Genomic DNA, 254,711 nt, shown 5'->3' with positions numbered 1-254,711 from the left:
CCTCCTCCAGGGAGACTGCTGAATAGCATCATCAGGGCATAGAGAGAGACCGTGCAGCACCTTGAGGCTCACTGAAAGGAAGACGTTGTCAGCAGGAGCTTTTGGAGACTCTGAGGAAGCAGACTTAAGCCTACGACGAAAACTCATGCTGCCAGTTTCCTTCAGCGAGCCTCAAAGGACCTACGGATTCTACAGACTAACAGGGCAAGACCTTTGAATTCTAACATATGTATGTATATATGGCCCAATATGGCCACCCTCTGCCTGTTTATATATATCAACAGGCAGAGGGTGGCCATATTGGGAAACCCCCCTCTGAAGAATTCAATGCATCTCAGGAAGTGGACTTCAGTCTACAAAAGTGGCTGCTGCTGCCGACTTCTTTCTTTCGTTGGTCTCAAAGGTGATGCAGGACCACTCCCCCAGAAGGAACCCTATAATAGGGTCGCCATAAGTGAAGTCACAAAATGACTTGGAGGCACTCAGCAACAACCTTAGGCTGCAATGTAGCCAGCATGGCATAGTGGTTTAAGCACTGGGCTATGACTGGAGACCAGGGTTCAATTCTCCACTCAGCCATGAAACCCATTGGGTGACCTTGGGCAAGTCACATCCTCTCAGCCTCAGAGGACAGCACTGGCAAACCTCTGAGCAAGTCTTGCCAAGAAAACCCCATGATAGGTTCGCCTTAGGGTCACCATAAGTTGGAAATGGCTTGAAGGCGCACAACAACAACAACAAGGCTGCAGTGGGCTAACCCTGGGTACCAAGTTAGAGGATTCAGCTCTAAGTTTGCAAACTGTCCCAGGCTACTGCCATACTGCAGTCTGACACGACTTTAACTGTTATGGCCTTATCCTATAGAATCCTGGGATTTGTAGTTTCTTGTGGCACTACATGATTTGCCAGTCTTGCCAGGAAAAGATGGCAAACCTCCATGTTTCTCTGCAGGATGACGAGATGTCTCCCTTTTGCAGGAAATGTCCTACATTTCAGCCTTCTGTTCAGGAGGAATTCCAAAATGTTCTCTATTTTGAGCACAGCTGAGAAGCATGAATTTTTTATTATTGTTTTCTGCTTTTATATTGTCATGCCCTACATTTTTCTTGAATGTCCTACATTTTGCAGTGTCCTGTCCTTCTTTGTGATGATGCCATTCGGTCACCTTGTGTGTTTGTATGTATCCCATCTTCACCGTGAAGGAAAATCTTTAAGCGCCTCGGTTCCTGCATCTGTGCAATGGAGTTAAAAAGGTCTTCATACAGAGCTGTTACTAGAATAAACAGGGTCAAAAATCAAGCCATTTGCAAACTTTCTAGTCTTTTAGAGAAGGTCAGTCTAGTGTTTGATGATATGACAGTGTTTTACACTGATACTGTATGTAGTTCTGCCATATTTTCTATCCCCAAAAGTACCCATTGGTGCAATATGTTTTTAAACTCATTAGAGACATAATATATCTGCAAGTGCACTTATGAAATGAGTTGTTGTTTGTGTTTTGGACCCACCTTCTTATTCCAGGCAGACCTGCAATGCTTGTTTGGAGCAACACTGGAAAGGGCATCCATATCTTCAAACTTCCACAGCCTTGCGCAAGCTATTGGGAAATTTAGTACAAAAGGTACTGTACTTCTCTTTAGTACAATCTTGGAAAAGTCGCCATAGTGGCTCAGGGATTCTGGCAACTGCTGTTTGGAAAAGTAACTTTTTCTAGTCTGTTGGTACAATCCAGCAAAAAGGCTAGATGCCTTCCTATCACAGATCATGGGGAACATGGGAGTCATACCCTGACATAGAAGCCACTCCACCTTTCTAGTTAAAATATAGCCATCCTGTTCTTAAGGACTACTGCACTGCTGTTGTGATATTCCACACAGGGCACTTGTAGACACCCGGAGAGCCAGTGTGCTGTAGTGGTTTGAGCGTTGGGCTACGACTCAGGAAATAAGGGTTCAATTCCCCACTCAAGAATAAAACCCACTGGGTGACCTAAGACAACTCACCTTCACTCAGCCTTAGAGGATGGCAATGGCATAGAATCACAGAGTTGGAAGAGACCACAAGGGCATCCAGTCCAATCCCCTGCCATGCAGGAAATCACAATCGAAGCACCCCCAACAGAAAGCCATCCAGCCTCTGTTTAAAGCCCTCCAAAGAAGGAGACTTTATCAAATTCCAAGGGAGTGTATCCACTGTTGAACAGCTCTTACTGTCAGGAAGTTCCTCCTAATATTTAGGTGGAATCTAAATTTTCCTGTAGCTTGCATCCATTGTTCAGGGTTCTGTTTTCTGAAGCAGCAGAAAACACGTTTGCTCCATCCTTCAAATACTTAAACAGGGCTATCATATGATCTCTTAACTGTCTCTTCTCCAGGCTAAACATATCCAGCTTCCCAAGTCTTTCCCCATAAGGCATGGTTTTCAGACCTTCACCATTTTGATGGCCCTCCTTTGGACATGCTGTCACTTGTCAAATCCTTTTTGAATTGTGTTTCCCAGGTGAAGCCTGACCAAAGCAGAATAGAGTGGCACTTACTTCCCTTGCTCTAGACACTATACTCCCCCCTCTGAAGAAATGTGCCAAGAAAACCCTGATAGGTTCACCTTAGGGTTGCCATAAGTCAAAACAACTTGAAGGCACACAACAACAAAACTTTAGATACCCACTTTCTTCTAAGGATAGGGTGTTCTCGCATTTCAAAATGGCAAAGAGAAAGCAGAGGCCCTGGGAGCTGGCCAACACAGGCACCTGGTGGTGGTGCTAGTAGTAGCTGCCATGATCACTTCCACAAGTTTCCCTTTGGGACTGGTTTACCATCTGGAAGACAGGAAGAGCTTTCTGGGCCAGCTGCTGTCTCCTGGCCATGACAAGTTTAAATAAGGACACTGCACTGTCACACTGTGTCACAGGGCACTGGGATCCTCTAGCCAAGTGGAAATTGCAAGATAAGGTCAGAGACAGCTCTGCAGTTTACCTATGAACTGGAAAAGTCAATGAATTACAGTTTTCTGCTCAGCCTCCAAAGTTGTGAAACTCCTACAGTGAAGCAGCTGTTCTTATCGCCATAGCAGTTATGAAATAAGAGATGTTTGTATGGGGTCCCCCCATTTCTTATTTGTGAAGGAGTTACAAAGTTGACAGCATTTGATAAAATTAGAAGGACTATTTGCAAGAAGGAATTTTTATGATTATTGATTATAATTGATTGTTGATATAACTGAGTTTATAACAGTTTGGAGGTTAGCTCCATAACAAAGTAAGAAAATAATTGTATTTTTTAAAAAATGATTCCTTCCTTCCTTCTTTCTTCTGTTGCATACATTCCCTAAATCCATAAAGCGTGAAAGATAAATAAAAATGCTGTTAAATACATAGCTTAAAAACTAATTAAAGCTGATTAAAAGAAAATATTTTGTAATGTATTGTCAGTGTTTCATAAGGTTATTGTCTGTCTCTGATAACATATATTTCAACCAACTTTTCTGAAAAACAAAAGTATCTGGGGATGGGGAAGTTGCAAAGAATCCCCCCTTTCTTCTTCCTCTTATTTGCTTTTGTGTGAGGATATGAAGGGAGAAGGCAAACAAGGGGACAGCTGGCCTCATATAACAGCAAATGTAGCATGGAATTGGTCACAAAGTGGTTTTTGAGGAAGAGCCTTTTGAGTAAGCTTCACAAGTTGATCTTAAAAACTCTGGCACTAACACACAGCTTCATCTTGGGAGCTCACTTGATTGAGGACAACTTTGAAATGGGGATGCCAGATGTCCCTTGTTTAAAATGGGTTGCTTTTATCTAAGCCCTCCACAGAACCCCTTGCAGCAGGATGATTTATCATCAGCTGGTGGAAACTTTTAATGTAATCCAGTGTCAGCAACATGGTGAATGATGCCAGAAGACCACCTTGTGTCACCATGGGTCAGTCATTCACTCAGTATTCATTTTCAAGGCTGACGAACAACCATGGCTATCACATCTTAGCCCTCAATATTTTTTATGGCAAAATGACAGCTTGAATGTGTACCCAAGGATAAAATTACAGAATTAGAATAACCTCTGGGTTTGGTTTGTTAGTATTCCGCATTTTCCTCAGATGTGGTCATTTGCTACTCTGCTCCAAAAGAGAGCACATTTTCAAAGGCCCGTGTTATTAAGTGAATATGAAATTTAACAAACAGTCCAGAAAATACTTTCCTTCATTAGGACTGAGTTTTCGTCTTAGTTCTTACATTCAGCAATTGAAGAAATAAGCCTGTGTCTGTGTTATATCATTGCATGAAAGTTTAGATGAGGGTTTCCACAGGTGAATGTTTCTTCATAACACTTACCGTAACTTAATCCTTGGAGAGGGAATACCATTTTATCTGAAAGGAGGATCTTATATTGGCATGATAGTTTTCTGTCTATAGCAGGAATGGGAACTGTATGGTCCTCCAGATGTTGCTGGACTTAGGGCAAATGTAATGGGCTTTCCTTTGCAAGATTGTTCAGAGGGAGTAGGCCATTGCCTTCCTCTGAGGCTGAGAGAGTGATTTTTCTAAGGTCACCTCCATGGCTAGGTGGGGATTTGAACCCTGCTCTCTCACAGTCATAGTCCAACACTGAAGCCACTACACCACACTGGCTCTACAACTCATCATCCCTAGCTGTGATGGGAGTTGCAGTTCAACAGGAGCATCCCGCTGCTGTCTATAAACCTCCACCTGCATTCTGAAGTGGTACAGTCAAGATACATGTTTGTCACAGGCTTGTAACCTTGCCCATGCCCCTTGGTCACTAGCCACCACCATCGCAAATTTCTGCATGTTGGCAGAGACAGGACGAAGAGCTGAATTTCTGTCCTCCGGCAGCCTTCTTAGTTTCTGTGCTGGACAGAAAAGAGAGAGAGAGCATTCCTTCCCTCCTTCATTACTGGTCTCATGTAGCTAGTGGACTAGTACTTAAATACAAGACTCATATACTCTCTTGTTAGTTATTCATACGAACTAGATTTAACACTCAGACCTCAACAGAAACATTCAACAGGCTGTGGATATTCCTCAAAATAAATATCAGGAGAATTTGACTCAGTCTGACGCTTTTATTGCAATTAACATTTCTTTCATAAATCCCCAAGCTTATTTTTTATAGCCAGAAAGGCTGTTGATCTTTCTCTGAGAAGCAAGTAATATTTTTGGCCTATCTCTCCCACAATATCCCTTGGCATTTGAAGGAAAACATTGCTACAGGTTTTTGTTTTCTTTCACTACAGGGAGGGCCAAAGGGGAAGAAATAGGCTTGTATTTACCTAATGTGCGCCATTGAAACTAGGCTCAGGAGTAGAAATGTGATGTGGTGGCATGTGTCAAAGGACTCATTATCACCTACTAACAAGGGACTATTAACATACCTTGTTTTAGTGTAGTAGCCCACAAACAGCAGACACCCACAAGTTTGTTACTACTTGCTTTCAGGACAAAAAGCAGACATACTCCAAGCCATTCACAACCAACATTTAACACTTAAAAAAAAAGATTCTGAGTTAATACAATGCCAGCAGTGTACATAGCCTTTTATGAAGTAACAACCTACACACACGTATGAATGATCTATATACATGTAGGCACCTACACTGAAATAGTTATGGGGAAAAATTCAATACCTTGTTGAATCATTCATTAGAATGGGGACTGTAGTCAAGAAATCCCCAAAAGACTAGGACTTGGGAGGGCATCTATGAAGGAACTCCAGTGTGAAGATATATTATTAATACTAAAGTCAGGATTATCTATGCCACTGTATTTCTGGTTTTTACATATGGTTGTGAAAGCTGGACAGTGAAGAAAGCTGACAGGGGCGGGATACAAACCGCCGCTTTGCGGCGCTTCCCCGTCGCCGCCGTTTGCTCCGCGCGGGAGCTGCAGCAGTCAAACCGCGCGGCTCCCGCGCGGAGCAAAAAAGAAGCTCCATTTCGGAGCTTCTTCTTGCGGCGCCTCTATGACGTCGCGAGGCGCCTGGCGCGGACTCGCGACGTCATAGGCGCCGTGACACGTCTGGACGCTATGCGTCCAGTACGTAAAGATGGTGGCGCCCATGTAGAAGGGGCGCCGCCATCTTGTACGTATAGGATACGTACTAGGGTTAGGGGGGTGCGGAAGCACCGCCCCTTCCTAACCCTAGTACGTATCCTATACGTACTATATGGCGGTTTGTATCCCGCCAGGAAGAAAATCAACTTACTTGAAATGTTCTACACACACCATGGATTGCTTAAAAGATTAATACAGTTGACTCTCCTTATCCATGCATTCTACATCCATAGATTCATCCATCCATGGCTTGAAAATATTTTTTTAAAATCCAAAAGGCAAGCCTTGGTTTCACCATTTTATATAAGGGACACCATTTTACCATGCCATTGTATATAATGGAACATGAGCAGCCATGAGTTTTGGTATCCATATGGGGTCCTGTAACTAAACCCCAGTAGATGCCAAGGAGCCACTGTAAATGAATCTGAAAGCAACTCCAGCCTGAACTCTCTTTAGAAGCCAAGATGACTAAGATGAAATGGTCATGGACATATCATGAGACGATATGAGTCACTAGAAAAGACAATGACGTTTGATAGGGTAGAAGGAAGTAAGGAAAGAGGAAGACCATATTACAGGTGGATAGACTGGATCAAGAGAGCCAGTGTGGTGTTGTGATTTGAGCATTGGGCTACAGCTCTGGAGACCAGGGTTCAAATCCCTGCTCAGCTGTGGAAACCCACTTGGTGACCTTAAATAAGTCACACTCTCCCAGCCTCAGAGGAAGGCAAAGCAAACCATCCTCTGAACAAATCTTGCCAAGAAAGTCCCATGGTAGGTTTGCCTTAGGATCACCATAAGTCAAAAACAACTTGAAGGTACAAAACAGCAACAACAAAGACTCACTCAAGGAAGCCATGGTCCTGAGTCTGCAAGACCTGAGCAGAGCCGTTGATAATGTTGTGTGGCATGTGACGTAAGAGTTCTAAAATAGTGCAACTATGCAAGAATGATGTGCATTTAAACATTACAAAAATCATTATTTCTGTATGAGCCAGAAGTCAGCCTTAGAAGCTGTGAAGCAAAAGAAAGAAGAAACTGACATAGTATGATTCTGGGATCGTTCAACTCATTTCTGAGTTATGGCAACCCTATTGAAAGTGTATCATGGGGTTTCCTTGGAAAGATTTGTTCAGAGGTTTGCCATTGTCTTCCCCTGAGGCTGAGAGCATGTGACTTGCTCAAGGTCATCCAGTGGATTTCATGGCAAAGTTGGGAATCAAACCCTGGTCTCTGGGGGTGTTTTTATAAGCAGACTATTTTGCATGGTCCTTCATGTATCTGCAAGTAGGGACTGTACATTGAAGGGCCAATGAAATGTCATCATTTTTACATCATAAACTTCTGATGACTTTATTAAGACTACTTTATTATTACATTCCGATTTCTGAAAGCCTTGCTCAGTAGCTAGGGTTATGTAGTAAGTAATTATTTAGTAGTAATTAATTACTAGTAATATATGTTGATAACTTAGCATCATTATCATCAAATGACTCTTGAACTTCCCACTTAGCTCACCTAGTTCAGGGTTTCAGTGGAGAAGATGGGAGTTTTACAATAAAACAGGACAAGGAAACAGCCTCTTTAAATAGTGACATGTCAAGTATGTGGCAAATAATTTGGAACCTTATCCTTATTGTGGCAATCCTATGTGTATCTGCTCAGAAGTAATTCTTATTTAGTTCAGCAAGATTTATATCCAAACACATGGTGTAGGAATGCCGCCTAAATCAATGTTTTCTGAAAGTTTCTGCAGAACAGAATTATGGTGGGCAACAGCATTTGGGGGAGAAGTCTGCCTAAGTTTTGAAACTCCCCTCCGGACTTTGTGTTTTGATTAATTCATTCATTAAAACAGCAGCGCTAACTATACATATTCAATCACATATTTCTCTAATAAGATACAGATGGAGCCTTGCCATTTTCAGATTTTCTTATACAGTCTCTGCTTGCATTTTCAGGTGCTTCAGCTATCAGATATGGCACCAATGAAGAGAGAATACTAATGAGTGCCATAGGCATGAAATTCAAGACATGTGCAGTGTTAAAATTCTTTGCTTAAACAAAATTTACAGTGATACTGGAACACCAAAAGTGGAAGCAGTTTTTCTCTGTCATCCTCATCCCATTGGGTTAGGAATAGTTTCATTCCCATCTATGAGGTTTCTCTCAAATACGTGGTTTTAAGGTTTTAAGTTGTATGTTGTATGTGAGACAGGAATAGAAATTCAGTGGATGGCTTTTAGAAAAGGTGAGGCAGCAAAATCAAGGTCACCTGCATCAGCAGCCCTTCAACTGACGCATGGAAGAATTTCGGTTCCTTGTTTAAAAAGATAGGCAAACAGCTCAGGGTGACCTTGCTTCTGTTTGCACGGTCCGTTTTGTTCCAACATATCACTTTATGCAGACTGAATCTTTTTGAGACACCTTGATGCTCTTGCATCAACAGCATTTCAATGACACCTTTTGTATTTTTAAATCGATCTTGCTTTATTATGCTTTATTTTGCTATCTGCAGCCCGTTAGATTTTTAAAAAACCTGCATGGTATTTTTTTTAAGTGCCTGTGTTTGCCAGCCAGATTATAGTCAATATTTAATGGCATTGAGGCAATGTGAGTCATCACTGAAGGTTGATACTTTATTAACTTATCCCATCATGTGTAACTAGCTACTGACCCACCCCCCACCCCGCACCAAAGTTTGTTTTCTAAGGTTTTAACAGCTACTCAACTCAGAATGGGAATTTAGGAAACTGCCTAAATCTGCCTAATTAATCCTGACTTCATCAGGTATAAGCAGACTTCAGGATTGTGAAGTATCAGTGGCGCGTTACAGACCGCCGGATTGCGGCGGTCTGCTGCCGCCACCGGTTGCTGCATCCTGGAACCGCAGCAGCCAAATGGCGTGGTTCCTGGACGCAGCAAAGAAGGAGCGTGAAAATCGCGCTCCTTCTTGCAGCCCAGAGGAGACCTGTAGATATTGGCCCATGGCCTCCCTAATTGGGTCTAGCATCTGATGTGCGATCTTCCTTTCTTTCTACTGCCCTTCACCTTTCCTAGCATCAAGGTCTTTTCAAATGAGTCATGCCTTCTCATGATGTGGCCAAGGTATGACAGCCTCAGTTTCATCATCTTGGTCTCCATGAGGAGTTCTGGTTTGATCTGTTTAAGGAGCCATCTGTCTTTGGATGTTCACAGTATCCTTATCACTTTTCTCCAGCACCACATCTCAAATGAGTTGATTTTTCACTGTCTAATTCTCACATCCATAGATGGTGATGAGGAATACTATGGCTCGGACAATTCTGAGTTTAGTGCTCAGTTGTATGTGTTTAGGATTTTATCTAGTTCTTTCAGAGTTGAGACTAGTTCCCTATTGCTCTCCATTATAGAATCATGTACTGAGATGATTTGAATATAAGTACATTGCCAAAAAAAACCAGTGTAGTTGTAGGCTACATTAACAGGAGTTTAGTGTTTTGAACAAGGGAAATAGTAGTGCCACTCTATTCTGCTTTAGTCAGACACATCTGCAGTGCTTTGTCCAGTTCTGGGCACCACAGTTCAAGAAGAATACCGACAAGCAGAAATGTGTCTGGAGGGCAACCAAGAAGATCAAAAGTCTAGAAACAAAGACTTAAAAGGAAGAAATTAGAGAAGATTGGAAAAGAGAAGACTGAGGACCTTATCACACATGGGGGGGTTTGCAGCTCAGATCCGCGGTCACTCCTGTTCTAGCAACGCAAAGCATGATGATTTTTCACACCAGATCCAGAGTCACTCCTGACTAGCAATGCGAATTAAGGTTAAAATGTGATGTTTTACCACACCTGGTTGCCTTTCTGTTGCCCTTCCGAATTGAAGGGGAAGAGAAGTCAGTTCTATTCCAAGCAAGTCATGTGATGCGGATTCAAGCAAAACGGAGTGAGTGCACATTGTATTACCACACTGAAGGGTTCAACGATTCGAATCGGCAGCCAAGCACATGCTCAGTGGGGCTCTGGACGCTGTCCTCCTTCCCTGCCCCCTCGCTGGGGCCAGGATTGGGATGCAGGAGAAGGCAGCGGATGATGGGGATGATGGGATGGGTGGCAGAGGAGGGGAATGACGGTGCAGGATGCAGGGGGTCAAGGGGGGGGGCGACATCGGAGTGGTTTTCCACACCAGCCCAATTCGAAGTGAAATCGAAGTGAGCTTGAATGCGAATTCTGTGAATTCCCTTTTTTTCTGAATAGATCAAAATGAGGGGTTACTTTGGATTCATTGCGGAAGCGCCACGGAAGGAGCTCCCATAGAAAGGAATCATATCTGATAACACATTCATGTTATGACGTGAATGCACATTGTTGGAAGCGCAGTCACGTCGGAACTGACCTGCAAAAGCTCTAAAAATCTCCATGTGATCTCTTTAAATATCTCAAATAATATAATGTAGAAGATGAAGCAAACTTGTTTTCTGCTGCTTCAAAGACTAGAGAATAAATCAATGGATTAAAATTACAAGAAAATAGATTCCATCTGAATTTGAAGAATTTATTCTTCAGTGGATCCTATTCAACAGTGGAATAGATTGCCTTGGAGGGTGATGGGCTCTCCTTCTATGGAGGTCTTTAAACAAAGGTTGGATGACCATCTTTCAGGGGTCTTTTCATTGTGTATTCCTGCATGGTAGAGATGCCCCCTGCAGTCCCTTCTACCCTGTGATTCTATAGTTTTACAGGGATCTTAACATAATCAATTAGGAATAGGTTTCTTTTCTTGTTGTTGCTGTTCTTAAAAAGGCAGAGCCAGAAATTCTTAATGATCTAGTGATCAACTAGTAGATGCTGTTCTGTCATATGCCCATTTTTGCTGGCACTAGGTTTTTGGACAAGAATTTTACCCAGATCTTTGAGATGCTAGGGAATGAAGCTGAAGCCTTGCTCATGCAAAGTATGTGCTCTAATACCCAGCTAGTAGCCCAGTGATAACAACATTGAACTTTGAAAGAATAGCAAAAGAAATTATTCTGAGATACAATAATCAGACTAACATAAGAATAAGAAAACCGAGTTGCAGTGTACAGTTTCAGGCAAAAGACTTTATTTCATCACCTGCTACTAGGCTGGTTTTCTTACAAGGTGGCTAAGCATCACTAGTGTGAGCACTGCGGGACACACTCCTGTGGGGCTTCAGAAGTCCCATGTGGTTTCCAGGCTCTGAGAAGGGGCAATGCTCCAACTAATTAGGAAATTGGTCCATTTTCAATTCCTGTTGGATCAGAGCATAGCTGTTCTCGGAACCTGACAAGAGACTTCAGGAGCCAGTACAAAAACTCTGAAGACCACTCTCAATGCAATGCTATCTTTCTATTGGAAAGTAATATCTTATTTAGGCAAACCTTTGTTCCTCTGGCTTTGTGTTGTATTTTAATTTTTGCATGTCTATGTTTGTAGCAGTAGCAAGATTAGAAATAAATCTGAACTGCCTGCTGGCCAAGGAAGGCTGTCTTCTAAATCAATGCAGAGGCCAGTTCTGACAGCCGGATTCTCCATAGGGGTATTCTCAACCTGCATTATCAGACTACTCTGGATATACAACTGTGTACGTTAAAATTAATAAATATAGGAATTTGTTGGGAAGGACCATCACCTGCCATACTTTGTGGATACCCTTGCCTAGAACAAAGGCTATCTTATATATTACAGGTACATGGAAGGCAGAGCCTCCATTCATTAAGATCCCTTTAGTAGCCCTTAAATGATCATTCTAAGCTAAAGCTAAGATTACTGACAAAAAGTATTCAGTGGAGAATATGTGGGAAATGTCTGAACTAGAGGTATAGCCACCTAGGGATATGGAAAATTTGGAATGCCCATTGGTGTCTTTTTTTTAGGGGATATCTTTTTCTTGTAGCGTATCTATCTATCTATCTATCTATCTATCTATCTATCTATACATCTATCTATCCATTCATCCATCCATCCATCCATCCTGTTCATGCATTACTCTCTCATTTGACAAATGTCACTATAACAGCTTGGAATGGAGGGATGCTTGCAGGAGGTTAAATCCTTCAAGCTTTCAGTGTGTTGTTTCTGTTTCTGCACTTCATCATTTTACTAATTAGAGAACATTTTTGGCTAGGAGCACATAGGTGGGCAGTTTCAGCAAAGCACAAACACACACGCACACACTGGGATTGTAAACAAGGAGGAGAGCCAGAGAAGTAAAAAGCCTACTAGTGAAGTCCAAAGCTCATACTCAGACTGCCTGGAGGCATGTGGAATTCTACGTCTGTTTATGCTGCCATGCAATTAAACAAATGAAATATTTCACATGTGAGTCATAGCTATGTTAGACATATGCATAACTTTTTTTGAAAGCTATTTCTTTACCAAAGCCAGGAGGAGGAAAATCCCATTGCATAGATGTTTATGAGCTTACAATTTAATTCTTGGAATTTGAACCTTATTTCTTCCCAGCGATAGCAAAATGCTACAAAAGCATTCTGGGTATGGGCATGTAAATGATTGTATAGAATGTCTTTTGCATGTTCAACAGTGCAGCTTTCAGATGCAACTAGGATAAGGGTTAGTGGAAAGAATCTCAGTCATGTGCAGAGGCCAATATTTGATAGACGTTTTAGTGACTTCCATTGTATGAACATGGTCTCCACAACATGTCGGGGGTGGGATGGGGTGGGGTGAAAACCCCTCTATTTTTTCAGAGCACATTAGGGGGGAATGGAAAAAAAGTTCTCTTGTGGGCACACTGATGGGTACTAGGGAGTTTTGGACTTGTTTGTTGTGTCCATTCAAGTTGTTTCTGACTTATGACGACCCTATCATGGAGTTTTCTTGGCAAATTTCTTCTGAGGGGCTTTGCCCAAACTCACCCAGCTACAATTTGACCCCTGGTCTCCAGAGTCATAGTCTAACATTCAAACCATTACACCATGCTGCCTCTCAAGCAGACTTAAGCAAACCTTTTTCAGGAGCTCAAAATATTTCAAATGCATTCAAAGGAATTCTGTTTCACCTTTTACTTAACTTTATGTACAGTATACTTATCTAAGTAGCATAGATGCTAAGAAACCCTGTTAGTAAATTGCGAAGATGTATATCAGAATAACAGCAATAGTGGCTGATATGCATTGGTGCGCAATGCACACTGGTCCCATTGTGTAACTCTCACTTTGCCAGCTGTGCTATGTAATAATGTAACAGCAGCCCATTGCTGGATAGAGACATTAAAAAATTACCTTATTCTAATGTTGGCATTCATAAATCCACTTACAAAAACATTACTTCCATACAGGATTCTGGCAATTACCTCTCAGTACTTGTTCCAACAGCCCTGTAAGTAGTCCACTATTGACATTTATATAGTACAGATGAGAAGCTATGGCTTTATTTATTTATTACATTTGTATCTTGCTTTTCCTCATGCACTCAAGGTAGTGCACAATTTTGGGTGGTAGCACAGGTTACGAGAGAACAGTTGGCCCAAAATCACCCTATAGGTTTCATGGCTCAAAGAAGACCCTAACCAGACCGGGCTCTATATCTAAACAAACGCATCAACACTCTGGCTCACTTTCTGAACTGATGGGGAAAAGTGGCATCAGAAAGTGAGGAATAAAGTGGTACAAAGAACTGTAGCTTGGGTGTTAACAGGGCTGGTTACAGGGTTCAAACCACTTCCCTGTTCACACAGCAATGCTGGTTGCTAGCCTTTTCCCAAAAATGATACAAAGTGATGGTTAGGACCTATAAAGCCCCATATGGCTTAGGTCCAGGGCAGGCTTTCTGACTAACCATATCTTTCTGCATAAGCATACCTGGCCCTGAGCTGGGATGATCTGCCATGCCCACCCTCCTTGCCCTGGCTAGGCTGGCCATGTATCCCCAAGGATGACACCTGGTGAGTAGTGGCACCCCAGCAAGCCAAGAATGGGAGAGTGAGAAGATTGCAGAGGGGCTTCTCTGAGGCCCAGCATGTACTCTTGTGTGTGGAGAAGTTGTCATTGGTAAGGGGTTGTGTGGCATTACACATGAGTGTGGTCTCCCCAGTTCCCATGATGGCTGCCCCCATATTGTCTGGCTGGTGAGGGATGCAGTCATGGGGTAACAACATGAGCCACACTGAGGTGACACGAACCCTCTGGTGCTACTTGTTCCCATCTAGCAGTCATTCATTTCAACATGGCATAGTGCCCCAGGGTACTTAATATGAGAAATGCGGAGGAGGACAATTACATGAGACATAAAGCATTTTGCCAATTAAAAGAGTCAAATGGCTGTTACACAGGGAAAACAAAAGACTCCACCCAATCAAAAGGTGGCATAGAATGAGCTGAATTACTCCAATAATGAGCAAGATCTCTACACAGCCAATAATGTTGGAAACTAAAGAGTTGCTACTTTTCTGGAAAAATGATCATGGATATTCTTTTCTATACTCCAGTTCTATACTCCTCTGATCTGCCAGATGTTTTGGCTTCTAATTCCCCTCAGCCACACCTAGCATAGCCAACAGTGGGAGTTATCTGGCAAGCGAAAGATTGCCCACCTTTGCATTCAGACACAATAAAATCTTGATAAACTGAGAGCCAATTCATCTTTGTTTAGTATCGTTCATGTTTTCACAGTCAACAAGGCCATTGTACTGTAGTTTCTATGCTCAGATCTATAACTGTTCTTATTGTTATTCTGTTTTGTTAGGGAGAAAAATCATCCTGGGAGAAAGTAAGCCTGCGAAGAGCATGGACGAGCCCTTTTGGGTTTCCAGGTTAGGCAACAAAACATATTCAGCTTCTTATCTATCATGTCTTCTGTACTTCCCTACCTGCACCCTGAGATTCTCATAGTAACCCTGCTCTTCAAATTATGATGGCTGTTGACGTTTTAAAGGTCAAAGATATTCAAAATATTTGCATTCCTCCTCTGGATAAAAGTGCCGTCTTATTCTAATCTCCTCTCTAATAGTTTGATCTCCCAACTGTGTCTCTCAGCACAATCTTTCTTATTAATTCCCACAGAAACTCCAGTAATTTGGTATAATGTTTTGAAAGGTGAAAATACCATGTAACTGGTGATACACAGTTGGCTTGTATACTAACGTGCCATTTGAAGGATTATGGCTGAAGTCCAGAAACCACTAACTCGCAAATAGTGCAGCTGGGCTTGCTGGTGAATAGCTTGTCTCATGCCAGAGACACATGAAATATTTTTAAGAACTCCCTATTAAACCTAATAATTGAAGCCTGTTGCATAAGGCATTCAAAGGTGTTTATGAATGAGGTGAGAAATGCTGTCAGTTCTTGAATACCTATAGCACATAGTAAGAGGACTGCAGTCTTCAAAGGCAGCTAAGATGGGCATTATTTAAATAAATATTCTTGCTTTCATCATTTCTACCTTTCAGCAGGCACAGTGTATAGCTCTGTTTCCAGTTTCAGGGAGGAAGGACCACTCCTTAAAACTAACATGAGCCCTAAATTACCATTAAACCCCAGAAAGAGGACTAGAACATACTGTATTTACAAATTGATTTCTGTGGAAGCAAGGTGAAAGGGTCAGAGCCAGCTCTGACAAAAGACAAAGGGAGAAAATAATTTCAGGTAACCAAGCAAGGGGACAAGAAATGGTAGGTGCTGAAGGAGAAGGGTGTGGGTGCCACCTGTCTTGCCCAGCATCCCCTCAGCTAGCAGGCACAAGGTAAGGTACTGGCCCATTGGCATATTACTTCTTTTGAACTACAACTCCCACAACCCCACAGCCAGGATAGGCAGTGCTGTCTGAGAGATTCTGAGAACTATCGTCCAAAGAAATATGGACTGGCCTCCTGTATTGCAGATATGGATTCGTGACCTACAGTCAGGGATCCATAATTGCTCCCTATTTACTAATACTGTTTATTGATGATCTCAAATTTGCCCCCAAACCAGCCTTATGAGCCAGCACCTCAACTGAGCCATGGAGATGTTGAGCACTCAGTGCAACTGCCAGCTGTTAAGGTAAGTTTGGAGACTGGGCCAGGAGGCATTACTTAGTGAAGTGTTTGTAACTAAGTAGGCCAGTGTTTCCAACTGCTGGTATTCAATTACTAGTCTGGTGAAGTGTCTGTACATGCAATGAGAAGGAGCACCATCTTACCCTTTGCTTCAGGCTCTTGGACTCTGACCTCTGCTCCTAGTCAGAAGAAGGGTCAGTAGGAGATTGTAGTGCTCCATTTTTCTCTCTCCCAAGAAAGAGATCACTGTAAGAAGAAAGCCTGCTGCTTCCATTATCCAGCGATAAGGAACTTTAGAGTTACTAGGATCTTCTCACTAGGAAGATCTCTGTGCCAACTGTTTTCCTCCTGGGACCCCGTAAAAGAAGGGAAATATACTCTGGTCTCAGACAGAAGAAAAGGAGGCCATGTATAAATTCTGCATTGTTGTCATTCCATCTTGATTCTGTAATATGTTCTAAGATGTCTTGGTGACCGGTTGTGACTGAAAAATAAAGTATAGTTTGGCTGTGGTGTCCAATTTTCTGGAAAGTATTGTTCACACCAAACTGTACAGATATGAAACACAATGACCAAGTAAGACTTCTCATTGTACACATATACATACCACCAGACATGATCATTTACATAGGGTTAGGCTGTAGCTCCCAGCAGCCCTAGCCAGTGTAGCCAATGTCAGCAAATCCTGGGAGCTGCAATCCAACATCTGGAGGGCCACACTTTACCCACCCTGATCTACATGCACATTTTTTGGGATTTCATGAATTGGGAAATCAGCAATTTGTAATATGTCACAGATACATTAGAAGGTTTTTTAAAAACCTTATTACTTAACATATTTTAACACAACAATAAATTACTGTTTCTCTCTCCTAAACCAAAAGTTCAACAAACTATTTCCACTATTTCAATACATTCTTCTACATAGTCAACCAAATTTTCCTGGCTATCTTGGAACAGAACTTTTAATGGATGCAAACTGCTCTACTTGTCTTGTCTGGAATATAAGACTATTTATTTGAATCTTATTTAAGCCATTTTGTGGCTTGCCTGTGAAATCCTTTGTGTGTGTGTCTACTACATTATTCAGTATATCTTGGGTATATGTATGTAAGAGGGCAAAAAACAGTCCTGCTTCCAAGCTTGTCTTCTAAACCTGTTGACCACATGAGCTTGTGGGGCAAAGGAATGGAGAAGCTGATTTTAATAATGCAACCAAGGAGGGAGTGGTCCAGAAAGAAATCCTAGATGAATGTACCTGTAAGGAGTGGTAATGTTTTCTTTGGAGTTGAAGCCACAAAATATATCCTCAGGAAAAGGAATGTTCCATGGGGTGTTGTCATACTAGGATTGGTCTCTAGGAGATTCCTTAAGGAAAAGGATAGAGAATAAAGCTCATTTGAAAGGTGATACTGAAGAAGAGTTCTACAGATACCAAGGTTTGCCAAAATAATAATAATAATAATAATAATAATAATAATAATAATAATAATAAATGGGTCTGAGAGCAAATCAAGCCTGAACTCTCCCTAGAACCCAAGATGACTAAGCTGAGAATGTTATACTTTGGATATGTCATGAGAAAACAGGATTCATGAGAAAAGACAATGATGCTTGGTAAAGTGGAAGGTGAGAGCCTGCATGGAGTAATACTTTGAGCATTGGACTATGACTCTGGAGACCAGGGTTCAAATCTCCTTGCTTGGCCATGCAAAGCCACTGGGTGAGCTTGGGCAAGTCACATTCTCTCAGCCTCACAGGGAGACAAAAGCAAACCTTCTCTGAACAAAAACCCTATAATCAGTTTGTGTTAGGGTCACCATAAGTTGGAAGTAACTTGAAGGCACACAACAGCAAGATAGAAGGCAGCTGGAAAAGAGGAAGATGGCATTACAGGTGGATGGAATCAAGCAAGCAAGCTGCAGTTTTGAGATTATAAGACCTGAGCTGGGCTGTTGATAACAGGGTGACTTGTTAGTTTCTCATTCACAGGGTTGCCATAAGTTGAAATTGACTTGATGGCAATTCAGAACAACAACAAAGGGAATGGGCAGCCATGGAAATCTTGATAGACAAGGTATTTTGTTCCCTAAGGCAAATGAAAAAATGCTGCCTTCCAGTTCCATTACAAAAGCCAACTGGACTGGCCATTGAATCTTAGTTCAGCAGTTGTAATAGGACAACATCCTCCACAACACCTAAGAGGAGCAAGCTTCCTTAAGGAGCACAGAACAGGCTGTGTGGCACACATCTCATCATCTCATCACTCTTGCCTACTGCCCAGCAACTGCTACCTAAGCAACTTCCTCATTCTGCCTGAAGGTAGGGATGAACCTGTTGGGACTCCAGTTCCCGCCAGCCCTAGGCAGCATGGCCAGTGGTGAGAGATGATGGGAACTACAGTCTGAACAAAATCTGGAGGGTTGCCCATCCTTACATTTAGGCAGTAGTTTTCACTCTTTGGTCCTCCAGATGTTTTGGACTTCAGCTCCCCAAATTCCTGACTGTTATCCAAGGAGGTGGAGACTTTGTAGAGCTGAAGTCCAAGTTACCTGAAGGACCAATGTCTGAGAACCACTGATATGGAGGACACTTAATATATTAAGTTGGGAGAGGAATGGTGAACACAAAGGTGTGACACTGGAGAAAACAGCTGCCTACTTTTTCTTCTTTCTTTCGTTTAACAGATTTTCCTTTTCATGGCACCATTGAGATGGCTAGTATGTTTCCAGTTCTGTTCCATTAACGCAGAACTGCAATACATAGTTCTTACTTACTTTACACTTTAACGTTGCAACATGATTAAAGACATCTTCCCCACCCAAATTAGAATTCAGGCTCAAGTATCAAAATAAACACATCATACATCTACAATAGAGATTAAATCTCTTAATGCCTGAAAGACAGGGGCTATCTACTTCTCTAGGAACAATGAACTCTTTCAGGACATGTGTGTGAGAGAAAGAAATGGCTGTGGGTATATAAGCATCTCCATGTTCTGTGCCTGGGCTGACTTCAGCACATGGCATATGTGCCTGCATGCCCACAAGCCACAACCAACTTTGCTAAAGGGTGAAGCTGATGAAGGCTGGCACATTCTTTTCCTGTGGCTTCCATGTGTCTGGATCCTTACTGGAAGTCTCTGAGCAAAGGCTGGGAAGCCATTTATTTGGGGAGTTATTCTAATTCTGCACTGCACTGAGCAAAGAGGAACACAAGATGACCTACGAGACCCAATTCCAGTTCTCCCATTCTGGAACAGTCCTGTAGTTTAGTTCTGAGTACTGCTAGCAGAAACAACAGTAGAAGGTAAAGAATCAGAATATATCCCAAATGTGTGTGGACAATGCACTCTTCTAAGTAAGGTGGCAGGACTTCATCTGTTTTGGTAGGATGTGAAGGGCTTTTAGGTACCTGTGGAAGTACTGTATATTCTCATGTATAAGTCTAGAAATTTAGGTCAAAAATCTGACCCAAGAAACCTGAGTCAACTTATCCACAGGCCAATGTAAGTACTGTATCTTAACTCTTATTTAAAAGAAGGAACCATCCCCTGGTGAAAAGCAAGATCATAATCTGTCCTGGAAGCAGCGAACCCTCTACTCTCTCATCCATCCAGCCTTAGGAGTGAGGACAGAGCTATGTCTGCTGGAGTTCTGTAAATTCTTTGACATTGTTTTGCTTTGCTTCATCCTTTAGATCCTTTGCTATATGCCCCTAGGTTTTACCAACAACTTTCCCATTAGGTCATAATTTTGGCCCCAAAACTTGCCCTCAACTTATACATGAGGTTGACTTATCTACCCTATATAGTCGACTATCTAGGACAGTGAGGGCCTGAACAGACTAAGGACTGGAGCATGGCTTTGGTGCTGGAAGCATGCATCATTTAAACAGCATACCTCCAAAGTGACCTGAGACAGTTTTATTTTGACCCTGAGTTCTGTAAGAAAGATACAGAACATATTCTCTCCTGCCAACCAGTTTTCATTCCACTTGGCTTTCACACCTCTAATCCCCCTATTCCAGTTAGACTCCAGTCATAGGCCTAACTCAATGATAAGAAGTAATCACTACAGTACAGTCTTTCTGACTCGATACGGCTGCATACCTGTATGACAGATGGGTCCCTGTTTGGGCACTTATTAGCAGGTCAAAGCCTGCAGGCCGTGAAAGAAGGAATCTTGGAGGGGAGAGAGGGTGTCTTAGGCAGCTGTAACTGACTCAACCTGTTCTGTAGCTTGCCTCCTACTAACTGTTGAAGCAGGCAGGTAAGGCTCCAAGGGAAAAGCCAGAACACCTATGTCAACAAAAACATTGAAATAGTAAGTGTGGCTTTTGAAAACACTGAACCGCTTGGTCTTTTTTCTTTTCTTTTTTAAAAGAAAAAGGATACATGTTTGTGATAAATCCCTGAAATGGTTAGAGAGGAAGTAATGTTGATAAACCATAGGAGACAGATCGTTTGCTTTTCAGCTAAAGAACAGTCAGAGACCATAATTTTCAACACATGTGCTCTGTTTCTCAGAAATGGAACGGCTCCTGCACACGAGACCCATGTTAGTACAAATGTATTCTGGACTAAGAACCTAAGATCTGCTGAACATAAAATGGTACAAATAACATTCAGGCCTATCAGAAAATCCACACATGACATGCTAGGATTCTGGCATTTTATGGGGTCCCACAAAGCACAACGTGTGAAGACATGCTTATTGGCAACAGCTAACTACTCTTCCTAAGGTGTGATCCAGCCAACAAATATCTACTATAAAACTCTATAATAAACCATGCATACACAAAGATTAAAGTTTGAGCATTAAAGCCACCAAACTAGCAGACCAATGGCAAAGGCTAACAATACACCCATCAAAAATAGGTGCTTCAATGACAGATAATCCAGACTGCACAAATTAGTGACCCAGTCTTAAGTAATGAAAGGAGGTAAAAGGTTTTGTGGGGTGCTTCCCAATCTATCAGGGGAAAAGTTCTTTTAAGAACGTTTGAGAAGGTGGTGCATTTCATCATGTGAAGCAAAATTCTTCTGCTCCATAGAGAAGCTCAGAGCGACCAAATGTTCTGAGGTGTCAAGTGCTCTCCAATATCTCATCTCTAGCTGTGTCAGTTTCTTCTTTGAAATTCCAGAGTTAAGAGAGAAAATACCCCCCCTAATGCACTGAAGGCAAGGCTCCTACTGGAGCCACATGAGATGTCATGGAGGCATTTATTTAAAATAAAATAGCTTTCATAATTAATTTGAACTAGTGTGGTGTCATGGTTTGAGCACTGGACTATGAAGACCAGGGTTTGAATCCCTGCTCAGCCATAGAAAACCATGAATTCTCTCACCCTCAGAGGAAGGCAAACTCCCTCTGAACAAATCTTGCCAAGAACACCCCATGATATGGTCGCCGTAAGTCAGAAATGACTTGAAGGCATACAAAACAAAGTTTATTTGACTCTGCCTTGAAGGTAGCATGCTCATTTGCTTCTATGCTTGTTTTGGAAAATCTGTTGTAAAACACAACCACTAATATTTAGGAATCTCTTCTGTTCTCCAGTCTAAGCTTATGGACTGGTAAATTGAAAGACACCTTTGGATGGACCTACAGTCTTCATTAATATACATTGTTCTCCCCATTCCCCCATGCTCTTACTTTTAAGAGAAGTAATCGTGGTCTCTGTCTCTTTTTCTGAGAAAATCCAATGGTTCCAATGTGATTAATTTCTTTCAAGCATTGCTCTTCATGTTTTACACCATATGTTTTGCCTAGACAGAGAGCATCCAGAGCACATAACAGGCTCTGAAAAGAGAATTCTTACATAAAAAACAAGAGCTTGCTCCAAATATGATTGATTTATTTTAAGCCTTGCCCTCCATGTGCCAGACCATAGTTTTCAAACAGTCCAAAAGCACATGGCAGGCTCTGAAAAGACAAGTGTGTTACATAGAGCATAGACTTTCTTTAAAAAATGTAAAAAAAGAAAAGAAATGTAGTGACACACTCAAACCATCTTTAACACATCAGTGGTAACATGTTGCTCTGTCAAGATTTTCTCACTATCTAGGTCCAATGCATCATCTCACCACTCTTCAGTTGTGGATGGCTTCCTCCTTCTTCTTAAAAATAACTCCGCAAGCTCTGAATTAATGCTTTTTTAGATAACCTTTTTTATATCCATGTACATGTGTGTGAGTCGCTGAAAGTGTCCATATATGTGCTTCTAGTAGAAACATCCCCATTTGGCTAAATGAAAAAATGGTGTGTGGTGTTGTGTACCTTTGTTCAAGACTTATGGTGACCCTAAAGTGAACCTGTCATGGGGTTTTCTTGGCAAGCATCTTCAGAAGCTGTTTGCCATTGCCTTCCTCTGAGGCTGAGAGAGTGTGACTTGCCCAAGATCACCCACTGGGTGGCCAAGTGGGGATTCAAACCCTGGTCTCCAGAGTCATAGTCCAGCTCTCAAACTACTACACCACACTGGCTCACAAAAACAGAAACATAAAGTTAGAAACGTTAAGCTTTCCAAGTGTTAACTTAATACAAGTATCTCTTAATCTGGGAGATTTAAATTGTATGTGTGTATGGACAAGGAAGTATGACAGATTTATATTGGGTCCAACTCACAAAGTAATAATTTTGACTTTTGCTGTAAGAGTTTAATGGCTTTATTTTTAGCTGCAGGACAAACAGTTATGGGCCTCATTAATAAATTTGGTCTTTACTATCCTTTAGTTGGAAAAAATGCTTCTGAATGTGCATATTGTTCATTAAATGAGTTAGTTACTTGTTGACATGTAACAGCCGAATGCTAATCCCCAACTCCATGGTTCAAGGACAGAATACATTTCATGCAGTGTGGAAGGGGGAGAACCCAAGGTTTGGGGTATTTCTCGATGCAGAATGTTCTGAGCAAGTCAGAGCAAGTATCTCAAGTACAACGCTGTTCTTGCTTGCATTGAGGGGACATCCCAATCCCAATAGGGCATATCGTCTCTACAGAAATATCTGTAATTCTTCATGCTGCCTGAGCATGTTCTTCAAGGTCTCTCTCTGCTTCAACTTTCCCCTTCAACTGGCAAGAATTGTTTCTGAGCATTCTCCAATCCTGCTGCTCTTAGACAAACCCTAATCTTATCCTCCATTATTTCTTCTCATTCACAGAAGTGGTTCAAGAAATGTATGTTTTAGCTAGGATCAGCATGGCTGCAGCCATGTCCTCAGCATAGGTATGGCATGGGCCATTTGTGGGTCTCCAAATGATTTTGAGTTGCAGCTCACATCAACCCTAGTCAATCCAGGCAGAGCTGAGGGATCATGAGTAGCAGTCCCTCAAAAGTGAAGGTCCATAAGATGTCAATGCTGCCCTCTTTCAGACTCTGGTCTGTAGAATACCTCGCTCAGTCTGACAACTACTGCTGTAAATATGGGTGAGTAATTCTAGTGGATTCGCTGGAAGGCTGGTAACAGAAACCTTTGTGGATCCAACTACATAAGTCTGGCATGTTTTCAGACTAAGTGGTGGGAAATGCCTATATTTCATAGCATGGGATAGTCCTCACTTGCATGTTTTGCATTTATTGTTTTGGAACTGACCATTGGAAAGGAACGTGTGCTTCGTCTGCAAGTCTGAACTCTGTTGTAAGAGAGAAAACTGTCTTACCACAGGGAATATATATAGTATTCCACTTAATTTCTAGTCTGAACTACTGTTTCCTTCTGTGTTCTTCATAAACATATTGCTTAGAATACACAAAGAGCAGGGAGAAAAGGACTGTGATGAGAAAGCTCTTACATACTATATCAGTGATGTGCTGTATGATATGTTCCAGGTGTTTTAAAAGACAGTTCTCATTATCACCACATTTGATACTGCTGGCTGGGACTAGTGAGAGATGTAGTCCAAAACATCCACTGAAATTATACATGTCATATAACTTGATTTTTTTCAAGTTGAATTATTTTAGTTTCATTCCTGCTGCTTGGATCTGGAATATTAGTCAAGCAGTGTAGTGGTTTTAGTGTTGGACTACGCCTCTGGAGACTAGGCTTCAAACCCTGCTCAGTCATGGAAACCCACTGGGTCACCTTGGACAAGCCTCACTCTCTCAGCCACAGAACAAGGCAAAGGCAAATGCCCTCTGAGAAGTTTGCTTTAGAGTTACCATAAGTTGGAAATGACTTGAAGGCACACAACAACAATAACAGGAGTAGGCGCTGTCCCCTCCCATCATGTTCCACTTCTATCATTTTTGGTCTTTCTCCCAAATTCCTTTCCCACAGACCTCCTACCAGAGAAGATGGCTGAATTAATTTCTGCTATGTTTACCTTATTCCAAGACCACTCGAGAAGCCAAACAGTGAATTTTTTTTCCAGGAACTGCAGAAACAAAAAGAAAAAAATTAGAGACGGTAGCTATTTGTTCATACATTCACCCCCAGAACAGCCACAAAATGGTTATACATGGCAATAATCACAGTGAAGTTTGGGTTGTTGAATAATGTGAACATCATGGCACATGCCCTCCAATTACTCTGATTTGTCAGGGACAGTCTGATTAATCTCTGTCATCTCAAATTTCCAGCTGCTATTAAAATGTCCCAGTTTCTCTCTCTTCTGCTTGCTTTTTCCCTTTGTCCTCAGCTTACTTCAATTGATGCAAACTGAGTTCAAAATGCAAAAATAGTTCATACTCAGTGAGAAGAGGGGAAGGGTGAGGAAGGGCTGAAAACAAGCCCTTCCCAATAGGCACAGGCAAAAGCATACTGCTGCAGCCCCTTTTAGCTTGTATGCATTTCCTGACTAATAACTTTTACCAACTTGACCACACTATGATGCTGCATGGCCACAAATGTCCCAGTTTTTACCTGGGAAGCAACGGAAGCTTTAGTGCTGGAATCTGATGCAGCACATTTTTGGTTCACAAACCAATTGGGCCATTTGAACACTTAAAAACCCTTGAGGGATTTTTTTTGAGCATTGGAAAGGAATGTTTGAAAAGAGCAATTACTGCCAGCCTCCCACGGCCTGCTGCCTCTTTTGCCACTGGCAAAACTACATACCTCATGATTTCTCAGCAGAAGTATGATAGTGCTTTAGTTGCCCGCTCTCTCATCTTTGGCCGCCGTCTCTGGGTTGTATTTGTGAGACATCTAATAACACCCACAACTGTACAACTCCTTGCCTCCAGGCTTCCAGAGAAAATGGAAAGGCAGGTCAAATGGGAAGAGAATCCCATTTTTAGTTTTAAGGGCTGCAGCTGGCTAGGTCTACCACCAGCTCCTTAGCAAGTTGGATTTAAAGCATGTTGAATTTTGATTTGCTGTTACTGGGTGGGTTGCACCTGGAAATGTTCAGGCAATGTACCATTTGACTAGAAATGAAATCAATTTGACTTGAAATGAAATGAAATAAATAATACAACTTTTAAAAGTGTGTCTGTATCACACTGGCGTATTGTGATGTACCACGGCTAAAGTAAAAGTAAACGTAAACTCCAGGATATGATTTTTCAGTGCCATGACATTAATGTTTTTTTAAAACAGAGTTTGCAAAGTTACTTTAAAAAAAAGTTCATTGCCATTGAGTAATTCATTGTTGTAACTAATTCCAGTGTTTTCTTTTATCGTTTTGTTATTTTTTTTCTAAAATAATAAAAAGAAGATAGGATGGATAAGAATAGCATAAAACTCTGAACGGCTTCTGTCAAAACAACTCTAAAAATGGCCTTAAGGAATAATTTTTAAAAAGTAAATGGAAAACATTGTTCATAACAACAATCAAGTGACTTCATTCCTATTATGGAACTATTATGTTACATTTGTTATGCTCTTGTAACAAAACAATATGGTGGTGGTGGTGGTAACTACAGTTGTTATACCCCCTTTGGGTTACATCTGTTATAACTTGTTGTTTTTCCTGGGTTTGTTTGTTTGTTTTAATTGCCTAAGGTGAAGAGAGTCTCTGCTTCAAGGGAGGGCAAGCTGCACTCAAGTGTTAAACCCTTTCCCTTCTAAAAGAAAAGGGTGGAAAGACTGTCCTACAGTTGAGGGAAAGGAGGGGAACTTCCTAGGCTAACCTTTCTTTGTTGTTGTTGTAGCCAAGTAGTTTCCAACTTATGGCGACCCTAAAGTCAACCTATCATGGAGCTTTCTTAGCATGTTTCTTCAGAGAGGTGTTGCACTGCCATCTTCTGAAGCTGAGAGAGTGTGACTTGCCCAGGGTGACTCATGGGTTTCTAAAGCCAAGCTGGAATTTGAACCCTGGCCTCCAGACTCCTAGTTCAATGCTCAAACCACTACACCATTAATCCTAGTATATAAACCAAGCACACTGGCAGATTTCTAGGAAATGCTCAACTGTGGCTCCTTTGCATAAATCCTGCTGTCCTTCTCTTCAATATAGAGGTGCTTTAGCTTTGGTAAGCTAAACCAGCCTTCCCTAACCTGGTTCCCTCCAAGCGTATTGTTCTACAAGCCCCATCACTTCCAGGTCAACGAATACAGAGAAGAGCCTGATCATTAGCTTTATCGCACTGTGTTCCTTCCTTTCCTTCCGTTCCGTTCTGAGCACGGAACGGGAGGAGTAGGGACGAGTGCGGGACGAGCGGGGGACAGATTTTACTGCACGCACCCGTCCCTCATTCGTTCTGTTCCCCCTCTCTTCCATTCTTAATCCGTTCCAGAGGGGGAAATTTTTGAGAACTGTTCTGAACAGTTCTCAAAAAGCGTTCCCTCTGGAACGGAATGGGCAGGGAAGAGAGGGGGAACGGAACAAGTGAGGGACGGGTGTGTGCGGTAAAATCCGTCCCCCACTCGTTTCCATTTCCTGCCGGGCTGGGCCGAGAACCTGGTGCGATAAAGTTCAGGTGCACCGACTTGAGGAAAGATCCTTCCAGAGCATCTGCATACACACCAGGGATTGAGGGAGATGTTGTGAAGTTGCACCTAGAATGCCTGGTCTGGAAACAGACAACTCCAACTGAATTATTGCTTAACCATGAAGCTTGTTTTGGCACCTCAGGGAAACTTTCTTGTTGCTGTGTGCCTTCAAGTAGTTTCCGACTCATGGCAACCCTAAGGCAGTGGTTCTCAACCTGTGGATCGCGGCCCCTTTGGGGGTCGGACAACCCTTTCACAGGGGTCACCTAAGACCATCGGAAAACACATATTTCCAATAGTGTTAGGAACCAAGATGAAAATAATTATATGGTTGGTGGTCACCACAACATGAGGAACTGTATTAAAGGGTCCCAGCATTAAGAAGGTTGAGAACCACTGCCATAAGGTGACCGTATCATGGGATTTTCTTGGCAAGATTTGCTCAGAGGAGGATTGCTATTGCCTTCCCCTGAGGCTGAGACTTGCCCAAAGTCACCCAGCGGATTTCATGGCTAAGCTGGGAATCGAACCCTGGTCTCGAGAGTTGGAGCCCAACCCTCAAACCACTATGCTGGTGTAACATATCTCCTCATCCTACATGATATCTGCCCATAACTGGGTCTCACAGAGCCGTCCCTGTCCTTGATGGCTCCAACACTGCAGCACAACATGGGTGTTGTAATGACTCAGTGTGGTCTTCTCTAATCTAGTGCCTTTGAATGTTCTGGACTGCATCATTCATGACCATTAGACCTGGTGGTTGGGTTCTTGGGAATTGTTGCTGTGGCTGTTTCTTCTCCTTCTCGTCCTTTCTTTTTCTTCCATCTTCTCTTCTTCCTCCTCCTACCATCACATCTTGCCTTTTTCCTTAGACCCAGGGTTCAAGGTGGCTGATACCATAAAAGCAAATGCAGTATAGATGAAAAATAAGAGAGCCAGTGCAGTGTAGTGGTCTGAGTGATGGGCTAGGACTCTGAGAGACCAAAGCTCATCCATGGAAACCCCTGGGCAAGTCATAGTCTCTCCACCTTACAGGGAGGCAGTGGCAAACCCCCTCTGAGCAAAACTTGCCAAGAAAACCCTGTGATAAGGTCACCATAAACCAGAAATGATTTGTGCACACACAGCAACAACAATAGATGAAAATGTATGTGTTCATGTGTGCCTCCAACTTACATGTCAAATTATGGCGACTCCATGGATTTCATAGAGTTTTCTTAGGCAAGGAATACTCAGAGGTGGTTTTGCCAGTTCCTTCCTCTGAAATATAGCCTAAAATACCTGGTATTCCTTGGAGGTCTCCCATCCAAATACTAACCAGGGCTGATCCTGCTTAGCTTCAAAGATCAGAAGGGGATATCCTTTATGATATTTAGGCAACATACACAAGATATTAAAATTAAAATGCATTAAACAACCCATAATGTTAAAAAAACAATTTAAAACGCCTGGGTGGGGAGTGAAGAGAAAAGCAAATTAAAAAGCAGTATGGGAGACTAGGTTGGTCCCCGCTCTCTTCTTTTCTCAGCAGGCAATGACCTTTTTATTCAGGCAAGACCTTTACCATCTGAGTTGGTTTGGAGTTATAAGTGGCCCTTGTTACTTTGTATTTTTTAAAATGTTTCAATTATATTTTTAATACCTGAATTTTACTGTTGTTAGCTGTCCTGAGTTCAATTTTGTGGCAGGATGGTAGGATATATTGTAAATGTTCAAAAATGAATAATCTACAGGCAATCAGACATGGGAGACAAATCTTTTAATTCAGTCAAACTTTTAAACTTTAATTTTTAAGAAGTAGTATTAGGACTCAAAGTATGATTCACCATCTGCATCAATTTATATGCTACTATTCCTGGCACTTTAATTCTGTTTTCTCATAACTTCTTCCAATTTTAATTGTGTTTCTTAGCAGGTTTAAACAGTGAAACAACAAGGTATGTCAAAATATTAAGTAAATTCCTTTCATTTTGTCCTGATTATAGTACAGTACTTGCAATTGAATCCAGAAAAACTCAGTATGTCGAACAACCTGACATATTTAACTGTCTCGGTTTTGTTGGGTTTCAGTGTCCCCTGACTGGTTTAAATCTGAATCTGGTTCCCAGTTCAAGGAAAGAATGCTTCATCCAGCATTTCACAGTTGCTGCCTGGAACATCTGCTGAGACATTTACATTTGTCCTAGGGGGCATATGTAGTGCTTTTGTTAGCCTCTGGCCTTTAAGTCACACAACAAAGGCAATTTGTGCCCCACATACACATTTCATCACACCGAACAACACAATTTTAACTCCAAGCTTCCCTGGGGCCCAATCTGCACAGCACTAAAATGTAGTTTAGTCCCAGTTCTAACCTTTGCATGTTTGCTCCTTCCTGGAGTGCTCTCAGTTGTTTTGTTGCTTGAGGATTATAACTCCAAATAAAATTAACACAGGGGTTGTATACACTGATGGAAAAAAATCACCTTTACCTCACAATTTCCTGGTCCGCAGTGATCCTGCAGTGGAGTAGGACTAGGGAGGTGATCATAGAAGCATCTGTCAATGTACTTGGGCAGATCTCAGTAGATGGTGTCATTGATTTGCATCTGGCTATGGAGACATAGCCAGGTGCTTCTTTCATCCTCCCAGGCCAGCCCCATTCACTGAATGTCCATGCAGAACGTGCTGCAGAAATGGTGAGTTCTGGGGATAGACCCAGATGCTTCTTTGATCCCGCATCTTACTATCACCTACTGAATGGCCATTGGTATGTGTGCTACAGCAGGTAAATGGTGAGTTCAGGGACGTAGCCAAGGGGGGGGGTCCTTGGGGTCCGGACCCCCCTTCCATTAGATAAAATGAATGGTGTGTGCCGCTGTGCCACTGCACCCAAGCCACATTATAATGGTGGCACTTAGTCTGGACCCTCCCCCCCTTCCAAAAATCCTGGTGAGTTCAGGGTGGCATTGTGTGGAGCGATGTAGTGTAATTCCACATGTGGAAACTATTGCACTATGCTGTGCTATGCAACATCTTGGCCACTGAGTGTAATTTTCCCTGAAGGATGAGCTAGGATGCAGTAATTCCCAAACTTTGTTCCTCCTGGAGTTTTGGACTTCAAGTCCCAGAAGCCCCAGACAGCTTGGCCAAGAGTCAGGAATTTGGGGAGCTGAAGTTCAAAACCAAAGTTTGGGAACTACTGAATGTCGGTTCCCAGACTGATATAGAGTAATAAAAGCTCATGTACCCAAAGAGGTCCAAAAACAGTAGATTAAGGAGAGGAGAATGAGAGATGTGTGCTGAATGAATGGAATCCAAAGCTATTTACAAAGCAAATTTACAAAGCAAATAGAATGTACACTGAAGTATTTGCTTCAGTTTGGATTTTGGGTGCTCAGTCCAGGATAATACATTTGACAACAATCTGCAATACCTGCTCTTTGTGAGGAATTCTTCCTTTCTCCAATCTCTGGTGAAGACCAAAACTCCCAAATAGTAAACCACCTATACCTGAATAAATCCACTTAGGCTTGTACTACAGATGACCTGCTCAAGTACTTTCCTTCAGGTCCATCAGCCTGGTAAGCATGAGAAAAAGGGCCTTTACTGTGGTGGCCCCATTACATACAACCTTTCCTACTAAAGGCTCCTCTAGGTTCATTCTTGACAACTTTAAATCAAACCTACTAGGATGGGCAATTTGCAGCCCTCCAGATACTGTTGGACTGTAATTCCAGCAATCCCAGCAGGATAGCCAATGGTGAAAGATGTTGGGAGATGTGCATCAACAACCTGAGGGCAACAAATGGTTAATTCTTGATACCTCAGCCATTTTTTAGCTGAATCTTGATACCAATTGGCATTTTATAAGCAACACTTTTAACTGCTGATTATATTTTTCTGTGTTTGGAGTTGAAATGAAAGATTTATGGTGCTTTAGGTAACTGTATTTATACTTTTATGGTGAGCATTTTCTGCTTTCTGCACTGCTTTGAAAGGTGGCATTAAAGTATTTTAAGGAAGAATAAATAAAATAAAAGATACCTGCACCTTGACACGAAAAACAAAATACAGATTAAAAAAATAATAAGACTTCAACAGGTCTGAAATTCCAAACACCCTTTTGACCTCTCCAAATAATTAGAACTGACTTGACTCTCTCTACACATATTTCTTGGGTAAAGAAATGCAAACACAGCCCTCTGAGACACAAAAGCAGTTCAAACAAACTGATTAGAACAAACAAAACAGAACTTGCAAAGACTGTTGAGCAGAAACAAAAGCTCTCCCTCAGACTCAGCAAGTTTTCAAGACAGCAAGGAGGTCAGTGGAAGGTGTTTTTTCCTTGTCCCTCAGCAAGACAAAACTATGTGCCCTGTTAGAAGTTCAGTTAATACATTAATTTGGCACCCTCTACTGGTAGTTTGAGCATTGGACTACAATTCAGTCTGGAGATGAGGGTTGGATTCTCTGCTTGACCATGGAAACCCACTGGGTGACTTTGAGTCACATACTCTCTGCTGCCCCACAAAATCCCACAATAGGTTCACCTTCAGATAACTGCAAGTCAGAAATGACTTGAAGGCACACAACAACGACAACATGGAATTTGAAAAAGGGGGGAAATATAGAACAAAACAAATCTTCCCTATATATCATATATAACAACTCACCTCAGTCTTTCTTTTGCCATTTATTGTATTGTAAGGTAGTTATTTCCAATGGCATAGGCATCATCATAAAAACTGACATATATGCAAGCTGCAACGCAGGAAAGCAAAACTTCAGCATCTGCTTTTTGTTCAGTCGGAATGTTGGTCTATCAAGTCCAAAGTAGCTCTCCAGGGCTTCCGTTCATTTCTCATTTTTGTTGTTGTTAACTGCTATCAAGTCAACTTTGACTTCTGGTGAATCTATGAATAAGAGGCCTCCAAGTCACACTGTCATCAACAGCCCCGCTCAGGTCTTGCAGACTCAGGACTGTGGCTTCCTTTATGGAGTCTATCCATCTGGAATGTGGTCTTCCTCTTTTCCTACTGCCCTCTACCTTAACATGCATTATTTTGTTTTCTAGGGAGCTGTGTCTTCTGATGGCATGTCCAAAGTCCAACAGTCTCAGTTTAGTCCTCTTGGCTTCTAGGGAGAGTTCAGGCTTGATTTGCTCTTGAACCAACTTATTTGCCTTTTGGCTATAATCCACAGCATCTGTAGAACTCTTCTGCAGCTCCACATATCAAATGGGTTGATTTTCTTCCTATCAACTTTTTTCACTGTCCAGCTTTCACAACAATACATAGAAAATGGAAATAGTGCAGTTATATGAAATTCAAGGCATGGACAATCCTAACTTTGGTATTGAATGATATACCTTTACACTTCTGAACCTTGTCTAGTCCCTTCATAGCTTCCCTTCCTAGCTCCATCTAACACTATTTATATGATGTGAAGGTATGCCAGATCCCTGAACCAAAAAGGTCTATGCAAGACAGGGAAATAATGGGAGAGGTGTGACAAATAAAAGCAGAGATAAGCTTAGTAAGATATGAGTATTTAAATTATGCAGGCTTTGCCAGAAGTGAATGAGTTCCTGGGGATGGCATGGGGCCTGACATTGGCTCTTCCTAAACGGAAGGGGTTCAGACTGTGCCATGACTGCCAAAATTTGCAAGATAAAAAGGAGACATGATTCAAGATCCTTAAAAGATTATTCTTCATTAAACTTTCAGCTAACAAAAGATGATCTTTCAGTCATCTTGAGATATGTCTCCTTTTTCTCTTGTGCATTTTTTTTGGATGTTCTCCAGTTTTTGTTCCCTCTCTCTTTTTTACTGCTAAAATACAGCAACAGAGCAGCAAATAAACTGAAATCACATTTGAAAGCAATGTATGCAGCCAATTCATCAGAAGCAGTTGAGAGGAGAGGGAATGAGGGGGAGAGGGACTACTAAAGACTTGGCAAAAAGAGTGAGCCTTGAGAAGTGATGTAAAGGAAATAAGAGAGTTGCTCACATGGAAATATTTAGATCAGAGTAAAGACTTACAAGAGAGAAAGCCTCACCTCATCTTGAAGCTGAAAGTGTAAAGGCCTCCCCATGAAAACCTAAGCTGGGTTGCACATGAATTGCACATGAACCAGGATGGCATAGTAGTGTGATGTTTACTCTGGAGACCAGGCCTCAAATCCCTGTTTGGCCATGGAAACCCACTGGGTGATTTGGGGCAAATCACACTCTCTCAGCCTCAAAGGTAGGCAAAGGCAAGCCCCCTCTGAACAAATCTTGCGAAGAAAATCCCATGATAGATTCACCTGAGGGCTGCCGCAAGTTGGAAACGTTTTGAAGGAACCCAACAACAACAAGAAGAAGCCTTAAAAGTAAATAAAGAGACCTGTAACTAGTTAGTTTTCTGCATAAGTAGGAAGTAAGGAAGCCACAATTCATGAGCAAAAACAAAATTTCTTATCGGTATCACAAATAACAGCTTCTAGTTAATTTCAAACATTACATTTCACGGCCATTTTAATGTGGATTTTTGAGGGTTTATGCCATTCTGTTATCAGTCATAAGGGTTGTTTTTTCAAAAGGTATTGGAAAGTAATGCAATAAGAACAAATTGCATAATGAATAATATAACTAGTTTTGAGTGTTCATGGCTGCAGTGAGTAAGATCAATCAGCTACCTTTAAAATAGTGTTAACAAATAATGGAAAAGCTGACTTTGAAAAGTCTTTCTCCTACCTGGAGATGCTAGAGAGTGAAAGTGGCCCCCTTTGCATCTCACAAATTACCTCTGTCACTGATCAGTAGCAAGAATATCCAGAATTTATTTTGTGGGGGTGCAAAAAGAAGTCCACTCTCCCAGCCAATTGTAGACCCTCAATGCCTGAAAGAACACAACGATCCAGGTTATTTACTGCATTCATTGTTCTCTGAGAACAGAAACAATGCTCCAGGAGAACATCTGTCACTTACAAACATGCTGAGTGCAAGCAGTTGGCATTTTGGCATAAGCCACAGCTCCCAAGTTAGCTCTTAAAAGTCAGACTACTTTTATCTCCACTCCCTTTTTCAATGGCATATGCTACATGGATGAGCACAGACCCAAAATTAGCATTTCTTCTTAATCTTGTTTATCGACCCCAGATGGAGAAGGGATGGCACACTGGCCCTGGGAGAAAGGCTTTTGCTACAGCAGGCTGGGAATTGTTACTTCAGAGCAGAATTTTAAACTGCTAAAATGTCATAGGTACCAACTTTATGTGCCTGCCATGGAACAATGCCAAAAGCGGTCCCTCCCCAAATTTGCAACTAAGTGGGTTTTTTCCCTCTTTAAAAAGGCAAAATGATGGCCCCAATTTTCTCCACCTTCTCTTCAAACCAATGCTGCAAAGGCCTAAGAAATCAATAGCTTCTTTCTGATGAAAGTTTATTTCCCCACAAAACAGTGATACCTTTATTGTCCAACCAAAATGCAGAAAATACATCATGCGAGCTTTTGAAGCTTCACTGGCTTCTTCATAACGTCAAGATGTTAAAAATCACACAGAAGAAAGGTGACAATGTTAGAGTCACAAACCTACATTTCATCTCAGATGTCACTCTGCTATCAGTTATGATGGCGCTGAGGGATTTCAATGCGGGCAGAGTCCACATGTAACTTCCCTTACCTTATTTGTTCCCAGAAAATACTACATAGCCAGTAAGTCCCTGGTAAGAAGCTGGAGAGGTTATACAATATATTTCATTTTTTGCTGTGAACAGAAGGCAGCTGGTGGACATCAAAAGTTCACAGGACTGTTTTAAATGATGAGCTGATTACATTCAAAGAAATGGTTTCAGCAAGGCAAGACTAGGCCTGCCACTAGGCAGAGGAAGGCAACAGGTGCCAGCAACCAACTGGCCAAAAGCAGAGGCCACTAGAAACATCCATTGAATCTGTTGTAAAAAACACCAGAGGATTTTATGTTCTGCTCAAAATCCAGAGACCAAACTTCCTAGGGATTTTCTTGTGACGCAGCAAGAAAAGAGAAGAATGTGTGGAAAAAAGGAAGTGGTATTGATCTAAAAGTAACCATTGTTGGGTAAAGGAACTTCAAAAGGGGTTTAGAGCAAGAAACCACTGAGTTATAATTTGTTAGGAAGTTTCAGTCTGTCATCAGAGGTTTGAATGAAGAACAACTATATGTGTTAATTGGCTTATGGGGACATTTGTTTTATCAGTAACTTTTCTTGTGGTTGCTCAGTCTTAATAATGTAACAATCAGTATCAGTATCTTTTTGCAATTAAATTTTCTCTGACCTCATTTCTGCAATGCCTCTCCGTTCTACAATGTGTAATGTATAATGTATATTCTTAAAATCCAGGAGAGCAGTTTATGGATCAAAGAAAATGGGTTGTAGTCCACAAAGTTGCTGTCACAATCAGCATGCTAGTCTTTTAAATGCTCTTTGTTTTGTTTTACTTTTTGCCGTACTGGGCTAATACAGTTGACCCTTTGGGTAAGAAAGATGGCAAAATTAGATTACAAGAGACAGCATGCAGGGAAATGATGAGAGATGATTGTACTTAGTTTTTCTCCCTTTAGGTTTCTGACAGCATTCAAAGAGAGACAGACAGAAAAAGAGAACAATGTATAAAAATATGTATGTTCAATTTCCCATGATAGCACTTACTGGATCAATCAGTAAAATTCAGAAGCAGAGAGATCACTGCCATCCATTGAATGTCAGGTTAGACATGATTTCATCTTTGTACAGCAGGTTGCAACACACACTCACACCAAACTATGGTAAGAGGAACTGGTACTGGACATCTTCCACGCAAAGCAAATGTGATATAATAGGCATCACTGAAACCTAGTGGGATAAGTCTCATGATTGGAATGTAGTAATAGAAAAGTATAACCTGTTTCAGAGAAATAGACCAAACAAGAAAGGAGAACAAGTAACATTATATGTCAAGGATGTTTATATCAATGGATAGATCCATAACTTAAATAATAGAATCCAGGTTGAGAGCATCTGGGTAAAAATTAAGAGGGAAAGTAACAACAGAGATATCATTGTGGGGGTCTACTACAGACCCCCGAGCCAGACTGAGGATTTGGATTATGCATTCTTGGAACAGGTGGCCAAACATTCGGGAAGGAGAAATGCAGAAGTAATGGGAGAGTTTGACTATTTGCTAATTGATGGAAGTCAAATTCTGCCATAAGATCCAATAAATTCCTGACTTGCCTTGCAAACAATTTCATTGCCCAGAAGGTGGAAGAGGCAACAAAGGGATCAGTTATTTTAGATTTGATCCTAACCAACAGTGATGACCTGGTTAATGGGGTGAGGTGGTGGGATCCTGAGGTGGGAATTTACCATGGTCTCCTGGAATTTGTTACATAGAGTAAAGGGAAGCCAAGTATACACAGACATAGGAGATTATCAGATGGGTGAGGAGAGAAAAAGGCATAATCCTGGCTAAATCACGCAACTGCGCAGAACATTTTCAGATGATGCTCATCTAGGACTTATCCTGGGAAGAACCAGGAATGCTCCAACAACAAACCATTCATGGGGAAATCCCATGAATGGCTTCTCAATAGCATGGGTGAAGCTCAAATGCCAGGGTGCAAAAGCTAATTGTGTTTCATTCACACTATTGGGGAAGCAACCCAGGACCTTTAAAGTTTAAAGAGTCTGCATTTCAGCACAGGCAATTCGTTCCATTGCCAGGATTTGATTTGCAGTGGATTTCAGTCTTGTTGGAGGTGGAGAGCATGATTTTGTTTACACTGGATTAAAATACTATGGTGATATAACAAATGTTATTTTATTGTTTTTTACTCTGTGCAGGGCAGGAAAGCATTTGTGCTGTTCTCTGGGTTTTCTGTCACGTTATCTTGCGATTGCACAAATGTGCAAAAATACTGAGCACTATAGCATACTGTTGCTTTTTGTTTTCACTACAATTATTGTTGAATTGGCCTTAGAGTGATAATGTCCATACATTCTAGATTAAGAAAATTGATTTCAGTAAATTTAGGGAAATACTGGATGTTATCCTGTAGTCAGGAATAATAAAAGGGAAGGGATTTCATGATGGGTTGGAGTTTCTTAAATGTGAAATCCTGAAGACACATTTTCAAACAATTCCAGTGAGGAAAAGTGGGAAGTGTCTAAAGAAATCAGGATGGATATCTAAAGAACTTTCAGCAAGAGCTAAGATTTAAAAGGGACATGTATATGAAATAGAAAAAGAGACAAATCACCAAAGAAGAATTCAAATAGCCAGCTCATATAGAGAGAAAGTCAGGAAGGATAAATGCAGAATGAGCTCAGGCTTGCTAAATGTTAAAAACAGTTTAAAGGGCTTTTTTTTGTTGGTTGTGTCTGTAGCAAAAGGAAAAATAAGGAAATAATACGGCCATTATATGGAGAAGATGGTGAAATGCTGGCAAAACATAGAAAAGGCAGAAGTATGCAACAGCTTCTTTGTCTTGGTTGTCCCCGAAAAGGAGACCAGTGCTCAAGCTGGGAAAAATGGAACAGATAATGCAGTAGGAAAAATGCAACATAGAATAAGTGAAGAGGTAGGATAGGAATACTTGGCTACTCTAAATGAAGTCAAATCTCCAGGGCCAGATGAACTTCATTCAGCGATATTAAAAGAACTGACAGGAGGCTGGTTGTGAGATTATGTTCAAGTATTATCTCGCTGCTGTTGCACTGTCAAGAGTACACTCTGCCTTGGACAAGGAGATACACACCTATGGCCATTCAGTGGCTGGGAGGGGAAAGGAGCCACAGCTAGAGGCCATTCAGCTGCCACTGCACAGCTAGGACAGAGGTATTGCAGATTCATGAGGCGGCACTTGATATCATCTTGCACAACATCCAAAAAAGGTTATCATAACCATTGCTCATTCTAGTATAAGTCACCAACAGGATTCTGCCCAGGTATTCATTTTAAACTGGAATCTATAATGGTGTGGGTGTGTTCCAAAACACATAAGGCAAAACCTATCTTTTAAAATCTTTCTTATCAACTTGCTCTTATTGCAGGTACTAAAGGAAAAGTATTGGGATGAATTATTTTTGTTGTTATGTGCTTCCAAGTCAGCTCCAATTTATGGTCACTGTATCATGGACTTTTCTTAGAAAGATTTCCTTATAGCTGACAGCATATAACTTACCCAAGGCTTTTCATGGCTGAGCAAGGATCTGAAAACTAGTCTCCTGGAGCTGTGGTTGGACCCTTCATACTCTACAACACTGGCTCAATGAATTATACAGGTATGGGGGGGTGGGGTCCCCAAAGAGTTAACCTAGGGAACATAAATTTTACTCCAGACACACACAGTAGTGGTATAGAAATGAATCAAGACAAAAACACTGATGTTATTGTGCAAAGCAAAAAAAACAAACCCTAACTCTATACTCAACAACAATTGCCAGAATGTCTTTCCTGAGTCTGGGTTTTCTTGTTGTGAAGGAATATGAAGCACATGCCACTGGAAGCAATCCTTACAACCTTCCTGAATCATGGGCCATTCACACAAATTTCCCAGTCTGGATGCAATACAAAAAACAAACATAATAAAAACACTATTTTCATAAAAACTGGCAGAAAGAACAATTTAAAAAAAATCTGAGGTGATATACAATAAATTACACCAATACAAGAAGCAGTATAAAACTGGCAGCGGAGCAAGGTATAAAGAAACTCCAGCATATAACATAAAACCTCTGCCAAAAAGGCAAAGGATCCCTTGGGAGCATTTAGCTACATTATTTGTTATACCAGTAATTTAACACACTTGTGTAGGGAGTCTGAGCATCAACTGTGACTGGAAGAAAGGACTGCTGGCTTCTTGGCCACTTTCCCTGAAAATTTGTTATGGGGGGCATGGAGAGGCCCAGGGAACCAAGGAACTATTTGATGGCTTGCTTGGGCAATTGCCCATCCTGGTGATTGCCCAAGTCAGAGCTCCTAGTTTCTTGTCTCTGTGAGCGCATGCTTATAGAAGCCAGACATTTACAAGACAAGTGCTACAAAGCTAGCAGCTGTCTCCTCCAGTTGTCACTGCTATTTCCTTTTTCTTCTTAGCCTTATCACTGCTGGTTCTCCTAGTGGTGTAATTCCCTCCTCACTCACTAAGGGCACATTCTTGTAACCACTTACAGACTACTTATCAAGATGAACCTCCTGCAATTACTTACCAGATGAAGACAAATGCATCCAGCAACCACTGATCTATTGCCTACCTAAATCCTCATCCACTTACCAGCAATTCCACAGAGCCACACTTAACTCTTCATTAAGCTATCTACCTTTTGTCTCTCTAGACATCAAATAAAAACCTGGTCCTGAGTTTAAGAGGGCATGCAAGCTGTCACTGCTATTTCCTTTTTCTTCTTAGCCTTATCTGTACCTGGTCCTGAGTTTAAGAGGGCTTGCAAGCTGTAGGGGCTGATGCACTTCTCCCTATGGAGGCTATGATCTTTATGAAAGATATGTTAGCCAGATAATTTAAGCCTTACTAATCTAAATAGGAACCAACTTCAGTTAATTTAGTCTAGACCCACTGATTATGGGCAGTACAGACATACGTGACAGGGAAGTATGGATCTTTTTCCAAATGTATGTAAAACTTCCAAACACTCATCTAAACATATAATTTTATTTTAGTTACTTATTTACATACTTTACACACATTTCATAATAATATCACTGGTACCACAATACATTGTCAAAAACTCCCCATCATATATTGATTTAAAAAATCATTCTGCCACAATAAAAATTTTGTAAACAAATCTCATAATTATCAGTTTCATAAGTCTCATATTTATCAGCTTCATAGATGAACTGTGAAGTCTGTATCAACACAAATATTTATCACAATATTCTAGAAGTTGTGCCTTAAAATAAAAGGTTTCTCAGTGAAACAACTTGAGCAAATACCTATGACATCTATAACAATACCAATCGCTCCAGAATTTCCAGTATGATAAAATATATCACACAAGTTACAGAATCCTTAAATGTGTTGTACTGTGCAACACTGTGGAGTTTTCCCTCTCTTGCTCCAGTAGGGAAATCAAGGTCCAGCAGAAATCCATGTCCGATAATCAAGTTTTCAAAACTCTATGATTCACCGCTGCTTCTTTTTCTTAGTTTGCTCTTCAGTATCTAGCTTGCGTTTCTTACATGAAGACAGTTCTTCCTTTTCATCATCTTGAAAAAAAAGACAATATATGTAAATGCAAAACCATGTGTAGGCTAATGATTTCAAAAGCCACATGGACATAAAACTGGCTTCAACTGATTAGAAAGATAAACACTTGGCAACACATTTAAAGAACTTCAGGGCTCTGTCAATCATAAGCAGAGGATGGATCAGCAGTGTGACTCAGCTGCAAAAAAGTAAATGCAATTTGTGTGTGTGTTCAAGTCATTTGTTTCCTCAGAACCATTAAAACAAATACAGTACAACTGAAAATGTATATTAATGTACCTTACGTGACCTGTCACCACCTTATGGTGACTCCATGAATTCCATGGGTTTTCTTAGGCAAAGAACATTCAGAGATGGTTTTTCATTTCCTTCATCTGAAATACAGCCTAGAGCACCCGGTATCTGTTGATGGTCTCCCATCCAAGAACTAACCAAGCCTGGCCCTGTTTAGCTTCCCAGATCAGATGTATCTTGTGCCTTTAGGATATTTAGGCAGAGGTCATGTCACTATAAATATCATTTATATTTCCAATTCCACAATTGATTCTTGATTAATAAAACCTTTTCTCTTAGGCAGAGAAATTGCTCAGTTTCAGTCTATTTTTGGACACATATCAGAAACAATTTTTATCATCTTCTTCTTAAATGTTTGGTTTAGAAAGCACTGAGCTGATATATGTCTGTCACCTGTATGACTTAGTTATTCTTGTTGCTAACTTCTCTATTAAAACTTCCCAAGAGATTTATGGAGGAAAATGCTTATAGATGAGGATGAACTCACCATAACTATCTAGAAGCCCTAATAACAATATGTACCCATCCCAAGGACTCTACAGAAATGCAGATTAGAAACTACAGATTAAAAATGTAGTCTCAGAAAAGAGGAACTGCAGGAAAACATTTACAAAATCATCTAGCTGTAGAAAGGTAAGACTGCTTTTTAAAAAGTGAAAATCATAATTTATTAGATGTGTTCTAAGACAAACACTTTCCAATATATGCACTAAAGCAAATGTCTGGAAGAACAACTTAAAACACTGACAAATATCAGAAGCATCCTAAATTGTCTTCCAAATCACAAAACTTAAACCTCAGTATAAGAATATTCAGAAAGCATTTTGAAATGTCTAAACTATTGCCCATAGTTCGGCACATAAAAGCAAAAAGCCTCTAACATCAATAAAACAACCAAGCTGGAAGGGCCGAAATGTTAGAGAACTGCCAGGGGCTGTGGTGAATGAATTGTGTTGTGCCTGCCTTGGCTCCCATGGTGGGAGTAAGACGGGATATAAATCCTTGAAATAAAAAAGAAATACAATAAAATTCATCTTCAAGAAATAAAGGGCAATGTTCTGTTCAGGATGATGCAGGGAAGAACAGAGGAAGCAGAGTTGCCTGGTACTTGTGTTGTATGTCTTCAAGTCATTTTGAACTTACGGCAACCCTATCATTGGGTATTCTTGGCAAGATTTGTTTAGAGGAGGTTTCCCACTGCTTTCCCCGAGGCTGAAAGAATGCACTTGCCCAGTGGGTTTCATGGCCAAGCTGGGAATCAAACCCTGGTTTCCAGAGCTTCAGTCCAACACCTAAACCACTATGCCATGCTGGCTGTCACTCACTTACTACCTGGCACTATTTTCTTATATTCCATCAGAAATTAAAGGTGTTTCAACATACCTTTATTTTAAGGAGCTGAATGAGACACTGCTGGCTAATTTTATGACTGGAATCAAACTGTACTACTACAACAACTCAAGATCCCCAAATTGATAGAAATCTCAAGACCCTAAAGGGAAGAATTATCTATTTAAGGTATTTCTCTACTACCTCCCTGCCCACTATGGCTCCAAAGGCAATGAAGTAATCAACACAATTCAGACAGTAGACACATAGAACATTTTAAAAATACATAAAAATATTCTTTAAAGACTTTTAAAAAATGTCTAAAAACAAACCTAAAATTCAATGTTTAAAACAGAACGATTTCATGTGGAACAGAATGGTTTCATCTGCCCACTGGAAGCTCAAGAGATGGAAGCAGTCTAACTTCTTTGGGTAGGGAGTTCCCCAGTTGGGGTGCTGCTACAGAGAATGCCCTGTTAACTGTTAGTTACTGTACTTATATATGAAGGTAAACCAAAATATCACTTTATCTGTCTAACAACGGCCCCATTAAGTTAAGTGACGCTACCTGATTTGACCTGATCTTGCTCTTCATCTTCTGGTACGAAGTTAACCTTGCTGGCATGTTTTGGAGCATCGTCACCATTATCTTCATATATATTAGACCATTTGATTGCCATATCAAGCTCCGGAGGAGGAGGAGGCTTTGTTTCTTTGACACTGTAACTCTCTGGGGGTGGCACAGCATTGGTAGTCCATGCCTTGAATTCTTTAGGAGGCTGTTGAGGTAAACACATCAGGTTAAAACATGGCATTGCCAGGAAATGAAAAGCAAGGAATACATTTTACATTTTATGCAAAGCACAGATGCAATCATAGATATGTAATGCTCCTATACATAGTTTGGGTCTATGTTACTTATGCGACCATGTCCTCCCATATAACCTGGCCCATACACTCAGATCCCCTGGGCAACATTTACTGGTGGTCACTCAAGCTAATCCTAACCAGGGCTGACCCTGCCTAGCTTCCAAGATCAGGGGGGAATCTGGTGCCTTTATGCCAGGTGTGGCTTTTCCTGCCACTGAAGATGGTGGTGGGGTGGGAGTTGGCACCCTGAAGAAATGTGGTTTTCTGTGCTGGGGACTCAGGCAAGAATCCTCTAATCTGCTCAACAGGAACAGCCCAGCCTCCTGGACACCAGCAGAAGAGAGGGATTCCCTACAATCATGCCTCAGCTAGGCCATGGAAACCTACTGAGTGACTCTGGGCATGTCACACTCTCACAGCCTAAGAGGATAGTCATGGCAAACCTCCCCTGGAGAAACCTGGCAAGAAAACCCTGTGACAGGTTCACCTTAGGGTCACCATAAACTGGAAAATGTTTGAAGACACACACAATAAGAGGAAGCCTCTGTAGAGAGCCATTGTGGTTTAATACTTTGAGTGTTGGACTGTGACTCTGGAGGCCAGGGTTCCAGTTCTGTCTGGGACATGTGAGCCCAGTGAGGTGACTTTGGGCGAGTCACACTCTCTCAGCCTCAGAGGGAGGCCATGGCAAAACCCACCCCTGGAGAGATCTTTCCAAGAAAGCCCCAGGGCAGGTTTGCCTTGGAGTCACCCTGCACTGGGAATTACTTGGAGCACACAACAACAACAACAACAACAACAACAACAACAACAACAACAACAGCAATATAGCTGTAACTTGGGCAGATCACACTCTCTCAGCCTCAGGGGGAAGGCAATGGCAAAAGCCTCCTCTGGACAACAAATCTTGCCAAGAAAACCCCAGGATAAGTCAGAAACCACTTGTAGGCACACAACAACAACAACAACATCAACAACAACAAGAAGAGGCAGATTCTATAGAGAGCCATTGTGGTGCAGTATTTTAAGTGCTGGACTCCGGAGACCTGGGTTCAAACCCTGGCTCTGCCATATAAAGCACTGGGGGCCTTGGGGGGTCACACTCTCTCAGCCTCGGAGGGGGCTGGGGCAAAGCCTCCTCTGAAGAAATCATGGCAAGCAAGAGAACCCCAGGACAGGGAAAGCCTTGGAAGAAGACACACAAGAAGAGCGGTTCCCTGCGGGGAGCCCTTCCTTCCTGCCTGACCTCCTCGGGGGCCCTGAGGACGCGGCTCTCCCAGTCGATCTTCTTGTGGAGCGGGTTGTAGAGGAAGGCCGGCCGGTGGACGCTGCGGAAGAGCTCCTCGGGGCCCGGGAGCCGGGGACGGGCCTCTGGGACTCCTTCGGGCGGCCTCCCCTCCCGCTTGGGCCCGGGCCCCGCCTCGCCTTCCGCCCCGGAGCCACTGCTGCTGCTGCCGCTGCTACTCTCCTCGTCGTCGCTGCCGCCGCCTCCTCCGTAAGAGGCGAAGAAGCCCAGCGGGTCCTCCTTGCCCTCCATGGCGGGGGCCGTGCAGCGGGGACACGCCTCCGCCGGAAACCAGGCCCCGCCAGGAAGGTTCCGGGCCTCTGAGGAGGCCTGACTTTCAGGGGCCTTTTGGACTTCAGCTCCCAGAAGCCTCAGCCATGTTGACCAATAGAGTGGGATTCTGGGAGCTGAAGTCCAAACACCCCTTAAAGGGCACACTTTGGGAACCATTGATGTAGGGCTATGTATTGGGCACCCCTGCCCTACAGCCACAAGTTACCCATTCTGCCTCAAACTGATGCTTATGCCAAAGGATAATGTAGTGCCTTTGAGACTAAATGAGAGAGTGAAGTTGGTAGCACAAGTTTATGTAGACACACACACACACCCCATTGGTCCTCCAATGGTTCCTGAGCAGAGAACATAGCCCTACACCAGTGGTTCCCAAACTGTGCCCTTTAAGGGGTTCTGGACTTCAGCTCCCAGAATCCCACTCTATTGGCCAACATGGCTGAGGCTCCTGGGAGCTGAAGTCCAAAATTCTCTTAAAAGGCGCCATTTGGGGATCACTGCTTTATACCTGAAGGCTAATTTATTGTTGTGGGAATTCAAGTCTTTCCCAGCTTATGGCCAACCTCCCTATATTCGTGGGGTGTTCTTTGTTCAGAGGGTTGTGAGAGTGTGACTTGATACAACGTCTGCCCCAATGCCTGTATTTTAGGCAGAAGAGTTGTGGCCTTTCCCTGTATCTCTTTCAAACGCTTTAAGAGTGAAGTGGGCCTCAGGGGGAGAAGACAGGAGCCCCCCCCCCCAAAAAAAAAACTTTTAAAATTAAAGTTTCAAAATTTTGATTTTTTAAAAAAATATAATTAAAATTTTAAATTTTTTGAATTAAAATTAAATTTTCATTTTGAAAAAAATAATAATTAAAACTTTGATTTTTAAATATATATATATATTATTGAATTTTCTTTAGAAACACTGCATTTTAACTAAATCTTCACTATACGACAAACATTCAGTACAAGCAAAAATCCATCAGTGATACTTTTACTGGGAAATGGAAATGCACAACAAGTGTATTGTGCATTTCGATTGGCCAAATAAAGATATCACTGATGGATTTAAATCACTATGTATATGTAAGTCCTTCCTGAATCTTCGTTGGCGAAGCAAAGCCAGACAGAGAGAGAGATGTAAATACAGTACGTTTCCCAGACTAGCATCTCAGTTGCCCCATTTTATCCGTTATAATAACTTTAATTGTATTGTTTTATTGTTATTGTTTACAATTATGATTTATTGGTTACGGTGGGTGGGTGGGTTTCTGGGACAATGTATTTTATTGTGTTTTAATGTTGTTAGCCGCCTCAATCTTAATGGAGAGGCAGGGTATAATTAATTAAATAAATAATATTAAGTTATGTGTATGATATTGTAATTTGAAGGTATAATTTTAATTCTGCTAGGTGTTTATGTCACAACTATTAGCATTACATTCGGCAGGCTGTGGGAATTATGTTTTACAAGTAACATTAGTGCAAAAAAATTGCTAAGGATTTTTTATGGTGTGAAACCAGAGGAGGATGTCAATGAGGGGGGTGACACCAACCGTAGGGACACCACTGTTTCCCCTGAGGCTGAGAGAGTGTGACTTGCCCAAAGTGACCCAGGTGTCCTCACCGCAAAAGAGGACAAAGGGCTGTAAAATGTAGGGCCTTTAAAGAAGAAAAAAAGATAGATAGATAGATAGATAGAGAGAGAGAGAGAGAGAGAGAGATAGAGAGAGAGAGCATGGCCAAATCAAAGCTATAAACCCTGACAGAAAGGTAAATTCACGCTTCTGAGTCATGATCAAAATGGAGGATGTTTTGAGATTATTCAAAGGTTGAAATGGAGGACATCTGGTCAACCTGCGACAGAAGGTTGGAATGGAAGACATGTGTGGGAAAAGGAGGACCTTTGCTCACCCTGGGACAGAAAGTTGAAATGGAAGGCACATTCTGGAAAAGGAAACGCAATGGTCACGCTGGGACAGAAGGCTGAAATGGAGAACATGCCCAGGAAAAGGAAGACCTCTGGTTACCCTGACCAAGGTGTCACCCAGTGGATCTCCACAGCTGAACTGGGATTTGAACCCTGGTTCCCAGAGTCCTGGTCTAGCACTCAAATCACTGCACCAGGTTGGTTTCCACTGTAGAAATAATGCCGCTTGAGTGCATGTTAAGCACTATAGCGATATCCTAAGGTACCCTGGGATTTGTAGCTTTACCATGTCTTTAGCCTTCTCGGCCAAAGAGCTCTGGTGCCTCACCAAATGACAATCCCCAGGAGTCTGTAGGATGGAGCCATGGCAGTTAATGTGATGTCAAACCGCATTATTTCTACAGTGTAGATGCACCCTGAGCTGAAAACTCACAGGTTGCCCCAATGATTATTTTAAAATAAAAGTTAAAGATAACTACCAGCACCCCACCCAATAGTCTCCAATTCTGTTAATTCAGAGCCTGCATTTATCCTCTGAAAATTTTAATACATTTAAAAATAACATGATCAGCTACATCAGAGACCATTAAAAGTGTCTGGCCCACTTACTATATCTTTAAACTCAAAAGTACAGATGTGTTAAGGTGTAGCCACACTGCAGAATTAAAACAGTTTGACACTGCTTTCACTGCTATGGCTTTATCCTAGATTCCTGGGATTTGTAGATTTGACAGCCCGGTCTATCAAAGAGCTCTGATGCCTTATCAGACTACAAATCCCAGCAATCTGTAGGAAAGAGTTGTGGCAATTAACATGATGTGAAACTGCTTTGGTTATGTAGTGTGGTTCAGAAAATCAGTACACAAAGGGATGTTGTCCAATCTTTGATACTACAGTGGGCCCTTGGTCTCGCCTAAGGTTTGGTTCCAGGACACCTATGGATAACAAAATCCGTGGATGCTCAAGTCCCATTAAATGCAATGGCATAGTAAAATGGTGTCCCTTATTTGACATGGCAAATTCAAGGTTTGCTTTTTGGAATTTATCATTTTAAAAAATATTTTCAAACTGTGGAGGCTTGAATCTGTGCATAAAAAATCAGGTCTCACCTGGAATACTGTGTCTAGTTCTGGGCACTACAATTCAAAAATGATGTTGAGAAGCTGGAGCATGTCCAGAGGAGGGTGATCAAATTGGTGAAGGGTCTTGAAACCATGCCCTATGAGGCACATCTTGTTATATGATCGTCTTGTTTAAGTATTTGAAGGGATGGCATGCTGAAGATGGAGCAAATTTGTTTTCTGCAGCTCCAGAGAATAGGACACTGAACAATGGATGCAAGCTACAGGAAAAGATTCCAGCTCAACATTACGAGGAACTTCCTGACAGTAAGAGCTCTTTCACAATGTCATACACTCTTCAGAGAGTTGTGGAGTCTCCTTCTTTGGAGGTTTTTAAACATCAGCCATCTGGCCACCTGTCAGGGGTGCTTTGACTGCGTTTTCCTGCATGGCAGGGAGTTGGACTGGATGGGCCTTGTAGTCTCTTCCAACTCTATGATTCTACTGTATTATTTGCTTTTACATTGTATATATGCCCTGGGCATATTTGCTTTGTCTGAGCCCAAAAAATTTCCCACCTCCAAAATGGGTGTTTGAGCTCTCTTTCTCTCATTTGGCTTACCTCTGTTGCAAATTATGATACCGCAAGCAGGACTCAAACTCTGTGGAATCCCCATCCCTGGGGAAACTACCTGTTAAGCATCTACAAATATTAAAGGCACTGGTCCCTGTGGAAAGAAAAGGCAGTTAAGAAAAGAGGTTCAGGGAGTACACACAACAATTTGGGTTGAAAGTTATGAATATTTGTAATACATGCAGTTTCAGATTTAACTATCTATAAAGCGACTTTTAAAAATGGAAAATTACTGAGGTAGGGGCTGGTTAGTCCTTTCACTTGCAGACATGATTTGCAGAAAGCGTAAACATTTGTGCAATATGTAAATGCAGCCGCCTGGATTTGGGCATGATATGCCCAACGGCATGGGTGACAGAATTGGGGGCATTGGAGGAGTAGCTAATACCCCAGAGGACAGGACCAAAATTCAAAATGACCTGAATAGACTAGAAAGCTGGGCTCAAAGCTAACAAAATGAAATTCAACATGCGGAAATGCAAGGTACTGAACTTAGGGTGGAAAAATGAAATGCACAGATATAGGATGGGGGACACCTGGCTTAACAAACTACATGTGAAAGAGATCTAGGAGTCCAAGCAGCCCACAAGTTGAACATGAGTCAACAGTGTGATGCGGCAGCTAACAAGGCCAATGCGATTTTAGGCATCAATAGAAGTATAGTATAGTGTCTAAATCAAAGGAAGTAACAGCGCCACTCTATTCTGCTTTGGTCAGGCTCCACCAGGAATACTGTGTCCAGTTCTGGGCACCACAATTCAAAAAGGATTTTGAGAAACTGGAGCATGTCCAAAGGAGGATGATTAAAATTGTGACGTGTCTGGAAACCATGCCCTATGAGGAATGACTTAAGGAGCTGGGGATGTTTAGCCTGGAGAAGAGAAGATGATATGATAATCCTGTTTAAATATTTGAAGGGAGCAAGCATGTTTTCTGCTGCTCCAGAGACTAGGACCCGGAGCAATGGATGCAAGCTCCAGGAAAAGAGATTCCACCTCCACATTAGGAGGAACTTTCTGACAGTAAGGGCTGTTCAACAGTGGAACAAACTACCCCGGAGTGTAATGGAGTCTCCTTCCTTGGAGGTCTTCAAACAGAGGCTGGATGGCCATCTGTCGGCCATGCTTTGATTGTGTATTCCTGAATGGCAGGGCATTGGACTGGATGGCCCTTGTGGTCTCTTCCAACTCTATGATTCTATGAGAGAGAGAAAAATACTACCAAAAAGGGAAGAGGGCTAGTGATAGTGGGGAGGGTTTCTAAATCAAGTGAGACTAGTTATTTTATTTGTGCTACTATAAATGGTGCCTAAATACCCTAAAGCCAGATTCTGACAAATCCTGGAAGCTAAGCAGGGTCAGCTCTGGTTAGGGCTTGGATGGGAGAACACCAATAAATACCAGGTGCTGAGGCCTATATTTCAAAAGAAGGAATTGCCAAAGCCACTTCTGAGTATACCTTGCCTGAGAAAATCCCGTGAGGTTCATGAGGTCATCCTAAGTCAACAGGTGATTTGAAGGAACACACAAACACACAATAAACTTGTTAGTCTTTGAGGTGCTAGACAACTTTGTTCTTCTAAGAACAGACTCACATTGTCTCAAAGGCTGCATCCACACTACAGAAAAAATCCAGTCTGACACCACTTTAACTTCCATGGCTCAATGCTATGCAATTCTAGGAATTGTAATTTGTGCCACCAGAGCTCTCTGAGAAAGAAGGCTAAATGTCTCACAAACCTACAATTCCCAGAATTTGAAAGCACTGAGCATTGGCATTGGTGGTGTTAAGAATTACTTCTGCAGTGCAGATGCTGCCAAATTCGCCATGTTACAGCTGCTGAGAAGGTAAAACGAGCATAGTTTGAGGAATGGCGGAGGAATAGTGGGATAATGAAGAGCATCATTTATTAAAATAGGATGCTATTTAATATTACTGTTTTTCAGACATACAAATTGTATCACCATAGTTGCCAAATCAGAACTTCTAAGAATAACATTTTGCAACACCTCTTAACTCCACCCATGTAATTTCCTCTGTATTGAATGTGTTTTTCTTGTTAAATTTTGCAGTTTCACCACCCAAGCTACCATTTACTCCAACTTTTTCTTCTGCTTTTTTACACAGCCCGTTCCTAGATTTTGCACACCACCGCAAATTTAGGCATATTGGTACTGGGCACATATGTGGCTGTTGAAATGCAGCATTTGGAAGAAAAAAACCAGAACAATTCAAGAACACAGTTATTAAAGGAGGCTTACAGATTCCCATATTAAAATCCTCCCCCCCCCCCCCGCCAATAATCTCATTCTTATTTTTTGGGGCAAATGCAGAAATTGATACTCTGGTCACAAATACGTTTTTGCTTTGACATTCACTCCCACGCTTTCCTCAAAAGCATTAAAAACAGTTACCACTGAACTGAAAGCAAGGTGAGCACATGGAGATTACACTAGCAAACCTTTTTTTAAAATCAATTAGCTCTACCATCAGGATGGCAGCAAAAGGTTGGCGAAGAGAGCTGCACACTACTGCAATCTTCGCTATGCTGCCTAACATACGATAGCCTTCAGGTTCAGTGGAGGTTGCTGTCTTGTTATCAGTATTGACTGGCTGTATGCCATAACAACAAATGATTGATTGATTATCAGTATTGAAGAAAGATTTAACTGGCATGCTGATTTAACAATTAATCTACAGAATGGGAGAATGCTTTCCTCTTTGTGTCAGGCAGCAAAATATCTTAGACTGGCTCCACTAAAATTAATTCTTCTCCTAGGCTCAGAGTTAACCAGAAATATTTGTGATTTACACAAACTGACGATTTTTTTAAAATCTTTTTTTTTTAAATATAAAAATTGTTTTAGGGTCGGAACAGAGAGGCCAAAATAAAGCTGCTTCGGGTCACTTTGGAGGTATGCTGTTTAAATGACACACGCATCTTAAGAGGCCAGAAGCTGCATCAAAGTTGCACTCCAACCCTTAGGACTGGAGCGTGGCTTTGGTGCAGCTTCTGGCCTCTTAGCATACCACCAAAGTGACCTGAAACAGCTTTATTTTGGCCTGTCCGTTTGGGCCCTTAGACTGCATCTAAACTGCAGAATTAATGCAGTCTGATACTGTGTGAGCCACTATGGCTCAATGTTTAGGATTTGTAGTTTAGTGAAGTATTCAGCCTGGTGTGTCAGAAAGCTCTTGTGCCACAACAAACTACAAATCCTAGAATTCCATAGGATTGAGCCATAACATTTAAAGTGGTGTTGAGCTGCATTAATTCTGCAGTGTGGAAGCAGCCTTATTTTATATTTTAACCATTAAAAATACAATCATTCCCAAAGGTTTTCATTTTATACAATAGTTGCGACTATTCTAGAATTTATATTATTCAAAATACAGTAGTCTCTCGATTATCTGACATAAATGGGTGGGCTGATAGTCAAATAGCCGAAAATGTCAGATAATCTGGAGGGGCCAAGAAAAGCCTTGAAATCACTATGAATTACAAATTCGGCCCTGCTCACCGCCGCCGCACTTAGGGCTGTGTTTTGAGGCGAGGCTTCACTTGCCCTTCTCTCCTTGCCCGTTGTGGCCGCCATGTTTGGGAGCGTGTCTGGGGGGCGCAGAAATGCCTACAGTCACACCCCCAAGCAGCTACGACGTCGGATAATCCGGAATGTCAGACGACCGAAGGACGGATAATTGAGACTCTACTGTATGCCTCAGTAGCTGCGTACAGAGTATTCACTCACAAAAGTTTTGACAAATAGATTAAGTATATGGTAAGAGAAAAATCCCTGATGTAATTCCAATATCTAGGGAGTCATGACACACTTTCAGAAGGAATCACCACCCTGCAAGGGAGACTCATTACTTCACAACTATGTAAACATAAATTTGCTTATTATTTACCAACATATACAGCAGGCTATCAAATACATTTTTATCAAATAAAAACATCACCAAGGAACTTTGACCAAGGTAAGTTATGAAACAGGCACACTGTCTCAAAGACTTAACAAAATCAAGATCAACTTGAACTGAAGACAGACTAGTGTGTTCTCAGAGAGTGACTAATCTGTGGTTACATAAAACTTCTTCATTCTCTTATCAAATATTGATAAAATACTGGCCTGAAATCCTATACACACTTATCAGGGAATAAACTGTACTGAACTCAATGGGACTTGCTTCTGAGTAAACATGCACAGGACAGATCGGTTAGTGTAACTAACCTTGGTAATTTAATGCACATTTTATTCCAAATGCTTGTTTAAAAAAATACAAAGATATATTTAGCACGTTTGTTGATATCAGCAGTCTCAAAGAAAGTCAACTTTCTGTTGGCTTGAAACAATCTTAATTTTAAATTACAAGAGGTACTGCTTCCCTGAGGTCCAGAAAGTGGCTATGTAGTATCTATAGCAAAAGAACGGGGAAAAAAGGCAAAAAATGTAAAACTTGTTTGCGACTTGGATAATGCCTGATAATGCTCATTTTTAAATTGTGTATTTTTGAAATTGGACAGACTTCCATATTTTCATTTTAGTAATTTGAGACAAACATATCCTCCTTGTGACTGCATGGTGGAAAGTCTCTTGGGATTTGTTTTACCTTGGAAAAGTGAAGACTTTTTTTTAAAAAGAGATTTTAAAGATTTTTGCTTAAAATTGCAACTGTGCACATACCTATTTGAGATAAGCTCCACCAAGATGACTGGAACATGTTCTCATAGTAAAGTAATTATATTTTAAGCACCATGGTCTGAAATTGCTAAGACTATGAATGTTAAGTACCCAGAATGTTTGTTTTTACTTACTTTAGCCAGTCAAACATTATATTGTTAAGTACACCCTTAAACTCCCCTTGAAGTTTAAGTGAACCAAAGGTTACTCAGAAGATTCCAACAGTATTTACCAAATGAAGAAATGAGGGATTTGTTCAATCAAATGAACATACACCAGAAAAGGGAAACACCCTATGACAGATTACTAAGCAATCTTTTTGCTCTCAACCAGTAACCACCCTGTTGCAATACAAGCAATGCTCTCCCCTCTTTGTTAAGGGCTTCTTTACTTTTTACTAATATTAGTCAAGCAAAGTATAGCAGCCCTCCGTATGAACTTTATACAGATAGTTTTAAACAGAATCTGTAAAATCCTCTTTTAAGAATTGTTTTAACATCTTCCCCTCCACCCTCATATTATTTTTTTTTAAAAAGAAGACTCCCCTTAAGAGCCCTTCAGGCTGTTATCTTGGGACTCACTTCTGAACAATGTATAGGACTGTACAGTGAAATGAACAATTAATGAAAGCAACCTAATAAACAGTCAAAGTAATTACAGAAAGCATTTCATTTTAATTTAAAAAATATTCCCTAAAACACTTAATGGATCCAGTAAGTTCTTTGAAAATGAAGATATTCATTACTTTCTCGAACCATGGCTTTACAAGTTTAGATTTTTTTTTTGTAGAAATACACAAGGCACCCAATATAGTATTACTCAACTACTCAAAAAACGAGTTCACTGAGGAAGAAGTGAGCGGGATCTTAAAGGCAGAAAGGGATTGTCACTTGAGGTTGTACATGTTTCCTCTTGTTCATTCTGCAGTTGTGGTGGAAGAGGTGGAGCTCCAGAATCGCCAGGTCCAGGAAGGGTGGCTGAGAAAACTGAATTTTCCATACTTCCAACTTCTGTTATAGGTAAATTCATTGAACAAAGAGAAGCAGCAGATACGAATGCAGCTGTACTATATTCTCCAGTAGGAACGTAGGTTGTTTCTCTGTCTTTTCGGCTTTCAAACACATTTGAGTCATTTGACTGGGACCTAGAGAGATTGTTGGTTTGCTGACATACTGTAGCCATGCAGTTGCTACAGCCCAGTCCTGTAATAAACACAGATCAGATTATTTGTATAAGGTCGTACTTTTTTTTTTTTTAAAGGCCTACAAGAGACTGTTATATGTTGTCATATCGTCTTGCAAGCCAGTCTTGCTCCAACTTAATATTTGTGAGATAACAAGTTCATAGGGGAATTTTAGCAATAGCAATAGCAGCTTCATTTATATACTGCTTCATACCGCCTAAGCAGTCTCTGAGCGGTTTACTACTGTACGCTAATTGCCCCCAACAAGCTGGGTACTCATTTTAGCGACTTCAGAAGGATGCAAGCCTGAATCAAGCTTGAGGCCCTGGCTGGTACTGAATTCATAACTTTATGGTTTATGACGGAGTGGCTGCAGTTTAGGCATTTAACCACTGTGCTACCAGGGATTCTTTTAAAGGGCTTATGTGCAACCTCAAAGAGGCTGTTAGATGACATGGCCAGTGGCGCAGAGGACACAAGCAGGATACAAGTAGTACCAGCAAATGACTTAAATAAATAGTTTTTTGTGGGTTTTTCAGGCTATGTGTCCATGTTCTAGAAGAGTTTCTTCCTGACATTTCGCCAGCATCTGTGGCGAATAAAGTCTGAGAAACTGATACCTTCCAGGAAATACAGAATGTAAAATACAAATAGATACTTATCCACATGTTATGATAATATTGGTTACTAGGCAAAGGCAGGAAGGTGGATTATTGGTGGGTGCAAGGGACAATTTTTACCCTCGTGGAAGACAACTTTTTGTCACTCTCTGGTTTTGATTCTCAATTGGGGGGCAACCTTTTTGGTTTGGGGTTTTGGCTTGCAGGAGTGGCTGTTTTGAGGTAAACAGTCACTCTGGAGTAGTAACTATTTACTATATGTGGTGTGTTCTTTCCACCAGATTTTTAATGGCCCAAGGGGTGGACTTTTGTAGGATCCAGGGAAGAGGAAGTTGCAGTCCTCTTGGAGTTCTCATAGAGCAGTGGTTCCCAACCTGTGGGTCGGGACCCCTTTGGGGGTCGAATGACCCTTTCACAGGGGTCACTTAAGACCATTGGAAAACACATATTTGCATGTAGCAATGAAAATAATGTTATGGTTGGGGGAATCACCACAACATGAGAAACTGTATTAAAGGGTTGTGGCATTAGGAAGGTTGGGAACCACTGTCATAGAGGGTAGGATGCTCAATGCCCACTACTGAAAACATAGGTTAATAACATTTAATTTGAGAAAACAGTTTTGAAATATATAGATCTTTATTGGCTGGGCAAAGTTAAGTTGTTAGAATTAATAGTGGTTCCTGATTTTCCTGTGGAATGGTCTGCTTTATAGTTCAAAGCCTGATCAGTAGATTAAGTTGTTTGACCAGCTGGCCAAAGACAAATTGCTTGGTGTTAAGAGATATCTGGCATAACTTAGGAGATAAATAACTACCTGAAGCATTTCTTTCTGTGAGCTAGGTTAGGAAAATGCCTTAAAAGAAGTAGCCCTTTCCAACTCTTGAGGACTGATACTAGCCAATCTACTTTTTGATGTGTTGCATAAGAAGGTATTCAGTACAACATCACACAACTGACTGGGTGCATTGGCACACCAGGAAAGCTCCTTTCCATTGCTGACATGTGGCCGTTCCCATCCTCCCTCTCTGGGGCCTGAAACTCTGCATAAGGATACTGCTACATTCTGCCAACTTCATGCAGCATCCCAACCAGTCCCTCCAATGAAATCTTAAGAAACAGAGAGACTACAAGCACTGGCCCCACCTTCCCTGTTCAATATTGCCTACACACTGAGAGATTCCTTATAAAGGGGATTCCTGTTCAACATGAATAGGTTCTCTCTGTGATTGGAAATGCTGATTCTGCAGCCAACATATGGCATGCCTCCTCTCTCTTTATTAGCTCTGGAAACAGCCAAGCTTTTTCAAAGCTAATCACAGAAGGGCCACTGGACCAGAAAGTCAAAGCAATGGGAGTGTCCACATTGCACATGCGTATGAGAGAGAAGGAAGGTTGTATATGTCTGTCTGTGTGTGAAGAAAAAGAAGCTGCATACCTCCTGACTACTGTGGCCCTTGGAAGAAAAATTGTTCAACCATCCCAGATTTATGGGATCATCAAGATTTGATACTCAATATTAATAATTCAGTTATCGAATCTTACCTTTAAGGCTTTTTAGTTTTTCATTTTTTGCTTTCAAAACAGCATCAGTTATCTTTTCCAAGAGGAAGTTCTGTGTTCCTTCACGTCTGATGGATCCTACCAAAGCATCTAGTCCTTTTGGATGTTCTGCTAAGTAATCCAACAACTTCCCAGCCTTCTTCCTGCTTGAAGATTGACAAGAGATTTCTTCAGTGTCCTCTCTACTGAGTATTTTCCTCGAACGTAGATAATCAAAGTGTCTGTCTGCAATTATTTTGTCACACAGATAGTCTCGCAGCCATTCTAAAACCTGGCATAAAGATAAGACCCATGTTAGTGACAGCTGAATTGCTTGTCATCTGAACTAGGGATGTGTGCTACTGTAAAAAGGAAATCCAATACTCAGGAGCAGTGAACTAAAACAATATGCACAACATGAAATATAATTTTAGGCAAAAATGTTAGATACATTGCTTGGTGCACAAGTGATGAGCTAAGTTCTGAGTTCAAATATCAGTTTATGCACAGAGTAATTGAGTAATGTATTTCACAAAGCTGGTTGAAAGAGCTAAGAGTTACTATCTAAAGTGCTCTGAGCATCTAGAAAAAAATTCAAGATGTATGCAGATATACCTCAGTTAACTAAGTAGAAGAGATTCTAAGCATTAGTTTTTAAAAAGAAAATTTGGCACCAGAGGCAGAAATAACATGGAAAAAACAGGAATAAACTCCTATGCCACAAAAAAGAGGAGCAGTTGAAAGTATTTCAGCAAAGTTTTCATTCAAACAATATGGATAGAGATAATGAAACAACCAGGTCAGAGAATCCTTGCAGAAATAAGCAAAAGTCTTGTTGTTGTGTACCTTCAAGTCATTTTTGACGTACGGTGACCCTAAGGTGAGTCTATCGTGGTGATTTCTTGACAAGTTTCTTTAGAGGGGGTTTGCCACTGCCACCCTCCAAGGCTGACAGCATGTAACTTGCTCAAGGTCATTGAATGGGTTTCATGGCTGAGCTGAGAATTGAATCCTGGTCTCCAGCAGTCATAGGGCCAAAGAAGACTGTCAAAAAATCCAGCTTCCCAGGGGCTTGGGGCTATGGCGTAACCACAACACACACCCCAAAGCCTGCAGGAAGATAGCACCACACTGTCTGGTCATTTACACGGCGGCTGCTTTATGGCGCTCTGGTGGCAAGACGTGTAGATGCTGCATGCCGCAGGAGCACTGCAAAGTCTTGGCGGTAGTGGAAAAGCCAGCTTTTGCCAGCTGAAAAAAGAACAGCTTTCTGCCACTTCTTTTTGTGCTGGCAAATAGCCAGATTAGTGCCACGGTATGTGGTTGCCACAGCACACAGCTCCACAGCAGCCCCAATCTGGCGGTTTTGGGTAGTCTGTTTCGTCCCATATTCCAACACTCAAACTACTATGCCACACTGGCTCCAATATCGATAGGTGTAAAAATGAAACAAATCAGGTCAGGTAATCCTTACAGATGTAAGCAAAAACGTTTTGAGCCTGCTAGAGACATGTGAAAGCTTCTTTCAAATGCATGAAGGATGATTTTTAAACTGTCACCAGCCTCTTTACTTATGATTTCCATTTGGTAGCCACATTTACAGTTATGTTTCCTTAATGTAATGGGGGTAGCTAGTGAGGCAGCTTTTCTGCTTTCTCCTTTTCTTTATGTTTTCCTGCTCATGCATGCTTAGTAAGGGATTCTAGAGACAGCTGCTGTCTATTTTGTCTGTTTTTAAGCAGCCACACAAGGCAACAACAGGATTGGCTAGTGTAGAATACTGTGATTTCCTAGCTCATGCATTACATTGTTTACTGTAGACATGCTTTGGGCAAACTGATACAGAAAGTATGTGTTTCTCCTCCAGCTTTTCTTTACCATTCTCCTAGTGCCAATGCCGTTTAAAAAAACAAAAACAAAATCATTCCAGCCAGACGAGGAGGGAAAGCCGAGCCAGAGAGCATAAAAACACTTTGCAAAAAGAAGCTTCTTTGACAGAGGCTTTGTTAACTGATGCATGCCCCTATTAAGCATTAGAACAAACACTTCAAACTAAAAAAAGAAAGGTCATGCCACACATCTGGCAAAGAATACTACAGTGTTTTGCATCATACTCTTCTGCAGCCACAACAGTGATCTCCATCTCACCTACTCACAGCTGAAAGAGGAACAGAAAATGAAGCTATGAGTAATTATGGGGCATAAGTCTGACATTCATTACTAGTATAGAGCAGAAAAATAGTATTCAAATTAATGATCTTGAATTTTTCAGATACAAAAGAATGCAAGTAGATAATTTCTAGTCAGCATCGATAGTAAAAGCTTTTAAAAAAAAAAAGAAACACAATTTTTGTACCACACCATCTTGTGTGCTTGTTTAATTCAGGGTAGGCTGGTTTAAACCATATGATTAAAAAATACACTCCTGTTTTTAAATTAATTATTCATACACAAACACACATGTTTCAAATGTCTGATCGTTACTACTATTTTCCAGCCCTCTTTCTGTAACGAGGACTATGTGAATGTAAACATTTTAACTGCAACAATTTATTGCCAGTTGTTTACTGTTAGATCAGTATGTAGTCTCTGTTGCTTTTTTACGGAGCTCCTTTCACTGCATGTATCGCTGGCGCTGCCTTTACACAGCCACGCCAGCAATACGAAAGAGAAAGGGGTTGAGTGGCCCCTTTCTCTCTTTCCCTGCTGCTGTCAGGGTGTCTTGGGGCATGAAGCCCCAGGACACCCTTTTCCAGGCCATGGGGAAGTGGCTTTTTGCCACTTCCCCGAGGCCTGGAAAAGTGGCGGGTCGGGGCCTCCGGGGCTGCTGCTGCTGTGGCCGCTCAGGCCCTGATCCATCAGGGAAAGGGGCGGGTGCAGGCCACTCGAAAGGGGCGGTCTGTATCCTGCCATACTCCTCAAACTACTACCAAGAACTTATTCAGCAATACATTTCTTAGGAATCATTATTTAAACATGATGCCTTGGTCTAAACATTAAAGTTAGTCTTTTTTTAAAATTAATACTTGTTTTAAATCTCTCTCCCTCTCTCTTTGTAGAGGTGTGTGTGTGTGTGTGTGTGTATAATGACACACACACACTTCTTCTGCAAAGCTTCCATTGATTAGCAGTAAGTCTAATTCTTTCCCCAGAGTCTTTCTTACTTAAACAGACACATCTTCACAGTACTTTGCAGATGTTCAGAGTATTTTGAAATGACAATGAACCATATACACTATTCTAGATTCATACAGTATAAGGTCATAGCATCCCATTCTCATACATTTATTATGTCTCAAAAACTGAAAGAAAATGGTGTGAATACATTTATGGCAGACAAACCAAAATAAATCACTCTACAAAAGCCTTCTGAGGCCCTGTTCAGATGGTGATGAATCTAGGTTGCATCTTTGTTGTTCACATGCATCTCAAACGCACCCAATTAAGATTGGGGGGGGGGGGCTGCCAAACCCCCACTAAAACTGGGATAATTGATACTGGGTCACCCCCCCGACCTTTTTTTAAAAAAGATTCGCATTGTTGGCAATGTGACGCTATTAGACCCAGGATAATTTGGTATTAAACTCTGCATGCCTTGAATGCGTTTTGAATATGTTTGCACTGTCGATGCCATGCTTATTTGAATGCTAGCATGTGTGAGCAACCGAACTCCCTGCAATGCGCATAGATGCAGTTCCATAGTGTGAATAACAAACCTGGAATGCATTAGTGAGATTATTAGCATAGCTGCACGCGCAAAAAAAGATATCTGAATGACCCCTGAAAGTGACTTAGCAAAACATGAAGAGGTCAAATTCTATGAAAGCAAGGCAGGGAGTTACAGAAAAGAAAAGGTGCAATCAATCTTTCAATATATTTCTCCAGAGAATTGCAAGGCAATTCCACATGGACTAGAAGCCTAGCAGGATGATTTTCCTTCTTTCTACAATCAAGGAAGTGACGACAGAGAATACCAGGATGAAAGAGTGAAAATATAACTAGGATGAATAGATGAGGAATGGGAAACAACATTTGGGTGAGTAAAGGGAAAGACAGTATAAAGTTGGCCCTCCACATTTGTGGGTGTGACTTTTGCGGATTTGATTATTTCTGGTTTTGATTAATACGTTCTCTCTAGGAATCTCTAGCTCCTCCAGCACAACTCTGCCAGAAGCTGACCATAGAGGTGTGCTGGAGAACCTAGAGGTTCCTAGAGAAAACACTTCTCTAGGCATTTGTAGGTCCTCCAGCATGATCATTCAGGTAGATGTTAACCATAGAGCTGCTCTGGAGGACCTGGAGTTTCCTAGAGAGATGTTCTCTAAGGTAAAAAGAATAGCTTGTTATTTGTGGTTTTTCCACATTCACGGGGGTCCTTCCCCCCCTAACCCAGCAAATGTGGAGGGAGCACTGGACTTAGCTTGATGGAAAAGAAAGAGCATCAGAGTGGGTGAAGAAAAGGAAGATCCTCAACAAGAAAGGAAGGAAAGAGCAGTGAGGCAAATTAGAGCACTAAGATTTGTAAGCTATGTGAAGCTGTGTGTTTCTGCTAGTTAAAGACTTCATAATTAGCCTGAAATATACACCAAATATACTCATATTGACTTTCAAGTGATGACAAACCCACACCTGTCCATCAATGCCATTAATAGACAGGTAGAAAGGTATGGAGGCTAAAGATCATCAAAGTGTTTAATATAGAAACAAAAAGGCAATTTGCCATAAAGGTGTAACATTAACGTTATTACCCTTCAGCCCACTAGCTTTTATAACAGGAAAAAACAAAACTGGATCAAGTGGAAGAAGAAAAATTACTTCCATTGACTCATATGTGTGTCAAGCTCAACTACAAAAGAGGGGAATTCCTTTAAACTCTCCAGGAGAGCCTCCTACATACAAATCTGCAAACTGGGGCAGAACGCATGCCATTGGGTTGACCTTCCTTCCTCTTTTCATGCTCTTCCAATCACCAACAAGCCACAGACCACAGGTTTTCCTTGATTCTGAATGAAAGACAAGAGGTTTACCTTCCTTCTCTGTTCCTTTTAGAGGCTGTTGCTAAGGGAGTTGATCATGTAGGAAAGCACACCACTGTTAAGACAGCTAAGTATAGGAAGTGATCAAGACCTAGCCCTTTGATTTCACCAGCCACCTGACTTGCCAAACAACAGCTTCATTCTGCAAATGACCAGTTTGCCCTCCAAATCCAGAGATTAGCTAATGCTAATTGCCAAAATGGAAATCCCAAGGTGTTTTGCTGAAAACCCTATCAGTGGAGTGTTCATTGCTCACAGTTCTCTCCATTATATTCATTTCCAACACAGCCTTTATTCAAACCCTCTTTAGTTCCTATTGTCCTAGATTCCAAGGTCCTGGCTCAGTACAAGGGAATCCTGGGAATTGTCGTTTATTGTGGCAACAGAGCTCTCTGACAGAGAAGGCTAAATGTTTCCTGGCCAAACTACAGTTCCCAGAATCACCTTTGCACTGAGCCAGGACAGTTACAGTGGTCTCAAACTGGATTATTTCTGCAGGGTATGTTTTAGATACAGGACAAAGAGCTGATGGGGCTGAGAGAACAAAGTGGGTGAAGAGAACACAGGAATCTCTTGGGAACTCAAGGGGATGGGAGGTTTGAAACAGAAAGGCCAGGCATAGCATAAAGCATCTTCCACTGAATAGTGTGCTTTGAAAGGTTTTGGAAGCAAAAGCCCTGGCAGCCAGTTTCTAGGAATCCCTCTCTTCTGCTGGTGTCCAGGAGGCTGGGCTGGGCCTGTTCTTTCCTACCTGAGTCCCCAACACAAAAAGATACATATTTCTCCTAGGTGCCAATCAATTCCCACCCCAAGCTGTCTTCAATGACATGAAAAGCCACACCTTGCAAAAACAAAACACAAAACCCCACCAGATCCTGGCAGTTAAGCAGGATCAGCTCTGGTTAGGACTTGGACGGGGAGCCGCCAAGGAACACCAGGTGCTGCAGGGGCTATATTTCAGAGGGAGGAACTGCCAAAGCCCACCTCTGAGCATCCCTTGCCTGAGAAGAACCACAACATTTGTGGTGTTTCCGTAAGTCGACAGGCAGCTTGAAGGCACACACACACACACACACATTTTCATCTATACTGTATTTGTTTTAATGGTGTAAAGCACCTTGAAACCCAGCATTTTAATTTTAATGCTCTGTATGTTGCCAAAATGCCCTAAAGGCACCAGATCCCAGCTGATCTTGGAAGCTAAGCAAGACCAGCCCTGGTTAGTACTTGGATGGGAGACTGCCAAGGAGCAAGAGGTGCTGTAATGTATGTTTCAGAGGAAGGAAAAGCCATCCCTGGGTATTCCTTGCCTGTAAAATCCATTGTTGTTGTTAACTGCCCTCCTGGGGAGGAGGCATTTCCAAGCCCCCATGTCCTCCCCCTCTCTGCTGAGGAAGGCCTATAGATTCAGGCCCATGACCATCTGGCCTGCTGCCTTCCTCTCTTTCCTCTATCCCCTGCCTTTCCTAGCACTGTTCTCTTTCCTAATGAGAGAGGTATGTCTTCTTGTGATGTGGCCAAACTATGACAGCCTCAGTGTGATCATTTCAGCTTCCAGGGAGATGCGCTCTCTTCTCCAGCACTGCTTCTCAGATGGGTTGGTTTTCTTTTTACCCACTTTCTTCATTCTCCAGCTCTGACATCCATAGACAGGATGGCCATAAGTCAACTTGAAGGCGCTCACAGGTCCTTCACATACTAGATTACTAGACCACACTCTTATAGCACTGATACTGCACTCCTGCTGCATTCTGGGATTTGTAGTTGAGGGAGGGGCATTTAGAGTTCTCAGCCAGAGAGTTCTTTGGCCTCACTGAACTACAAATCCCAGGATGCAACAGGAGGCAGGAATAGCGGCGCTATGAGAGGGGAGTGCGGAAATGTGGAAAGAAGCTTTAACCCTAGACTTTAGTCTAGGGAAGCTCATGCTGCTAACGTCTTTCTCTCATTGAGTCTCGAAGGGGCTGCGTAACAATAATGAATGAGAGGCAAGAAGGAAGTGCCCTACAAATGCCCCCTCCAGCGAAATCCAACTCCCAGAGTCCCATAGCCTCCAGCCAGCAAGAGACTTAAAGACTTCTCCAGCCCTGTAGCCTCACCTGTAGTCACACTCTCTCAGCCTCAGAGGACAGACCTTGCCAAGGAAGCCCCCAGGCCAGCGCTGCCCTTCCCCGCTCCCTCCCTCGCTGCTCTCCACTTACTTCCTTCTTCACCTCCGCCATTTCGTCGTCGGTGAGGCAGCGCTCCGGAACCATCATCCCAGAGTCCGCCATGGCGGGGGAAGGAAATACCACCGAGCACGCCTTCAGCAGGAGAAGGACGGACAAAGCAGACGGGAAAGGCGGGGACCGGAAGGAGGCGGAACACCAGAGGCCTGGCCGAAGCCGCACGCCAGGACAAGCTGCCCGCACTTCCGGTGGAGAGGAGGACGCCCCGCCCCCACGCGCCCTGCAGGCACAATCGTGCTCATTAAGGTCTTTTGGACTTCAGCTCCCAGAATCCCACGCTATTGGCCAACGGGGCTGAGGCTCCTGGGAGTTGAAGTCCAAAATTCTCTTAAAGGGCACAGTTTGGGGACCACTCTGAAGGAAAGAAGGACCAGAGACTGGAAGTAGGCGGAACACCTAAGGCTTGGCCCAAGCCGGACGCCAAGAGAAGCTGCCCGAATTTCCGGTGCAGAGAAAGAGACCACGCCCACTCCCTGGAGGCACATCTGTCCCCTTTAAGGGATTTTTGGACTTCAGCTCCCAGAATCCCAAGCTATTGACCGACATAGGTGAGGCTTCTGGGAGGTGAAGTCCAAAATTCTCTTAAAGGGTACAGATTGGGGACCACTGTGAAGGGAGGACCAGAGGTGGACCTCCGTTTCCATCTTTCTGTCCGGGAGGAGTTCCATAATGTCCTCCATTTTTGTATGTGTGTGTGTACACACACACACACACACACACATATTATAAATATAATATATATTTAATTAAAAATTTAAAAAATTATATATATATTATATTTAATTAAAATTAAAATTTTTATATATTATATTTAAATATTAAAATTAAAAATTAAAATAAATAAATAAAAATTTTGTATAATAAAATGATAAAAATATAATATGTTTGTATAATATTTTCTATAAGATCCAGTTATGTTTTTGTGCTGGCTGTGTGCCAGAATAAATAAATTAAATTAATTAAATTATGTTTTGTGGATAGATTTTAGAAACCTTTGAAAGAAATGTGTGTTAATATTGTTTTAATATGTTTTAAACATTTTATTTTATTTTATTAAAAAAAATCTGATGATTTTCACATGTATTTTGTTATTATTATTATTATTGCAGTGATTTTAATTCTGTTTTAAATGTATTTTATTTTATTTGTTTGTTGCTAGGATTTATATCCTGCCTTTCTCCTTCACAGTGGCATTCGGTGTGTGTTTTAAAAAGGCAAAGCTAAAACGTTGATTACAAAGTTGAAAAATAAATAAATAAATAAATAAATACCCAAAAATAAAATAACAAATAAACAGTTAAATAAATACCAAACTTAAAACATAGCTTAACAACAACAGTTTAAAAAACAGTGTACTATTTTTGTATGATTTTAATTGTACTGTTGTTGTTTTTTCATGTTGTAAACTATCCAGAGTTTTCATTTGGAAAAAGGACAGATTATAAATAATAATAATAATAATAATAATAATAATTTATAATGTGGTGTGGAAATTGTATATATTGTTGTATTTTTAAAGGTTGTACGCCGCTTTGATTGTGGTAACAAAAAGCAGGATATAAATACAAGTTTTATTTATTATTATTATTATTATTATTATTACTGTTTTTAACTATGCTGTTTTTAATCTATGTTTTAATGTTGGGGCTATTTAGTTATTTTTTTAAATTAATGTTTTAGCTCTGTCTTCTTTAAATATACTTTTGTAAGGCATCTGGAATCTCATTGTGAGAGAAAGGTAGAATATAAATCCTGTAAATAAATAAATAAATAAATAAATAAATATTCTCTCTCTCTCTCTCTCTCTCTCTCTATATATATATATATATATATTGAAAAACAAGATTATTAATAATTAAAAACAATACACAACAAAACACCCGTTGAGATGTTTTAATGTAATATAATAGTGAGCGAAATCGAACTCATGACTAATATTAATGGCAGTGTCAACGCCAACACTAACAGGAAAACAAAAGGAAAAGAAGAAAGAAAAGACAAAAAGGGGGGAAGGGAAAGGAAGAGGAAAAAAGAGAAGTTAAAAATAAAATAGAAATAAAAACAAAGCAGAAATTTCTGAAGCAGAGAATCTCATGCCATTTGCTGGATGAAAAGAAAGATGAACTTAGTCAAAGGTTTTAGGGTTGGATGTGAGATGATGATCTTAATATCTGGACTATCTTAAGTAATACAGTATCTGGAAGAGATCCGCCATATAACATCCTTGGAGGCCTTTAAGAAGGCAATAAAAACGGATCTCTTCTGGCAGGCATTTCCAAATTGACCTCCCCGCAATGTTCACTCTACTATTGTTTTTAATGGCATTTTAAGGTGGGAGGGAGATAGGGAATTGGATTTTATATGTTTTGCTATGTTTTTACTTGTGGTTTGTTGTGTTTTATTTTTATTGTTCTTATGTTTGTTGTTACCCACCTCCATCCAATACAGGGAGAGGAAGGATACATATTATTATTATTATTATTATTATTATTATTATTATTATTATTATTATATTGTCTGCCTGTTCTAGTGAGAGATTGTCAGAAGAAGGCTTCACAGTCATTGAAGATTGCCAGGTTCCAGTCTTACGCTGTGGATTTTGCTGATTTTATGCCACCTTATTTATTATTTATGTTTCTGTCTCCCATATACTCTGTGGTGTTCAGCTGTAGGTGGGGGCATTTGTTGTTGACTGCCCTTGAGTCGATCTCGATCCATAGCAACCCTGTGGATGAGACATCTCCAAGAACCCTTGTCCTCCACTGCTCTGCTCAGGTCCTCTAAACTAATATCCATGATCTCTTTAATAGAGTCCACCATCCAGCATGTGGCCTTCCTCTCTTTCTACTTCCCTCCACCTTTCCTAGCATGAGCATCTGGAAACCATGCCTTATGAGGAAAGACTTAGGGAGCTGGGTATGTTTAGCCTGGAGAAGAGATGGTTCAGAGATGATATAATAAAGTATTTGAAAAGGTGTCATGTTGAAGATGGAGCAAGCTTGTTTTCTGCTGCTCCAGAGGCTAGGGCCTGGAGCAATGGATGCAAGCTACAGGAAAAGAGATTCCACCTCAACATTAGGAGGCACTCCCTGACAGTAAGGGCTGTTCGACAGTGGAATGCACTCCCTCGGAGAGTAGTGGAGTCTCCTTCCTTGGAGGTCTTTAAAGAGAGGCTGGACGGCCATCTGTTGGGGATGCTTTGATTGTGTATTCCTGCATGGCAGAACGGGGTTGGATGGCCCTTGTGGTCTCTTCCAACCCTATGATTCTATTGTTTTTTCTTAGTGAGTCCTCCTTTCTCATGATGTGCCCGAAGTATGACAGCCTCAGTTTGGTCATCTTGGCTTCCAGGGAGATCTCTGGCTTGATCTGTTCTTGGATTCATTTGTTTTGTCTTTTCGGCCATCCACAGGATTCGCAGCACTCTTCTCCAGCACCACATCTCAAATGCATTGATTTTCATCCTATCCCCTTTTTCACTGTCCTGCTCCCACATCCATATAGTTATAGGGAATGTGATGGCTTGTATGATTCTAACTTTTGTGCTGAGTTGTGTATCTTTGCATTTTAGGATCTTTTCTAGTTCGTTCATAGCCACTCTCCCCATTCTTGATCTTCTTCTGAATTCCTGGCTGCAGTCCCCTTTTCTATCAGTATTTCATTTCCCAAAACACTGATTTCTTCCTTGTGAATTTACCTGAACCTTAAGATCTCTGCGGTGAAGATAAACTGTTGGAGTTTATAACTTGGTATGTCTGAATGTTTATTTTGGAATGGCTGAATGTAGATTCCTTGTCCAGACTATTTATGCAGCTCTGTGCTGAATGAAATTGGAAACCAGGAACAAATTTTAGCACCTGAACTATTAGCTAAGTGAGCTGGCAAACTTGGAAATATCCGGACGGAGGGAATGTTGATTGCTGTTTGTGCAATTCTGATTTTTAAAGAGGTAATACCTGGATGACGTTTCTGTTACGCCAAAGCATTCAGTGGCAATTTCCGGCACAAGTGGCAACATTTTATTTCCACCCAGAGGGTGATTAAAAAAAAAACAATCCAGGAAATATCACAGCAAATAATCCCCCAATGGTTCGATACCTATGATTCATATTGGTTTCTTTTGTCATTTTTCTTCCTCCTTCCTGGTTAGGAGAGCGCAGCAGGTCCTTTACAACACTTAAGATGTTCAGATTACTTTTCTTTTGATATCTCTGTGAGTTGTGATGCTCACACACGTCAGCACTGCAAATAGAGATGGAATCAATGATGCAGTTGTATTCAAAACATGCCCCAAAACATGCAGAATTTTATCCCACTTTATCTTGGGTTTATCTGCATCAGTTATTCACACATCTGACAAGGTGAATCTTTTAGGAAAATGAAAAAAAATCAATTATCCCAGCTTTTGTGGGGTTTTTTGGCAGCTCCCTCTGAACATAATTGGATGCATTTGAAATCCATGTGAACAACACAGATGTCTTGCCCAAAATCACCCAGTGGGTTTCTATGGCTGAGTGGGGGATTCGAATCCTGATCTCCAGACTTCAGAGCCATAGTCCAATGCTCAAACCACTACTCACTCATTCCTTGGTAGATCTGCTTTTATTTTTCTGTACCTTTCCCTCCACATTTTTGTTTTGAGGAGCACTAGACTAGGCTTGTTCAGAGTTCTGATCGTCTTTTTGTGTCAAGTTGATGGCTCTTTCCTATAACTTTCTTCCCTCATACTTTCATCTTTGCAAGTAGACTTTGCATTGCTTTTACAATAATTTGATTGCACTAAGACAAGTCACCTTTTAAGTAGGTGGCAGGCTTTTAAGCAAAATCACAGCATGTACACAGACAGGAATGTAGCAATTATAAGCTTTGACTGTTCTTCTAAAGATGTTTTCTCACAATTACAGAAAGAGCTTTCATCTCTGCTTATGGCCTTGTTAATGTCTGGTTTTTCCCACATTAAACTTGATTCTTCATAAAAAAATAAATAAGAATCCCTGTTTTTTATTTCCTCAATGCAAAACCCATCTTCATACAATGGAAGTGATACCAGTATATACTATTCCATCATCATCAGTCAATGATGGGACTGTGGAAAAGTACTTGCCTGTCACCTTATGATCTTCCTCCTTGTGTGCCAGGGTAGCTCTTTCACCCCTTTTCTTTAGAAAGTTATCAGATATAGTATAGACCCTCTGGAAAATGCAACATAAATATAAAACGTATTAGATTAGCACTGGCCTTCCACATTTGCAGGCTTGATTATTCACAGATTCGATTATTCAGGGATTATTTGTTGCTGCCTCTGCTGTTGCCCTATGGCACGTTTAATAGGGATTGCAAGCCTTGTGATACAGAGTCTGTGAATATGTGGCAAGGCTTGTAAGTTCCCATTAAAAATGGCATAGGGCAGCAGTGGAGGTGGTAGCAAGCACCACCAGCTGCTTGCTTCTGCCTTGCAAAGGAACCCATCATCTTGAACGTATCTACAGTGGGTTGACTGCATGGATCGTACTTTTGCGTGTGTTAAATATGTTGTGTGTGTAGGGGGGAGAAGTAGAGTTATTTGCAGTTTTTTCACTTTTGCAGAGGCTCTCCCAACCCCAGCAAATGCGGAGGGCTGACTGTACTGTTAAATGTGCTCAACATGGGGCTGCCTTTGGACAGTGTTCAGAAACTTCCCCTGGTCCAGTATGTAGAGAGATCTTGTAGCATCTTTGAAAGTAACTGAAAGAAATAATTTGGCAACATGAGCTTTTGTAGGTTTCAGTCTACTTTCTTTACAGATACATCTGAGGACGTAGACTTAAGTCTATGAAAGCTCATGCTGCCAACTTTTTTCCTTAGTATCAAAGGTGCTACAAGATCTCTCTACATACTGATTCTACAGACTAACATGGCTATATCTTTGAATTCTTCCCCTGGTCCAGAATATTGTGGCTAGACTGCAGTCTCATTCTCAGGACGTCAGTTACGTGGAGTTTATAATTCCCTTGTTATAATGACACTATTAGCTAGCAATCTATTTCAACAATGTAGAATGGTGGTTATGACCAGTAATGCCCTATATAACTCCAGTCCAAGCTATTTGGGGGGGGGGAAACCAAACATATTTTCCAGCATGAGCTTGTTCAGTGGTTGATATTTACAGGGGAGGCCTTCTCTTGGTCCTGCCACCCTCAGAGGTGTGTTTGAGGAGGACATGGAGGAAGACCTCCCTGGTTGCTGGTCCAAGACCTCTTAACTCCTTTCCAAGTGAAGCTAGATCTCACTCTTGTCTTTGCACTAGTGAGAGCAAAGACCTCTCCATTCAAAGCTTTCAGGCTTTTTGCAATTAGCTGATTGCCAAGGAAAGGACTTTTAGGTAAATGGCGTTATATGTGTGTATATCTGTTTATACACACACACACACACACTCAGCCTTCAACAAACATACTTTAAAATATTATAATTAATTGTGTTTATTGTTGTTTCTGAAGTGTTGAGGCAATGTAGTCTGATTTCAAGGACATTTATACTGTTGGAAGGCAAAGGTATTTTTGATGATGGTTATGATTATGGTTATTATTATATAAAAGAAGATTATGCTTTTGGCTACACACACAGCTGTAGTGGAAGTGTCCAAATACAGTTCTCTCCCTTTCAAATCTTCCCTTCAAATTCCTTTGTTCCAAATGGCTATTTTGGAATCCGTGTGCTCAACGGCATCACTAACAGATCTAATTTTCCTGGAAGTAAAATGGATTGCCCTCACATTTCAGAGAGAATCAACAGCTGAACAGCCTTGGATGTTAGTTTACTGATGCCAGGACATTAATGCTAAACCAGTCCTTTGAAGCTTATGACCTAATTTAACCTCACGGCTCTATCTTAACAGCTATATAACAGTGCATTAATCCCTGACACTTGTACATGGCACTCCCTGATTCATCTGAGGAAATGTAATCCACAAAACTTTGTGCTAAAATAACTGTTAGTTTAAAAAATGCCAGTAGACCCCTCCTCTTATTTTTATGCAACCATATAATATTTAATAAAGAATATTGTCATCCAAAGAGGCCACCTGCCATCACTAGATGGCACTAGTCTACTGTGAGAAATGATTATCCCTTCAAAATACAGGTTCTCTCTCCCTTAGCCAAAATGCTTGGTGCCAGATGGGTTTTGGATTTTGGAATACAGTATTTGCATATATATAATGAGATATCTTGGAGAGCAGACCCAAGTCTAAACATGAAATTCAATTATGTTTTGTATACACTTTATAGACTTAACCTGAAAGTAATTTGATACACAATATTTTAAATAATTTTGTGCAGGAAACAAAACTTTGTGTACACTGAATCCTCAGAAAGCAAAGGTATTACTCGGCCACCCCATGTGGGCAATGTTGGATTTTGGAGTATATTGGATTTTGGCATTCCAGATAAGGGAGACTCAGCCTGTACAGCTTTAGTGTTACTATTTTTCAATTTCAACAAGGATTTGCCATTGTTATTTAAAGTGGTCTTATGCACATTTATTTGGGACTAAGTTCTACTAAACCTTGTGAGAACCATGTGGGCTGCAATGCTAGGATAGCAGGCATTTACTTCTGAGTAAACAAAGGTACCCTAATGTGTAACATCACACAAAACTATACACCTAGAACTGGAAATTTATGAACTCTTGTTCTTTTTTTAGTTTAAAATGCTGCATATTGGGTTAATCTTAAAATGTTTCATTAAACTGCAAACTATCTCAGGAAAACATCTGAGAGGAAGTATAAAATTTGGTGCAGTGGTTTGAGCATTGGACTATGACTCTTAAAATCAAGGTTCAATTACTGCTCGGCCATTGAAAGCCACTCAGTGACCCTGGGGGAGTCACACGCTCTCAGCCCCAGAAAATCCCATGATAGTTTCACTTTAGGATTGTCATAAATCAGAAAAAATCTGATAGCACAACAATAAAAATCCTTAAAACAAAACAAAACAAAAAAACACTGACCTTTAGACAGCTTCTTCCACATCCCAAAATGGCTATTTCACTCTCCATCTTAAGTTCCAGCTGAGCTTAGGGTTGCCATAAGTGAGGACCTCCAAACCGGGACAAATGTAGGACAAATGCAGGACATTTTCAAATGTAGGACACATCTTTTTAAAATGGAGGACACGCAAAAAAATTGAGGCTTTTTTAGAAATGGTAATATAAATCCATGTTTCTTAGGCATGATCAAAATGGCGGACGTTTTGACATTATTTGTAGACAGATCACGGAAATGTACTTCCCTTTCTGGCCACCCCCCTCTCCCCATTCCAAACAGCACATTTGAGCATTGAACATGGCTTTATTTTAACATTGCCTCTTGCATATTTCAGAGGCTTATTCCACAACCAAACCCTTTGGTCAAGGGACTTTGGTTTTTCTTCATTTTGACTTGTTTTGTCCGTATTCCTCCCCACTAAATAAAGGAGACATGAAATGGAGTTAATGGGTACAAGTTGTTAAACAAAAAAGTCTTGTGAGACTCTGTAGGCAAGAGGTGCACCATGTTAAGAACTGCATTAAGCACACTTAGGCTGCTGCCACACTGCTTTCACTCTCATCACTCCATCCTATGGAATCCTGGGATTTGTAGTTTGTTGTGGTGCCAAGGCTGGGCTTTGAAATCTCAGGCATAAGAGAGGCAAAAGGCTTGGGCTACATCTACACTGGAGAAATAATCTGGTTTGAGACCACTTTAACTGTCTTGCCTGAATGCTATGGAATTCTGGGAATGGTGGTTTGTTCCAGCACCACAGCAGAATGGCAGTTAACCCCTGGAAAGCTCTCTGACCAAGGTGACCAATGCCCTCACCCCAAAATGTAGGGCACCCAAGCAAAAAAAATGTAGGACATGGCCAAAAATAAAAGCTAAAAACACCCATGTACTTATAAATCCATGCTTCTTAGCCATGATCCAAATGGAGGACCTTTTGAAATTTGACAGAAGAGGACATGTCCTGGAAAAGGAGGAGGATGCCTGGTCACCTTGTCTCTGGTCCAAAATACACTGCAGAAATAAAACAATGCTGGACTGAAATGCCCAGAGTTCCTCACCAAAGCTGCATCCACACTGAGGAAATAATCCAGTTTGAGAGTGACTTAACTGTCCTGGGTTAGTGCTGGGGAATGCTGGGAATTGTGGTACATTGTGGCCCCAGAGCTATCTCTGACAGGGAGTCCCATAACCCTCCAAACGTAGTTGAACTGCAGTGCCCAGAATTCCTCCCCAGGTGCATCCACACTGAGGAAATGGTCCAGTTTGGGACTGCTCAGTGCTGGGGAATCCTGGGAATTGTAGTCTATTGTGGCCTCAGAGCCATGACTGACAAAGAAGTCTCAATGTCTCCCAAACACCAGCATTCCCAGGATTCCCTAGCACTGAGTTAAAGCAGTCTCAAAGTGGGTTATTATTCCTGCAGTGTGTGTGAGAGATATAAAAGCTAGGGACTGGATTCATTTGGAGGATCTCTGTGTCCAAAACACACTGCTTGGACTGCCAGGGCTCAGTGCTATGGAATCCTGGGAATTGTAGTTTATTGTGGCACCAGAGCTCTCTGACAGAGAAGGCCAAATGCCTCACAGACCCCAGAATTCCAGAGCATTGAGCTTTGGCAGTTAAAGGGGTCTCAAAGTGCAGAGGGGGGGGGGAAGAGAGAAAAGCCAGGGAGTGTGAATGAGCTCTGAGAGGAGGAGGAGGAGGAGGAGGAGGAGGAGGGAGGGAGCCAAGGGAAGTGGCCAGGACCACCAGAGGAGCCCCTGCTTTTCCTCATCATCGCAGCCTTCTCACTGCTGGCAAGAGGCTCTGCCCCCAGCCAGGCAACGCCTCCATTCAGTCTCCTTTTGTCAAAAGAGCTCTGGTGCCACAAGAAACTACAATTCCCAGAATCCCATAGCACTGAGCCATGGATGTTAAAGGGGGAGGGGGTCAAACTATTTCTGCAGCCTTTGCTACCCCAAAGCCTTCTATTATTTACCAGCAACTTGCAAGGCAAAATCTCTTCCTTCCAAGCCCTTGAAAACCAACCCAAGGGGAGGGGGGCTGATTGCTTCTTTCCCATTGGTCAGCTTTGGGAGAAATTTGCATATTACAAGGAAAGGTGTTTAGGGCCTCAAAAACGACCCTGTGATAAAGAATTACAACAATACTGAGTGGTAGACATTTAAAAGATGAGGAGGCATTTAGACTCCCAGGGAAACAGGAACGACTGATGGCCTTTTTTTCTTTGCTCACTGTAACCTGAAAGTAATGCCTTTTGCAGGGTATATATACCAAGTGGGCTGGCAATAGCTCTGAGTGGCAGATGTCTTTAAGACTTGCTCTCTAGGCTAAGCCAGGCAGGGAGGCGGGGAGGGTGGCACACAGCCATGGTTGAGGGGTAGAGCTGCCTCCAGGGCCTTGCTGGGGAGGGGGGAAGTCCTGGGGGAGGGGCCAAACTGGGGCGAGACTGTGTGGCCCTGCCCCAAACCGAGAAAGTCCCGCCCCCAGACAGGATATGGCAAGCCTAGCTGAGCTGAAAAATGATGCTCCAATGACTAATGACAAGGGAAGGGGAAATTTACCTACAAAGAATATTTTTTCTTGGTACATAGGAGAAATGAGGACATAGTATCTTACAGGTAGTTTGGCTGCATCAGAGAAAAAGTGGCAACCCTATTTCTCTTTTGCCTCCCTTTGAGAGTGGCATATGTTTCACAACTATGGCGGGATACAAACCGCCGCTTTGCGGCGGTCTGCCGCCACCGCCGGTTAGTCCGCAGGGGAGCCGGAGCCTCCACACGGCGCGGCTCCCGTGCAGACTGAAAAAGAAGCTCCAAAATGGAGCTTCTTTTAGAGTCGCGTTTGTGACGTAGCGAGGCGCCAGGGGCGCACTCGCTACGTCACAAAGGACGCGACGCGTACGGACGCTCAGCGTCCGATACGCAGATGGCGCTGGCCATGTAGAAGGGCCGGCGCCATCTTGTATGGACGGAGTCCGTATTAGGCCCAGGGGCGTCTAGAAGAGACACCCCTTTTTTAAAATGGGACGTCCTCCGGACGTCCCAAATGCCGGTTTGTAACCGGCCTATGAAACTGAAAGAGGATCCAGATAGTTTTCAGTGGAAATTCTTTAGAGTAGGGTTCTTCATAGAAACATGTCCATTTCACATGGCTTTATCTTCCACTGTTTGTTGTTAACTGGTCTCAAAAGTCATTCTGGCTTTATCTTCTACTGTAGTATTTATGAATCCAAAGACAGCTCCTATGATGCAGAAGACGAATTTATCTGGATTCTTCTGTAAGCAGTCTGAAGAACATTGCCTTAGGCTGCATTCCTGTATGCACTCACCCAGCACTAAGACCCATTGAATAAAGTGGTCTCACATCTGAGTAAATGGAATAGGGTTGAGCTACACATTACCTTTTCCCAGAGCTTTTTTTCTCAGGGAGCCCATCCGCCTGTGCCTATGCCAGCTTGGGGACGGGTGAATTCTAGATGTTGTAAACCAAAAAAGTAATTTCCCAAAGCTCCCTCTGTTACGCTCCTCTAGCATAGAAAGCTCCCACTTTGCATGTGTTGTGCAGCCATTCCTGGTTGCCTCTCCATGCAGCTTGTATTTCAAACACATAAGATACACATTAAATGCATCCATGCATTCAACATACTGTTCCTGAGCTGTTGATCAGAAAGCCCATGGTTTGAAACTCCTCTCTTCATGAAAGTATCATATTTGGCAAGTTCTTACCTCACCTTATTTCCTTTCTCTTCCCTCAGTCTACTTTATAAGCATAAGAACAGTTGTGTATGTTACAGGAAGTCTGTAAGAAACACAGCAAGATAAACTGTGTGAAGAGTCAGAACTGTACAAACAATAAATGTTAGTGATAATGTGTGTTCCTTCTATCAGCTGGATGCAGATGCGGAGAGAAATTCTAAAACTGCTTGGATGACTGAGAGATGAGGTTAGGATGGGATGGCAGTGTCCCTCTGCCAGCGGTCACTATTATTTGTGGGGCAGCCCATCTGCCTTGAATCCCCTGATGCATCTGCAAAGGTTTCATGGGTGTGGGATTACTGCTGGCAGTATTTCTGCCAAGAGTAGACCCACAGACTGTATTTTCTGGGGCTTGTTAGGAACATGGGAACCAGTAATTGATGACCAGGGGGAAAAACACAGGAGTATCATCATTGCATCTGCACTACAGAAATAATGCAGTTTGACATCACTTTAACTGACATGGCTCAAATCAACGCTATGAAATTTTGGGTTTTCTATTCGTTGTGGCACCAGCACTCTGACAGAGAAAGCTAAATATCTCACAAAACTACAAATCCTAGAATTCCATCGCATTGAGCCATGGCCGACAAACTGCATTATTTCTGCAGTGCAGATGCAGCCTAAAAGCAAGACAAAACTGTTCACCTCCTCACAATAAGCTGGCTGTGTTTTGGAAATGACTTTCCTTCCCACCTAGGATTTCTGTCATTTCCAAAACTGTTTGTTAAAAGCATTATGTGGATTAAATCCTATATTTTTCGAATAATCTATAAGATTATATAAAAGTACCAAAAGTTCCAGTAAAAGTAAGAATATAAGCAGACACAGTTCAAAGGTATAATGATACTTTATTCTATAGTGACAGGTGTACATAACAGGACTGAAACTGCAAAAGACAAAACAAAAACCAGAACAACTTTTTTCCAGTGTTAACAGACTATGGAATGCACTTAATGTCTTGGCACACAAAAAAGTGGGCAACAATATACTCTCATTTAATAAGGGTCTCTCAAAGGTAACAGGTTCTAATACTGTGGTGATTTACTAAGTCGTGTTTTGTTCTGCTGAGCAACACAATGCCCATGATCCACATGTGACTTCATACAAGTTACACCATCAGACATCCACTAGGAGTTCAAGTAAGGTCTCTTGATATTTTGTTCACAGTTACTTACAAATGCAGGGGACAGGGAGGAGAGGATGCTTTAAAAAAAACCTCCCAATCGATCCTGGTGGGTGTATACCAGTTCTTATGAACCATATGAGGATTACTCTGATTAATTCTTCTCTGTTTAGATTTAAATTAAATGTAGGTATTTCTGTCAATAAGGGAGCAGATGGGGTAATTTTGACAGTCCTGTACCAAACTGAACATGATGTTCCACATGAGCTTCGATCCCATCTCACAGGGACTGTGCTGTGTTCCATATGTCCTTAAAAATCTGCACTGTACTTCGAAAGCACAGCATTTGCGAAATATTTAACTGAGTGTATACTTTGTGGTGTGGGTGGGAATGGACAGATGCCAAGTGGAGCGATATAAGGTACAACATGTGTACAAACTTTTCATTCACACAAGGAAAGGGGCCTTAGCTGACACTGATCACATTTTGTCCAACAAAGAAACCCACATATTGCATCACTTTACCCAGCCATGAAAAGAATGAAAACAACCCAAACAGCTAAGGCTGGAATAGGACAGCCTAACAAGGTTTTCCAACTTTACAACCAAGTTCTGGGTGTTCAGAAGTTCAGAACAAAAAGTATTAATTTCTGGACGAATCATAGACAATGACAGGGGGAAAGTAGGGGCAGAACCGATTAAAGGATACAGCAGCAGGAGGCTTGCCACTTTTTCATTCAAGACAGGTCAGAATACTTGAACAAGAAACTGCATAGTGTGAAAATCCATTTTAAATGCCACTAGATTTAGGGCTAGTTTATACTACCAGTGAGATCAAGTGGTGATTTTTTTCCCACAGAGTCTTAACTACTTCAGGCTGCAATTCTAAAGGGGATGTTACATTTTGTTAATGTCCTCTACTAAATATATTTCTGCATATTGAAGCATTTTAGACACTGTGCCAGAAGAGAAGACTAGGTGGAACTACCCTCAATTACACTGTAGTCTTCAAAATGCAAGGCTACTGTATTTAATGGGCAGCTCAAACTAATAATGTCTAGGAAAGGCTATGCTGTTTCATTCACCAGTATGGCTGGCTGCCAGCTTCAGTTCCAGGTAGAGGTTTAAGCCAATTATTTGTTGTGGAGGCAGAGATTCAACACATAAAGCAAAAATTATATAGCTGTAGAGCAATTGGAAAAAGCTGTCTCCTGTCCCTAGACCAATTCTTCCCTTCCCCATAGCATAGGGATACTTATTGGGATGATGTTGCACCACAGATTTCTAGATATCACAGAAGAGACTTTGACAGCAGCTTTGCACTGGCAGTAGAATCCAGTCTGAACCTTGGAGAGGGAACTTTTGTACGCTTTAAATTTGAATTGTAAATTGATTCTAAGGAGTGAAGCCCATGCCTTACCTATACTGCGGGAACGCTCAAGACAACAATGAGAAGGGAGATGTACCCATCAGAAAAATATATATAATGTGTTCCTTTTTTCAAAGACTATTTGCATCCTTCAAATTCAGAGAATCCCTGTGTGGTAGAAGGTTCCTGATTCAGAACATGGCAGTTATTTTCTGGACCACCATGATGAAAATCAGAAAAGCTGGCAACCTCCGAAACTGTCATACATTGATATTGAAACCCTTTTTATCTGTAAGCTACCCTGGAAACGGATTTTGAAGAACAGTATAAGAATCCATGAATAAATAACATAATTAATGAAGCTACCTGACTATTGCTGCAATCCTTTACACGTGGACTTGGAAGCAGGATCTATTAAATTCAATGGGACTTACTTCTCAATAGATATGCACTGAACTTGCAATGTAAAAAGCCCTTAACAAGAAATTCAAAGTTCAGTGTATCACAAAAATAATCTAGGTGACTATAACATCCCTGAAAACACACTGATCTTAAAACAGAAAGCATGCCATTTTTTTCCCTCTCTGTCTGGAGGTGCCACAATGATAATACAGTGGGAGACAACAGATACAATCTATAAGACTCCGATTAGAAAGATATGTACATGCTATATTGCAAAAGGAACTGACAGCATAGGTTTGTAGATGGACAGTAGGAAGCATCAAACATGGACTGTTCACAGAAATGTTCGGACTTCAGTTCCATGCCAAAGGGTCAACTTAAACTGATTTAGCAATGATTAAAAAAGCAACAACAAAGCAGAATTCTGCATTTTGGAGTGTGTTTGCATTTCCTGCTTCAGCTGGAGAAAGATGAGGATTTGCTGGATAGTTTAGGAATGTTTACACAAACATCATAATTATTATTCTGAAGGAAAAATAATTACAAAATTGTGGCAAATCTTCCATTGATATTTGCTCTTATAAACTGACTCACCTTTGATGAGATAAAACATGCTCTTTCATACTAAATCCCAAATGTATTGATATTTTCCCTTAAGAAATCTGCCTCTAGTGTGACTACTTCTGTTTTAGCACATTAATTCATATACACTCATCCACCCTTAAGACTTGGTGAAAGACAACATTTGACAGGAAAGACTCCTCTCACCTTCTGAGAAATGTTATTAAATGGGAGAAGAGACAGAAGAGTCATTAATCAGAATGCTTTTAACAATAATTAATAAAAGGCAACCAGATGATATAGATATTTTCCAGCATACATTTTTGAATCTGGTCATGGTTACATGAAATAGTTTCAGCTGTACATTCCTTTCCTATTTACTTGGCCAGTTGAATTTCTTGAAAATTGCACCTCAACTGCCAGCAGTAGTACCAAAAATGGTTGACTTAACTGGGAAACGGATACAATTCTCAAGCCATATGTCAGCTCTTGGAGAATTCATAATGCTACATTAGTTAGACGTCTGCATTCTTTGAAAAGACATTACAAGTTTCATGACATTTCAATTCTTTTCATGTGTATGGTGAAAAACATATGACTAAGGCCTTACGTGTCCTGCAACATTTGCCAGAACAAATATTTCTTTTTCGAATGGAATTAAACATTCAGGCATTTAAAAGTTTTTAAAAAGCACCCAATATATATATTATCATAAGTGCAAGAACCCAAATGCTTAGCTAGAATAGTCATTGCAGCCTTTGGAAGACAACTGTCTCACTTATTAAGAACAAAACACAACACGAAAAAACAGCTAACCATTCCACCTTCATTTTTGTTATCACTTCTTTCAGAATTCAGCTCTATATTGGCTCTCAAAATAAATGAAATCAAGAGCTCTGCTGATCAAATCCAATTTGTTCTCCTAACAAAAATCTCATAATAGCAAGTATAATAGGCATAGCTCAATACAAAAGAAATGTGTTAACACCATTTGTTAAGGCCAGCTTTATGCATCTCAGAACATTATTTCTGAGATTTACATATTCACGTGGATTCTTAAAATACAGTGGACATAAAAAGGCTTGAGTTTCTATTGAATAAAAAAATGTTTTTAAAAAGCCCAGGTCAGTTTCTAGGACAAAGGTACAACTGGTTTAAGCCTAGCAGTAATTCAAGACTACCAGAATAAAATCCCCTTTGAATCCTCCACTGCAGAAACACCTTTCCTCTTAGTCTCATTTGCAGTTTGCAATAGATTGTACTCGTGATTCTCTTCAAATGCACCTTCCAAGGCACAAGGAGCAACATGATATTGTAGGGAAATGAACACAATAAATCTTATACTGCACCTGGTACTTTGGAAAAGGAGGCACAGAAGCCTAGACTGATGATGCTACTGAATTTCCTTTTCAGTTACTTATAACATGCATCACTTGGAGAGAGCAAGAGAAGAACGGTAGAAAACAAATGAGGAAAGGAAGAAGTATGCAGAAGAAGAAGAAAAAATAAAAGAGGGCACAGAACAAAAGAGAAAGGTAATGAAACGGAGGCAGAAATTAAGATTGTGGCTGCTTCCTGCATTACTCTTTAATAACACATTTCTAGAGTCAATAGCTATTCAGGCTTATTTGCTATCATTTTCATGAATTAAAATGGTCCTTTGAGCTTCCTTGATTCTATTTATGTGAATATTTTAATTGCTGTTAATATGGAAGAGAAGGTAGAATAGAGGCATTTGCAATGTGAATAGGTTTTCTGCTCTTTGAAGAATTCACATTCATCTTATAGACTGAAGGAAGCAAGAACTGATGTAAGACTAACGTATGAAAATGTTCTATGGAGATTTTATTCCCAATAGATGGATTCAAAGAAGAACAAAGGTAACCAATCTAATGCAGGCATGTCACCTTCGTTATGATCATTCCCTAAGTCAAGAGGAAAAAATGACTTGAGATCACATAACTGTAATTGTCTCTTCTGAGGGCATACTGCACCTCAATACATAGTTGTCCCCTGTTAAAGGATCTCTTTTCCTCCCATCTGTAGCTGAGGGTTGAAGGCTAATTAGAGGCACATATAATTTCTTCTCTCTCCCCCACTTTTTTAAATTAATGGAAATGGAACATCTCTTGCGTGAAAAGAAAAATAACTGGGAAGGGGGGTGCTTAACCTTTCTCCTTCTAGTCTCATGCAAACCTTCCCCAGGCTACTTTTTCCATTCACGTGAGAAAAGATCGTGACTTTTGCTGCTTGGTGAGCAATTATGGATAGAAGTTGGGGAGGAGGAATTAAGAAGCTCTTTCTCCTGTCATCCAGTCTCCTCAAATGTGAAACCTCCCATGGCTGTTGTAGCTTTTGTTTCTTAAGAAAAACACTCAGCTGTTTTTGTCCAGACAAAGAAAGGAAACAGAGCAGTGAAAAAGGAGTGGGTAAAGCCCTAATGGAAGCATTATAACATTTCTGTGATTGTCATAAGGAGCAAGACCAAGAGACATAACTTTAGCCCTAAACACTTGCGTTACAGGAAAATGGAATCTATCACCATTCTATTGGGCACAAAACACCTTCACAAAGTTGGTTTGCAGGAGTTAACTCAATAAACAGTTACACTTTCTGTGGTAACTGACCATATAGCCGTGAGGGGAACTACATGCTTCACCATACATTGGAAACCCTGGAACTAAGGGTTTTCTTCAGAATGAAATGTGCAAAAAAGCAAAGTGTTGGGGAGACGGGGCGGGAATGAATCTAATCACTGTAAACCAGGGATGAGCAACTACAGCCCTCCAGCTGTTGCTGTAATGCAGCTCCCAGCATTCTCCTCCTAGTGCTAATGGGTGTTAAAGTCCAACAACATTGGGGGGGGGCACAGTTGTCAACCTCTGTGGTAGACAAGAGTTTTAATATTTGTCTCATTCAAAAGTAATGTTAGAAGTGGCCTCTACTTTTATTTTCTAGACCAGCTTCACACCAACTAGATAAGCCAAGAATCATCCTAAAGGCTCTAGAAGCCCAGACAAACATGCTGCAAAGTCCATTTTACACCAGGAGAAAAAAAAGCATACATGTGCACCTTAATTACCATTTGAAGGGGCACCATTGTAAACAAAGGTTAGTAGCACAGTGGTACAGTAGATTGTCAAGAAAAAACAATAACAGTGGATACAGATTCATCCACCTTGTATGTATCTTAGTGCCAGTTACAAGGGATGGAGTCTGCAAACTCATAATTGTGAAGTTTTATTAATAAGGACAGAACAACAAGTGAGTGACCCATCTACTTTTTCTAGTTCCGTGTTTGCTATAGGGATCAACATGTGGTCCTTCAGTTTTTCAAAGACCTATGTAGGAGGAAAAAAGACAAGAAAAAGAGGATTACATTTATGGATAAGTATTGTTAAATACTTCAATAAGAGACTGTACCACTGGCAGAATAGTTAAGCTTAAAAGCATGTACTTTGGGTAAAAAGTACAAAGCTTGGCACACTTATACAGTGACCCATAATAAACATCTTTTTGATATGTTTCCCAGTAAGCAATGTCTCCCAGGGACAGAAGACTGACAAATGTGTTATTTTGTCCATGGGCCAGGTCAGAAATTCTTACCATATGTGATGAATAATGCTGAATGTGATATTTAGCAAGGTCTTCAACCCAAGAGATGGAAAATGGGTGGTAGGCCTTCAGCCATCATGTGGTTTTATGTATAAACAGAATTTACATACATCTTAGCCAGGGCTGGCCTTGTCATGTAGAAAGATAAAACACCATGAGACAGAAAGAGAAGAGGGGAGGAAGCAAAAGACCTAGAATGCTTTGTGTGGTCACTCACAGCACCAGTACAGAGTCCTCTATAAACTATGACAGCATAATTTCTAGCTCACTAGTGCTTTGTTTTGGCATCAGGTGCTGTTAGGCATACTGCCACCGTGCCAACAAAAGCCAACCTAAAGCATAAAAAAACTGTGGGCCACCCCAAATCGAAATGATATTTTTAGTGAATTATTAGCATTTGTCATAATTTTAATATTCATTGAGAGAGTTGTTGTAAAATCACTGTGAACATGCATAGTCTTTATTTATATCTGTGTGAGAGATTGTTTCATTACAATATGCCATCAAGTATAACTGGACCTTAAAAACATACCTGGGAATGTGTTTTCAATATAGAAAATATTGAAGTACAAGCAAAAAGCAACGTTAAGATGAATTTATTCCAAAACAGGTGTGGAGGGGAAATGAATTCACTGAGCAGCTAAGGAGGAATCCATAGCAAGAAATGCCTAGCCATTATCATTTCATCCTTTTGCTAAGCTTGATACTTTTTAAATAAAAGTGCACAATGTGGTCAAAAATCCTGACTTATTCACTCCACTATAGCTGTCTTTTGCTACTGTCTCAAATTTACTTATGGGTCACTTGCAAATACCACACTGAGGAAAGAAATAAGTACCCAACAGAGTGGAGAAAAGAAGGAAAAATACGAATTAGGTGATAAAAGAATATTATATGTGTCAGCATCCATTCCAGAACTGATTCAGTGGACCACCAATACGATCCTAACAAGTGTCCCAACCGTCAGTGTGGATCTACTGTCCTTGGTAAAGAACAAGAATGGAGAAGTCTTAAGGAGCTATTATGGATGTGAGCCATGGCCCCCTCCAACTGGGGGCTCCTGAACTCACCAGCACAAGTTTCTCTTTAACTAGCACCATCCACCGCCCACAATTGTGGTTCATATCTTCCTTTTTTTTCTTTTCTAAGCAGTTACCATATTTGAAAAATCCTAGTTGCATGTGGAGGCTAGGTTAGCAATACATGCCTTTTATTCTCCTTCGCTACTCTTCTTAATTCAGCATTGATCAGCACCTTAAAGGAACAAAGAACAGTATTTTTGATTTTACCTTTGCACTTTCTGGATATTCTTCAGGGGCTCGGTGCAACAAAATATGACCTTTGCCAGGAATGTTCAAATATACACAGTTTGCTGCAGCATCATCAGGAACTGTAAGCTTGTCGTAGCGGTGGTCACTCATCTGTTGCATAGTCTGTTATGAAAAGTTAAGCAAGAGCCATTTAGCCCCTAAGATCTAGTAACGCTGGGCTGCTGGTTCAACCTAGGATCTCCTCTTCCCCTGCCCAGATCCTCCCATTCTCCTTTGCTGCCCCCCTTCTGGAACCTATTTCCCATACAACTGAGAACCACCGCCTCTTTAGCCAAATTTAAGGCTGAACTAAAAATGTATTTGTATAGGGAAGCGTTCCAATTCACAATCTGATTTGATGGTTATTTGTTTCATTGTGGATTTTAGCTTATTGTTAATCTTATGATATTTGTTTATATTATTAGACTATAAGCCAGAGGCAGTTTTTTATTTTATTGATATTTGAATGTTCATTTTGTACAGCGCTGTGCAAATTTACAGCACTTTATAAATAAAATTTAACAACAACACCACCAACAACAATAATGTCACTCCTGGTATGTGGGTGGGGTGCAAGAGCTTATTTTACAAAGAAACAATGGCACAAAAATAATCATATGAAATTAAGAGATCTTTCTGTTGTTTCCGAGATGTTTATAATTCAAACTAGAAGACTATTCACCCTGCAGTTAGCACTTCAAGCACATGGTATATTTGGTTGTTGATGTGTATCTTCAAGTCATTTCCAACTTAAGCCAACTCTAAAGTGAACCTATCACAGGTTTTCTGGGGCTGAGAGTATGTAACTCGCCCAAGATCACCCAGTGGGTTTCCATGGCTGAGCAGGGAATCAAATCCTGTTCTCCAGTTGTAGTTCAATGCTCAAACCACTACTCCACTACCCTGAAAAGTAACACTGAATACCAAAAGGAAAAGTGGTAAGATGGCAGAAAACGAAAAATATGTATTTATGGTAGGATTTCATATATAAGTGCCAACATGATCAGCATTTTAAAATGTCAAGCCTGCTACTATCTTGAAAATGTTAAGCACATATTCACAGAGTATCTGCTCAGCTTTAAATGTTACAGGTGTCTGCTTTAAACGTTACTCTTCACATAAAGAATGGCTTTCTGAAGAGGAGAATCTCCACCATCTGTGACTTTTTTAAAATTTGGAACTATGGAAAATCAAACCATTGTTCTTCACATGAGGACAGTGATGGAAGCATGATGGAGGAGATAGGGTTAGCACATTTTCCTCCCACCCTGTAATTTTTCCTCATATACAGAATAGGTCTTCTATCTCTATTTTATATCTACTTTACTCTTTGGGAAGATCATAAGAATATTTGTATTATTTATAAAGGGTACTTTGGATTTCAGTGTCCCCCACATACTGTTCTCTAGAACTTAAATCTTGAGAGTAAAAATTGACTTAAAATAAAAAAAAATACTTAAAACTTAGGCTGCATCTGCACTGCAGAAATAATCCAGTTTGACACCACTTTAACTGCCAGAATTCTGGTGCTGCAACAAACTATAATTCCCAGACTTCCATAGCACTGAGCCATGACAGTTAAAGTTATTTCAAACCAGATTATTTCTGCAGTGCAGATGCAGCCATGATCTTCCAAGTATTACAATTTAGAAATTAAACAAGTATACCAGTGAAATGAAGCTGTTAATTTCCCCCTTTCCTCCCTGTTCGTCTGTCCTTAGCAGGGCTGGTACCACTGTTAGGAAGAGTAGGCTAGATACCTTGGGTATCAGATGCTGAGGGCTGGACAGAGTTCTGCTTGCCATACAGCCTGTCCTATACATCTAAGGTAGCCTTCTAGCATCAGATGTAGTGGCTACTGTTACCATTGCCATGGATGAAGTTAAGATTCAGCTCCCAGTGTAGTCAGTTTCTATATCTGAATTGGGCGGGAGATGCAATTTTGTCTTTTAGTTCAGACTACAAAATGTGTTGGGCCAGCCTGCTTTCTCCATTTAGTTGAATATACTGCCTGGATGTGGGCTTTAAAGTATTGGCTTAAACTTTTCTATGCTGGCCCTGAGTCAGGATATTTGTACCTTGTAATGAAAGACAATTATACCACCCTCTGGTCTAAAAATATCAAGGAAAAATTGCAGAGAGTGGGCTTTTCAAACAACTTCCTCATTACACATGATTTGCCAAGGGCACAGCAGATTCTGGTATGCCGTATAAAAGATATTGATACACAATATTCTTTATCTTCTGCCTGCACAACTTGTTCTCCCATCAGTCTAGGGTTGCAGTTCAATCTTGAGAGAGGCACATTATTTACAAAATTTGACCATCCCAAAATACCGAGCTATGGGCCGGTATTTTAAGATACCCTTGTCACATGCTAGGGTTGCTTTGGGGCAGCGCTTCCAGACGCCCCTCAATGAGGGCGTCAAAATGGCAGCACCCTGTACACATGGGCACTGCCATTCTTATGCAAGTGCCATGCGACATCCGCCAGGCACCGCGCATCGCTTGTGTAACAAGTGTGCCAGTGGTGCACTGTGGTGTACTTGTTATGCTGCCATCGCGGAGTAGAATGAACCTGCTTTTTGCGGGTTCTTATTCCGCCGGCGGGAAACCATGCAGTTTGGTGGCAGCGGCTTCCCTCCGGTGGAAAAACCGCCGCCGCTTGCCCGGATTTTCAAAGAGGTATGTACCGGGCCTTAGTAAATCATGTTACTAACTCACAATTTAATGTTATCGCCTCTGCCTTGCTAGAGGGCCGCTTTAAGGGAACCCCATATAACAAATGTGTCTGCCCTTGCAGTGAAGGTTCTGTTGAGTCTCTAGAGGATGTCCTATTTTTCTGTAGTTTTTATAAGGATGAGAGACTAAGATTAATTTCACCCCTCCTGCTTAAGTTTCTAGGTAGACCAATCAATTGGTACCTGGTGTACTTGTTAAATGATTCTGAGAAAAGTAAATCAGAAGCAGTGGCAAAGTTCTTCCTCTCCGCTGCTAAAACTCGTAAGATTATGACCTACGCATAACAAACAGCCCTGTTTATTGTTCTGTTAATACCCATATAAATATCCAACTTGTCCCAGTATCATCTAATGTATCTGAGAATGTATATGTATATGTGTATGTATATATGTACGTATTACAAATATGTTATGAATATTTGTTTTATAGTGCTATTTTAACATTTTATATGTTTTATATATATTCTGTTGCCTAATGGCCTGTTGTTTGAAATAAAGGTATGTTGTTGTTGCCTGCTTTCTCCTCCTCTGACTAGGGGCAATTAATGAAGCACTTTATAGATAATGGTTGCAATGGGATGTCTCAATATTTGCTAACTTTCACCAGTCAGAGCTTCAGGAGACCAGAGTTAGAGAGGGAGAAGGGATAGGCAAGACTGGCAGCTTGAAACACCATTTGTTATGCTGGTATGCTCACTGGTCAGTTAGTGGTCTCACTGGTCATTTGTGCTGGAGGTGGATATGCTCTAGTGTAGTGGTTTGAGCATTAGACTATGCCTGTGGAGAGCAGAGTCTGAATCCATGGAAACCCACTGGGTAGCCTTGGAGTATGTTACACTTTCTCAGCTTCAGAGGAAGGCTAAAGCAAACTGCCTCTGAACAAATACTGAAAACCCCAAGATAGGTTCGCCTTAAGGTCTCCAAAATTCAGAAATGACTTGAAGGCACACAACAACAAACATCCTGGATAACCCAGGAAGTAGGGGATCAAGGTGATAGTAGCTAAACAGGGGTTGATGATTTTAAAAAAAGCAGTATTAAGGCAGATAATAGCTAAGTATAACATCCATCAGGAATACAGAGAAAGATAATACATGTCGTGAGAGTTTAAAAGCAAAAATATTAGGGTCAGACAAGGTTGCAGGACCATGGACAGATCAGTAATTGCTAATAATTTGTTCCAACTATTGCTATTGCTGTGTGGAAAATCTCTTCCCTCAAAGGCCCATTCTCAAAGTGGAGAGGAGTATTTTCTACAATGTTTGGGTGGAGTGTGGAGAAAAGGTATGACATTTTCATAGGGACAGAGTGTTTATCAGAAATGTGGGTGGAAAAACAGGGGTTTCTAATTTCTCACCAGCAGTACTATTCCTATAAAATAACCAAGCAACCGTGAGTTCCTTCACAATATCTCTCTCAATGGTGTTTTATCATGATGGAGCATTGTTCCAGGTGCACAGTTGGGGAAAAGGTCTTAAGGGGTGGAGGGGAAATTCAAACAGACCAAATCATGACTGTACATGCTCAGTGGTCAGAGAATTAGGACTACTAGAGTGAAAACTGGAGAAGGTTCTTTAATGGCTATGCAGAAGAGGAAATACAGTACCAGCACATTTTGTTACAGTACCAGGTAACAAGCTACAACTGCTGAAATTTGCTCTTCCACGCAACCATTAAAGGTACGACAGCCTTCCCTATTTTTCACTCTTGCAACTCTACAGGGAATACTTTTGGAGATGATGAGAGTAGAAAATGGCACAGGGGGAATATCCGTGGAGCGGATATAAACTTGAACAGAAGCAGTCCATTTTGCAACATTTCATTCGTATCCCATTTGTCAGGGCTAACAGCCACCCATTACTTTTGATTTTATCAAAGCTGAAGGATCACTACATCTTGCAGAAGTGAATTCCAGACAAAACAATTTGTAGTCTGTGAAACAGAACTAACTTTCATTTGTCCTGAACTTAACTCTCCTTCAGTTTCATTTAATGAGTCCTTGCATTATGGGAATGAGATAAATAACCCCACCTACTCTTTCTCCACCTTTCAAAATGGTGGTTTCCCTACATGCTCCCCCTCAGCTGTCAGCCTTTTCATTACTACAGGACAATGACTAGGTGCCATCTGCTTACCTTCTTGATACACTTCTTCACTTAATTTTAGTTCACATAGTCTCTCTTCTGTGTATAATCTGTCTAGCTATCTAAAGGTATAAATATTCAAAGTATTTCCACTCAGTTCCATAAAAATACTCTCTTTAAGGAGAAGCAGGTGAATGAATATTTCAAAATTGTTTTTTAGGTTTTTATTTGGTCTTAACAGGAAATCCAGGTTGTTGCAGAATGAGGAACACAATACACTATCTAGGGCATACTCCCACCCTTGGCAGGTGAAAGTGCAGCAGTTGTTGCCTTTACTCACAAAATAACCATAGTACTGATAAGCCAGAAGGACTATTTTACAAGGGTACCAGGAGAAGCTGCTACCCCTGCCACTATATTAAAAGCCTGCCCAGCAATACATTTGCCACACACTGTAGGCATGTGATGAGGGATAGCAGCAAGAGTCCTCGCTGCTGGAATGTCCTTGGAAGGAAGAAGGAGTAGCAAGAGTTGTCCTAAATGTGTGTGTGTGTATGTGTAGGAGAAAGGTCAGCTGGAATGATTAATGAGCTGGATAGACATTTCATGGATTTTGGCTCAGAAAAGATGTAGGACTTAGGATCTTGTTTCTCTTTTAACTAGGAGGTAAGCAGCAATTCATTTCTTAGTGATAGTGGGGAATGGGATGAAGATGGTTTAGTTAGCCCACTGCTGTGAGAATGTGGCTGGACTGCTGGGAGACTCCTGTAGGGAAAACTGAAAATAATGTATACATACATACATATACATATACATATATATATATATCTGTCTGTCTGTCTGTCATTGTTCTTTTTTGTTTCTAGAGTTCTCTGATGAACTCACCAAAAGTTTTGGTACTGGTCTTCATTTTGTTCTATATTATTGCTTTGTTTTTTAAAAAATCAAATTGAGCTCAATTTTTTGTGAAAGGCAGTACTATAAACTTAGTTAATACAGTAATACAAGTGCAACTTGAAAAATCAAGTATTCCTCTGATAACTTCTGTAACAAAATGAGATACAAACTAGGCTATTGGAGTGTGGTATACACCAGTGTAGCACAAAATGATATACCTATCTTTTAGCAGTTCTTTGGTATGTCTAGATAAGAAATCTGCAGCATGATCTGATTCATAAATATCTTGTGAGGAATATGAAAGTGAATAAAGAATGCTTTACATTCCTGAGGAAATGTCATCATAGTACTTTGAACGTCATGTTTCTTCATGAAACAGCTAAGAGGTATGCGTGAATTTCCAGGATATAACTGTTTCCATAATAGAACTAATAGGTATTACTGAAATACAATATTATCTTCTGTACAATACTCAGTGGAAAAAATAAGTAATAGCATAAATGTTATAAGTCTCCCTTGATACTAACACACACCACCTGTCATTTCCACAAAACTAGCAGCCTCACCTTTGTCCAGCATAATTCCAGATCCCCCTTTTAGTTCCAGGGCAAAAAGCTTAAGTCTAAAGTAATTTATTTGCTTCCTTTCGCTATTGTTACAATAAGAAAAGTCCCACATCAAGATTAAGCTGTGTTTCAGTATCACCAACACAGTAGTCTTTACTGCATTGCAGCGAAGAAGCACTGGTTGAGATTCCTAAATCTCACTTTGGTGGAAAACATCAACATTTCTTGACACTGCTGAAGGAAGGCAAAAGGCACAGAGCAGAGCATGCTTCCAGTGCTTGCGCCCATTGCTAACTTTAGGGCAGACGTAAGGTTCAAAGCACTCTGCTCTCTCTGTTGAGTAAGGATGTTTTCCCAAAACACAATGCCCAGCTGTTCCATGTTGCTTCTCCTGCTGCTCAGCAATTTTTTAACAACCCACGGAAGCAGCACGGGAAGGAGTTACACTCAGGAGCTAGAATCTATTTTTCTCTCCCTTGCCAATAAGCCAACTAATTCTTGGTCATTACACACCACCAAGAGCTGTTTGCTTCCATCAGTTTGAAGAGAAGAGCTATGGTATCAAGTAGACAATAGTGTTTGTCTCCCAAGTAAGCTTAACACTCTTTTTCAAACGTCACCTTTTTATTCAGAATAAAGTAGTATAGGAAGTTATAGCACTCTGGACTGTACCACTTCAGGCTACAGGAGGAAATGTTCATATTTCTGCATGCATCCTTATGCAAAAAGGTCTGTAGTAACTAGCACAGAGAAAATACTACCCTGGACCCTTGCATCTGATATGCTTATTTTCTTAAGGGTCTTCCACAGTGAACCAGTTAAATGTGACAGGCCCATGCACAGCCAGAATTAATACATCTCTTTTGTAGCAATTCTTTCATCTTATAATGCAGATCACTTTATGTAGAAGAGCTCTCAGGTTCCAAATTACAATGCATTTCAAAAGCAATAGTCATTTTTTATTTTATGTTTAGCCCTCTCTTCCAAATATTTTCTCAAAGTTAGTAGACAACAATACACTAGTATACAAAAATATATACAATCATAGAGTTGGAAGGGCCATCCAGTCCAAACCCCTGCCAAGCAGGACCTAATAATCAAAGCACCCCCGAGAGATGCCATTCAGCCTCTGTTTAAAGACTTCCAAAGGAGACTCAATCACACTCTGAGGGAGCGTGTTCCACTGTCGAACAACTCTTACTGTCAGTAAGTTCTTCCTAATGTTGAGGTGGAATCTCTTTTCCTCTAGTTTGAATCCACTGCTCTGGGTCCTACTCTCCGGAGAAGAAGAAAACAAGCATGCTCCATCCTCAATACAACATACTTTCAAATATTTAAACAGGGTTATCAATCACCTCTTATCTTTCTCTTCTCTAGGCTAAACATACCCAGCTCCCTAAGTCTCTCCTCACAGGGCATGGTTTCCAGACCCTTCACTATTTTGGTTGCCCTCCTCAGGACGCACTCCAGCTTGACAACATCCTTCTTGAGTTGTGGTGCCCACAACTGGACACAGTATTCCAAGGGAGGCCAGACCACAGCAGAATAGAGTGGTACTATTACTCCCCTCAATCAAGACACTATACTTCTACTGATGCAGCCTAGAATCACATTGGCCTGTTACAGACTGCCAAAATAAAGCTGCTTCGGGTCTCTTTGGAGGTATGCTATTTAAATGATGCATAGGTCCTAAGAGTCCGGAGGTCGCACCAAAGCCACACTCCATTCCTTAGCACTGGAGTGCAGCTTTTGGTGCAGCTTCCGGATTCTTAGGATGCATGCATCATTTAAATAGCATATCTCCAAAGAGACCCGAAGCAGCTTTATTTTGGCAGTCTGTAACAGGCCATTGGCTTTTTTAGCTGCTTCATCACAATGTTGACTCATGTTCAACATGTGGTCTACTAGAACTCCTAGATCCCTTTCACATGTACTGTTGTCAAGCCAGGTGTCTCCCATTCTATACCTGTGCATTTCATTTTCTCTCTCTAAGTGCAGTACCTTACATTTCTCTGTGTTGAAATTCATTTTGTTAGTTTTTGGCCCAACTTTTTAATCTATTAAGGTCATTTAAAATTTTGATGCTGTCCTCTGAGGTCTTAGGTGCTACTCCTAATTTGGTGTCATCTGTAAATTTTATACACATGCCCTCTATCATAAATAAGAACCTTCAAAATCAAGGTCTCATAACAAGGAACAACAAATCTGCGTAAAACTTAGAAAATGGAAACCCTACAATATTGCTATTATCCTATGTATACTTATATGGGTACAAGTTTCAGTGAACTCAGACTTGCTTCTCGGTAAGATTCAACAGAATAAGTTTGGAAATCCAATATATCACTATTCTGAATACAACTAATGTGTTACTTGTCAGATGCAAAGTACAAACAACAAGAGCCAGAGGTACAGAGGAGCACAGAGACTAGCCACTGCAGGATATCATTCCAGATATATTTGAGTAATGTTCCCTGATGGGATAACACTTAACACCAGTTAAAGAAGTAAATCCAAGAACTGAGTAACTAGCATTAGGAGGAATTATACAAAGTTTGCAAATATACTTCCTTTACACACTTTATGGAAGTCACCGATTTTAATTCTTATCATAAAGTTTGAATTGGCTTGGGTCAGAATTAATTCTGGAAAATACTGCCCCTATCAATGGTAAATCCATGTATCTCGTATCTGTCTATCAATGGCCCATTTAAAGTAGTGCTATTCAAAATGTTGGTTCACTGATCCATGCTAGTCCCCAAGCCATCTGCTGCCAGTTCATGGAGAGCCTTCAGGAAACAAAGAAACAACTGTAGCCAATGTGAACAAATACAGTACTGGTCCCTGGCACACTGTGGGAGGGATTGCTAGTCCTCTATTTATATACCTTAAGAAGTACTGATTCAAGGAACATATGTGATTATAGTGGCATGATACTGGTATCAGTGCAGAAAGAACCTGGGATCAGATTTGGTCTGACACAGAAGGGTGTCTCAGTCTTGAAGGGGGGAAAATAAATAAAAACCTGCTATTGTAATTTTTATGGAAACAGTTGCTCAGCTTTTAGGAATGTATTTTGATTCAATTGCAAACGATCATTTAAACAGAAGGCACAGAAACCAAACACTTTTGCTTTTGTTTACAGTATGCAGCACTTCTTTGGAAAATGTAACCTTATGTTGAGCAACATCTTCTGCAGAGGTAAGGCCCCGACCACAATAGTAAATTAAACCAAGAATGAACCATGGAATAAACAGAAGACAGTTAGAAAGTGCAGGCGAGATTTTTTAAAATCCGAAGAGGGGACAGTTCTGTTAATCTAAACACAAAGTTAACAATGGCAAAGTGAATCTCTTGTATTGCATTCTATCCCAGTGGCAAACATTTTGGACCCATGCACACAGTTTATTTTGTGGGAAAACATCCTACCAAGTTTAAACTCATTTGAAATACTTTAATGGTTCAGCTGCGGGTCAAAGAAATCTCTGTGTGGGTTTATCATGATAAGCCTACCATGGGTTTTCAACCAGAGGAAATATCATAGATATATATAGAATTTGCCTTATACTAGGTCACACTGGGGTAGAATTCAGTTAGTCTGGAATATCAATTAAACAAAGGGATCTTGTAGTACCTTTGAGATTGGGTGAAAGAAGCTGTAGCATAAGCTTTCATAGACTTGGAGCTTATGCTACAACTTCTTTCACACAGTTAGTCTCAAAGGTGCTACAAGATCACTTTGCATACTAGGTCACACTCTCTATCAGCCTTGCATTGTGTTTGACTGGAGGCTGCTTTCTAGAGTCTCAGACAGAGGTATTTCCTGTCATGTACCTAAAAATGCCAAAAGCTAAAGTGGGACCTTCAGTATGAAAAACATAACCACTACCATTGTCAGGCGGGAATTTAAATACCTATGAAGCATCACTTGAGAGTATTTTTAAATAATCGGTAATTCTTTGTGTATATGTTCCTTTATAAAGTTATGTTGACAGACTGTGGCCAAGAGGTCAGATGCACTTCTCAGATATTTTCTACACAACCAGTAAGGGCTGGGGTGATGTGCCCACTATTCTCTACCGTCCAGCAGATTGGCCATCTTGATCAAGATGTGTGTGGTGGGGTAAGGCTACTCCTCACTCCTCCAGGATCTTGAGTGAGATCAGTGCAGGGGAGGTTATACAGTGGGGCTTCCTTATCCATGGAGTTACCATCCACAGATTTATCCATCTGTGGACAGCAAGCCCATTGTCCCCAATGGTGGCACGTGCTTGTGGTCATGCTTGTGGGTGCACACACATTACTGCCATTAGGGACAATGGGACTTGAGGTCCCATGTTTTTTGGTATCCACACATGGGGGGGAGGGGGGTCTGAAACGGATCCTCTACAGATACCAAAGTCCAACTGTAACTTCACCTCCCTACCCCCCCCCCCCCCCCGATCCTAGAGCAGGCAAAGATTGCTGTTTCTGCACTGCTACTGACTATAGGGAAACAGTAAACTTGATATGGATGGGGAAAGGATATCAGTGCATATTCAGCACTGTACCCTGGCTGCACCCACCGCCACTCCACTTATCACCAGGCCTGCCTGCTTATGTTGCCTTTGAAGGGTTTAGCAGGAGCTGACAGTAGGAAATGCAGTGCCCTCTCCCCAAATTTCCCTTTCAGCTAGCTAGATGATGAAACACTGGATTTTGGCTTCTTGTAGAAGAGCCTTCTGGATAAAAGATGGAGATCACAAAAATACAGAGTTCAGTACAAAGAACGTCCACAGAACAGAAACAATGAACGTTAATTTTGCCAGACTGTTCTGTATTTAAAATGTATTACTGGCAAACATTCCTTGTTTACAAAGATTATAACTCACAAATTCAGTTTGTGTGAGCCTGGTTTCCTGCCCAGAAACCTTTACATGACCAGTTATATTAGCAGCCTGGCATTTCCTGCATGTCTAATTTTTTCTGGGAATTCTGTCCCTCCTGTTCAGGGTAAGTTCTGCTTCACATTCTCTAAAGTCTGAGTCATGCTTTCCTGATGTCAAAGAAAGTAATTTCCAAAGCCCCCAATCCCTATATTTTTTTCCTATTGTGCTTTACAAAACATACATTTTGTCAACCACAGTTAAAGGTAACAATTGTTGCATTAAAATGTGGTTAGCGAAGACCCTAAACAGACTATTTTTCCGTCACATGCTTTTATCGCAACTCTTACTCAGAGCTATTTCTTAAAGGGTACACAGATAAAGGATGGATACCGTTAGCCCATGGTAAATATGGAAGCCTTACCATCATCTCTGGCAATATTAACAATAAAACAAAACTATGGTAGACAACCTTCCATATGACAAGTGGTCTGTGCTGGACCAGAAACAGAATTGCCATTTCCTGTCACACTAAATGAAATGCTGAATTAGGAAGTTCCATTCTTGTTATACAGGCAGGCTGGGAAAAGGTAACCTATCATCCTTTCTTCACAAGCGTTTAACAAGGACTCAGCACCTCATATTATTATCTAATTCAGGGTAGGCACATCAAACCATTATTGCCCTATCACTTTTATACGGAGCTCATTTACCTTCTACCTCTCTACATATTGTCTATTTGGAAACTTTGTTTTGTTCAGCAAGATCTCCTGAGCTATCCTGAACGTTTAAGGACTATCCTTCCTTGAAAGTTTATGTGGGGAACGATCTTCTTGGTCACACTTGTTATCTGCCAGGAAGGTGGGCATAGTTGCATTTTGTCCCAGTCCATTTTTCATAGCCAAGATTACTTCTGACTTCCACTAAAGTCACAAGATTCCTTGCCTGAATCTAGTTCATCTCAAAGAAAAATGCTGGCATAATCCAGACAAACTTAGTGTACATCAGGTTTTTCACATTTATATTCACAGATGCAAAGCATATGGGTAGCATATGTGTATTCTCAGGTTATGTTTCTGAGGTCTTAAGATCAGTATGTTTACTCTCATTTGAACCCCAAATATTTTTGCTTTTGCCTGTAACTCAGGGCATCCTTGTTCTCTATGAAGGCTCACTACTTTGCCACTTCTTCAGCCTTAAGTACAAATACTCCTCTAGCAAAAAGGTCTAGGGCAGCCACCTGATACCCTTTGTTGGATCTCAGTTCCTTGGGTTGCCCTTACTTAGACTACACAATTTTTAAGTTGGTCATTTAAATGTGCAGTTCTCCTTACTCCCCTTGTCCCTCCTCCAAGATGTGAAGCTATTTTTGGATATCCTTTCCCTGCTTGTTCTCCTACTGTGTAAATGATGATGGAAAGATGGACTTACTATACAGGCAGTAAAGGAGACAGATAAGGCCAGTGTCTGGATGGCCGAAGACTCACCAGGAGCAAAGTATTATGTTTTCCATGGGTCTTCATTGAGGCTGCTTTGGAATCCTCCTCTGTCCATGTCTTTACTTCTATGGTGCTTTCTTGTTCGTCTGCTATAGGTAGTGCTTTAATTGCTGCATGTTATATACAGTACTTGATTCTTGAGGTACCGTTTTCATGTCTTGAATGTGGAAAGAGTTTCCTCCTCTGCAGAAATATCAAATTTGCTGGCCTATCTTCCACTAGAAGATGGGTTAGATCACTCCTACCCCATGACCAAAACCTGTTGTATGCCACATAAAGGATTGTTCAGAGTCCTAAGCAGATATTACGAATGTATGCAAAATAATTGCACTAGTACTTCTCATCATGTGGACAGTGATTCTCTGAAGAGGACAGCCTTCTTTATCCATGTAGGCTCTACATACAATTCAGAACACCAGAAAAGCACTTAATCAAATAGAGAAGGGTTTATTCTAAACCTTTTCCTCTTACTGTAGAAGAAGCCAGAAAGCTGGTACCAAGCAGATAGTTCACCGCAATCCACCTAGGATCATGTGTGGGGATTTTCATAACTAAGTAGTGTATCACAGAAAGTGGCAGAGATAACCTAAGTTAAGATATACTGACCCACTCTTTTAGGTACGATGACAATGTGGATCAAACCAAAACTGGAAAAACACGTCTAGATGGTAGAAAATACAAATTCTGGTGATGAAATGCAGTACTTTGAAGTGACAGTGAACTTTGCAACCATGGTACGAAAGGAGAGTAGATGCCACAGCAATGTCTGCAGCAGCACAACCAGATCCAAAGCATTCTCCTAAGTCACAAATGGTCCCAATAACATAGTATTAATATGAAGTGAAATGACTGAAACAGTAGCCTTTTAAATTTTCTGTTTTTTCATCTATTTATCTGAAGAAATAACCTTCTTCTCAATTAATGTTCATATTGTCAGCTACACAAAAAACTATTTCTGACTGCATTTTTATTTTCCTACTACATAAAATTAATTAGATTGTAAACCTGAGGGCAGGGAACCATCTAATTAAAAAAAAAATAATTGTTAGCTGCTCTGAGAGCCTTTAGGGCTGAAGGGCAGGGTATAAATACCATAAATAAAATAAGTAAATAAAATGAGGTTTTTATTTAGAAATATGCAAGGTTGCAACCAAGTATTAACACCATTCCGAGTTAACCGAAATAGAGGTATGGAAATTGGACAGTGGAGATTAGGATTGTAAAGGGAGTGATAGACACCTGTCTGGAAGAGGAGCCTACAGAAAGCAAAATATGGCTCAGACAATGTCTGAGGGAGACAGTGAGTGGAAAACACACATATGCACTCTGTTCCCAGAATTTAGGTTTGGGATTGATATTTATACCTAAGATCCTAACTTCAAGGGGTGCTAGGTGCCATCTTGCAATGTTAACAAAGACCTAATGGTCTTCTCATGGAACCAACAATGGAATTCCGGAGTGACTGATGGTTTTAACTTCAGAGTAACAAAAACAATGACTGGAGTTAGGACAACCCTAGGAGAGATGGATAACGTAGTTGGCTGGGAACACGGCAGGGGTCAGTAGGAAGGGTTGGCTTACTTGCTTTTGTCTTTGTTCTCAGTATGAGAGGATGTGCAGAAAGCCTGAGGACAGGATGTACTGATGAACATACCTATTCAGCTTTTATTTTAGTATTTCCTAGGTCTTTCACATGTTTTAGGGTCTATGGAAAGTCTCCTGGGGTTCAAAAGGTTATTGTGACCTCTTACGAACATTTTCTCTAGATAAGAAAATATGGACGTTTCACATATAGTGCAGGGATACAGTGTGTGCTAACAGTGTCTGCTAACATCTGGAATATCTTTTCCTACAATTTGTTTGCTAAATGCACTCAAATATGACTTACACAGACCTATGTGAACTGCATAGCTGTTTGCTTTCATGTATGTTTATGACTCTGGGAGTATATGCAATTTCCTGATAGTAGATAATCAGTGGACAGATAGATGCTCCCCTTCTCTTATTGCACCTCCCCCATTTTTGTTCTGTCTCAGTCTCCACCTCTTTATATGGCAGAATGAATATGCTGGGGTATATGGTTTTAAATGTAGTCTTTGATTATTTTCTTTGGCCTGTTACAGACTGCCAAAATAAAGCTGCTTCAGGTCTCTTTGGAGGTATGCTGTTTAAATGATGCATGCATCCTAAGAATCCAGAAGCTGCACCAAAGCTGCACTCCAGTGCTTAGGAATGGAGTGTGGCTTTGGCGCAACCTCCAGACTCTTAGGACCCACGCATCATTTAAATAGCATACCTCCAAAGAGACCCGAAGCAGCTTTATTTTGGCAGTCTGTAACAGGCCTTTGTAACATTTGCTGAGATTGAATAAATCTATCAATATAAAGCAGCATACATGTACATTCAACTGCTTCTATAAATGTTTCCCTGCTTTTCAGAATCATTCAGGAATTAAATGGGTAATACAGGCTTACATTACTCTTAATCTGTGCCTGTGCTGCTCTGGTTTTTTTTTGCAGAAATCTTGTACTCAGGTCAAAGCAATGGCATCAACATCAGCCACTCCATAGGAACTATGCAGAAAACAGAGCATGCCAAGGAAAGGTCTCAAGGAAATGGCTCAAACTGTTGTTGTGTTAAAAGAAAATTTGGAGAATGAACATCCTGTCTTTTGGAACATGAACATGGGAAGAAAGGGGAAACTGTACCGTAGAAAAACAAAGGAAAGCAAACAAGAACAACAAGGAAAATAGAGTTCCTATTTATGTAAGTCAAACTAGCAGCTTCCTCAGAAACAAAGGTTCTCTCTCAAGCTGACAGGCTCTGCATGGCCAAAAGTGCATAACTATGAAGGTTCTCCCATTCTAAGAACTCCTTTTTAATTAGTTTAAAGTTTAATTAACTTTTAAAACTTTCTTTTTCTCTGTTATTAGCCATATTTTGGCTTGTTAAATATTCTCTAATAGAAAAACTATTCTATTAGCTTTTCGGTTTAAAATGTAGAACAACAGAACAAGGGGACAATATCTCAAAACTCTTTGTGCAAGGGAAGTTACAGTTAAAGTTCTTCTAATGGCTTAAACTAAAGGTTGAAAGAGTTTTGTACTACACCTTGCAGAATCCTTCAACCAGCTGGTCTGCACCTGCAGACAATTGTTTAAGGTAGACAGGTAGGCTGGGGGAAATAGTATCTTGTTTACATTTAACCAACAAGCTTGTAAAAAATGACAGGCTGATGCATCAGATAATAGTGATATAGTTTGTGAGGAGGCAGCAATGTCATGCAAAACACTTCTTTAAAAGCTATGTGCCTGCATTTCTTTTCTCTCCTCTCTCACAGTCAGGCTTAGAGAGAAATTAGCAGTTTTCTAATCTAACTGTTTACTTCCTACCTGGTCTCCACATTTTAGGCAATTAATAATTATAATAATGGCCACAGCAACCCACCACGAAATTGTGAAATGAGTCTTATGACTTCAAGCAAGAGAAGAAGCAGAATCCGAATTATTATTAAGGATTATGAGTTCTCGTCATCCATCAGGCAAGAGACTGTTGTCAAGAGAGAAACATATAACAGAAAAAGAAAGAAAGATACTCTTAATATACACACACACGTAAACAAAAATATCTGATGCAACACATGAGCCATTTGTCAAGTCTTCCTCTGAGATAGCAGCAGTACAAAAGTGTCTGGAAGGGGCTCAACACACCTGAAGTTTAGTTGGTGCTACTCCAGCTGTTTTCTCTCAACCATCAGCCCCCTTACACAAAGTAGGCAGCAAGCACTCTTTGGATGCTGGAAGAAATATCTACCCTGTATGAAAGATACTTAAGCCAGCTTGAAGATTTTGCCCTGCCTTCTGGAAACTTGGAACTGGATCCTGACTACTCTTCTGGTCCCGCTGCCTGGTTTGATTTTTCATGCTACTGACTGATTTCACAGATTCTTGATCTCTGGGCTGCTGCCATTTAATTTACTTGCTCTCCATTAATTACAACACTAATACAATCAGTCTGTTGTTCAGCCATGTAGTGCAGTCATGCTCTGCATGTGAGCAAAACTGGTACAGCATGCATCTTACTGAACATTAACTTAAACTCTTGCATTGACGATGGGATAATGACATTCTAAGGTAGCAGTATATTGAGAAGGTATCTGTCACGATCTTAGGGAAGTCGAAAAGATAAATGGTTTTGCTCCATCCAACTTGTCAAACTGAGTTGTACTAAGGCTACTTTTTCCAAAACAAGAACCCAGCCAACTGCAGAGGAACAGTTCAGTGACACAAACCTCCAATGGACAGCACTTTAAAGCACGTTATTTCATTTCTCTATAAAGACATCAGATAAAGAAGAGGAAAATATGTGACAGAATATATCCCATTAAACAAGCATTACAAAATTTTTTTTTATTTGCTAGCACATCCGCAACGGTTATATGTATGTGTCTTCAAGTTGCCTGTCAACATATAATAGCCCCATGAATTTCATAGGGTATTCTTAGGCAAGGAATATTCAAGAAATGATTTTGCCATTTCCTTCCTCTGAAATGTAGCCTATAGCACCTGATATTTGTTGGCAGTCTCCCATCCAAGTACTAACCAAAGCTGACCCTGCTTATCTCCAAGATTAATGGTCATACAGTACTTTCATACACAATATTTGGAGCTTAGAGAAAGAGTGGAAATGTCTGAAACTGAGAGATGGATTTTTAGCTAATGGACTCAGTAGTAAATAAACCAGAGACTAACAACCAAGACAGAGGCATGATGCCTTGTGAAGCTGATACAAGCCCTTGAGGATTAGACAGTGCCTAGTAGCAGGACATTTATGTTTGTCCAGCCAGTTAAGTAAGCATATGGAATCATGGGATTTAATTGTGAAGGAAGAGATGAGAAAGAACACATAATAGGAATAAAGTGAGTTTTTGTTCTTTCAGTAATGCCTGATGGTGATTTTGTCTAGCCTATGTCCCCAGGGCTAATGAAACTTTAACTGGATTACATCAGAAATAGGCATCATTTCAAGTATTGCCTCAGCAGGACTCTGATGGCTGCTAAAAAGTGACTCTAGAAGAAAAACACAGGATAAGGAGGCCAGTTTAAAGCATAATACAGAGATAAATATCTGTTGACTGACATGAAATCAAAGCTACACTAAGCATGCTCCAAACTTCCCAGAGCTCAGGTTCCTGATGGAGCTCAGCTGGATTACTGGACTAGAGTAAAGATGGGTAACCAATAGCCTCTATAGGGCAATATTCCAAACTGATAGCTCCTTCCACAAGCTCATCTCTTCATCAATGGGCAAATTGGTCTGACAGGAACTGTGCTAGAAACAAAATTAATATGGACAGTTATCCTAGTACAGTTGCTCACACCTACCAACCCAGTTCTAATAACTTGATTTAAATGGAGAGGAGGAAGCCTGAACAGACAGGCCAATATAAAGCTGTTTCGGGTCTCTTTGGAGGTATGCTCTTTAAATGATACATGTGTCCTAAGAGGTTGGAAGCCGGGCCAAAGCCACACTCCAGCCCCAAGGATTGGAGCACAACTTCTGGCCTCTTAGGACACATGTATCATTTAAAGAGCATACCTCCAAAGAGACCCGAAGCAGCTTTATTTTGGCCTGTCTGTATGGGCCCATACTCGTGTATGCATTTATGTGTGTGAAAGCGGGTGGTTTGCCGGGGGTGGTATCCTTAGTCATAATCACTGCTCTTTCTGACAACCCCTACTCCAATCCATTGTTTATCTCATGTGCAGCCTTCATGGGCTACACTGCTACAGGAATGTGATTTAGAACATATAGAGAAATTTGATTCACAAGTTGTATATGGTCTCCAGGACCCCATTTTGCACCCTCCAAAGCCCCCCAGGAAACTTGTAAAGCCCCCAGACCCCACCAGGAGCAACAGTGTGGCTTTGTTGTTGCTGTTAACTGTCCTTGAGTCAGCCCCAACTCATGGTGACCCCATGGATGAGACACTTCCAAAATTCTCTATCCTCCACTGCTCTGCTCAGTCCCTGCAGATCCATACATGTCTCTCCTGATTGAGTCCATCCTTGCTTGTGGGCTTCCCCTCCTTCTTTTCCCCCTCTACCTTTCCTAACATTATTGTTTTTTCTAGTGATCCATGTCTTCTCATTATGAGGCCAAAGTATGGCAGCCTCATTTGATCATCTTAATAATAATAAATAATAATAAAATTTATTTCTATATCGCTTTTCCACATTGATCAAAGCGGTGTACAAAAATCTTGGCTTCCAAGGAGAGTTCTGGCTTGATCTGTTGAAGGGCACATTTGTTTGTCTTTCTTGCTGTCCATGGTATCCTAAGCACTCTTCTTCAGCACCACATCTTGAATGCATTGATCTTCCTTCTGTCTGATTCCTTCACTGTCCAGCTCTCGCATCCATACATGGTGATGGGGAATACTATTGCCTGCAGGATTCTAACTTTAGTGCTCTGTTGTATATCTTTGCTCTTTAGGATCTTTTCTAATTCTTTCAAAACTGCCCTTTCCCAGTCTTATTTCTTGACCACAGTCTCCATTCTGGTCAATGTTTGATCCTAGGTATGAGAATTATTTGACTATTTCAATTTCCTCATTGTCCAGACTGAATTTATGTATTTCTTCTATGGTCATTATTTTTGTTTTCTTTATGTTTAGCATTAACCCTGCCTTTGCACTTTCATCTTCAACCTGACTAACTGTTCTAAATCTGTGATACCTTCTGCCAGTATTACTGTGTCATCCACATACCTTGCTTGGGTTGTTGATATTTCTTCCTACTATCTACTATCTTCACTTCTTCTTCTGAATCTAACTCTGCTTTTCTTATGATGTTTTCAGCATGTGCATGCAGCCTTGTCTGCCCCCTTTACAAATTGGGAACCACTTTGTTTCTCCCAATTCAGTTCTTACCGTGGCGTCTTGACCTTAGTACAGATTTCTCATCAGGACTATCAAATGTAGTGGCACCCCATGTCCATGAGAGCATTTCATAGCTTTATATGATCTATACGGTCAAATGCTTTGCTATAATCTCTAAAGCACATGCTCTCCCCCCAAAAAACCCTCCTTGGTGCACTCCATTAGTCATCTTATGTTTGCGATATGGTCCCTGGTGCCTCTTCCTTTTCTGACTCCCACCTGCACCTCTGGAATTTCTCTATCTGTTCTCTAGCAGAATTTTGAGCATTATTTTGCTTGCATGTGAGAATAATGCTATGGTCCTAAAGTTGCTACATTCTTTTGTATCTCTTGTCTTGTGGATTGGGATATATATTGATCATTTACAGTCTGTTGGCCACCTCCTTGTTTTCCATATTTGTTGGTATATTTTAGTTAACACTAGCGTTGCTTCTGTCTATGTGCACTGAGTAGTTTAATTGGGATATTGTCTATTCTTGGAGATTTGTTTTCCCCAATTTCTCTTGATCTTACTTCACTTTTTCGGATTTGGGGTTTGTCAGTGTAGCTTAAGGGGGGGGGGGGGATTCTCACTCTCTTAACAAGTATACCTAAAAACTTTTGTTAGTATTCAGACAGCCTTACTCAAGGCCAAACCAGATGCTCCTAAAGGGGTGGTGTGATGCCGCCTCTTTGAGCGCTGGATTGGGATCGTGGCAACTGTACGCCACTGGACTGTTCCAGCTATTGCTCCTTTTTGAGCTGGCAAAAAGGTGTACTTTCAGCCACCACCGCAGCTTTGTGGCACTCCTACAGCATGGGGCATATAAATGCCATCCACCAGAGCGTTGCAACGCCGCCCGCCATCTGGTCGGGAGGGCGGCATGATGCTAGCTTGTGGACGATGTCAGGGTGTGCATCATTTAAACACCATACCCCTAAGTCGGCACTTACTGCTGGTCTGTTTGGGGCCCAAGTCTTAGGTGAACATAATTACAGGACTGTGATTCCACTCTTACAGTCATGATTCCATCCAAAGAAATCCTGAGACATGTGGTTTACAGGGATATTTAGAATTTTTAGCTAGAGTGCTCTAGGGCCTCACCAAACTATGGCCTGTTACAGACTGCCAAAATAAAGCTGCTTTGGGTCTCTTTGGAGATATGCTATTTAAATGATGCATGCATCCTAAGAATCTGGAAGCTGTACCAAAGCTGCACTCCAGTGCTTAGGAATGGAGTGTGACTTTGGTGCGACCTCCGGACTCTTAGGACTCATGCATCATTTAAATAGCATACCTCCAAAGAGACCCGAAGCAGCTTTATTTTGGCAGTCTGTAACAGGCCTATAAGTCCCAGTATAGTGCCTCACCGAACTAAAAGTAGTAACTATCCAACCAGCTGAATTGGAATCATTTTAATGTCTGGGCAAAGAGATATATCTGAATCTTGTGCTAAAAAGAACATAATATGTTGGTACGAAGATCACCTCCCTCCCAAAGACAGGATGCTGTGACAGAAAAGGGCCTCAATTTGGTAGATGAAATACAAAAACCTCTTTCACGTATCAACATGGCATCATGTTTGGAATTTTTGAGATCTGATTACAGACATAACCCTATGTTTCTAAGCCCAGGGTATTCTTGAAATACATTTTCCCAATATAACCTAAAATCATATTTTCAGATCGTCGTCTCTAATGGGAAGTCAGGGTCAGAGTTCTTTAAATCTCAGAGGCATCCAATTAATTTTTCAGCCTCTTTTCACAGTAGTATTCACAGTTCATTAGGAAAGCAGCATTTAGAAGTTTGTTTATGTCTAATGCCATGCATGTTCCAAATATGAATGAGTTCCAAGCCATTATTCCCAATTCACAGCACACCACTTCTGCAGATAAAAAGACCATTGGTCCTGCTCTCTTACATAAACACAAAAATCAACAGGAAAAGCTGAAAAGCACTGCAGTTAACTTAGCTAGTAAGGGCCACAGTGCAACTAGTTAGTAAGCACAGAAAGATTCAACATTGCAATGAATTTCACAAAGTAAAAATATATAAAAAGCAAACTGATCTGAGGCATAGAAGAAAAAGAACTGATCAAGATTCCAATCTTTTACAAGGAAGTGGTGATCTGGGGCCCTTTCACATTATACAACTATAGTGATACGATTCCATTTTAACAGCCATGGCAATAACCTAAGGCAGGGGTTCCCAACCTGGGAGTTGCCAGGTTGGGAATCCCCCCGCCTCCCCCTCCCCTTTTCTCCGCGGGTGCTGGTGCTAGTGCCGGCACCGTGCGGGGAAAAGGGGAGGGGGCAGGGCTCCCTCCTCTTTCCCTTCTCCCTGCAAGGGCTGGCCCTGGCACAGGCACTCGCAAGGAGAAGGGGATGGGGGTGGGGTTGCCCTCCTGCTCCTTCCCTTCCTTTCCATGGCTGCCAGACAGCCGCGGGGAGGAAGGAAAGGGGGGTCCTCCTGTTCCTTCCCGTGGCTGCCAGACAGCCGCGGGGAGGAAGGAAAGGGGGGTCCTCCTGCTCCTTCCCTCCCTTCCCGTGGCTGCCAGACAGCCGCGGGGAGGAAGGGACGGTTGGGGCTGCCTCCTCCTCTTCTTCCCACGGCTGCCAGGCAACCACAGGGAGAAGGGGGATGGGACTGCAAGCCCCAGAGGCCTTTGCAGCCAGAAGTCCCACCCCTTCTCCTCTGGTGGCCTCCCTAATTGGTTGGGAGGCTGGGAAGGGATGGGACTTCCGGCCGCAAAGCCTGCTGGGGCTTATATGCAGCCAAAAATCCCGCCCCTTCTTGGCCTCCCAATCTATCAGGGGGGCCACTGGTGGGACTTTTCTCCCCAATGGGAGCCGCGGCCCAACAAAGGTTGGGAACCGCTGACCTAAGGAATTCTGGAATTTACAGTTTAGGGATGGGTACTTAGAATTCTCAGTCAGAAAGCTTCCGTAGTACCTCACCAAACTTTGAAGTCCATGATTTCACTAATGAAACCATGACAGTTAAAGTGGAATCATAGTAGTATAATTGTGTAGTGTGTAGGGTTCCACGGTAAACATGACCTTTCCCCCATTACAATAAAACAATGACCCCATACAGACAGGCCAAAATAAAGCTGCTTCAGGTCACTTTGGAGGTATGCTGTTTAAATGAGTCCAGAAACCGCACCAAAGCCACGATCCAGTCCTAAGGACTGTAGCACAGCTTTGGTGCAGCTTCCAGACACTTAGTAAGCATGTATCATTTAAATAGCATACCTCCAAAATGACCCGAAGCAGCTTTATTTTGGCCTGTCTGTATGGGGCCAATGTTTCACTTTTCCCTAAGATGGGAAACATGAGTACTGCAGGTGTCTGTCACTGGAGTTCAACTCCAATCAGCTCCAGCAAGCATGTCCAATGGTTATGGATGACAAGAGCTACAACCCAACAAGATCCAGAGAGCTACAGACTCTCCACTCCTTTTCCACTCACTATGACAGACTAGAGAAGGAAAGAAAAGAAAATGGCTTTTGCAGCAACAATGAAAGAACAAAATGCTTTTGTTATTGTAGGTACATCTACTTTCACCATAATACTGTATTACCAAAAACATATGGCAAACTCAAATAAAAGCAACAATCATGATGGATCAGTTGTAGCCTGCATTTGGAAAGAAAACCTTGTTAAGAACGTTTTCAAGAAGAATGTTATTTTGGGAACCTTAAAAGATGATAAAGGTGGCAGGAGTGGGTGCAACCTCCGGACGCTTGAGTCATCATAGCCAATAGCAAAGGACTTTTGGAGCTTAAGTCCAACAATATCTGGAGGGCTTCACAATTCCTACTTCTGATTTACAGAGAATATCCTCTCTCCTAGTAGCCAGTTTAAGTTTCACAGAACACCCCTTCATTATACTACATTGCGTACTTGGGGGCACTGTGTGAAATTTAAAATGGCATTCCAAAACCCAGCTGCTTGCCACAGAAGGCCTAAGGCATTGACAATGGACCCTTCTAAAATATTTGGGCCCCAGCAGCTGCCTGAGGGTGTTAGATGAAAATGTTAGCCCTGCTAATGCTACCTGCTTCTTGAAAGTCTGAATAATTCCAGTAGACACTTAAGAGTTTGTCACAGACAATCTGGGTCTTTAGCAGTAGGCTCCTAAGAATATTTACACAGAAGCAAGCTTATCAACATTAGTCTTAAAGCTATGAGTTCCACTCTGAGCATAAGACTGCTCAAAAGACTTTATACTGCCAAAAGAATGAAATACATTTTGCTTTAATATGTACAAACAGTTGAATATGTTTTTCTTATCATTTACCTGCTATTCCTAATGTTACTGAGGAGCACTAGACAATAAATTCACAGAGCAGTCACTGGAGAGTCTGCCACCCAACACAATATGATAGAGTACGTTAGGAGGTGACAGATATCATTATTATTATTTTGCTGACATGGAGCTTTTAGGGGAGAGGATTACATTTACACCGGAGGCCTCTGTTATGACCACAGAGTTCCATGGGCACACAGATCTACTGCTCGTGGTGTTTGATAATAGGAGGTTCCAAAATGAGACATTTAAGAATCACAACAGAGGAGGTTTTGGATCTGCTGAATTTTACTGCAAGACCATAGAATTGTTCTCTTAACTATTCCAGCCTAGATTTGGCATTGTTACTCTACCCCTTCACACAGAAAAAAAAAAGGTATTTTAAAGAAAATTGTAAGGAAAGGATGCGGGGAGCTCTTGGGCAGAAAGTCTGTCTGCCACTTACCTTATCCTCACTTTGGGTTGTTCTCCCCCTCTTAGCAATGTTGTGCTGTTCTTACTACAGCCATTTTTGCCATAAACTCTGCCATACAATCTGCATGGCAGAAGGACAGAAATCCTTTTACTGGTGCATTAGCTTCATGTAAGTAGTCTAAATTAAATTTCCTGTTTTCCTGTCTGAAGGATCTTGCTGGAGATCCCCTGCCAATTGAATCTGAGGATGTAAATGGGCAGCATGAAAAAGAAAAGACAATTATTGGCAGGAAGAAAGTTCCTCTTCCACATATACATACTACCGATTCTTCTAAAAAACAATATTCTGCCTAAGACAGGGAACATTTGTCTACTGTTGATTTTTTTTTTTTTTTAATAGACTAGCCCTACGTAGGTAAAGGAAAATCTTGTTTCGTTTGCTTTGTGTTTGCTGAATAGTTCTGAAGTTGTATTTAGAAACAGAAAGGGGGAGCTAGAGGCTTACACCATCAGGCAGAGAGTACAGGTCCTTCGTAGATACGACCAGTTTGATTTGGTTGATAAAGTGGCCCCCTCCGGACTTTCTTCTTTCAATCCAGATGCAGTCTACCCATAGAAGATAAAATTGCCAGTCCAACCTGAGGACAATTTCCCCCTACCTAATCTATGACTCTATAAATGTAGATAGAAATTATTCTATATAGAGAGGTAGGTGGTTGGAATTTAAAGCTGTAGCCTAACAGCTAGGAGGTGCTGAAAAGAGCTTGGGCCAACCAAGAAGAGAATGACCTAGAGCCATAAAATTTACATGCTATTCCACATATTCACCCTGAAGTTCAACACACTTGGCATATCATTTCTCAAGTTTCTTTACCTCTTCCAAAAGATACATATATTCTGATCTCTGGTCACTGAAATACTGCTCTGCTGCTACTATTACCTCTGAATCATTTGAAAATTTCCTCCCTTTCAAACTCTTTTTAAGGTCTGGAAACAGGAAATGATCAGATGGAACAAGATCTGGTGAGTAGGGTGGATGGTCTATGCACTCAAAACCCAAATTCTTCCAAACAGCCATTGTCTCACTAGCCCTTTGAGCAGGTTATTGTCCTGCAAAAGGAGAACACCTTTCCACAGCTTCCCTCACCATTTTTTCCGTCAATGCCTTCTTCAATTGGCACAGCAAGTTAGAGCAGTATTCTGCATTAATTCTTTAGCCCTTCTGCAGACAATCAGTCATCAAAATACCTTCCTTATCCCAAAAACTGTGGCCATGATGTTTTCTGCTGACTTCTGAGTCTTGAATTTCTTTGGCTATGAAGAACCTGAGTGTCACCACTACAAGAACTGTTGTTTGGTCTTCTGATCATATTGTTAAAAAAAAAAGTTCACTCAAAATGCTGTAAAATCAACATGGAGGTATCTAATCGATTTTGTTTCTGGGCAGTATTCAAACATTTCAGCACCCATTTAGCTGGCAGTTTCTGCATAGCCAACTTCTCATGAATTATAAACCCAGTGTGTTTCTGACGTATCTCTAGCATCTCAGCAATTGTTTTAGCCAACCTGCCAAAATCAGGTCATGAATGCACTCAACAATTTCAGAAGATATCACTGTTGAAGGCCTCCTAGTCCTTGCTGCATCTTTAGTTTCAAAATCTCTATGCTAAATGTTGGCACACCAGTTCTTCACAGATGAGTATGACTGGCACATGTTACTCAATATTTGCATCAAACACTCATGGATTTCCTTTGGGAAACAGAAACTTCATGATGGTCCAAAGAAGGAGGCTTTGCTGTGGCTCCCTCGCAGGCAGCGGCCAACTGGTGGCAGCGGCCAAAACCTGAGGCCTCCTTCAGAGTTCAGTGGCTCCGCTGCCTGCGATGGAGCCAAGGGGCCTAGCTGCCCGGCTAGGCCCCAGAGAAGGAGGGCTTGCCACAGCGAGGCCTCCTTCAGTGACTCTGCCACCTGCGATGGAGCTGTGGGCACTAACCAGCCGGCTAGGACCCAGAGAAGGAGTCCTTGCCGCGGCGAGGCCTCCTTCAGCGTCTCTGCCACCCGCGATGAAACTGAGGGGCCTAGCCGGCTGGCTAGGCCCCAAATAAGGAGGCCTTGCCATAGCTAGGCCACCTTCAGTGGCCCTGCCACCTATGAGGGAGCCGCGAGGGGCCAACCGGCTGGCTGGGCCCCCTACAGAGAGGCCACTGTGCCAAGGAGCCCTCCAGCGGCCTCCTCCAGCAGCAGCAGATGCGTCTCACAGGTTGATACAGATGTCTTTTTCATTATATCTGTTGTTGTGTACCTTCTGTCTAGGGTCAAAATCTCCTTGATTTTTTTTTTTGTAAATAATGATTTACATTAATTTTAAAAAATCATTAATGTTTCTGGCTTTTACTTGGTTGTGTCCTCCATTTTACTTGAATGTCTTACTTTTTGGGCAAATTTTGTCCTACATTTTGTCCCGCAAACCATAAGCAACCCTATCACCAAGTTTTCTGGGGCTGAAAGTCTGTGACTTACCCAAGGTCACCCAGTGGGTTTCCATAGCTGAGAGAGAGATCGAACTCCAGAACAGTAGCCCAACAATCACACCACGACACCACACAGGGTCTCACTATCTTGAAGCACCCATTTGTCTTTCTACAAGACGACTCTTGATTATTACATCTGTTTCTGCTGCCTGATATTTTCTGGGCCTACCCCTGCAGTTTTCCAGTTTACTGCCCAGTTTGTTGCTTGATGCAAGCCCAGTCTGCACCAACCTCTTTTTTTGTTTTCTTTGTCTGAACATAGTTTTTGCAACTCTAAATATCTCTATGTGGCTTTTCTTTCAGGAGAGAAAAGCAAAATTTTGTCATTGAAGAAACTTAACTTTTAAATGGCTTTGATATGCCAGTCCTAATAAGGCACAACAAAGAGAAGTATAGTCAGGAAATTATTTTATCAGTTTTCTGTTGGGGACTGCTAGGCTTAACGAGTTCATATCAAATTTAAAAGCTCTGCCTGCTCTAGACTTAAGAGTTATTGTAATGTATTGCCTCACCACCACTAGCAAAAGCTACTCCCAGATAACAGTAGCCCAGGGAATGCCAAGTAATGAATTTGAGAATATATATGTGCTACAGCTGTCAATCAACTGTAGGATTATCTCAGTTAGTTAGCTATCTTTTACATAACAGATTCATTAATTGATGGAAATAATCTTTTCATTTATCAAAAGCATTGACATTTGAAGATATTTAATTAAAATAATGTTTTTCTTCAATTAACAGAGACACATCTGTAGTAATTGGTTGGGGAAAAGTTGTCATTAACTTATTTCCTGAATTGAAAAGATAAGTGTAAGAGGTTGGGTCTGGCATTTCCCTTCTGTGAGCAGCAGTTACTTCTAGCCACTGAAAGCTTTTGATCCGCTACAGCATTTTTGATGAAGGAAGGGAAGAGACAATTTATGCAGATTTTCCATGCTGGCTGCAGTCCACTATCTCTGCTCTTACTCCAGAAATGCTTCAGGAGCTTGAAACCCCCTCCTCTTCTCTGCCATCTGCAGCATTGCCAGAGGAACTCCATTCATGAGATATTCCCATAGGTGGCATAAAACACTGGATCCAATCTATCAATTCCAACTTTCTCAACATTTGACAAGGTAATTATGATTACAAAAATGAGTCTCATTTTAATGCGAGTTATTAAGTTTAGAATACATAATGGGAATCAATAAAACAAGAGCTAATCAGTTATGAAGATATGGTTGGAAATATGAGCTAGTTGAAGCCCCATATAGTCAAAAGGAGACCAGGCTATTGTTTAGTCTTCTAACACACAGGTATGCTTCCAAAGATAACCAATCCTACCCTCCATAAAAAACTTGCTCCTCAGAATCAAAGGGGTGGGAATGCTCCTTTTCATATATTTTGGGCCCCCCTCTGAAATGACAGGTACTCAATTGCAAATTACCTTCAATGTGGTCAATAAAGCACCTTATAGTGGTCCTTCAGTACCACTGTTACCTTCTATCAATGTAAGTTGTTGTTGTTATTGTTGTTGTTATTATTATTATTATTATTATTATACTTTATTTATATAGCACTGTGCATTTACACAGCGCTGTACATACAAACAATAAAACTGATAAAAATGAAACCCGCCAAAAGCATACATTCTACAAAATACATATAAAATAATAGACAATAATACAAGATAGAATTAGATAAAAAAGCAGACAACAAATTAAAAAGATGAAATATCAAATCAAATATCAGATCTCAGATAACAATCAGATAAACAATCACACAATGCCTGGGAACGCTTTCCTGAACAATATAGTCTTCAATTCAGTTTTGAAACTGGTTAAAGAAGTGATGACCCATGCTCGTGGGGGAAGGAGTTACACCCAAGCCATGCTAAATAATGGGATGAAAACAAAGATCCAAATAATAATTAACAGTCTTCTTTAAATTTTCTTTTTAGAGTGCCATATTCTTATTGAATTAGGTTTAGGCCATTACTGTTCTGGTGATGGAAAAGAACAGAAGGCACATCAAACTACTCTCTGCAGTACATGTTGCCCTTTGGGGGTGAGAAGGCTCTTGAGTCCAATATTGCTTGTACTGCTATCTAAAATGCACTGTGACTTGATTTCTCCTCATATAAAAGATCCCATCAATTTTGTTGTACAGGATTTCTCCCAGTGTCACATCTCTTCTGAAAACCTGGTCTTCCCCCTGAATGGACCATGAAGGCGGAACAGCTGCTAGAAGAGCAGCTAGAAAACTGATTCACTGCCCCGACCTTCCACTCCCTGTCCCTGAATGGTGACAGATCCACCAGCTATTACCAGGGTTCGGAGATACTGAAAAAAGCACTTTTGCTATGTGCAATCCATAAGGCGTGTGGTGACATCTCTGCTGATGTGGCAGAGCAGGATCATATGGGGCAGTTGTCCCCAATCTTTTCTATGCCCACACCCCTAGGAAATGTTTGATTATTATTCGCACCCCCTACAAAAGTAATAACACATCTTTAGATGAAGAAGTCTAATTTCTAATTTTTGAACCACAAACTGAACAAATAATATGTGTGTGAACAAACTGAACTTTAACAAATAAGCTTTAACTCACTGCATAAAATGCAAATCTAAAATGAGCAATTAGATTCTAATTTATTCAGAAAAAATATGTGATGACTCATGACTCAAAGACACAAGCCGCTCTTTGTCATACCCCCTGAAATTCCATCTTGCACCCCTTGGGGATGTGGGCATCTCCAGGTTGGGAACCCCTGATAAGGGGAAAAAGAGAAATCAGCAACAGTAGTACAACTCAGACAGGGAATGTAGAACAAAACTATATCTAATATGCCATCTCCTGTTCAAATACTGTTTCTTATACTTCTAGTTTCTGCTATAGTGCTAACAAAAGTGGAACCCGTAGCATTTTTCTTGTTATTTATTTATTTAATTTGTATCTCCCCTTTCGTCCAGTATGGGACCCAAGATGGTGATGGATCAGTGTTCCAGCCAGATAGGCCTACCTTCTTTCACAGTGCATCATCCCATTCTGCTCCCACTGTTTCTCCCATCTCCACCTGCTCTTTCAACAGACAGACATATGGCATTTTGCTAATTTGTCTCCAAATCCAGTAGTAAGACAAATAGTAAGCGACAATTATGCAATGCCTGGGAAGGCTTCTCTGAACAGGATGGTTTTCAACTCCGTTTTGAAGCTGGTTAAAGAAGTGATGGCTCTTGCTTGTGGGGGAAGAAGGTTCCAGGAGTGAGGGGCAGCGAGTGAAAAGGGGTGAATCTGGGATGGGGCAGAGGAAATCCTGGGCTGAGACAGCAGACCTTGACTACCAGAACGGAGGGCCCGAGTGGGAAGGTGAGGAGAAAGAAGGTCTGAAAAGTAGGGAGGGGCCAGTCCATGGAGGGCTTTAAACGTGGACAGCAGGAGCTTATACTGAATGCGGAAAGGGAGGGGGAGCCAGTGAAGGGATGCCAACACAGGGGAGATGTGGTCAGAGCGGTGGGTGGATGTGATAATGCGTGCAGCTGAATGCTGGACAGAGATTAAAGGACGGAGGTGAGAAAGAGGAAGCCCAGCCAGGAGAACGTTACAGTAATCGAGTCGTGAGATCACTAGGGCATGGACCAGGATCTTGGCAGCAGAGGCGGAGAGATATGGTCGGATTTTGGCAATATTGTACAAAAAGAATCTACAAGCCTTGGCTGTGGTCTGGATCTGAGGGATACATGACAGAGAAGAGTCAAAGATAAAACCAAGACTGCGGGCTTGCTGGACTGGTTGAATAGAAATGTTGTCCACAGAGACAGAAAAGGAGTGTTGAAGGGTGGGCTTAGGAGGAAAGACAAGAAGCTCCGTCTTGGACATGTTGAGCTTCAAACGCTGATGGCACATCCACTGCGAGACAGCTGTGAGGCAGGACGAAACTTGCTGTTCAAGCCTTGGTGAAAGGTCAGGGGTGGAAAGATACAGCTGGGTGTCATCGGCATACAGATGGTAGGAAAAGCCAAAAAGAGCTGATGAGTTTTCCTAAGGACAGTGTGTAGAGAGAAAACAGAAGGGGACCCAGAACAGAGCCCTGGGGAACTCCAACAGATAAGGGAACAGGAGATGAAGTCTGACCTCCTGCAACCACTGCAAAGGATCTGCCAGACAAGTAAGATCTAAACCAGTCGAGAACAGAGTCTGAGAACCCAAGGTCAGAGAGTATATCAGCTAGAAGACAGTGATCAACGGTGTCAAAGGCTGCAGACAGATCAAGAAGGATGAGAACAGAGTAAAGGCCATTAGCCTTGGCCTGTAAAAGGTCATTCGAGATCTTGGTGAGAGCTGTCTCTGTAGAATGCCTTGGGCGGAAGCCAGACTGAAAGGGATTGAGGATGGAATTGGCTTCAAGAAACTCAAGACAGCGCGAATAGACAACCGTTCCAAAAATTTACATCTTTTAAAATCTGTATGCCAAATTTTAAAAAGCACACGTGACTGTCATATGTGGTCTGGCCCTCAGTTTCTGGTTGATGAGATCAGGGGAACTGTTTATACTTGCAGCCTGGATGGACTAACTTCACAGTGGTATGAAGATTCCCTCCTGCATGCATGCTGTAAGGAAATACTGGATATAAAACCAGACATTTTCCAGCACAGACTATTTTTAGAGTATTTTACCTTGAGGGCTTTCTGTGCAGCTTCACTCGAACCAATAGCAATGAGGTTTGGTCCAGCCATGCTGCAAAAACTCTTCAGATGCAAGGAGTCAGAAACAGGAACTGTGGAAACAGCATAATCCTGTATAGAACATAGGCATTTGTGAAGGAAATACTTTAGATTTATGATTGCACAAGTTACTTATAGATTGTACTTTTTCCCAAAGTGAATTAATAAATACATATGATTTGTGGATACAAACAGGAGTTGACTGAGAACCACACCATAGTTCTTTAGATTCTTACATATAACACAGCAGTATTATGATTATTTCAGATGACAACTAAATATAAATACTGTTTAATTAATATGCAAAGCAAGCAAAAATAATAACTGCTAGCCACCCTCATCTGTCACTTCAGAAAGCCTGAGGACAGTGAGTGCATGTGGTATGCTGCACAATATGGCAAACACAGACACCCTACAACCACTATCACAACAGGATCTCCTCCTATAGAAGACACATGGCCACAGTAGAACAGAGGTTATAACTGTTCTAAACAATTAGCAGTCACTCTGAGGTATATTCTACTTAAAGACTACTTCAGCAACAGTGCTCCACTTTTGTTAGTTCCATGATTACCTGATGATGTTTATTTGTAAGGAATATCATTATATGGGGGTTTGGTGACTGTATCTTGAAATGATATGTTCAGATTCATCAGCTGCAGCTATCTACTCTGTATGACATGAACTGGCAACTAAACCTTATCATGGATGGCACCATGTACCCGCTGCATGCCTGCTCACTTTAGCCTTTTCTATCACCACTTGATCACACCTATGGATATGATTTCTTTTTACTTGTTTTACTCTATTAACTGTTATGTATTTTGCTTTGTTAATTGTATTGTTGCTATAATTACTATGTATTTTTGTTGCTATAATTGCTGTGAATTTTTTTTGTTATTCACTGCTATTGTTAATCACTATTTTATTTTACTGTTATTGTTTAATGCATTGCCATGTTACATTTGTTTTTAAATTCATGTTTATTGTTATTGCCTTGTATTATCCCCTCTGTTGTAAGCAGCCCAGATTCCCAGTGAATGGGCGGCATATAAATAATAATAATAATAATAATAATAATAATAGATATCTTTCTGTAGGCAATGCAACTGAGATTGGTCTTGGCTAGGTGACAGGTCATGTTATTTCTGAATCTGGTAGTCACTGAGAGCAGTCAGTTCAACTAGTTGCAAAACTAGTTGCTAGATTTCCATCTGAGACCAGAACTATGTGCTAATGCTGTGATTCACAAACTTTGGTCCCCAAATGTTTTGGAACTCAGCCCTCACATTCTTGACTGTTGGCCAAGCTAACTGGGGCTTCTGGGAGTTGAAGTTCAAAATGTCTAAAGTACCAAAGTTTGAGAACCACAGTGCTAATGGAATGATACCATTGGATATTATCTTATATTACAGAGGATCAATGATCTCTTTCTTAGTTACATTTTCCTGAACTTTGTTGCAGCACTGATTTTACCACAAATCATGCTGGTGTTATTTTTCTCCTGGCTTTCTCTTTGCAGGTTATTCCCCTGACCAGACTGTCAAGTCGTATCTGACTGTAGTGGGTGGTGTTCATCCCCTCTACTTTTACATACTTCCCAACTGCTAGCTTGGGAGAAGTTGGGACTAGTGATGTGAGTTCACTCCGTCACCTGTTGCTTGGTTCTCAAATTGCCGCCCTTGTGATTGTCAGAGTTAGCATCTTAACTGCTGAGCTGCTGCGTCCCTCTTTGCAGACATTGTACAAAATTCATCCAAAACATGCAATTACTATATCCCCTATCAAAAAGACAGTATTCACCTTAAAGGTGTCGGCTAGAATTTCTGCACCACGACGATTGGTTCGCTTTGAAAGACCCACGAAGAATTCCCTGCCTAGGAAGAGAAATTATTAACAGATATGGACCAAGCCCATTTCCAGGAAAATTATCTACCTTTTTTTTCCCCTTTTGGCTTGGCTGAAGGTAATGTATTTTGAATAATTAAAGCAGAGAAATTTCCTTGGGAACACACTGATTCACCTCCTCTCACAGTTTTGTAACATCAAGATGAAGTGCAGCTTTAAATGTTAATGATATTAACATTTACAAATATTTAAAAATTCAGCTGTTTTCTCTTGAAATTCTGTAGTAGTCATAAAATAGTTTAGATATTTCAAACAAGAACTCACTGATCTTCTGCTTGCCCAGCTTCGAATGGTTAGTTACTGGTTTTAAATCAAGAACATTCTTTCCATTCTTCAGAAGGAAAGAAAATACATAAAACATTCTAAAAAGACTAGACAGCTTATGTATCAGCAAACATTTATTTACTGAAAAGTATTATAATTCAAAAAGTATTACTCTTCCTGCTTCTTCTCATGTCCTTGGATCACACTGTAATTAGTCCTAGTCCTAGCTGGGAATTTGGAGGTGGGCACTTGGGCTCTCAATGATCTGCTCTCCCAGAGTGGGCCCATCTCCTCTTCCTAATTGTCACTCTGATCATTCCACTTTCCTCTCCTCAACTAAGCATCCAGCATTGTTCCTGATACCTATTCTATGTGGCTCTTTCCTTGAGGCCAACGGTGGCTGGTAGTTCTGATGTCTGTGGGATTATGAATCCACTTTGGGTTTTTGTCTGAACCTTAACAGATCTGTCCCAAATGCTGAGTTGATTTTCTTGTATGTGCATGTGGGGAAAGGTATAAATTAGAACCTTGGATAGTTCCTTTAATGTCTAAAATCCAGACTGGGTTCATCACCTCCCATCACAGTGGTGTGGGAGAAACTATGGCTGAAACATGCCATTCTGAATAAAACAGTTGGCCCTCCATATCCACAGGTTCTGCATCCACGGATTTAACCAACTATGGTTAGAAAATATTCACACATACACCTCAATATATCAAAAAGCAAGCCTTGTTTTACCATTTTATATAAGGGATGCCACTATGCCATTACATATAATGGGACTTGAGCCTCCATGGATTTTGGTATTCATGGTGGGTCCTGGAATCAAACCCCAGCAGATACCATGGGGCCACTGTAATATATAAAATAAATCATGTATTAAAGGGTCCCAACACTTCAGCTCAAGTAGCTAAATTGTAGTTACAGAAAGTAGAGACCTAGAGTTCCTTGACATCATGAAGATGAATGTGCTCAGTGGGCCCTCCACTTTCACTCAGGTTAGGGGTGCAAGAACCCTGTGAAAGTGGAAAACCACGAATAACCCCCCCCCCCCCCCACATTATTATTTTTTTAACTGAGAGCATATCCCTCCGGGAATCTCTAGGTCCTCCCATGCAACCCTATGGTCAACATTTGGTGGAAGCTGGTTGCAGAATCATGCTGGAGGATGTAGAAATGCCTAGAGAAGTGGGTTCCCCCCCCCAGGAATCACTAGATTCTCCAGCATGACTGTCAACTTCCAGCAGAATTCTGTTGGAGGACAGAGCTTCCTTGAGCGAACACATTAATCAAATCTGCAAAAGTTAAAGCCAGAAATGTGGAGGGCTGACTGAAATGTATACCAGCAACATCATTCACTAGCTACCTCTAATGTCACCAATGGTGACATTAGAGTCAGTAGTCACCTTTGTTCAGTACCACCTAACAAAAAAAAGGAACAAGTAGGAGAAAAAAAGGGGGTAAGAGCAGAACATGTACAAGTTTTTGTTTCTTTTTCCTCTTGTCATTGTCCATAGTTCAGGTAAGTATAGAACAAGCAAGTAGGCAGCAAAGCGAGAATAAAATCCAGGGACTGGGAATGGGCCCCCTCTTGAGCTATGGACCTTGCCAGTTGTTCAACAATGGCCATACCTGACAACATTATTCCAAACAACTATATATTAAGTCAAGAGGCTTGTCCTCTCCAGTTTAACATATAAGCTGACACATATCAGACAAGTGGCTCTGGATTTTTCAGGATATTGCTGTTGTTGTAGGAAGCACTGATGTCATCTTGGAAAGTTGAGCACTTTTATACAACATGTCCTTCCCTTACGTGGGAATCTGTCCCCCCCCCCCCCCCCACATAAGGGAAAAAACATGTATGCTCGAGCCCCATTGGAAGTAATGGGGCTTGTGCATGTGGCGTGCCCCATTACTTCTTCCGGGGCACAAGAGGAGCTTTTTCAGTGCAGCTTCCAGAATATGCTGGAAGCCGTGTACGGTGCACCCGCTTGTAATGTGAGCACACTGTATATTAAATCTGCCACAGAAAGCCCAATCGCATATTTACACAAAACCTAAGTACTGTATAAAAGGGATCTAGATCTTGATTATTCCCCCATAACTGCAATGTAGGCAGCAAGCAGATAGGCAGGATAGCACAGGCCAAGCCTGGGTCAATACCCAGGCCAGCACAGCAATGGGTAGCTACTTATATACCCACCTGCTGCTGCGCCATGGACTTGCTACTGCTGTGTAGCCTATATCTGTCTCATCATTGCATCTGGTGAGAAACACCCCCCCATTATTTAAATGGGGCACCTGATTACACCCATGTGGCCAGGTGCCCCTATCCTATGTCACAGGCAGTGCCAGGGATCTTCTCACCAGATGCAACAGCAAGACAGGTGTGGACTGTGCCGGACTGTCCAGTCTGCCAGCTATGGCCACTGAGTTTCCTAGAAACTCAGCTGTGAACAGCTGGTCTTTATAGACTCAGTTAAGGCCCCTTTGGGCCAGGATCAGATCAGATCCACTGGATCTACATCTGGTCTGTCAGATTATGGCTCAGTGCTAATGGCCTGCATCTTCCAGTCTGGACAACATGAGTGTGAGGGGATTATGGCCATTTTGGCCTGTGTATACGGACCTTTTAGTTTATTATGCTGGAGCCTTGGTATCCTTTTATACATTATTAGTTTTATATATTATTATCCTGAACAGTATATTTCAGCCTCTTCTCCACTTACTCCCACAGCACTCAATTCTATCTGCATTAAAGATGTGAATCATACAATCTTCCAGATGTTGCTTGACTCTTAACTCCCAGCATAACTCACTATTGACTATGCTGGCTAGAGCTGATGGAAGTCCCAATTCAACAACATGTGGAATGCCACATAATTCCCACCTCTGGTTGACATCCAATCATGCCTTTAGGACAGATCATGTGAATATTGATTGCATATGCAAATATGGTTGTTATTAACTTTAAAAATATTGTTGCTGGTTGAAAGCAATAACTTACTTCCTGAGGAGATATTACACTTCACAATAAACTGTTATTAGAACAGCGGATGAACATGTAACATAATGTGTGTGTGCTTCCAAGTCTCCTGACAACTCATGGCAAGCCCATGAATTTCATTGGGTTTTCTTAGGCAAGGAATACTCAGAGGTGGTTTTGACAGTCCCTTCCTCTAAAATAGAGCCTACAGCACCTGGTATTCGTTGGCAGTCTCCACTTCAAACACTAACCAGTACTGACCCTGCTTAGCTTCCCAGATCAGACAGGATCTAGTGCCTTTAGGATATTTAAGAAAGCTATGTAACATAATATGAGAGGTAAATATTATTTCCACTTTACTTCTACATCACTTGTTATTCTGTTACTGGGGAATCTCTGCATTAGGGAGTTCTTTTTTAAACTCAAAGACTCATTTAGTAAACATATGAACTAATAAAAATTACGTCAGGAGAAGCTGTAAAACTGATATACCATCAAGCTGTATGTGTAGTTAAAACAATGTGTAGCAAAGGGCTTTGTTTTACTATACCTGTAAATAAAACATCTCCTCCATCTAAGGTTGCTTGTTCATCTGTCATCTCTACAATATTCAAGCCAAGGCTTTCAAGTGCTCTCTTCATGGCTTCAACCTGTTAGACAAAGGCACACTTTAAAATTCCATTTAAGGCTGCAATCACAGGCATATATTTGAATGCATGTTATTGGGTTTGAAGTCTACTCTGTTGGAACATCTATGAACTGAACCAGAAACAGATGCCTAGAAAATTGTTCAAAGATAATACAATTTTTAAATAAAGTTTAGAAACTGTCCTTAAAAAGCTTAACACAACCAGGGGGGGAAATCTGCTTTTGTCATGTCTTCATTTTACGGAATCTTGGGGTTGTAAATTGAAGTACTTCGAACTTTCTGCTAGAGAGCTCCTATCTACTCCCTTCAACTACAGTTCCTAAGGTACCCTGAGAAGAGATGGATTAAGGATTGTACCAAGGTATTCGGGAGAAATTAGTACATGTGAGAGTGGATTAGAGCTCTCTAGCAGACGATTCTAAATATCTAATCAAACTACAAATCCTAGATTCCAGAGGATGGTGTTGTGATAGTTAAAGTGACATCATACTGCTATAATTCTGCAGTGTGGATACTTTAAAAGATAATCCTTTTACCATGTATCATTTATGAAAAAGAAACAAGTAATAAAAGAACCAGCCCTAAGGTTCCCTTACGTTCTCTGGATTATATCAAGTACATAGAGTTTATTGTCACAGGAAGCGGTCACAACAATATAACTCAGGGAAAATGAAGACAAAAGGAAGATTCTTGAAACCTTAAGATTTATCCTGGCATAAATAGGGTAATGTTTCTTCTGTCTGTCAAGGAACAGCAAATGCAATGTGAATTGTTTGAATGTGAGAGCAGATCACTTTATCTCTCTTGTAAAGAGAGGATGTTGTTGAGTGCAACTGTGATAGTAATTTGAAACTAGGTCACATCACTTTTTCATAATTGCCATGAGGTATCAAATCTAAAATACAGCATATTAGATTACTTTTTAAATTAATACTTTTGCAAATATTTGTACATATCATGTAAAAAAAAAGTACAAGACACTGAATGCCTGATTAAAAAATGAAAGCACCTTCAAACTGGATATTTTTTTAGTTTTATACCTATCAGCAATATTATGAAACAGCCAACTCAGATGTCAACATCTCTCCCTCAATCTGAGACAACATTCCCTCTGCTTTGGATTCCTGGCCTGTAACTGTGGTGCTTCTTGGTTCGCTATCCCATAGTATCTTTCTCATCCAGCTCTCCACATACCCTCCCCTGAATTCTCAATCGTCAGGAATGGATCAGAAAAGGACAAAAGAGCTTAGAAAGTGCCACCATTGAATACAAAGGGACTTGAGCACCGGTGGATTTTAGTATACTGAGGGCCCACTGTATCACATTTTTGATGTGCAAATTATAGAATAACTGTATTTGAGCGAACACAAATATAATGGCTTTGATCTGAACTTAGTAGGCTTATGTAGAGAGATCTTGTAGCACCTTTGGGACTAACTGAAAGAAAAAGGTTGGCACCATGAGCTTTCATAGATTTCCGTCTACTTCCTCAAATGCTTTAGTATTTAAGCATTTAGTAATGCTTAGACAGATTCAACGAAATAAATTAGATTTATGTTATTAATGCTTGTTCCATTAATTTCAATGGGTCTACTCAAAGTTTGATTAAGTGTGGGGTAAAGTTTGAAACCATAGAAACTCCAATCAGTAAGCGCTTTCCACTGATGAATCTTCATCTCCACTCATACTTCAGCTTGTGTCGGAAAATGTTCCACTGCATTTTGAAATAGTTACCTTAGCATTGAAAGAGGTACATTTGTTTAGAAAAACAGAGAAATAGCCTTTACTGTTTTCATGTTTGTATACTCTCTTCACCTCTCTTAAGAAAGCTGCATATAGCCTTAACTTTTGGTTTAAGAATATACAGTCAATGCAAGGCTTTTATATTAACTGCTACCCGTGGATATATCAAGTGGCTGAATGCTTAAGCCTTTATTGCTTTGTGCAATGATTTCCCCTCCTAATAAGCACATTCCTGTTGTGAGATGGAATGTATCTAATCCATAATAAATGTGGCTGAGACACCCTGGGCTTAAGACAACTGAACTCTGTTTAAAGGGAAGGAATATTAAATGTGTTTGATGGCATTTATAAGAAACTAGTTTCCTCAGCTGCTGCACTTTAAAAATGGAACTCATTAGTCTCTGCATACATGAAGTTCATCAATTAGCTCAGCTGCTGTATGTAAAATATTCATCCTCTATATTTTTGCCAATGTACTTTAAATAAAAGACTTTTCTTACAAGTTACTTATTGGCACTCAGTTATCTTAGCTCTGGCAACTAAACAAATGTTTTCAAAATGAAAACAGAAATGACAGATTGATGAACAGAAGGAAGGAGGGAAAAGAAATAGAGATGCCTCCTTTTGTTTTCTTAACTGTCCAGTGCAAACAGCTTGCAACATTTCACCAAATGGGCTTGCAGCTAAAATGTTGAAGAAATCAAGAAAAGGAAATCTGGAACTGTCTCAAAAGACTATAGTCCTGCTTCTCTTTGCACGCATTCTTTGAAATGACTAGCACAACAGCTTCAGTATATGTAACTTAAACCCACATAAAAGCTAAAATATCATGGTGGGGTTAACTTCTCCCTTTATCACAACTGCTTTTTAAAAAACTTACTGCTACATATTGGCCTTGAAGAAAGTAAGCAAAATTTAAAGCATGTGCTGTTAAAGGAAAAAAGCAGCAGCAGCAATAATTCAAGCAAAACTTATAGTGCCATCTCCAAAAAAAAACCACCCCAAAATTGAAGTGACTGTTGTTGTGCCAACTTGTGCTAACCTTAAAGCAGAGCTATCATAGGGTTTTCTTGGCAAGATCTGTTCAGAGGAGTTTTGCCACTGAATTCCTGCGAGGCTGAGAGTATGTGACTTGCCCAAAATCACCCAGTGGATTTCATAGCTGAGTGGGGAATCAAACCCTGGTCTCCAGAGTCATAGTCCAACAGTCAAAGCACTATAACACTCTGGCTCTCATGCAAAGAAAGAAGCATGCTCTGAAGGACATTATTTAGGGGGCTCTGATGTCTCATCATCATTTTCAACATGTTTCCCCATTTCTTAGCACTCCTGATGAAATGGAAATCACAGCAGCTCTGGCGTTTATGATTTTGGAATCAACACGTACATTTGCACCATATACCCAAATTAACATTACTGTTCTCACTTCCAACTGCAAAATTCTCATTTTCTGTGTTTCATCTACAGATGGTGGCTGCCATCTACAAACTTGGGGCTGCATTTTTGTGCAGATGTACATAACACCCATGTGTTTTGTGTAATTTAAATTGTTACATATCTGAATCCCAAGATAAGGAAGTCAAGAGGACCCACAAATCCATAATCAAGGAAGGTTTTTTAAATAATCATTTTCATTTAATTTTCAGACATTTTCTTCACAACTTCTGAAGCTGTTTTTTATCTCCATCGAATCTGAAAAGTGCTTTGTGAAAGAGCTGCAAAATCGGAATCTAATTTTGCAGCTCTTTCAGACAACACACAACACTTGGGTGTGTTTTGTATTACCATTTGTGGCAGTGCATAGTCAATGGCAGATAACTGATTTATATGTTTATATAGTAACTACTGTGTCCTATTTTATATTCTTATATTTAAGAGCCGTCGGTTGTCCACTTAAATGTCTGCAGAATCCAAGAGAAAATTAAAGGTGAAGAACCGTAAAAAAGTGAGAGCAGTTAGCATCTGACCAGTAGAGTCAACTGGCATGTAGTTCACTTTGTCAATTTTCTTTGGTGACACATATTGCATTTAAAACTATTTAAAATTATAGATATTATTTCTAAAAAATTCCCCTATATATCAACATATGTAACCGTATGAATATCTACACCCTCTTTCTGATTTATTCTCTTTCTTAATGTGTTCCTAGACTGAAGAAAAATTAGAAGCTTGAGGCCTTAATTATAAAGATGGGTAACGGAAGGAAGGAAGGAAGGAAGGAAGGAAGGAAGGAAGGAAGGAAGGAAGGACACATATGAAAGACTAAACATATAATATGAAGATGAGGCGGAAAATGTTTGCTGATAATTAGCTTGCATCCAACATTCCAGTAAAGATTTGGTTGGCCAAAGGAGATGGTGTTGGAAAATGTAAATCTTGCATAAATATGCTGAGAAAGCAACCTTCTAAATAGTTTTCTGCTCACAAAATGGCCAATTGTTGGATGCTGGACTGAGAAACACAGTCTATTGTGCCTGGACATGCACGGTAGGCCAAGAATGCACCTGCATAAGCCAAGCATTCATTATCTTTGAGACACCTAATATCCCATAATACTCAGAATGACTGCTAGCTCCAAGTACACCATTGATCACACACTATGTGCCCCATTTTTTTTTTGCAATGAAAAGTATTTAAAATTCATGAAGCTTGCTGAAAGCTCAGCTGTCACATTCTGCTCATTCCAAAGTGCATGGGAAAAAGAGAGCATAATGGACATTTCAGCTGGAGCTATTATTGCCTGTGAATAACCAATATTCCATTAAATTGCTAATAAACCCACTTGAAGATGCAGATAACAATCAACCCATACAGGAACATTCTTTTTTCCTAAAACAGAGATGTCAGATTTCACTTTTGTACAGTATTGGTGCCTCTGTGTTGTTTGTTCTGAGCTTGACACAAGGTATTTAGAAAACGTACTCTATTTCAGAGAGTACTAGCTTAAAGGGCTGAAATATCTTTCAGGTGGCAATTACTGCTAAGTAACCCATTTTATTCATTATCTTTACTGTTTATCTTAAAAAATTAAAATGTGTTAGGAACTGTACAAAAATAGTTTTAAAATAATATAAAATAAAATGGTCTTGACACATAATCAATTAAATGCACAATGTAAGCAGAGAGAAAAATGTTGGGGCAGGGAAGAGCAAGGTAGCAAATAAAGACTAATAACATAAGCATGAGGATGAAATAGTTGTGTTTGATTAATATCCATTTCTAAAAACATTATGAAAAGCTACAGATGTAAATCATGTGGGCTGGAAGGTTGCGTTCATGCCCACATGAATATAGTATTAGAGGAAGATTTATACAGGATAATTTTAAATGAATGGTGCAAAACCCAGTAAGAACACCTTTACTTTTGGATCATTTTTAAAAATCACTTGGACCGTTCTTACCTAAGACTAAAGCCCACTTGTGAGTGAATATGTATAGATTTTTCGCATTACAGTACAATCCTAGACAAATCCACATTGAAAAATGTCACACTGAGTTTAATGGGCCCTCTCCCAGGTAATGTATATACTCATATATTAGTCTGTAAGTTTTTGTCCAAAAGTTGCCCCCCCCCCCAAAAAAAAAACAAAAACCCTGGGTCAACCTATCCATGGGTCAATGCAAATACTATACCTTAACTCTTATCAAAAAAGGAACCATTCCCTTCTCTGAGTAGAGTGGCAAAAGGCAATAACTTAGTCCATCCCAGGAGAACCTAAAAGAAGCAGCAACTTCCTCTACTCTCTCTACTGCGATGCTGCTTCTGGTCTTTCTGAATGCCTGGGAGGGAAAATGGGGGCCGTGGTGGCTCTCTAGCATTCCCTCTCAAAGTACCTTAACTCTTGCCTTTACATCCTTTTTGTTATACGTGTGTTTTCTCAGCCTCGCCCATACCTGGGTGCCTCCCCACACACATCTCATGGCCACCATTTACTGTAGTTCCCTGTTCATCCATCAAGCCTTAGGGTGAGCACAAGCAGTTATGTATTCCATGTTCTTATTACGTGCTGTGCAGCTTTGAACTTTCCTTTTACCTCTGAGCATGTCAACAGCTACATGTCTTATTGGCTTGAGTCCACTTGCATTATTAGCCACAGTGCTACTCATAGTTGTCCTCTGCTGTACCCCAGTAGCTTGGTGAGTGCTATATGACTCATGAGTTTGATCTTCTGGCATTGTCTCTTGTTTCATTTTGGACTGTATAATCATAGGGTTTTTTTTATGGTAAAAGACATTCAAAAGGGGCTTACCACGCCTCTGTTTGCCCAGTACTAATAAGCGTTAACTATGGTGTCACTGCTGTTGTCTCTGGGAGATCATCCATCAGTCTCTCTATCACACACACACGCACACACAACTGCTAATGCCCAGTAGCTGTTTGGCACACTTAATCCTGCTCCTCAGCAAAAGGTGAAGGACCAGCCCAGGTTAGGTGGGCGGGGGGTGTGTGTGTGTGGCCTTGATATATAAGAACACCTTGTCTCTTACCAGGAACCACATCCGGCAGACTTCCTTTATCGAGTGTATTTACCTGACCCTAAAAGCTAGGGATAGTCTAGGGATTCTGTTGGTGTATCGGCCACCCCGTGCGCTATCGGACTCCCTTAACGAGCTGACACAGCTGGTCGCGGAGCTGATGCTGGAGACGCCCAGGCTACTTGTCCTGGGCGACTTCAACATCTCCCTCACGGCCAGCTATGTTCCATCCGGTGCGGCTCGGTAATTCATGGAGACCATGACGGCCATGGGCCTGTCCCAGCTGATTTCGGGTCCAACGCATTTTGCGGGTAATACACTGGATTTGGTCTTTTGTTCGGATGCGGAAAATCCGTGGGCGGAAATAACCAGTATTTTCCCCCTGTCATGGACGGATCATTTCCTTGTGGAGGCAAAAATCAAGGTCTCTACCCAGATCCCCCCCGGGGGTGGTGGACCTATTAGGATGGTCCACCCTCGAAGGCTGATGGAACCCAAAAGGTTCCAGGAAGCCCTAGAGGGACACATGGTTGGAAGTGACGGCGACTCTGTTGATGCCCTGACTGGTATCTGGAATACCGGTCTCTCTAGGGCTATACTCAGTATCGCTCCCAAGCGCCTTCTCAGACCTGCTTCCAAACGTAAGCCTTGGTACACAGAAGATCTCTGGGCGAGGAAACGGGACCTGCGACGGCTAGAGCACCGTTGGCGGAAACACCTACGCTTAGCCGACAAGGCTCTCCTAGACCGCCTTTTGGAGGACTACGGAGAGGCAATACGAGCAGCTAAGAATTTGTTCTATGGTGCTCGTGTCGCGTCCGCGGAATCGCGTCCAGCAGAGTTGTTCAGGGTGGTCAGGGAGCTAACTCAGCTCCCTCCCGCCCCGAACCAGATCCTTGAACCTTCTAAGGCCTGCTGTGACCAATTTAACAACTTCTTCGTGGATAAAACCTCTCGGATAAGCGAAGGTCTTAACGCCGGCATTAGAGCAGAACCTAGGGTAGAGGCATCCAGAGCCTCCGTGGACTCTGTTAAACTGGATCAGTTTGAGTTGGTAAGTACCGATGATGTGGACAAGATCCTTGGAAGTGTTCGGAAGACAACCTGCTCTCTCGATCCCTGTCCCTCATGGCTAGCGGCTCAGGGGGGACCGGCTGTAACCTTGCTGTTACACCGGATTATAAATACATCACTGAGGGATGGGCAATTTCCAACCAGCTTGAAATTGGCCACCATAAAACCGCTGCTAAAAAAGCCCTCCCTCGACCCCCTGGTACATAGTAATTATCGGCCAGTCTCGCTGCTGCCATTTTTGGGGAAGGTGATCGAGAGGGCGGTTGCAATCCAGCTTCGATCGATCTTGGATTAAACGGATTATCTGGACCCATTTCAAACTGGCTTTCAGGCGGGCTACGGGGTTGAGACGGCCATGGTCGCCTTGGTCGATGATCTCCGTCTGGGCATCGATAGGGGAAGCGTGTCCCTGTTGGTGCTCTTGGACATCTCAGCGGCTTTCGATACCATAGACCATGGTATCCTTCTGGAGCGCCTGGCAGAGGTGGGAATCGGGGGCACTGCGCTCCAGTGGTTCCGCTCCTACCTCTCTGGGAGGTTCCAGATGGTGCAGCTGGGAGACGTGTGCTCCGATAAGAGGGCCCTCACAACTGGGGTCCCTCAAGGAGCCATTCTGTCTCCCATGCTATTTAACATTTACATGAAACCGCTGGGAGAGATCATCCGGAGACATGGGGCGTGGGGTTATCAGTACGCTGATGACACCCAAATAGTTTTCTCTATGTCTCCGACTGATGCAGTGACTGAGGATGGCGTCTCTCCTCTCGTGGCCTGTCTGGAGTCGGTAATGGGCTGGATGAGGGAAAACCGACTCAGTCTGAATCCAGAGAAAACGGAGGTACTTGTGATAGGTTCCCCTGGTCCAGGAATGGCGGTGGTTCCACCTGTCCTGAACGGGATCACGCTTCCTGTGAAGGACTCCGTGCGCAGTTTGGGGGTGCTTCTTGATTCGTCGCTTCACCTTACAGCTCAGGTGAATGCGACAGTCAAGAGCACCTGTTATCAGCTTCGGCTTATTCTCCAGCTGCGCCCATACCTGGCCCAGAGAGACCTTGAAACGGTGGTACATGCTCTGGTAACCTCTCGATTGGATTTCTGCAATGCGCTCTACATGGGGCAACCCTTATACCATACCCGGAAGCTACAGATGGTACAGAATATGGCAGCCAGACTGGTCACTGGTACTTCCAGGGCCAGCCATATTACACCTATACTTAAAGATCTGCATTGGCTGCCCATCCGCTTCCGGGCACAGTACAAGGTGTTGGTGATAACCTATAAAGCCCTATATGGCTTGGGCCCAGGATACCTGAAGGACCGCCTCTCTCCATACATTCCGCCCCGCACCCTCAGAACTTCTGGGCAGCAACTACTGAGGGTCCCAGGGGCTAGACTAACCTCCACAACGAGGAGGTCATATTCCATCGTCGCCCCGGCCCTCTGGAATACGCTGCCCATAGAGCTCTGCTCGGCCACCTCCCTGGCCCAGTTTAAGAAGGAGCTAAAAACCTTCTTATTTCAATCTGCATTCCCCGAATGAAGTTCCAGCTGGTCTCCCCCCCCCCCCCCACGACAATGGTGATCGGCTGATGGTGTTTTAATTTTGTTTTTAATATGAATGTATTGTATTTTTATGGTGTTTTTGTATTGTTATTGTGCTGTTCACCGCCCTGATCGATGGAAGGGCGGTATACAAATAAAATTTTTATTATTTATTATTTTATTAAAAGCATATGTGACATAAGAGACCCTACTAGCAGCATTGCTGCCACCAACATGGTTTCTTACTTCATGGGAGCATGCAAACCCACCACTTCAAAAAGGAAGTGTCATTGGTGGAGATGTTTAAAAATCTGAAAATCGAGATGTAAAGTCAAATGAGTTGACATAATAAGTTACTAAACAATTACCCTCCACCACTGAGTAAGTCTGTAAGCTCATGAGAAGCAATGATTCAGTATTAATGATCAAACAACATGCAAGGACAGTAGTTTGTTATAAAGAATTCTAGTTATCAAGCACAAAAAAGAGAAAGCCCAACTTTTTTTTTCAAATGTTCTTCTATATTAATGGTATGTTAACACAATTTATTTTTAGGACCCAAGACACCTACATACTTATGAACACACATTTAAAGATAACTAAAGGATATGTGCAGGTACCTCTGAAAATGGCACCAGTACATTTAATTTTCTTTTCTCCTTACGCTGTTGCAGTCCACAGAGGTCTACAGGTTGCCCACCCCAGTTTATTGAATCATCAAGTTTGTCTCCAAGGCAGGGCTTGCCATTCTGGGCAAGCCTACATAATCACCCAGATGTTTTGCTGCACTGATGCAAAAGTACGCCCATTGTGCTGAACTGGTAGAAGGTAACTTGTATTCTTGTTAGATTAAAATTTCTATAGAAATGGAACATACATATAATAAAATCTTGCAGTAAAATATTATTAAAATTAATATCACTTGCGTTTTCTAATTAAATTCTGTTAATTTAATTCAATGGCCTACATTTCTTAACCATGCCACATGGCAGCCTTTCCTTACGTGTAAATTAAAGCTTTTCAAAGATTACAGGTGACTATTCTGTCAGCTGATATTTTTTAATATATTAATGTAGAACATTAACAATGTGACATCCACAAGAATGTGCTCTCAAGGAGAAACTCTGCAAACTTTTCAGCAGTTTGCAAAATTTTTGTTAATTCAACATAAACTTTCATATAACATATAATGTTACCAGATTCTGTGCAACTGCAGTTAAGATCTGTCAGGCAATGGCATTCACAATAGGCTAGTACCAATCTTGTCCAGCCACACTGGATTTTTAAAGGATATTTTAAATACTGTTTTTAATCTGTGTTTTTACCTTCTTTTATTCTGTATGCCCTTTTTACCTGTGCTAGTCTATGACTGTAATAAAATAACTTGCAGCTATAAGGGGAGGGGAGAAAATAAAGAAAAACTAAATTACTAACAGCTGGTTTTGAAGAATGAGTATGTTTTGATGTTTAACAGTGCAGGGGGACCTACTGAAAACTGAATTGTTGCTCCTGGAGGCTACCAGCAGAGGCAGTTCACCCACATGCCCTTCTTTTAACAAAGATAGATAGATCCAGGGGAATCTGGAGGAACTAGGGGTTGCAAAACGAACACTATGGGTGAACTGTATCCCTCCCTCCTATATAGGTATTTTCTTTGAACTTTGGAACAGTACTGTGTTGTACAGAAAAAAGCATGGGGCAACCTGATATAATTTTTTAAAAAATGCATGTTGTGTGAAAGCAAGATTTCCTCCCTCCTCCCTCAAAGTACAAGATTCTAGGATGACCCTGTTATTTCAGTTATTTAATGCATTATACCCATGTTACTCTTTATATATAATTCTCTTAGTTGTGATAAAAATCATTGGGGAAAAGGTTTTTCAACAGTTCTAAGCTGTGACAATTAAACCTATGTTCAGATTCAGTGCACCTCTGAATATGAGTTGCTGGGTGTGGGATGTGTGTGTGCCATTTGTGTGTGTGTGCATGTGTGGTGAGCAGGCATGGGATGTTTCCTTCAAGCCTTCCTTGAGGGTGTTTGAAAAGCTGCCCACTGCTGGAAACACAAAGGTGGACTACATTGCCTCTTTACTTGGTGAGATACAGAAAGGTTCTTACATTCTTATCATATCAACAAGTGAGTGGTCAATAAGCAGATGCCAAGTAAACAACAAGAGCACAGACAATACAGAATCCTTTAAAGACATAAATAACCAAGCTTATTAAGAAAAATCTTCCTTGGATCTGCTCTTCCACCCCTCTGCCCTCCTCTTCTCCAGTTACAGCATTTGTTAATTAGGAAATTTACTGACGCTCAGATAAAACAAAACAAAATAATCTTGTCATCTGTGATCAAGACCTCTATATTTCTTCCTACATGACATCATTGTTTGTTGGACACTGCCATAAAAATCTGTCAGGAAAATCTTGTTTTCTATTTATCTAGAAACAGCAAGTAAAATTCTCTACCAGGTTAAAATTTTATGAGTTCAAAAGCATGTGTTCTCGGGTTTGTTTGTTTGTTTGTTTTTGTATGCCTTGCTTTTCTCTTTTCTTGTGGTACACACAGAGCAGAAGGAGCCTTATACTAAAGAGCTTACGGAAAGGGCTGTTTGGATGCTGAAGCAGATTACAGTGCAGAACTTCGTATGTTACTTTAAAGAAGTAATTCATTCCCTATTACTCACTGAAATGATTGGGAGATTAATGTTTTGTGTCATTACTTGTTACACTGCTTAAACCAGGGGTAGGCAACCTGCGGCCCGTGGGCCGGATGCGGCCCGGCAAGGCCTTGGGACTGGCCCCAGCCCAGTCCTGCTGCCGATTGCCGCCAGGGCCTTTGGGGGACAATTGTCTATAGAAGCCTCAGAAACATGCATTTATATTAACATTTTTTAAAAAATCAGCAAATTTTTTCGCGTGTCCTCCATTTTTTAAAAAAAAGTGTCTTCCATTTGAAAATTTTGTCCTACATTTGTCCTGGTTTATTTATATATATATTTATTTTTTTAAAAATAATTATTTATTTTTTGGCTTCGGACCCCCAGTTGTCTGAGGGACAGCAACCCGGCCCCCGGCTCAAAAAGGTTGCCTACCCCTGGCTTAAACAGTAACCTGTTGTGTTGCTCATTACCTTTTGGGGCGGGGGAGTGAAATTAAAATGGTATAAATCCTGGAAAATTACATTAACAATGCCTCTAAAATGCATAAAAGTGCTCTTTTCTTAAGTAAAGGATCCTTGGAGAGGTGAGAGCCACTACATGTATACTAAACCCTTGACCTTCCTGGCTTATTAAACAGGACTGAGGAGGACTGATGGAGTGGGTAAGGGAAGTGATTAATGCTTCTTTACAGCAAGGCAGGGTCCCAACACACCTGAAGGAGGCTGTTAAGACCTCTTTTGAAAAACACCTCCCTGGATCCTACTGTACTAGGTAATCGCAGACCAGTCTCCAATCATCCATTTTTGGTCAAGGTGCTGGAGCATGTGGTGACTTCCCAACTCCAGGCGTTCCTGGATGAGATGGATTATCTAGATCCATGTCAGTGTGGTTTCAGAACTGGCTATGGGACAGAAACTGCTTTGGTTGCCTTGGTGGATGATCTACGCAGGGAAGTAGACAGGGAGAGTGTGTCCCTGTTGGTTCTACTGGACCTCTCAGCGGTGTTCCATATCATCGACTGTGGTATCCTTCTGAGTCGTCTCTCTGGGATGGAGCTCGTTCTACAGTGGCTCTGTTCTTTCTTGGAGGGGCATTATCAGAAGGTGGTACTGGGGGGGGGGGGGATACCTGTTCAACTCCTTGGTCATTGGTCTGTCGAGTCTCTCAGGGCTCAGTCCTGTCCCCTATGCCTTTTAACATCTACATGAAACCACTGGGAGAGGTTTTCTGGAATTTTGGAGTACAGGAATGTCACCTGTATGCAGATGATAGCTAGCTCTATCACTCCTTTCCACCTAATTGCAAGGAAGCTGTTTCTGTCCCAAACCGGATCTGGCTGCTGTAATGGACTGAATGAGGGCAAACAAACTGAAACTAATCCAGAAAAGACAGCGGTGCTCCTGGTCAGTCAAAAGACAGATTCGGGAATAGGGATACTGCCTGTGTTAGATGGGGTTACACTCCCCCTGAAAACTCAGGTTTGTAGTTTGGGGGTACTTCTGGATTCAGCACTGAGTCTAGAAGCCCAGTTATCAGCAGTTGACCAGGAGTGCTTTCCCACTCAGGCCTTTTAAGTCAGTCAGGCCTTTTAAGACGATAAGTACTAGGTTTTTAATGCTGTGCAATATAACTTTTAATGGTTTATATTTTTAACATATTTTATTTTAATTTATAACTGTTTTAATCTTAAAATAGTTTAATTATTTTTTAAATGTTATATTTATATATTTTAATATTGTTGTACTGTTTTTAAAGTGTATTGTTTCATACTTGTCGTTCACCGCCTTGAGTCCCTATATTGGGAGGAAAGTGGGATATAAGAAAATAAAATAGATAAAAATAAATAAATAAATTGTAAAAGAAACTAAAAGTAACGTGTCATTCAATGTCTCTACCTTTGTAAATGATGTTTCCACTTGTTACAATCCTGTCTAAAAGTGTATAAAAGTGCTTTTTAAAACTAACATTTAAAACTAGATGCCCCCCACCTACTTGTTACATTTTTAAAATGCAATTTTGTCATGCCTTCATTACCTTTCATACTCCAGAAGACCATAAACTCCATCAATCCTCTGTTGTCCCACTTTTTCAGCTGCTTTCTTTCTCCTCTCTCCTCTTCTTTCTACTCCCATATTCCCCCTTTGCCCTCAGCTTACTTCAGTTGCAGCAAACTGAATACAACGTATGAAATTAGATTGCATTCAAATAACTGAACAGGGAGGGAGAAGAAAGAAGTAGCAGATTCTTGCCCTTCCCAGTAGGCTCAGGAAAAAGCAAGCGGCTGCAGCCTCTCCTAGCTTGTGTGTTCCTTCTCATTAATAACTTTTGCCATTTGACCACAGTCTGATTTTGCTTGGCCACATGCATCCTGGTGTTCATCCATGAAATGCAGGAGAGTATAGAAAACTCCACTGCAAGCCACTATGTTATATATAATTTTAAACATCTATGTTTTAGTTCTGTGTGATTTAGCAAATGGGGGTGGCCCTAATTCCACACTTCAAAACAAAAAGAAAAACAAAGCAATCCTAAGAGGGGAGGAGGCAAAGCAGTAGAAAAGAAATTAGAACTTTGTAAGAAGGCAAACTCTCTGGTGGATAATTTTGAGTTACTAATGTTTTGCTGCTAGTGCTCTTTACATTTTTAGTTATGTGTATAGTTTCACAAAGACCATATAATAAATCATATCTATGAATTTTTGTAGATGGTGATATTGAAATCATCATAACTGCAGGCCATCCAAAATACTCTTTTTCAAATCTGCTTCGTGTGAAACAGATTTATCTAAATATAAAACATACCATGTCGCTAAACACCAGAAGAAAATTATTTCATTTTCATCCCTGCACATAGGTAGACAGAAGAAAATCTAGTAACTTTTCAAATGCCAGCCCAGAAAGCCCATTTCTAATTTATTTACCAAGATAATTCAGAACTTAAATAAGACATTCTCAGTCACCCTGCATTAATAAGCTGTCTTCTATGTTTGTTGTGTCATATTTTGACACCTGCAGTTCTCTGTGTGCTGCATCTAAATTTAAAACTCTCCCTAACCTCAGCTTGTAAAATCACAACTTGTCACATTCAGTAGTAAATTAAAGCAAAGACACAAATATCATTAGTATTCATTTCACTGTCCACTATTAATTCACTTCTCTCTCTCTCTCTCTCTCATCACACACATACCTCAGTCCAAAAAATTACGACAGCATGACATTCACCTGTCCTCAAACGCAGGCTGGTTTCTCCCCAGTGAAACTTCATAATCATGGCAAGATGACTTAACGGATCCGATTACAGTAAATAGCAAGCAAAGTGCAGACAGGGAAATATCAATTGAGAAACAACATTATCAATTACTATGACAAATTCTAAACTCTCTCTATCTTGGACTCTGTACTTGGAAGCTAGCAAGATTATACTGTACAGATGTTTCCCAGTGTGCCTGACAAGATGGCTTTATCCCAAAAGGACTTTCAGCTGTACTGATTTTGCTAATGATGTAAACATTTACTTTTTCCATTATTGCTGTGTGTCTTCAAGTAGTTTCTGACCTATCATGGTTTTCTTGGCAAATTTCTTCAGAGGGGGTTTGCCACTGTCACCTTCTGAGGCTGAGAAAGTGTTACTTGCCCAAGGTCACCCAGTGCTGAGCAGGGATTCAAACCCTGGTCTGCAGAGTCATAGTCCTGCACTCAACCATTACACTACGCTGGCTCTCATGCTTTTATGTGATACAATATTTTACCTATTAACAGCTGAGAAATTTACATTTAGATTTGTATTTTATGAATGGCTAATAAATATCCTTCTGCTTTTGCTACACCCATAGGTCTCACTTTGTCAATAAATAAACCTTTGGTAGCAGCATTGTTTAAATATATATTGCAGGACAAAATACTGCTACCATAAGCCTTTTGAAAAAACATCAGGTGTTCCTCCTGAGTGAATGATAATATCCAGACACTGCTACTGCTAAACCATTGCATTCTAGTATTTCCTGTATTCCTCTCCAGTTTTTTTCCAGACCCAATTTACCACATTTAAAAAACTTAATCTCAGCATCAATGCATGTGGGCTGGCAAAGGACCTGGGAGGTGGCTCCTGGATACCAACTAAGGCTTGCTGCCACACTGCAGAATTAATACAGTTTGATACCACTTTAACTGCTATGGTCAAATGCTATGGAATTCTGGGATCTGTGGTTTTACATGGTCTTTAGCCTTCTCTGCCAAACAGTGCTGGTGCCTTAATAAAATACAAGTCTCAGGATTCCGTAGGTTAGAGCAATGACAGTTAAAGTGGTGTCAAACCACATTAATTGTGCAGCATGGTAGCAGCCTAACTTTAATTAGATGTCTTCTCTTTGCTCCATTTTTATTTTATTTTTTTACCTCTCTCTCTCTCTCTCTCTCTCTCTCTCTCTCTCTCTATATATATATATATATATATATATATATTACACACACACACAATCATGATTTAAAAATAAAGAAAAAGAACATTTTTGGTATTCTAACAAACATAAGATTATCTTCAATATTTTGTATTCTGTCTTTTTTCTTCTCCAACCTTATGTGTATTATATTTTACCATATATCTCTACATCTTAGTGTCAAAATGGCTTTTGTTTCTTGGCTTAATCATTAACTAACATTAAGCCACAGTTTGCCATTTCAGATATAATGGAAAACTGGCTGAAAAGCAAAGCAAGATTTCTGCATCTTCAGTCAAAATCCAGTCTTCACATTTATTATTTTACAAGAGGAACAAGCCAAATCTAATGAGATCTTGATGTGATCCTTTAGTTTTGACAATGAGAATATAAATGGTTAATTTAAGCATCAGACACTTTCTACAGATTACTATAATTTGAATTGTAACATGTATAGTAAGCCTGCTCCATGATAAATGTAACGTAATGTATGCTACCAAAATAGTTAACAAAAGTGTGAATGAAATACCAGGAGTGAAGCATATTATGAAGAATGAAAAAAGTATTCACTTTCTAAAAACCTTTTAAGGGCATTAGAGGATAGTTCCAGGAGCTTGCCTTTTCACACATATTTGTTGCAGCTGCTGAAATGACTTCATAGTCGAATCCTGAGTCTGAATTCCTACATGTTGTGATAATCAGCTGGGGTCTGGAAACTCCTTCAGAAAATCAAAATGGTCTGGCGTCTTAACAAGGCTTCTGAAAAAAAACAGTTTAACATCTGGAACTAACATACCTCATGGAAGCTGAGACTTACAAAGCACAGAACATTTTCTCCTATGGTAACTTTTAGTCTAATGAGCCTAATTAATTTCAAAGTATATAAAACTAGGACTGTTTGTGTACAGATACTGAAATGTTTCAATTAAAGTAAAGTATGCAATAAGGGAGCTCACGGTTGTTTAATAATCTGGATAAGCAGAGACATGGACGGAGAGCTTATTTTTGCATTTTTAGTTCCAGCTCATGAATTTCTTCGACAGCACTTTACTACTAGAAGTCTGGAGCAAAATAATTGGATGGCTCATTTCAATCAATATGTTACCGTTAGCTTTCTCTCATTAATCCACCTTCTCTCTTCTTTTCTTTGTGCTCCTTTCTCCTTCACCAAACTACTCTCTCAATCAAGCATTTGTGATACTTTTTTATTGTCTGAGGGAGCATCTTTCTTGTAGAAATAATGCAGCTTGACACCACTTTAACTGCCATAGTTACATCCTACAGAATCCTGAGATCTGTAGTTTGGTTAGGCACCAGCACTTTTTGGCAGAAAAGGCTAAAGACCTTGTGATGCCATAAATACCAGGATTCCATAGGATGAAGCTACAGTACTTAAAGTGGTGTGAAACCGGATTATTCCTACAGTGTAGATGCACCCCAACTACTATGAAAATGCTTTCAAAGGCCAAAGAAGAAAAATCTACCAACCCACCCATAAAGTCCGGTTCTATCACTGTTACACTCCTGGTACAAATATAAAGGCCTGTTACAGACAGCCAAAATAAAGCTGCTTCGAGTCACAGTGGAGGTATGGTGTTTCAATGATGCATGCGTCCTAAGAGTCCAGAAGTTGCACCAAAACCACGCTCCAGCCCTAAGGACTGGAGTGTGGCTTTGGTGTGGCTTCTAGACTCTTAGGACGCATGCATCATTGAAACACTATACCTCCACTGTGACTTGAAGCAGCTTTATTTTGGCTGTCTGTAACAGGCCAAAATTTCCTCTACTAATCTAACCATTTTCAAGTCAGAAATAGGATTTCAAGCCTTGCTGCTGTCTACGGCTCCATACAGACAGGCCAAAATAAAGCTGCTTTGGGTCACTTTGGAGGTATGCTGTTTAAGTGATGCATGTCTCCTAAGAGTCCAAAAGCCGTGCCAAAGCCACACTCCAGTCCTAAGGGCTGGAGCTTGGCTTTGGCACAGCTTCTGGACTCTTAGGACGCATGCATCACTTAAACAGCATACCTCCAAAGTGACCTGAAGCAGCTTTATTTTGGCCTGTCTGTATGGGCCCTACCTTTGCTTTTATACGTCACATCCAAATTAGAGTGACCTGGAGAAAGAAAAGAGCTTTAATACACACACATTTGTATCTATAGGTTTTTTGTTATTAGTAATTCACTACTTGGGAGTCATTATAAATTCATTATTCATATTAGTTAATATTATATATCTATTTTGTAACTGAAACTTTTTTGATTTTTGTAATTTAAACTTCTTGTAATCGCAAAAACTGAAAATTTTTTAACACAGAACTTTGTACATATTGGTGAACAATAAAATGAAGTAAAAAAAGTGAGAGAGATAAAGAAAAGAGCTGAAAGAATGAAGCCACAACAGTAGCAAACACAAAGTCAGATGCTGCAGTTCAAGCACGCTGTGCCACATGCTATTAAGGGGGAAGGAAAAACAAAAAGGCCATTTCCTTAAAAAAGCAAAGAAGATGTTTATCTGTCCACTATTTTTTTACATTTCAGAGATGCTACATTGAGCTACATTCCTTGCTCTCTAATAACCAGCAACAGGCAAGGCTCAGAGCTGGCTAACAATCTCAGGAGACAGGATTTGACAAGAATTTCCGGCTTCTGGTTGGGCCAGACAACGGCAGACACTCTTATGGTATTTTGGCACTTTCAATCTGCTCCTTTATTTGTCCAGACTAAAACTCAGTTTCAGTGGAAAATTAAATAACTTAGTTTTAGGATATTAGAATTTATACTTTCTTCTGGTGATTGTGTCTCATTGGTTTACAGTGTTATTAAAGACTACAATGTTATTAAATTTGCAACTTCTGCTTATTATTAAAGACCAAAGGGGTGTGTTGCCTGGAGTGCAGTTCAATAAACATCACACATGTTAAATAACCTTCATCCTGAATGAAACTACACAAACACCATGTACTCCCAAGCAATGTTCTTAGTACCCAGCTAACCTTTTACATCCTACTGAAACAAGTTAGCTAATTTGTGTCCCATATGGAATAGCTGTTCATACATGGACATGACTTTTGCAAATTATGAGTTGGCATGTCCTTGCTCTGAAGTTTCCAGTCAGATGGCTGAGTGTGATAATTCTTGAGTAGGTCTGATAGTCAGCAGCCAGCATAGTAGGGCTGCTGACAGAGTCTTGTAGCCAAGCAGCAATTATACTTCCCCTGGCCATCTTCCAATTAAAACCTCCATTTTAACCTTCCAGTGCCATGCAGACATTTCATTGGGCACACTGGAGAACTGTGGAAAATTATCATGGCATCTCCCATTCACTTGTCATTGTCATAACTGTTGTTGTTAACTGCTCCTGAGCCGACTCTGACTCATGCCAACCTTGTGGATGAGACATCTCCAAGACTCCTTGTGCTCTACTGCTGTGCTTAGGTCCTGCAAACTCAGGCCTGTGACCTCCCTAACTGAATCTGGCATGCAGTCTTCCTCCCTTGCTACTACCCTCTATCTTCCTACCATTATTGTATTTTCTAATGAGTCATGCCTTCTCATGATATGGCCAAAGTACGACAGACTAATTTTGATCATCTTGGCTTACAGAGATTTCAAGCTTGATCTGTTCAATGACCCATTTGTTTATCTTTTTGGCTGTCCATGGTATCCTTAGTACTCTTTTTCAGCAACACATCTGAAATGAGTTCATTTTTTTCACTGTCCAGTTCTCACATCCATACATGGTGATGGGGAATACAATGGATTGAACAAGTGTTAGTGCTCAGTTGTATATCTTTAATCTTTAAATTCTTGTCTAGTTCTTTCACTGCTTTCCCTCTCATTCCTAATCTTCTTCTGATTCCTTGGCTGGCATGTAGGTCCTCTGTGGTCATTATTTTTGTTTTCTTTATGTTCATTTCCAAGCCTCCACTTTCACGTTCTTTTTTGACCTTAATAATTTCTCCAAGTCTGTGATGTTTCTACTAGTACTATGGTGTCATTCACATATCTTAGATTATTGATGTTCCTTCCTCCTATCCTCTTTCCTCCTCCTTATGAGTCCAAACCTGCTCTTCTTATGTTATTTTCTGCATACAAGTTGAACAAACGGGATAATAAATTGTAGCCTTGTCCGATCCCTTTGCCTACAGGGAACCATTCTGTTTCTCCATATTCTCTTCTGACAGTAGATTTTTGTCTTAAGTACAGATTCCTCATCAGGACTATCAAATATAATGGTATTCCCATGTCTTTAACAGCCATCCATAACTTTTCATGATCTATACAATCAAATGCTTTGCTATAGTCGATGAAGCACATGCTGATTTTTTTCTGGAATTCCTTGGCACACTCCATAAGCTATTGTATGTTTGTGATGTGGTCCCTAGTACCGCTTCCTTTCCTGAACCCCACTTGCACCTCTGGATTTCTCTCGCCATGTAAGATTGGAATCTATGCTCCAGAATTTTGAGCATAACTCTGCTTGCATGGGAAATTAATGCCATAGTTCCACAGTTGCTGCAGCTTTTTATGTCTGGGGATGCATATTGTTTCCAGCCGGTTGATCACCATTTTGTTTTCCATATTTGTTAACTGTTATTAGCCCCTGCCAAATAGGCCTGAGGGGACCTACTAGCATGAAAAGAGAAACAGCAAAGGAAACCCTGTTCTTGAGTTGACATATTCTGTCTCAGCAACCCGGATACTACCTGCAGATCTCTTTTCTGTATCTGTTAGGCACTAAGACTGGTTTCTCCACAGCTCAAACAATATGATCAAAGGGCTCTCACAGCATTGTTCAAAGTTGCTGTCTCGATCATTGCTTGGGGCAACTCATGACAAGAAGAGTATGTATAATTACAGAGGAAAAAACATTCTACAGATAAGTTCATGAAATAGGTTGTGGGTAGAATTATATTCATTATGCAGTTTCTCAGTTTATATGGATGACAGAGAGGAAAGGCAGCAAAATGTCTTAAGCCACCCTTGACGCTATGGGATAACACATTTTCTTAAACAGAAAACCTTGAATAGCCACGGGTCAATAATCTTGATTGTTCTATTCATAGCACATTGTCAAAATGCTTTGCCAGTGTTCATAATTCATAGATGAATATAAATAAAGATTAATTTGCAAGGTAAAATTGCTCACACTTGGCCCACAGATTGCATCTCATTAACTATATTCTTGTCACTATTTTTACTTTATCACAAGATACTCAAAATATATCTACTCATAACGATCAGTAATATCTCATGTATAGCTTCTCATTTTTAGTTGTTTTTCAAAAAGATGTACATCTAAAATATCTCTTTGTACTGCTGCAAAACTAAGTATTTTGGGTAATTAATCTGCTGCTGATTTAATCATAGATGACCTCTTCCATTAATTACTGGGACTGAGGTTAAGCTAAACCTCCAGAACTGGAACATTTGAATTAACCATTCATTACCTTTAAGGATACACAAGCACTAGTTCAATCTTATTAGTACCAAGCTGAATAAAAAGGAAGTACTCCTTCTGATCTACCAGGTAGTTTATGACCAAGGTGTTTAACATGGAGGTGGGAGCTGAATAAGGGGCTCAACAGATGGGGAGAAAGTGGCGGTGAGACGCTGCTCCTCTCTCCCTCACACAGAGGTCACAGCAACCCAAACTGTGTGGCCTTCGGGAGCCCTAAAAAGAGCCCACTCCCAGTGGGTTCTTAAGGAGTGTGCTGGGTGTCATTGGTGCCCTCGTGTGCAATGACGATGAACATATGGCGCGTGGACGCGGTGCTGTGCCTGCATCATCATGGTGGCCCTGTGTGGACAGGGGTGAACCATGATGGTGCCTGGATGGCACGGTAGGGCTCGGGAGCATGTGGACGCTCCACACTCCTGAGCCCTATTTTGGGCCCCAGGCTGCTGCATTGGACCTAAGTTATTAACCATAATCAGTATTCACAGAACTGCAATGGTAGAACAGCTACTCCTCAATACGTACCTATAGCATCCTATGTACATAATTATTCAATAGCAGGGGTGGGCAACTGTGGAGGTGGTGAGGAACAATTTTCACCTCTGCACCAGCATATCTGATGACCAGAAGTGATGTGCCACTTCCAGTTTCTATTTCAACATTTATATATTTATTGCTTTGCTTTTGGGTGGGTTCAGGTAAGTGGCAAGATTAGAATGGGGAGGGACTGTGTTTTGCAGCAGTTTTGAACTATTTCTGAATGGGGTCCAGGGTTCGAGAAGACTTCAGGGAGGTTTCAACCACCACAATTTGGTGCTTAAGGGCCTCAGCATTCAAGTCATTTATTACTTGAAGGTGAACCTGTCACAGGGGTTTCTTGGTAAGTAGTAGTACAAGCTAAAGAATGGACTTGTGAGTGAAGATATTGAAATTCTAAATAAAGTCTTGAGAAGTAACAAAAGCACTTAAAAATTAAAGACAACACAGTATCTTGTTCAGAGCATCTTAGAAGTCATTTTCATTCAAGTGCTGCTTCATAAAATCTGAATCTGTTAAGTCCTTTGGATTAAGAGACCTATCTACTTTTCCTGTACCACACACACAAAATGCCACACACACTGATGTATCTACTGTAAAGTTTAACAACAACAATTGGTGGTAGCATTTATTTGATGATGGATCTCTTTCATCACCTATCTAATGATGAAGGATCTCTTTCGGCGGGCTTTTCCAGACTAATAGCCTAATAAAATGGAACCATTTGTGTTTAATAACTGTTATTGTTTTTGTTTGATTTTATTGCTATGACTTGTTATGTGAAAGGGGAGGTTAAGAGGGTCAGGGAGATTAAGGGAATTTTTTTATTATTGACTATGTAATTTGTTTTTGAATTTTGATCCTCAAAAAGGGAGAGGTGGGATACAAATAATATATTATTATTATTATTATTATTATTATTATTATCACTATCATCATCATCATCATTATTATTATTCATGCTGCTTGTTTTATGATGAGTAGTGTGTGCAGTTTTGCGTATTATTAATAGAAAAGTGGTGCATGGGTAGATAAATTGGTATTGGCCTAGATACTTCAACAGAGTGAGAAGATGCTTTAAAAATATACTGTAGTAGTCAACTACAGAAAGAATGATGTTGATTGCAAAACTGCATCATTTGTGAGAAAAACATAAAAAGGTACTTGCATATCTCAATATTTCTTCAATTCACAGTGACTGCTCTTCATTGGGTAGGAATCTTGAGGTGGCCACACGTTGCTATTGCAAAAGATTATTCAAGCATTGAACTCACGTGAAATCTACCTACTCTTGAAGTGCAGGAAGGGACTTCAGGGAAGCAGTACCAGAAGCTTGGTCTTAGGAACATTTGTACTTAATAGAACAAAAAAACAAACAAAACCAAAACAAAAAAGGCTCTTTGAATTCTGACAACAATTTCCAGATGCACTACTTTCAGACATCAAAGTCACACAACTGTTACTACCGCTGGATAACATGTGACTGATATGAACATCAAGATTATTAACTGCCTGCTCACATTTGTTCGGATTTTTAAAATCTTGTGTTATTTCTAAGGTTCTGGTGAAAATATTTCCTCCGTACTCCCATAGATGTTTATTTATAAACATGGTAGGTAATTTAGAACCGATATATCACATAGTTATATTGTGGATTTTGCCAGAACAAAATGTAGCGATGGTTACCAATTTGGATTATTTTAAAGTCATGAGAAAAGTTAATGGACAATGTTACTGATGGTTACTAATTATGTTGGCTATCTATTGCCCCTTGTGTAAGAGGTTCTATGGCTCTGAATACCAGTTTCTGGGCAACATGAGCGGGAAGGTACTGTTTCAACAGTGCTCCTATTAGATTCATAAGAACACTGAATGTTGTGTGTGTTGGATTTTGGCCTTTAATATGGGGTTTGAATTTCCATTCAACCATAAAACTTTCTCAATTATTCTAAATTGCACACACTCAGAGCCATTTGACACTACACAATTATAGCACTGTGAGTCCCTGTTTGAGAGAAACACAGGTTATAAATAAAGATGATACGTATGATGATGACAAGAATTTCATTTTAACTGCCATGGCTGAATCTGATGTAATCCTAGAATCTGTAGTTTGGGGGGCATTAGAGTACTCTTGTTAAGACTTCTAAATACAGATTGGGTATCACTTATTCAGAATTCAGAAATTTGAAATACCCAAAATTGTCCAGATGGGTGGCTAGATAGTAAAAGTTTTGCTTTTTGATTGGTTAGTGTACAGTACACAAACTTTGTTTCATGCACACAGTTATTTAAAATATTATGTATAAATTAACTTCATGCGATGTGTGTAAGGTATATACAAAACATAAATGATTTTCTTGTTTAGACATGTGTCCTCCTCCAAGATCTCTCATTATGTACATGCAAATATTTCAAAATCCACAAAATTCCACAATCAAAAACACTTCTGATCCCAAGCATTTCAAATAAGGGAGACTCAACTTGTACTCCTTCCTAAAGTGAAAATCCCAGGATTCCATAAGATGCAGCCATGGTGGTTAAAATATTATCATAGCACTATAATTGTGTAGTATAAAAGGGTCCTCATCCATCTAGTCTACTTCCAAGATTGTTGTGAGGATACAATGAGTAGGACAGCAACATGAAAAACAGTAATAACAATTTCAGAAAAGATATAGTGTCAATGTATCTTGTGTATCTCAAGTGATAACAATGTCAATTAAATCAATTTCCATTCCAATAAAAACAATTAAGACCCTCTGCCTCTCTTTCTTCAACTACCTTTTCTGCTACCACATTTACCTTACAAGAGAAAGACAAGGTTATCATCATGTCTAGTTCTGCCAAGGGGGGGGGGGGTTCCTTGCAACCTAACCCAGTTTTCATGACCCTAAAGAAGAAAGAGGAGGAAGAGCTGAATGATATGTTGGCATCTGAATCACAGGAAGTTTACACAACATTGTGAAATTTGTATATCTCTGGCGTTGGCACTGGTATGGCTCATGAGACTTGGTTGAGCTGGTCTTAAAACAGGGATAGGAATCATGCAGCTTTCCAGATGCTGTTGGACTGGAACTCCCAAGAGTTCTAACCAGGAGAGCTAATAGTAAGGAATGTGGGAAGTTGCCCTCTTAACATCTGGAGGGTCACATAATTGCCACCTGGCTTGAAGGATGATTTGTCATAAAGATCCTCTTATATTAAACCTGATGACCTGAATCTGTTGCTAGTCCTATTTAAAGTAGTGCCTTGAATCAATAGTAATTACCTATGTTGACTTAACCATTCAACAATTTATTGAAAGGGTCTACTCTCATTGGAACTAACCAACAGGATTCCAGTCAGTATTTTTAACTGAAAATTCTGCATGTTCCCTTGATAAAACACAGGTTTGAAGCATGGCCAATCAACATCACATGTGGCTTACAATGGCTGGAAGTCATTACAATCTAGATGTTTTGCACCTCATATCAAACCAGGCTTATGAGGAGCCTCTGTTCCAGATGCAGTTTACAACCCAGAAGCAGAAACATCCCGAGGTGGGCCTATCCAACAATTCCTGTACTTTCAAGATTTAATGCTTGAATCCTGAGTAGAAAAACGTGTAACAGTAGTATCCAACATTATATTCCATATGCCCAGGAAAACTTTACAGCAGATGGTTGGCCTTGCAAATGTCATCATGTGCATTCCTTAAAATGTCAGCTGATCCAAAGATTTGAAGCCAGATTGTCAAGTGAGACTGGCTACAGGGATCGCACAATTCACATGTTCCACTGGCTGTTGGTTTGTTTCTGGAAACAATTCAAGGTGCTGGTTGTGACCTTTGAAGTCCTATAGGGCTCAAGTCCAGGTTATCTGAAGGACTGTATTCTCCCTTACAAACTTACCCATGCTTTGAGATCTGCCATAGAGACTTCACCATTTTAGTTGCCCTCCTTTGGACACGCTCCAGTTTCTCAACATCCTTGTTGAGTTGTGTTTCCCAGAACTGGACACAATATTCCAGGTGGGGCCTGACCAGAGCAGAATAGAGTGGCACTATTACTTCCCTTGATCTAGACACTATACTTCTAGCCTAAAATCGCACTGGCCTTGTTAGCTGCCGCATCCCCAATAGATAAGCAAAATCATATTATGAAGGAAACATCTTTTGAATCCTTTCATATGTAAAATTTTCATTGGCCTTATACAGTTATGCCTATATTTTTAACAATGTGTAGATTTTACTTTAAAAAAACACCCTTCATTTTAGGTTAATTTAGATGATTTACACATCATCTGCATTACACATTTGGATGATCTTCACATCATCTAAAGTGCATAAATGATTTTCTTGGCACCCATTGACTGTATATTTTTTTTAAAAAAAAGGGGGGGGGGAGAAGGCCAAACCCCCCGAAAATAATTGTTGCATTCTACTAGCACTCACCAAGACTGAATTGGAACATTGAGATTCATGTTTAATAGAAAAACTAGCATGTCTTCCCATGTTAGCTTTAATTATTTAAAAGATTCATAGCTCACCAATCAACACAACCATTCTTAGGCCAGGGAACTAAAATACAACTAATTTCCAACTTGAAATTTAAGTAACACTATCTGATGGAAATGCTTAATACACAGAAAGAATTTATTTGTATATGGTAGGTCATCCACAAAAATCTAAGACTAGAATACTCCATTTATATTATCACTACTATCAGTTTATTTGTACGCTACCTTTCCACACAACTGTGTCCAAAGAGGTTCACAGAATATCAGATGACAGCAATAAATGAAGCAATTCAAATAGAGACAATGGCCTGTTACAGACAGGCCAAAATAAAGCTGCTTCGAGTCACTTTGGAGGTATGGTATTTCAATGATGCATGAGTCCTAAGAGTCCAAAAGCCGCACCAAAGCCATGCTCCAGTCCTAAGGACTGAAGTGCAGCTTTGGTGCGGCTTTTGGACTCCTAGGACTCATGCATCATTGAAATACCATATCTCCAAAGTGACTCGAAGCAGCTTTATTTTGGCCTGTCTGTAACAGGCCTAAATTTTTTAAAAAAATCACACTATACAATACTCAATATTACACTATACAATAAGTGTAACCCAATTCTGCAAAACTAAACATGAAACAGAATAAAATCTAACACAGAAATAAGAAAAAGCCAAAGTCCTGAAACTAATAAACTTAGTAGGCAATAGGTTTCATAATTTGTAGTTCACCACTAAGAAACGGCAGGTGTGTGTGTCTCTCAAGGGCATATATGTGGAATATTAGGATAAAGAGAAAACGTTAAGATGCATCATTATTAACGTACATAGAGTTGGCCCTCCACATTTGTGGCTTTGACACTTGTGGTTTTGATTTTTCTTGAGGTCAAGGCTGCCCCATGTGCATGCACTCCCCCTCCCTCCCAGGCTTACCCCTTCCAGGAAAAAGCCCAGGAGAGAGGGAGCAGCTGGGAAGGGTGCATGTGCCAACCTCATCCCTTTCCTGATCAGATCACTGCCTTCCCCAGGCAGCAATCTGACTGGAAAAGGGGCAAGGAGGGATGGATCCTCTTTCCCAGTCTTCCTTCCCCAGGACCCATCCTCCTATGCCCCTTTCCCAGTCAGACTGCTGCCTGGGGAAAGCTATCTGACCCGGAAAGGGGAAGGGAGGTACAGTGGAACCTCGGGATACGAAATACCCGGGTTACGAATTTTTCGGGACCCGAAAAAATCCAATTGGAAATAATTGTTCCGGGTTACGAACGTTTTTTCGGGTCCCGAAAAAACTTTTGGTGCTTTTTGCCGCGATTTTACACCGAATCGCGGCTTTTCCCCATTAGCGGCTATGGGGATTCGGCTTGCGAAAGCCGTTCGGGTTACGAAAGCGGCCGCGGAACGAATTATTTTCGTAACCCGAGGCTCCACTGTAGCTAAAGGGACAGGAGGGTGGGGAAAGAAGATGAGTGCATGCCTGCTCTTCTTCCCCTGCACACCCATCCTTTTAACCAGCTTCCACACACATGGGGGGGGGAGTTATTAACTGTTTTTCCACATTCGCGGGAGGCTTGTTCCCCTAAACCCTGTGAATGTGGAGGGCCGACTGTATTTTATTAGCTCTTGAATGTTCAAGTACATGCTATAGTTCAACTACAAGAATAAGAGAACTGATGGACTTCCTGATGTTTCTGGATTGCTTCTCCCATCATCTTTTATCATTGCCTCTACTGGCTAAAGCAGGCTGATGCCAACTGCAGCTCATACATAGATTTCCCAAGCTTCTGCTACATGTAAACATATGCACAGAAAAGCCCAACTATCTCCCTTCTATAAGGCGAATTTGAAAGAGGAATGGCTACTGGGGACAGAAAAACAGCAGGGAGGAATTTCTCAGCCCTTTCGACTCACATATGATTTATAGTTTGCATGTCAGGATTCAAGTTGCCTGAATCTGAGAAACTGGAATGCCTAGATTCAAGATTTATGTTGCCTGGATTTAGCTACCCAAATCACAGCCCAAAATGATTTCATTGGCTCTGTGGAGATTTTAATCTGAGAAGGATTAGGCACCTTCTTCACAAAACTTCATTCCCTTTCTTTGCTTGTCGCTTTAGTTATGATGTAAGGGAAGAAGAACTGCATGTCCCTCCCACTCCCTTCTTTACCTACTTGCCAGAAATTCTGGAAAATCCAATTTGCATCAGTAGATGGGCAGGTGTTTGAAAGCATGGAGAGCATGTTGTACATCTGAAGATATTATCAGGGCTGCAATGGAGCCCAAATTAGATTTAAAATGAACTTAATTACCGTACTTCCCAAGGGGTTTTCCCCACCATTGTCCCAAACCTGGCCATGAAGGATCATGTCATGATTATTCTTGAGATTGTGCAGTACCCTGCTTCTTAACTGCAATAGGGAAAAGGCAGTACCTAAATTCAGTAGACAGGGAAATGGATAAACAGCCAATCTATTTATTGTACAACAAATCTACTTCAAGCATTGAAGTAATTGTATATGTCACTATGCAGAGGAATTTAGTGCTATGAACTGGAAGCATATACACACTGTAAATCAGTGATTGAAATTTCCAGGCTTAGTTTGCACCTCTCCATTTTCTCATTTGCAAGTGCTAATTCCCTATGGAAATACAGATGGATGGCAGCCAATTGTACAACAGAGACTCTATTTTAAATTATCTGCCAGTGACTGGAAACACTGCTAGTACTAATGTTATATAAAGAAGTTAATTATACTAATTAATGCTAAGGAAGAAGCATATGGGCAACATTTCATGAGTTTTTTTTAGATGAACAACCTTATTGTTAATCATCTACGAGCAAGGAACTTTCAGGACATAAGATAAATTACACATTTTAAGACTGCTTCTCAAATATGCAAGTACTGGCAGTACTTTGTTGTTGTGTGCCACTGTTTCATTAAAACAGAGATGAGTGAAGAGTCGTGCGTGGACTGCATGCACTCACAAAGCCATTCTGGCAGCCAGTCCAATAGTCCCTCCTTGCACTTTTAAAAAATAAGTTTCCTGCTCCTGCAGGCATCCAGAAGTGATTTTTTAAATATATTAAACAGGTTGGGGGAGGGCAAAATACACCCATCCCAACAAAACGGAATTTCTGGATTTGTCTTTTTTTAAAAAGACTCTTTTTGCCTTATCTGAGCCTGCTGCAGTTACAATCTAGATTGTGTTAGTGCTAGAGTCAAAAATTTGGTCCGCAAGGCCTATCAAAATTGTCTATCCCTGTTTCAAAGCTCTGGTTGTGAACAACTGCTAGTCCCAAACCAACTAGGTAAATAAAGACAGAAGGCCTTGGATAGGAAACACTAGCAGCCTCGAACATTTGTACTCTCTCTTCTTTCCCTTTCCTTGCTGGGTTCTTTATACAGCATGTTTGAATTAAAAAATACAAAAGTGAAGGTGCCGCAAACCATCACATTTTTACAAAGGGAAATACTAATGTATTATTTAAGATTGCAGCTCACCGTAGACTTCCATCATAACCATTTCACCAAGACTAACAAGAGTTCTCTCGTCCCACACTCTTCAGGTGAAGTCAAAGATAAGATCTGAGCAGCTAGGATTTTATATCTGGTTTTACGTCTGCAATGCCAGCGAGCAATGAGACCTGGTAATATTTTTTTTATTGAATTACATTATTTCTAATGCAAATTTACAGTCTAAATGTTTATGTTTAGAGTGGGTTACAACAATAATTTTCTTCAGAAGCCTACCAACATACAAATAATTATGTTAAACATTGGCTTAACACCAACAACTCAAAGTAATTCTCTTTGTTTTTTTACTTTTAACCCTCCCCTCTACACAGTGATTAGAGTGAAGTGCAGGAAGACCTCCAGGAAAAGATATCTGTATTTTGGAACAGCCGCCATTTCCTTCCAATTGTGGTAAAGGCTTGAAACATGACTGATACAGGTATTTTTTAATCATATATAAACATTATGCTGCAACATGGAAGGACACAGAAATTTGTACTATGTGATGACAGTATGAACACTGAAAGACAGTGGTCTGTAGTAAGGTCAATAACATTACAGTGGTCTGTAATAAAGCAGGGCTTTTCCATGACAAGTTCTGTTCCTTGCCCACATAATGTGCTGGATTACTTCCTCCATGTCACAACATCACCAAAGCATTCAATCCATGCCCTTGCTTGTGGCAACCAATGCTTTCAGTTGTCAGAGGCTGCCTCATCTTGCCAACAACATACAGTTCTACCCTAAGATTTCTACAGTGTGGTCAATGTTTGAATGTAATGAATTTATAAAATTGTTGTTTGCTAACTCACGTCCATCATCTAACTTCACAGATAATTATATCTGACATTTTCCAGGCCTTGGAAAAGTTACTTTTTTGAACTACAACTCCCAAATCAGTATGACCTTTGTTGCTTTAATAATACTTTCATATTTATATTACCTATTCATGTTACATATTCAAAAATAGGTTGGCTAAATCAATACCCATGAGCATCTTTACTAGAGAGTAAGCCCTATGGAATTTGATAGTCAAAATACAAAGTAGCTGGCTATAAAAGTGGTAAAAGGGATGGCTTTGTTGAACTCTTTACATGCATGCTTACGGATGTTTTTCCAATTGGTACGACACTCAAATTAACATAGAACCCTAAAGTATCATTATACATCATGATGCCAATATTGTACTCTCCTTTTTCTCTTTTAGTAGGTTTGATATTAAGAAGCATTCAATGTAAAACTATGTTTACATACAACCAATCTGTCAACCAATTACTGAATTTTAGGTAATAATCTTCCTCTTAACAGATTAATCAATGAATTAAAATAAATCTGCATATCCCCATATTCTGTACTTTAATACCTTTTCTTGACATGATGAGTAAGGCGCCTTACAGATGGGCCTAAGTGGCGCCGTCGTTGCGCCAGGAATACGCGCGAGGGGCGGCGCTTCCGGACGCGCCTTGCCCCTCGCGCGTATTCCGTACGGCAAGATGGCGGCGTCCTATACAGACGGGCACAACCATCTTGATGTAACGGACGCGCAGCGTCCGGAAGTCTAAACCCGGAAGAGCTGTCGCGATTGCGCGCTTTGGCACTTGCGGCGGCTCTTCCGGGTTGCCGGAAGGAGTGCAATTTCTGCACTCCTTTTTTGCAGTGCGGAGGAGTCGCGTGGTTTGGCTGCTGCGGCTCCTTCGCGCTGCAACCGGCAGCGGCCCAAGACCGCCCCTTTTGGGCGGTCTGTAACGGGCCTAAGACTACAGAACAAAAGTCTAAACAAAGGATTATCAGGATCACATTCAGTGAAAGCTGGACCATCTGTTGTCTAACTCAAGAACCATTCATTCATTATTTATTTACTTTAAATATGTATATGCTGTCTTTTGATAAACTGCAAGTTGGTTTATGTCACATTAAAACAAAGCTATGGAATTTTGGAATTTGTAGTTTTGTGAGGTATTTAGCCTTCTCTGTCTGGGAGCTCTGGTGCCACAATAAACTACAAATCTCAGGATTCATCAGGATGGAGTGATGACAGTTCAAGCCGTATCAAACTGTATTAATTCTGCAGTGTGGCAGCAGCTTAGGCCTTCTACAGACTGGCCTGAAAGGTTGGCTGGGGGACAGAGTGACGGCATGCACTGCACAGCATCACAACACTCCTCTGGCGCTGCATCAGCATGACACAGTACCAAAGGAGCGCCGTAAAGCCATGCCGCCATGGCTATGGTGCCCTTTCCAGGACACAAAAAGGCACAGGTTTTTGTGGCTCCTTTTCACACCCTGGAAAGGCCAGATTGGGGTTGCGGCGCCGATCTGGCTATAAAAGGGGTGGCTGGAGACCTCCCCTTCGGAGCTGTGTGCACAGCCCCTTAGTGTGCTAAACAGGGATGGACCCAAGCAAACCTACATGTACACATATTTAGGTTTCTACTTCACGTTTACTTTGGTGGATAAGAGTTTCACAGTGTGATGGGTTCAGCCATAATGTGGAATCCAGCCTCAATGAAGAATGAGAAAAGGTCTTTCAAAATTGAAGTTTTGTATTAACATTTGTGTTGTGAATAACACTTCTTAGTTTCCCAATAACTGTTCACATTTCAATTTGATTGCAAGTAAATGTAGCTACTGTTCTTTCAGGGGCACTGCTTCAGCCAATTATCTGTCCTCCACTGACAATGCATGACAACCCTCAGTGCATATTCCAGTGATGGTGAACCTTTTAGAGGCCGAGTGCCCAAACTGCAACCCAAAACCCACTTATTTATTGCAAAGTGCCGTGTCCCTCTGGCTTTCCAGTAACAAACTCTAGCAAACTCTGTGCTGGAGTGATGGCACATGTGCCCACAGAGATGGCTCTAAGTGCCACCTCTGGCACGTGTGCCATAGGTTTGGGGGACAGAACCATTCCCCCTTCTCCAAATAGTTCCAGTGCCATCTTGTCCAGAAATAGATTTCACAGCTCACTTAACATTTCTGACAATCTGGTTCCAGATGTATTGCTCCACTTAGGGGAGAAACAGATGGGTAGGAAAAAGCAGCTTGAAGCTGCTTTTTCTGAAACTGCACTGATACCTCACCAATTGCACCGGCAGCTCCCAAGGCAGCCTGGATGCAAACAGACTAAATGCACCACACTGTGTCAAGCTGCGCCACTGGGTAATTTTGTTTGTTTGTCTCCTCTCTATCCCTGTACGTCACACAAACACACAACTACCAGTGATTGCTTCCTCCTTAGAAGCCAGCCCATTGGATGGTAGCCTCCTTTTGATCGGTCACACAGTCACACGGACCCTCCACCAGTACAGGGCATTGGAGCATCCAATCATGACCCCCTTCATACCCCCTTTAACCCATGTCCCCTCTTGGACCATCTGGTTTGTGTATGTTGCACTTATCTCCATGAGAGGTGTCACCCTTTCACTTGTGGGCATTGCCACCCCCACCACTTGGATACAGCAGCTTCGCCCTTTCCTAATGCACTCCTGCAACGGGGAGTTTATACGTACAATCCTTTAGAACCGCTCTCATGTCACTGCATTTAGATGTACAGTTGAAGGTGTGCACTTTCCAGGAAAGAGTGTGGCTCCTTCTTAGTGTGGCTTTTAGCCCCTGGAGCATAGCTTGGGTGCAGTTTCCAGTCAGCGTCAAAGTGTGTGTCATCTAAATGCCCCACCTCGAAAGTGGCTGGAAACCAAATTATTTTGCCTGACTGTTTCAGGCCTTAGTGATCACAACTTCAGTAAATACGGTTGTTTGATTGTGAGCTTGGGAACGCAGTTAGGTTCACATTTTTCACTGGATGAATTTTCAGTATGCTCATGATGAAATTGTCTGAGGGTTCCACTGAAAGCACAAATTGAAATTCAACACACTCTCCATTAACCTAATTTGCAGAGCAAGTTGCTGTTGTCAAGAGTTTCACAATTAGAAAGTAAAATGGAGAAGATGGCTTTTGCAAGTCACCCTGCCCCCAAGTTAATACTTAAAAAGAAATCTGAGCAAAGTTCATCATCCATCCATCCATCCATCATACTGTGAGCACATTACTGGCTCTCAGTCAGCAGCTTTATACCATTAATACCTTACCAAAAAGTTAATCTTTTAAAAAAACCACCCCCCAGTAATTAAGCTTGCTACATTTTGAATGCAAGGCATGCCAGTATGTAACTGTGCATTTATTTTAATTCTTTATCACCGCTCATCTCCCTTCTTTCTGACACACATAACAGCAGATGGAAAATTTTGGGTGATCTTTGAAAGATTAGAGAGGAGTCTATTGCCAAACAGGTTTACTGAAAGGTCATGGGATTACTTAAATTTTCAACATAAACCAGCACTTTTAGAACAGAAGGATCCCACAGTAATAAATCAATCACTTGCACCTGCTTATTAAACACTGATATGCATTCGCTTAGGCATGCAATGAGTCACACTAGATTGCACTGTGCTAGTATCGAAAAGAAAAGAAGGATGGATATTCTTGATGTTTATATTTATTATCTAGCTCCAAACTGAAAGAATAAAGTTAGTATGTGCATGAAAAAGAATGCTATTTCTTGATATGTGCTGATTTTGTGACCCATTACTGAAATTAATACAGAAGCTAATACAACAGGTAATCTTTTATTCAAACTTCATCTCAGTACTTTCTCAGTACATGCTGTATCCTATATAAATAAGATTGCAGTTTTCTACAGTTTGAACATATTTCTTCCATGTGAAATGAAACTGGACTGTCAGTACCAAGTATTACTCATGTAACCAGTTCATATTTGAGGAAAAATAGAATACAGTGGATCCTTCACATCTTCAGGAGTTCAATCCCCCCCCCCCCCGGAACAAACACAGATAGTCAAGCCCCATATTATTCAATGGGCAGTTACATGCATGCATCCACACCAGCGCATCCACAAGCATGAGCTACCACTGAATAATATGGGTCATGGCAAGGTGTAGATGCTCTAATCTGCAGATAGCTAGCCTGCCAATACAGTGGGCCCACTATATAACACAAAACCACCAACACCATCTCACTCCCCCCCAGATTAGGACTCAAAGCAGCTCACAATTTAAAATAACAATACAATTAAAGACATACAAAAAGTGAGCATTAAAACAGAATTAAACTATTACAGTATTAAAACACATCACATATTAAAAGGAAAAAAATGCCATCAAAAAAGAGAAAAGCCCATTATTATTATTATTATTATTATTATTAACCTTTATTTATAAAGCGCCGTAAATTTACACAGCGCTGTACACACAATCTTTTTAATTAGACGGTTCCCTGCTCTCAGGCTTACAATCTAAAAAGACACGACACAAAAGGAGAAGGGAAAAAGTGTAGTACAATTAAAACAGTACAGCACCCCTAGCCTGTTCTTTTAAAACTTCCTATTTTAAAAGCCTGTTTTAATAAAGGTTTTAGCCTGCCACTGGAAGGCCAACAAGGAAGGGGCCATTCTAACCTTCCTGGGAAGGGATTTCCACTGTCTATGGGCAGCCACCGAGAAGGCCCTTCCTCACATCCACACCAAAAGTGCATGAGATGGTGGTGGGGCTGAGAAAAGGGCCTCTGATGATCTCAGAGCCCAGGCCTAAATAAAATAACATTCATTTATTTCAATTGGTTTTTGATAACTAATTGAAGGAGAACAGGTGACTCCCTTACTACAACATTGTACTATTTTTTAAATATTGTAAGCCACCCTGAGTCCCAGTTCTGGGAAAAGGGTGGGATATAAATATAATAAAGGCAGGATGTAAAATAAATAAATAATGGCATCATTCGCTCAAGCAAGGGAACAATTAACATGCAAACTCATTTTTGCGCATAATATTTTACTGGTTCTGGACAATTTACTCCTCCTTATTCATAGATAGACAGATAGACAGACAGATAGATAGATAGATATCTCTCTTATCCCACCATCAAATGTTGCCTGAGATCTCTATTTTCCAATAAACAGAGCATGAAGGGGGTCAACATTTCTTATGCCAAAAATTGTCCACTTTTAGAGTGTACATTAATAAATATTTCCTACCTTGAATGGAGACCCCATGTTTCTACTTGAGTCATTGTTCCAGGTGCACCTGCTGACAGGAAGAAGGAAAACCCACTCACAAGATATGCAACAGGTAGCTCCTGGTGACTTTGGCCCAGTACATACCTTGCATTACGTCCGGGCTGGCAGTGGCATTTTTTCCTGTGGAGGGAAGCCGCAGCCGCCAAACCGTGTGGCTTTCCTCCATAGGAAAAAGAACCCATAAAAAGTGGGTTCTTTTCTGCCGCGCCAGTTATGTCCGAATGCGCCAATAGTGCACTCATGATGTAACTGGTGCGACGCAAAGTGCAGACGCTATGCATCCATTACGTCATAATGGCAGTGCCCGTGTACATGGGGCACCGCCATTATGCCACCGCCAGTATGTGTGGTTGCTGTGCGGTCCTGTAACCCTAGCACGGTGCAAGCACAGTGCTATAGCTTCATCTGTACTGCGCCCAAGTTAACTCTTCGACATCTCTGCATGAGGACTGTTTGATCCAATTATGATCCAATTACAAAAAATGATCAAAATACATATGGTGAGATGCAAGAGACTGAAAGGGGGCAAGGCCAGAGCAATGTAATGGCCAGATTCCTCTTCCCACTAGGGCCCTTCGTTCTGGTAGTCAAGGTCTGCTGTCCCAGCCCAGGATTTCCTCTGCCCCATCTAGGATTCACCCCTTTTCACTCGCTGCCCCTCACTCCTGGAACCTTCTTTCCCCGCGAGCAAGAGCCATCACTTCTTTAACCAGCTTCAAAACGGAGTTGAAGACCATCCTGTTCAGAGAAGCGTTCCCAGGCATTGCATAATTCTCACTTGCTATTTTATGTTCTTTTGTTGCCTGTTTTATTGAATCATTTCCTGTATTGCTATGTATTTTATATGTATCATCCTACTAGAGAGGCAGGTTAGCTCCAACAGGCCTCCCTGGTAGAAGATTAACCATCCATTAAGAAGCCAAGCCCTCCCTCCAGTCCATCTCCCTTGGTCCAGACCTCGGAGGTAGAGAAGAACCTCATCCCCTTCCCCACCACCACTCCCTTCTCCTTTTGTATCATGTCTTTTTAGATTGTAAGCCTGAGGGCAGGGAACCGTCTAATTATAAAGATTGTATGTACAGCGCTGTGTAAATTTACAGCGCTTTATAAATAAAGGTTAACAATAACAATAATAATAATAATAATATACATATGGTTGTGTGCATACTTACAGGAGCCTTTAATTATTCAATTAATATACAATGCACCTGTGTCATACGCAGGCGCGCCTTACATGGCTTCCAGCATACACTGGAAGCCACACTGGAAAAAACCCTGGCGCCCCCCAGAAGAAGTAATGGGGTGTGCACCTGTGCCACACACCCTGTGCGCACGAGCTCCATTACTTCTAATGAGACTTGAGCATACGCGTTTTTTCCCCTTACGTGGGGGGAGGGGGTCCGGAACGGATCTCCCGCATAAGGGAAGGGCCAACTCTATTTGATTCACTAATATGTCTATTGTAGTACACTACTATGTCCCAGCTCTTAGTTTGCTAGTGACTATTACCACATCTTACAAGTCACAGTACTGCAACGTTTGGAATGCTGAAGATTTTCCAAGTTCTGTCTATACAATACGCTTACTTTTCTTCTTCTTTTGCTGCAACCTCTGTTGTAGCCTAGCCTAGCCTAGCCTCTTCTTCTTCTTCTTCTTTTTTGCTGCTAATCTGTTTCAGCCATTTCCCCAATCAGACTCTGCTGACTGCTTTTATTTCATTTTCTGGTTCGCTGATCTCATCCCTGCCTGTCTGAACCAATTTCAGAGGTGGTTCCTGACATGAACATCTTCTGTCCTGGAAACAAATTATGGCCCGTGGGGTACACAAGCAAAATGAAATGAGAAGAAGAAAATAAACTTGGGCTTAAAAGTGAGAATATTAATATTAATAACATATACTGCAAGTAAATGCACATCAGACAGCATATATCACAATGTATAATGGAAAAATGTATGGTTGAGTGGTTTACAAACTGAGATATAGGCTGAGTCTCCCTTATCCGAAATGCTCAGTGCTAGAAGCATTTGGGGTTTCAATTTTTTTCTTCCAGATTTTGGAATATTTGCAAATATGTAATGAAATGTTTCAGAGATGGGATCCAAGTCTAAAAATGAAATCCATTTATGTTTCATATATATCTTACTAACATAGCCAGTCAGGACTGGTCAGTATTTTCCTTGCTAGTCAGCTCTTATTTGAAAAGGTCCCCTTTGGGATCATTACATACTCAATGTGAAATATGTCTTTTGTCTGACTGTTCTTCCATGCACCTGTCTTTTAAATAATTTACTAAGAATTTAGAAAACCTGTATCAGTTCAGCAGTTTTCCACTATGCTTGTGAGTGTAGATTATTACTTTTGCTCCTGTAAAAATTCCCAGGTTTTGTAATTATTTCTGGCAAAGGTGATGTGCTCAATCTGGGTTCATTAAAAAGAAACCCGCTGAGATACAATTTGAAGCAACTGTGAATCATTACTATGTCCTAAAGGCAAAGCTTTTCAGAGTACGCCAAAAACATTGAAACAAGGGTAGGGAGAAACCCTTAAAGAAAGGAACTCGATTATGCTTCCACTCCAATGAAATTACAATCATTGCTAAAACAAACAGTGGCAAGGCATCTGCCCCCAGTGCAGGCAGGCAGGCAGGCACACACATTGCCATGGAAAACAGATTCATTGCAAGAAAGGCTCATTCAGGAATGCCTCTGTCCAATCTGCCCATGTTGCACTGGCTTGAAGAAGGATGCAAGACAGGGAGGGGGAGGCTTCTGGATTCCCAAGGTAAATCTGAGAAACAGAGGAGGGAGAATGGATTTGCACTGAGTTGAAACAACTAGAAATGATCTTAAAGAGTAGATATATAATTGAGCATGGAAGTTAGAATTGTACAAGCCATTGTATTACCTACTGTTACATACGGATTGGAGAAATGAACAGTGAAGAAAGCAGATAGGAGGAACATCAATTCATTTGAGATGTGGTGCTGGAGAAGAGTGCTGAAGATACCATGGACAGCTAAAAAGACAAACAAGTACTGTTTCAAGATGATGAAACTGAGGTTGTCCTACTTTGGCCACATCATGAGGAAGTCTGATTCACTGCCAAAGAGAATAATGCTGGGAAACGTGGAGGGATGTAGGAGAGGAAGACCACATGCTGGATGGATGGACGCTGTTAAAAAGGTAATGAGTATGCATTTGCAGAAAGCGGAGCCATGGAGGACAGGGAGTCTTGGAGTTGTCTCATCCACTAGAAGCCGGTTAAGAACAACAATAAACATTTTAAAAAATCCTCCCATCACTTCTGAAACAAGAGTAGGGAGAAAGCCACAAGAAAGGGACTCAATTACTCTTTCACTCCAATGCAATTACAATAATTGCTAAAACAAACAGTCAGAAGCCATCTGGGCTCAGTACAGGCAGGCATGCACATTGCCTGGGAAAAGGGATGCCTTGCAAGAAAGGCTCATTCAGGAATGCCTCTGTCCAATCTGCCCATGTGGTACTGGCTTGAGGAAGGATGTGAGATAGGGAGGGCAAGACTTCTGGGTTCCCAAAGAACATCTGAGAAAGAGGGAATGGAGAATGGATTTGCATGGAGCATCTTCTTCTTGGAGAGCCAGAGGGGCTTAGTGGTTTGAGTATTGGACTAGGACTTTGAAAACCAGGGTTTGATTCCCAGTTCGGCCATAAAATGCACTGAGTGACCTTGGGCACACGCTCTCAGCCTCAGGGGAAGGCAACAGCAAACCTCCTCTGAACAAATCTTGACAAGAAAACCCCATGATAGGTTTGTCTCAGGGTTGACATAAGTCAGAAATGACACACAACACACATCCTCTTCTTGACAGCCAGTGTGGTGCAGTGGTTTAAGCACTGGACTAGGACCCTGGAGACTAGGATTTGAATCCCTGCTTGGCCAGGGAAACCCACTGGGTGACCTTGGGCAAGTCACACTCTCTCAGCCTCAGAGGATGGCCAGGGCAAAAAACCCTCTGATGAAACTTGCCAAGAAAACCTGCATGATAGGTTCACTGCCTTAGGGTTGCCATAAGTTGGAAATAACTTCAAGGCACACAACAAGAACAAACCCTTTCCACCCCAACCATCTCTTCTGCCACGCCCAACAATATCTCACAATACTACAGAATACCCACATCAAGGGGCAAGTGCCTTTGGCATCCTTGCACAGCCTCCCCCGCCCCTGGTCCTCCCTTGTCAGGGGCCACCTGCCTCTCTCTCTCTCTCTCACCCTTTCTGTGTATGGCTCTGGTGGGAAGTTGAAATGAAACCCACCCACCTCTTTTAATCATGAAGCAGGAGGAATGGATAAACATCTTTTTGCTCCACCTGATTTTGTGTGTGTGAAAGTGTGGGTATAAAACTGGAGTAACTAATTTGGGGCAGATACCTTGATAAAATGTGGCAGTGTGACTCAAGGTCCTCCTTTTCCCGGACCGGTCCTCCACTGCAACCTTCTGTCCAAGAGGCATTTCAGAATGTCCTCCATTTGCAGCATGACTAAGAAGCATGCTTTTGACATTTCTAGGAGTGTTTTCAGCTTCCCTTTTCCTTCAACACCCTTCATTTGGAGCATGGCCAAAGAAGCATGCATGCTCACTCCTAGCAGTGTTTTTAGGTGTTATTGGGTCATGTCCTCTATTTTTCTTGAAGGTCCTTCATCTGGAGCATGACTACAGAAACCTGCTTATACATTTCAATGAGTGCGTTTAGCTTTTCTGTGGTCATGTCCTCGCTTTTTCCTTCAAGGCTCTCCATATTGAGCATCATCATGAAGCATGCATTTTACATTCCTGGGAGAGTGTTGTAGCTTTTATATGTGTTCATGTCCTCCCTTTTTCCTTCAAGGTCCTCCATTTGAAGCATGCTTCTAGCAGTGTGCTTAGCGTTTATATGTTCAATGCCCTCCTTTTCCCTTCAAGGTCCTCCATATTGAGCATGGCCATGGAGCATGCATTTTACACTTCTCTGAGTGCTTTGTAGCTTTTCTATGTAGTCATGTCCTCCCTTTTCCCTTGAAGGTCCTCCATATATTGAGCACGGCCATGGGGCATGCCCTGTACCCTTCTCATGTGCTCATGTGCTCCATGCTGAGCATGCATCCAGGACCCCCCCGTGGCCGCCCCGGCGTACCTCCTTCCTCCTGCTGGGGGCCCCCGGGCGCGTGAGGAGGGCGGTCTCCTGGCAGACCACGGCCACGTCCTCCACGAAGACGCAGTCCGGGAGGCCCTCGTCGGGGGGCAGCTCCAGCACCTGCAGCCCCAGCTTCCCCTTCAGCACCCCCACGTACACCTCGTGCTCCCGCTCCGCCCGGGACAGGTCCACCGCCGCCTCCGCCTGACCCGGCGCCCGCCTCCTCAGCGCCCCTCGGCACAGGGACTCCGGCACGCCCCGCACCACCGCGTGGCTGCAGCGACCCAGCGACCCCGACGCCGACATGGCCGCCATGGCCGGCCCAGGAGACCCTCTCCCCGCCGCCCTCCTCCTGGCTCTGAGCGAGTGAGTGAGGCGGTGGGCGCAAGGACTAGGCACCAGCAGCAGCAGCGCAGGAGCCTGCACACGCCCCTCCGGAGGAGCCCATTGGCTGGCGCTTTTGGCCCAGGTCTCCCATTGGTCGAGCGGGGAAAGCGACTACCTGCCCGAGGCGGGATTAGAACGTTGGGGCGCCTCAGTCAGAGATCATGCCTCCTCCACTCACTCACTCACTCTCCTCAAGGCCCACTCTGCGCCAGGCGCCAAAGTCACCCTCTCTCCCCTCAGAGGGACAAGGCCCCGCCCTTTCACTTCCCTCAGGGACTTTGCTTCTGGCAATAACATATTTGTTGTTGTTGTTGTTGTTGTTGTTACACCCTTCCTTTCTCAAGGGACAGGGACTTTGGTTCAGGCACTAATAATAATAATAACAACAACCATTCCTTTCTAATGATACCACATAAAGGGACTTTAGTTCATGCATGAAATATCATCATCATCATCATCATCATCATCATCATCATCATATCATCACCATCATTTTAAAATAATAAAATTCAATATAAAACTCCCTTCAGGCTATATGGATATGAAACATACATGAAATTTTGTGTTGAGACTTGAGTCCAACCTCCAATGTATCTCATTATGTATATGCAGCTACTCCAATGTACACAGACTTTGTTTCATGCACAAACATTATTACCAATACACTATCATTAATTATTATTATTATTATTATTAGAAACATAAATGAATTTTGTGTTCTGACTTGAACCCCGCCTCTAAGACATTTTCATTATGTATATGCAACTACTCCAAAATCCCATCCAGTGATTCACAACCTTGGGGCACCATGGAGATGCCCGCCAGCTGCATTTGCCCACAAGCCATCCATTTCACATGACTGATGTTGCTGGGAGTTTTACACTAGAGTGGGCCCTTGGTATCTGTTGGAGTTTGCTTGAATCCATGGATAAAAAAGTCGGTGGATGGAGAGGGCCGACTGTATTGATGTCACTACTTGTCACTGGAAGAGTCAGCATGGCATTGTGGTTTGAGTATTGGACTATGATTCTGGGTGACCAGATGTCCTCAGCAAAAAGGATGACAAAAAATGTAGGACGCTCGAGGAAAATATAGGGAATTACGAAATAAAAGCTAAAAACACTAATAGAAAGATAAATTCATGCGTCTTAGTCATGCTAAGGAGGACATTTTGAAATTCCTCCTAGAGAGAATGTTGAAATGTAGGACATGTCTGGGAAATGGAGAAAATCTGGTCACAATGTATGAAATCCACTGGATGGGGTTGAGCAAGTCACAATCTCTCAGCCTCAGAGGAAGGCAAAGACAAACATCCTATGAACAAATCTTGCCAAGAAAACCCCATGATAGGTTTGCCTTAGGGTTGCCATAAGTCAGAAACAACTTGAAGACACACAACAACAACAAATAATAATATTCCCCTGGTGTAAAAAATTGAGTATTAAATGCAAGTGAGATGTCTTGACAATATTTCTTAGTTGCCTGTACTTGCACATTTTCTTAATTGATAACTATGTCCTAATGTATTAAAACTAGAGAGTTTCTTGTTATATCTGAAACAGGTGCTTGCACTAGGAAGAAATAAAGCCACTGTAAAACTGCCCCCAGTTCTCATCCCAGCAAGGCAACTGAAAAAGAGACCATGATGGATGGTACTGAAAGGCGCAGAGATGTCTAGGAGAACCAAGAGGCACGTATTCCTCTGCTCTAGTTCCTGGTGAAGGTCATCCACTCTAAGGCAACCAAAGCAGCCTCTGTCCCCTAGATAAGCCTGGCATCAGATTGAAGATTTAGATCATTTTTCTCATCCAGGAACCTTCACCCCGAGATCATCATCACTCAAGGTCATGGGTTTCCATGTCTCGGTGGTCGTGACACAAACCCTTTGTTTTTAACCCATGGGTATTAGATATAAATTTATTATTTTAATGTATATTATATGAATTTTGGCTGTATTTGTGTATGGTATCTATATCTATATCATTTATATCTATGGGCCGGAGCAAATGGCCGTGAAAGAGCATCCTGAGTCCGCTCTGCATGTGGGTTGGGACCATGCTGACCGCATGGCCCGCTCCCAAAGTGGCCCTCAGAACCCATCCTGCACCACCAGGAGCTAGATTATCCTGCCTCTTTTTTGCTGTGGTCCAAAGGACTGGAGTATGTCTTTGGTGTGACTTTGAACTGCTTTGGAGGTGTGCATCGTTTGAATGCCATGCTTCCAAAGCGACCCAAATCTGCTTCTTTTTGCCCATCTGTTCCATGCCTTAATCTATATCCATTGGTCTACGACCATAAATAAATCAATAAATGCGGTCCAAGAAAAAGGACAAGTAGCGACTCCACACAGGGAAGAATACTAACATATTATTATAGTAAATGATATTTAGTATAAATTAATTTTAAGAAGAAGAAGAATGTGAAACATACACCTTCAAGGGAATAAGTGAGAAATGAATTCTAAATAATCATCTTTCCTAATAGGAATGCCATATGAACTGTTTATCACAGAATAAGCTGTGCTTCAACAAAGAACACCAGACATGCAGAACAGTGGCCCCAGCTGAAGTATGTTTATGTTCAATGCCATAGCACCCGACAAGAAACAATAAATTAAGTTTAGAACAGCGGGTAGTACATTCAGTAAACTGGAATTATATTTCAGGAAGAATGCTGGCAATGGTACTGAGGACGAAGTAGCTGAGGTTGTTGTTGTAGGTGTTATTCATGAAAAAAATATATACTACTGTCTGAGACAATAAACAGAGGAAAACGGAATTGAAGTAAATGGATAGGGAATTTTAAAAACCTGTTTCAAAATTTGTAAGGGAAAAAGATGTGTTGAATTAAACTATTTACTTCATGTTAAATGCCCACAAGAGGAAGCAATGCAATGCACAGACAAATAAGGCAATAATAGCACTAAGATGTGATTATACTTGATTAAGCATGCACACATACAGAGTAAAAAGATAAAGGTAAAGGTTTCCCCTTTGCAAGGTTGTCAAGTCATGTCCAACTACACAGAATGTTCTTACTGCCAAAGTGGTACCTATTTATCTACTTACACTTTTACATGCTTTTGAACTGCTAGGTTGGCAGAAGTTGGGACAAGTGACTGGAGCTCACTCCATCATGTGGCACTTGGGCCTTGAACTGCCGAACTGCCTATGTTGCAATTGTCAGAGTCAGCATCTTAACCGCTGAGCCACATAAAGTACATGTACTCAATTTAAAGGAAGAACTGCTTTTTCTTAACTAGGCAAAGAAAAGCTATACAGCCAGCCCTCCAAATTGGCAGGGGTTCCGTTGTGGCCTCCACCACTGTGGATACCAAAAAGCACAGGAATTCAAGTCCCACTATTGCCTATGGATGCGCAACCTGCACATGGCAGCATTGGAACAGCCACGTGCACACAGCCATCATTGAGGATAAAAGGATGGGGGCATCCACCGATGCTAGCCCACCGATATGGACAGCTGACTGTATATACTAGTTAAATGGGAAAAGTGAGGTACTTCAGCCCATGAAAGGTCTAGGTTTCCCATCCACTTTGAAACCCCACCCTCTGCATGCTAGGAAAGTAGACCTAGAAGCTCCTGAAAAAGTGAAGAAAGAGGTAGAAGAGTGAAGGCTGGTTCCCAGCCAAAGCTCCAAGTAGAAAATTTCCACCTGGCACTTTGGCTGGGATTTGATTGACACCAGAAGCATAGCTGGTGCTCTTGATATCACCAGGAGGGCTATGGATGGGGAAATCTCACCTGCAGCCTATTTTAGTTCCTCACCCTGGCTTAAATTCTGCACAATTAACATATAAAGACACACGCATCATAGATAATAACATAAGCCATCAATAAAGGTATTGTTATTAATAAAAGAGAAATGTTTCACTACAGAAAAAGACCCGACAAGAAAAATATTAGAGAAGGAGAAATGATTTTACAGTAATGAACAAACAAAACTAGAGCCTAGCCCTTTCCAACACCCAGCATTGAAACACATTGCTAAAAAATGGAATTTTAACAGGATAAAAGTGGAAGGTATTTATTATATGTCATCTTCATCTGCTGCTGCCTTGCATCCTTAACTGTACCACACCTTTTCAACGATGGCCAAAACCCATCATTAAGCTCTCTATCTTGCTGCTATTCCATTACTGCCTTCATGCACTGGGTCCGTTCTGCTGCAGTTCTGCTTCACAGGCAGTCAAGGTGGTGTGAGTGGGCATGGTTCTTCTCCTCTTCTCCTCGCACTCAGAGTAATCACGGCCACCAACAGCTTCCTGAAGCCTGATACTGTGTGCACATTCACACAGAAGCCGGCTTGGGTGGGAAACTGGCAGCTATGATAACTTGCATGGGGCTGCTGTGTGAATGTTCACACAACAGCCCTGCGCTTTGGAGGGGAGTAGGAGCCATCGCAGCCACCAACCACCTCCCAAAGCCAGGTGCTGTGTGCACATTCTCATAGAATCTGTCTTCAGGAGGTGGTTGGCAGCTGGAGTTGCTCATTCCCACCTGTCTTTCCAGAATTCATTTGGCAGTATAGAAAACAGATCGTGCAAACATGGATCGCCAAAGTGCTATCGTGGGAAAGGTGTGATTAGAAATTATGCCAAGCAAGCCAGAATGCTTCCATTTTTAACAGCAACTGTGGCAGGACTGCAGGCTGGTCTGATAAAACCCATGGTTACAAAAGAACAACTTAAAAGCAATTGGGCAGATGAAGATGATAGAAAGTGTATTTGTTTGAGAGGAGCAGAATATTTGTCTAAGTCCCAATCTCCCCTCCAAAGCACAATAACTGAGGAGCCCAATGAAAACCTTCCCTAGTTAAGAATGTAGATCTGTCAATCACTGAAAGTGGCAATCACTCCCTCTCCAACCAAAATTTTCACAGAATTAAATCTGAACAGATGCTCTTTCTCGATAAAAAATAGTCTGCTTTCCCATAGCAGAAAGCCTTGAGTCTATATTGGAAAAGGGGAAGACATATATCAAATAAATATGTACATGGAATAGCACAAAGTGCTAACAAGCCTTCATATTCAGCTTCAGTTCTGGCTACTTGCAAAGGAAGCCTTCCTCTCCTTAAAGAGTACCAAAGTCAGTTCAAAGAAGCCTGTTTTGGTTCAGAGTGAAGCCTTCACCTGAATCTCAGGCTCATTCCTATTCTGTATGGAATCAACCTGTGTGGCTAAAAAGCAAGGGCAGAGACATAGGCATCAGCAGCATATGGCCCATGTAGGGGAGCAACCCTGTCTTGCCAGTGTCAGATGTCAGTGGGCATCGGTGATGGAATGTTAAAGTCCCTCAGCCTAACTTAAACCTAGTTTTTAAGTTAAGTCCTGATTTGGTGCTTCAGTTGATAGAAAAGTTGACATCAGAAAATATTTTTAGGAAGAGCATTTAATTCACCTAGTACAGTATAATGAACCTGGCATTTTGTCGGATGCCATTCCTTCTATTCAAATGAAAAGCAATTTCAGTAAGACAGACAACTAGGAAGTTACTGGAGGAGAAAAGCTGCTGTCAAAGATGATGCTTTAGAAATCAGCTTTGACAGCATTCCTTTTTACTTCTGTAAAACTGGAGGGAAGAGACAAAACTCTAAGCACCCTGAATGCTTAGATATTCTAGATCAGGAACACAAGCTAGTCAAAAGTAGGATAAACACTGCTATTTTCTAGATCAGATGTTTGTGAAGTTTGCTGTCATTTTATAGAAGTAACCCAAATTCCCACATCAAAAAGGTAAATGCTGTGTGCTGAAGGATCCCATTTTTAATACTCTTCCTAGTAAAAAACAAAAAACAAAAAACATAAAATTCCCTGCAAGTAAAATTCAGCACAAGAGGGAGAAATATTCTACTCCAATATTTTCTCAGTTATGGTAGTTTTTGATCTGTGGGTTTTTCCTTTTTATAATAGGATTCTCACAATGGGCTGACCTTACCATTAGGAAGAGTGAGACAGCTGCGTCAGGCACAAAGATTCTGAGAGGCAGCAACAAGGTGTTGAAGGACAGCATACTATATGCCCCAATTCTTCGGCTGCAGTGGAGGACATAGTCCCATTACCTGTGTAGAAATAAAACAGAGTTGATAGTCTAGTTGACTTCTGCATAATGGGGTAGAGCACAATGGTTTTTTGCTTCAGGCAGCAAATATCTTAGGCTAGTCCTGGTTTCACTTCACAGAGCACTCTACCACTTCAGAACTCTACTACCTGATTCTGTTGTACAAGTTGATTTAGGTACAGCTACCTATATCTGGAACATGGTGGCTCAGTGATTAAGATGTCAATTCTGATAAAAGGAAGGTCAGAAGATTGGCAGTTCAAGACCCAAGTGTTGCATGATGGGGTGAGCTCCCATCACTGGTCCCAGCTTCTGCCAACCTAGCAGTTTGAAAGCATGCAAATGCAAGTAGATAAATAGGTATCACTTTGGTGGGAAGATAACAGTATTCTTTGCAGTCATGTTGGCCATATGACCACCAGAGTCATCTTCGGACAATGCTGCTCCCTCGGCTTAGTAAGGGAGATGAGCACCACCTCCTACAGTTGGTTACGACTAGACATTCATGTCAAGAGGAAACCTTTACCTATACCTATATCTACATCAAAGTTGCTATGAGATTTCTATAGATCATCATGTCCTGTTATTTTCATTTCTAGTTTATTTTGCAAGGCACAAACAGTATAGATGATGGAACACAAACCTGGTGAGATCAGAAGTGACTGTGGATGATTCTGGAAAATCACATGAAGCTTCTAGAAGCACAGGTGGCACTCCAATACAGGGAAAGGTTACCTTTATTTATGTAAATATCTCTATCAGTTTGAAGGCACACAGCGGAGCGACAGTCCCCCAGCTCCACCATCTGGAATCTACCCGAGAGGTAGGAACGGAACCACTGCAGAGCAGTGCCCCCAATTCCCAACAGCGCTCCAGAAGGATACCATGGTTGATGGTATCGAAGGCCGCTGAGATGTCCAAGAGCACTAACAGGGACACGCTACCCCCGTCCATGCCCAGACGGAGGTCATCGACTAAGGCGACCATGGCAGTCTCAACTCCAAAGCCCGCCCGGAAGCCAGTTTGAAATGGGTCCAGAAAATCAGCCTCATCCAAGCTCATTTTCATGAAACATATATGAATTTCATGTTTCAACTTGGGTTTCAGCTTCAAGATATCTCACTATGTATACGGAAGTATCCCAAAATTCAAAAAAACAAAATCCAAAATACTTCTGGTCCCAAGCATTTTGTATAAAGGAGACTTAATCTGTAGGCTTGAATCCTATTATCAGTCTCAACTAGAGTAAACCCATTAAATTAATGGGATTTACTTCTGAATTGACTCATCATTTAACAATTGATTAATTGAGTCTGTTCTAGTTGGAATTCACCAATAGGATTCAGGGCATCATTTAAAAGGACTAGAAGCAGATCAAATATGTTGGAACACATTAGAAATTAAAACAGTTTAAAACCATGCACATTTACATTTTGAAAGAAATCAGCTAGGTCCCAAAGGATCTAATAAAAAGCAATGTTTTAACTTTGAACTGGAGGAAAGTCGGTGCCAGCACCAGCTGGGCCTACAATAGGAGGGCATTCCTCAACTGGGGTGCAACAGTAGAGAAGCACCTTTCCCATATCCTCCCGCAATATTTTGCTACCATTGGTCCATAACCAAAAGTGATTTAAGTGGCATTGTTACCATTTGATGTACACAAGATACCCAGCTTCTCAGTGTTGGTTTTCTTGTGTACATAAAATGCTTGCAGTGCCAATTAAATCAATTTCAATTGCAGGTTGTAACACAACAAAATGTGGAGAAGTGAAAGAGAAGGCTGAATATATTGCGAGGTACTACCAATTGAATATCCCTTACCTGAAATGCTTGGGACCAGAAATATTCCATATATTGTATTTTGGAATATACGTACATATTGAGATCTCTTAGAGATGGGACACAAGTCTAACCATGAAATTAATTTATGTTTCATATATACCTTATACACAAAGCCTGAAGGTATGAAGCAAAGTTTGTGTGCATTGAACCATCAAATAGCAAGGGTGTTGCTTTCTTAGCTACACATGAAAAAAAATTCCATCTTTTTTAGTATTTTGGATTTCAGAATTCCAGCTAAGGAAGGCTCAACTTGTATATACAGGGAGAGGCACTCTTTCGTATATCAAAGTGCAAAGTTACATGTTCAACATGAATGTTTAACAGTGCATGGAATCTCATTTTAAGGGATTTGGCTTCTTCAAATACAGGTTATACTCCATACAAAGGATGACTGACCAGAGCAATCTTAGAAAGCCTGAAAAGAATAGTATGTCACTTCCCAGTAATCAAAATGATGATTTGTACTCTCCGCTTTACTCTTCCTTCTTTCAGTTTTTTAAATCATATCCTGGCTTAACCAAGTAAGTTATGTTTCCATCAACAAACTATAATTTGAGCAAGCCTTGCACACCATGAGCATAAAACAGCTCAAACTGCAATCCTACCTTGGAGAGTTTGATCAAACAATAGTTTGTGGATACTGAAATAATAGGAAACTATGATTTGACTTAACCATGAAGTCATTTTTTTCAGCACTGTACAAGAAGAGAGGAAGCATTCAAGTACAGGGAAGATTCTTGATTGACTGAAAATGTGGCATCTAAATGGAGTCATTATCTTTAAGGTCACATGTTTACTGATATAGAGGACATAAGAGAATATTCTATATTCTCCTCAAAATTATAGGTTTTTTCATACAATAGCAACAATATAAGTGATAACCAAAGGGCAGTTTCAAATAAATGTTATTTTGTTCACATATGATCCCTGAGCACAAAAGTAGGTGCTGGTGCATGCCACATTTCAATTGTGAATATGAGTGTTTTTAGCCATTTTGTCCTCTGAAATATGCCTAAGTAATAATTGGGGGGGGGGGGGGGACACAGACCCATTGAGGGTCTGTCAAAGTTTGTCTCATGTATAGATTAAATACACTGTGTACCGTGCTCCACTGACGTATAAAATTCTAATTTGAAGGAATCTAAGGAGAGCAATGAAGCACATACTGTAATTCAGGATTGAAATAAAAGTCGTTTTTCTGTTGACAGCGTGAAATATTACATTGTGAACTCTTAAATATCCAGTGATGCAATATGAGTGATCACATATTAAATTTTAGTGAGCTAGCAGTTCACATTCTTGAAATGGCAAAACAACCATTTTGGGTGCCTGTGTGTCCAGCTTTGGAGAGGGCAATCATCTGAAGGGCTAACAGAGGGCCGTCCTCTATTTGAAGCCTTCTGATTTAAACATCAAGAACAGAGAGCAGGAGACTTCAAGGTGCTGGTTAACAGTCAGCAGTCAGGCAGCAGACTGAGCAGATCACTGATTCACAATTTTCACATTGATATACAATGTAATTTTATAGTGTTTCCCCCTAAAAATGCATATATTTTGTACAGCATAAGCCAATATGTGCAAAATTTTATGAAGTGTTGTTCTCTCTTTTGCTCTATTTATTGGTAATGAATGAGCAGTCCCTGTTCTTGACTGTAGCTGTTTTTAATGGAAAAATGTCACTCAGAACTGTGCACTGGAACTAGAAGAACGATATATGCCCTTGGGAAATCTGTGCAGTTTAGAACTTTACTTCTAATACTCAAATTTGCTGCAAGTTTCACCATAAACATACCCCCTCCCATTTCTGTTCAGTCAGGGAATCAACTCTTTAATCGACTTTCTAGCCCTTATGCACCTATGCTTGAAAGCTTCCTGTTTCTCCTTCCTTATATCTGCATTTTTCTTTCCATTAAAGTTGAACCAGGGAAGGCTTGGTTGAGAAGCATATGCTCCTAAATATACATACATTCCCTTATAAACTATACTTCAGCAAGTAATTAACAAATTGCATAAGGAACTATTTCTAGGGATGGAAATAAACACTTTAGAGGGATAGATTTTAGGTACGAAGAAAGGACAGCAAATTGTTAGTTCTTTAATTTGTTATTACTGTACTGCCAGCAACAGAGAAAAATGTTCAAGGGAATTTTTGACTCCTGTGCCAAAAGAACCTGAAGGGTTTGGGGTTTTAATTTTTTTTGTGGGGGAGAGATTTGTTCTTCTTTCTCAGGAAGCAAAATGTCTTTGGTCAGTCTTGACTCCCTCATTTATTTTATCTTGAAACGAGCCCAAAGAAATCTATTTAATTGGACAGTTAAGTTCCTAGCACTTTAAGAGAGGAAATAATTTCTTTTTTCTCTTCTGCTATGCTAATCATAATTTCACTGACCTCTAAACTATCTTCCCATATGCTTATATTTTTCGATATTAGAAAATCCAATGTCGTGATTTTTTTCTTCAGAATAAAGATGCTTCAGTCCTTCATCATTTTGGTTTCCTCTGTGATATCCTTTCCAATTTTGCTTTTATTCCTTTTGAATGTAGTAACCAAAACTGGATACAACATACCAGATTTGATCAAATACATTTCTTCCTGCTAGTCCCCCCACCATAGACTAAAAGCTTAGAACTTATTTCCACATATATTTTTTTCCTAAGGGCATGATAATACTTCATTTTTTGTTTTCATTCTCTTTCTTAAATATTGGCAAGAACTGATCATACCCAAGGGAACAGGAGAATGACTTCACACTGTCCATTTTCTGCTGCGACTCTTTTACTAAAACAGATTTTACCTGACACATGAGGAAAAAGCAATATTTACTCTTTTGAACAATCTTGCTTGGAAAATGTTGATTTATTTCCTGAAATTTTCTAGTGACTAATCCCAGCAAAATATTTTACACAGTAAATTTACGTTCAACCTTTTCTGCAGGCAAAGTAGTTAGGAAAAACCAAGTTGACAGCATTATGCCAGCCAATTCTGAAACACTGCTTTGTTTGTGTTTGCTTGCCATGACAAATACGAATTTCGAATGGTTAGTATGAGCTGGCTTGCTAAGACATGGACTCAGAACTAAATTATTATTTGTTTACATAAAATATGTATATCCCTACCTCATTCTGCAGCCTGAGGTGGCTTATAACCATAGTTGAATCCATAGCAACCAACATTAATAAAAACAAAATTTCAGACAAGTTTTTGTCTGAAAATCAAAATAGCATTTATTTATTTAAACTTGAAAACCACCTGATAGCAACTTTCAAATGCTTCCCTGGATAACCATGAGGTATATGCACTGACAACCTCCTCTGGGAAACCAATCCAAAGTTTGCTGGTTACCAGAAGAAAAGCCCTGCTCCTTGATCAAGTTGACTTCGCAAAGGTTGCATCCACTTTAAGTAGCTCAGATTGAGTCTCCCGAATCCAAAATGCTTGGGAAGTATTTTGGATTTTGGAATATTTGCATATACATAAGGAGCTATCTTGGAGATGGGACCCAAGTCTGAACATTACAATGTATTATATTTTATGTAGGTGTTATAAAATAAATATACCAAAATTACACACCACGATGAAGGGCAGAGTAATGTATAGCAGCAGCAAGTAACCATTATTTGCTGCACATCAAAAAGATGTTAGCATTAGATCAGGAAAAATCATGACCTCCAATAAATAAATAAATAAATAAATAAATAAATAAATAAATAAATCATGATCTCCAAAAGAAAAAGATTATTTCCAAGCTCTGTTTATTTTATACCGGACTCTCCTACAAAGATGTCTTGGGTAAGACTTCTGCTATATCTATCCTCTGCTATATCTATCTGAAATAAATAGTTCAGCTATATATTGCAGAGCAATAGCAATGACTCTAGATTTTTCTGCTTTTGTACCTGTAGGCCTGATTGTAGTTTCTGTACTATGGCAATTTAAAACCCTTTTGTGAAGACATGAAATGAAAACTCATAAGAGGGGAATAGTGTGAAGCAATGTCAAAAGGCTTTACAGTTTTGTGAACTGCAGACACTTGTACAACTGAACACACATGAACTCTTATTACAAACCTTCTTTCCTCTTACCTTTGTCTGCACACACACCATGATTCCTCCTGTATCAGAATACATACAGAACCTTCACCGTGACATTCTTGTGTGTTCAGTTTAGGATATATAAAGAAGCTACATGTTTGACATTTTATTTTCTATATTGTGAAAATGTAGGCCTTATATGGCCTCAAGGGTGTTTCTGTGGCCCTTGAATCTTCTCTTCCAATGTTTCCTCTTCCACAGGAATTTTCATCAAATAAAACTTGTACATGCAACCTTCGTATGCCTTTTTAAAGCCATAACATACCACCATCACCACCCAAAGTGGATGTCTGGCCACTCCCATTTCCATTTTTCATGATTTTTCTTTTAAATGCCAAGGCTGGTGGGATCCAAGGTGGGTCCTGGTGGAAAGAAATTGGTCTAAAGGCCCAACAGTGTTGTACACCCATACCATAGATTAATGTAGTTACCATGAATGCTCAAGATACCATTATCAAAACTTGTATGTCAATGACGTCTCTCTGTTTAGATGAGAGGAGGAGGATTAACACTTGAGAAGAAATGACAGGAGGAGGATTTAACACTTACCGCTGCAAATCTGACTCTTTGAACAGACGATAGGCTGCTATTTGTCTGATAGAACTGGTCCAGAAACTAGTACTTTAACCAAACAGAAAGGTGCCAAGCACATATAACTGGAATCATCTAGTCAAAGTAGCTGAGTACCCTCATAAGGAACTGACTCAAAGAGCAAGAGAGACAAAATCGGAGCACTTCCAGAAGGTGGAGTTCTACTGAGAAAGTGGAACAAAATAGCACTTTCTCTAGCACACTCTTCCAAGCAAACTGGAATGTTTTAATATAAGGAATCCATGGGTGAATTCACACATGGTGTGTGTGTGTGTGTGTGTGTGTGTAAAAGTGATGGAACTTAGCCTTTGGCAATAATGGATTCAGGATCTTGACTAGGCCCCCAGATACTATGTTACCGGTCAGATTACTAATTGCATGATATGCTTGAAGACGTATAGATTTCTAGATTTCCTGAAAAAGTGTTTTCAGTGACTCTGCCCACAACTGGAAGACAGATGCAGCAAAAACCAAGATGATAGCTTTGGCAGAGACAGGGAAATTCATTTCTAACTTTTATGCCAAGAAAGGACAATGTCTCAAGAAGATCAGGCAAAACTTAAATTATCCAGTGTTAATGGCCTTTAGTAACACAATTAAAATGATTGTGGGAAAGGAAGAGATAAAGGTTTGCCTTGTCCTTGACTCTGTTGTGGATTGGTTAATATGCCCAGAGCAGACTGCTTTAATGTCACAAAGATTTAATGTCATGGAGGTTAGCATTATATAAGAAAGTAAATATGGACCCATTTTGTAAGTGGGGGATCTTCACATTTCAGGGAATCGGTCTGATGTTTTGATTGTCATGCTGGTTGTAACACATGTCTTGAAGAGGAAGAACAAAGAAGTTTGCTCATACTATGTTCAAAAAAAATGCTACTATTAAGCCACATCTGGTAGCTAAATCCTTAAACGGTGAATTTGAAGAACTGGGAGGCATTTTCTTATGCTGACAGAATGAGTGATTAATCTACAACACTGAAGTTCTAATTGTTGCAAAGTTTCCAGTGTACAGCTGTGCAAGACTGAGAGCTCATGGAACTCCAAAACTTCCACCAGTTTTTTAAAATGCAGATTTCCAAGCACAGTAAGTCATTTGTCGACATCCAAGAAATATAAAGATAATATGCACAAGAAACAAGATGGGAAAAACCTAGAAATATTTCAGCAAATTGTGTTTTTTCTAATTGAAGAAAGGAGTGGGTGAGCCAGTATATTTGGCATGACAAATTCTAAAATAAAATACTCATAGATTCTGTGCAGCATCTCTGCCAATTCCATATTAGCACTAATATCATTCACAATACTTTGCAAATTACAAGCACATAAAGAAAATATACAAGTTATAGCTATTACCCGAGTTCCCAGCTTGCTATGGATGTACAGTATGTATTTTAAACATTTTTCAGTCAAAACTTTGAAGGCAGCTAATCATCAAGCTATAAAATCCAGCAAAATCCAGTCTTGTACAGGGACCCCTTGGTATCTGTTGAGGTTTGGTTCCAAGAGCCCAGTGGATACCAAAATCCATGGATGCTCAAGCCCTATTAAATACAATGGTACAGAAACTGTGCCGCTTATATAAAATGACAAAATCAAGGTTTGCATTTTTGGAATTTATATATTTTTTAAAAAATATTTTCAAACGGTGGATGATTCAGTCTGTGGATCATCTGGAATCTGTGGATATGGAGGGTTGACTGTATTCGAACATTAGCTAGGTAGCAATAGATTACCTGCAGGTGAGTATGTAGAATCCTGCATGAACAGAAGGAGGGATGGATCTTTTTGTCTTACTTTTTTACCTAGTTTAGGAACCAGGTAGGTTTTTCCAAGCAAAAAATGCAACTCTCCAGGGGACTGGTAATGTTTTTAGAGACAGTTTTTGGCAAGGGATGATACAGTACAATACAATTTAAAAAAAAACCTTTGCTTGACAAAGGAACCTGATAATCTTGAACACCTACAGACTTTTCTGCACTTTTGTTGCTCCAATAAAGCTGTGGTGAACAAAATGCAGCCCATTGGGTTCTTTTTGTGGCCCCTGGGCAGTCATTTTCTCCCCAGTTTTTGTTTTTTTTTTTTTGCTCCAAAATGATTTGTAGGGGGTATGGAAAGGTTTCCACCACATTTGGGCATCCATTCCCCCAGTGGTCTAAACAAAGTTTTGTGAATTGAACAAAAAGGCTTCTTGCCTCAAAATGACCCCAAAAATCCTCCTGGGACCCATGAAAGCCCAAACATGGTGAGAATGTCACCCAGGGAGCATTGGGGGCAAATTCCCCTGGTGGGCTAATGCAGCCCCCTAGCCTTCCATGGTTGTCCACCCTTGTAATAAAATATAGGTTTGGTAGTTTATATTTTGGGGACTTATTTGCAATACTGACTGTCACCAAACAATAAAACAGTTTGAATGTAGTGTGGACTGCTGAACTGTCTCATCTGGTTTGGCGGTGTGACTTCAGATGGTGTGAAATTACACTGCTCTGCTCTTCCATCTCTTTCCTGCTCCTGCATGTTCCTTATATTCCAGATCCTGTCAATCACTCTTTAAGGTAACTTGAGGCCAAACTCATTACTGTCAAGAAGAAACAAACACTGTGTTTGCATTGTTTTCAATATTTAAGTGAGAACTTAAGCCAGCTAGATACCAGTATGTTTTCAAAATGTTACTGATTACAATAAAATATAACTTAGGGGAGGAGAATCACATGCGCAGACATATTCAAACGAAACATGATGCCATCTGTTTTCCACACCACTGTTTTCCAAATGTTCTCCCTTAATGATGACTTTCAAATTGTGCAGAAGATCATTTTGTTTTATGAGCAACATTTATCGATGTTACTGAAAAATTGCTGAATTTAATATATGACATTCCATTAATATTTTACAAACATTTTCAATATGTGTGTGTATGTGAGTTAACTATTAATTTTCAGGAACAGAAAACCTCTGAGAAAATGCACATTGCAAATTTTTATTGCTTCATATAAGTAAATAAATTTGTGCAAGCAAATTTTTTGAAAAATCTCTCTAGAGCAGTGGTTCCCAACCTTCCTAATGCCGTGACCCCTTAATACAGTTCCTCATGTTGTGGTGACCCAAACCCATGAAATTATTTTCACTGCTACTTCATAACTGTAATTAAATAGGTGCTTTCCAATGGTCTTAGGCGACCCCCATGAAAGGGTCATTCAACCCCCAAAGGGGTCCCGACCCACAGGTTGGGAACCACTGCTCTGGAGTTACTCCCATCTAAACATTTGTAAAACTGAATATTGTTGCAATTTATGTCCTAAATTTCAACCAAAGCCAAGACAGGTTCTAGCTGATGGGCTGGGCATGAGAAACCAAAACAAACACAACAACCTACCCCCTACTCCCAAAACCAGAATCCACTGAAGCAAATGGATGGCTAGTTGTACATTTTTTTCTGATGGATCTTTGATTAAATTCTCATGTTCTTATAGACAAAAGTGTATGACAACCACTCAGAAAAAAACCCATAAGTGTTTTGCTGTCATTAATTGCACTCAAGTTGATCCTGACACATGACAATCTTGTGTATGAGACACCTCCAAGACTCCCTATCCTCCACTGCTCTGCTCAGGTCCTGCAAGCTCAGACCCATGACCTCCCTAATAGAAACTATCCATCTTGAATATGCTCTTCTTGTCTTTCGTCTACCCTCTACCTTTCCTAGTATTACTGTCTTTTCTAATGAGTTGTGCCTTCTCGTGATGTGGCCAAAGTACAACAGCTTTTCAACTTGATCATCTTGGCTTCCAGGGATATTTCAGGCTTGATCTGTTCAAGGACCCATTTGTTTGTCTTTTTGGCTGTCTATGGTATCCTCAGCACTCTTCTTCAGCACCACATCTCAGAGGAGTTGAATTTCTTCTTATCCACTTTTTTCACTGTCCAGTCGTCACATCTGTACATGGTGATGCAGAATATAATGGCTTGGACGATTCTAACTTTTGTATATCTTTACACTTTGGAGTCTTTTCTACAGCACTGTGTAAATTTACAGCGCTTCATAAATAAAGGTTAATAATAATAATAATAATAATAATAATAGTTCTTTCATTGCTGCTCTCCCCATTCCTAGTCTTCTGATTTTTGACTTCAGTCTCCATTCTTATCAATGTTCGAGGAACTCTTTTACTCTTTCAATGTCCTCGCTGTCTAGGTTGAATTTATACAGATCCACCATGGTCATTATTTTTGTTTTCTTTATGTTCAGTAAGCCTGCCTTTGCATTTTCTTCTTTGACCTTGTTCAGTAATTGTTTCAAGTCCATGGCATTTTCCACTAGTAGTATGGTGTCATCTGCATATCTTAGATTGCTGATATTCCTCCTGCCTATCTTTACTTCTTCTTTTTCCAAAACTAAGCATGTTCTTCATATGATATTTTCAGCAAACAAGTTGAACTAATTGGATAATAAAATGCAGTCCTGACCCTCCTGACAACTGGGAACCATTCTCTATTTTCTATTTCAAATTGTGGCAAAGAACATATGGTAGGTTGCTTTAAAATATCAACAACCCAATTTTTTGTGCATAAATTAACATTCCTCTTCCTAATATATGGAGCAACAATATGCAATCCATCAATCCCCTCAGCCACAGAACATCTTTAAGAACACGGTGTCGCACATTTCCAGTTCAGGTATTTTATGGGCATCTTGTTTCCAGGTGAGAGATATGACAGCTGAACACCGAGAGGGAAAGGAAAGACCTATTGAACTGGTAAGATCTGTGATATTTGATATGTGAGACACTCACTCCCAAACACCTGATCCAAGTTCTCCATGCAGAACTGGGCCACTACTAGTTGGTAGATCTCCCTTTGTGCTGAATCTGTAGGTTGGGCAGTCATGCCATACAGAGCAATATCCCACTCTTCTTCCCCATACTAAGAAAACAATCAGGAGTTATGCAGTTAGGCACTGTAAAAGTCTCCGTAACATGGGAGTGCTTTAGTTTTGATTCCTGCATTAAATTCTCATTTAATTATGGCACTAGGCAGGCCTTGTGGCACCTTCAATCTCTATGATTCTATGATCCTGTGACCTCAGGAATGGACAGCAGCTGAACAGAACTAAAGAGAGGAAAAAGCAAGAAAGAGAAGGATGTAGATCAGAGAATGAACAAAAGAAACAGTCAATTAATGTGTTAAGAAAACTATGCCCAAGGGGCAAAAGTGGGGTAAAGCTAGCTAGAAAGAAGTTAGGCACTGTTACCTAATAGTCCATTTAGCCCAAGTCTATCTGTCTTATATCTCCATACACTTTCCCACCATTTGGTGGACCTCTTGCTAGTCTCAAATAATTAGCTGGGCTCTTCTTAGCACAAAGCACTTCATGAATTGCTATGCATGCCCAGGCTCCCTCTGTAAATCTTTTCAAAATCTAAAATGCTCCATCTGGGGATTGCAAATTAAGTATAAGACACTAAAGAAGACTGGTAGAAGGCCAAAAGTATATTCTGCTCTGTTCCCTATTCATCTTTTTTCAGAACACATTTGCTTTTGTTGTACACTCCAACCCCCCCCCCCCCCCCCAAATTTCCCATTATTTTATTTAAGGGATTTTACTTGTGTGAATTTGTCCATTTTTGTTAAGTTTCAGCAAAGCTGCAGTATCTAGCATAAATGCTGGCATGAGTTATCACAAGGGTTTATTTTGCATGTCATTCAGGGTATAAAAGAACTTTCAAACATTAGAGCCAAAGTCTCTTGCTTTTGCTACACTGCATAATGAGTTTTCTCCAGAATAGCCTAATTAAAGTCATTGGGTCTGATCCAAAGTTAATGGTTTGGATTTCATTGTATCCTTTTAACCTGCACACACATTGTACTTATGTGGTACTTACTGCATTGTGAATTGGTCAAGTGACAACTGTCCTCAGCCACATGGTAAGAAGGCTCCAGTTAATCCTGGCAAAGCTTCGTTTACCTTCACGTTCAGCTATTGCCCAAAAACTGTCTTGCAAGTACCTTTCATCAAAGGCAACAGTTACCTCTTTTTGACAATCAACACTCACTGGCAGTAATCCAAATCTGTACACATGCTTACTGGAATGTGAAAGCCTCATATAAACACAGATAACTTCACTGCCCCAAGTGAACATGGGAAAAGCTGTAGATGTATAGGTCTTTTTCCTTTGCTGGGTCATGGCAACGTATACCTAGACATTAGGCCTAGCACAAGAAACACTAGCTAAGGCAGCTGTTGGTAAAAGAGTCACACATTCGTATGCACAAACACGTCCAAGTAATGTTGCAGCACTCTGTGGAAAGCTATGCTTGAAAGAGGGCCAAAGTGATGCCAGCAAAAAGAGAGAGATTTAGATCAGATCTCTTCCAGTCTCACAAGGTCACTTACCAAAATGACTGATATAGTGGAATATGAGAAAAGCAGAGGGAAATGTCTGAAACAGAAACTCAGCTAGGAAGGAAGGGAGAGGATTATCCCCAGCCCAAGCTAATGGGAAAGAGTCAGATGATGGATGAGGTACTGGCATTAAAAGGACAAGGGCCAATTGTAGAAGCATCCAAATGAAAGACAAGGCTGTTTCCAGGCAGAATGGCAAAATGAAATTTACTCAGAGGATTAAAAGTATTTGAAAAGGAAAGAGGCCCACACTTTAACTTCTCTTTAAGCATGAAACTGTGGCACCCATCAAACTGGTGCCTTGAGGATATTTAGGCCTCTACGTTTAAAGACTTACATTCTCCAGATAGGGCAGAGTGAAGTTACAGGTGTTTGTCTGTGAATTATATGAGGCAATATTGAAGCAACTTCATTCCGAACAGAAAAATGCAGTATCATTTTGTTGTTGTGTGCCTTCAAGTAATTTCTAACTTCATGGCCAAGCAGGGAATTGAACCCTGATCTCCAGAGTCGTAGTACAACACTCATATCATTACACCACACTGCCTCTTCAGCATCATTACCATATTACATTTCTCATTTCTGCATTGGTGTGTGTATGTAGGGAGAAGAACTGGACACAGGGCCAAATAAAGATCTTAGAATCTAACACCAACTCTGCGAGGTTCAGCAGATTACTGTCACCTCTTTACACCAGTTCAATATAGACTCCCAGACTATACAAGATACCCCTAAGAGTGTAAGGAACCCAAAAGCAAAAACTGCACCCTCTGTTCCAAAGTCTCAGGCCAAAAATCTTTAAACCATGGGTGGGAATCTTGTGTCCTCCCAGATGCTATTGGACTTCAACTCCAAGCAGCCCCAGCCAGCATAATCAAGAGTGAAGAATTATGAGAGCTTCAGCTCAACAACATCTGAAAGGTCAAACAATTCCCACCCATGCTTTGACAATATCCAAGCGGTAAGATGTAATCAAAAAGCTATTTTGAATGAAGCATGCACAATCTTATAGAGAAGCAGTTTTATTTACAAAAGGAATAAAATATACTAAGAACCAACATAACATTTGAAGAAACTTCAAGCAGTCAAAAATAAGAAAGCTTAGCTGATCCTAACTAAGTGTACCAAGGTTTGGATTCCATTGGAACAGGAGGTTAGGATCAAAGAAAAACATGAAAGACATTAGCAAAATATAATGCAATGAAATCAAAAGTGAAGCAGAATATGAAGGAATAAGCCAACTCTAACCTCCAGCTTTTATATGCAAAAGCTGTTTACAAACAATCCCATGTGGTTTCCACCGATCAGTCACCACTGAGCTCCCGTAGTCTTTAGAAGAATCAGGGTCCCATGAGACCATGTATGAACCATTATTTCTAATTAGCCAAGCTTCTGCTTTGAACAGGGACTGGCAACTTCAGTGGGTCAGGGGCCAATCTTCTGTCCCTGGGATTCAAACCAACCAACCAACCAACCAACCAAAAAACATACTAGAAATGACCAGAATTCTATTTGTTTCAAAAAATATTTTTAAAGCTAAACAGGGCAGAGGGGAGACCTACAGACATTTCAAAAATGAATAGCTGTTCCTGGAGGCTTCTAGGAGACACTGGTTCACATTTTTTGGCAAGCAAAAGGGCAATCCAAGGAAGGCATATACAGCCTAGGATTGTACTTCACTCAGTCCTGGCTTTGGCTTCGATGGCTAAAATCTTAAAGAAGTCATGCAGATGGCCCACTGACTACAGATTCAGGGAATGGAAGCAACTGGATGTAACGTGGAAAACCATATTTCTTCACATGCATTTTGAATGTTTCAAAACACTGGTGAAATTTGTGAGGACAGAATAACTCCATTTTAAATGCATGCGCTGGCATATCTTGATTTTCCAAATGCACGCAGAAAACCTGAAGATCTTCATGGACCTTCAGATTTGTTCTACAGAAAGGGCAGAGGACCATTTATCACACTTCTGCCCAACTATGTTTAGGGAGCCCTCCCTAAAGGGACAAAGGCAGTGAGAAAATATCCCGCAAGCCCCTCATGCCTTTGTTCTGGTGATGCGATTTCCAGAAAGGAAGCCTCACACTGCCAACTGTGATGGAGATTTGTGCTCCTTGGATAGTTTCCACTTGCTCCATCAGATTTTTTTAAAAAAAGTAGCAATAAATCTACAGTCGTTTATTCAAAGATAGACTGGCCCAAGCAGCCAGCAGAAAGCAAGAAAGAAGCTTCAGTCTCAAAATGCTTTACAAGCACTGCCAAATGCCATGCCTGTTAATGGCCATGATCCTGGCCTTCCACACAGAGGTCACAAAAGCTTAGCTTCATTGATGAATATGCCCTGCATTGATTGGGGCCTTTGCTGAGGACACTAACAGTTGCTGGGCAGCAGATGGCAACCGTGCAAGGGCAGGGGAGGGCCCTGGGAGGAATCTGGCAAATGGCTTGTTTACTTATTGGAGGCTGAAGGATGGTGGAGGTGGCTCAGCATGCTAGACTGCCATAAGCCCAACAAGAAGCAACGATGTTCAGCAAAAAAATAAAAATAAAAATAAAAAACAAAAAACCAAGGCGCATCAGCCTACATTGATGCTGGAGGCTGCTGAAGGCTTGCTTACATACACCCCCCCATCACCCCTTGAGTAGTGCAAGATCACAGGCATACAGTTTCGAGTAAACACATGAACAGAAGTGTCCAGTCATTACAGGGCCAAGAATATAATATATAGACAAGCATGAATCCCCAGGATGACCCACATTTTAATTGCTTTTGATTTTAGAATGTTGATTTTTTGACTACTGTTTCAGTGAGGTAGATTCCAGTAACTGACAGTTCTGGAGGCAAATGTTTTCCTCGGCCATTCCTGAAACTGATGTGAAGGCATTGTTGCTAGATTTCTTTGCTATTACTGCCTGGTTTCTTGCTTGTGATGTAAAAATACTGGCAGTGTTGCTTTTAGAACCTTCCACATGTTTATGAATATGGATGAGAAATCCTGGACCTTAATTATCCCCACTGGTTGCTGCTGAGAAAACATTTAGTGATACGTATCTTCATACTGATGACTCACGGTCCCATTTGCAAAATCTCCTCCAATGCAAGAGTAGTGCACTGCAGGTGGGCAATTATCATAATTATTATGGGCTCCAAATAAAACAAATAGTGATATAGCCCTTAAATGTTTGCAGATTTCCATTGCTTGTTTATCATCATGATTTTGCCAAATGGGAGGAAACACCTATCTAGTTCAATCACTCAGTTTTGTGCTCATGAGAAGAGGCACTACAGCACAAGCATCATGGCTGTGGCATTTCAAATCTTGCTTGCAATGTGTTCTTCTAACCCTTTCTGCCCCTGCAACAAGTGAAATATATATATTCTGCTTGTATTTCGAGTCACTTGGGGAAAACTAAATCCAGGTTTGTTTCCCTTCAGAAGAAAGTGCAGAGGTTTACAGCTGATGCTTCCCTAAACCTCCCTCTGCAATCTGATGAGGTAAGTCTTCATTTTAACTTCTGTGTGATTTATGACTGGAAGGTGATGTAATGTGTGTAATTTAACATACAGATTTCTCTCCCTTTATGGGGGAAAGAAAGTATGGATTTTTGCTCCTGATTCTCAACAACAATTTAAAAAGTGGGCACTGGGACAGATTTAGGATTCTGGAGGCTCAGGGCCAACAGTACATCAGATCCCTTCCCACCTTAAACAGAGAAGGCTAGAGGCATGTAAAAGGTTTCTTCCCCTTGCCCCCAGAATCTTTTTCCCAATAAGCCAAATCACACAACAAATCCCATTCCCCAAAGTGACCTTTTAACTGCATAGAAATGGCAGCTTCACCATTCTTCACAGAGCTATGACCCAAGAACAATATAGCTATACTCATCTCACATACAATGCTTTTCTTTGGAGTTATTTTACATGTTTGGCTGTAAAGAAGAATGAAGTGCTATAAAGGCATATGAGAATTGGCCCAAGAACAGGGTTGGCCCTAGCATTAGACAAGGTGAAGCCTCAAGCAGCAGAGCTGGAAGGAAGCAGTGCCAGCTGCCTGCACCCAGAGTCCCCGAACAAATAACATCAGTTGATGCATCCCACATGAACATCTTTTGCCAGCCTGTTTCTCTGCTGTGGTAGGACACCGTTGCACCACAGTCTTCCAGTGCTGAAGGACATAGTCAACAACCAGCCCTGCCAGGTGTTGCATATGGAATGGGAGAGTAAGCAATCTTATTTTTTCCTGAGACAGAAAAGTATTTTGGGCCAGACCTACCAATTTAAGGACGGGTTCGCCGTCTGGGGTCTCAGTCCAGGAATCAGTTGAGGCTTTTTAACATTCCTATCACATCAATCAGGATTGTCAGCTTTTTCAAACAGCCTGAATAATGCCAGCCTTCCACTGCCTGATATCTCTTCCTTCTCCCATGTGGAAAAATCCCTCTCACTTGGGAAGAAGAAGTAGAGTGCAATAGAAGACTCCAGTGAAGTTAGAGGAGGATGGGCCTCTTTCTCAACCATCAGTGAAATCATGAAGAACAGGGGTTTAAATCTAAATTAACTTGAATTAATGCCTGGCATGGATTCACCAACCCACTAATGTAGTTGCCACCAACCACTATTTATTTCTTTTATTTCTTTATTTCATTTCTATGCCGCCTTTCTCCCAGGAAGGGACCCAAGGTGGCTTACAAGATAAAAACATCTCAAAAACGTCACAGTAAATTAAAAAAAAAACCAATTAAAATCACCTATTTAAAACAGTATAAGTTAACATAAAACATACAAAAGTTAAAAACATAATACAGACCCCAACTAAGCCACTCTGACATTATTTTTGAAAAAAATGTTTTTACTTGCTGGCCAAAGGGCCTGGACAACTGTCTTCACTACCTGCTACCCAATCCTCCTTCTTCGAGGAAATGCTTTTCTTTCTTCCTTTCTTGCAGAATACAAAGAGGTAGCAAGAGGTGAGTGTAAGCAGAATTCAGGTGGGGGGGACTGCTTGAGGCCAGCTGGATTCAGCTCACTGTAAATCAGTGGTTTTCAACCTTCCTAATGCCGCAACCCTTTAATATAGTTCCTCATGTCTGGTGACCCCCCGCCATAAAATTATTTTCATTGCTAGATGCAAATATGTGTTTTCCAATGGTCTTAGGCGACCCCTGTGAAAGGGTCATTCGACCCCCAAAGGGGTCCCAACCCACAGGTTGGGAACCACTGCTGTAAATCAAGCAGAGCTGCTTGGATAATTGGCTTTGAATTCTTGCTGGATCACCACACTGCAAACATTGAAGATGTTCCCTCAATACAGAGGCTATAATGGTTTTTCAGAGATCAAAAAAGCAAGATCCGTATCTGTAATAGAACAAGTGGATGATAGATTGTTTCCCTCTAATTCACCTCCCTTGTATAACCTCACAGTTCATTAACTGGAAGGAAAAGTATGGAACAGCTCCCCACCTGAAAAACAACCAAATCCAAATGTCAAAAGAACATGTTTCCAGAATGGAAACTCCAAGGGTTGGACTAAAATAACTGAAAAGTTGCTGAAACAAGACACTTTCAGTTAATCCTGAAGATGAATCTAAATCTTCCTGGAAAGGCTACTGTATTTGGTCTTCTGTACTGTGGTAAACCAAAATATTCAAGGGTCATTACTAATTAACATAACACCCCACCACTTATTGTGTCATACATAAAACACACTTAATAAAACCCATGCTTAAGAATCTTTATTTTTAAATAGCTTGGAATAGATTTTTCCCCCAACCAACATTTCATTCTGAGTTGTTTTTTTTCCACAAGCTAACTTCCAGCCAACACCTCAAAAAAATCCAAAACCCAACAAAAAAAACTCATTCCAGAAGTCAAAACACCACACTTTGCCTAAGAATTTTAGGTGGATAGGAAAGGATATGTGTGTGACTAAACAAACTCTATGAAATACATTGTTAAAATGAGGCATTTCCTTCAACCTGCTACTTCCCAGTCTAAGAACATGCCTCTCAGTCCTACTTTCCACAATGTTTATTTTCTCTAGCTATGCAAACATCTTTTGGACAAAGTCCAAACATCAGATAATAAACAATGGGTATTTCCATACAGATGGCATCTGCTCTTACAAATTAAAAAAAACCTAGATCAGTGATGGCGAACCTATGGCACGCGTGTCAGAGGTGACACTCAGAGCCCTCTCTGTGGGCACACATGCTGTCATCCTAGCATAGAATTTGCCAGAGTTTCTTACTAGAAAGCCAGAGGGATGAGGCACTTTGCAATAAATAAGTGGGGTCTGGGTTGCAGTTTGGGCACTCGGTCTGTAAAAGGTTCACCATCACTGACCTAGATCGTACAGTTATTCTGCATCAGTGCATTATCTGTATAAGAAAGAAGACTGACAAACTATAGGGATGTGGGATTACAAATGGAAGATGTCATTTGTACACTATATAAATATGTGACTAAGGTAGGGCAATTGCTATCATAAAAGCTTGGCCTTGGCACACAGAGAAACGACTGACCACTGTTTACCCATTCATTAGTCAGAACCAAGTCAAAATGCTTACCAACACACACAATAAATAATTTCTGTTAGAGCCAGCTTTGCTAGGCTATATATTATGATGTACATCGTTCCATCACAACACATAAGAGGTATACCAGTTATTATTTTGGAGGAAGGCAATGGCAAACCACCTCTGTGTATTCCATTTGGAACTACTTCCAAATGATGTCCAGGTACCATTTCGCATCCCAACCCCCAACACAGATTGCTTCCACAGGTAGTGGTTGCACAAAAAGGAGAGTCTCACAGATGACCAGGATAAATATGCTGCTGAACCTATACACTCTGCCTGGGTAACTGTAGGATCTTTACCATAATGTGACACAATGCAATCACCTGTAAACATCTGTACATTACTGTCCCAGTCTCTGCACTGCTTCTGCATCTTATGGAGACAAAACAATCACATGAATCAGATGTAATGGTAGAAGAATGCGTGTGTGTGTGTGTGTGTGTGTGTGTGTGTGTGTGTGTGTGTCCCACATCAGATGTCTCTATGTATAACTGGAGTGTGTGTAAAATGTTGCAAAACCCATATAGGATAAGTTAAGTGTTCAAAGACAGTCTATACAGTCCTGCATATTTCTAGCTAACATTAAAGGAAATGAAAGGTGCTGACAGCTTCAAAGCCAGGCAATTGACAATTCTTTTGCAAGCAGGCTATGCTGTGCTTATGAGAACTCTGTGCAGAAAAGATACACAACCCAGGCACATTGGAGAGGCATATGACAGGCCACAGGAATGTTTGGACTTGCATGTCTTCCGCCACTGCACTGTGTTTCTCTGCAAAGCACATGTAAATGATTAATATACCAGTCTACCTTATACTGAGCCAGACCATTCATCCATCCAGTTCAGTGCCTTCTACTCTGACTGGCAGCAGTTCACTAAGGTTTTGGGTAGGGGGAGCTCCTCTGCTTGGAATCTTTTTTCAACTAGAAAAGCAGAAAATTGAGGCCTGGATACAGTTGATAATCCCAAGTACAGCAGATCTACTCAACCAACAGAACTTGTTGGATGTGTTGACTTACCAAGACCCCAGTGAAACAATACGTTTGCTTTGTTTGGGATTAACAACTGGATCTCTAGTTATATGCTACTACTAGTAATAACATAATTTATTTATAGCCCACTTTTTCCAAAGGAACCAAGGTGGGTTACAAGGAGAAAAAACAGTAAAATAAAATAAACATAAAATATACATTTAAAAATAATCTCCTACTCTAAGCCACATCCCAATCGTAAAAACATACCTAAGCAAAAGCATAAAAATATACTTAAGCAAAGGGTCCTTGTTTGTGTGATCTATCCTCTCCTTTTTCATTATTTATAAGAATATTTATTTGGGCAGACTTTAGCTGTGTGTATCCCTGTTAAATATGATACACATAGTAGGAAGAATGCACAAGCGCAGTATGACTACCTGCTGCATGCATCGCCTATATGACTGGGGCCATAGACAAGATGAAGTGTGTTCAGCTGGAAGACCTGAACATTATCCTCCTTTAACATGTGCCTAAGTGGCATATATAATGTGGAAATACTATAACATGCACCATTTTAATATTTATTATGGCATGTACTTAACTTTTATTTATTTATTTATTTAATATTACTTATGGCATGTACTTAAAATTGCTGCAATTTTGAAAAGGAGAAAGAGTGGTACAGTGGTTTGAATGCTGGACTGCAACTCTGGAGCCCAGGTTCGAACCCCCTCTCGGCCATGGAAATCCACTGGGTGACCTTGGCCAAGTCACACTATTTCAGCCTCAGAGGAAGGCAAGGGCAAACCCCCTCTGAGCAAATCTGGACAAGAAAACCCAATGACAAGTCTGCTATATGGTCACTGTAAACTGGAAACAACTTGAGGACACACAACAACAATATTTTTTTTTTGGGGGGGGGGTGAATCATCCAAATAAACCGAAATGCATCTAGAAACAAAAAAGGTTACATTCATTATTAAATACCAACAATAAATTAACTTATGACAATTCACTTTTATTAGGTAGCAGGGGATGTTTAGCCTGGAGAAGAGAAGGTTAAGAGGGGATATGATAGCCCTGTTTAAATACTTGAAGGGATGTCATACTGAGGACGGAGCTGACTTGTTTTCTGCTGCTCCAGAGACTAGGACTTGGGAGCAATGGATGCAAGCTAAAAGAAAAGAAACTCCGCCTCAACATAGGAGGAACTTCCTGACAGTAAGGGCTGTTGGACAGTTGAACAAACACCCTCGGAGTGTAGTGGAATCTCCTTCCTTAGAGGTTTTTAAACAGAGGTTGGATGGCCATCCGTCAGGGATGCTTTGATTGAGAGTTTCTGCATGGCAGGGGGTTGGACTGGATGGCCTTTGCGGTCTCTATGATTCTATGTGAAGTCGAAGGCTTTCATGGCTGGAACCCATAGTTTTTTGTGGGTTTTTTGGGCTATGTAGCCAGGTTCTAGAAGAGTTTATTCCTGATGTTTCGCCTGCATCTGTGGCTGGCATTTCTGAAGATGCCAGCCACAGATTCAGGCGAAACATCATGAATAAACTCTTCAGAACATGGCCACATAGCCCAACCCCCCCCCCCCAAAAACACACCACAATTCACTTTTAAATTGTCACAAATTGAATTTGCCATCCATCCTGTATATATTAACTTCCAAGCTTTCTGCAATAATTGCTAATCCCAGCATTTACACCCGATGTCTTTTAAAATAGGACCTTGTCCCAAGTATTTGTGAGGGGATGGACGGATGGGCTCATGTGTAATGGAGACATATGAGGCACAGAGTAATATAAAGTGACTTCTAGGTCATGGAATGGAATCCAACAGGTGGATGCTGAATCAACCCCACTGGTGTGTCACCTCAGTATAATGTCTGACAACCTCAATGATTAAGAAGACAAACGTAATTAAATATCAATTTAGTTTCACTTCTCCCAAGTCCCTTTGCCAGTGCTGCTAATATGAGAGGCAGCATAAAACAGCATGCCTGTGGAAACATGGCATTTGCTTTTGAGTCCCAAAGAGTTATTTTAAAACAACTGTGCACAGATATAAATCAAGAGCCAGTGTGGTATGGTAGCGTGAGTGTTGGACTAAGAATCTGGGAGACCAGGGTTCAATTCCTTATTCAGCCTTGGAAACAAAGTGGTTGATCTTGGAAAGCAATGGCAAACCTCCTCTGAACAAATCTTGTGAAGAAAACCTTGTGACAGGTTTGCCTTAGGGTTGCCAGAAGTCACAAAGGACTTGAAGGCACACAACAGCAACAACAGCATAAATACAAAGCTAACAAACTGCAAGGACTGGTTTCAGCAAAAGTTTCACAGTAGGCTTCTCTTTTTGACTTGTACCCACCATCTCTTGTCATTGTTGCTGCTACCACTTATTTGTTTTCTTCTGCCTCTACGCTCAACCAATACCACCTTCCTAAAGAAGAGAGAAGGGAGCAGGAAACAAGTAACTATAATTGGAAGTTATTGTGCTTTTCTCATATTTCTTCCACTTCTTTCTTGCCTAGAAAGGGCAGGTGTGAAAATAAAGCAAGGAGGAGCCAAGGCCAGAACACTCCAAAGACTGGCAGTGGCCCTCTTCTAGGGCATCAGCAAGTAGAATCATAGAATCATAGAGTTGTAAGAGACCACATGACCCATTCTGCCATGCAGGAACCCTCCATTAAAGCATCCCCGAGAGATGGCCATCCAGCCTCTGCTTAAAGACCTCCAAGGAAGGAGACTCCACTACACTCCGAGGGAGTTTGTTCCACTGTCAAACAGCCCTTACTGTCAGGAAGTTCCTCCTAATGTTGAGGTGGAATCTCTTTTCCTGTAGCTTGCATCCATTGTTCTGTGTCCTGTTCTTTGGAGCAGCAGAAAACAAGCATGCTCCATCCTCAATATGACATCCCTTCAAATATTTAAACAGAGCTATCATATCACCTCTTAACCTTCTCTTCTCCAGGCTAAACACCCCCAGCTCCCTAAGGAGTTTCTCATAGGACATGGTTTCCAGACCCTTCACCATTTTGGTCGCCCTACTTTGGACACGCTCCTGTTTCTCAACATCCATTTTTGAAAAGTCTGCAGGGCTCCCCTCTGCCCTGTTTAGCTTTAAAAATATTTTTTGAAACATAATATTCCAGGTGGGGCCTGACCAAAGCAGCATAGGGTGGCACTATTACTTCCCTTGATCTAGACACTATATTAGCTGCCGCATTGCCCTGTTGACTCATGTTCATCTTGGGTCTACTTGGACTCCTAGATCCCTTTCACATGTAGTATCATTCAGCCAGGTGTCACCCATCCTATATCTGTGCATTTCATTTTTTTGCCCTAAGTGTAGTACCTTACATTTCTCTGTGTTGAAATTCATTTTGTTAGCCGAGCTTTCTAGTCTATTCAGGTCATTTTTAATTTTGATCAAAATACCTGTCCTCTGGAGTATTAGCTGCTCCTCCTAGTTTGGTGTCATCTGCAAATTTGACAAGTATGCCCTCAATTCTGTCATCCAAATCACTGATAAAGATGTTGAATAACACTGGGCCCAGGACAGAGCCCTGTGGGACCCCACTGGTCACTTCTTTCCAGAAAGAAAAGGAGCCATTATTGAGCACCCTTTGGGTTCGGCCAGTCAACCAATTACAAATCCATATAACAGTTACGTTGTCTAGCCCACATTTCACTAGCTTGTTTGCAAGAATGTCATGGGGAACCTTGTCAAAGGCCTTACTGAAATCAAGATATACTAAATCTACAGCATTCAGCTTTGATACTTTTATCAGAATTGTCTGTAATAGAAACTCCTAAAATAAGACTTTACCAGTCCATCATTCTGGAATTCAGTAACTGCAGATAGCTTTTGATGGTGACAAATAAAACTGGTGAAAATGACTGCTCTCTCCCAGGGGACACCTGTTAGGAGATCTCTACTTTACTGAAAAATGCACTGAGAAAAAAGTACTGTACTTCACTCTTATTAATAAATATCACTGCCTGGAAACAGGTTATTATAGGGAAGCATAGTATGCATGAATATTCAAGAACTCGCACATGCTTAGCAAAAAGATTGTCTCAATTTTTAATAAATGGTGGACAAATTTTTACAGAATCTCACAATCACTCTTATATCTTTATATTTTCTTTCTATTTTGTTCTTTTTGAGAAATGCATCTGTAGTTTTAATTATGTATATATTGAATTATTATATCATTATGTAGTTTTCCAATACCGTTACTTTGATCTGACCAATTACAGAATGTATGTGTCTAACTTTAGAAAGACAAATAGAAAGTATTCCTTGGGGTAAAGGAAAGAGTTTTGCTTGTCTTTCATTCCAATATGGTGTCCTGAATAGATTACTGGAGGGTGGCTTCTCACATTTTGTAAATATACATAACTTCACTTGGATGTTTTTAATTGTATTTTATCTCTTTCTTCTCTACCCTCCCTTCCTTCTTGATCAAAATTTACCTGTCCATTGAAGATGTGGTGCTGCTAGTAATGTAACTAGAGTCAATAATCATGGGCCATTAACTAGGAAACCTATAGATGTTGTTGAACCTCACCTCCCATCAGCCCCATACCACCTGGCCATTGATGAGAGATCATGAAAATAAAGGTTCATTAACACCTGAAGGGACACTGGCTTCCTAGCTCTGGTAAACAGATTCAGAATTATTAGGTAAACAGAATAGTTTAATTCTCTAGCTTGGGTTACAAAACATCTTTTCAGGGTAATTGCACAGTGTTAATGGATCTGATCGAAAATGAGGGACTGAACCAATGCCAGACATATCATTAGACAACCCTAACTACTTTTGTGGTTCTTACAATTCGCAGCACTTTCTGCCGTTCAGATACATTGGCCAGAAAGTGGCCTAAAGCTTAAAGTACTTCCAGAAAGCAGCCCAGCAGCAATCATATCTATTTTTGGATACTAATGCACAATACTTTCCTCCACTGAGGTGAACTCTATTTCAAGACTATAAGTAGCTGACCAGGAGAAGCCAGAGTGATGAGGTCAAAACATTGTATCATACATATTCATATCTTGACTTAGTGGTTCACACACTGCTGTCAAGCTGATATTAGTCATCTGTGGTATCTTTGCAAGCATGATCTACCCTGGCCAACTGCAGTTCAAAAAACAATAATGAGTTAATCAATCCTAACCTTAGAAACATATTTAATGTCTTTGGAGACCATCCATGCCACAGGTGGCTACATAAGTTTTCCTTATATGTTAAGATTTGCTTAGTCCATTTGGTAATTATTCCAAACATCCTTTGAATAACTTATTTTACTTTCTTATACATAGCTATAGTCCTTATTAATTACTTATAAATGCATTTTTGCAATGTTATTGAAAATCCCCATACAAATAATGGGTTGGATCTATATTTGGTCATACTTAGAGCTAAGAGCAATAGACACCATGAAATCAATGGGACCTAATTTAATCAACATGTTTCAACAGATCCAATGAAATCAATGGAACATAAATTGATTAAATTACAGTCAGCCCTCCATATTGATAGATCCTCCACAGAAGCCTAAAACAGATGGCCTCAGAGTGTAGTAAAGTCTCCTTTCTTAGAGGTCTATAAACAGAGGCTTGATGGCCATCAGTTGGTTATGTTTTGATTGAGAGTTCCTGCATGGCAGGGGGTTGGACTGGATGGCCCTTGGGGTCTCTTCCAACTCTACGATTCTATGATTCTATGAAAAGGGCCATCGTCAGACCATGTTGGGGGCATGGTGTTCAGATGACACATGCCCAGAATGCAGCCAGAAGCTGCCCTGGGCATAGCTCTTCCCCTACATTGAAAACATAGGCAACAGCCTATCCAATCATAAGGGAATAGTTAGGCAGGCTGTTTAGAAAGCTAGAATTTTACAGTACTTATTAACTGGATGTATTAAACTCTAGCTGAAAACACCTCTAGGACTGCAGTCTTTCTATTTAATACGGTATCTACAAGCTCTGTCCAAACTAAGGCTTCATATTACTGTTAGTCACAAAGGCTGAAGTTATACATGTCATGCATTCTACCATTCAGAGGGCTTTGAGACTAAAGTCTACAGTAGGCTACTAGGCTAGGGCCCAATCCCCGTCTAGTGTGAACAGTCCAGATTATTTCCATCACATTCAGCACCAAACCCGAGTATACTCTTCTTAAAATGGAATAAAAACATTTACTGTTTCCTCTGGAAGATCTGGACCCCTCTGCTGAGATGCCAAGTGGCTGTTTACCACACATATCACTGTGCTGTCCTGTGCTGTCGCCACTGCTACACACCAATCCCTCTGAGGTCAGAATGAGGTATCCAGCCATGTTAGTGACACTGGCCACCTTGTTCGGACCTCAGAACAAGCTATGTGCAACAGTGGCATGTAAACAATCATCCTATGTCACAGCAGAGGGCCCTAGGTAACATGGGTCTGGGCAGATCCAGAACCAAGATGCTCCTGAAATATCCTGGCTCATGCAGATACCACCCAGGTTGCAAATGCAGATCTCAAAGTGTGTGATCCAGGTTCCATCCAATGTGAATATAACAGTATCTTCCTGAGCAGAACTCTTGTGCACACCAGAACTCCCAGAATCCTTGCATTAGAATGCATTATAGTGTTAGGCTCCATTCACCATCAAACACAGAAACCAATCCATAAAGCCACCCTTCATCATTTTAGCATTTTAAAGCAATTTCAAAATTTATGATGACAACAACAACAACTGCCACAGGTCAGGGTAACCATTCTGAAGGAGAGTTTATTATTACAGCTTGCAGTACTTGACCCAAGATCCTAGCCAAGAGGTACACCCGATAGAGTGAGAATTCCATTCAGGACCTTGACTTGAGCTCTCCTGTTACTTGAGAAGATGCTGTTCTTGGCTGCATTTCATCTGATGGGAGGTGAAGGTGTAAAGGGGAAAAAGTCCAGACATGTTAACATCCTTGCTGTCGACTGCCCCTTCTCTAGCCATGAAGAGCTCAGAGTCTGAAAGGCTTCAACTGTGTATGAAAGATATTTTATTTCCTTTTCCACAGGAAGCAATGGTGTCACTACGTGCCAGGATTGTTTTCTCTCTTCCCTCTTATATCAGTTTTTGTATCCCACTGGTTATAAAATGAAATTAAAGGTACTAATTTTATTTCTCTGCACAACATTATTTTAATTGAATTCCGATTTTGGAGCAGGGAAGGGAGAAGACAGGTCTTTCTTGCATAATCAAACAAAGTGAAGCCCTGTTTTCTTTTAGTTTATATATAATATTCTTGTATCATGTCCCTTGACACACCTTGTAATAAATAGATGGTATAGATGGAAGGAGGTAGCATTGCTGGGTTATGTCTAGAGATCTGAGCCACCAACTATGACTGATAGCATAGTTCAAAGAGCATAAACCAAATGTAGTATAATTCCTAAACATGCATCTGAGAAAGTAGACTCAAGTCTACGAAAGCTCATGCTACCAGCTTCTTTCTTTCAGTTAATCTCAAAAGGTGCTACAAGATCCCTTCACATACTAAATGTAGCATAGTGCAGTCAAACCTGCGGGGGGGTGGGGGGTAAGGGATGGGGTGCGACTTCCGGATTCCTTGTATGATTCTGTGAATTGTCATCCAAAAGATAACCTTTCTACAAATCCCTGGGTGATTCTGAGATTCTTAGTCCAAAATGTAACTATTTCTAAGCTTTTCAGTGCAGCATTTTGGGTAATGAAGTTTAATGTAACAAGTGTAGTTGGCTGGGTTTGGACTAAGACTGAGAAAACCATGTTCCAAGTCCCCAATAAACTGACAAGGAAAGGAGGAATACAAATGTAACTGATAAATAACTAAATAATTGCCATATTTAAATGGCATTTTATAATAATGGCTTGCCTCTTAGTAATAATCATATGTGGTCTGCATGATAAGTATGGAGAGTTCTCCCATTTGCCTTCAATAGTACTGTTACTGAAAAAACAATCAGGTTGTCAGTTCAAGGTTTTACTTAAATATCAACTTAGTTCAGACTCAAAGTACATATATAAAATATCTAGCCAAATGTGGACTACACTAGCAATGTAAGGCTAAATGAAATATTTAGCAACTTGCTCTCTTAATTCTTGGCATACCACCAAAGATCTTACACTGGCTATTGCCTGTTTTGAATTAAAAAGAACAATAACATTTTAAATAGACTAGTGAAAATACTTCTGAAAGATACTCAGAACTGGCTGTGGAATTCCTCCAGAAGGGGATTCATTGTCCTGGGGTACCATTTGAAAAATGTCTCTCTTGCTGCCATTGCTTTATGATCCTTTATGTAATCTCATCAATTGAAACATCTGGCATTCACACACACCACATCATGTATCGACAGGGTTTTACAAAAGGAACAAAAGCATTTGTCTCTGTCTCCATTTTCCTCCTCCCAGATATCAGTGTTTGGCTTAAAGAGTTCTAGAAATCTCAGAGTAGTTCATAGTTTTGCATTCCTGAGAAGCTTGCACAGTGAGCAGCAAAAGCTGTTTGATCTGCTCTTGGGCACTCTCCAGCTGATACTTTGGATTTCATTGCTGCTTTATTGCATTTCTCATCTTCTCAAAATTACCATTCGACACACTTTTTAACACAACAGAAGAATTCATCTGAACATAGCAGCCCTGTGGGTGTCCACTGATGTTACTGGCCAATAGTACATGCGTATCATCCCCCAGAAAGCGATGGCTTTATGGTAACAAAACTCTTATTCATATCTGGTATTATCTTTTGAAGAGGCCACTAGCCCCAGTTAATCCTTGTTCTAATATGTCAGATTTTGCCAACCTTGTGACTATCAAAAATTAATCCGAGTCATGCCTTGTTGTCAATCAGGACCTTTTCTGAATGCCAAAGAACAAGTAGAACTAAGGACACAAATGCAAGTAACGGAGCCCCAGATGTTCCAAATATTAAGTCAAACAACTTAATAATGATGTCACAATGAATGGAGAAGGGCTATGAGAGAGGAGATAACAGAGATGGTCAAAACTGGCCCCTAAGGGCCAGTTTCAAAATTGAGCAAACCAGACTTTGAATCCCCACATGGATACAAGAGTTCTTGGAGAGGAAAGTCTGGAAAAGAAAAATACTGGAAATAGAGAGATAATTATATACTGCCTCCTCAACAGGAGGCAACAATTTGCACACGGCTTTGCAAGTGTGTAAAGTATTTCACTTAAATAACCTAGTTGTAATCTTTACAAGAAACATGTACAGTGTGCCCTTGCTTTATGTGGGGATCTGTTCTGGACCCCCCCCCCCAATGTAAAGCAAACAGTATATATGCTCAAGCCCCATTACGCGACTTTCAGCGTAAGCCGAAAGCCACGTAAAAGGCACCCGTGTATGACGCGGGCACACTGTAAGGATATATCAGCATTACTATTCCTCCGTAATTCAGGCAAGAAGATGACGTTTGGGAGACAGTAGCTTGCTTGAGCTCACCTGGTAAGCAAATATATCTATAACTGTAATCATAACAAACATAGAAAAGCAGTGGAGTCATATTGGATTGCAAAAGAAGTATCTTTTTGTGTTGCACATGGATGTTAAATTTCTGAGAATCTCCCAGTAGCCATATGGCCAGAAGGAGGAGGTGCTAGCCTGCAAAAAATACCCCCCATACCATCTGAACTGAAAACAAAAACAGCAAAATGCAGGCTTATGACTAACATCTTCCATTTTTTTCTCTTACATAGTTTGAACACCTTGCCCAGTAGGGCTTCAAAAGCTTGCAGCATGTATATTGTGCATTTTGGTTGGCCCAATAAAGGCATAACTGTTAGGTGGATTTTAGATGTTATTAGATTTGCTGTATGGCCAGTATGGCTACCCCTGGATGTTTCATAGAAAAGCAGTGTTGGACTTGACTGCATAACATTCAGCTCTCAGTCCTGTTAATGCTCTGTTGTCCCACATTCTCAGCTGCTTTTAAAGTGTTTCCAGTTCTTTCTCTTTCTCCTGCTTTCTCCCTTTGTCTTCGCCTTACTTCAGTTGTTGTAAATTGAGTTCAAAGTGGGAAAGAAGTTGCACTCTGTTTACTCAGGAGTGGAGAGTGAAGAGAAGGGGGTAAATTCTTTTTTTCCCAATAGGCTCAGGCAAAACCAAACTGTTGCAGGCTCTCTTAGCTTGTGGTGGGTTCATCCTCATTAATAACTTCCTAGGGGCTACGATTCCTTCTTCCACGGCCTAAAACTCTGTGTCCCATCTCTGTCTTGCCATCTTCATAAGGCATGTTTGCTGCAGATGTGAGAGGGACCTTTTTTGTGGCTAATCCCGGATTGTGGATTTTCTTTCAAAAGAAAGTTAGACTAGACCCCTTCCAGATGTTATTTTGCCACCAAGACTTTTGGCAACTGTCTGGGTGCTGAGAAAGGGGTTTTTAATATTTGAGTGCTGTGTTTTTTTCTGGAGTGTTTTAAATGGCTTTTAATTCTCATAGTATTACATTAGAATATGTATTTTTTTATAACATACCTACTGTGTTTTATCTGTACCTGTTTTTAATCTTGTTGTAAGCCACTTTGCACCCCAGCTTTGGGGAAACAACATCTCAATCAATCAATCAATATTCTAGTCATGCAGCAATGACACTCACTACTATTGATGATGATACACACATGGAGCACAATTTGAGCTGACCAACACTGGAATAACTGGCCAATATACAAAACTGATACCATTTATTTGCACTCCTAAAAACACACTTGAATACAATAAAAAGTGTGAACAATAAAAAATTTAAATAATCAGTTAAAAAACCTATCAAAAGTGCAGAATGAACAATTTAAAAGCCTATCAGTGTAAAAATACCTTGGCTATCTGCTTAAAAACCACATAGATCAGTTAGAGTTTCCTTAAGAGATGATTTACAGCTTGAAAAGGTCCTCCCTCATGTCAATGCCTACCATGCCTTCCTTAGATAAGAGCAAGACCTCTCATCTTCACCACAGATGAACAGGTATATTTGGGTGTAGGTAGATCTCCTGAAAAAATTCTAAGTTGGCATCCATTTGTTCACCACTGGTAATACACATCCACTAGTTAACATGTATATCGCAGGGCTATATAGCATTTAAAATGATTATGGAAAAGTTAAGACTGCTTACCTGGGAGTATTCACTCTTCATGTATACTCAGCACAAGGTGTCTTGTAGTTTCACAATTTGTGCTTTTTTCCTTGCACATTCTTTTTCCTTTTCCTTTCTCATTCAAATATATTTCTTATTTTATCTATCTAGAAAATAAAGCAAAACATCTTTTGTTACTTGAAAAGATGACAACTGCTATTCCGTTATAGGGGTATGGCTATCAACACAATGCTAAATGTAGCTGCAATATAGGAAAATGCTTTCTTTAAAAGATCATTACAAAAGATTCTGGTAGCTCAACTTGTTTGAGTGAAAACAAATCCAATTTAAATCATTTAATTTAAAGCAACAACCCCACTGCAAGGAGGAACGTTTGCCATCTAGCAAATTCACACCTGTTTTGGATTTAAGCAGCCATTTCTCCCACAACAGTTTATCCTTTACAGTTCACAAATGATGGGAATCAAAAAGAACAAGGTTGTCTGAAGTGATTGAAGGAGTAATTCATTCCCCAGTTATTCTAGGCCAGGATTTCATAGGCTCCCTCTGGTGACTGCTGTAGAGACTACAGACTGATCCCTGGCTCGTGGGGGCATGGGGATTTGCACTGTTGTGAAGATCTGTATAACACTGTCAGTGTTGTGTTGTTCCACAATTGTATGCAAGTCATAAAAAGTTCATTATTTTATACTGAGCGCAGAAGTTGCCATCATAGGATTCTTTGCTGTATTTTTCCACAAATGGTATATAGTCCCTGGGTCCACAAATGTGCTTAAAGGCATCTGGCCAATTCTAGATAAAGTCTTCTGATTTAGAATGGTCCTGCATAGCTCACTGACCCTCCACATGACTGGCAGAAATACAATTAATTATACAAAACTGATTCAAATGTACTAAATTTAAATGGCACAATCCTGGACAATTTAAAATTTTAGTACAGATTTTGTGTTGTATTTCTCTGCTGAAAAGCCTTTATATCCAATCAGTGGCTGGAGATGAAAGATTTCTCCTCCCTCCTCCCACACTGTACTTCAGAGGCACATTTTTTTAAAGATTGTTGCAAATAATCCCTTGGAAACATACTTCTCCCACTGCAATAGCCCTTTAAAAAGCCTCCGGATGTGTATGATTGCAACAGGGGGAGGGATGAAGCATGTGTGAGTAATGTCATGTTCTAACAGTAGGGTTGCCAGTCCAGTACTATCCTAAGCCCTGAGATTTCAGGGCCGGGACCTGAGACATAGGGTCAGCCCCTTGTGAAGTCAAAGGAGATTGAACCCAGAGAGGTTACATGTGACATCCTCTTGTAATGTAATTAAACATTATTAAGCATTTGCTACAGTTGCACAAAAAAGCACCAAGTCTAACAAACTGGGGAGAAAGATGCACACACCTCTTAAGGCAGCAATCTCCCCTAAGTTTCCTCCCTTAGCTTTGAGGACTGGTAAAGAGGGACCCTGAAACCTGGGAACCCTATGAGTGTACTCTCTCTCTCTCTCTGTGTATACATAACATACACAGACAAAAATGGCGTCTAGGCAATCATATATGGAGCTGGATGCTAGCAGTGGAGTGGCCCCAATCGCTGCTGACTGACGGTCTCAGGCATACTTGCTTGGAGCCAATTCAGGCTTCAGGGTGATAACATTTCCTCAAGCCTTGTACTGTTGTTACCTGCTGACTCCCGTTTCCTAAATGTAAATTCTGCCAGTGCTGCAAAAATGTTAGCACTTTTGATTTATGATCAAGGGAGAGAATAATCAAGTCCCCTAGGCCTTGGATCATCTGCTTAGGGATATAGAATTTCAGTTGTCCCCAGCCTCCTGGGTTCATAGCTCCCTTTGCAAGTCATGCCATAGAAGATGGAAGTTTTCAACCAGTTGAAATGCTAATTAAGGCATTGGAAGGACTAGTGCCAGATGCTTATCATGTCTTTTAAAATCACAGTTGTACAAAGATAGGCATTCGACTCATCACCTGAAAGTAACAACATGTGCCTAGAAAGAGGGTTTCTCCTCTCTCTGTGTGAGGTTGGTAAAACTAACTGAATTTATCAGAAACGTTGACTGATATAAAAGTACAACAGTACAAATTTTGGGCATATTATTTTTACATACAAAAAAAATTTCCAGCAGGCTGTTGACAAAATATATATTCTTTCTTCACCACCAGTGCCTATTCTAGATTAAGCGAGTCAAGCATGCATATGTATACACACAGAGAGAACAGCTATTTTGTGTCTGTGCAAAGAAACAGCAGTATAAAAGCCACAAAAAATGGCAGTGGATTTAGGAACATCTGAAGGTCTTCTTATTTCTAATCATAGGGAAGTATCCAAGTTGAGGTGACCTTTTAGTTTGAACATTACAAAGATAGCGGAAGAAGAGGTACCAATAGATAATGAGTTGAAACACTTCATAGCTTTGACCTAAGGCTCTCAAAAAGGAAGCCTTCACTGTTCCACTTGTGAACTTCCCAAAGACATAACTTCAGAGAAGGCTTGGAAAGTCTTGTCTTGGAAACATAGGAGCACTGGTGCTGGAAAGCATAAATAGACAATACTAAGCTAGGTAGAACAGTTGTCTCATTTGGTGTAAGGTTAATTTATTCCAGTAATTTAAACAAGATGAGATGCTGAAGCACTGCAGTGGTGGTTGGTGGATTCCTCATTAGTGTGTGTGTCTATGACTGAATCTGCTCTGGGGTTTATGCTCTGAACTTTAAAAACACATGCCATCCAACAGGAGTTATCCCCAAACTGGATAACTCCTTCAAAGTTCAGGCAAAAGACCAGAGTGGATTCAACATCACACTGACATGGATGCCATCTATCACTGATCTAGTATCTGATCCCATTAATAGACTAGAGCAGAGATGGCAAACCTTTTAGAGACTGAGTGCCCAAATTCAAAAGTGTTACTGCACCGGGTGTTACCCGATGTCATGGGACTTCCCAGGGGTAGGGACAGGACTTCTGCCTTCTGAGGGTGGGACCTTTGCCTTCTGTGCCTGTTCCTACTCTTCACCTGCCCTCCACTCTCTCCATGTGCCCTCAGAAATGGATTTGCATGCCAGAGAGAGCATGCATGCCATAGGTTCGCCACCATAGGACTAGAGGCTTAAGGAACCCTGGTGGTGCCATGGTTAAATGCTGATACTGCAACCTTAAGGTTGTGAGTTCGATCCTGCAGGGCTCTAAGTCCACTCAGCTTTCCATCCTTTTGTAGCTTGGTAAAATGAGTACCCAGCTTGTTGGGGGCAATTGGCTTACACATTGTAAACTGCTTAGGATACTGGTTCTCAACCTTCCTAATGCCACGACGCTTTAATACAGTCCCTCATGTTGTGGTGACTCCCAACCATAAAACGAATAGCGGAACGGTGTCTTGGTTCCTAAGATCATCAGAAATATGTGAAAGGGTCATTTGATCCCCAAAGGGGTCATGACCCACAAGTTGAAAATCGCTGGCTTAGCAGGTGCTAGCAGTATAGAAATGTCCTTGCTATTGCTATAATCCAGACAACCCTGATATTATGACCCCATGATCCCCATAGGCTGTACCATGTTCAGGATGTTCCAGAAGTGATGTCACCATTGCTTCTTGGTTGCCATTTTGGCTAATCTTTTTTTTTTTTTTTTTTTGTGATGGGGTAGTTTCTGGACATTGGGATGAGTCTATGGGTAGGAGATATAAAGTGCTCCATTTGCAGATAGGTTTGGGTCGTTTTGGCTGGATTTGAGGGGGCACCCTCAAATTAGCAGAAAATATTTTTAAAATTTTGCATTGGGGGACTTTGAGAGGGTCACCAGAGAAGCTTTGGGGCTACAAAAGTGGAGCATGGGGGTTGCACTTTTTCTGCCTTGGTAGTTTCTGAGTACTGCAATGTGTTGAACACTGCCCTACCTTCTAATATAATCTGGAAACTGCAACTAGTGCAGAATTCAGGAGCCAGGCTGTTAACTGGGACAAAGCAATGTGAACATATAAATCCAGATCTGGTTTTCCTGCACATGTTACCAAATAGTTTCTGGGCCAAATTCAAAATGGTGGCTTGAACCTACAAAGCCCATAGTAGTTTCCTCATGATTTGGATATTAATTATAGCTGAACAAGCTATGTGTTTTTAACTAATGTTTTAATATTAATAATATGTTTAAAAATTAAGTTTTGTAATCAATGTTTTTATTTCTGTTTTTTGAAATTATTGTAACCCGCCTTGAATCCCATTGTCAGAGAAAGGCAGGATATAAATCCTTGAAATAATTAAATAAAATAAATAAACATTTGTGGACTGTTTTTGCAGTGTTTGTTCTAGGTTGTTCGGATGTGTATAGATGTGGGAGGGACATTTTTACATTGTATTGTTTATAGATGATGTTTTAATGGAATACATTTTTGTTTAGACTATTGATTACAACACTGGTCTTGTTTTTATCAATTATGGGTTTCCATATGTGCATTGTGTGAGTGCTGCAAGCCACTTTGAGTTTTTTTTTAATTTTTTGTATGGAAGTTATACATAAATGTTATAAAGAGAAAAAGAACCTACTTTATGCCCTCAAACATTTCATATATGAAAACTGAGGCATGTGTGGCCAAGCAATATCAGAGTGTGGTCAAGATTGCAAAAGTTATCACTAAAGAAAAACAGACTAGCTAGGAGAGACTGCTGAAAGTTTGCTTTTCCTTGAGTCTACTGGGGAGGGCAAGATTTTGCCCTTCCTATACTTTCCCGCAGTATGGAGAGTGCCAACTACTTTTGCACTTTGAACTATAGCTGCATCCACACTGCAGAAATAATCGAGTCTGACATCACTTTAACTGCCATGGGATTTGGAGTTTGCTACAGCACCAGAATGAGAGCCAGTGTGGTGTAGTGGTTAGAGTGTCGGACTGTGACTCCAGAGACCAGAGTTTGATTCCCAACTAGGCTGCGTAAACCTATTAGGTGTCCTTAGGAGAGTTACACTCTTTCAGCCTCAGTGGCAAATCTCCTCTGAACAAATCTTGCCAAGAAAACCCTATGATAGCTCTAAACCCCATGATGTTGCCAAGAAAACCCCATGAAGACCTTGGGATTGCCATAAGTCAGAAACAACTGGAAAGAACACACACACACACACAAATAGCACCAGAACTCTCTGACAGAGAAGGCTAAAAATGTTTTCCCTGAACTACAAATCTCAAAATTCCATAGCACTAAGCCATAGCAGCCATTGGCGCACTTGCGACATTTGCCCTGCAGCACTAAAAGAACCCGTTTTTTCTGGGTTCTTTTTCCTCCGAAGGGAAGCTGCACGGTTTGGCGGCTACGGCTTTCCTCCAGAGGGAATTCGGTTGCCAGCAGGCTGCCCTTTTCGGGTGGTCTGTCCTGCGCCTTAGTTTTTTAAATTGTTTGTATACTGTACTGCCTTTGTTAGGTCCGGAAGGGTTGCAGAGACATAGCTTACATAAAATAAACTAAAAGAACTAATTAAAAATACATCAAACTGAAATATACATTTTTTGGGGAAAAGAATGAACAGTATCCACCAGATTAAACGAATCTAGTAACAATACAGTTTTGACTGAATACTACTATAGAGAAAGTCCTTTCTTATGTTCTCACGAGCTTAGCCTTTTGGAGTTGTGGAACACACAAAAGAGCCTGAACTCACTCAAAGATCAAGAATTCTAGGCAGGCTTATATAGGAGGATGTGGTCTTTCAGATCTTCTGGCTCCAAGCTGTTTAGGACTTTATAGGTCAAAATCAACATCTTTAATTGAGCTTGGAAACAGATTGGAAGTTAGTATCACTGATTCATGGCTGATGACATATGGTCTCTGAAGTAGATAACACTTAAAAGTCTGGCACTAGCTGTAGCTTCTGAACACTTTTTAAGGGCAGCCTCACTTACAGCACATGATAGTAGACTAACCAAGAGGTAATTCTAGTATAAATCACTAAGGCCACATTTGTCTTCTCTAAGGCAGGAGGATAGCTCACACAATAGCTGAACCTGGATAAAGATACTCCTGCCCACAGCAGCCTTCCATGAGCAATGCTGTGTCTAATGCCTTGTTTGCACTGGGCAGGATATTCCTGGGGCAGCATGGCATATCCTCATCCTGACCTTCCTGCTACCTAGCCCTCTATTCTGATGCTATGCAACTGTTCACATGCGTGCCCCACTGAGCCACCCAGTGCTTATACTATCATTAACTTCACTCTGAGCTCAGAATGAGGCACCTAATGAAGATCACATGAGCTGGGTGCTTTGTTCTGACCTCAGAGTGAGCAACCAGCAGTGGATGCACCAGGAAGCTCAGTGGGATGCATTTCAAACAGCTGCCTAGCATTGGAACAGAGAGCTCTGGGTCTTCTTGGAAGATCTGGAGTAAAAAGTACATTTTTATAATTTATTTTAAGAGAGATACAGATTGGTTCTGGTGCTGAGCATGCCAGAATGCAAGAAGGCCCTAAGGTGTGCATCTGGTTCTTCAGAGGGAGAACAGCTTGTCATCCCAGTATTCCCATTTATAGTACTACACTAATGCTTGTCCAGAACTCCAGCTGGATTCTTCCTCAAGGCCTCTAATTCTGTAACTGTGATCAATATGCCAGATTGCCATGGACTTTATGGGGGGAAAGCACTTAACCCATTTCATTAGTATTCACGAGGTTAGAAAGCATATTAATTCTTAAAGGTGCAAATACAGTACATGGCGCTCAGGTCATGCCATACTACAGATGGCAAGAAGATTGTAGGAGGCATGTGTGGCTCAGGGGCCTTTCAAACTACTCAGTCATAGCACTATGATTCCACTTTACCTGCCCATGGTATCCTGGGAGAGGGATATGGAATGCTCATTCAGAGAGCTCTAGTGTCTCAGCAAACTACAAATCTCAGGTTTACATAGGCTGCAGCCAGGGCAGTTATAGTGAATTCAGTCATATAATTGTGTAGTAAGAAAGGGATGATAGAGATTGTCTGCAAACTCTCAGAACAACTGGTTGCAGAAGAGGAAGCTTTCTGGAGCTTGTGTAGTGCGAAGCATAGGGAGGTGGCATCTGGATAACAAAAAAACTTCTTTCCCTTCAACTGAGGTCACAGGGGGTGGGATAGGAAAAAACCACAGCAGGAGCCGGGAAGGGTGGGGGTGTTTTACTACCCAGACAGGGACTTAAAAGTGCTTAACTATGGCTGGACTGTGCCATTTGTTTCTCATTCCTCCTAGGCTGTTCCAGGATTACATGAGTCTGCAAGAGTACAATGTTTGAAAAGATTTCTTTTCTTTTTTTTAAAGGTCATCCCAGGAAGATGACAAACAAGCGAAAGACAGCCAAGTATAACTCCATGCATGCTGGCAAAGAGAGAAAAAGAAATAATATATGCATTAGCTATGGAAGCATGGTAATGAACAGTGGTGAGGCAAGGCAAGTGCATTGCAAGCAACGTGAACAAGAAACCACAGAAAATTATTTTTGAGCTGAGTATCTAGCACTGCAGTCTAGCTGCATGTGATCTGGCCAAGGTTGCAGCCAGTCAGTTAGTGGAAGTTCTGGAGAAATACCACAAGGTTTGAAAAACAATTATTATTATTATTAAAAATGCTGACGAGGTGTGAGATCCTCAAGACAGATTTAGATACACTACAGAAAACTGCAAAGTTTACTCTCTCGCTCTCTCTGTACATGCATACACAGAAGAATGGGTTATATGTAAAAGGGGTGGGTTAAAACTATTGCCAAACTATTAGGCAGACAGGGATCCTTGGGTCTGTGTGCAGAATCCGGATGTAGAATAAAATAATACTCAAACCTGTCAGTAAAAATGCTGATATATCCAATAAGTACTAGGCTAAGAGACAATAAATCCCAACCAATAGACAAAGTGAAGGGAAATGTTTGACATACAAAATGAAGGTAAGGTAAAGTATTTAACAATTCCATAGATACAAATGGGAGGGATAACAGTACAAGCCCATTACAAATGAGAAATAGGTTAAAATGACCAAATGCCTTTCGACACTAAGTCTTCTTCAGTGGTCAAAAGATGCTGTTGTAACAGCATAGGAGGAATAACAATGTGTGTAGGCACATCCGGTAAAGGTAAGTAATTAGTTGCCCAATATAAACTGTAACCTGGATGTACCACAGCAGAATAAATTAGCGTCGAAATGTGTATGTATGTCAAACATTTCCCTTCACTTTGTCTATTGGTTGGGGTTTATAGTCTCTTAGCCTAGTACTTATTGGATATATCAGCATTTTTACTGACAGGTTTGAGTATTATTTTATTCCACATCCGGGTTCTGCACACAGACCCAAGGATCCCTGTCTGCCTAATAGTTTGGCAATAGTTTTAACCCACCCCTTTTACACATAACCCATTCTTTTATTCTGTTCTTAATAAAATTGAGCTATACTTTGATGCATTTGTTCCCTAGACTTCTCTGTTCTGCCAGACTCTGTTAAGGTTTAGGGCAACACCTCTGTGTTTTTGTCATGCATACACAGACACACATATACACACCTACATACAAATAAAATATACAATAGCTCTTCAAGCTTCCATATATTTAAATCCACCGGTAGCTACAGATTCAGTAGCTAGCCTACCACAGTGCTTCTTAAGCTATCTGATGGGATGAACCAGTAGATTATTTTTCCCAATGTGCCAGGAACTGGCACCATTATTTGAGCCTAATGGCTACAACTGTTTCTTTTTTTCCTGGAAACTTGTTGCAGACCAGCATCAGTCCACGAACCAACAATCTGAGTAGCACTAGCTTTCATAGTCTATGTCGATTCTGCCCAGTGACCACCCAGGTATCAATTTAGCAGAACAGAATTGAGGTGGCTGTTATATTCCCAAGAGTTACCACTTTTCCTAGAAGAAACAACTTTCTTTTGCAGACTTTAACAGTTTCCTCAGTCTGTGAGTAATGATGTTCATTATCTAGATTTTTTAATGAATCGTGAACCAGTGAAATGTTGGTTGGTTTTAAAAGGGTTTTTACAACTTAGCCATCCTTGAATTATGTAAGGCCAGGATCATAACTAAATTCTGTTGTGTTAGTGGAACAAAGTGTTATACTAGCATAGTGGATTTACTTTGGCATTACAGTGGCTTTACATTATATTACTGCCACATTTGGGGGGAGTTAAGAGTATATTTGGGTAGAGAGGAGAGAATGTCATTGAAATCTTGTCATTTCTCAGAGCTCAGATCTGTTCTCAACAATGGCAGGCCAAACAATGAACTGCTGCAAAATTAAAAACAAAACAAAACCTTTTAGTGGAGGATTCTAACCATTCCTGACATTGGGTATTGCAGCACCAGCAAATGATGAAAGCTTACATGTCAAGACCAAAGCTTGGGAAAGTTACACTTATGGATTAACAATCCTTAAAACCACCCAGTCGGTACGCTCAGGTTCAGATAGGCCATAGTTTGCCAAATACCGAATTATGACGCCTACCTCCTCTCTCCACCTATCAGCTTGAAAGTAACTAACTACTAATGACAAGTTATTGTTAATTAGATACAAATTATAATAGTACACATAATTGACATCACAACCCTAACTTAATGAGGGATAATGTGACTCCTTTTGCAGTGTAGCTGTAACATTCAAAGATATAGCCACATTAGTCTGTAGAATCAATACGTAGAAAGATCTTGTAGCACCTTTGGGACTAACTGAAAGAAAGAAGTTGGCAGCATGAGGTTTCATAGACTTATGTCTATGAAAGCACATGCTCCAAACTTCTTTCTTCCATTTAGTCTCAAACATGTTACAAGATCTCTCTACATACCATAACTTTCAGGGTTACATTTATAGTTACAGAGTGTGTGGTCTCACTGATAATGGTGGACAAGGAATATAACACTATTTAAATTCTGATTTATGTGATGCCTCCCACTGGAAACACAAAAGTGAATAGAATTTTATGTTATAAAGAACTACAATGATAAATAAGTATGTTGGGAGGGTTGATTGAAAAGATTAGTGTTATAATTATTTTTTAAACTAAATTTTCCATTTCTGGGGCTTACTGTGTACTGGTCATAAGAACGTTCCATTGGGAAGTTTCCTTCATGGAGTACAGTCATTTTTATTTATGAGCACCAAACACTCTGCCATTACTTTTCCCTCTGGCAGCCAAAGACACATTATGTAGGATTTCCTACCCCAAAAGAGCCAGGGTACCTGGAGCAGGACAAACAGAAACTGAAAACAGGGTTCCAGTGCAATGCACTACATGGACTGGATGGGTAGGACTCTTCATAAATACAGCAGGTGTCCTTCAGCGGGTGAGTCTTCATATGTAAACATAGTGGGAGGTTGTTAGTGGACTTTATTTTTATTAGATATCACTATTTCAAAACTTAGTTTGCTGTGTGTTCAAAATTACAATTTCCAGTTTTGTGTCCATGGGCTTTAAAAGCTATTTGCCAGTCTTTGTGCATTCATCTCAGCACTGATGAAGAATTTCAATTAGGTGACCTTGACTTTGCAATATCTCTTTATTTTTGCCTTCCCTTTGCACTTTGGTCAATCTACACAACATCTTTGCTGCCTGAAGTCATGATCCCTTACCAGAGTTCCACTCTAACTTTTAAGTGTGAAGTATAAAATTAAATTACACTCTAAGAGATCAGCAGAAGTTCTTTTTTCATGCTGCAAAGATATTTGTGTTAATAGACACTTTGGATCATGTAACAACCAGATTCAAAGCTTTAGTATGGTGCACAAAAAGAGACAGTGTGTGTAGTGGTTTGAGCAGTGGACGACTCTGGGGACCAGGATTTCAGCCATGGAAACCCACTGGGCAACCATGGGCATGTCACACTCTCTCAGTCTCAGAGGAAAGCAATGGCAAGCCCCCTCTGAACAAATCTTTCCAAGAAAACCCAGTGATAGGTTTGCCTTATGGTCACCATGAATCGGAAGGGACTCAAAGGCATACAACAACAACATGGCATACCAAGCTTACACTATCACACCACTTAGCAGGTAGTCATATCCCCAGGGGATTATTAATGGAGAGAGTCTTAATGGAAAAGGTGAGGCTTAAGCAAGTGGAATGGAAGAGCAGTCCTCAAAACCTGAAGAGTTCTCACACAAAAAAGGGAAAAGACCTGTTCCAGAGGGCAAGAAGATTTTTAACAGGCTTGTTAGAGGACAATTGATTTTATTAAACCATTATAACGGTAGTTTTTTGTGGGTTTTTCAGGCTATGTGGTCATGTTGCAGTAAAGTTTCTTCCTGATGTTTCGCCAGTATCTGTGGCTGGCATCTATTCTCTGAAGATGCCAGCCACTATGAATGCCGGCCATGAAAGCCTTCGACTTTACATTATAACTGTCTTAATACTAGGCGCCATTCAACATGTGACCTATTCTATTGCTGTTCTTTGTATTATATTCTTGGGATACTACAGCCTCCTGAGTAGTTAACCAATGGGCCCGAACAGACAGACCAAAATAAAGCTGCTTCGGGTCACTTTGGAAGTGTGCTGTTTAAATGACACATGCGTCCTAAGAGGCCAGAAGCCATGTCCTAAGGACTGAAACGCAGCTTTGGCGTAGTTTCTGGCCTCTTCAGATGCGTGTGTCATTTAAATAGCATTTATTTGGCCTGTCTGTTCAAGCCCTAATATAAACTCCCACATAATATTTCCCACCTTAACTGGACTATAGGATTGTCTCTTGGATTCGACTTTTGTTGGATGAGGCCAATAAATCTTAGAGCAGACAGATCAAGAACAGGGTTCAGGATGTCCTTTTGCCTTTGTTTACTCTTGTCAGTCTCTCCTGCCATTGCAGCCCTTTCTCTCTCTTGGCATTTTTCAATCCGCTTATTGTTTGAAGGTATCTTATTTATCTCAATTATTTAACAATATGTAAAATTACAAACACGTTCAATGGCAATATGTTTTTCTTGCATAAACCTCTCTGTCTGGCCACATGCATAATGAAAACCCTGTTGAGTCCATAATAAAATCCAGAAATCTTTCAAGTCTCAGAACTGAATGTTCAAATGTTGTTGCTTGCTTCCTTTTCTAACCAGACAGCAGGAGCTGCCAAGAGACTTTCTGGGCGTGCAGCCCCTTTCCATATTAATATAGGCGTGTATGTATTCATAGCACTTTACCAGAGTTAGCTGAGGATTAGATCAGATGCTGATTGTCTTCAACTTAATTAGGTATATATGTAATTTTCCCTTTAAATATATATGTCCTCTGCTCATGATAAAAATTAAAGCTTCTGTCTTAAACTTGAGGAAGGCTGTTAAAAAAAATCAAAACACAGTTCATTGAGTATTCAAATTTCACTGTAATAAAAACTTAAGGGAAACACTGCTTTGATTCACATGTCTGTATGTGAATTCCCTACATGGCCTGCATAGTAGCTAGACACAGCTTGTAAATGAACGAGACACACACTATTCTGACACATCACCAAACACAGTGTCTTACAAGAATGCATTCCACAACACAAGCACACGCTCTTAGTATTTAAGTACAAATATGTCTGGCTCAATATTGTGTAGTAATTTCCACATGTGGACCTATGTAAGGCTGACCCATATACCACCTCTCTCTGGACTTACCTTACAGCTTTTGAACACCACACAGACAGACAGACAGACATTCTGTGCTTCATGGAAATCTGGCAGGATTGGAGAAGCGTCTGGCTGTGTTCCTATAGCAAAAGGGTTCTCCCATCTTACTTGTGATCCAAGAGGCACAAAATGACCATGCTGGAGGAGGGCAGCTCCAGAGGCTGTACAATAGGTTGTAGGCTTTGAGTGTTATGAAGAAAGACAGGGAATATCAACCTCCACAGTGCCCCAAGAAGGACATACACAGCATACCCACAAACATTTTAGAGATGAAAACTGGGACACATGTGGCCAAGGAACATCAGAGTGTGAGCAAGGTGACAGAAGTTATTAGTGAGGAAGAACACACAAGCTAGGAGAAGTTGCAATGGCTTGCTTTTGTCCAAGCCTACTGGGAAGATCAAGATTCTGCCCCTCCCCATCTCTCCCTTCTGCTGGCTTATCTGAGTACAAACTGTTTTACCACTCTGAACTTAGCTTGCAGCAGTTGAAGTAAGCTGAGGGCAAAGGGGAAAAATTTGGAGGAGGAGAGATAAACTGGGACATGTTAAAGGCTTTGAAAAAATGGAACAGCAGAGATGAACAGGGAATATCCCTGCCAAATTGGAGGGCATAACACAGGATTCCTGTATATAATCACGTATAAGTCTAAAAATTTTAGTCAAAAATTTGACCCAAAAAACCTGAGTCGACTCATCCATGGGTCAATGTAAGTACTATATTTTAACTCTTATTAAAAAGGAGCCCTCCCCTGGTGAAAGGCAAGAGTATAATCTGTACTGGAAACACTGAAACCACTCTACTTTCTCATCCATCCAGCCTTTAGTGTGAGCAGAAACAGTTTTGCCTGCTGGAATATTGTACATTCTTTGGCATTGTTTTCCTTTGTTTCATTCTTTAGATCCTTTGTTACATGCACCTATGTTTTACCTTTGATTCATCCATGGGTCATATCAAAATCCATAATTTTTGCCCCAAACCTTCCCTCGGCTTATACGTGAGGTCGGCTTATAGTTGAATATATATGGTATATGTCATTTAGGGATAGTTAGGCTTTCAAGATAGTTTGCACTTTATTTTTAGTAAATGAAAAGTTACTTTTTGGACTACTATTCACAGACTCCCCCAAACAATACAAATCTCACAGCAAAATTTTCCAATCTGACATATGCCATCAGAAGAGACTGGATAAGAACACAGGCTAGACTCTTGTCTTTATCTAGGCCAGTAATGCAATTTGCAGTAATGGCCAGACATATGATTCAGGCAAGCTTAGAACCAGGGCCTGAGGGCAACCTCATTTCCAATATTTCCTAGCTGTTTGTCCACAGAATGATTTTAAGAGACAGGGAAGGAGTGTTATGTGTGCCTATACGAGCCACAAACCCAGATGCCAGTTCTGTCCACAATAAAGCTTGGTGATAAATAGTAAAGGATAGTAAAGATTGGTGACAATGAATTTGTAAGTATACATAACAGCTTTACTTCTTAGATCATTATAGACAATCGGGCTCTCCAGATATTTTGGACCAGAGCTCCCATCACCCTCATCCAGAATGGCTGGTGTGAAGGGATTATGGGAAGTATAGGCTAGATGTCCCAGCCCTGCAGCTCCCCTGACCTGCCCCAATTACTTTGTCCTCTGTTCCTGGGCCACTGTGGCTGTCTGCATGTATGACTTGCTGGGCCACCCAGTGTGTCCACCATAGGTCACTCACTTCTGAGGTCGAAACAAGCAGCCCAGTGACAAACACACGCTGAATCTGATAGCATGTATGGACCTGACAGCATGGCCTGCAGCATTGGTAGATGGTTCAGGTGGCCCAGTGGGAGACCCATGTAGACATCCAGCACCATGCAAGAATGGAGGGCTCTGGATCTTCCTGGAAGATCTGGATCAACAGATAAGATTTTTTAAAATTCATATTAAGATTGTTAATCCTCAGTTTTCAGGCACAATGTGCTGGACATCTTTTGGTGCACAATGTGCTGGACTGCCTGCACCAGAACTGGGGTTGGGATGTGCATTGTCCTAACAGGATGATGCCAAAACAGAAGGGGGGAACAGGTCTTTTGGCTTGTACAAAGACTTTTCAAAGTGTTAAACAGTGTAGTGGGGGGGGGGCCTCCACAGCTCATTTAAAATTCAAAAGCCCCCATTCCTCTCTTTTGTTAGAAAAGGGCAATCAAAGGGAGTATGGAGGGGACGAGGGCAGAAAATGAGTCTTTGGACTGCTTGCAGCCCCAGGCATGTACTCCTCTCTCCTCTGGAGAATAAGGGTTGCAGCTTACATCTTATATATACCCATGTACAAGCTGCTGAGAATCTTACTGAAATGATAAGTTGTGCATTTGCCTGTGGCAATTTCTGCCTTAGTGTTATGCCTGCATTTACTCAAGCAGTCCAGCCCAGCTGTAATTAAATGTTTTAGCTCACAAATGCAGTCTGCCTCACATCATTAAGTGGGGTTATACAATTCTCCAGTCAGAAATTGTGTACCTCAGAGAAACATATCCACAAAAATCCCTATATTACTGAAAATAATGCAAAATAGTACCTTCTGTAAAAGGAAAGTGCTTGCCAAATATGTGCACATTGATGCATACACCAATGCATATCTTAGAAAATGCATGCACAGTTTTATAATACATTTTAAAACATTATTTAGAAACAAGGAGAAATAAATTTAAGACTAGGGGAAAAAACCTTGCTGGGTGGAAACAAAATCTACAGATTGATCTATCTCTACTCAGGTACAGACACAAAAGCTGATGGCCATTTGCTGTGGGAAGAAAAAACAGCCTTGAAAACACAGTCTAATTTATTAAAATCAAAGGAGTTTATTCATGCTCAGCTAAAGCCATAATCTCTGTCGGTATTTTTGAACCTTAGAGGAATAAACTGAGCAGTCTGACTTGTATTATTCCTTGTCTGTTCTGCCTTTTTTTATGCTAAAAGAACTGTATTATTTTTACAAGGATGAAATAGACTTGACAGATGCTCAAGCCAAAGATGCTGCACAAGAGCAAGCAAAATCTCCATACAGGGAAGGACAAATATTCCAGGGTTCATAATGGCATGGCAGACAAAAAGCCAAGTGCAGTGTCGAGGATTTTTCCCACACTTCAGCTCAGCGCATCACCAAGAAGTCTCAATGAAACTTTGTCTATCTGGTCATATGCCAGAGGGATTGTAAATGACATGCCTAAGTGGGTCTCCTAATGCATTGCTTTTAAAACACTGATTTGTATCAGAGGCAGAGAGCCATTCTGCTTCATTTGCCTCTAAGCCCCAAGAAGTGTGTACGTGGTGTGTAAGAAATAAAGAAAAAAGGAGCACTTTTCCAAAGGATTGCTCAATGTAAACTTGATGAATGAAGTCCCATAACATTTTGCAAAGTTGTGTGTGTGTGTGTGTGTGTGGCATTACGGGAGACCCTCTCGAGCACTGTACATCAACACTGGTGATTTATTTGGGAGAGTTTCTAAAATGAGTAACACTGGGACTTAAGACTGGAAAGAAGTCATAATTGTTTCTCTCTTTTAAACCTTCACTTCTAATCCTGGAGGTGTGGGCACTGGTAATATCTCTCTGCTAGCAGAAAACATTCAGTACATATTTAGAGGTCCAATGTTCTTTCGTTTTACATCAACCCTTGCAGAGTTGACCTCCACAATAAAAAACATTTTTCAAGCAGAGGTTTGGTAAAATCTTTATCAGACTGAACCCTGAACAGGCTGCAAAGCAGTTCACGCTTGGCTGTATTTCTCACCATATTTTTGATGGATATGGACTCGTGTTAACCTCTGATTGTTCCTTCTTTGTAGGTTTCGCATTGGACAACCGGTGTTTTGGGTGCCACAACTTCTGACCTAGCTGGTTGTAGAGAACCAAACAGCAAGAGCTGTCATCCTGAGCTGTGATAACTTGAAACATGAGCAGAAATATCTTAAAAAGTACAAAATCAACACCCACTGGCTCAAAGTTAATCAATTTACTTTCAAGAGCCAACCCAGGGGATGTAACACATAATGGCATCACTGGGGGGGGGGGCAATCAGGTGACACACTAAGAGAGGATGATACCACTGCTCCTCAAACGTTACTTTTTCCTTTTGGAAGAAACAGGCTATGGCATTCATCTATGTCTCACTGAAATGCTGAAGAGATGGTATGAATGGGGTGAAGCTCAATGGGAGGAGAAAGGAGTGGCCCCAGGCTTTTAAAATAAAATTTCAAATTTCAAAAAATGAATTTTTAATTTTTAAAATTATTTCTTTAAAATTTATCTAAAAACATCACCAAATTTTCACTTTAAGCACGTGAAACTATGCATATGTAAATACATTTAGGCTGCATGTATGATATTGTAATTTAAAAGTGTAATTTTAATCATGCTAGTTGTTTACGTCACAACTTTTACCATTACATTCAGTTATTTATGGGAATTATGATTTATGAGTAATATTAGTACAAAAACATTACTATGGTTTCTATATGGTGTGGTATAGGAGGAGGTAAATAGGGCCTGGGTTACTGCACTGGGTGACCCCAACCCTAGGGATATCACTGCTAACACACACATAAACTCGGTTACCATAAACTAGGATGGCCTTTTTGATCATGAATGAATAGGTGGGAAGAACAAGGTCCTACTTGTACTACTTGTACAAGGAGTTACATGTCCTTTCTCTACAGGGGGATAAAGATTCACACAAAAGTTTTAAGAGAGTAAATTAATCATAGAGTCATAGAATCATAGTTGGAAGAGACCGCAAGGGCCATCCAGTCCAAACCCCTGCCATGCAGGAAATCTCAATCAAAGCATCCCCGACAGATGGCCATCCAGCCTCTGTTTGAAGACCTCTAAGGAAGGAGACTCCACTACACTCCGAGGGAGTTTGTTCCACTGTCAAACAGCCCTTACTGTCAGGAAGTTCCTCCTAATGTTGAGGTGGAATCTCTTTTCTGTAGCTTGCACCCATTGTTCTGTGTCCTGTTCTCTGCAGCAGTAGAAAACAAGTTAACTTTCTCCTCAGTATGACATCCCAATTGTGGAGTGTACCCCCAATGTACTTTGAGAGAATTTGTTGTGTCTATTTTTATTATTTTCATAACACCCTAAAGCCAGTATTACCAATACAGTTTTAAAAGCACACTTAATCTAAGCACTTCTGGCCACTTTTTAAGAGAAAGACTGGATCTAAGAGCAGCCCCAGACAAAAAAATATATCTTTTGCCTTCAGTATTCCAGTGGAGAAAATGCCAACAAGATGGATTGACATTAGACACATCTTTTGTGGACTAACTTTAGATCAATGTGTGTCACAGTGAAAATCCCACTCCTTAAAGTGGATCAGGGACTATAGCGCTTTTTGGGAGTGAGTATACCCTGAAATTATGTACAGGTGCTTCATTTCAGAAGTCAGGGATGGGTGTGTGAGAAAGATTTCAAAGTAGGAGGGTCAAGATTCCAGGGCATTTCGAGAGCACTTCATGCGATTACTTTTTGATGCCTCATAATACAGCAATGTTATCAACTCCGGTCAAACAGCCACCTTTTTATTAAGCAAAGGAATGTGTGCCTTTGGCATGCCTATCCAGTACATGGTTTAATTGTTTATTACGCTAGTCATTCAGAGTATAAAGGAAGCATCTTGCTTCCAGACAGAAAGCTGTTATTGCCAACAATTAAAAGGCACAGTGCAGTTATTTTATCTTTTCTTTCTTAACAGACTGTTCTTGGTAAGAAAAAAAGAGGAAAGAAACCTATTAAGAAAACACCAGAGGGCCACCCTCTTTTATTCTTACCCTTAACCTAATGGTTTTTCAACCTTTTTCATCTCACTGCACACTCACAAGATGCTAAAATTGTCAAAAGCATAAAATGGTAAAGAGACAAGCTCCACGGAATTGTATATGCCATGGCATCAGATGTCCCTGGGAGTGATCCAACACACATCACTGGTTATTCCTTTTCAAGGGCTATCTGGAATATGTATACGTATATAACAAAAACTGTAGAATCTATTATTTTCTGTACTTAGTGGCCCTGTGTTTTGGAAAGTGTTCTCAACTCCAGTGAATTCTGCTGAAGGGTACGTTTATAATGTAATCCTATGTGATTTTATGGGACATAGTTAATTTAGTGTTGCCCTGTCTTTTTAAAATGTACAATATATGTGTATTTGTGTTTGTTTCTAGCCCCTGAAGAAGGCCTTTTCTCATTGAAGTTGAAATACACTGGACTTTTTAAACAAATGCACAGAAGAGTCATATGAAAGAGATGACAACATGAAGGACACATGGAATGAAGAGTCATATGAAGAGGAACCCCAAATTCTAAAAACTAAGGTGCAAGCTGCAATAAAGGCAATGGCAAAAAACAAGATTCCAGGAACAGATGATATTCGAATAAAACTGTTGCAATCCACATTGACAGAGTCAGCTCTAGTGGTAACCAACATATGTCAACAAATATGGAAAACAAAACGACGGCCAACAGATTGGAAGCGATCAATATACATCCTGATCCACAAAAAAGGAGATACAAGAGACTTCAGCAACTATAGAACCATAGCATTAATCTCGCATGCATGCAAAATCATGCTCAAAATTCTGCAACATAGACTTCAACCACACATGGAGAGAAAAATCTCAGAAGTCCAAGTAACTTGGAAGAGGCACCAGGGATCACATTGCAAACATATGATGGCTAATGGAGCGTAGCAGGGAGTTCCAAAAGAAAATCAGCATGTGCTTTATAGACTATAGCAAAGCCTTTGACTGCATAGATCATGATAGCCTATGGAATCCCCTTAAAGACATGGGAGTGTCAATACATCTGATACTCCTAATGAGGAATCTGCGCTCAGGACAAGAGGCTACTGTCAGGACAGAACACGGAGAAACAGAATGGTTTCTAACTGGCAAAGGGGTCAGACAAGGCTGCATTCTATCACCCTACCTGTTCAACTTATATGCAGAACATATTATAAGAAAAGCTGGCTTGGACAAAGAAAGAGGAGGAGGGAAAATAGGAGGAAGGAATATCAACAATCTAAGATACACAGACGACATGATAATACTAGCAGAAAACTTCCCAGACCTGGAACAACTACTAAGAAAGATCAAAGAGGAAAGTGCAAAGGCAAGCCTACTCTTGAACATAAAGAAAACAAAAATAATGACCACAGAGAACTTACATACATTCAAACTAGACAATGAGGAAATAGAAACAGTAAAAGAGTTCTCATATCTGGGATCAAACTTTGATCGGAACGGGGACTGCAACAGGAAATCAGAAGAAGATTAAGAATGGAGAGAGCAGCTATAAAAGAACTAGAAAAGATCCTAAAATGTAAAGACGTACAACTTAGCACAAAAGTCAGAATCATACAAGCCATTGTATTCCCTATTACCATAAGTGCAAGGCGTTGTCTTGTCTCCTGCAGATAATATTCTTTTGTCTCAGTTGGCTTTACTCCATAGCTGCTTGTCCTTCCCACCTCCATTCACTGGTTTCTTCCTTACCATGTATCTCCCACTCAAACAGAGACAGTCCTCATCCATTATGGCACAGTGCCTTTTCTGTTCCTTTGCCAGCGAGAACTGCTGAGGGCAGGGTGACCGGATGTCTTAACCGCAAAAGAGGACAAGGCACCGCAAAACGTAGGACATTAAAGAAAATGTAAAACATGACCAAATAAAAGCTAAAAACACTCATATAAATATAAATTCAGGCTTCTTTGTTGTGCTCAAAATGGAGGACATTTTGAAATTCCTCCTGGACAGAAGGCTGAAATGTAGGACATGATCTGGGAAAGGAGGATCACCCTAGCTGAATTGGAGGAAAAAGTGATGCATCCACTGTTGTCTTAGGAGGTCCTCATCTTAGCACCCAAGCTCCTTCACTGCCACCCCCTTGGTTCAAACATGTGCCAAGCTTGGACAAGCGCCTCTTGCACATTCCCCATCCCATTGACTAGGGAGCAGATGAACCAGGGAACAAGTGAGAAGAAAAAGTGTAGCCTCTTTCCCTTCTCACTCTCATCCCTTTATCTGTTATTTAAAGAAGATATTCAAACTGCAATAACCCCACAACACTTTTTAAGAAGTCAAACCACCTAGCCTAGTGGTTTTCAACCTGCACAGCACTTCCTGTCATTTACTTGTGGCTCACTGATGCGGCACACCTATGGACCTTTCAGACCACATCAATTTCCCACAGCACAGCAGTTGAAAACCACTGCCCTAACATAATCACAGAGAGCAAAACATCAACCATATGTGTGGAGCATGCCAGTGAAATTCATCAGAAACATATCAGACAACAAGGGGTGAAATCTCAGAGATACAAAGAACAATCATGGGATTTCTTAGGAAAAGGCAGAACGTTAGCAAATGGGAAGTAAAACAGTGGTGTCAGAAGGGTAGAAAACATCAAAGAAAAGAAAAGAAGCTTCTTCTATGATTCATATATGTGTAATCTGTTGGAGGTTAGTGCTTTAATTTGCCCTTTACCATCTTTGACCGTAAGATTTGTGAACTGCTGGATTCTGAGAAAGGTTGCAGAAGGGCCTATTAAAGGACCAAATTGAAAGGAAGTGTAGGAAACAGAAGTGTGATTAGAACAGATGGAAGGATGGGAAAAAGTCAAAAATACAAAACAAAAATGAAATTAAAAATATATCCATGTCCATTTTTGTCATTTTGTCTGATCATGGAAGCTAAGAAGGGTCAGCCTTGGTTATTACTTGGATGGCAGACCACCAATGAATACCAGGTGCTGTAGGCTATATTTCAGAGGAAGGAACTGACAAAACCACCTCTGAGTATTCCTTTCCTAAGAAAACACTATGAAATTCACACAGCCACCCTAAATTGAGACGTGATGAAGGCGTGTGCATACACACACACACACACACACTAAGAGGCTGTTAAAATAAACCCTATCCTGACTCAGAATAAAATCCAAAAGGCAAAGCAGTGATAAATGGATGAATTAAGATGGGCCCATCATGGATCTGTTTTGAAAAAATGAGTAGAGCAAGTAGAAAGAATGATTTCTACAGCAGAGAATTACCTCAAAAAAAGAAGCATTACCATTGAACAGCTTCTCAGAATGGTATGCTGGAATCATACATTCATTGTGGGGGACTTTTCTTAATATGCTGCAATTCAGAAAGGAAGGTGGAATTCAAAACTGCATAATTGAAAATTGTAATAATCCCGAGAATTTAAAAAAGTAAACAAGAGTGGATGGGAGGGAAAAACACCCAGCGAAAAGAAGGCAAGGAACTGAGGAAGCGCCTGACTCCAACTGGGCAAATTCTTTGCCATCCCATCTTCCGAGTCCTAGAAATACAGTTGACCTTGGCTAATAAATTTCCCTAAAGCCTAGACATACTCTTGGCCTTAATCCCAAATTCACATAAGAAACCATTTCATAGGCAAGGGTCTTATTTATACTTACTTGACTCCTGTAATATTTTATCTGAGGTGGCACTTTTAGCAAAAACCCACTACTGAATGAACTGCCTCTTTGCTTTAAAAGGTTTTTTTAGTTAATCTAGTAAAATCCCATAAATATCAGGAGACTTTAGTTGCTTACATTCAGATGGGAAAAAGACTGAGGAGAAACCACATTAGCATTAAAATGATGGTAACATCCAGACGGAGACTGACAAAGCATTCATTTTTTAGATCTCCTGTCATTGTGCCAGCTGTCCCTGACTCTACCAAAAAGAGTGAGAGATTTGGGGGAAAGAAAATTGCTGGCGTTAAAGATTACAGGAAATAAAACATGTGTAGTTTTTCAGCTTCAGGAGACCTGAACCTAGTTTTTACCCTCGTGCTGCATTCTCTTGCAATGCCTCCCTTCTCATTTTTACATTTCTTTTTCATCCTATATATAACCTTCAGGAATGAGTAAGGTAGCATGATTGCCTTGAGAAACAAGTGACCATAGAGCCAAGAGACTATCCCATGTTCTTTGTGGCTAATAAGATTTTGAATCTTTGCCTACATCACCCAAAGCCAGCCCTGGATGGTTTGTGACAGGCAGCTGTTACCAGGTGATGGAGATCAAAATGGCCACTTAGCCCTGCATTTTGTTATAATTGTTATAATTAATGATAATTAATGATTATAATTAAACTACCTGTTTTAAACCTCTGAGGTTTAAGCACTTTTACTACACAGAAATATCAGGGAGCAAATGCAAGATTAACAGGCTAGTGCCATGGGGAGGCAAAGAAGAGGTGAGTGACAGACAATGGAATTTATATGTTGGTAGCACTGAGAGCCTAGGAACTACTACCATTCTAGGAATTGAGTATTCAGAAAACTGGCTATGGAACATACATGACTGGCAAGCAACAATGGCACTGAAGCCACTGAAAGGTACAGATGTTGCAGAAAACTACAAGAAGCCAAAAAACTACAAGAAACCTGGCTTGTTATGTATGAGCACTGTATTAATGTATGCTGCTTGACTGTAGCCATTTGCAATAAAAAAGGGGTTATTATTATGCTGTCTGAACACTGGAACAGTCACTGCTCTAGCTTGTTTTCTCTTCTGCACACACAGACACACACACAACAAAAGGCAGCTAAATACACTTTAAAACAAACTCTTTGTCTAACCTGAGCCCCTTTTATACTCCACAAATTCCACTTTAATTGCTATGGTTCCATTCTGTGGACTCCTGGGATTTGTAGTCTGGTATGACTCTGGAGACAGGTTTTGAATCCTGGATCGGCCATGTAAACCCACTTGGTGATCTTGGGCAAGTTGCACGCTCTCAGCCTCAGAGGATGGCAATGAGAAACCTCCTCTGAAGAAACGTGACCATGATGGGTTCACCTTAGGGTTGCCATAAGTCAGAAACAACATGAAGTCACACAACCACAATAAAGGCACTTGAAATCCCTAGCTGAGAATTCTAAATGCCACTCCCTAAACTGGAAGTCCCAAAGGATGTGGTCACGGCAAATATAGTGGAATCAGGGCATTATAATTCTGAGGTGTGAATGGCCCCTGATATGGGATGGGGGGGGGGGAGAGAAATAAGATAGAGTAGAAGCTGTATCCACTGTGCTTGGATGGCTTAATAAAGGAACCATACAACAAATCTGCAAGCAGAAGCAACTGAGATGTGTGCACTAGCACACCAGAGTTGCTTGGCTTGTTGTGTCATCCAGTGAATGTGCACTGTTTGGCCCGTTTCCACCAGGCCTGGGTAGAAGAGGCCCTTGCTTACTCCAGTTATATAGAAGGCAATGGCTTCTCTTACTGGATTTGCTGGGAGGGCATCAGAGTGGGTTCTGGTATAGAGTTTGTTGGTATAGGTAACATTTTCAATCAGAGAAAATATATTTTTGCTTTTATTCAAGATAAAATTTTATATTCCCCTACTATTTTCTTATAAAATGAACTATTAGCTCATTGTTTAATCTTGGTGCATATTTATTAATGTATGTTTTGATTTGCCTATTAATATTTGGATGGCTACCTAAATTTTATTTCCTCTTGGAACTGTTAGTGAGATCTCTTAAAAGGTTGCTATATTATACAAAAACATAACATACAAAAACATGTTGTAAAGTGGCATGGAAAAAAGAGAAGGTCCTCAGGAATTCACATGTCTGCTAATTGCAATAAGGAAACAGAACCTGATGAAATGAAGAATAAAGCAGGCGTTACTCATTTACTGAAGTCATATAAAGAGCCAGTTCAAATGACACTCATGCAACAGCTATTGCAAGTGAACCCACTCAAAAGACATCTTTCCACACATATGTATACATAACATTTCAAAAAGGCCCCAGCTTTCACACTTATTTTGCCAACAGAGACCTTTATGCTTTGACTGAATCTTCCTCAACCTGATGACTTCCAAATGTTTTGGACCACAGTTCCCATTGCAACTGATCATTAGCCATACTGGCTTGCACTAAATGAGGTTAGAGTCCAAGGCTGCTTCCATACTGCAGAATTAACACAGTTTGACACCATTTTAACAGTCATGGCTCCATCCTATAAAATCCTGGGGTTTGTAGTTTGTTATGGCAACAGAGCTCTGTGACAGAGAAGGCTAAATATCTCACAAAAATACAAATCGCAGCATTCCATAGCATTGTGCCATGGCTGATAAAGCAGTGTCAAACTGCATTAATTCTGTGGTGTAGAGCTACCAGAATGGAGAAATCTGTTTTAAATTTGCCTGGCCCTTAGATTTTTTAAAATACAGTTTGGCATTAGCTAGGGCAATAAAACCTTTAAATATATAAACATTTAAAATCAATAGAATAAGGGAATGCTATTATTCCCTCAATGAGAATTGGCTATCCTACCCTCTGGGGTAGTAGAGTAAGGCAGCGAACAGGGTTTTCCAGGGACAGCTGAAGGTTAGTTATAATTGCTCCTTCCTTTTCCCTTCTATCCTCCTGGTGGTTGTAGGTAAGCAATTATTTGGAGGTTGCTTCTGTGCTGTATTAATTTGAAGGCTTACTGTTCTGACGGCCTCCTACACAGGACATATAAGGTAGTGGAGGCTCCTTGTTTCCTCTTCCTGCAGCCTCAGGCCACTCACTGCTAATGGTATGGCACCCGATCTAGGATTCTGCTCCTTTCTCTTATGTCAACATGCCAAGTCTCAAATATAGGACTGAGTTGTTGTTTTTCTGAAAAGGAAGCTTTTCCACCAGCTAATATTAACAGCAACATTTTCCTGATGTAAAGAAGAAGAAACAGTCAATGGAGCCATTTTATATTTTTAAAACATTCCCCTCTGAGCCCTCAAGCTGAACAGTACAGCATTGTGCAAGCGCATGGAGCCAACTATAAACAGACTGTCTGCCTTCGCTGTTAAGCTGAGAAAAGTCAGCATAAATGTGGACAAGTAAATTTGTACATTACCCATTCAGAGTTTTCAAGGTATGCATTGAAAAGTGTTACCAGCAGAGCTTGGACAACATATTTAAGTCTAGGATCACTTCCTTGTCCATGCAGAACCTAGAATTTTGTACTAGAAAAAATCTGAATATGCAAGCAGTCTCTTTTTTTAAGTTATTCTGGTCACCAAAGGCTGAGAATATTTAGTTCCCTACCCATTACTTGGCATGGAAGGGCAAATTTGGTTCTTACATTCCTGGAACAAACTTTGTGTACTTTACAAATGCAGAATTAAAACACAGTGTGTGTCTGAATGGGAAACCACTGCTGGGTTAGAAACAAAGTAATCTCCTCACAGTAATAATAATAAAGAGCCAGATAGAAAGATAGCACTGGAGGTTAAGTAGCAAAGCAGAAAGAAGGGTCAAAAGTGTAATGGCAAATAAACGTCAGCTGGTTTGAAGGCAATTCATCCATAATTTGGCCTTTATATTCAGTAGATCCACAAGCAGGGTTCTCTTTTATGTTTTCTGGGAATGATATTCATCAGGATCTTTGACAATTTAATACTCAAGTACAATGTGGACACTTCAAATGAGCAATCTCAGTTCTTCTAACTATGGGGCTCGACAGATGGGCAGCTCCATGCTGCCCTTCTTTGCCCTGCATCGTTGCTGGAGCAACCAAATAGCGCAGCAATGATGTGCTCCCTCCCAGGAGCAAGAGGGGCGCGATTGATGCATGCACGCTCCCTGACTGCATCACTTCCTGCCAGTGTCTTTGGGGCACTGTGTGTCGCTCGCACCATCACTGTGCCATGATGGCAGTATCCTTGGGAACTAGGGCTGCTGGGCATGTAAATGCCCAGCCTCATCTAGCCCTAACTTGCGTTGAGGAAGCCGCAAAGTGCCCGTCTATACCGGGGCCTATGTTACTTTATATACTTGTGTATAAATCGACTTCATGTGTAAGTCAAGGGCAAATGTTGGGGCCAAAATTATGGATTTTGCTATGATGCTTAGATAAGTGAAGGATAAAACCTAGGGTTATGTAACAAAGGATACAAAGGATGAAGCAAAGGAAATGGATGTCAAAGAACTTACAACATTCCAGCAGGCATAACTGTTTGCCTTCAACCTAAAGGCTGGCTGGATGAGGAGGGATCTACAGTAAATGGTGGCTGTGTGATGCATGGTGGCAGTGACCAGGCACAGCCAAAGCTAAGAAAACATGCACGTGTCAAAAAGGATGTAAAGACAAGAGTAAAGCTACAGTATTAACTCTTATTTTTAAAAAAGGAACTGTGCCCTTCTCTGAGTAGAGTGGTGAAAGACGAGAGCTTAGTCCATCCCGGGAAAACCAGTGCTCCTTTGAGGGCCATTTTCCCACTCAGGCATTCAAAAAGGCCAGATGTAGCACTGCAGTGTAGAGAGTAGAAGGGGTTGGTGCTTCTTTTAAGTTCTCCCAAGACGGACTAAGTGCTTGCCTTTGACACTCTATTCGGAGAATGGGATGATTCCCATTTTGATAAGAGTTAACGTACAGTACTTACATTGACCCATGGATAAGTCAACTCTGTTTTATTGGGTTGGTTTTTTACTAAAATTTCTGTACTATACTATAAATTACTATTCATGAGTATATAAAGTACATAATGATGTTAATATGAAATTAAAAAGTGCTTTCAGCCACAGTTTTATCTTCTGCTGTTCACAACACCAGAACAAAATGCTTGAAACCTATAATGACGTAATGATTCTAACGCACCCATCCACCATGCATATTGTATTAACACTATTCTAGTGCACCATAGCACCAGGCAACATTGTTATGTTTTTTTCCCATTACTATGCTGACCATATGTATGGACAGTAACATTTTTTTTCATATTTCCACACCATCCCATCGTTTTAATATAAATGTCAATTTTGTCTTGTTTTCAAGAAAAACGCCTTGTTATTTTGTGAAAATGGTTTGACGATACCTGTTTGAAATTGTGGTTGTCAAAAAAAATTGTGTCGTGGAGTGTGAGAAGTTTTATGATAAGGTGTTGAAAGACTGAAATTTGCTGTGTGAGATTACTTTGAGTAATATTCAATCATGATGAAATGCAGTCCCCCTCTATGTCTACCTAAATTTTTGTATGAGTTCCGTCATGGAAGAATTATTGCTAGCTCAACATGTTCACGTAATAAGACTTTTTGTTATTGTCTTACTTTTTCATAAATACGGAATATTACATAACCCTGTCCTATTTTTGCCATTCCAATGTCCCGTTTTTGTTTCAACGAAATATGGTCAGCCTACCCATTACCCACAATGACGACATATGTACATATCTATGAATATTTCTACCACAGTCTTGCTACATTTCCTGTCTTTTGCTCATTGTGTCTAGACAACATGTCCATATGCATGACACTGAATCTCCTTTCTATGGACCCAAGAATCCATCTGTACATTTAGAATATAATCTAGGAATCCAGATGTGACCAGAACAACCTTGAAGGAAAACCACCATGGCATTGCCCATGCTGTAGCACTAAATTCCGAAGTGCAGATGCTCATCACAGTGGTCACCATAACCATGTCCCCAGCTTCAGTCCAAAAAAAGAGGCAGCTGTTTTGATCCATACAAACAAATCAGCTTTAGTCATTTTCATTTCCACTAGGAGCAAGTCTTTTGTAAACTGAATAGGTTTGCCCTTGAAGACTAAACTGCTATAAAAATACTTGGCATTGCAGTTCACAATAGACTGTTGATAAAGAAAATGATATCTCCTCTATAAGGATTACAGCTAACCTCAGAGGGAACAGGAATTCTGAGGGGGTGGCAGACTACAACACTGTCCCAGCTAATCAAAACACCCCTGTACTTCAACCCTGAAAAATCTGCCTTGCTACAACCCTGGATATGGGAGTGGTGAGAGGTGGGGGGCACTGTTAGGCTGCAATGCTATGCCAGTTTACTAGGAAATGAGCCTTAGAGAATGCTATGGAGCTTACCTCTGGGTAAATAGGATTGCCCTGTTAGCTATCAAGAATAAAAGTACATCAGTGCAATAAAATGGGTGAACCACCATAATTAAAAATGTAATTAATGTAACAAAGCACAGAGAATACAAATGTATACTCCTTCTTGGAATGTATGGAACATAATTTTCATGTTTACATGTTGCTACATCACCACTCAGTTCCCAACCACAGAGCTTGTTAGTAATTAGCTACAAATAAAGTTATTTGTAATTAATTCATTTTCCTCATAAAGAAGGTATAACTACATTATATTATGACTGCAATTTCACTCCTTTTGTGGTGTAATTTTAACTCTTTAACTATTTCTATAGTTGTGGAGTTATAACCTTGGTAAATGGTGGAGGAGGGATATCACATGGTTCAAGTGTTGCCTTGTGCAATTTCAGGGTATAGGTACCAGGAGGGGCAAAATGAGGGCATTGCCCCTCCAAATGAGAATGCGTCCCCCTAAATGAAATTTTCTTGCATTCCCCAAATTTCTAGCATTGCAGAGGGAGACATTTACAATCCTCCATACCTAGAGCTCTTATCTTTGCTATGTCTACATTACCTCGGTAACTCTGTCTGACTCTTTTCTTTTGAAGCCTGAATTCTATTTATAAAGGCTCAATTGAAGGGATGCTAGAAATCTGGGGAGTGAAACAAATTCCATGGGGAACTGTTATTTAGGAACAATGCCTATGTTTTGCCCTGCCCTGGTGCAATGCCTTATGTTCTGTTTTGAGCTTTGATGTGACAATGAAGTGAATGAGAGGGCTAGTACTATTCGTATTTTTAAAAAGTAACTAAACAACAACTGTATCAGTTGTGCTCCTGGAATATGAAGAAGGATTGATAAGCAACTTAAAAAGAGTCGTTTGTTAGACTGCAGCTATAGCTATAACTAGATACTTGAGTCAGTGGGGCCTGGAAATGTTCTTTCAACTACAGTAAATGCTTTTTAAAAGTAACTTTCTGATCTCTGCTCTTCCAAAGTAAACTTAATTTGCCATCATGTTAATAGTGCAACTGTTATGCTATTGTTGTGTGCCTTCAAGTTGTTTCCAGCTTATGGCTATCATGGGGTTTTCTTGGCAAATTTCTTCAGAGGGGGTTTGCCTCTGAGACTGAGAGTGTGCGACTTGCCCAGTGGGTTTACATGGCTGAGCCAGGATTTGAACCCTGGTCTCCAGAGTCATAGGACTGCTCAAACCACTACACCATGCTGGCTCTTTTTGTTGTGTTGTACCACCACAAAACAGCTCATTGAAAACCTTCCCAACGCCTTTCTTTTAGTACCAAATTTATACCAAGTACAGTATTGTGATACTAGATAGTATCTCTCTAGAAGCCATGATGACTAAACTGAGACTGTTATACTTTAGATACAGTATATCATGAGAAGACATGTTAAAAACAATAATGCTTGGCAAGTTAGAAGGCAGTAGGAAAAGAAGAAGGCCACTTTCCAGATGGATAGACTCAATCAAGGAAGCCATAGCTCTGAGTCTGCAAGAACTGAGCAGAGCTGTTCATAAGGTGACTGGGGGGGGGGGGGGGGCTCTAATTCATAGGGTCACCATAAGTTGAAGTCAACTTGAAGACAGTTAACAACAAAAACAAAATGATGACATCTCACTCTCCCACACCCCACGCCGATCCCATCATTCCACTCTATTTAACTGAGACAGAAACCTCTCTCAGGTATGAAATATCATGAAGATTTGGAAACTAGTCATGCTAAGACGTTTGTTAGCTCCAAATATTACCATCTGTTTCATTCATAGATGTGTAACCGTGGGATGGGCCATTGCTTGTGCATTCCTGAACAGAAAGCCCTGCGTCAACAATCATTCTTAAAGCATATACATGATTTCTTGGCTGCCGGCAAGTCTTCTCTATTGGTAGGAAAGGATGACATCGTGTCTACTTACATTTCTCTTTATCACAGGCCTTTGGGTTCCTTTCTCAGAACAAAAGCCCCTAAAAGCAGAGGCCCCATGACAATGCAAGCGACCCACTCTTCCGTAAGAAGGCCTTATTATCTTCAAGAGTAATGCTGTATGTGGCTGGGGTAGGATTCCTCACATCACATTCCAGAAGGATAGCTGTGTTTTTCTGTTGAAGCAGACACAAGAAAGGCAACTTAATGACTAACAAATATATTATGACACAAACTTTATTTCGGGGGGGGGGGGCTCCAGAGCACTCCAGAGGTTGCAAGTCCCATTGCCTGTCACAACTGGAACAGCTGGATTGGAACTGGAGTCTAAGAAGTGATGGGCCATACATTTGTGACAGCTTTGGTCTAGTCCATCAACACCTGTTTATCAGTCTTTAAGCTGACAGAAAATTTGTCTGTCGGTTGTGTCATGTTGGCAGATAGTTTCCTACTTCACAAAGGCAGAACAGAGAATGTTGGGCAGAGGCCTTTCCTGAGCTAAAAGACTTCCAGATAGGGGAACCAGAACGAGACATATTAGGTTCACATATTTTTTTGTTGCTGTCAGATCATGCCATCAAAACAGTTTCAACTTATGGTGATCCTGTGAGTGACAGCCCTGCTCAGGTCTTGTAAACTCGAGGCTATGGCTTCCTTTATTAAGCCAATCCATTTGTAATGTGGTCTTCCTCCTTTCCTATTGCATTCCACTTTCCCCAGCACTATCCTTTCTTCCAATAAGTATTAATGGATTTGTGACTTTAATGTGTTAAGTATGTCACTAGATCAGAAACTGTAGGAAAGGTTCTCCTGTCACTTCACATTATCTGGCACTCTTTAAGGGCAGAATGCTGGTGGAATCCAGTGGAACTGGAAAGGAGTGATATCTCTTTCTCCACTGCAGCTTTCTGTATCCTTCAATCCAGCTCTGGAGGGTTGTGAAACCCCTTCAGGCCAATGTCTGGGCATCAGAGAAGGCACCAGCAGAAGGAACTATGTTTACAAGGGATGTGGTGTGGTGTTGTTCCCATGCTTACATGTGTTTAACAGCAGACTAAACCAATTCGTGGAGGAAAGGTTTTTGAGCAACTCAGGACCATCCCCAAACATTTTGCTGCTCAAAGCAGAACAGCAAATGGTGCCCCTCCCCACAAGCTAAGTCAAGGTTCATAGTACCTAAAGCCAGCCAAGTTATTTGGGTGAATAAGGCAGAAAATCTCACCAGCACCTTTCTTCCTACAAAGGCAATAACAACAAATCAAATGACTAACAATTTATTGCCCTTTGTGACACTTAATATCTACCCTCTGAAATGGCTGCCCTCTGAATATCTGCCCTCTGACAAACAACCCAAAACTTCCATACAGCTATCATGCCTAATAGCCCGTCCTCCTTACATTCTATAGAACTTCACACTGAATGTAATGGCACCACTCCAGAGTATAGAAATCAAGAACTACAGCACACCTGGTAGATATTACATTCAGATGAGCTTTGGAACACTTCTAATGGCCAACTACAGTATATATGCCAACGGCAAGATGTCTCACCTACAGGTACTAGCAAGGGAGGAGATGAACTGAAACTAAAATCCTGTGCTTGGCTGCCTTGGGATATAAACCATTTTTTCTGGAGTAGCATATATGTGATGTTCTACAATGGTGAATGTCAACAATGATGTTGAATAAGTGCATCTGCATTCTGCTAAAGGAACAACTACAAGTAATTAACTGCAATATCTTCTGCTCACTTGCTTCAGAGAAAGTGCTGCTAATTTCAGTGGGACGTAAAATAAGTGAAGAAGCACAGAAATGAGCACTTAATCTTTTTTCAAAGCCAGGACTTAGGGAAGATTTTTTTTATTAAAGCATTATAAGGTAAAAAACTGGGACACTTGTCTTCCTAATACATTTAAGAAGAATTTATAATTCAGCTGCTAATGAACCTGAATGTAGAATGTAGAATGCTATTTAAGGTGGCTTTCTTTAAAAAGACAGAAAAAATAGCAAATGTTTAAAGACATATTGTCAGGTTGTTGTAACACTTGCGCTTTTATAGACCTTTCCTTTTTACCATTTGTTACAAACATCCGGGATTGATGGAATTCCACCTGAAGCTTGGAAACATGGAGGTCATGCACTCCATGCTAAACTCCACAAACTCCTTGTGAGTTGCTGGGAAAAAGGCGAACTGCCATCAGATCTCCGAGATGCAGTCATCATCACCCTGTACAAGAAAAAAGGAGCAAAATCGGATTGCTCGAACTACCAAGGTATAACACTGCTCTCCATTGCTGGAAAAATCCTGGCAAGGATACTGCTGAACAGATTAGTTCCTGCCATTGCAGAAGAACTTCTTCCCGAAAGCCAATGTGGCTTCAGAGCTAATAGGAGCACTACAGACATGGTATTTGCCCTCAGACAACTGCAAGAGAAATGTAGAGACCAGAACAAAGGACTCTATGTAACATTTGTTGACCTCACCAAAGCCTTCGACACTGAGTAGAAAAGGTCTGTGGCAGATCCTGGAACGACTAGGATGCCCCCCCAAATTCCACCAAATGATCATCCTGCTACATGAAGGCCAGCAAGGTCAAGTCAGATATGGCGATGCTCTCTCGGAGCCCTTTCTAATAACTAATGGTGTAAAACAAGGTTGTGTTCTTGCTCCAACTTTATTTACAATCTTCTTCAGCATGGTGCTCCAAAGGGCTACGGCAGATCTCGAAGAAGAAGACAGCATTTACGTACGCTACCATACTGATGGTAGCCTGTTTAACTTAAGCCGCCTGAGGGCCCGCACTAAGACTCTAAACTATCTAGTCCATGAGCTGCTTTTTGCTGATGATGCTGCCCTCGTTGCCCATATGGAAGCAGCTCTGCAGCGCCTCACATCTTGTTTTGCTACAGCTGCAGAACTCTTTGGACTGGAAGTCAGTCTGAAGAAAACGGAAGTTCTCTACCAGCCTGCACCACAGGAAGAACACTACCATCCCCACATCACCGTAGGCACATCTGTGCTTAAGTCTGTCCAGCAGTTCACCTACTTGGGAAGCATCATCTCCTCAGACGCCAAGATTGATAAAGAGATCGATCACAGACTGGCAAAGGCATAAAGCGCATTCGGAAGGCTTCACAAAAGAGTCTGGAGTAACAAACACTTGAGGCGAAGCACAAAAATCAGTGTGTATAGAGCCATTGTACTGTTTATTCTCCTCTATGGGTCTGAAACATGGGTCACCTATCGCCAACACCTACGACTCCTCGAACGTTTTCATCAGCTCTGTTTATGCACAATTCTAAATATACACTGGACTGACTATGTGACAAATGTTGCTGTCCTCGAGCAAGCAGGGATCACTAGCATTGAGGCCATGCTACTGAGGATGCAGCTGCACTGGGCAGGACACGTTTCTAGGATGAAGGACCATCGCCTCCCCAAAATAGTATTCTACGGTGAACTCGCCACGTGTCAGCGTAAGAGGGCCGCCCCAAAGAAGAGATACAAGGACTCCCTAAAACAACATCTCAGGCTTGGCCAGATAGATCACCAACAATGGTCCTCCCTGGCCTCGCATCGGGAGGCATGGAGACGCACTATCCATGACGCTGCAGCCTTCTTTGAAAGCTCACGCCAAACGAGCCTCGAAGAGAAACGACAACGCAGAAAGAACCGCAACCTGGAAACATCACCCAAGGAGGCTTTCTGCTGTGCTTTCTGCAACCAGACCTGCTTATTCCAAATTGGCCTTTTTAGTCACCAACGCGCTTGTACAAAGCGTGGGATGAGTCCTTCCTGAATCTTCGTTTGCGAAGCAAAGCCAGAGAGAGAGAGAGACAAACATCCATCTAATAGCAAACTCAGACTATGAGTGGAAAAATAAATAAAACATGCCACCATAATGAGATTACAGAGAAACAAGGAAGAGTAACACCATGCATAGGAGAAGCCTATTTTCCCCCCAAATACAACAGATCTTTGTTTTTAAAATGGAAACAAAAGGTAGGGGCAGGAGACAGGCTAGATACACACTATGTGAGATGGTGTGGATGCAGAAAAGATACATGGGGATGGGGGCAGTTTGGAATGTCCTGATTCAGCTCCTTGCCTTTTGAGCCTTACAATATCCTGAAGTCCTTGAGTAGTCACCTATGAACACTGAGCAGGAGCACTGATGTTAGCTAGGAGTGGGGGTACAATGAAAAAAATTCCTATCAAACCCCTGGTGGCGCAGTGGTTAAATGCCTGTACTGCAGCCATTCACTCGAAACCACAAGGTTGTGAGTTCAAGACCAGCAAAAGGGCCCAAGCTCGACTCAGGCTTGCATGCTTCCGAGGTCGCTAAAATGAGTACCCAGACTGTTGGGGGCAAATTAGCTTACTTGCTAATTAACTTACTTGCTGTTCACCTCTATGATCTTTGGAATAGCGGTATATAAATAAAACATATTATTATTATATTATTTCTCTGTTACTTATACCACATCTGTCTCTCTACTAAGGTACCATACCAACTTCTGCCATGTGACAAGTAGCAACACCACAATTATGATCTCTGACAATACAGACCAAGGACAGCTCTGTATTTAGATTTTACATGTGATTTTACACATGTAAATTCTTTCTTTCCTACCCAAAGAAAATTGGAAGGCACAATGAAAATGCCTTTCATTTGTTGACACCCCCACACCATCCTGCAAAAACCATTGTCGACAAGCCAAGCATACGACAAGTCCCTATGGCTTTCTGAAATGTCTCCATGTATATAAGTGACATCATGTCTGTTCACTTGTCTCCTGCTGACATATTGGCCAAACCACAGAGTGGGTGGAGTAGTCCCTCTCCACAAATTTTTGGACAGAAGAAACTTGTTCATGATATATGCTTGTCTAGTCACTGCCTGATTGACCAAATTTTATTTATGAGTTGTAAGGACAATTATGATATCAAAAGCTAGGCTATTTTAGATGACATTTATCTCAGGGACTGGAACTCACATCGTCTGATCAAAAACTATAGGATGTGAGCTAATTACAAGTCAGGGAATCTTTTTCAAAGATACATGAGCCTCCATATTCAGTAGCAGTTTGTAATAGCTGCTGTTGGAGAGCAAAAAGTGGCTATTGTCTTTATCCAATTAATATCTGCAGGAGCTCACACTAATCATTTTGACTAGCTTCCCCAGATATAAAAGAGATAAGACAAAGTCAGCAAAACACAGGATGGGTTTCCTGTAGACATTTTTACTTAAGATTCATGGATAGATAGTTCAAAGAGGGGGCAGACAGAGACACCTCCAACGCAGAAACTACAATTTTACCAGGTAAAAATTATTAGGCTTTTGTTTTAGTTTGCCACTGAAGCTATTCAGATTGCAATGTTAAATCTAGAATTCATGCAGATCTATTTCAGCACAAGGGGTGTTCATTAATTCTTAACTTTGACTAATATATTGTTAGGGTTTGGATGTTTTATTTTATTTTGTATTTTGATGAGCAGGCAGTCACCTAAGTTACATGGTGATATGTCCCTCTTTGAATGGATGACTGAAGCTTACCTAGCGTGCTGGATCTTTTGTCTTTTTTCATCCCATCTCTCCTATTGTTTGTCATGGCCTTGTTGTTCTGTCATGTGTAAAATTAGATTCTAAGCTCCTTGGAGAAAGGACAGCACCTTTTCTCCCTTTGTTCTCTAAATGCCTAACATGATTTTGGGTCATGTAGAAAAATTATTAATGTAAGAGTTATATAAATTGTAAGAGATGATGTCAAAATATTTAAATATAGTACATTTCTGGAACCTTTGGGGGAAAATATCCTCAAAGGAGAAATGAAGCTGATAAAACAAATGTTCACCAGCAAATAATAAAAGGAACTGCAAGCAGTGTCTGTCACAGGTTTGGCATTGTCAAGTGCAAAGAAATGAGCTTTCACATGGCTTTCCCAACCCCCAAACAGTGTATTTCTGCAGAAAATTCCATGGCCAATTCAAAATTTATCGTACACAAAATTTATATGCACAGCACATTTTCTACTTTCTCATCTTTTCAATAAAATCTAGGTCCAAGATACTGTCACACAAGCATTTATAAATATGATTATACTATATACAATTTTGAAAGTCATAAAACTGAGAAAGGATCATTCACATACATTCATATTTTTGTCAACCTCACACTGTGTTGTGGGATTGATAGTCTGAAAACACAAATGCTGGCTTGGATCCAAAGAAGCAATGATGGAAATCTACTTGCACTATGGCACTTTTCCACTCTTGCCTTCTAACCACATTCCACTGTGCCCCTTCAAGAGCCATTTCTAAGGGTCAGAAGACCTTTGGAACAATGGGATACACGGTGCAAGGGGCTGCAGACAGAGGACTGTAGCAGCCCTTTGGCTCAGGCAAGAGCCAAATTCTCCATTATCATGCCTATTTGACTTTGACATGCAGATGACAGAAGATGCATTAGTGAGATGAGAGGTGTAGTGTTAAAGGGTTAAACTGTAATGAGAACCCAGAGTGTGTACTAGTACTACTCACAAACATAACATTATAGATCAGTGTGTGTTCAGCAGCAGTTGCAATACATACTCCTTTGGCCACACATCACTAACATTCAGTGACCAATGGGACATATACAAAACAGAACACCCAGTGTGCTTAACAGAACTGTGACAGCCATTACCCATAGGAATGAAATGATTAATATCATACATTGTCCTGAGCCTTCCATACCCTTCACATCACTTGTTTTTCAACAGCGGCAGCCTACAAATGCAAGAACCTTATCTTAGAGCTTGCAAAAGTTATGTTTTTTGTATAACAGCTCTCAGAATTCCCTCAGCTAGGTATGGACAGGATGTCTGGGAGCATATCTGCGGTCCAAAACAGTAACATTTCCAGATTCTGCCCTTTCCTCAGAAGTAAAATCCACTACCAACCCCAGTCTTCAACGTGGCCACTGAATATGCTGACTTGGAAAATTCTGGAGGCCCTAGCTTCAAAAAGTAACTCTCACAAGCTCTGCCTGAAACTCACTCATTGGCCAGGCCAATATCACTTAAAGTGAAATAGAGGCCTAAAATTTGGCATATACACACAGTACAACATGCCCCCATGATCTGTGTATTCCAAAGAGAGCAAACTGTACATCTTTCCCATAGAACAGATGTCAAGGTACCTTCAGGACAAACTGAAAGCTGAAAGGTGGCACCGTCTGTAGTCCAAAGCAAATTAATTACAGTACTATGTCTGTCTGAAAATGAGACACATGTACAGTGGATGGTTAGAATCTGGGAATGGTTTGCTTCACAGCATGCCAACACACATCACACCATGCTCCATGTGGAATAGTATGCTGGACTGAGACAGCACTGATGTTTTCCAACATACTCCCATGAGACTGTGGTTTGAGGGCAGGGGCATTTTAGGGGCAGCTAAGAGCACAAAGCTAGCTTCACTTACTAGTACATGCCTGTAAGAGCACATTAGGTGTTTTGACTAAGACAGCCAAGCTATGCAGCAAATGTGAATGCCCATACCAAATATAATTGCTCAGTCATCCCATCATCATATTATGGTCTAGTGGTGTTTCCTGTGATAGCTAATTCTAAAAGAGTCTCAGAAGACAGAAACAAACAAGTAGTCTTGCCAGGTCTTGCAATTTAAGAAACTAACAAGCCTCTCAGTAAGTGGCATTTAATAATTGTTTTGGCACTGCCCCTCACAGTCCAATCCAACGTCTTACAGATTATTAAAAGCCCGAAGTTCAGCAACAACAGCCTGCTCCTGTTCAAAGGAAGCAACACAAGGAAATTGAACACAAGGACATCTGAAGCTACCAAATGACAAGGCTTCTGCCCATTACTAAGTAACCTGAAACAAATTAGGTGATATGCTTCTTCTAAGATGGCACCTTCCAATCATGCCCTTGACTATGACAAGGTTGACAATGTGTTTATACAATGAGGGAAGTACATGAACCATAGAGTTTCTCAGGAAAACATAAGTCAAAGGACAGCCAAATGTCCTTAAGATATACTTTATATATAAGGCAGGGATGGGAATTCTGTGGCCTACTAGATGGTGAACCACAACTCCCACCTTTCTTTTTTTAAAAAATATCTTTATTCAAAATACAGTTCAAATATATAAAACTTCCATACATTAATTATAACTGTCCATATAATTAACACATAATTCATGTCATTTACAGTCGCCCCTCTGTTTTTGCAGACATGGAGTCCACGTCCTTTGGAAATACACGAGGGGCAAACTGAGGGTAACACAATGGGGCGCGTGCCCAAGGCACACGCATGGTGGTGCACACAGGAATGTGCTGCCATAGGGACCCCAATATCAGTGATTTTCCGTTTTCGCACCGGGGGGATCTGGAATGGATCCCTGCAAAAATAGAGGGGTGACTGTACTTATCAATGTCATCTAAATCCCAGTCATCTACAAACTATCTCCTATCCACTCTCTTTCTACACCATCTATCCCCATCTATCACTTCTTCATCTTTAATACTCTTTCTCCTATCACTTCACATTTGAAAACCTTCTAATCTCTCTTTCTCTCTCTGTCTGTCCTTCTTACATACTTCTCATCTATCCTCCTACCTTCTCTTTCCATCTCTCTCTTCTCCTTCCTCCTTCCTCCAGTTCCCACCATTCTTCACCATTGGCTATGCTGGCTAGGACTGATGGGAGATTCAATCCAGCAACATATAGGAAGCTGTACAGTTTCTACCCTTAGAGTAAGGTGCTCACATCCTGACAGTTTACTCCAAGTAAAATCTATTATATGTAAAAATTTGATACTTTCGCTAAGGCAGCCTCATCTGGTCTGGAATCCTTTGATTGTGCAGGACTATAAGTCCTATCACCCACAGATAGGATGGCCATAGGAATGATGGGAAGTTGTAGTCCAACACATCCGAAAGGCACTGGTTTGGGGATGATCCAACCAAGGCAAACCGGCAGGATGAAGCAGGAATAATAGAGCACAAGTAGGAATGAGAGTCAGTGTGGCATTGTGATTTGAATACTGGACTAGGGCTTGAGGAAACCAGGGTTCAAATCTTTGCTTGGCCATCTTCAATAAGTCACACACTTTGAGCTTTAGAGTGCATCTATACTGTAGAACTAATGCAGCTTGACACCACTTTAAGTACTGGCTCCATCATATGGAATCCTGGGATTTGTAGTTTTACAAGGCCTTTAACCTTCTCTTCCAAAGAGTGATGGTGCCCCCCAAACTACAAATCCCAGAACTCTGTAGGATGGAGCCATGAGAGTTAAAGTGGTGTCAAACTGCATTAGTTCTATAGGGTAGATGGGCCCATAGAAGAAGACCAGGATTCCACAGATACTGGGTGAGCAGATGTCTTTTTCCAAGACATGTCCTACATGTAAACCTTCTGTCCAGGAGGAATTCCATAATATCTTCTATTTGGAGCAGGACTAAGCAGCATGAATTTATATTTCTAGGAGTATTTTTAGCTTTTATTTGATTATGTCCTCCATTTGACTTGAATGCACTGCCTTTTGCGGTGGTTTGTCCTCCTTTGTGGTGAGGCCATCTGGTCATCCTGTGGCTACAGCACTGAAAGTGGTGTCAAACTACATTATTTTCTACAGTGTACATGCACCCCTAGAGAGCCTGGGATGAAGGAAAAGCCCTCCTAGGCCAGGGTGACCAGGCATCCTCACTGCAAAGAAGACAAGGCAGAGCAAAATGTAGGACAAACAAGAAAAATGCAGGACACGGCCCAAATAAAAGCTAAAAACACTTATACATTCATGCTTCTTGGTCATGGCCAAAATGGAGGGCATTTTGAAATTTCTCCTGGACAGAAGCTTGGAATGGAGGACATGTCCTGGAAGGAGGACACATCTGGTCTCCCTGGTCAATGTCCAAATAGAGGAAATTTTGAAATTCCTCCTGGACAGAAGGCTGAAATGGAGGGCATGTCCTGGAAAAAAGGACATCTAGGGTCACCCTGGCCATGATCAGAATGGAGGACATTTTGGAATCCCTCTTGGACAGAAGGCTGAAGTAGAGGGCATGTCCTGGGAAAGGAGGACACATCTGATCACTCAAATGTCCAAAGAGAGGACATTTTGAAATTTCTCAACAGAAGGTTGGTATGGAAGGCATATCCTGAAAAAGGAGGACATCTAGGTACCCTGGTCATGCTCAGAATGGAGGACACTTTGGAATCCCTCCAGGACAGAAGGCTGAAGTGGAGGGCATGTCCTGTAAAAGGAGGACATGCCTGCCCCCCCCCCCCCAATGTCTTAAGACGAAGGGAATCCCCTCCAGGGTGAGAGGGGTGTCCCAGTGAGCTGGCTCCCTGGTATGTCAGGGTCCCCAGAAGGGCCTCTTGCACCAGCGTCATGCTCAGGGATGACGAGGCCTTCCAGACTCTCACCAAATATGGACTGGGGCTGGAAAGCTCCAGCCAGGGTTTGTTTTAACTGGGGCCGGAAATCCCTTTGGCAAGCAAGCAAGCAAGCAAGGCCTCCCTCCTTCCACTCTCGCCTCCAGATCTCCAAACAAGAGCAGGGGCCTCAGGAGGCACAGCATTGGGGGAATGAATGAAGCAGCCGCCTCAGCATTTTTTGGGAGGGCTGCAGGACCTAGGAAGGGTGAGAGGAAGGTCTAACTTTGCACTGAACTGAAAGGCCTAGCCCTATTAGTCTGGACTATCACTATGCAAAAAAGGATTTCTGAACTATTTTTGAGACTAACAGATAGGTTTTTTTGGAGACCAACCTATAACCTGTAGGCTGAGATCTACCAAGACTCATACACCCAACTTCTTTCTCAAAGGTGTCACAAGATCTCCAATGTGAAGTCAAAGGCTTTCATGGCCGGCATCCATAGTTTTTTGTGGGTGTTTTGGGCTATGTAGCCATGTTCTAGAAGAGTTTATTCCTGATGTTTCGCCAGCATCTGTGGCTGGCATCTTCAGATGCCAGACACAGATGCTGGTGAAATGTCACGAATAAACTCTTTGAGAATATGGCCACATAGCCCAAAAAACCTGCAAAAAACTATGGGCCCAAACAGACAGGCCAAAATAAAGCTGCTTCAGGTCACTCTGGAGGTATGCTGTTTAAATGACACACGCATCTTAAGAGGCCAGAAATTGTGCTAAAGATACGCTGCAGTCGTTAGGACTAGAGCGTGGCTTTGGTGTGGCTTCTGACCTCTTAGGATGCATGCATCATTTAAACAGCATACGTCCAAAGTGACCCAAAGCAGCTTTATTTTGGCCTGTCTGTTGGGCCCTATGTTACAAGATCTTTTTGTATCTCAAAAAGTGCTGCAAGATTTCCCCTGCCTTGTATATTTGCACATGGGAAGCCCTCCTGCCCTACCATACTGCTGCTGCTGTGTGCCCACAAGTCCTTTCTGACTTATGGCAACCTTAAGGTGGTGAACCTATCAGAGTTTTTTCCTGGCAAGTTGGGCATGGTCATCCTCTGAGGCTGAGAGAGTTGACTTGCCCAAGTTTACCCATTATTATTATTATTATTATTATTATTATTATTATTAAGCTTTGTTTAGAAAGCGCTGCACATGTATGCAGTGCTGGACATAAAATCGATTAAAATAGATAAAATAAACCTGCCTACAGCCTACATTCTACGGAAATAATTAAACATAATACATATTAATACATCTTAAAATTGAGACATGGCTGAGAAAGGATTCAAACCCTGGTCTTCCAGAGTCATAGTCCAACACTCAAACTACTACACCATACATATAACTATGCACAGGGCTCTTAACCCACATTTGAGACTAACATTTCAAAAAGTGCTACAAAATTCCCCCCTGACTCCATTGTATATTTGCCCAAGAACAGCCCTCCAGCCCTGCTACTCCTGTTGCTGTGGGTCTAGAAGTCATTTCCGACTTATGGTGACCCCTATGACAAACCTATCACAGGATTTTCTGGGCAAGTATCTTCAGAGGGGGTTTGCCATTGCTGTCTTCTGAGGCTGAGAGAGTGTGACTTGCCCAAGGTCATCCAGTGGCTTTCATGGTGGAGCCAGGATTCAAACCCTGATCTTCAGAGTCCAATGTTCAAACCACTGCACCAGACCAACTCTCTGCTACTGTTACAGCCTGCTATTATCTGACTGCAGGAAGGATTGCATGTATCTATAAGAGAGAGGATGAGAATCGCCTTTTCCTTCTTATTATTATATTATTTATTTGCAGGGAAGGAGTTGTGGGCCATGCAGTTGCATTATGCTGGGCTTTCAGCAAGGTCACAGGTTAACAGATGATTTCTTCATGTCGCTTTATGCATGCATGCATGTGCTTGTGTGTGTTTGATGGAAAGATGAGAATGTCTCCCAGGAGAGTCCAGGAAAGATGGGACTTTTCTCCATCATCCACCCCCCCCTGCCTGTTTCTTAGCTGGAGGATTTGTGGACTTTTTTTTGGACAGAGTAATCAAAGTCATCCAGAAGAAAATACACCCATGTCTGAAAAGTACAGTAAGACAAAACCTTATAGGTTTGTGGAAACTCCCCTGCAGAAGTGTGCAGACACAGACTCTATTATATTACTCCTACCACACTGGCTTGCAAAGACACCCAACCCCTTCCTCCTAAAAAAGTGGGGGATTGTGACTTCTATAACATCTATAAGATTCAACAAAGCTGCTTATTATTCCTTAAAAAAGGATTGGCAAAATACTTACTGCTAGACCCACATCTCAGCCCCCCAACACACACATTTTCCTTCCCAATGAGGACCCAGGAGCAACACTTACCTTGAAACAGGCTCTCAGTCCCTATGAAATGTCTCCTCTTGTGTGTGTTTCAGGGTTGGGAAGCGACGAAACCGTCTGGGTTTTTCCTCCTCCAAAATAGTAGTAGGGCTGGCGAGGGGTTTGTTCCCCTCCCCTACATGGCCACCCTCTGGGAAACTAGTAGTAGCACATATACGACACACTAACCGTATGGTAGTAGTAGACAGCCAGGTTGATCATATTGCTTTCCTCTCTCACATCTCCTCCCTCCTTTCCCCCTCCCACTCTCCCCCACTACTCTGCTATAAGGAGTACAAGTATATCCGCTATAGGATGATGATGATGATGATGATGATGATTTTGCACAGGCTCTCCCTGTCTAAGCTGCTCTTGGCTGAAAAGAAGAGCAGATCAGGACTTCTCCATTAAGACACTGAAATAAACACAACCTTTTTTGGATGAGTATACATAACCTACCGGTATGTTAGCTGGAATATTTGTCTTAGCAAGGAAATGTATTATTATTATTATTATTATTATTATTATTATTATTATTATTATTGCAAAGGTTCTCCCTGATCGTGGCTGAAAAGAACAGATCAGGGCTTCTTGATTAAGACACTGGTTTGCTGGAATATTTCTCCTAGCAAAGGAATGTGTTGTCGTTGTGGCAAAGGTTTTCCCTGTCTGGGCTGCTCTTGGATGAAAAGAACAGATCAGGACTTCTCGATTAAGACACTGAAATAAGCACAACCCTTTCGGATGAGTACACATCACTTAGGTTAGGTTGGAATATTTCTCTTAGCAAGGCAACGTGTTATTGTTGTTATTATTAAAACTAAAAAAATCAGCCAGCCACAATGGTTTCCTCCAGTGCCATTCCTCCTAAACCATAATAGGCAGATTGCGTGAAGAAGGGGGAGAAAATATATATACCCACCAGGCATTCCAAAGAATTTCCTGCCCTGGGAACAAAACTGAAGTCTATATTTAACAACCTCTGAAGCTGTCAAGAATGCTTTGTGGTTGGATAACAGAGTAGAAAAATGTGGAAAATGCAGGCTACTGCTCGACCAAATATGGAAATATTGTTACGTCTAGTGTCTGAATCACCATCTGGAAATACTTACAGACGCAAAAAAGTCAAATCGTAAGACGCCACAACAGAAGCCCTTCTCAAACCCCCTTAAACAGGAGAAGAAAAATTATTAAATGGACTGAACTGGAGAAGCAAAGACTACATACCTTGATATAAAGCAGACCCGCAAAAGAAGACCTGCTCTGTAGGCCGGCTTTGCTTTTTCACTTACTCCTGGGCCTAAAAAATGTGATCTCACTCTCACAAAAGTGTTTGCCTTCTGCACGATTACAGCAGCAGTGAACCAGAGATAATCGCCTGTGTATTATGAACATAACACAACCTATTGAAAGTATTATAAAACAAATATCCCAAACTCTACAGTTAGAGCATTTTGATACCCAGCACAGAACAGTGGTTTAAGCACTGGACTATGACTCTGGAGACCAAGGTTTGAATCCCAGCTTGGCCATGAAAACCCACTGGGTAGCCTTGGGCAAGTCACACTCTCTCAGCCTCAGAGGATGGCCATGGCAACCACTCTTGGAAGAAACCTGCCAAGAAATGCTAGTTTTGCCTTAGGGTCACCATTAATTGGAAACGACTTGAAGGCACACAACAACAACGAAACCATTTTAACCAGCTTGGCTCCATTTTAGGGTCCTGTCATTTGTAGTTTGATGAAGTATGAAGAAATCACGAATACAGTCCCCTGAACTATAGCACTGGAGCTTTACCAAACTCCCTTACCAAACTACAACTCCCAGGATCCTATAGGATGGAGCCAAGGCAGTTCAAATGTAATCAAAGTGCTCTAATTTTATAGTGTGGATGCACCCGATTACCTGGCATGCATTTAAGCATGTCTACATAACAGTTTAATTTTTTCTTTGGAATTGTCCTGCCTTGGTTGGAAAATGCAGTTTAAGCACTGTTTATTTTAACTGCTTATCATCCCATGCTAGACTGAAGGTCAATGAGAGTTCGCTGCTCCATTGAAATAACTTTCAAATTTGCTTTCACTGAAGCAGATTCTGGCCCATCCTCCCCACCACCAAGGCAGATCAAGAGTCAGAAATGTAAGAAAATGGTTGTTGTTGTGTTCCTTCAAGTCATTTCCAAATACTCAACAACAGCAAAAAGTTACTCTGGCGGGATACAGACGGGCAAAAAGGGGTGTATTCATGACGTCATGAAGGTAGAGCCTTCAGACGGGCCTTACCTGAATGCCGCCATGAACACGCCCCCCGCACGCCCCAAGCGGGAAGAGGCGGCATTAAAAAGGTGCTGCTTTTCTCTGCTTCTTTTCCGTTTGATGCGCAGCTGTGCAGCTCCGTCTGTAAGCTGCTGCACCGGTACGCCAGAATTGCTACGCCGCTAATTTAAGTTGCCCATTTAAAAGCTCCGTGTCTGCTGTGTCGCATAATGAGTCGGGGTCCTGGAACATGCGCAGTTTGCAGTCAGGCTTTAATTGCATCGTCAGCTGCCATGCAGGTGTGGAAGCTGCAGCACAGCTGCAGCGCATTTTAAGACTCGTAACCCTAACCCTAACCCTAACCCTAACCCTAGAGCAACATGTACGCATGCGCTGCTTGGAAAGTTTGGACTTTAAAGTGAGCCCCTACACACATTCCTGTGCCATTTTCACCTAACAATAAAAACCCCTAAAACTTTAAATATTTACATATGTACAAGGAAGGTGATGGGGGATGGCAGGGGGACAGCGGTGGCAGCGGCGACAGCTGTGGCTGTGCATTGCAGATTCAGCACGAGCGCGGGGACCAAAGAAGAGGAGGCATCCATGATGCTGGTGACACTGGCAAAGTGCAAGCGGACAAGGATGCCAACACCAGCTGATCACCAGCTGGCAGGAGACCACCATTGTTCTTGGGCAGAGCGGGGAAAAAAGTTTTAAAGGGGCTTGGGCACTTTAAATGTGCCCATAGGCTTTCTGCCGCCGCTGCTTAGCGCTGCAGCTGCGCAGCTGCGCATCCGCCAGCTGGCAAAGGAAAAAAAAAAGCCCCGTTTTTGGCCGCCCGTGAGGAAGCTGCCTCTCTCTTTGCAGCGTCCTGCGAGGCGGCGGTATGGAAACTGCGGGTCAGAAACGGCCCCAGGTGAGGCATCTTCACTGCCCCCCATGTGGAAGCCCCATCTCCTGAGCCACGCCCCCGGGGTGGGCGGTCTGGAGGCTCCGTATTCAGCAGAATACACCTCCAAGACGTCTTCCCCTGCCCGTTTGTATCCCGCCTATGTCTGTTCCGGAAAAAATCACGTAACTACATGTAACGATTTCACATGTCACATAAAACCCGCCATTAAAGTGGTCACAAAGAAGCATTAATGCACATCTTTTTACTTTCAGGATTTCAGCGATAATGCATTTCTGATATCATTTTATTTGTGCAATTGCATGTGATAATCATTCGGCAGTTACTTGCCGTTTCTGCTTCCTTTGCGGGATGCTTTAAATGCGCTTTAATCTCTCTTTAATGTCGAAATCAGCCCCAGTGTGATAAACTCCTAGGGCTGCAGCCACACTGCCAGAATTCCCTAGCATTGAGCCATGGCACTTAAAGTGGCGTCAAACCCGATTATTGCTGCAGTGTGGATGCAGCAGGTTGATTGTGTGACCAATGCTTAAATTGCCATAAACCCAGAATTTAAGGAGACAAGAGGATTAATTCCCTTCTCTTATAAGACATCCAGACAATGGGGGCTATTTCCTTTTGAACTTTTTCCCATTCATTAAAAAGAGAGGTTTAAACTATGCCATCTGGGTATCAGTTTGGGAGACATCCTTTCATCCCAGCACTGGACCCGACGGTCCCAGTATCTTCTCATGATAACAGCACTGGTCCGCATATTTAACCCTCCACTACCTTCCCCCCCCCCACCAAGTGATTCTTTCCTCTAATCTCCAATTCCCCCATAAGCTATTTAGCAAACAACCCAGGGTGATCTTGTCTAAAATTCCTTGTTTTCCAGGCTGCAAATGTAGAGACACTTTCTTGGGAAAAGAGGCTGAGTGGGAGAGGAATATTTCTTGTTGTGTGCCTCCAAGTCATGGGGTTTTCTTGGCAGGTTTCTTCAGAGGGGTTTTTTTTTTTTTTTGCCATGGCCATCCTCTGAGGCTGAGAGTGTGTGACTTGGCCACGGTCACTCAAGTGAGTTTCCATGGCTGAGCAGGATTCGAACCAGATCATAGTCCAACACTCAAACCGTTGCGCCACTTCTAAATAAATATTATTTATATAATTATTTATAATATTTACAGTATTTATACTCCACTCTTCAACCACAAAAGGCTCTCAGAGTGGCTTGTGTGTGTTGTGTGCCTTCAAGTCTTTTCTGACTTACGGTGACACTATCATGTTTTTGTTTTGTTTTTTGCAGGATGACCAGATGTCCTCTTTTTTCGGGACATGTCCTACATTTCAACCTCCTGTCCAGAAGGAATTCCAAAATGTCCTCCATTTTGAGCATGACTCAGAAGCGTCAATCTCTACTGATACGAGTGTTTTTAGCTTTTCTTTGGCCATGTCCTACATATTTGGCCACATCCTACATTTGCAGATTAGAGATTACATTAGTGCCCTCTTGTGCAAATTTAGCTGATGTCAGTTTGCAGTTTGACACCACTTTCACTGCCATGGCTCAATGCTATACAATTCTGAGGTTTATAGTTTTGCGAGACATTTAGCCTTCCTTGTCAGAGAGCTCCGGTGCCGCAGCAAACGACAATTCCCAGGATTCAAAAGCACTGAGTCATGTCCGTTAAAGCGGTGCCAAATTGCATTAATGCAGCAGTTTGGATGCAGCCCTGGTCAACCTGTCTTTTCTTGGCCACTTTCACCAGAGAAGGGTTGCTAATTTGACAGTTCCCTCCCCTCAGCCTTACAATCTAAAAAAAGACATGACCTCTATGTACAGTTGGCCCTCCACATCCATGAACTTATTCATGGATTCAACCATCCAGGGCTTAAAAATATTCTCATATATAAACACCAAAACGCAAACTAAAAAAACCAAAAATTAATCCCCTTATTTTGTGAGCTGCCTTGGGTTCCTTTCTGGGAGAAAGGCAGCATAAAGATGAAATTAATAATAATAATAATAACAACAATTATTATTTTTGCCATTTTATAGCAGTTACCCCCATTTCCCTATGACATTGCATTTAATGGGACTTGAGCATCCACAGATTTTGGTATCCATGGAAGGTCCTGGAACCAAATTATAGCAGATGCCAAAGGCCCTCTGTATATATATTTAAAACATTTTATATATATATTACAAAAAGCACATTTTGATTTTGCCCTTTTATAGAACAGACCCCATTTGACTATGCTATTGAGCATCTATGGATTTTGCTGTCCATGGGGGGGGGGGGGAATACCTGGAACAAACCCACTGTATGCGTTTTACATACACACACACACACACACACACACACGTCCCTTCACATTTGTGGCTTTGACTTTTGGGCATTTGATTATTCATGGGTTTTATTATGTTCTCTCTAGGAATATCTAGGTCCTCCTCCAGTGCAACTCTATGGTCAACTTTAACCAAAAGTCTCACTGGAGGACCTAGAGATTCCTAGAGAGGACTCACTGGGCATTTGTAGCTCCTCCAGTTCAATTCTATGGTCAACATCTGGCAGATATTGACCACAGAGATGCACTGGAGGACCTAGAGATTCCTAGAGAGGTGTTCCCTGAGGTAAAAACATAGTGGGGTTTTTTTGTGGTTATTTGTGGTTTTTCCACATTCATGGGGGTCCTGTGCCCCTACCCCAGTGAGGGGATGAAGGTGTGTGTGTGTGTGTGTGTGTGTGTGTGTGTGTGTGTGTATACACACACACACACACACACAGATATATATATATCACAGGTTTATTTATTTTTTCTTCCACCACCAAAAAAGATATATATATATATATATATATATATATATCTCCACCATCAAGATACCACTCTTGTAGATGTTATATATATGTGTGTGTGTGTGTGTTTTATTTTTTCTTCTGCCATCAAAAGATACCTCTCTTGTAGATTATATATATATATATATATAGAGAGAGAGAGAGAGAGAGAGAGTCTATCACAGAGTGTTTTCTTCCATCACCAGATACCTCTTCTAGATATATTTTATATATATATATATATGTGTGTGTGTGCGTGTGTGGTATATATATCTATAATCTATATCACAGATTTATTTTTTCTTCCGCCATCAAAAGATAACTCTCTTGTAGATATTATATATATGTGTGTATGTTTAGATATGTGTATTTTTTCTTCCACCACCAAAACAGATATCTCTTTTGTAGATATTACACACACACACGTGTGTGTGTGTGTGTGTGTGTGTGTGTATATATATATATATATATATGTCACAAATTTATTATTTATTTCTTCTTCCACCACCAAAACCAGTTAGCTCTCTTATAGATATCCACAAGAGAGGAATTCATTTTGCTGGTGGAAGGGGAAAAAATTAAATCTGTGTGATTGTTGTAATAGTGGAGGGAAGAAAAAAAAGGGGGGAGGAATAAAAAGAACCTGAGACCAAAGGAATAAATAAAGAGAGAGAGCAATGAAAGGAAGAAAGTGCCAGAGAGAGAGGGAGGGGGCGTGGCTTGGAGGCGTCGCGCGCCAAGGCCACATTCCTGAGATGCTTGAGAATTCCTGGTGCTTTAGAGTTCTGGAACGCGCGACGTCAGCGCAGCTGCGGCGCCAGGGAAGGGTATATAAAGGCGGGAGCCGCGCAGCCCTCCTCAGAGTGCAACAGGGATCCCCAGAAACAGGAGCAGGAAGAAGGAAGAGAGCAGCAGCAGCACTAGCACTACTACTACTAAAGCCCTGGGCGCCTCTTTGCTTTTCCAAGAGAGCAAAGGAGCCAGGCTTCTCTGGAGCAGAGTCACTCTTCTCTCCCTCTCTCTCTCTCTAAGACTCCAGCCCTCTTTGCAGCTGAAGGGGGAAAAAGGCAAGGCAAGGCAAGACCAGCACTGTCTCCAGCAGCACTCCTTACAAGATGAATAACTCCCAGAGCAGGGGCTCTTGGCTCTTGGCTCTCGCCCTCCTTCAACTGGTCAACTGGGTGAGTATAAGCTTTGGCTTGGAAGGTGCTCTCTCTCTCTCTCTGTGTGTCTTGCTGAGGTTGGAAGGCATTCCTGCTCCTCCTTTCTAAATAAAATAAAATAAGGTTTTTATACAGTATTAATGCTTCTTTCTTTTTTTAAAAAGGAGCTTTTTATACAGGAAAAGGTGTCCTTGGCATGCTTGAAAGTTGTGGGGAAAGTTTAAGTCTGCAAGTACTGAATATATGTATATATATATATATATATAAGTAATATACATATTAAGTAAGTGAGGGTGGGAGGCTGTGGGTTGATGGGGCAAACTCACAGCAAGTCACACTCTCTCAGCCTCAGAGGATGATAAGGACAAACTCCCCTCTGAAGAAACTTGCCAAGAAGACCCAGACTTGCTTCTGACTTGTGGAGACCCTATATTTCTTGGCATGTTTCTTCAGAGGGGGGATTTGCCTTTGTCATCTCCTGAGGCTGAGAGAGTGCGACATGGCCAAGGTCACCCAGTGGCTGAGCCAGGATTCGAACCCTGGTCTCCAGAGCTGCAGTCCAGCACTCAGACCACACTGGCTTAGGGATTGCATAAAGATGGAAACAACTCAAAGGCACAGAATAAATAGCAGCAACAAGAACACTGCACTCCTGGACATTGAGTTCAGGGGGAGCTGCTCCCAGGTTAGCAAGTCAAGGATTGCAGCCAAAGCTGTGGTGCTGGTTTTAAAATAAATCTGCATCTCTAGTAGGAAGGTTGGTTGTTGCATGCCTTGCCCAGTGTGGTTGTGTTTCTCTCTTTCTTCAATATTGCTGTGTTTTTCTCTCTCCCAGGTTGTTTCCGCTTGCCCGGCGGCTTGCCAGTGCCCTCTGGAAGTTCCCAGATGTGCCCCAGGAGTCGGTCTGGTCCTGGACGGTTGTGGATGCTGCAAAGTTTGTGCGAAACAGCTCAACGAGGACTGCAGCAAGACGCAGCCGTGCGATCACACCAAGGGGCTGGAGTGCAATTTCGGCGCCAGTTCCACAGCTCCAAAGGGAATCTGCCGAGGTAAGAAGCTTGAGGCTTGGCCCCTTGAAAGTAAAAGTGTGTGTGTGTGTGTGTGTAAACATGCACATGTGTACCATACACACACACACACACGCACACACAGATATAAACCAGTCTCAGTAGTGGTGAAGTTTAGTAATTTTCAATCCTTGTATGGTTATGCTTTGTTGTTGGTAGATTGGCAGAAGGGCATATGACTTCAGCAGTCTGGAATGCAATTCACTATGTCTGGGCTGCACTCGCAAGCACATAAGGAAAAGTGATTCCTGACTAACTTATTGTTCTAGCCTAGAGCTCTAGGGAATTGCAGGGAACTTTACCATAAATTGAATTTAGCTGAGCAGGAATTTTTTTTTAAAAAAATCTCTCACCCTGCTCCGGCAGACTGAGCCCCCCCTCATAACGCTCTCTCCTCTCCCCCTTTTCTAACCTTTGCAGCACAGTCAGAAGGGAGACCCTGTGAATACAACTCCAAAATCTACCAGAACGGGGAAAGCTTTCAGCCCAACTGCAAGCACCAGTGTACGTGCATCGATGGGGCCGTCGGCTGCATCCCGCTCTGCCCGCAAGAGCTCTCCCTTCCTAACTTGGGCTGCCCTAACCCAAGGCTTGTGAAAATCCCTGGACAGTGCTGCGAGGAATGGGTCTGCGACGATTCCAAAGACACTTTGGAAGAGTTGGAAGGCTTCTTCGGAAAAGAGTTTGGAGTAGATGCTTCGGAAGGGGAATTAACCAGAAAAAATGAGCTGATAGCCATTGTGAAAGGAGGACTGAAAATGTTGCCTGGTGAGTTAAGAATGTCAGGGTTATGCTATTCTGTGCTAACAGAATTAGGGGAACGGGGGGGGGGGGGGTTAATGCTGGAATCTCTATAAAATGAGGATTATCTATTGGTGTCTACAGTGTTATGCCTATGAATGTTGATAAAAAAGGAAGCAAAGAACTCATGAGCATAAAAACTGACACTGTTTCTCCTCTATTATTATTTTTTTAGTCTTTGAAACTGAACCTCGCAGCCATTCATTTGAGAATCCAAAGTGCATTGTGCAAACCACCTCATGGTCCCAGTGTTCAAAAACTTGTGGAACTGGCGTCTCTACCCGAGTCACCAATGACAACCCAGGCTGCAGGCTAGTGAAAGAGACCAGAATATGTGAAGTGAGGCCATGTGGGCAGCCTAGCTATGACTCTTTAAAGGTAAATACAGATCCTTCACCACCATACTACTATTTCTATGTCATTGTGGGTAGTGGGTGTGTGTTTTTAGATAGAGCTCTGACTAACTACACTGTTGATCTCTTCCTTCCAGAAGGGAAAGAAATGTACCAAGACCAAAAAGTCCCAAGCTCCGGTCAAGTTCACTTATGCAGGATGCTCCAGTGTGAAGAAGTATCGCCCCAAGTACTGTGGCTCGTGTGTGGACAGCAGATGCTGCACTCCTCAGCAGACCAGGACTGTCAAGATCCGATTCCGTTGTGATGATGGGGAGACCTTCACTAAGAATGTCATGATGATCCAGTCATGCAGATGCAACTACAACTGCCCTCATATAAATGAGGCCTACCCTAACTACCGGCTATTTAATGACATCCACAAATTTAGGGACTAAATTGTGATGTGTGCAGGCTTGAGCAGGAGTCTTGGTTTTGAAAAGTCTTTTCTGAAGTAACAGTGAAGAAATAAACTTATGGAAGTGGTGCCTTTGCCCATTGGAGGGCAACACTGAGACACAAGAATGCACTGTGCAACTGGATACTAATGCAACAGTTTGAGCATATTTAAAGCTTCATAATACTGGAGCAATTGTATTGCTTCATTTTGGAGCACTTTCATGATTACTGATTTCTGTTTGTTAAATGGTCTGTTTGTTTGTCTGTTTGTTCTGGTTATAAAAACCTTCAGTTCCCTACTGTTCAATATAATACTTCACTTTTGTTGTTGTTGTTGCAAAACAGTTTCATGTTGGAGGTTACATTCCTTCCTAAGGTGGGAACTTTTGGAGTTCTCATCTATGGCAGCTATAGGTACCAGCTCTATATTTCATACCCACAAACAGAAATTGGTTGTTTTTAAAGCTGAATATTTTATTTATCAAAATGTAGCTTTTTTTTGTTTTGGAGGAAAAATGCCTAATACTGGAATAAGTTGTAAATGATTTAATTTTATATTCAATGAATTAAGAGAAGTTTATTTATGGAATTAATCATTTAATAAAGAAATATTTACCTAAGTTTCATGTACTTAATTTCCTCACTTAATTTCAACTAAAAATAATCATGAAACTGGAGAAAAGCCACTGTAGAATTTCATACTACTATGGGAAACAACTTCTTAGGAAGTCTAATACCAATAAGAAAAAGGAAGAGGTCTTGCTTTCCATAAAACATGTCCACACTGCAATCCTATACCCATTGACAGTGCATTTAACTCAGTGGGGCTTAATGCTGAGTAGGCATATATAAGCTCTCATTGTTTGATTGCAGAACCACTGCATTTTATCAAGGTGCTAGAGCTTCATTTTTAGTAATAGCCATTTTTGTACTGGTATTCTTGAGCTGCATTATCCTGGTATTCAGCTGTATTTGTTTCAAGCTGCTTCTTAATCATGATAAAGCAGATCATATTCTGTTTGCTAAACACAAGCCAAGACAAAATATTTTTTTCAGTAGTGATGGCACTTCCTTAACATGCAGAGTGTTTTAACTTATAGCCAACTGGTTTTAGGGGAAAGGCTAGTAGTAGTCAATGCTTCTAATGATTTCTACTTTTGCTTTATGCAAATGAATGCATTCCTTTGTGTAGGGAAAGCTTCCTGCACTTTGCAGGAGGTAGTTTGCTTTCACTGAATAGTCTTAAATGAGCTTGAGGCAATTACTTGTGCTAATCCTAAATAACATGGTGATTAAAAGTAAACATGTTGTTAAAGAAAGGAATGCTAGGAATTCATAGTATTTTACCCAAAGACCAAGAGCTAGTCACTCCTGCCACTACCTTTTCCCCTTCCAGTGTACCCTGTAGATATATAAAGTTTTGATCCTCCAAAAGAGTAAAAGAGAGAGGAGTAGAAAGAAGTATTAGTCTTAACCATGTCTGCCCTACTTTGAGCATGCATAGTGCTTTACAGTCTTTATCTCATTAATCCTCACAACAATCCAGCAACAAAGCTGATTAATACTCCCATGTTACTTGTTGGGGGTGCAGGGGCTGAGGTTCATGGACTGGGACTTTGTTCAAGGCCATACAATGGATTTTAAATGGCTTAGAATGGCACAAATCATACATTCGGTTCATTCTGGACCACAATGACTCAAGCTACATCATTCTATTTATTTCTGATGTGGGAGTTTATGCAGCCAAAT

At 41.0% G+C, this 254,711-nt stretch overlaps 4 protein-coding genes across 9 annotated transcripts; 1 reads left to right on the top strand and 3 right to left on the bottom strand.

Annotated features, from left to right (window-relative positions):
* Positions 1–39,590: 39,590 nt before the first annotated feature.
* On the bottom strand, positions 39,591–44,234 carry CUNH1orf52 (chromosome unknown C1orf52 homolog). Its single transcript, XM_089497577.1, has 3 exons — positions 43,904–44,234; positions 42,356–42,566; positions 39,591–40,163 (listed from the first exon to the last, which is right to left on the bottom strand). The coding sequence occupies exons 1-3, from the start codon at positions 44,192–44,194 to the stop codon at positions 40,081–40,083; spliced, it is 585 nt and encodes a 194-aa protein (XP_089353703.1). The 5' UTR covers positions 44,195–44,234; the 3' UTR covers positions 39,591–40,080.
* Positions 44,235–52,060: 7,826 nt separating this feature from the next.
* BCL10 (BCL10 immune signaling adaptor) lies at positions 52,061–63,544 on the bottom strand. The gene is made up of 3 exons (XM_089497566.1): positions 63,107–63,544; positions 55,873–56,161; positions 52,061–53,726 (listed from the first exon to the last, which is right to left on the bottom strand). Exons 1-3 carry the CDS (start codon positions 63,176–63,178, stop codon positions 53,365–53,367), a joined length of 723 nt encoding a protein of 240 aa, XP_089353692.1. The 5' UTR covers positions 63,179–63,544; the 3' UTR covers positions 52,061–53,364.
* A 15,129-nt stretch (positions 63,545–78,673) lies between these two features.
* DDAH1 (dimethylarginine dimethylaminohydrolase 1) lies at positions 78,674–243,388 on the bottom strand. 6 transcript variants are annotated; one of them, XM_089497573.1, is made up of 10 exons: positions 243,160–243,388; positions 230,356–230,539; positions 225,024–225,242; positions 199,909–200,036; positions 168,150–168,273; positions 120,537–120,636; positions 116,628–116,701; positions 114,777–114,896; positions 83,274–83,417; positions 78,674–81,710 (listed from the first exon to the last, which is right to left on the bottom strand). In XM_089497573.1, exons 5-10 carry the CDS (start codon positions 168,222–168,224, stop codon positions 81,594–81,596), a joined length of 630 nt encoding a protein of 209 aa, XP_089353699.1. In that variant the 5' UTR covers positions 168,225–168,273; positions 199,909–200,036; positions 225,024–225,242; positions 230,356–230,539; positions 243,160–243,388; the 3' UTR covers positions 78,674–81,593. The 6 variants fall into 6 exon arrangements, with proteins under 6 accessions (XP_089353699.1, XP_089353698.1, XP_089353700.1 ...); XM_089497572.1 differs by lacking the exon at positions 225,024–225,242; XM_089497574.1 differs by lacking the exons at positions 225,024–225,242; positions 243,160–243,388 and adding an exon at positions 232,437–232,484.
* A 6,602-nt stretch (positions 243,389–249,990) lies between these two features.
* On the top strand, positions 249,991–253,582 carry CCN1 (cellular communication network factor 1). Its single transcript, XM_089497536.1, has 5 exons — positions 249,991–250,321; positions 251,139–251,352; positions 251,791–252,138; positions 252,347–252,549; positions 252,662–253,582. Exons 1-5 carry the CDS (start codon positions 250,256–250,258, stop codon positions 252,959–252,961), a joined length of 1,131 nt encoding a protein of 376 aa, XP_089353662.1. The 5' UTR covers positions 249,991–250,255; the 3' UTR covers positions 252,962–253,582.
* Positions 253,583–254,711: the final 1,129 nt, after the last annotated feature.

The sequence above is a fragment of the Sceloporus occidentalis genome, unplaced genomic scaffold (genome assembly GCF_023333645.1).
Source record: "Sceloporus occidentalis isolate IW3139 unplaced genomic scaffold, rSceOcc1.0.p SCAF_104, whole genome shotgun sequence".
NCBI lineage: Eukaryota > Metazoa > Chordata > Lepidosauria > Squamata > Phrynosomatidae > Sceloporus > Sceloporus occidentalis.
The sequence above is the reverse complement of the archived record's forward strand: the minus strand, read 5'-3'. Positions and strand labels throughout refer to the sequence as shown.

Bases quoted from the DNA above. Each gene is read 5' to 3' on its own strand.
- CUNH1orf52 (XM_089497577.1), bottom strand. From the start codon at position 44,194: ATGGAGGGCAAGGAGGACCCGCTGGGCTTCTTCGCCTCTTACGGAGGA. The intron at 42,567-43,903 runs GTCAGGCAGGAA...TTACCTCAACAG, and splicing joins TCCTCAGGGCCCCCGAGGAG to CCTCCTAAAGAATTCAAGGC. The intron at 40,164-42,355 runs GTAGCGTCACTT...TTTTTTTTCAAG, and splicing joins GCAAGATCAGGTCAAATCAG to ATGATGAAAAGGAAGAACTG.
- BCL10 (XM_089497566.1), bottom strand. From the start codon at position 63,178: ATGGCGGACTCTGGGATGATGGTTCCGGAGCGCTGCCTCACCGACGAC. The intron at 56,162-63,106 runs GTAAGTGGAGAG...TCTTTATGCCAG, and splicing joins TGGCGGAGGTGAAGAAGGAA to GTTTTAGAATGGCTGCGAGA. The intron at 53,727-55,872 runs GTAAGATTCGAT...TGTTTATTACAG, and splicing joins AAAACTAAAAAGCCTTAAAG to GACTGGGCTGTAGCAACTGC.
- DDAH1 (XM_089497570.1), bottom strand. From the start codon at position 162,122: ATGGCGGCCATGTCGGCGTCGGGGTCGCTGGGTCGCTGCAGCCACGCG. The intron at 120,637-161,807 runs GTACGCCGGGGC...TTTGTCTAACAG, and splicing joins CCCCCAGCAGGAGGAAGGAG to GTTGAAGCCATGAAGAGAGC. The intron at 81,711-83,273 runs GTAAAATCAAAA...CCTCCTACATAG, and splicing joins AATATCCAGAAAGTGCAAAG to GTCTTTGAAAAACTGAAGGA.
- CCN1 (XM_089497536.1), top strand. From the start codon at position 250,256: ATGAATAACTCCCAGAGCAGGGGCTCTTGGCTCTTGGCTCTCGCCCTC. The intron at 251,353-251,790 runs GTAAGAAGCTTG...TAACCTTTGCAG, and splicing joins TCCAAAGGGAATCTGCCGAG to CACAGTCAGAAGGGAGACCC. The intron at 252,550-252,661 runs GTAAATACAGAT...TCTTCCTTCCAG, and splicing joins CTAGCTATGACTCTTTAAAG to AAGGGAAAGAAATGTACCAA.